Source organism: Schistocerca americana, chromosome 4 (genome assembly GCF_021461395.2).
Source record: "Schistocerca americana isolate TAMUIC-IGC-003095 chromosome 4, iqSchAmer2.1, whole genome shotgun sequence".
Taxonomy (NCBI): Eukaryota; Metazoa; Arthropoda; class Insecta; order Orthoptera; family Acrididae; genus Schistocerca; species Schistocerca americana.
In genome coordinates, this window is record NC_060122.1 from 657973217 (window position 1) to 658261574 (window position 288358).

A 288358-nucleotide genomic window follows, 5' to 3' on the forward strand; every position below is an offset into this window, starting at 1 on the left:
GACTCTCTTCCAGTCCTGCTCGAGCATACTACGTGACGTAAAAACAAAGTCTGTGAACGCGAGGCGTTTTGGGGCTGTGCGAGCGATGATTCGTAGGCATTAGGGACGAAGAGGATGCACTTGAAGGGGAAAGTGGGGCTTTCGCGGCGGGGCACTTCGGGGAGGCAGGTGCCGTGAGACTGTCTGCGGAGTAGCTCGATCACGTAGTTTTTGATTGTATTTGGATGAGAAGGCAGTATTTTCGTTCGAGGATCTCCCATTGGCTTCGGTTAGAGTGATTTTTTTAGTAGGTGTGTGTAGTGAACTCTGACGTCAAACAGGGATAGTGGTACCTGCCTGGAGCTAACAGACTTTTTTGAACTCATGTCAGTCGAATAGCAGGATCTAGTGAGTCGAACGTTTTTCCCCTAGCTTGTAGGTGTGTAGAGTTTGAGAGTTTGTGTAGCTGGTTTCGGGTGGTATAAATTTTTTTCCGAAACAGGATAACACGATTTGTCAGTTTTTTGTGTAGTATTGCGGTTCTTGTGCAGTGCTATGCATGTAGTTGTGTAATTAAAGCATGATAAGGTGAGTTGTATAGTTAGTTTTTGGGATTTTAAGCCGACCTTATGCAGCGCTATGCTTATAGTTGTGTAATTAGGACCGATCTTTGTGATTAATTATGTAATTAGGATGGATATTTGACTCAGTTTCCCGCATCTGGAGAGTTTCCATGTGTTAGGCTTTCCATCCAGTAGAATCTGGGTTCGAGTGACTGATAGGTTTTACTTGCACTGAGTGTTTGTGCAATGAATTATTTTCAGGTGTTTAAACGTTGAGTGTGTTTGCATGCATTATTTCAATGATGTGCTTGGTGTGTACTGGATTATTTCGGTTGGGTTGTCTGAGGGAGGAGACCGGACAGCGAGGTCATCGGTCTCATCGGATTGGGGAAGGACGGGGAAGGAATTCGTCCGTGTTCTTTCAAAGGAACCCTCCCGGCATTTGCCTAGAGCGATTTAGGGAAATCACGGAAAATCTAAATCAGGATGGGGGCCCAACGTGGGACTGAACCGTCGTCCTCGCAACTGCGAGTCTAGTGTGCTAGCCACTGTGCGATCTCGTAATGCCGGCCGAAGTGGCCGCGCGGTTCTGGCGCTGCAGTCTGGAACCGCGAGACCGCTACGGTCGCAGGTTCGAATCCTGCCTCGGGCATGGCTGTGTGTGATGTCCTTAGGTTACTTAGGTTTAACTAGTTCTAAGTTCTAGGGGGCCAATGACCTCAGCAGTTGAGTCCCATAGTGCTCAGAGCCATTTTAACCATTTTTGATCTCGTAATTTACGAGTTGTTTGTGTCTCTGCACATCGGCGTAATGCATTATTTAGGAGTACTTTCGAGATCTGTAAACTGTATATTGTGACTCTAAGCACATTAGCGTGAGTGTTTTGTATCAGCGTAATAAATAAATTAAGTGAAATCTGTAGCTAAATAAATTGTCCAAAAAATAAATAAAGTATACTCCTTCCTCTGTCCAGCAGCCCAGAACACACTGATTCGATTTTGACGCCTATTTTCCCTCCCTCCAGATCGCCGGCATGGTGAGTGTTTTGTATCAGCGTAATAAACTAGGTGACATACGTCCCTCGATGTATGTAGGAAATGTGGTTAGATGACCTTGAAAAGTAGTTGAAACTAGGTAGTTGAAAGCATAGCGAACCCCTTTTCTTATTTATGTAAAGCTTCGTGGGACTTCGGCCTCACGTATGGTTGGCCCAGGCGGACCTGAGTTTTCTTAGAGAAAGTGAAAATGTTTGTGCCCGGCAGACGTTGGCGGGTGTGAGAGTAGGCTAGTCGACTGTTCTTCGTATTATCAGCGCATGACAACGTGACATATCGCGAAGCGCAGCCTCTTGTGACAGTAACACGAAACTAATGATGTAGGAAATAAATTATATTCGAACTGAATGTAAGCTCTTAGAGCAAAAAATTCGAAATTCGAAGAGGATGGCGAACACACTGATAGCGGTACTGTTTGTAATTGTTTAAATAAAGACTTATGTCCAGTGCATTTAATACAGCTGTCGATATCTCACCCTCTTGTAGCGGTAATACAACACTAATGCTGTAGGTAGATACTAAATTTAAAGAAATTTAAACAAATTTATAGACGTTTAAGGAAATTTAAACAAATTTATAGAAATTATATTCGAATTAAGTGAGCAGCCACTAGTGGGGGCGATACCATACCAACTCTGCCCAACAAAATTTTTCAAGAGGTTTGCTAACAAAATTGAAGGTGGTACTGCTTGTAATTGTTTAAACAAAGACTTATGTCCAGTTCCTAGGAAGAGGTTACTGTAGGTAGCCCTTCCTTTCCCGCCATTTTCTTAGGGTAATATAGGTAGCTCAATTGACCTATCTTCCCACCAAAATTCAAACTTCTCACGAGTTCGTAGGACGGGGTGACTTAGGTTAGTATAGGTAGCCCAATTGACCTATCTTCCCGCCATTTTTGGATGGCGGGACTCGCATCATCAGCAGACGTCACATAGCGTCGCTTACTTGCGTCATGGCCGCCATATTGGATTTTGGGTGACATCGGCCTTGGGGTGACGCCGGCCCTTGGGGTGACCTACATGGAAAGACGCTGGCCTTGTCCCACTACTGAGGTGTCGCAGTGGTTAGCACACTGGACTTGCATTCGGGAGGGCGACTGTTCACACCCACGTCCGGCCATCCGAATTTAGGTATTCCATGATTTCCCTAAATCGCTTCAGGCGACTGCCAAGATGATCCCTTTGAATGGGCACTGCCGATTCCCTTCCCCATCCTTCCCTAATCTGATGGGACCGATGACCTCGCTGTTTGGTCCCCTATACCAAACCAAGCAAGTAAAAGTATTCATGATTAGGAAAATAGGAGTGCGGATAAGCTACTACAAACAGCACAGTGAACGCATTATTGTGGCAAAGATAGACACGAAGCCCACACCTACTACAATAGTAAAAGTTTATATGCCAATTAGCTCTGCCGATGATGAAGAAATTGCTGAAATGTATGATGAGATAAAAGAAATTGTTCAGGTAGTGAAGGGAGACGAAAATTTAATAGTCATGTGTGACTGTAAATCGAGAGTAGGAAAAGGGAGAGAACGAAACATAGTAGGTGAATATGGATTGGGGGAAAGAAATGAAAGACGAAGCCGTCTGGTAGAATTTTGCACAGATTATAGCTTAATCATACCTAACACTTGGCTCAAGAATCATAGAAGAAGGTTGTACACGTGGAAGAATCCTGGAAATACTAGAAGGTATCAGATAGATTATATAATGGTAAAACAGAGATTTAGGAACCACGTGTTAAATTGTAAGACATTTCCAGAGGCAGATGTAGACTCTGACCACAATCTAGTGGTTATGAGCTGTAGATTAAAACTGAAGAAACTGCAAAAAGGTGGGAATTTAAGGAGATGGGATATGGATAAACTGATTAAACCAGGGGTTGTACAGAGTTTCAGGGAGAGCATAAGGGAACAATTGTCACAAATGGGGGAAAGAAATACAGTAGAAGAAGAATGGGTAGCTCTGAGGGATGAAGTAGTGAAGGCAGCAGAGGATCAAGTAGGTAAAAAGACGAGGGCTAGTAGAAGTCCTTGGGTAACAGAAGAAATATTGAATTTAATTGATGAAAGAAGAAAATATAAAAGTGCAGTAAATGAAGCAGGCAAAAAGGAATACAAACGTCTCAAAAATGATATCGACAGGAAGTGCAAAATGGCTAAGCAGGGATGGCTAGGGGACAAATGTAAGGATGTAGAGGCTTATCTCACTAGGGGTAAGATAGATACTGCCTACAGGAAAATTAAAGAGACCTTTGGAGAAAAGAGAACCACTTGTATGAATATCAAGAGCTCAGATGGAAACCCAGTTCTAAGAAAAGAAGGGAAAGCAGAAAGGTGGAAGGAGTATATAGAGGGTCTATACAAGGGCGACGTATTTGAGGACAATATTCTGGAAATGGAAGAGAATGCAGATGAAGACGAAATGGGATATACAATACTGCGTGAAGAGTTTGACAGAGCACTGAAAGACCTGAGTCGAAACAAGGCCCCGGGAGTAGACAACATTCCATTAGATCTACTGACGGCCTTGGGAGAGTCGCCGGCCGCGGTGGTCTAGCGGTTCAGGCGCTCAGTCCGGAACCGCGCGACTACTACGGTCGCAGGTTCGAATCCTGCCTCGGGCGTGGATGTGTGTGATGTCCATAGGTTAGTTAGGTTTAAGTAGTTCTAAGTTCTAGGGGACTGATGACCTCAGAAGTTAAGTCCCACAGTGCTCGGAGCCATTTGAACCATTTTTGGGAGAGTCAGTTCTGACAAAACTCTACCATCTGGTGAGCAAGATGTATGAGACAGGCGAAATACCCTCAGACTTCAAGAAGAATATAATAATTCCAATCCCAAAGAAGGCAGGTGTTGACAGATGTGAAGATTACCGAACAATCAGTTTAATAAGCCACAGCTGCAAAATACTAACGCGAATTCTTTACAGACGAATGGAAAAACTAGTAGAAGCCAACCTTGGGGAAGATCAGTTTGGATTCAGTAGAAATATTGGATCACGTAAGGCAGTACTGACCTTACGACTTATCTTAGAAGAAAGATTAAGGAAAGGTAAACCTACGTTTCTAGCATTTGTAGACTTAGCGAAAGCTTTCGACAATGTTGACTGGAATACTCTCTTTCAAATTCTAAAGGTGACAGGGGTGAAATACATAGAGCGAAAGGCTATTTACAATTTGTACAGAAAGCAGATGGCAGTTATAAGAGTCGAGGGACATGAAAGGGAAGCAGCGGTTGGGAAGGGAGTGAGACAGGGTTGTAGCCTGTCCCCGATGTTATTCAATCTGTATACTGAGCAAGCAGTAAAGGAAACAAAAGAAAAATTCTGAGTAGGTATTAAAATTCATGGAGAAGAAATAAAAACTTTGAAGTTCGCCGATGACGTTGTAATTCTGTGAGAGACAGCAAAGGACTTGGAAGAGCAGTTGAATGGAATGGACAGTGTCTTGAAAGGAGGATATAAGATGAACATCAACAAAATCAAAACGAGGATAATGGAATGTAGTCGAATTAAGTCTGGTGATGCTGAGGGAATTAGATTAGGAAATGAGACATTTAAAGTAGTAAAGGAGTTTTGCTATTTGGGGAGCAAAATAACTGATGATGGTCGAAGTAGAGAGGATATAAAATGTAGACTGGCAATGGCAAGAAAAGCGTTTCTGAAGAAGAGAAATTTGTTAACATCGAGTATAGATTTAGGTGTCAGGAAGTCGTTTCTGAAAGTATTTGTATGGAGTGTAGCCATGTATGGAAGTGAAGAATGGACGATAAATAGTTTAGACAAGAAGACAATAGAAGCTTTCGAAATGTGGTGCTACAGAAGAATGCTGAAGATTAGATGGGTAGATCACACAACTAATGACGAGGTACTGAAAAGCATTGGGGAGAAGTGGAGTTTGTGGCACAATTTGACAAGAAGAAGGGACCAGTTGATGGGACATGTTCTGAGGCATCAAGGGATCACAGATTTAGCATTGGAGGGCAGTGTGGAGGATAAAAATCATAGAGGGAGACGAAGAGATGAATACACTAAGCAGATTCAAGATTCAGAAGGACGTAGGTTCTACATCTACATCTACATTTATACTCCGCAAGCCACCCATCGGTGTGTGGCGGAGGGCACTTTACGTGCCACTGTCATTATCTCCTTTTCCTGTTCCAGTCGCGTATGGTTCGCGGGAAGAACGACTGTCTGAAAGCCTCCGTGCGCGCTCTAATCTCTCTAATTTTACATTCGTGATCTCCTCGGGAGGTATAAGTAGGGGGAAGCAATATATTCGATACCTCATCCAGTAACGCACCCTCTCGAAACCTGGCGAGCAAGCTACACCGCGATTCAGAGCGCCTCTCTTGCAGAGTCTGCCACTTGAGTTTGTCAAACATCTCCGTAACGCTATCACGGTTACCAAATAACCCTGTGACGAAACGCGCCGCTCTTATTTGGCTCTTCTCTATCTCCTCCGTCAACCCGGTCTGGTACGGATCCCACACTGATGAGCAATACTCAAGTATAGGTCGAACGAGTGTTTTGTAAGTCACGTCCTTTGTTGATGGACTACATTTTCTAAGGACTCTCCCAATGAATCTCAACCTGGTACCAACCTTACCAACAATTAATTTTATATGATCATTCCACTTCAAATCGTTCCGCACGCATACTCTCAGATATTTTACAGAAGTAACTGCTACCAGTGTTTGTTCCGCTATCATATAATCATACAATAAAGGATCCTTCTTTCTATGTATTCGCAATACATTACATTTGTCTATGTTAAGGGTCAGTTGCCACTCCCTGCACCAAGTGCCTATCCGCTGCAGATCTTACTGCATTTCGCTACAATTTTCTAATGCTGCAACTTCTCTGTATACTACAGCACCATCCGCGAAAAGCCGCATTGAACTTCCAACACTATCTACTAGGTCATTTATATATATTGTGAAAAGCAATGGTCCCATAACACTCCCCTGTGGCACGCCAGAGGTTACTTTAACGTCTGTAGACGTCTCTCCATTGATAACAACATGCTGTGTTCTGTTTGCTAAAAACTCTTCAATCCAGCCACACAGCTGGTCTGATATTCCGTAGGCTCTTACTTTGTTTATCAGGCGCCAGTGCGGAACTGTATCGACCGCCTTCCGGAAGTCAAGAAATATAGCATCTATCTGGGAGCCTGTATCTAATATTTTCTGGGTGTCATGAACAAATAAAGCGAGTTGGGTCTCACACGATCGCTGTTTCCGGAATCTATGTTGATTCCTACATAGTAGATTCTGGGTTTCCAAAAACGACATGATACTCGAGCAAAAAACATGTTCTAAAATTCTACAACAGATCGACGTCAGAGATATAGGTCTATAGTTTTGCGCATCTGCTCGACGACCCTTCTTGCAGTAAGTACTGGGAGATGAAGAAGCTTACACAGGATAGAGTAGCATGGAGAGCTGCATCAAACCAGTCTCAGGACTGAAGACCACAACAACAACAACACAGTTTCATAAGTAAATTATGTGCCATAGAAAAGAGAATGAAGAGAGCTATATAATGAGCCCATGTGACACGCTATTAAAGAAATCAGGAATTTGTTATAAATAAAATACCATATTACTGTTAATGGATGTCAGTTACACTGAAAGGTTAGCCTCCAATGAACAATTCATTCTCTTTTACTTTGTTGTTTATGTACATGAATGAGAAAATTAGTAATTAATGCTGTAAGAGCACTAGTTGACTACAGTAGTACCGCGGGTTCATGCAGAAGAAAGTCGTGGATTTGGGTAGATTCACGTGGTTCCGACTTACGGGGTAAAATAGTTATCTAAATGTCGTAAGTGTAGCTATATATAAATTTAATCTGTACGTTAATGGAGCGTAAACGAATTATCAAATTGTATGTTGTATGTTTAATACGAAATATGGTCAAATATTGTAAATAATCACAGTGGTGGTACAGAAGGTAAGAGCTGAGGTGATTGCAGCACATGAAATGTATTCGCAACTGCAAATATGGACAACCATCAGCTGTACAAGGGAATGACCACAATGAAGAATTGTGTCCGACCGGGGCCCGAGCCCGAAGTTCCCACTTTCCGCGAGCGGTCACCTTAACCGCTTTGGCTATCCTTCCACGACTCACGACCAGACCCAAACTTCGATATGTCTTCGTTCCTGCGTCACAACCTACACTCGTACACACATTATGTAATTCCCGTACAAGTGACGACATTTTAGGTGAAAAAATTTCTGAAGTGCCCAACTCAACAGTACATAACCAGACTCCTATGTTAGCAGACGGGCCACTATGTTTGTTATACTGTCGTGTGCTTGCCACTGGTTGTTAGGTACCAGCAAATTAATTAATTACACTTCATTTTTTTCCTATGAACCAACTGGTACGTTGCAACTGGTCAGCTTTCATCAGAAGATAAAGCGCCGATTGTCCACGAGAAGTTTGCACTGAGTCCTCATGTGTTACCTGTAAAGCGGAAGTATCGCGGTGCCATTTTTATACAGGACAACGCTCGTCAACACACAACACGTCTCTCTATGAACTGTCTGCCTGATTTTGATGTCCTATTGCCAGCAATGTCTCCGATAGAACGTGTGTGGGGCAAGCACTGACATCAGCTCCATCCCAGTGCCCGTACCCAGGATATCAAGATGGTCCGTTCACATTTTAACGCTACTAACTCGGGAGACGATACAACAACTTTATGACACCCTTCCCGGCCTAATCAGCGTAGGCACTGAGGTCAGAAGGGGTGCAACGGCTTACTCTAAGTTCTTTGTAAATATGACTCGCTACTGTAATCACTTAAGTAACGCTACTTACCCTCCACACCCCCGAAGTTTCATTTTGTTCCTCCTCCCCTTCCGGGTGCATCGTGTTTTTTTACAGGTAGCGTACAACAATTTATAACACTTCTTTATTCTTGTACTGGCGACTCAGGATACGTATAGAAACCAAATTACCCTAATCGTAGGTTTATTCACTTAAGGGGACCACACCCTGCCTATCTAACCCATATTAATTTAGGCGAGTATTTGACCCATTGCTGAAAAAACTATTTGATGCAGGACATTAATATTTTTACTGTATATTACATGATGCTAGTAGAGTCAACTGTACTAAAATTTACTTTGTCCAATTTATAGTTTTTAATAAATACTTTTTAAAAATTTATTAAAAAATATTTTTTCTGCAGCAAATATTTTTTGTGAATTTCGTAATGGGGGAATATTAATAAATGTTGTACCAGAGGTGGCTTTTTATGTTATGCAGAGTCTCTGAAAATTTCATTCATTTATCTGTGATAGTTTCTAACATAATGGGGCATATGTACTGAAAATTTTATTTTGCGGGAAATTGACTTTAAAGAAAAAACTTTTGAAATTGGCACTTACAGTTAATTAAAACTGTCCTGCTGCATATGATGGCCCTTCTTTGACCTCTAGCAGATCTTCCAGCTTCTTTTTCAGCTTCCTGGATGTTTGTCTTGCTTTCTTGGCCATATTAGACGCCGACCTGTCTGCATCGGCTATCCTCATTTTATCGCAATGTTGCAGCCCAGTGATCATATTTTCACCAGGACTAATTCCCAGCTTTTTCAGTACCCAACACTTTCCAGTATTACCACGATTGAATGTAATAACAGCATCATGAACTCCTAGTGTCATTGTATGTATGTCTACAAATGCAGTTTTAGGAAGGCGGTTCCAAATTATGCTGTTGAAATATTCATTTGGGTTCTGTGTCTGCCCTTGCAGACATTTCCTTAGAACGTTAGAATGAGCCAAGTCTCTGAATATAGGTTTAACTGCTGTAATAACAGCAGCAGGAAGAGAATGCTGGTGATAATAAGATTCTCCAGTTGCCCAAGCCCTATTGTGTTTGGACCAAGAATTTTCTCCTGATGGACACAATTCATGACATGGCTTATCATCAGTAGAGGACTTATGAAAGAATATGACCCAAAAATCTCTCTTCATTGCCTCCAAATATTCTTTATTTCTCCTAATTGCCTACCCATAGTATACGTGCAAGTTTTCTATAACAACTACTCGCAATCACACTTGAACAAAACCAACAGCGCGTTTGAAAGTGTGTAGTTTACAAACAGCAGAAACAAAAGAATATCGACTTTTGCATTCCAAGGATAGCCAACACACTCAGGAGTTAAATAAATCCCTAACGTGCAACGTAGGGGATATAAAGATGTAAAATATATGCAGGAAAGTGGGTGACAGAAAAGTGGGCGTGGCACATAAACACCCGTGTTAGGAAAATGTTCTTTAAATGCTCGAAAACAATTTTTTCAGCAACATCCTTTTCAGAGTACCTACCGAAATATGATGAATTCCGAGAATCGATTTCTTTCGAATTGAACCACGGTGTGGTCCCCTTAACGACCGAGAGCAGCGGCGTTTGTGTAGAATTGCTAGTGGTAACAGACGAGCAACACAACGTGAAACGGCCGCAGAGATTAATGTGGGATGTACGACAGACGCATCCGTTTGGATAGTGCGGCAAAATTTGGTGTTAATGAGCTGTGGCAGCAGGTGATCGACGCGAAGCATGACATCGCCCGCAGTATCTCTCCTGAGCTCGTGTCCATATTGGTTGTATTCTATACGACAGGGAAACCGCGGTCTGGTCAGATGAGTCCCGACTTCAGTTGGTAAGAGCCGATGGTAGGGTTCGAATGTGACGCAGACCCTACGAAGCCATGAGCCCAAATTGTCAACAAGACACTGTACGAGCTGGTGGTGGCTCCATAATGGTGCGGACTCAGTTTATTTGGAATGGACTGAGTATTCTGATCCAAATGAATCGGTAATTGACTGGAAATGGTGATGTTCGGCTGCTTGGAGACCATTTGCAACCATTCATGGACTTCATGTTCCCAAACAACGACGGAATTTTTATGGATGACCATGTGCCACGTCACAGGCCATGATAGTTCGCGATTGGTTTGAAGAATATTAAGGACAATTTGAGCTGATGATTTGCCCACCCAGATCTTCCGACATGAATCTCATCGAACATTTGTGGCACATAACCGAGATATCAGTTTGTGCACAAAATCCTGGCACGACAACACTTCCGCAGTTGCGGACTGCTATAGAGGCATCATGGCTCTGTATTTCTGCGGCGGACTTCTATCGACTTGTCAGACCAAGCCACGTGTAGCTACTGCAATACGTCGGGCAAAAGGAGATCCGACACGATTTCGGAGGTATTCCATGACTTTCGTCACCTAATTGTAAAACTGTTAACACGAGCTGTAATAATCTGTATCATTCTGTTTTTTTCTGCCCATGCTGTCACATGAAATGTTATCAATCTGACTTACAGATCTTGTAGCATTTGCACGTAATGTGGTCTGTTTATGTTATAATGCTGGTACTATCTCAGCGTAATTCTTAGGTCCCTCACACAATAGCGATGGATCTCAGCAATCTGTCGGCAGGTCGCGAGTGTGTGGACAAATCGCAGATCTCGGTCGTCCATCGCTGATAGCTCGGAATTCTCTGACGAATCGCATTCGGCGTGTGACAGTATGGTTATCTGGCTGCGACTCGTTTGTCTGGGTGTTAAAGAGAGTTGTGTAGTTTTATTTCATTTCACTGTACCCATGCAGAGGCACGTTCAGGGAACACAGCCCATTCTGAAAAGTAAAGTTGAAAAAATAGCTCTGAGCACTATGGGACTTAACATCTGAGGTCATCAGTCCCCTAGAACTTAGAACTACTTAAACCTAACTAACCTAAGGACATCACACACATCGATGCCCGAGGCAGGATTCGAACCTGCGACCGTAGCAGTCGCGCGGTTCCGGACTGAAGCGCCTAGAACCGCTTGGCCACAGCGGCAGTATTGTTGAAGCCAGAACTTCCACTTATACTAAGATGTAATACAAATACAAAACTCCGATTACTGTAGAAGTATTTTCAAAATACAGGCAGTTAAAACTTAGGCTACACAACACACAATGAAGAAATAATGTATTGTGTAAAATGCAAAACATGTAATGTATTCACAAGAAAATTATTTCAAAACAAGTTTAATAAATTACAATATACTTTTTTTAATTTTTTTGTTGCAAGTGTAAGTGACAAATGGAGATAAAAAAAAAGGCTCAAATGGCTCTGAGCACTATGGGACTTAACATCTATGGTCATCAGTCCCCTAGAACTTAGAACCACTTAAACCTAACTAACCTAAGGACATCGCACACACCCAGACATCACGAGGCAGAGAAAATCCCTGACCCCGCCGGGAATCGAACCCGGGAACCCGGGCGCGGGAAGCGAGAACGCTACTGCACGACCACGAGCTGCGGACAAACGGAGATCATTTGCCAATGTTGATAAATATTGCAGTTTATTTCACATAGTAGACCTTCACGACAGCGGGGTTCGAAAAGCTGGTTGAAACTGTTTGGTTAACCGCTCGCGTATTTCGGGATCAAAGTAAGCGACCAGTTTGTAGCCGACATCGTCAGCGATCCGCCGCTCGTCTGTGGGACCCTTAAAAGTTGCAGAGTGTGGATTGTTTCTTATTGCCTTATTAAGCAAATGCTTTATTACTGCCAAGAATTAGTGCAGCAGTCACAGACTTCTTTTGGTATGTGGACGCATGTAAGTATACGCAGACTAAGCGATGTAGCGAATGCTGAGTTTTACCTGTTCGCTGTGCGTAGTCCGACGCGGATTTTCGAGCTTGAAATCTCAGGAAATTTTAACCGTGGATTTAAATCGTCTTCCCCTTTCCTTTTTCTCCTTTCCTCGTGGATCTCAGCACTAAACTATAGATGCTGGAGATTATTACAGTCGCTATTCAAAAAATGGTTCAAATGGCTCTGAGCACTATGCGACTTAAATTCTGAGGTCATCAGTCGCCTAGAACTTAGAACTAATTCAACCTAACTAACCTAAGGACATCACACACATCCATGCCCGAGGCAGGATTCGAACCTGCGACCTTAGTGGTCACGCGGTTCCAGACTGAAGCGCCTTTAACCGCACTGCCACACAGTCAGTACTATCGTTGTGGAGTAAGAGCGTTAATACCCTCAGCTCAGAACAACTTTATTCAGCCTACGATTCAGCAATAACAACAAAGAGTTTGCATGCATGTACCCTACCCTCTGACACTGCAAAACATTCTCTGTTTGCATGGTAAAGTACCGTGTAGGATGCATGGAGGTAAAAAAGACAAGGGAGATATCATTACGTCACAAACTTGAATCCTATGTCCGCCACCTTAACTAGCCCGAAACATTAGGTTCACCGCATTCGTACCTCCATAGTTCACCGCGGTAATACTTCCCAGTGACGTCACTCTAACGTGCCCATACCCACGTTCGACCGTGTTGGGTGCTCTGATTGTCTGGAGACGTAGTTGTTTCATCAAAAATTCCAGCTTTTGCGGGTGTAATAATCGATCCGATCGTAATCTAATGTTTAAAGGAATCACATTTCATTTGTTAGTGGAGCAACTCAAGAAATAGTTTCTTTTGTATACATGTATTATTGTTGCACTGTTTACTTCTTTTGTAATGGTTTTATTTCTGTCATTTGACTTTAGATTTGCCTTACTCTACTCAGTGTCCGTACTTTCTCTTCCTTCCTGTGTTTTTCATTGCGTTCCAACTCGCAAACGCTACGACATCCGAGCCGCACTGAATCAACTGTCTCGTCCCCGTACAACACACGGCTACCGCGCTGACTGTTGAGGGTCATGCCCTAAATTCCCCTCGCCGATAATTATTATTCATTGTTCACATTTCCATCACCGCTTTAAAAAGATTCTGGCTAGAACAGCCGGAGACAGCGATCATGTCTGTGCGATTGTATGAAAGTGTATGGGTGCTGCGCTTCCTTTCTGAAGCAGGCTTTGGCTGAACATTTTTGTGAACACTCTTTTCGTTGCGCCTGCCTTGTGCTCGGCGTGTGAGTAGCAATCCATCCGTTTCACAGTATAGTTATGAAGTTTGTTGTAAATAATGCACCGCACTTCAACAGGAACAATGATGTACACAATACCAGAAGAAAAAAAGGATATTCATTCCGCCACATTAAGGTTGTCTGTAGCACGAACAGGGGTTCACAATGATTCAAATAAACGTTTTGATCACTTATCCATCCATGTAAAATACACGACACAGCATAGTAAAATTTGAAACCAAACTGAAAACTTTTCTCTTTGATAACTACTCCTCTTCCGGGGAATATTATCTACTACTGTAACATGTAAAATGGTGATCGGTAGCAGTTACTGACTAACATCTGTCTCTCTTTGATTAAATACGTAAAAAATAATAACTGATCAGCATGCAAGCATATTTACAAAAAAATTATGTCATTATATAATGACTAGTTCCATATCAATAGGTTTAACTAAGTAACTAACTATTGGTACTTCACCAAGCGTGGTATAGACTTATATACTTTGCAAACCTCAAATGAAATTCAAAAGTAAAACGAAGCAGATGAGCAAAGTAGACGTAAATTCTAATTGTGCTGTCTTTGGTTATTCCCGAAAAACTGACAGTTACTGGCGAGAAATATTCCAGGAAAAGAATAAAATAGGCTACTGTTTGAGAGTTAGGCCTACATCTTACACGGGTTAGGCTATCATTACTAAAAGTTACCCACTTACATTTTAAAGCAATATAATCATTTAAGCGGTCTTAAGCGTTTCGGACCATTCCCTTAATCATGTTTATAGCATTCCACAATGGTGGAAAATGTTTAAAAAGTTATATTTACCCTGTAGGTTGCTATTATGGGCCACACACTAAATAACGCATCATAGTTAATGTGATTCTTCTTCATCATAGCTAAGATTTCAAAGTGACAAAATGGATAAACTGCATTGAGATAAATTCACTGACAAAGTAATAAAACAAAAACTCTGTTCTGAATGGAGGTATACCTCTATGCAATTCTGTTTCTTTGTCATTTCAATTATCATCCACTTCGTTGACAAGCACAAGATACGACAGCATGCCCTGCTTCTTTCCTTATTGCACACGTTTAAGGGCTGGCAAAGAACACGTAGGTAAGTTTTTTGCATTCTTGATCGCTAAAAATGTTGTGCTTACGAACTGAAACCTGAAAACGTACCGAACAAGAAGCAGTACCAATACCAGTAAGAAAACATGCATTGGTTTCGGAGATCCAGTTTTATTTGCTATCGATACAAATACAGTAAAAGTGGAATTAAATGGATTACGAAAGCATACTTTTCACAACACTTCCTTCTGTTTCTGGTTGTCCTAAATATAGCAGCAAAAAGCAAGTTACGTTAACGAGGCCAAATGTGTGATATTACTTGAGCAAAGGTGCACTCAAGAACAGCAGAACGTTAGAAATTGCCTTCCTTACATTATGTTGTTCACGTAAGTACTGTAATTTTAGTATTTAAAAGAGCTGTTGTGCGCACACGACGGAAATAATGAACAAGAAGCAATCGTAAACAGTAGTCTGCCAATGTTTTGGGCTACTTAAAATGACGGCAAGCCCCGCCCACTTTGGCTTCAAACCAACGTACAGCTTAAGTCTCTTCTGTAAACCTTTTAAGTCTTTTTTTATCTCCATGGTAGGGTACCAGTCATCTCACAAGACTCTCTGCAAACGTCGTGTTATTTTGAAGTCACACGCAATATCGACAATCGACGCTGCAGCCTCATGTTCATTTTGGCATATTTTGACGTTTTGTATTATAACTTCGCAGTACGTCTTTTCAAAGCAGTGACATTAGAAATTTATCATAACACGTCACCATTATCATTGAATGTCAGTTAATAATACATCAAAGATATAAGCCTTCAAAAGATACTATAATAACCAAGGCAGGAGAGTTAAATCTCATGACCAAGCGCTAGCATAATGGATAATGTCGTTGTTTAAAGAGTCGAAGGATCTACGTCCACACCTCCTACTTGTTAATATTTTTTTTTTTTCATCTTAGCTCTGTTCACACATTCTGGGACTTTCTTATAAATGTGACACAAGTAGGTTCTGCAGTGTCCGCTGTTATTTAATTCCCGACTATTTAAAGAAAGAAAGATGAAAAAAAACTGTCGATTTCTGAGTGTATGATTTGGCAGGAAACTAACAGCACAGCTTAAATTTCTTCGACTGCAACGAGAAGCAATAAAATTCATCTCTTCCTTCTCACAAATGTTTGGCTCTTTATTTCCGAATACGCGGCGATTTCTGACTGTGCGGTTAGGCAGAACATAAACACAGCTTAAATTTCTGCAATGAAACGAGGAGCAATGACGTTCATATTATTCCTTGCCGCAAAGTAGAAAGCAACTGCAGTTGTCGATATTGCGTTATCCTGCAAAAATCGACCAGCTAATCGTAGATGACGTTGAGTACTCTTTTACATTTTCCTCAAAAAGAAGCTTCCCAAAACAGCTAACTGTCAAATGTAGTCCGTAGAACGGTCACAGACACAGCCTCAAAAGAAATGTTCACGGATGCAGTTCTGAAGTCCTTTAAAGTCAATACAGAAGTAAGAAGATGATAGTTTATCTCCAGTCCTCTTTAACTGTGTGTTAGAAACAAATAGTCAGAATTTCGAATGAAAAATTAGGGTACCATGTATACCTATAAAACTGCGAAGAAAGAAACAGTCTACTGAGATAAAGCCTAGCACTGTATTATAAAGTGCACAAACTAGAATTGTTACAGTTAAGAATCGTCAAGAAAAATTTCTGTCCTTTAACAAGCTGTGATGAAATATACTAAAACCTTGAACAAATAACCGACGCAATGATGAATAGAAGACATATTTTATTGGACGTTTATACAGGATGAACAACAATGAACTGACAAAACCGATCTTCCAGAACCGCGGGTAACAGAAATTAACATCAAACTGGGTCAGAAAAGTTAAAGAAAATTACAAACACAAAACATTAAACCACAAGAAGCACCAGAACGATATATTTTTCAAAGAAAGTGATATGTTTACAAGAATTTCGAGGCAGAAGCAGCAAGAGAACGGATGTGAAGTGGTCTCAAGAAAGAAAAAAAAGACACATTGCAAAATACAAAAGAATATTGCAGGAAAAGGAAAGCAAATGAAAAGACAAAATCGTCTCGTGGTTGTAGACGAAGCAAAGTCGAATGGTTACACTTGCTGTAATCTCACGCCTTAAATAAGCATTATTTTCCTTTCTGACGCCATGCTTACACACAATTGCGAAATTCGTATTCACGCTACACTTTACTAAACGTTAAAACATAATAGCTTTGTGTTTTGTAATTTCTGTTCTACGGGCGTCTTTTAAAGAAAGGGTCACGCAAAAAACTACCGTCAGTCGGAGGAGAGAATTCAACCGGTGCAAGCACTATGTTATTCAATGCATTCAGTCTGTGGCCGGTGGTCTTACGCGTTAGAATATTTATTCAGCTAACTCACAAGTACACTCAGTTACGATGATTATTACAGTGAAAAATATGTTACCAAACACTTGTCTTGTTGTGAATGGTCACTTGTTAATTTTGCTAGGCTGCTTACTACTAGAGCGCATGTGTCTGCCGACCTGTTTGGTAGTGCCTAACTGAAATCTGATCATCCCGTGTTTAAAAACAATAAACGTGAATGAAGTGAAAAGTAAACTCAACTGTGTTGTGTTGAATCAGCGTTAACTGTTTAAAGCAACCAATAATTCTCTGAAGGAGATGAAATTCTACGAGACTTGTTGTTATCGTGGACTTCAGTCCGAATACTAGCTTCATGCAGCTCATCACGTTAGTCTATCATGTGCAAGCCTCTATATCACTGGATAACTACTACAAACTTTTTTTTTATCTTCAGTTTTCTGACTGGTTTGATGCGGTCAGCCGTGATTTCCTCTCCCATGCCAACCTTTTCGTCTTTGCAATCTAAGTCCTTCATTATTTGTTGGATGTATTTCATTCTCTGTCTTCCTCTACAGTTTTTACGCTCTACAACTCCCTCTAGTACCGTGGGAGTTATTCCGTGACATCTTAACAGATGTCCTACCATCCTGTTCCTTCTCCTTGTCCGTGTTTCCCATATATTCATTTCCTCACCGATTCTGCAGAGAACCTCGTCATTGCATACCTTATCAGTCCACCAAATTTTCAACATTCTTCTGTAGCACCATTTTTGTAATGCCACTACCACTCAATGCTGTGCTCAGACGTACATTGTTAGACATTTATTCCTCAAATTAATGCCTATGTTTGATATTAGTAGTCTTCTCCTGGCCGAAATGTCCTTTTTGCCAGTGCTAGTCTGCTTTTTATGTCCTCCTTTCTCCGTCCATCATGGGTTATTTTGCTGCCTAGCTAACAGAATTCTTTAACTTCATCTACTTCGTGATCACCAGTTCCTTTGTTAAGTTTCTCGCTGTTCTCATTTCTGCTACTTTGGATTATTTTCGTCTTTCTTCGGTTTAGTTAAGTTCATATTCTGTGCTCATTAGTCTATTCATCCCATTCGGCAGTACCGGTTTAAACTTGCTTACTGTGTTCATACCTTGGCAACACTTTAAAATTTTTGTCACCCCTCCTCTCACACACACATTTTGTCAGTATCAAACTGTCGATTCCTTCATGTATCACAATGGGTTCTATCAACTGACATCTTTTATATTTCAATCGTTCTGTAAACTTCATTTCTCCCCAGTTCGGTTCAGTTCCTCCTCCTTAGTTACGCTATCTACCCAGATAATCTTCACCATTCTTCTATGATACCACATTTCAGGAGCTTCTGTTCTCTTCCTGACTGAACCGCTTACTGCCCACGTTTCACTTCCGCATATGGGAACACTCCAGACAGATACCTTCAGAAAAGACTTCCTCAGATTTACATTTGTATTCAATGTCAACAAATTTCTCTTTTTCAGAAACGCCTTCCTTGCTATAGCCAGTCTGCATTTTATATCCTCTCTACTTTTGCTATCATCAGTTAATTTGCTGCTCAAATAGCAAAACTATCTACTACTCTCATTGTCTCGTTTCCTTTCGTTATTACCTCAGCATCGCCTGATTGTACTCAACTACATTCTACTACCCTCGTTTTACTTCCGCTTACTTACACATCTCATAACCTCTTTTCAAGGCACTATCCATTCCTTTCACCTGTTGTTCCAAGTTCTTTGCTGTCTCTGTCGGAATTGCATTGTCTTCTACAAACCTCAAAGTTTTATTGCTTCTTCATGTTCTTTAAATTTCTTCTACAAATTTTTCTTTAACTTCCTTTACTGCCTGCTCAACGTACAGCGTAGGCTACAAGCTTGTATCACTCTTCTCATGAGGCACAAAATAGAGCCGGTAGGCTTGCAGCCCCTAGTTAGCCGAAACGGAAGGAAAAAAGTCGACTGATGAGCGTGATTAATCATCTGCACTGATGTGCAGTCAGTACGCGAACGAAACCAATAAGACAGCAATTGTCCCTCGCTCGGCGCCTCGTTTGGCATCGGAGACTACTATTGTCCGCGCGGCGTCGCAGTTAAAAGAGGCCGATTTTGCGACCGGCGCGAGCTGCAACGCCCGCGAGTGGGAAGGAGTGACTCCCGGCTTCCGAACCGAAATCTTGATTACGGCTGACACCTGAATGGGAGGCCACGCGCGGCGCTGGTTTTGGGCCACTACTCCTCTCGGCGATAAGCTGACAACGGTCCCGTTGTTTCCTGGCGATTTATGAAGGCGAGACAACTCCCCGCACGCAGTCCCTGCACTGCACAATAAACTTACTTTCGAAGGAATTATTACCGCGATAGCAGAGAGGGAGGCCGCACTTTATGTGCGCCCGAATATTTCTCCCAACATGAAAAAGCTATGCTCGGTGGACTTGTTTTTGGCCACCAGACTGTACTGAACTCGGCTTCCTCCTCCCTCCCATCTCACGCCACGCACACGCACATACACACACACACGGGACAATTCTCTTCGGGAGAAATGATGAGGATCAAGATATGCTGTACAGCCGATCTGTATCGTGAATACCAAGCTTCAAACCTTGTCTGAATCCCTGACGGCCATTGGAGCTGTATGCGCGTTACAGGCGCACAAGAAACAGTCCCGTGCAGCTGCTCCATCATACCAATCGGACCTGTCCAGAACGGAATGCGTGGAATGACGTGGGCATCTTCCCGCATCGTAACCCCCAGAAACTTTCGCACACTACCGTAGCTCATATATAGATAGTGTGCACAAGAGCGATTACATACAGTTTCTGCCGACTATATAGGTTGTACAGTATGTCTCAGGGAGATTATACGACAGCTGAGAGAGAAAAAATATTTTTTCATCTTAGATTACATTAGATTAGTTCCATAGATCCGTGCTGAGGAAATCCTCGTGGATGTGGAACATGTCAATTTTTTTTTATGAAAAGCTGAAATAACAATACTAATAGTATGAATATATATACAACACATCTTTGTTTCTGTTAAAAAAATTCGTCAATGGAGTAGAATAGTATGAATATATATACAATACATCATTTGTTTCTATTAAAAAATTCGTCAATGGAGTAGAAGGAGTTGGCCACTAGTAAGTTTTTCAGGCTCCTTTTAAACTGATCTTTATTTGTAACTAAATCTTTTATGTTTGCTGGCAAATTATTGAAGATGAGTGTTCTCGAGTAGTGGACTCCTTTTTGAACTGAAGTAAGTGCTTTTAAGTCCTTGTGCAGATCATTTTTGTTCCTGGTAGTGTATGTATGAACTGAGCTGTTTGTTGGAAAAAGAGATACACTCCTGGAAATTGAAATAAGAACACCGTGAATTCATTGTCCCAGGAAGGGGAAACTTTATTGACACATTCCTGGGGTCAGATACATCACATGATCACACTGACAGAACCACAGGCACATAGACACAGGCAACAGAGCATGCACAATGTCGGCACTAGTACAGTGTATATCCACCTTTCGCAGCAATGCAGGCTGCTATTCTCCCATGGAGACGATCGTAGAGATGCTGGATGTAGTCCTGTGGAACGGCTTGCCATGCCATTTCCACCTGGCGCCTCAGTTGGACCAGCATTCGTGCTGGACGTGCAGACCGCGTGAGACGACGCTTCATCCAGTCCCAAACATGCTCAATGGGAGACAGATCCGGAGATCTTGCTGGGTAGGGTAGTTGACTTACACCTTCTAGAGCACGTTGGGTGGCACGGGATACATGCGGACGTGCATTGTCCTGTTAGAACAGCAAGTTCCCTTGCCGGTCTAGGAATGGTAGAACGATGGGTTCGATGACGGTTTGGATGTACCGTGCACTATTCAGTGTCCCCTCGACGATCACCAGTGGTGTACGGCCAGTGTAGGAGATCGCTCCCCACACCATGATGCCGGGTGTTGGCCCTGTGTGCCTCGGTCGTATGCAGTCCTGATTGTGGCGCTCACCTGCACGGCGCCAAACACGCATACGACCATCATTGGCACCAAGGCAGAAGCGACTCTCATCGCTGAAGGCGACACGTCTCCATTCGTCCCTCCATTCACGCCTGTCGCGACACCACTGGAGGAGGGCTGCACGATGTTGGGACGTGAGCGGAAGAAGGCCTAACGGTGTGCGGGACCGTAGCCCAGCTTCATGGAGACGGTTGCGAATGGTCCTCGCCGATACCCCAGGAGCAACAATGTCCCTAATTTGCTGGGAAGTGGCGGTGCGGTCCCCTACGGCACTGCGTAGGATCCTACGGTCTTGGCGTGCATCCGTGCGTCGCTGCGGTCCGGTCCCAGGTCGACGGGCACGTGCACCTTCCGCCGACCACTGGCGACAACATCGATGGACTGTGGAGACCTCACGCCCCACGTGTTGAGCAATTCGGCGGTACGTCCACCCGGCCTCCCGCATGCCCACTATACGCCCTCGCTCAAAGTCCGTCAACTGCACATACGGTTCACGTCCACGCTGTCGCGGCATGCTACCAGTGTTAAAGACTGCGATGGAGCTCCGTATGCCACGGCAAACTGGCTGACACTGACGGCGGCGGTGCACAAATGCTGCGCAGCTAGCGCCATTCGACGGCCAACACCGCGGTTCCTGGTGTGTCCGCTGTGCCGTGCGTGTGATCATTGCTTGTACAGCCCTCTCGCAGTGTCCGGAGCAAGTATGGTGGGTCTGACACACCGGTGTCAATGTGTTCTTTTTTCCATTTCCAGGAGTGTATATTGTTCAGGACAAATTTCATTAAGGAGTAAATGTATTGAAAGGCAGTAGTTAGTATACTCAGTTCTTTGAAGAGGTTTCTACAGGACGTCCGTGAATTTACTCCACAAATAATACGTATTACACGCTTTTGGACTCTGAAAACTTTTGTTTGACTTAAAGAGTTACCCCAAAATATTATACCATATGACATTATGGAATGAGAGTAGGCAAAGTATGCAAGCTTTTTCATTTTTATGTCGCCTATGTCTGCTAACACTCGAATTACAAATACAGATTTGTTAAGGCTTTTCTGCAGTTCTGTGGTGTGCTCCTCCCAACTGAATTTATTATCAAGTTGTAATCCCAGGAATTTAAGACTGTCAATCTCTTCTATCTGCTCTTCTTCATACTTTATGCATATGCTGGGTGGAAACCTCTTACAGGTTCTGAATTGCATATAGTGAGTCTTTTCGAAGTTTAATGTCAGTGAGTTGGCTTTAAACCATTTATTAATATCCATGAAAATATCATTAGCAGATCTTTCTAGAACTACACTCGACATACTATTTATTAGAAGACGTATGACAGAGACATGAACCTGAATTTCTATTCCTTATAGTCAGTTTTCTGACATTTCAACTACAGGGTGAATCGGGAGGAAAGGTACAGGCTTTGAAGGGTGACAGTATTTGTGATTCTGAACAAAACACTTCAATTCCGAATGGTTTCTGAGACAGAACACATTTAATATCACTTTTGTACGTTTTTCTTGAATAACTCGAAAACCGCACTCTCTAGCGAAAACCAGTCGCAGTACAAAATTTTACTACATTAAATTTACCACAAAAATGATCTGTTTATTTTTCCTCTAGGATTAATAGTTTACACGAAGAGCGTGCAAGATTGCTGAAAATTTCGCTCGACGATCATACTCTGAAGCGTAGGTAGTTTTTGTAGGCCAGTTTAAGGCATTTTTCCGTCTTGATAGACTACATGTGTCCTGCATCAAATTGTTCGTTTCAGCCTACTGTACATTATTGTGGTACGATGTAAACAATGACAATGTTTGAATAATGCCGAGAATAAATAACAATGCACATTAGATGTGTTTTACCTCAGAAACCATTCGGAACAGGACATATGTCCACATGACGTTTTTTTGTTCAGATCACTAATACTATCACCCCTCAAAGCATGTACCTCTCCTCCTCACTGACCCTGTACGTTTCCTTCTGACTCGCCTTGTATACTATCGGTCCTTACACAAAGTTTCGTTTCGGTATCAACAATTTCCTACATTCCAAGTCCGTTGTCTTGCCGCCCCTGCTAGACGGAAGGCATGTGACAGGCTATGGAAGGTACCTGTGTATATACCATACATATTTCGGAACGGATATCCATTTCCATATTTATTGTTGGAGCTGGTGGTCTAATAGCGCCGGAAAAAAACGGTAATTTTTTAAGTCTGCCTTTACGCTAGCCTTCACCTCTCATTGATGTGAAGACATGCCAGGAACGACAAGTTGGTCGGCATGCACGTTCAGCTGTAAGTCCTCTTTTTCCGGGTAGGATTATTTGGATAATTTAATGGCGCGCAAATCAGCGAAGTGGCGTCCAATTGAAAGAACTTACAAACGGGTTGCTCGACGTCCCTTTTTAGGGACAGTGATGCCATACAAATTTACCATTTTTACATCCATACTCCGCGAGTTGCCATACGGTGCCTGGTGGAGGGTACCTTGTACCACCGTTATTAATTCTCTTTCCTATTCCACTCGCAAGTGGAATGAGGAAGGAAACAAGTGTTTATATGATTCCATACGATCCTTGATTTCTGCTGTCTGCCCTGTCCTTACGAGATATTGTGTCAGTAGAATACAAGGAGCGTCTTGTCAAAAAAAATATTTTATTGAATTTTTCCAGCCTCACACAAATGGTGTCAGCAGTTTCCACTTCTCAGCAAGCCATCATCAGATGAGCTGCTTAAAAGCATAGTAAAAAACGAAAGTGAAATAATAGGAAAGCAAATTGAGTCACAACTTGAAAAATAGTGCCCCGTCTGACTTAAGACAAATAAAGAGGCTCTGTAAATTTGAGTAGAAAGTAAGCACAGAGATAATGAATATTATGTTCAATGGAACATAGTTTTGCAACAGGTGTCATACCAGACTAGGATAAAGCGAACATTAACCAGCATCTGGCCTTTGCACATAGACTATAGACTTAAATGTAATGTATTGCGAATACATAGAAAGAAGGATCCTTTATTGTATGATTATATGATAGCGGAACAAACACTGGTAGCAGTTACTTCTGTAAAATATCTGGGAGTATGCGTGCGGAACGATTTGAAGTGGAATGATCATATAAAATTAATTGTTGGTAAGGCGGGTACCAGGTTGGGATTCATTGGGAGAGTGCTTAGAAAGTGTAGTCCATCAACAAAGGAGGTGGCTTACAAAACACTCGTTCGACCTATACTTGAGTATTGCTCATCAGTGTGGGATCCGTACCAGATCGGTTTGACGGAGGAGATAGAGAAGATCCAAAGAAGAGCGGCGCGTTTCGTCACAGGGTTATTTGGTAACCGTGATAGCGTTACGGAGATGTTTAATAAACTCAAGTGGCAGACTCTGCAAGAGAGGCGCTCTGCATCGCGGTGTAGCTTGCTCGCCAGGTTTCGAGAGGGTGCGTTTCTGGATGAGGTATCGAATATATTGCTTCCCCCTACTTATACCTTCCGAGGAGATCACGAATGTAAAATTAGAGAGATTAGAGCGCGCACGGAGGCTTTCAGACAGTCGTTCTTCCCGCGAACCATACGCGACTGGAACAGGAAAGGGAGGTAATGACAGTGGCACGTAAAGTGCCCTCCGCCACACACCGTTGGGTGGCTTGCGGAGTATAAATGTAGATGTAGATGTAGATGTAGATGTAGACTACTAAGAAGAGAAGCTTTTGTATTACATTTTCAATGGTTCAAATGGCTCTGAGCTCTATGGGACTTAACATCTGTGGTCATCAGTCCCCTAGGACTTAGAACTACTTAAACCTAACTAACCTAAGGACAACACACACATCCATGCCCGAGGCAGGATTCGAACCTGCGACCGTAGCGGTCGCGCGGTTCCAGACTGAAGCGCCTAGAACCGCTCGGCCACCACGACCAGCTTACATTTTCAACTGAGCAACAAGCTTTCTATTAGTCACTTTCAGTTTGTATGCTAAGAAGAGAAGAAAAGTTACAAACTGACCTAATTGAAATGGTAGATAGCTCCGAATTTCTTGTTAAGTAATTTGAAAGTAAATGGCCCAGAATAATGAATACTAAATTTCCTCGCTATTGCTCTTAACTTGAAATACACGAAGTGATATTCCTGTTCGCCGGCCGTTGTGGTCGAGCGGTTCTAGGCGCTTTAGTCTGGAACCGCGCGACCGCTACGGTCGCAGGTTCGAATCCTGTCTTGGGCATGGATGTGTGTGATGTCCTTAGATTAGTTAGGTTTAAGTAGTTCTAAGTTCTAGGGGACTGATGACCTCAGATGTTAAGTACCATAGTGCTCAGAGCCATTTGAACCAATCCTGTTCGACTAACTGTGTACAACATGTTACCACCAAGCTATAGACTGAATAAGTTCCTTACCAACAAACTTATATCGGTTTATGCTTATGAAAAAAATGGTCTTGGTGTGAGTAATAGCCTCGATGGTACTTTAGCAGATATTTTTGTGAATGATTATTGACGTAATCCTGTGATTAAAGATAGAAATTGTGAAGTTCAGGGATCACTGTCCTTATTGGCGAATATGTTGCAGCACATAAAGTCCCCTTTTTTCTTTCTTTTGAAGGAAGTTTAGGGTTTAACGTCCTGTATACGACAAAATCATTAGGGACGGAGTACAAATTTGGACTGGGAAAGGATACGTTAGAAAATCGACCATATCCTTTTCAAAGGAAGTGGCCCGCCATTCGCCTTAACTGCATTCGGCAAATCATGGGAAATCTGAATCTGGATAAACCACCTTCTAGCCGAATACAAGTCCATGGTCTCGCCATTGCGCCGTCTCGCTTGTCTTTCGTTTTACCCATATCGTCTGATGAAGACTTTCCGAGATGCCGGAACAGATTATTATAACATGTGTGTGACGCGAGGCTGGAGAAATACGTTAAACCGTAGGACAGCTTCCTGTATGTATACAACAAGGGTTGGAATTAAGCCGACTTATTATGTATAGAGGTTCTTGTAACCCTACAATCGAGTGCCTCACATATTTTTTGTGTACTTGATTTCATTAGTTTAACAACCATTTTATGTAACTATATGTATTATGAGTTTTGTCGGTAATTAGTGTTCATGGAAATATAATGTATACTGAAAATAAGAAAGAAATACTTACGTCAAATGGATATAGTGAACACGCTGGCAAAGTCAGGGAATTTATATTACACGAAAAATAAAGAATATCCTTCATGTAACACTATCATCGTTGGCGCGAGGTCGCGCAGCGACAAAGGTGACGCCAGAGACGAGTTGCGAAGCGTCCGTGGTCTGGTACAGATAAGTGTATTGCAGCGCATATGCCAAATGGAGATTGTCCTGCAAATGATGTTATAATACGTGGCAAGGAAAAATATAAGAGAGCGAGCATGTGTATGGACACAGTACATGGCCACAAAAGGGTTTTTAAAACGATGACGAATATGCTGCTTGCTAATTAAGAAGAGCCTATTGAAAATATCATCGCTAGGTAAGATCCAGTTGGTATTTATGTAGTTGTGCAATAAGCGTTCCAGCGTAATAGTAACTATTTTGGAACATTAGAGTGCGATTAGTCAAAGCATGAACTTTACGAGTGAAAGTCCATTGAAACAAGTCGCTAACTATCAACAGGATCCTATCTTCCTCACTATAACTTCCGAGAAAATCGTGAAAGAAATAGTTAAACGAAAACAGATTCAGTTATATTTACAAATGATTTTCAGTCACGTAATTATTGTAATAAAAAAGCAGTAGTAACTATAGTTAGTCATGCGCTACTACTGCAGATAATCAATTCAGACTAAAAATGATTTTAATACAGTTCATATTTCCATGAGCTAAGTATGCTGGCTCTCTTGTAGTCAAAATAATTTTAGGGCTTTATGTTGTGTTCTGTAAATGATAATATGCGCATATGTCTACGAAACATTAGTATTAACAAATAGTTGTTCCATGAATGGAAGTTTTTACGACATCACTTCAAAATTAATTAGTAAAGAACATTAATTAAATTTGATCACGATTATGCAAAAATCCAAACAAGACTGTATTGCGGTGATTTACGTAATACTATATAGTTTCTTTGAAGTGTTGGCAGCCATTGTTACTGGTTGTCATAATTGTAATTAGCATCATTGCATTCCAAATTAACGTCCTTGGTGTACATGTTACACGCGCTTTTTGCATCTAAACTCGCGCGAGTGCATTTTGTTTAGTTGGCGCATCATCATTCTTGCCCAGTATGTGCATGATTTCAGAGTCATTACAGTCATTTGCCAAATTTAGCTTTTGCTCGTTTTGGAGCTGGCGGACGTTTTTATTCCGCAGTCTCAGTTCACTCAAACAACTTTCTACGAAATTACGACTAACTACAATGACTCTTCAACTTATTACCATCGGTTTTTTTTCGTTTCGATTGTTGTTGTACACAGTAAACAATCATGCGATCAGGTTTTAACTATCTATATTCTGCCGGCAAGCATTGATCTTCGGATTCGGTGCCTCTTTTCTGTTAATTACGGACCATTAAGTACACACGTTTCACAAAATCTTTTTATACACGTGCAGCATAGGTACGTTATATGCTGGCTAAGCAACTTTCAAATTCTAAAGGTGGCAGGGGTAAAATATAGGGAGCGAAAGGCTATTTACAATTTGTACAGAAAGCAGATGGCAGTTATAAGAGTCGAGGGGCATGAAAGGGAAGCAGTGGTTGGGAAGGGAGTGTGACAGGGTTGTAGCCTCTCCCCGATGTTATTCAATCTGTATATTGAGCAAGCAGTAAAGGAAACAAAAGAAAAATTTGGAGTCGGTATTAAAATCCAGGGAGAAGAAATAATAACTTTGAGGTTTGCCGATGACATTGTAATTCTGTCAGAGACAGCAAAGGACTTGGAAGAGCAGTTGAACGGAATGGACAGTGTCTTGAAAGGAGGATATAAGATGAACATCAACAAAAGGAAAACGAGGATAATGGAATGTAGTCGAATTAAGTCGGGTGATGCTGCGGGAATTAGATTAAGAAATGAGACACTTAAAGTAGTAAAGGAGTTTTGATATTTGGGGAGCAAAATAACTGATGATGGTCGAAGTAGAGACGATATAAAATGTAGACTGGCAATGGCAAGGAAAGCGTTTCTGAAGAAGAAAAATTTGTTAACATCGAGTACAGATTAAAATGTCAGGAAGTCGTTTCTGAAAGTATTTGTATGGAGTGTAACCATGTATGGAAGTGAAACTTGGACGATAAATAGTTTATACAAGAAGAGAACAGAAGCTTTCGAAATGTGGTGCTACTGAAGAATGCTGAAGATTAGATGGGTAGATCACATAACTAATGAGGCGGTATTGAATAGAATTGCGGAGAAGAGGAGCTTGTGGCACAACTTGACTAGAAGAAGGGATCGGTTGGTAGGACATGTTCTGAGACATCTAGGGATCACCAATTTAGGGGCAGGGTGGAGGGTAAAAATCGTAGAGGGAGACCCAAGAGATGAATACACTAAGCAGATTAAGAAGGATGTAGGCTGCAGTAGGTACTGGGAGATGAAGAAGCTTGCACAGGATAGAGTAGCATGGAGAGCTGCATCAAACCAGCCTCAGGACTGAAGACCACAACAACAACAACAACAACTACCTAGAGGGACCAGAAACAAATGTCACGTACGATCCTGACGCAGGCCACAGGGCGTAGATACACAGATACGCCAAAACGTTATGACCACTCCCCACCTCGGGATTGAATTCTCCCTGGCGGGGTCGAGGGCAAGTTAAGCTGTAAGCAAAAGCATGTTTGCTTATATTAGCGGAGGAGAGAATAATGGGGACTTATTCTAGCGACGATGCGGATGGTAAATGGGTAAATCCTCTTACATGAGCAACTTTGTCTGGCGCCTGGGAACGAGCATCTCGGAAACGGCGAAGCTGGTCAAGTAGTTGCTTGCTGCTACTATGAGCATCTACGGAAACCGGTTGAAGGACACTGAAACTGTTAAGTAGGTTGTTTAGGTTTTCATATTGGTAACGCCACGTAGCGCTCTGTATGAAAATCACTGGCTGTGCTGTGTGCAGTCTGTGGCTGGTTTGCATTGTTGTTCGCTATTGTAGTGTTGGGCAGTTGGCTGCTGAGCCGCCAGGAGTGGTGGATGTGGGGAGTTTTGAGAGCGGATGATAGGGACGTGTGTCCATCAGAGTCAGTAAATTTGTAAGACTGGATGTCATGAACTGATATACATATATATTATGATCTTTGAGCACTATTAAGGTAAATATATTGTTTGTTCCCTATCAAAATCTTTCATTTGCTAACTATGCCTATCAGTAGTTAGTGCCTTCAGTAGTTTGAATCTTTTATTTAGCTGTCAGTAGTGGCGCTCGCTGTATTGCAGTAGTTCGAGTAACGAAGATTTTTGTGAAGTAAGTGATTTGCGAAGGTGTAGGTTAATGTTAGTCAGGGCCATTCTTTTGTAGGGATTATTGAAAGTCAGATTGCGTTGAGCTAAAAATATTGTGTGTCAGTTTAGTGTTGATCAAAATAGGTAAAGAGCGAAATGTCTGAGTACGTTCAGTTCTGCTCAGCTGTTTGAAAATCAAATAATGTAAGAGGTTTATCAGCACAGTCAATCATTAATTTTTCTAAGGGGACGTTTCAAAACCACGAGCTGACGACAGGAGGCTTGTCATATCTGCAAAGTATGATAGTCAGCAATCTGTGGTACATTGGCGATAGAGTACAGACAGTCACTATGACATATGCGAACTACGCGAACATTATTACGGACCAATCCATCCCCTCCTGCCTGATGTCCTCCACGACGACAATGGCATCTTCCACTAGGATAAAAATCCGTGTCACAAGACCAAATTCGTGTTACAGTAGTGTGAGCAGATCATAGTAAAATCACGCTGATGTCTTGATCACCAAATTCGCCTGATATGAGCTCTGTGGAACACATCTGGGCCACTGCCGGGCGCCAGCTCTGCACTCACATACCAACACACTGTAATTTACAGGAATTGCGTGACCAGTTGTCAGGCTCCAAAATTACCGAGAGCAAATTTTACATTCGATTTTGTCGCCTCAACAGCATGGGCAGTTAGCTGTGTGTAAAGCAGAGCCCAACTTGTGCCTTATACGCAAATGTATTTAGGTGTAGGTGTGATGGATTTCATGAGCTAATCTGAAAACATCTCACAAAAATCTAAAGTGACTGATTTCTACTACAGAGTGCAACAGTTTCTTATAGTATCTTGTTGTGAGATAAAAAAGCGGTATGATTTCAACAATTCTGTTCTAAAAATGTTGAGCTGGTTAACACCAGAATTAGCATTGTCAAAAAGTGCTGCAAGGCCGTCAACGCCTGTTCCACTTATAAAGTCGGTTCAGAGGATTTCTCCAAAAGACAACAGGCTTATGGAAATGATTGATGATCAGTGGACAGCATTGCCACATGCAGAATTTCCCGAAAATCTACGGTCTAAAGAGGTGGACGAATTTTGGGTGTTCATAAAGAACGCTAGGGACCTTCAAGATAACCAAGAGTTCCTCCAAATAGGAATCTTTGTGCTATATATATATTAGTTTTTTCACATTCTAGTGCTGATTGTGAGCGGGTCTTTTCAAAAATGAATCTAGTGAAGACAACATTGAGAAATAAGTTACGTTTGGGTACAGTCAGCGCAGTAATGCTCACTTCCCAGCGTGTGAACAGTGTGTACAGTTCGAACCAACAGTGCAATGATTGCATCAATGAACACGTCGAACGTTTATACTAAGAAGAAGGAATCTCATCGGGAGAGTGACGCCGATTTCGCCGATGTGGAGTTCGACAACGATTCTTATTATGGTGAGTTTAATTATATTATTATTTTTAATAAATTACGTACACAGTGCTACTTTTCGATCGGGGTTAGCGAATTTCCCTTGCATAAAATATGTGATGCTTTGGACACTTCCGAGTTTATCTGGTTCTGAACGTATTTTTAGTACTTAGCATCGCAACTAGAGACGTTTTGGTTCGTAATTAGGAGGTTTTATGGATAAAAATTTTAAAAGATGAGAAGACTTTGCCATTCGCGATTGAAAATAAATACTGTGTACGTCATGTTATCAGCATTATTGTTTTTGTTTTTTTAAGATTATCAGTATACGATAATTTCAGATAAAAAACGATAATTTTAAATACAAAATGCCATAATCTTATCTTCTGGGGTTGGCAACGCTGCTGCACTGACTGTTGGGTGACATAACAAGTCACCAGCCAATACGAGATCACTAGCCAGAAATGTGCATTTCCTTGATTCTGATCGAGCATATGCTATGAAACTCAGTGTTTAAATTTAAAAGGTCGATGATCGATCTTGTTGCTGAATACAGTACTCCGGAAATACATGCAAAAAGATGAGACTGAATTATAAGTGGCACAAGAAATGGTGGCAGCATGCCCACTTCACATATTAGTTCAATCCAGAACAGTTTGTGTCGACTATCATGTTTTTCCATTACTGCCGCAGCCTAGCAGTAGTTGCATCGTAATTGCTCGGTGAAGCTAAATGTTGCAAGTTGTGTTGGCAGCGCCAATTGTAGATTACATCGGCATTTCCCATGGCATTTCCTCTCTCACATCTCCACTCTTTGCAACAGCCTAAATACTCCCTCAACTCTGCCAACACCTGTGGTGTGAACCGTCTGTCTTCTGTGACACCTATAACTCGTTCAGTCACATCAATGCCAATAGGAAGAGAATGAGATGAAGTCAAGCAAGATGTTGAGTAAGAACATAGAATCAAGATACACCTTACTAAGTACAAACGTAAACTCAGAGAATTTTTAGCAATGGTCTTATTGGTTTTTCATAGATGCTACGAATCTCAAAAATATGTAAAATCGGAATACACAAAATTGAAGTTCCACTGTCTATGTGCAGCTTTTTTTTAAAGACAGTACCTGATTATCAAGATGTATGAGACAGGCGAAATACCTTCAGACTTCAAGAAGAATATAATAATTCCAGTTCCAAAGAAACTAGGTGTTGACAGATGTGAAAATTACCGAACAATCAGTTTAATAAGCCACAGCTGCAAAATACTAACGCGAATTCTTTACAGACGAATGGAAAAACTGGTAGAAGCCGACCTTGGGGAAGATCAGTTTGGATTCCGCAGAAATGTTTGAACACGTGAGGCGATACTGACCCTACGACTTATCTTAGAAAATAGATTAAGGAAAGGCAAACCTACATTTCTAGCATTTGTAGACTTAGAGAAAGCTTTCGACAATGTTGATTGGAATACTCTCTTTCAAATTCTAAAGATGGCAGGGGTAAAATACGGAGAGTGAAAGGCTATTTACAATTTGTACAGAAACTAGATGGCAGTTATAAGAGTCGAGGAGCATGAAAGGAAAGCAGTGGTTGGGAAGCGAGTGAGGCGGGGTTGTAGCCTCTCCCCGATGTTATTCAATCTGTATATTGAGCAAGCAATAAAGGAAACAAAAGAAAAATTTGGAGTAGGTATTAAAATCCATGGAGAAGAAATAAAAACTTTGAGGTTCGCCGATGACATTGTAATTCTGTCAGAGACAGCAAAGGACTTGGAAGAGCAGTTGAACGGAATGGACAGTGTCTTGAAAGGAGGGTATAAGATGAACATCAACAAAAGCAAAACGAGGATAATGGAATGTAGTCGAATCAAATCGGGTGATGCTGCGGGAATTAGATTAGGAAATGAGACACTTAATGTGGTAAAGGAGTTTTGCTATTTGGGGAGCAAAATAACTGATGATGATCAAAGTAGAGAGGATATAAAATGCAGACTGGCAATGGCAAGGAAAGCGTTTCTGAAGAAGAGAAATTTGTTAACATCGAGTATAGATTTAAGTGTCAGGAAGTCGTTTCTGAAAGTATTTGTATGGAGTGTAGCCTTATATGGAAGTGAAACATGGACGATAAATAGTTTTGACAAGAAGAGAATAGAAGCTTTTGAAATGTGGTGCAACAGAAGAATGCTGAAGATTAGATGGGTAGATCACATAACTAATGAGGAGGTATTGAATAGAATTGGGGAGAAGAGGAGTTTGTGGCACAACTTGACAAGAAGAAGGGACCGGTTGGTAGGACATGTTCTGAGGCATCAAGGGATCACAAATTTAGCATTGGAGGGCAGTGTGGAGGGTAAAAATCGTAGAGGGAGACCAAGAGATGAATACACTAAGCAGATTCAGAAGGATGTAGGTTGCAGTAAGTACTGGGAGATGAAGAAGCTTGCACAGGATAGAGTAGCATGGAGAGCTGCATCAAACCAGTCTCAGCACTGAAGACAACAACAACAACCTGATTATATATATCTGCATCACCTATGAAAAGTCTGAAATCACTATTAATATTGTCTGCAAGGGTGTTATAGTATACAACATGAACAGCAAGGATCCCAATACACTTCTACATATAACAACTCTCTACCCAAGATAACACTGTGTATCCTGCCTACCAAGAAGGCCTCAATTCAGCCACAAAGTTTGCTTGATAAGCCCATGCAGTCATACTTTGGATATTAAGTGTAGGTTTAATACTGACTCAAATACTTTTCAAAGATTAACAAATACTGCATCTACCTGACTGCATTGATCAATGGCTTTTAAAGTGTCATGTGAAAAGGTATTTTTGTAAAGCTATAATGAAAAATTACATATTCACAAAAACTTTAATGTAACAGTAAGTTTTACAATAGTGAAGAAAATATTTTCCACTGTTTGTTTCATTATAGAATTTCTTTTTTTATGTGATATTTCATGAACTGCTGATTTTGAACATTTGTTTTTAAATATGCAAATTCTTGCAAAACTGCTTAATTGTTCCGATCTCTAACATTAAAATTTTTTTAATGCATCTGTTAAATTATTTTACACAGCCAGCTGCAGTTTAAACCATGTTAAACATTATTTAATAGTGAACTATTTTAAACTAGAAGAATTGGTCATGACGTTAGACAGGGTTTTGATTCAAAAATTTTGCTAATTCTGTAAAAAAACTGCATTGCATGAGTAAATTATTATATTCCTGGATTTGAAATTATTATGTTGACAGAATGAAGATGCATATACACGAAATGTCGAATTATTCAGTTTTGTAATCTTGCAAATGAAATATTACACCCAACTTTATTTTTCACAGGAGTTTCAGTTATTCCAAATAGTATTTAGATAAGGAATAATACATGTGAAAGGAATAAACAGAATTGTAAATATAATAAAAGCACAATGTAAGTGGCTGAGTTACACTGGACACTTACTTTAGTACCACTAACATAATTTACATAAGACTAAATCTTCTTTGGCTTTTGTGGAAGATCTGTTGATAATAATCTGCTGTGGTAGTTGTTGACAACTTCAGTTATTGCCCTCTTGACAGCCAAATGCAATTCATTCAGCATCTCCTATCTATAACCAAAAGCATTGTTTTGTACCTATTGTGCAAGTAGTCTCTGTTGCTTTAGAAGTTTCATTACATTGATTGTATATCATGGAGGGTCCTTCCCACCATGAACTATTCTACTAGATAAATGTCTGTCAAGCACATGGTGAACTGTTCTTTTCAGTCTGAGTCACAGTTTTTCTAGACGCTCCCCTCCAGAGTCAAATGTTTTGAGTTCGTTGTTGAGGTACAACAATACTGTTTCTTTAACTAGTTTCCTGCATGTATTAATTCCTTCTACTTGTTTCAGTTGCTCTTTGTCCTTTGGTAATTATTGTCACCAGTGTCCATACAGGTTATTGTGTTGGAGAAATCAAGTTATGTTTGGGTCACAATATGTTGTAGGATTCTACAACAATTGATTATCAATTAGTAGATGGGTCTGGTCTAGGTATTCACACAACCACAGGGCACAGGTTTTCGTTAAAGCAAACTACAATAAGTTGGGGTTAAGAGGTTGACTGCTTCGAGGCCACTGGCAGCCACAGCAGAGCTTCAGTCATGCCGGTCACGTGCCTGCCCACCTGACAGTGAAACATCCACCAGTATGTGTGCAGCAGTCAATGTTTCAAAACAGGAGCTAAGCGAGTTGCAAATTTTGTATGGAATCTGACAGGAAAACTGTCGAACCCTGCTGCCTCATTTAATTTTAGTAATTCTTGCTGCTTCTCAATGCCTCTCACATTAAAATCCATCTGTATCCCTCTGACAACAATCTATTGGTTATGAACTGTAGATTAAAACTGAAGAAACTGCAAAAAGGTGGAACTTTAAGGAGATGGGATCTGGATAAACTGAAAGAACCAGAGGTTGTACAGAGTTTCAGGGAGAGCACAAGGGAACAATTGACAGGAATGGGGGGAAGAAATACAGTAGAAGAAGAATGGGTAGCTTTGAGGAATGAAATAGTGAAGGCAGCAGAGGATCAAATACGTAAAAAGACGAGTGCTAGTAGAAATCCTTGGGTAACAGAAGAGATACGGAATTTAATTGATGAAAGGAGAAAATACAAAAATGCAGCAAGTGAAGCAGGCAAAAAGGAATGCAAACGTCTCAAAAATGAGATCGATAGGAAGTGGAAAATGGCTAAGCAGGGATGGCCAGAGGACAAATGTAAGGATGTAGAGGCTTATCTCACTAGGGGTAAGATAGATACTGCCTACAGGAAAATTAAAGAGACCTTTGGAGAAAAGAGAACCACTTGCATGAATATCAAGAGCTTTGATGGAAACCCAGTTCTAGGCAAAGAAGTGAAAGCAGAAAGGTGGAAGGAGTATATAGAAAGTCTCTACAGGGGCGATGTTCTTGAGGACAATATTATGGAAATGGAAGAGGATGTAGATGAAGATGGAATGGGAGATATGATACTGCGTGAAGAGTTTGACAGAGCACTGAAAGACCTAAGGCAAAACAAGGCCCCCGGAGTAGACAACATTCCATTAGAACTACTAACAGCCTTGGGAGAGCCAGTCCTGACAAAACTCTACCATCTGGTGAGCAAGATGTATGAGACTGGCGAAATACCCTCAGACTTCAAGAAGAATATAATAATTCCAATCCCAAGAAACCAGGTGTTGACAGATGTGAAAATTACGGAACTATCAGTTTAATAAGTCACAGCTGCAAAATACTAACGCGAATTCTTTACAGACGAATGGAAAAACTGGTAAAAGCCAACCTCGGGGGAAGATCAGTTTGGATTCCATAGAAATGTTAGAACACGTGAGGCAATACTGACCCTACGACTTATCTTAGAAGAAAGATTAAGGAAAGGCAAACCTACGTTTCTAGCATTTGTAGACTTAGAGAAAGCTTTCGACAATGTCGACTGGAATACTCTCTATCAAATTCTAAAGGTGGCAGGGGTAAAATACAGGGAGCGAAAAGCTATTCACAATTTGTACAGAAACCAGATGGCAGTTATGAGTCAAAGGGCATAAAAGGGAAGCAGTGGTTGGGAAGGGAGTGAGACAGGGTTGTAGCCTCTCCCCGATGTTATTCAATCTGTATATTGAGCAAGCAGTAAAGGAAACAAAAGAAAAATTTGGAGTAGGTATTAAAATCCAGGGAGAGGAAATAATAACTTTGAGGTTTGCCGATGACATTGTAACTCTGTCAGAGACAGCAAAGGACTTGGAAGAGCAGTTGAACGGAATGGACAGTGTGTTGAAAGGAGGATATAAGATGAACATCAACAAAAGCAAAACGAGGATAATGGAATGTAGTCTAATTAAGTCGGGTGATGCTGCGGGAATTAGATTAGGAAATGAGACACTTAAAGTAGTAAAGGAGTTTTGCTATTTGGGGAGCAAAATAACTGATGATGGTTGAAGTAGAGAGGATATAAAATCTAGACTGGCAATGGCAAGGAAAGCTTTTCTGAATAAGAGAAATTTGTTAACGTCAAGTATAGATATAAATGTCAGGAAGTCGTTTCTGAAAGTATTTGTATGGAGTGTAGCCATGTATGGAAATGAAACATGGACGATAAATAGTTTAGACAAGAAGAGAATAGAAGCTTTCGAAATGTGGTGCTACAGAAGAATGCTGAAGATTAGATGGGTAGATCACATAACTAATGAGGAGATACTGAATAGAATTGAAGAGAAGAGGAGTTTGTGTCACAACTTGACTAGAAGAAGGGATCGGTTGGTAGGACATGTTCTGAGGCATCAAGGGATCACCAATTTAGTACTGGAGGGCAGCGTGAAGGGTAAAAATCGTAGAGGGAGACCAAGAGATGAATACACTAAGCAGATTCAGAAGGATGTAGGCTGCAGTAGGTACTGGGAGATAAAGAAGCTTGCACAGGATAGAGTAGCATGGAGAGCTGCATCAAACCAGTCTCAGGACTGAAGACCACAACAACAACAACAACAACAACAACAACAATATGAACTATTGTGGTGCTTCACACTCCACTCTTTACATGTTTCATATTTAAGCATTAAACCTTCAAATATTATTTCCATAAAAAAAGGGCTCTGTAATATGCCTGTGATAAGTTGCGTTGTCACTTTAGTGTGTGATGTCATTTGAAGTGTAACTATATGTGCACATGCCTACAAATCATACAGTTTAATGAAAGCACATGTACTACTTTAAGTGTCTCATTTCCTAATCTAATTCCCTCAGCATCACCTGACTTAATTCGACTACATTCCATTATCCTCATTTTGCTTTTGTTGATGTTCATCTTATACCCTCCTTTCAAGACGCTGTCCATTCCGTTCAACTGCTCTTCCAAGTCCTTTGCTGTCTCTGACAGAATTACAATGTCATCGGCGAACCTCAAAGTTTTTATTTCTTCTCCATGGATTTTAATACCTACTCCGAACTTTTCTTTTGTTTCCATTATTGCTTGCTCAATATACAGATTAAATAACATTGGGGCTAGGCTACAACCCTGCCTCACTCCCTTCCCAACCACTGCTTCCCTTTCATACTCCTCGACTCTTATAACTGCCATCTGCTTTCTGTACAAATTGTAAATAGCCTGTCGCTCCCTGTATTTTACCCCTGTCACCTTCAGAATTTGAAAGAGAGTATTCCAATCAGCATTGTCAAAAGCTTTCCCTAAGTCTACAAATGCTAGAAATGTAGGTTTGCCTTTCCTTAATCTTTCTTCTAAGATAAGTTGTAAGGTCAGTACTGCCTCACGTGTTTCAACATTTCTGCGGAATCCAAACTGATCTTCCCCAAGGTCGGCTTCTATCAGTTTTTCCATTCATCTGTAAAGAATTCATGTTAGTAATTTGCAGCTGTGACTTATTAAACTGATAGTTCCATAATTTTCACATCTGTCAACACCTGGGTTCTTTGGGATTGGGATTATTATATTCTTCTTGAAGTCTGAGGGTATTTCGCCTGTCTCATACATCTTGCTCACCAGATGGTAGAGTTTTGTCAGGACTGGGTCTCCCAAGGCTGTCAGTAGTTCTAATGTAATGTTGTCTACTCTGGGGGCCTTGTTTCGACTTAGGTCATTCAGTGCTCTGTCAAACTCTTCACGCAGTATTGTATCTCTCATTTCATCTTCATCTACATCCTCTTCCATTTCCATAATATTGTCTCAAGTACATCGCCCTTGTATAGACCCTCTATATACTCCTTCCACCTTTCTGCTTTCCCTTCTTTGCTTAGAACTGGGTTTCCATCAAAGCTCTTGATATTCATGCAAGTGTTCTCCTTTCTCCAAAGGTCTCTCTAATTTTCCTGTAGGCAGTATTTATCTTACCCCTAGTGAGATAAGCCTCTACATCCTTACATTTGTCCTTTAGCCATCCATGCTTAGCCATTTTGCACTTCCTGTCGATATCATTTTTGAGACGTTTGTATTCCTTTTTGCCCGCTTCATTTACTGCATTTTTATATTTTCTCCTTTCATCAATTAAATTCAATATTTCTTCTGTTACCCAAGGGTTTCTACTAGCCCTCATCTCTTTACCTATTTGATCCTCTGCTGCCTCCACTACTTCATCCCTCAGAGCTACCCATTCTTCTTCTACTGTATTTCTTTCGCCCATTCCTGTCAATTGTTCCCTTACGCTCTCCCTGAAACTCTGTACAACCTCTGGTTCTTTCAGTTTATCCAGGTCCCATCTCCTTAAATTTCCACCTTTTTGCAGTTTCTTCAGTTTTAATCTACAGTTCATAACCAATAGATTGTGGTCAGAGTCCACATTTGCCCCTGGAAATGTCTTACAATTTACAACCTGGTTCCTAAATCTCTGTCTTACCATTATATAATCTATATGATACCTTTTAGTATCTCCAGGGTTCTTCCATGAATACAACCTTCTTTCATGATTCTTAAACCAAGTGTTAGCTATGATTAAGTTATGCTCTGCGCAAAATTCTACCAGGCAGTTTCCTCTGTCATTTCTTAGCCCCAATCCATATTCACCTACTATGTTTCCTTCTCTCCCTTTGCCTACTCTTGAATTCCAGTCACCTATGACTATTAAATTTTCGCCTCCCTTCACTACCTGAATAATTTCTTTTACCTCATCATACATTTCATCAATTTCTTCATCATCTGCAGAGCTAGTTGGCATATAAACTTGTACTACTGTAGTAGGCATGGGCTTCATGTCTATCTTTGCCACAATAATGCATTCACTATGCTGTTTGTAGTAGCTTACCCATACACCTATTTTTTTTATTCATTATTAAACCTACTCCTGCATTACCCCTATTTGATTTTGTATTTATAACCCTGTATTCACCTGACCAGAAGTGTTGTTCCTCCTGCCACCGAACTTCACTAATTCCCACTATATCTAACTTTAACCTATCCATTTCCCTTTGTAAATTTTCTAACCTACCTGCCCGATTAAGGGATCTGACATTCCACGCTCCGATCCATAGAACGCCAGTTTTCTTTCTCCTGATAACGACGTCCTCTTGAGTAGTCCCCGCCCGGAGATCTGAATGGGGGACTATTTTACCTCCGGAATATTTTGCCCAAGAGGACGCCATCATCACTTAATCATATAGTAAAGCTGCATGTTTCATACATTAAAAAATATCTTAGGTTATTTTTGTGTTGCAATTTCATTGAACGTAATACTGCTTTAGTGTCATGGGTTCATGTAGAGAAATATTATTGTGTGGCATATTTATCAATAATCATTTTGAAGTATGTTAATTTCTGTGAATTTATGCAGCTGAGATGAAAGATAGGTGTTATGTGGCATCTACAAGAATTTAATGAAAATTGCTATTAATCTTTGGAAATAAATTAATATGGCACTGAAGTGAAATAATAGAATTAAAATGCAAACTTTGTAAGTTATTTCCGCTGCTCTGTGCCATTTTGTATTCGCAGTATTCAAATAAGATGTTGAGGTTGTGCAAATGGCTGACAATAATCTGTCATAGGCTTGCGCTGTATTGCACGTTCTGATACTCTGAAGAAATAATTCATTAGTTTCTTAACGTGGAGGGATGCTAAAGGTACATAAATAAAGGTTTTAAGAGCAAATAAACACATAAATTTAACCAAAATGCCAGTAAGTAAAGTGACAATGTGTGTCGCATTTATCCTCATCCTAGGTCAAGACCAGAGTAGATAATTACATAAAATCATTTGACTATTCACAGTTATTAATATTTTTAACATAGAACAAAAAATAATATACATAATAAATCATTATTGTTTTTAAATACTATTACATTGAATGGTAAATTATTTTCAGTACATTTTTATGTATGTCTTTCAAGAATCATAAAACTCTTAATTCATTGTACTATTCATAAACCCATATCAATAAATGTTGTTCTCCCCAATGCAACCAGTGCAACAGCCTCCTGGGATTATTGTCCCACAAATGCACATTGTTTTTGTGGACAGTAATTCCAGTAGTACTGGTTCTGCACTGCCACAATTGATCACCTTGTTCACTCTTGTGAAAAAGACACTATACATTACTTTGAGTTCATTATTACAGTTTGTATCATCTCCTTTTCAGAACTCTTATGATTAGTTATAATGATTACATTAATCGAGTTTTAAAAAAGTTTTTAAATATCAGATGACATTGGATATTATTGGTTACGGTATTGTATTCTTGACTTTTGGCCCCTTTATACATTATCGAAAACTGTCTGGCAATTTTATATTCCCCCGGAAAGTTGCTGACTGATTCCGCCATTTGGGTTACAGGCAATGGGAAAAACTGTGTACTACTGAAAAACCTGTCCAGAGTCTTCAGACTGTGGATGACTGAACGTTACAGAATAATTACCAAATGCTTTACAGGTTACATTATTTCAATTCTTGTAGTTTTACACTTATTTGTACTGATTCAATCTGCAAAATAATGTCACATGCAGGGCAGCGCACTTCATGATGAGGAGGCTGGGTGCAAGTGCATCTCTAGCCAGATCTGGGAGGGGCTTGTCAACTACCAGTGAGCACCAACTCTCAGTACTCACATCAGTATGCATCTGCCGATGTTAGTAAACACGTCTCTCATTTAGTTCTCATAATTTATATTTTTTCTTGTTTTGTAATTAACTGTTTATATGTTTTCACAGTTTCACTTTAACTTGAAAACTATTACAGTTGTCATTATTCTGATTATAGAAACGGAAAGACAAGGAAAAATCCATCAAGAAAGTGGTTCTGTATCCATAATTATTGTAATATTTGATGGCACTGACAGTGTGAACTGATTTTTAGCACTGCAACAGTTTGCTATTTTTTAAATTTTAGGTGAACAATTTCACATAAATTTAAGTGTGAAGCATTGGTTTTTAGTGGAATTTTCACGTGCAGTTAGTGGCACTATCAGATTTTGTATATCAGTTATGTGTAAAAAGCTGTGTATTAGTCTGGTGAAACTACAAGATCATTAAGTGAGAGAGAAGCAGGCTTTTCTGTGGAATGGAGGTGCCAAGCCTTAAAAAGGGCAACGACCATCTTGCAGGTGTCACCGTTAGGTACTGTTTGGTTGAGGCAACACCTGTCCTATCCTGAGCGGGGACAGAGATTTTCTGCATTATCAGGCATGACACTTAGATTTATTCTGCACTATTCATGATTCAGATTTATTTCTGCCAGCAATTGAGCAGAAGTTTTATTTGGCATGTAAAGTGGTTTGGGACTATGAATATTTTTTGCTACTATTTGACACATGGATTATATCATTGTGTGTCAGACGGATCAGATTTGAGATAGTATGAGATTTAGCTTCATTTAATTTTTAGCTCTGAATACAGTGTTTACCAGCTCTTTTTAATTTCTTTATTTTCAAATAGTGAGTTCACAGAGCCACATTAAAATCACAGCCACATTGTCTCTTTCATCAGTCTCTGAAATTGATGTGTGATTTTATAAGGACAAAAAACTTCTATTATTTAAAATTTGAACATCGTAACTGCAGTTCATTGATTAATGGGAATTGCACTAATGTACTGCCTAGTAATCATTTATCTGTCTGATTAATTTCATTACAGGTGAATGTTTTTTATTTTGAAAAACACACAGTAAGGAGGTACAGATGAATTGTATCATCCCTGGGAGAGACAGCAAGAGTTGCTGGCATTTATTTTTAGCCCCCTCTGTCACAAACAGGATTGTTACACTGCACACTAACTTTGGTGCTATTAACAGTCTTTACATATGACCAGAATTTCTTTGGTTTTGTGGAGAATCTTTTGATAAGATTCTGCTATGGTACTCATTGAAGGTTTCACATTATTCTGCGTCCCTGCAGTGACTGTTTAACAAAGAGGGTCTCTCCTATCTTGAACTGTTCTACTACATACATTTTTATCTCGTGTATAGTCAAGTATTCTTTTAAGGTTTAAATACAGTTCTTGCACATGCCTCTGTTCAGAGATAAGACATGACTTTCTTGTTATCTAACTCATTGAACATGTAAATCTTACTATTTCTTTTAGCTGCTCTGCATTGGTCAGGTTAGCTTGTTACCTTTAGGTCTAATACACTTCCATCACAAATCGACACCCAAACTATCTTTTCTAGGTATATTTTAGGAAAGGAATTTTATAATATTTTGCAGGTTGTCTTGTCATGCACATCACATTCAACATTACAATTTCCCCAATTGTTTAATGCATGGCTAAAGTCTCCTCTGATGGTGGCAGTATTGTCAAGGAACAATCATATTGTGAACTGAGGTTTTTCCTTAAGTTCTCAGTTATATCTTGAGGATGTTTTTGGTGACTGATACAAAGGTCAAATCAAAAGTTTTATCCACCCTTGATACAGTGTCTTGTCCAACCTCTCATGCAGCTTCAATTTATATCTCAATGGATTTGTTACTTATCTGCTGTAACCAATAACTCCATTAGCATATCTTTTAATAAACTTAAATTTATTCCAAAAAATTTCATATCATCAGTTTCAAGTTTTAGCCAGATTTCTATACCTAGGTATTATATTAGCTCCACTGCTCTTTAGGACTGTTTCAAACTTTGGTACTTTGTTGTTAATGCTTTGGCAGGTATCACTACAATTTTATTCATTTCATTTGTGGGAGGCCACAGATCTTGTCCTAAACTTCGCTGTCTGCTATCATCATTTAGAATCAACAGAGGATTCTAAGTTTAAAGAAAGACCTTGTGTGCATTTCACACGCCATCAGCCATTTGGGTACCCACCTCTGTGTAATGCTCTCTTAACTCAGCCACTGGGGAAAAGTCCAGAAATTCTAGCCTAGTCTGTCACAGAAGCTTTCAAGTTTCTTGTTCAAATTTTCTACTCAACTCAGAATCAGATGATCCCAATCAGTTCTGAAGCCAGTGCTACAGATTACAAACTTTGTTGAATTTCTACGAGCAAGACTGATCTTCTCTGCCCCCCGTGTTATAGCAACTATTGTTTGTTGAGTGTCATCTGTTTTCTAGACTGGCTGCTTGAGAATGGAAGCAGAGGAGGCAGCGAACATGGATAGCTGCATGGCCTTTATCTGTTTGGTTTCACCGTACAGAATATGCTTTGTTGTTTTCATCTCCTGAATCCTCTGTTCTTCAAGGAAGACACTGCAGTCCCTATTCCAGTCAGGGTGATCCTTGACACTTTGGAGGAGAGGAACAACCAATGCCATTGGGGCAGCTTTACCACATTTGCCCCAAGTGGCTTCTATCTAACAACCAAGAGTAATGTGCCCAAAGTACTGGCATTTAAAACAGCGCATTTGGTTTGGAGAAAAAGGCTACATGCTGACGTGAAGGAAGCCATTCTTAATGTGCCTTGGAAGTTTTGTGCTGTTGAAAGTCAGTATAAATGAGTCTGATTTCACCAGATCGCTATCCACCCTTTTTATAATGTTTCGCACATTAACAATGCCTCTTCCAGACCACTCAGCTTTCAGTTCTTCTTGAGAAATGTTGACTAGATCCCAGCAAGTCACAGCTGCTTTGCTGTAGTCCAAGATCTTGTGCAGTTCACCTTCAGTTGCGTACTCCCCAAAGCACTGAGCTTTCTTGTGGTTCTTCACTTGTTGGTGACTTGATGTTTTGACCAACAGGGTCCCATTTCACAAGTGCTTGACAGATTTTAATGTTCAAGCAGAGCCCTCCAAACCTTTTCATATGTAAAATGGAGAAATTTTATCAAAACTGCCCTCTTTTCTTTTAACTATTATAAACACATTCTGAGAAACAGCATTGTTCTGTTACAGTTGACTAAGCCAGGAAGACTGGCTACATGAGACCTCTTGTTAGACTTGTTGTTTCCAATTGTCCACCCTGTCTACTGGTAGGAGGAAGGGAAAATTTCAAAGGAACCATACCGGGCTCACAAGCAGCTAGGAAAATAAAAGTCCACCTAGAGAGAGCCCCACTTGCCTATGTAAGCCTTATACAACTGAGATGGAGCAGGTTTCGCAGAGATTTCCTGCTAACGATTGTTCCACTTCAACAGTCGTGCATCTCATCAGCGTGCAGCACACCTTGAGATTGAGTGTTTTTTTATAGAGGTTTTTACTGTCTTCGTGATTCTTGATCCCTGTGACACACAATGTTCCAGCACCCAGGTCACTGAAGCGAGCCCAGTGTTTACAGTGACAGAAGACTGGTTGTGCTCACCAGTCCCCAGTTCAGGAACCCTTGGATCACCATCCTTGTACCCAGGAAATGAATGCTGAGCCCCTGAGGGAAATACAGACTTTTCCACATCTACATAGTACGTGGTATATTCCCAACATCGCAAGTGTGTCTCTTTTCTCCATTGCTGACCTGAGGCACTCTTTGATCTTTTTTGTTTATAAATAGCCTTTACACTGTAATTGCACAATATATCACCAATTCTGTCTATTACTCTGGGAATGTATGGCAGAAAGTCCTTACCCGACATTTCTTTTTCTGGTGTATCACATCCCCATGTGAATGATTCTATGACGCTCCTTATGTAAGTGATGAAGTACCCATTGCTCCTCAGAATGCTTTATAGTTGTTGCATCTTGCATCTGAGGTGTTGCAGCTCACATATTCATCTTGGTTGCATTATGAGCATATTAATCACACCTCTTTTCTGGCTCGAGTGTTGATTTAACAGTTTATGCAGGTCCATGTGTGTATTTTTGATACACAGCGTGTGCCAGGTTTTCACTATCCCTCCTGACCAGCACGTCTAGAAAGGGTAGCTGTTGGTACTATTTTACATCCCTGGTAAATTTTATGTTGGCATGGAGACTGTTCCGATGTCTTAGGAAGTCACTGAGATGTTCCTCACCATGGCTCCACAAAACATAGGTCTAGGCGATGTATCTATACCACACCTTAGGTTTACAATGTGCTAAGTCCAGTGCCTGTGCTTCAAAATGTTCCATGGAGTAGTTGGCCACCACTTGAGTAAATGGACTACCCATGGCAATGCCTTCCAGACGTCAGTACAAGTTGTCATTCCACATGACATAGCTCATGATGAGACATGCATGACATAGCTTTGTGATGTCTTATGGCAAAATGGAACCTATTATACTCCACAGAATCTCTCCGTGGACATTTTGTAAACATAGAAACAACATCATAGCTGATCAAAGTGTCGTCTGGTCCAAGTTTTAATGTTTTCACCATCTCAGTGAAATGTCTGGGGTCCTTGATGTATGTGTCAGTCTTTACCTCTTGCAGCTGGAGGAGAGAGGCCAAATGTTTCACCAATTTATACATTGCTGAGCCAAGAGCCCTAACAGTCAGTCTTAATAGACCACTGTTCTTACAGATCTTTGGTAATCCAGTCAGCTTAGGTGGTAGGGTTTCCGTGCTGTGCAGGTTCCTCTGTATGCCCACTGAGAGAGAAGACACCTTGATTAGCCGATTCATATTTCACGTGATCTGCTGTGTTGGATATTTGCTTGGTTTTCAGTATGTTATCAGATCTAGTAGGTCCCAGATCTTCTGCTCATAATATTTAGTCTTCATTATGATGGTCCCATTTCTCTTATCAGCAGGCAGTACCAATATACTCTTGTGGGCATCAAGACTCTTGATAGCTTTTAACTCTCCTTTGATTAGGTTGCAAGGTGGTGGTTTTACAAGGTGCAGTATCATGACATGACAATACCTTCAACAGGAGAGAAGAAAGCCGCAAGGTGAATGGGTCCTTGTTTCCAGGGCTGCAGTGAACAACCATTTCAAGTAACAAGGGGAGAACTGCAGCAGCAATCACCACAGGAAAGCCCTTGGATGTTGGTGCACCAGGTACATATAATCTGTGGCCACGAGCTCAACTCCAGTTCACTACCAGCAATGGAGGATGATGCTTTGACAGTGCCAGCTACTCATGCTGGCGAAACATCAAAAAAAATCATCAAACAAACATCGGCTGAAAAACCCCAGACAGAAGCCAACAGGCAGTTTGTCAACAAGCGGCAACAAAAGCCTTAACAATTTCATACTTACTGATATTGTTTTAATTTCAGGATCTGTTACACAACAAGTACTGCAAGTTCCTTTTAAGATCTGATGATACAACAACACAGAATGTGACTTGTATGTAAAGAGAAAGGAAAACCTGGGACAAAATTTACAAATTGCTTGAAGGTAACTTTAAACTTTTTTCGGAGTTATGCTCATTAAGAAACTTGTGTAAGAATGCCAAAAACAGTGTTAATGGATGAAAAATATCAACAATATTAATAACTGGTAAATGAGAAACCAAATGGAACACGATGCAACAGTACAACATGTGTAAAACAAAATATTACAACAAAGTGGTTGTTCTTATTGTAAAATTTCAGACAGAGACTTAGAAGAAACAGGTCAATGAGCAGAAAAAGTGCAAATATTGCAGTAATCACAAAAGTATCTGTACTGTAATAAGATGGAAATGATTTTCAAAGCGCACATTTTTTTGCCGAAGTTCACAGAAAAAACAACCATATCTCACAACTTACTAAAAAATATGTTAGGCACAACACCAGAATGTATTAAAAAATAATCCTTTTTCAGTGTTAATGGCCAATGAAACCAGGGATTTTTTTGTTTTGAAAGATGAGTACTGTTTCCAAAAGTACAAATTAGTTTATAATTCATGATATAACTAAGTGTGAATTTTACACAGCACTCACAGATGTTCCAAAATACACAATATACCATACCATGAGCGACACCAGCCTTGGCACAATCAATGAAAGATTATGCAAAAACTGCAAGAACAGTAAAATATTAGAATCTAGAATTTTGAATCGGACTTTATCTGGTATATTCAGTCTCAGGCAAAGGAATATCCAGAAATCAAATTATACAATGTGAGTCATGCAAGAAGTAATATCAGTTTTATTTCATAAACAGTTCCAGATATGGAAATGAGATTTTCAGCAAATGATAGTACATTAAGGGGCATGTACTTCGGTATGTGATAGTGTCTCAACTCCTGCATTGATTAAGATATTGAAGCAAGTATGGTTTTTTAAGTAGAATATTTTTCTTTTTTAACAGCATTTGAAAGTGCCTGGAAAGATGAGTACTGTGATATGATGCTTGTTTATGTTGAGGTTGAAATTCTTGTGTATACACCACCTAGCAAAGCTCTCATGCAAGGCTCCATTGTCATATGCAGCAAACAAGGTCTACACTACAGAGATAAAACCTTATTTTATACATGACATAACTGTGTCAGCTATGATTTTTGTACATGGAACTACAGCACATGCTTGCTTCTGGAACATAAAATGGGGCTTTGGGAAACTATTTGAAATGTATGAACTTTTCCAGGTTTTCATGTAAGCAACTACAATTTTCAGAATGAGATTTTCACTCTGCAGCGGAGTGTGCGCTGATATGAAACTTCCTGGCAGATTAAAACTGTGTGCCCGACCGAGACTCGAACTCGGGACCTTTGCCTTTCGCGGGCAAGTGCTCTACAGTTTTGTCATGCATTCTACCTTTTAACCCCCCCTCCCTGCCCTATTGTACTGACAACCCACCATTTTCTAGGGAAAAAGTAAACTTTCTTATGACTAATTTCCTTTTAATGAAATAAAAAACCTGACCTGTCTTTGCCTGGAGACACCTGAATGCTTCTTAAAGTAAATCACTCACTGTTGGACAAAGATCGGTACATACACTGCTCGGAATTGTAATTAGACAAAAATTAACTAAAAATGTTATTGAGAGTGACCCCATACCTGCCTCCATAGCTGTGGTTGCTAACTATGTCATTGTGATGACCTTGACCCAGAGGAAGTTGGCTCAACTGCCTGGTGGGTGAAATTTTAACTGCCAGTTGCCTGGCAGGCAAGGGGAGAAGAGGTGTTGGCATAAAGCTTCTGATCACCATTCTTTGCTCCAATGTCCTGGATTAAATTCACATGCTCTCTGCAGTGGCTCATGAAGTGAGGGCATGTTACACTGTTGATAGTGATTAATTGGTCAGATGGGGATTTTAAGATTGGCGACCCTCTTGGTGCTTTTTGAGAGAAGCAAGCTACGAGACAGTATCAGGTTCCACTCCCTCCCTTCTCTCATTATCTCCAACACAAACATGACACCACACTACAAATGCACACCATTCACTATCACTTACACATACCAGTTACACTTACTTAACAGCTCTCATACTTCACTAAGAAATAGAGCTTGGAGGTGCAAGGGATAGGAAAAAAACCTTCCTACTCAGACAGATGAACATCACTTTGGGGTTTCCCAGCCCTTTATGCCATACACATTTATTTTGCTTTGCTGTGCTTTGCTTTACTTTACTTACTGACGACATGTCATCCACAAAATAAATACTTCATTTAACGAAACTTAGTTTTACACTTTAACTTTACTTACATATGTGCTCAAATTATTTACCATCGAGTGCAATGCACATTTGCAATCACAGTTTGAGAGCTAGACAAACAGGTGAAAGTACATTAGATGATATGCTGTTCATTACATGCTGTGGTGATTCTACAATGCTTCATGAGAGACTGCATCTTTCAGTGCTCCCCCATACAAAGGAATCAAGAGGAGTCAAATCAAGAGACCTCACCAGCCACTGTACAGCAGCATTCTGTTTTATCCAGTGGTCGGGAAACTTTTCATTCAGTATTTGTGTCGCAACACAGGAAGAGTGAGCTGGGCAGCTGTCATGCTGGAATCACATACACTGTCGTTTATCCAGTGGTACCTCTTCTAGAGCAATAGATGGAATATTTGTATGAAAGTGTGGATACTTATTTCCAATTAGCATCCCTGGGATGAAATAAGGTCCCACAACAGATGCTTCACGGTCATTGTTGTTGTACCTGACAAAGCCAGCTTGGATTTTCAGCTGCACATTCACATTACCGTGGTTAGTGAATGTTGCTTTGTTGATCATGAGCACACACTAGAAAAATGCAGCACCATCTCCCAAGCAATGCAAAGCAAACCAATAAAATTCTATATGCCTTTTGAAATCACATTTTCCAAGTGCCTGATGTAGTAACAGATCATAAGGGTGGAATTTATGCTGATGCAAAATGTGAATGACAGTCCTCTGGCTGAGTCCACATTCTTTGGCATTATGTCTTGTGCCACCATTCGCCATATAAAATTAGTTTGTTTAACTTTTCTCCTCATCGGTGTACATCTCTGCATGCCAGTAGTGTTGAAGCAGAGATGACTTGTCAATAGACGGCACAGTTCCTGCCAGTCTTACTGTGCAGACAAGTAAACATTCAAAAAGCTCGATATAACAATGTAGCCAGGCATGAGAATATTTACAATGCACTAGCCGATTCAGACCGACTTGCGTTTCTATTTTAGAATATTTTTTGAATTTTTTTGCCAAGTGTCTCAATTTCAACATTAACAAGAGTCACTGTACTCATATTTTCAAGAGCTTTCAGATGCCATTAAAAATGCACCATTCTATTGCTTAAATATCTCAATTGATACAAGAGATATGGCTCTTTACCACATAACAAGTACATGCTCCTTAGGATACTATTTTCTGCGGAAAACCTTGTTTCAGCACGTGGAACGTCCATGAAATAAATTTGGTGTTACGTCTTACATGATTCACCCTGAATATGTAAATCAACATGTGAAATGAAAATGCTACACTTGCATACCAAAGTTGAATACTTTAGTTCCAGATTATCACAGACAAAATATCAATCATATGTTATCATAAATGGAGCAAGTCTTCCATTTGGGGCAGCTGACAATGCATTCTGCAGGTGAGAGACCTTTTGCTTCTTTGCTGCTGTTTCCATTTTGCACAATGCTGGCGAGTTATTTTGGTTTGCAGTTAAAACTGTGTACTTTTTCTGTTCCATTATGTAACTGAAATAGTCATCTGCGTACCATTTTGCTGCTTCTCTTGTAATGTCCAGACATCTTAACATACCAAATCACTGTTTGTCACCCTTAAACTTAGTAAATTAATAAATTTTAATTAAGATGTTGAATATAATTCTGAAACATGATTATTTCTTTACTTGCGTGAGATATGAGACTGTCAAGCATTTATCAATTAACTTTCTATAATTTCGAGAGAGAGAGAGAGAGAGAGAGAGAGAGAGAGAGAGAGTGTGTGCTGGGAACATTTTTCATGCAATATGTATAAACAGAATGATCGAGAGTAAAGAACAACAATTTCAAGGTAGAGGCTTGCTAAAGATCTCTGATGATAAAAATGAACTTTTGCAGCTAAATGATACTCTTCAGCAGCTACTACAACAACAACAACAACAACAAATGCTGATGAGCTGATAGCCAGCAACCATTAACCCATTAGTCACATAATAACCTTCATTTAAGTTTAAAATTGATATAGATTTTTTAAACATTTTTTCTACATATGCTGCAGCAAGTAGTGATGGCTCAAGAGTCAAATTCAGAATATATGTAACACTGATATTAGAAAACAGCACGGTTCAGATGTCATAAAACAAAGGATATTATACTGTTGCATAAAAATTAATCACACATGAAACAGAATGTGCATAACAATTTGTTTTATTAAAACTGCAAATACAGTATACAAAGGTAAACAACAAGTCAGTCTACAGCAGAGCTGATCAATACTGAATTGGGCACCAACAGCTGAATTATAGATACTATACAAACATCACTTCTGAGCAGAACTTCTCAATGAGGAATCCATATAACACAAAAAAAAATCTTACATGAACCAGCAAATTGCAATTTGGAGGGTAGGGGTATAATATTTTATACATGTTAACTATTACAGTTCTTCCGATATCTATATGCAAGGAAAGTAATGCCTCTGAATTTTTGTGAAAACTCAAAGCTTTTTAAATAAAATAAATGTTATTAACACACTAAATCTATTTTCCATGTCTACATATTTGCACCCCACTGCTGCAACAGGGCTTTGAATTGCAATGTGTAACTTAACTATGTAGGTGCATGAGAAACAGCATGCTGTAAAAAAAAGTAAGGAAGGAAGGAAGATTGAGTTTAATGTTCCATCAACACTGAGGTCATTAGAGAAGGAACACAAGCTTGGATTGTGTCAAGGATGGGGAGGGAAAAGGGCTGTGCCCTTTTGAAGGAACTATCCTGGCATTTGACTGGACTGATTTAAGGAAATCACTGAAAATTTAAATCTGGGGGCTTGACCCGGGTTTGAAATATGCTCCTCCTGAATCCGAGTTCAGTGTGCTAACCACTGTGCCACTTCACTTGATAGCATGCTGTAATCAGTTTTCGAATTTGAAGACTTTGTCCATACATGGAGTACCTCTGCTTCAGCATGACAATGCTAGATCTCACACAAGCACTGTGAAACCTGCAACAATCTGAAACTTGTGTTCACTTCCATTGATCATTCTCCATACAGTTCCACCTTTGCCCCATCTGATTTTCACATGTTTCCAGAACTTAAAAGAACACCTTCAAGGAGTTCACTTTGCTAGTAGAGAAGTGGTGCAAGCACAGGTGGAGTTACTGCTCTATCAACTGACATTCTACAATGATGCTATCAACAAACTGATCTCATGTCGGAAGAAGTGTTAATTGCTGAGATGAACATGTTGAGAAATAAATATGTAGACATGAAGAATAAAGATACAGCATGTTAACAAAATTTGTTTTATTTAAAAACCCGTAATTTTCACAGATGAAATTTTGAGGCATTACTTTTCAGCACGCCCTCTTAATTTTGTATTGTCTAATGAATGAGGAATTAATAGTCACTCATGGAGGTTATGTAAGTATCACAATTCATCTTCTAATGAAACACCACAACAACCCTCCTCCTCCTCCTCCTCCTCCTCCTCCTCCTTCTTCTTCTTCTTCTTCTTCTTGTTCTTTTTTTTACATACAGTAATAGGCTCATTAAACATTGGTTAAAAAATAACAATAACTTTTGACAATAATTCTTTGTTACTATTTCTAATGTTGCTACCATCTTTAAACTCACGCACACACACACACACACACACACACACACACACACACGCACACACACACACACACACACACACAAGAATTTATAGTTAAATAATGCTTTCAAAATTTGTATAATTCCAATATCTAATTTTGATGTATATAACTATGGCAAATAAATACTGAAAACAGTACTTACAACAGCAGTAACAACAGCACAATAAATAATAATAATAATAATAATAATAATATTGCAGTAAATACATTCACGATTATGGCATTTAAATTGATTGTTGGAACAGAATCTGATCATTGTACATGCAAGTTTATACTTTCTCATCTTTTTTGACTAAATAAGAACCAATGGAGGAAACGTTAAGTCAAACTTCAGTTAACTGGACACAACACACCACACAACACCCTGTAATTGTATACAAGATGGGGAACTTCAGAAGGCACTCTCGCAGGATAATACAACACTACAAAAGTTAATGTAGAAAATGTACGATACATGATTGGACAGTTTTGTAAAATATACTTCAAAGTAAACAAGATCCCATTGCATAAAAAAGGTACAAATTTTCAGTTGTCAGTCAGTCTACAGTACCCATACGAAGCTATGTGCAACCACTATCCTCACATACATACTATAAATGAAGTTAATAAATTAGAAGAAATGAAATGAACACACTTAACATGCGGACAAGAATAATGCCATGTAGAAAGAACATGGAGGATGGTGCATACAACTTTACTCAGTAAAGCCAAGTGGCAGAGCTAACAACAAAACCATTGTGAACAGACAAATTGAAAATAATAACTCCACAGAATAAATGACGTAGATGAAGGAAAACCAATAATCTATGGATAGAACAAAGTTACAACATACGAGGAGAAAAAACAGAAAAGGAAAAATTTTTAAAGACAGACGAAAATTATTTTTTGTAATACTGCTAACACATTATCTGCAAAGACATAATTTAGAACACCAATTATTATCTCTCCGTTTGGCCTCTACATAGATTCACAATGAGTGAAACAATACATAATAAACTAAATGAGATTTTCCTCAAAGAATACATCAGAGATAGGTGGTGACATGAATAAAATTATGAGTTGGTAAAATTTGTGCCCACTGTGAATTGTGAAACTTAATTTCACCAGCTTTAACTGGGTTGCCAATTCTTGTCCTGCTGCCACAATACTGTAGTAAACTTTCACTCATCTTTAATGTATTTGATACAATACTGGAAGTAGGCTCTTAAACAGAACACTGAAATTAGTATAATGCAATAATGTAATAAATTATAGTAGTATCAGATAACTTCCTAATTTTCTAGAAAGTAAGTTAATGAACACAAGAATGACCACATTAAGTTTTCTTACATAATGAAAACTGGGCCGTAGATTCACCACAGTGCAAGGAGAATGAAAACTACTGTAAGTATATTACACAAAATCCTTAATCTGAAATGCACTCCAGCTTTTTCTTGCCTATTAATTACTACACACTATTATTTGTGTGCACTACACTTAAAAAAAACCTTGTAAGCATACTAGGGTCTTCACAGCATTCAATAGGACATGCAGTTCTGTTCATTCGACTAGTATCCTGTAACAGTTAAGCAAGCATAATTAAAAATTACAGCAAAAATGTTTAATGTTGATACTTACATGGTATGATTTCAGTTCAAGAATCATTTTTTGTTGTACTCTGACCTCTTAGACATATCACTCAGCCAGTACAGAGCAGAACTCAAGAATGTAATGAACATTTTTACACAGCAGTAAATCTATGTTTGTTTTTTTCAGTGAAAGTTATAGCCATGGGCACAACATAAATGAAGTACCTCCAAATTAATTTTAGAACATCAGATAGGTTTTTTTTGGGGGGGTGGGGTGGAGAGGGGGGGCTGGTAGGGGTAGAATATGAGTATTTTCTTAGTATTAACCAAAAAAAGAATATTTTTACAGCACGATTATTATAACCAAGATGGTAGAATGCTTATAATTAATTACAAATCAAATTTAATGTCCTATAAGGCCCAGAAGATGGGAAGATGCCTTTTATAATATCCAGGAGGTTATCATAAATTGCAGGGTCTTCATTGTAATTACTGTCTTTGAATAAAAGTTCATTTTTGTTTGTTTCATTGTTTACTACATTCAATAATTTTTTGTACTACAATGGAGCAATTCTTTTGAGGTGTGGTCCAAATTTAACTGAGATATGTTACTTGACAGTGGCACATCATGCCGAAGTTGCTTTGCTCCTAACATTTTGCACAACAGTGTATTTTCCGTTGAATTCAGCACTGGGCAAATGGACTTTGCACTTCTTGGAAATGTAACTTAACCTGATTAGGGCTTTGACACAAAAGGATTACTGTAGGACATTTCAGAAGTGATGGTCAATATTTAGGTACATGCCAGGAATACCATTTGGAGCAAAACATTCAACGTGGGCTCTAAAATGCATACCTTATGAACTATGAGCGATTCTTGATCTTTGATTCTGTGAAAAAAATTTCTTCTACTGCAAGCTCTTTGCTTTCCATATTTTGGGAAGTGGAAGTATGGACCAAAACAAGCAAAAAATGTCCAGTAACCATGTGCTCTAAAATGTTTACTGGACTTCTTTTTTCTTGTTTTGGTCCCTCCTACCACTTCCCAAAATATAAAGCAAAGAGCTTGCAGTAGAAGAAATTTGTTTCACAGAAATGAGGATCAAGAATTGCTCTCTTAAGGTATGCACTTTTAGAGCCCATGTTTAAATGAATTTTTTGTTTTGAATAATCATTCCTGTCATATTCCTGAATATTGACCATCATTTTCGAAACACCCTGTATACATTATATATTTGCCATAGCTACTCTGGAACATTCTACTTCTCACCAAATGGTTGGATTTTTGTTTGGTTTCTTTTATATTTTCTCCAACGGGATTGTTTCAAGTCCTGCATCTATTTTAGTTCGATGAATACTTTATAATTGCCCTCCATGTTGTGGTATGTTCTTAGGCAGCAAATTAGGTACTGAGCCCATATCTCTTAGTCCTCCTGTTGTGCTTCTGTGATTCTCAGTTTTCCACTTATCTCCCACTTCACTGTCTGATGTACGAGTTATTCCCGGTTTAATTTCAGTTAGGAGGTGATATGACCCAATTGTGTCACATTGATCTGTCCATTGGGCTAAAGTGACAAATCCAGAGAGTATATGGTTAGGTATACCACTGTTTTTCTTCTATATTGGGTATATACTATAGTAGATAACAACATAAACAATCAATTGACACCTTTAAGCTCTCAGGTTTTCAAATCTAATCCGATGCAGTCCCCAACAATTAGTCTTTCCTTTTCATCCCGTACGGTAAGTCTCCCGTGATCCGCGGTTTTGGCTGACTTTCCCGAAATCTATCCCTTTTCCTAGGTCTCTCCAGTCCTTTTCCTTTACCCTTCTTCCTTCCCCTTCAGCATTTCTGCCTGAAGAATGAGCTCCAAAAGCTTGCCGATTACAATCGTCTATTATGTGTGTGTTCTGCCGCCGCTTGGTGAGTAGATTCTTTATCTATCCAATTAAATAATTTTAATATAATAGAGGGAAACATTCCACGTGGGAAAATTTATCAAAAAACAAAGATGATGTGACTTACCAAACGAAAGCGCTGGCAGGTCGACCTGCCAGCGCTTTCGTTTGGTAAGTCACATCATCTTTGTTTTTTGATCAATTAAATAATTTTGTCAATAATTGATTGTTTTCATTGTTACATTATAATAAACTGTATTCTAAAATTAATAAAATTGACTGTCTCAGTCATCATGTGGTGGTCTCTCATGGGAGAAGAAAACATTGGCAATGAGTAGGATTGTATCTTCATTTGATTTTTCATTGTGCAGTTGCTTTTAGCATTTTGCTTGGCATGGAGTCTCTCATTCAAATACTGGTGCAGCAACAGAAAGAAATCACAGTCATGCAATGAACTTTGCTGGCACTGCTCTCCAACAATTTATCTCCGGCTCCATTTCCTGCTCAAGTCCTGCTGTTCAAAAAGGCAGCAAAAGACCAGGAGGTGTACGAACACTGTCTGCAGCAGCATTTTCACATCTTCCACATTATAGATAAGAATGTATGTCATGCACTGTTTTTGTCATGGATTTCTGCTGCCTAGTATTAGGTGTTGTGACAATTGGCTCAATTACAAGGACCTTCCTCATTGTCATTTGACACCTTACGTTCATTGTCTTCCTATTTATTGCTGCTGCATGCAAGTTGTCCTATTGTGCTTGGGCTGCAACTGTCAACAGCCTTAGTCGCAAGTGCCATTTTGACATGGACAAGTCATAATAGTAACAGAGTCCCTCCATCGAAGAGGTTGTGTCAATTGCCCAGTCGTACAAGGTCTGACAAGCTGCTGGTCAGCAACTGGAAGCATGGTGCAATGGCGTAGCAGTGTAGGGTGGTCCAGCTGCATCCACTGCATCTGAAAAAGACCATGAAGGGGCAAGCCAGCTGATCCAGCGGCTCCTGCACAGGGCATATAAGGTATTTTGACCACCACTCCCTGTTGTCATGTGCACTGTATTATTCCAGGCATGACAAGAGTGTCCCCAGCATTGGGATGTCTGTCATATGTCAGAAAAAATGCCACACTATGGAGTCTGCCAGTGAACAGCACACAAGGCAGCATCTGAGACCATGGATATGGATATTTAGGTAGTGTCATTGTCAGGGCTGGTTCCCAGTGATGATTCCAACAATTTTTTTACCAAAGTTTTGGTGCTCCCGCAACAGCTGTACCTGCAGGTGGACACTAGCATGGCAGTTTCCTTGCTTAATGCCCAGTCATAGTCAGACCTCGGCCCTCCACAGCTGGCAACGAGTGAAAAATGTGTACTGGACTGGAATTTGAACCACTGCACCACCCAGACACAATGTTCACTGCAACTGCGTGAACTATCTCAGTAAGCCCCTCGGCCCACCAACATTCCCACCAAGTGCCACATATCCCCAGTCCCCATCCATCTCTTCTTTGCCCACTCTGATTCATGCAGGTCAGACAAACAGCAGACAGGGTTCAAATCTCAATCTATTTTCACTTCACTCATTTTCACTTATCACCACTGACTCTGCATGAAGTCCAGATGCAGATGACACCATGAATTCCTTCCTTGTCCCCTCCACCTTCAGTTTACATACTATGTATCACAGCTACGGCTTCTGCGTGGTATCTGTTCATTCAGACATGTCCAAAAGAAAGAAGAGCTACTGCCAAACTGTAGACCACCCATTGGCACAACATGCAGCTGAACAGAACATGCTTGATTTCAATGGCTGCTTCACACAACCCGGGCCATCTGTATCATCCACTCCACCACTAGCTTTCCTGAATAGCACAGATAGGAGTTATCCTTACAACATATTTTCTGTTCCCAAAATCATCCCAGCCTCAACCTATGGTAACCTACTGTCCCCACACTCTCCACTCAACAGCGTCCACCCTGTTTCAGCTGTCACCTCCTCCCTATTCCCTCACTCATTTTTTGCTGTCCTCTGACATCATACACATATATTTTAACATTCTCCCTTCCGTGATCTGATCCTCTCCTTTATAGCAACCTCCCCACGCTGCCCTACAGCCTACCAACACTGAGCCTGGTGGCAGTCTTGTCATGCCTCCATCCAGTCCTTGCACACTCTGCCAGGCAGCCCTCTCCTCTCCCCCACCCCTACCTTGCTATCCATTTCCCTTTCCTGCCCCTCCAGATTGCTGCTGTTGTTCAACATTACAGTTGCATTCCAATCCAAGTTGCCAGAGATGGCAGTTGTGCACGCACGTGTGCGCATGAGTAGGTTTCCTTTCTGAAAGATGCCTTGGCTGATATCTAAATGTGTAAAGTCTTCTTCATTGCCCCCATCTGCATTGTTAATATTCCAAAATGGTGTTTCCTTTGTTTAACTTCAATGATGATCATTTTAACACAAATTCATAAGAAGGTGGGAATATGACTAGCATCTTCTCATTCCTCAAGGTTTTAAACTTCATGGTCTTTTGCATGAGTTTTTTGTCTGGACTGTTTTACTAGATAGTTGTTCGAAGGAACTGGTGGTAAGATCTGTTCAGCTTTCAGGAAGAGTTCAGCAAATCAGCCACACCTTTCACATATTAAGATTTTATGGATCTTTTTAGGGTGCAAATGTAACACTTAAAATTAAATTAAAAAACACGTACAAAAATTTCTATCAAACTTTTGACTACAAATTTGTTAATGTTGTGTCAAAAAAACAAGGAAAAAGTAACAAAGACACATGTAATTAAAATGTAAATTAACTGTTTACAAAATGCATTTCTCTAACTTTTAAATTAGTAACTTACTGCTAGCTAATTTCTGCTTACATAACACTTTTAACCATATTTTACAGTAACAAATCATGTATTAAAATTCTCGGAGATTTGTAAATGTTCCAACTATACACTCGTCTAAAAAGGTGTTAAACTGTCTGCTGTTCAAAATGGCTCTAAGTACTATGGGACTTAACATCTGAGGTCATCGGTCCCCTAGACTTAGAACTACTTGAACCTAAGTAACCTAAGGACATCACACACATCCTTGCCCGAGGCAGGATTCGAAGCTGTGAATGTAGCAGCAGCACGGTTTCGGACTGAAGCACCTAGAACCTCTTGGCCACAGCTGTCTGTTGTTGAATGTCTGTTTATACCATGGTAGAAGTGCTTGCCAAGTTAGTCTGTACCTCATCTTTGCCGAGTTGAAGTCTGTGTTTGGCAGATTGTGCTAACATCAAAATTGTGTTAAACTGTGAACTTATTTGACTAGTGGAATTGGATACAATAACTGATGAGTAATATAAAACAGATGTACAGCTGTTAACACAATTTGCAAATATCCTGCAAATGACAATTTCTGTTCCTGCAGTTTAGCACACTTTTAAAACTCTTCCCAGTTGAGCATTTACCATTCGAATGTCTGATGTACATTTGCAATTGCTCCAAATTTTCTTTTCAAACTCTACTTACCAATATTTATTATATTTGTTATTTTGTGAATTTTTGAGTGGTAGGATAAAAATGATCCTGGGTTTAAAGGGATTAAACTACTGTGCTATCAGTCCCATGATTAACAGGAAAACAATGTAAAAGGACACAAAATGAGAAACGGTAAATGTTAGCACCAAGGACTGTGACCATGTCATCGTGGTTGAAAACTTATGCAACAGTGATTTTACATAGTTAAAAGTGAGATCAGACCCAGGCAGTTAAAGACTAGCTATGAAAGGTCATCACAGACCATGAAAGGCCATCACAGTCACAACTAACTGAGGCAAGAAACTAGAATGAATTGAGAAAATGCAGACTGTATGGACTAGAGAGCTAATTAACTTGTTCAGTTAGATAAATAAAATGTGGACATAAAGTTTCAAAATGTATTGGAGTACCCAGGGAGAAAGATACTTGAGGCCACTTGGGACACACACCGCAGTGAGAAGCACCCCCCACCACCACCACATCTGTGACACCGAACGTGGAAGTGGATTGAACTGTCATGAAATCTGCTTTCTGTTAGGACTCTTAACAGCTAACCCAACGTCCACACGTATCTGAGATAATGAGACAGACAGATTAATTGCCCATCCTAGATCAGCCAGAGTATGATGGCATTTTTCCGAGAGGCCAGGAGAGGTGTATGCCACACTTTGGTGCCAGTTCTCATGTTCAAGTTTGTCTCCTGTGGTCACTTTTGCAACGAGTTGAATTCCCAGAATAACCTCATGGCACAGTGTCCAGATGAATTTTATGAGCTGTGGAGTTCAACTAACAGGTCTTGGATTATAGTGAGCAACAGGTTTTTGGGGTACCACCAAGATATGTCTTGTAAGCAGCTCACCCAGTCTCTACAAACCAGGAAGTCCTTTGTGACAAGAAATTTTATGTTCTGCAGAGCCTGTGACATGGTAACAAACTCTGTAGTATTTATACTGCATGCACTTGGCAAAGAATACTTCTCATGGCCCTTGCATGTGCAAAAGCAAAACCTGTCACAGACTTATGATCCATTGTTGTTGGTGCACGTTGTACTTCAGCCGACATGGAGAACCAAACAGAACAGGCATCTGAAAATGGTGGGGTCAGCATATTTCTTAGGTCACAAAAGAGGTTCACCTGAATTGTAGGACTGGATACATACCACAAGAAGTGCCGAGAGGGAACTTTTGAAACTCAGATGAGAGCGAAGTTTGAGGTCCTTGCCTGGAACTTCCAATCATATCCCAGCTGGTCTACCCATTTTTGGATGATTCATTAACAGTCTGGTTGTGAAACAGAGTTGAGTACCACAGATGAGTAGGGACTAAATAGCTCATCGAGAGTTTCTAGTATCTGACCTTCAGTTGTGGGACACCAGCTTTGACCAGGAGGCTGTCTACAGGGCTTGTACAGAAGGCTCCAGCTGCACATCAGTTGGGGGGGGACTAGGTGTAACAAGTTCAGTACTGATGGTGCTGTTGACCTAAAGGCAACACATACATAGTCTGCTGGAATAAAATCAAAAGTTTCTAAAATCACAGAACTATGTGCTCTATGTGCCAGGAGGTGCTGCTGAGAAATCTGAAGGTATGAAGCTTCCTCACACAATTTGCCTTGAGCTGGCATACATGTTGTAGCTTACTCTCACAAAAGTTTCAAAGTTTCCGTGACTTCAAGAAATTGGTTATCGGGAAATTTCTGGGCCCGTATGTACAGTCCTGAGTTGACAAAAGTGTAAGATATGAGTTTTCGTGGGAGAAAATCGAAATCCAGGATTCACAACCCAATTATGTTCATTCTGTATGGCCCCCTGATGCTGGTACTTTGCAGTGCACAATGACAGAGCTGTAATGCAGGCAAAGGCAATCCACACACAGTCACAATATTTAATGACTGCAATGTCAAACAGGGTTATGTTCAGAGATGATCCCAGACAAATCCCAGTTTCCTGTATGTATTGGCTGCTGAGGGTCAAACCTATACAGACGTGATATTGGAGGGATACAAAATTCCGGATAAAAATAGGCAAGCAGCTCCAAAAGCCCCTCTCATGTAGTGTATGAATGATATGATGTGCTAAGCAGTATCATACACCTTCTACAGACCAAAAAACATGGCAATCAGTTGCTGGTGATTTGCGCAAGGATGTGTACTTCATATTCAAGATAATACAGTTGGTCTATGGTGAAGTGGAATGCCGAAAGCTACTCTGAATCTGCAATAATGTCCTATTGCTTCCAAGCTCCAAAACAGTTTAGTCTATTCATAAGAGAGACTAATCAATAATTAATCACAATTAACCATCTTCTCATAGTTTCAGGACAGGAGTGGTAATACCTTTCATCTAGTGGAACAGAAACTCCCCTTCCCACCAAATATGATAGCAAAAACCTGAGGATGTGCATTGTGCTGTTGCAGCATAAGCATTTGATTATAGATTTCAGGTCCAGGCACTGTCTTTTGACAAAATGCTGAAGTGCTGTGGAATTCTCGTTCACTAAATGGAACATTATACGATTCAAAACCTTGAGCATGGAAGGATAAGTAGTTTCGCTCCACTAGGCATTTCTGGATCAGGAAATTAGGATGGTAGTTAGTAGTTAGTGCATGTGGACACTTTGGTGAGGTGTGCTGCAAAGAATTTCAGCCATGACCACAGGATCAGTGCAGATGTTATGTTACCACCAAGGGAAATGCCATGAACTGCTGTGAACATTAGGTGGCCACAAGGGGGGGTGGGGGGTGGTGGTTTAGTCGATACTTGAGACGGTGGCAGTGTGGACTCCAACAGATGATAAACACTGGTCCAAACACTCCTACTTCGATCTTCTTTATTAAGAACAGTGCTTTCATTCGAAGTATCTTGAATGCTATTAAAGGTTCCGTGCATGGATGGTATTTGAGTCGCCGGGAGTGCCCTTCAATGCTATCCAATAGCTGCAGCTATTTCCTCAGACCATAAGGAACTGATGTCTATCTAGAAGAGCCCAAAAGATAAGGTATTGTTGCTCCCATAGCATGTATAATCCTGTCACCATCATCTTGTACTACTACAATATCCTTCTCTTGCCTGGTTTTAAACGTTGCTTTGGAAGTGAAAGATTGCCAATTTGTTTTCCTAAGTGACCAACATGGTGCATTTTCCAGTGGTCAATGGGTCAAGAAAGAGGTCACCATGGATGCCCCACTGACTTAAGGGTAGGATGCTCATGCTACAGACTGTAGTATCTATGGCACATACGTTCCACGAACCGTGCTGAAATGTGTTGCAGCTTCGCTCTTGAGATGGCCTACTTCCAGTTTCTGAAATTAGCGGCTCTATTACTTGGGCCCTGCTAGATTTGGTTTGGCTGCCCCACAGAAGATTGTGGGTATTGAAGTCCTGTAGTAGAATGAAGGGTGGAGGCAGCTGTTCACTAGCTCCACCAGCTCTGGGTGTGATATAGACCTGTCTGGAGGTAGATACATATTATATGCTGTTGACCGATAGCCATGTGCAGCCACGACATCTAATGAAGCTATTAGTGGCACCTGGTCACTGAAAGTATCAGATTGAATGAGTGTGCAAACTCCTCCAAATGCCAATGTTAATATGATTTGTACTGTAGGATTTTTAATTTTTAACAGTAGGGAGTTAGGTTTCTGAGCATGTGCCTGCTGAAATGCCACAACAACTGTAGAATAAGTAGCCATTAATTGACGGATTTTGGCGGATGGTGGTGGTAGCCATTTAATTTCCATTGAAGGAACATCAGATTGGGAACTGAAAAAGAAGCAAAGGAAAAACAAGAGCACAAATTATTTTACAAATTACTTTCCTGCTGAATCAACCTACGGTGTGGGGGGTTCGAGCAAAGCAGCAGAGTTCAATTTATCCTTAACATCTCTGAGATTTCAGTTTCTGGGAAGATTTTCTTGTCTTGACTTATGGGAAATATATGACCTGCATCCTGTGGCTCTGTTGGCTACTGGATAGTGGTAGACAGTTGGTCTGTCGTGCCCTGGGGGCCTTGGCATCTTGTCAAGTGCCCCACTCCCTGATTATGCCGGAGGACGAGGCATCTCCAAGGTGCCTGATGGAGTGGTTACCACTGGTGCTGTGGAGGAGGGCTGTTTGTTTTGTTTTAGGCCACAAAAACAACTAGGGTCATACACACCCATGTCAAAACTGCAAAAATATGAAGGCAAAGAGAGGAGTAAAAATGAATACACGTTAATTCTAATCAATGGATGACGAGACAGCTAAAAACAGTGATATGGTGAAAGGTCTGTAAAATATGCCATAGAGAAACAGAGATCCAGAAATGAACATAACACAGTCGGCAGCCTGTGTGTTGTTCACTAAAATGGCCTATAGCTCAGACAGCAAACACAAATGGGAACATAAGTGGATGAAAGAAGTGCATTTCTTCAGGAAATGGTGAACAGTTAAAAGTTGGACGGAATGTGCATAAAGAAACCGGGAAGCACCACTTAAATGGCGATGTCTAAAAAGGCAGTGGCCAATACGCAACCTAGCTAAAATGACCTCTTCGCGGTGAGCGGACCGAGAGGAGGTCGTCCAAGCTGCTAGGAGAGGCTTAATGACCCGGAGCTTGTTCCCATGAAGGACGAACCACTTGTGAAGCCAAAGTGACACAACCTGTGGACAGATGGCAACAGAGAGTTCATCGGAGGGAATGCAAGAACTAGAGCAGGCTGAGATACAAGGAATGTAGCCTTAGCGGCAGCATCAGCAGCCTTGTTTCCCGTCAGACCAACATGACCAGGAACCCACATAAACATCATAATGGTGTAACGACAACTATACATATAATAATTTTTTTTCTTTATGAATTTAGATAAATTAATATAAGCAATGTGTTGAATTTCTTTTTCGATTCTTTTCGTGTCATGTTAAAGAAACTGTGAGCAACTTTTGAAACGAATATTATTATTTATGTTAGATTTCAAATAATGTGGTAATCTAAGGAAAGTGTATTTAATGTTAAATACTATTGTAAGATGTGAAAATTGTAATTTATACACTTGGTCCATACGTAGGTAATGCATTAGGATATGTGTAGTAGAAAACCTGTGGTGAATACCCTACCTGTAGGGGAGCGGGAAAAGGTGGAGGCAGGCGAGGCGGGAAAAGGCACACTGGCGCGGTTCGGCACAACGGGCACAGTATTACAGTCGGAGGCGAGCAACATTCGGAAGTACACGTACTGTACCGAGGAGGCTACCCAGGAAAAGTGGATTCCATTGAGCCTCGGATGAACCGATTCCGACGACTACTTGGCATGGCTATATTCTGAGGCACAAAATTGGAAAAATTACGACGCTAAGAAGATGGAAAGTGCCGATGTTGTGTGAGCCTTAGCCGTGCTTGTATGTGTGCCGTGCTGCCCACTATCTCGCTGCCCGCCAACCGCCGCACCGACTTGCACAGGTCAAACATTTATTTCATCTTTAGAAGTGTATCTGTGTGGACCAGTGTTGAAACTGTTTCTAACTGTTCAATAATAACGTGACTGTTACCAGAATTGCCTTAGCCATTACTTATCCTGATCACTGACCTAGACAGGATCCTTACCTCGTATTGTGCAACCCGAGTATCCTAAACTGAAAGTTTAATGTTTGTGTTAATGAAAATTATCAGCAGATTAATCTATGCCTTAAAGGAATCTAAAGTTATGAGTGTTAATTGCAAATGTTGAGAAAGAACAAAAGTGTGACTAAATTGGAAGAGAGTTTTTGTTGGATTGAGTTAGCGATGTTATTTAATTAATCTGAGACAGAAATAATGACAGTTAAATAATTCAGAAGTGAGACAAAAGAGTATGATAATTTTGGGGGTTAATTTGCCTTCAGTACTTAATAGTTTCAGTATAACGACCATCAAAGTTTCAGGCCCCCCCCCCCCCTTCTCTTGTCCATTCTTTCAAACCTTGAAATGTGTTGGTCAGATTTGACCAGTAAAGCTAAATTATATATTAATCCTAAGTGTATTAGTGTTTTTCCATCCTTAATAGTGACATAGTGTGCGTACTTTCGAGATTGCTAATGCTAGGGCAATCTATGCCCGATTTCAGTCTGATCAATATACAAAATGTAGTTCGTAGTAATCATTGCTGTGTGGTGTTGTGTAAATGTAGTTCATCCAAATTAGTACAAAGGGAGAAAACTTTAGTTCAGTGGATTTTTCCGGTTTCAAACTTTGCCATATAACGCTTCATTACTACGAGTTACTATGCTTGTACATGCACCCACTTGTTCAAGGAAAAACTCACTCATTGCCTAAGTAGGCTGGCGACCGAATTATTAATTATAAGTGACATCTACTGTGTGTACTTCTTGTCCATGCGAAAGAGTAATTATACTTTACATTTGCTTGACTGCATCACTGTAGTTATTGACTGAGTATAAGTCCGATCTTGCTTCTATTAGGTACACGCGGTCAACTAATGTACTAAAATCCTTGTTTATAAGGTGAAGCCCGTGAACTTATTGCAGTACAGGCTTTATAGAGATAACGTACGTCCGAGTAGGGCGGTAGCGTTACAATGGCTCCATCAGGAGTGAGCAAGTGACAGGTTTCCTGGACCTGTTGCACTAAGGGATCGATGGTGTACAGCACACAGAGGCTCTGAAGTGCACTGAGACAGTCTGATCAGATGACATAACTGAAAAGCTAGTGTCACCGGATGTACTGCGTGGCCTGATACAGGGCAAAGAACTGCTAGTGTCACCGGATGTACTGCGTGGCCTGATACAGGGCAAAGAGCTCTGCTGTAAATATGGAGCAGTGTTTCAGAAGCCAATACCGAAAAACATTGGTGCCAATGATGAAGGGACACCCTACACCACAGTCAATCCAAGAGCCATCAGTGTATACAAAGGTACTATCGCGAAGTTCTATGCAAAGGTAATGAAACTGAAGGTGATAGAAGCTGGAGTAGTGTCCTTAGGAATGAAGGTCAAAGTGAACATGGGCTGCTGCACGAAGCCACGGCAATGAACGTTCACACCACCAGGAAAGTTGCAGGGAATGTGAAGTTAAGCTGCCACAACAGGAACTGGAAGTGAATTCCAGGAGGTAACAGAAGAGGGATACGCCCCATACTGGCAATCAAAGGAGTCATCGAAGAAAGCATAGGATGGTTGGGCATGCATGGCAGCCAAACGCCGTGCACATCTACTGAGGTGAAACTCACAGCGGTTTGTTTGTTTTGCTTTGCTTTAGGGTGCAAAAAACAACTGGGGTCATACGTACACAATTCAAAACTATAGAACACGAACATAGAGAGGAGTTAAACGACTATACGTCAGTCCCAATAGACAGAATAGGAGACATATAAAAACAGGCACATGGAAAAAGGGCTACAAAAAGATAATACAGCAAACAGAGGTCTAAAACTAAAAATTAAATTGGCCTTTGCCATTTGCTTCGGCGGATAAAAAGTAAAACACGGTCGACAGCCTGTGCATCATCCACTAAAACGGCTGATAAATCAGGTGGCAAACCTAAACTGGAACGTAAATGGTTAAAAAAAAGAGCATTCCGTCAGGAAGTGGCGGACAGTGAAAATTTGGGTGCAATGTGTAAAAAGTGGTGGGGTAGCACCACCTAGCAAATGACGATGGCTAAAAAGGCAGTGCCCAACAGGAAGCAGAGTTAAAATAATCTCCTCCCGGCACGAGGGCCGAGAGGAGGTCGTCCATGGCACTGGGAGAGGCTTTATAAGCAAGAGCTTATTCCCATGAAGGAAGGACTATTGGTGATGTCAAAGGGACACCACCTCCTGACAGATGGCAGCACAGAGATCATCAGAGGGAATATAGATACTTGCGGGCTGAGGTATGAGTACTGCAGCCTCGGCAGCAGTGTCAGCAGCATCATTTCCTGAGAGACCAACATGACCAGGATCCCGCACAAACATGACATTGGCTCCACCAAGAATGAGCGTCGGTTTTCCAGGACCCACTTCAATAAGGGATGGGCAGTGTACAGTGCACATAGACTTTGAAGGGTACTGACTGATTCTGAGCAGAGGACAGAATTGGGAATGGGCTGTGTCGCCGGATGTACTTCATGGCCTGATACAAGGCGAAGAGTAGCAAAGAGGACGATGCTCAGGATGGAACCCTGAAGCACACCATTTTTCTGGATAAAGGTGTCTGATGAGGCAGAACCCACATGCACCTTGAAAACTCAGTCTTGTAAAAATGTCCGAAGAAAACACGGCAGGCGCCCATGGAAGCCCCACGTGTAAAGAGTATGGAGGGTACCAGTTCTCCAGCAGGTGTCGTAGGCTTTCTCCAAATCGAAAAACACGGCCACAGTCTGGGATTTCCGCAGAAAACCATTCATGACATGGGTGGGCAAAGTAATGAGATAGTGAACTGCAGAACACTGTGCTCTAAATCCACACTGTGCATGAGCATTCATGAGTAAATGATGAGATTCGAGCCACCAAACCAGCAGGGCATGAACCATACGTTCCATCACCTTGCAAACTCAGCTGGTAAGAGAGATGGGGCGGTAGCTAGAAGGAAGGTTTTTGTCCTTAATGTGCTTAGGTATGGGCGTGATGGTGGCTTCACACCAGCATCCAGGAAATGTGGCCTCTGCCCAGATGCAGTTGTATGTCTTAAGCAGAATGTGCTTGCCCACAAGAGAAAGTTGCTGCAACATCTGAATGCGGATGGTGTCTCGTGCTGGGGCGGAGATCGGGATGAACTGAGAGCATGATCTAGCTCCCTCATGGTAAAGGCAACTGCATTGTAGCACCCACAATTCAAAGAAGAGAAAGATATAGCCCAAGCCTCCTCTGCTCGTTTCCAATGGAGGAAGGCAGATTGATAGTGGGTAGAGCTCCTGACTTGCACAAAATGGTGGTCCACATGTTGAAAATAGCAATAGTGTCACGATGACATCATCAGTGACTGTCAGGCCAGAAATTGGGGAATGGATCTTCGTTCCAGAGAGCCTTCGGAGGTTGGTCCACACAAAAGAGGAAGGTGTGGAACTGTTAAAAGAACTAGTGAATGAAATACAACTAGCTTTTTTGCTATCCTGAAGAAGATGAGGACACTTTGCACGCATCTGTTTATAATGAATGCAGTTTGCCAGTGTAAGGTGGCGGTTAAAAACGTGGAGAGCACGTCTCTGTGCACAAATTGTGTCGCGGCATTCCTCAGTCCACCAAGGGACTGGCACACAATGTGGTAGAGAGGAAGTGCAGGGTATGGAATGTTCTGTAGTAGTAATGATAACACTCGAGGTATGAATTAAAAAATGCCTTCAGTCACAATTTTTCGTGTTTTATTCAGTATACAATGCATATGTTAATGCACGGAATACACCTGCTTCCAAATTCTCCCAATTACTGGACAAAATTCTGGAACAGTACTGTACATTTGATAAATCATACTCAGTTAAGATCACAAAGAAATTAGCAACTAAAATTAAATACATAAATATTCCTGCAGGTGCCATGTTTGCCTCTTTTGATGTAACTAACCTATTTACATATGTACCAACTAAAGAAACAACAGACATAATTTTTGAAAACTTAATAAAACATAAAAAATTGTCAATTGCAGAAATATCAGAAGTCAAGGACATGTTGCAGCTAATATTGTCTCACAATTACTTCACATTCAATGGGAAAGTTTACCAATAGGATGAGGGTCTTGCCATGGGCAGTAGCATATCAAGTTTTCTGGCGGACATATTTCTCAATCATCTAGAAAGTCAGTTCTTTAAAGAAAACAATAAATTCAAAAGTAAAATAATGTATCACTGAAGACATGTTGATGATACCTTGCTTCTATTTGATGAAACAAAAGATGAGATCAAAGAACTACTAGCAGTATTCAATTCTTTCCACAACAACATAAAATTCACAATAGAACATGAGGACAACAAAAGCATAAATTTCCTGGATCTTAAAATCTCCAACCATCAACAGAAACATAAGTTCAGCATACAAAGAAAACACACATACACAGACATAACACTGGACAACTCATCATGCCATCCCACCACACAGAAACATGCTGCATTTAGGTTCATGCTACACAGAGTACACTCTCTTGATCTAGAGGGAAACACCCTCAAGAATGATATAGATACAATAAAGAGCATTGCCATAAGCAATGTCTACACAGCTAAAACAACTGACAATTTAGACAGACAAATACACAACAGCAAGATAAGCAAGACAACGAATGACAACACTATGAAAGAAACGAAGATATTCGCCAGTATCCCATACCTGGGCCCCATATCACAAAAAGTAACAGTTTCATTCTCAACTAATAATAAATTAGGAAACTTAATCATCCATAACATAAAATCAAATACACAAACATACAATAACAGTGGCATGTACAAAGTATCATGCCCCAGTTGTCCTGCCTACTATGTACAGAAAACATGCAGAAACTTCAAAACCCGCTTTCAGGAACAGGTAAAAGCTTTCAGGCTCAACCACTTTGAAAAATCAGTCATTGCACAACATATGTTGGAAATGAGATGTCATCAACAATCTAGAAAACAAGTTGGTAGTATTACATATGAAGCCAATGGTAAGACCTTAAATCTGTCAGAACAACTGGAGATATACCTCCACAAAATCAAACAACCAGAATCAATGTTAAATGAACAAACAGAATTCACAACCTAACATAAAACCTTTTCATGACAGGAATAGGCATTTCATCTCATTCAAGAGAACAAATAAAGCATGTATTAGGATGAATTACACCTGAAGATGGACCCACATGGTCTGAAATGCATCGTATACTGAATAAAACACGAAAAATTATGATTGAAGGAATTTTTAAATTCATACCTCGAGTGTATTGAGTACAGTCACGTTTGAAGCTGAAAAATATGGATAAAATTAAATTAAAAGTAATGACAATGTTTGTGAGATATTCTATCTGTTCATCACAACTAGGGAAATCTTGTTCTTTGAAGGTCGCCAGGGAGGAGTATAGCTCCCAGTTAGCCTTAGGAAGATGCCATTTAGGTGTGCACGCAGATGGGGCAGGAGTTAGCAAATGGATAGCACACGGGAAATGGTTGGTCAAGTAGGTGTCAGAAAGAATGGACCACTCAAGATGAGGGGCTAGCTGGGCAGTGCACAAGGTGAGGTCCAAATGGGAATAGGTGTGTGAGGAGTAGGAAAGGTAAGTGGGTGCTCCAGTGTTAAGGCAGAGGATGTTAAGTTGGTTAAGAAGGTCAGCCAAGAGGGCACCTCTCTGGCAGGTCCTGGGAGAACTCCAAAGGGTATGATGTGCATTAAAAGTCACCAAATAGCAAAAATGGGGGAGGTAGCTGTTCAATAAGTTGATGGTACAGACGGAAAAAATCAGGTGGGAAAGGGAAAGGCGAACTGCAACAGCTTGAAGATCGGTAGTCAGGGAGATGGGTTGACTATGAATGTCATCCCATATGAGCAGCATGACATTCCCATGAGAGGGAATGCCAACTTCAGGGGGAAGATTAAAACGAATTGGTAAGAAATGCGAAAGCTCAAAGCAGTCGTGAGGGCGCAATTTCATTTCCTGAAAGACAGAGTATAAGGGGACACTGCGATTCTAAAAGCAGCCGTACATCATCTTTGTGGGACCGAAGGCTGCAAATGTTCCTTTGGAGAACAGTCATGATGAGGAAGAGACATATGGGTGTCACCTCAGCAGCACAGGCAGGAGGATCCTGCTCCATGGGGTCCACAAAAGCATCAGCTTGCTTGTAAGGTCAGTATGTGAAGTTCAATGCTGAAAAATAGTAGTTGGTGTGCACAAGCAACACGGAGGCTGGCCGGACTAAAGTATCACATGGTGACACCTTCGAAGAGGATCTTAGAGGTGGTGAAGGAGAAGATCGTTTGCCTTTGGTGTACTTCTTCGAGCCTTCCTGGTTAGATGAAGTCTCGGATGTTGTTCTGCTGGAGGGACGGAGGAAGTCTCATGGGAGTACTCCTGTCCTTTCCAGCCTACCGGTTGTGTAGCTGGTCGCTTCACCCCTTGAGGTGAGAGTTTGACAGCTTGTTACATAGCTGGACGGGATATGGCAATGCTACTTGACACTGGGCGATTTCACAACCTCAGAGCTGAATCAGAGGTCACATGTCTACGTGGCCATGTCTTTTGTGGAGCGAGGAGTGAGAGGTAACAAGAACAGAACTATGGGTACCAGATGGGAGAACCCAGGGTTTGTGACTAGCCAGTAATTTGTGAGCGACTGGATAAGGCACCTTCACCTTTACCTGAATCTCTCGAACAGCCTGCTCATCAAGATACACTGGATAATCCTGAGAGGAGGCAGCATGGCCGCCATTGCAGTTGATAAATCACGGAGAAGGAGGTGGACAATTGCCCTCATGCGCATCCCTACCACAGGTGATACATTTGGCTGAGTGTCAAGATGTTCTAGTGTTGTTGAAATGATGACACTGGTAGCAGCACATCTGGTTCAGAATGTATAGCCAAAGTGTGGTAATTTCATAGCCTGCTTTGAGCTTGGACAGAAGTACCAAAGGTGAGAAAGAGAGTGCGGGTGGGCACTAAGGAGGAATCTACCTTTTTCATTACACGATGGACGGCAATGACACCCTGATCAGAGAGGTAAGATTGTATTTCAGGTTAAATCGTCAAGAAGCCTGGTGTAAATTACACCATGGGAAGAATTCAAAGTTCTATGGGCCTTAACACGAACAGGGTACACATGGAGAAGCGAGGCAGTAAGCACCAGTTGTGCTTGAGAATCAGAAGTGGTCTCCAACAGCAAAGTGCCATTCCGTAAATGAGAGCAGGATTTCACAGGGCCAGCAATTTCGTCTACACTTTTGTGAATAATAAATGGATTTACTGTGACAAAGGACTGACTGTCTTCAGCACGTGAGACCACGACAACTGTGGTGCAGTGGGAAGGGTCTTTGAATCATCAGCCTCATTGCGTTTTGTAGATGTTGAGTGGGAAGATGATTGACTCATCGTGAGGAAATCCCCCATGACTGCCAGCGTCTCCAATGGCATGCTCCTTCCAACTGGGGGCCGCCTCCACAAGGGGGAGCACCTGCCTTAGGTGATTGTTCACACCTCAGGTCATACCTCCTGAACACCTGACAGAGTGACCAATCGGCAATTTCAGAAGGTTACAGCACAGGCAATCATCCCTCCCTGGGCCTGGCCTGTACCAGGGGTTATGTGAACCCTACCTGTCGATCTGGGGCTGGGAATTACACGTAACCCTGTCACCTGTTACACATCAGACGCGTGGGCCAGCCGTAAGGAGTGCACACGGAGGAAGAAGAAGAAGAAGAAGAAGAAGAAGAAGAAGAAGAAGAAGAGGATCCCAAAATGATGAAGTGGAGGAGTGAGAGGAGAAGGGAAACAAAGAAAGGAAAAGGGAGCGAAAAACAAAGGTGAAACTGTTCCCTCATCAGTGGCAGAATGCAGCACATTCCCAATAATACCCAGACATGTTCCCCAAGGGAGGGTAAAAAGAACAACAAGAGGATAGACATGAACCACGAAAGGGAAAAAGTGGTGCCAAGGCTGGGCTCAGTGGTAGCCAAGTATGAACCTGCCAAAGAGTGGCAAGCCCCCTGGGGAGGTCACGGTGATAGGACAGAGGTCATTCGGCAGCTTCTGCATACAGACACTCAACCAGACTAGTGTAAAAGGTGCTAGTGGCAAAACAGATGCCACAATGGTGGATAGTATTGAGACAGCATAAGAGGGACAGATGTGCAGAGGCATAAATAAAATACCCATGGTCTACATTTGAATGGACAAGGTACCGGAGGGTGGTCTGATGGCACCCCAGGAAATACCATTGAGGACATGTAGAACACTGAGGGACTACATACAGCGGGTTGCCTGGTAAGGTATGTGGAAGGACCAAGAATGTTTCGTATCAATCATGAGCCCCAGGAATTTCGTAGTTTCAATGAATGGAAATGCGACAGGCCCAAGATGTAAGGACGATGGAAGAAATTAATTGCGCTGCCAGAAATTCATACAAATGGTTTTATCAATGGAAAAATGAAATCCATTGTCGATGCTCCATGAGTTAAGACTATCAAGAGGCCACTGAACGAGAAGTGCGTGGAGAACTGCAATAGATGGCAAAATAGTCAACAAAAAGTGAGATGGCAGGAGACAGGCAATTATAGGGTTAATGGCGATAGCAAAGAGGCCAACACTCAAGATGGGACCATGAGGCACACCGTTTCCTTGGATAAAGATGTTCAATGAGGCAGACCCATGCTCAACCTGAAAACTCGGTCTTTTAAAAATTCCTGAAGTAAATGGGGCAGGCAGCCACAGAAGCCCCACGTGTAGAGAGTACGGAGGATACCAACCCTCCAGCAGGCATTGCAGGCGTTCTCCAAATTGAAAAACATGGCCACAGTCTGGGATTTCTGTAGACAACCTTTCATGACATGGGTGGACAAAGTGATGAGATAGTCAACTGCAGAACAGCACGCTCATGATCCACACTGTGCAGCGGTTAGTAATTGGCGAGACTTGAGCCACCATACCAGCTGGGCATGAATCATACGTTCCATCACCTTGTAAACACAGCTGGTGAGAGAAATGGGATGGTAGCTAGAAGGAAGGTGTTTGTCCTTACTGGGCTTAGGTATGGGTATAGTGGCTTCATGCCAGTGTTTGGGATTTGTGGCCTCTGCCCAGATGCAGTTGTAAATATTAAGTAGAAAGTGCTCGCCTGCAAGAAAAAGGTGCTACAACATCGGAATGTGAATAGTGTCTGGCCCTGGGAAGGAGGAATGGGATGAAGTGAGAGCATGATCTAGTTCCCTCATGGTAAAGGCGGTATTGTAGCACTCATGATTCTGAGAAGAGAAGGGTATCACCTGAGACGACTCTACTTGCTTCCAATGCAAGAAGACAATATTATAGTGAGAGGAGCTCGAAATCTCCGTAAAATGGCGGCCCAAGGAGTTGGAGATAGCAACAGGCTCCACAATGATATCATCTGCTATTGTCAGGCCCGAAATTCGGGGATGGATCTTGGTCCCAGAGATCCGTTGCATATTGGCCCACATGATGGAAGAGAGAGTGGAACTGTTAAAAGAACTAGTAAATGAAATCCCACTAGCTCTTTTGCTATTCCGAAGAATGCGACAATACTGTGCACACATTTGCTTATAATGAATGCAGTTTGCCATCATAGGATGATGGTTGAAAATGCGGAGATTTTGTCACAACATGTGAACTGCATTGCTGCACACCTCAGTCTGCCGGGACTGGGACAAGACATGGTAAGGAGGAAGTATAAGGAATGGAACATTCTGCAGTGGTAAGGATAATGTTTGTAAGATATTCCACTGGTCATCACAACTGGGGAATCTTGTTCGTCAAAGGTCACCAGGGAGGAGTAAAGCCTCCCATAGACATTAATAAGCTGCCATTTGGGGGAGGGGGGGGGGGGGGGGTACCTAGGTGGGGTAGGAGTCAGCAAGTGGATAACACACAGGAAATGGTCACTCGAGTATGTGTCAGGGAGAATGGACCACTTGAAACAATGGGCAAGCTGGGCAGTGCAGAAGGCTAAGTCCAAATGTGAACAGGTTTGCAAGGAGTATGGAAGGAATGTGGGCGCTCGGAGTCTGGAAGGAATGTGGGCGCTCGGAGTCTGGAAGGAATGTGGGCGCTCGGAGTCTGGAAGGAATGTGGGCGCTCGGAGTCTGGAAGGAATGTGGGCGCTCGGAGTCTGGAAGGAATGTGGACGCTCGGAGTCTGGAAGGAATGTGGGCGCTCCTGAGTTAAGGTGGAAGAGGTTATTTGATTAAGAAGTCAGCCAAGAGGGCACCTCGCAGGCAGATTCTGGGAGAACCCCAAAGGGGATGGTGTGCACTGAAGTCACCAAGCACCAGAATGGGCTGAGGTAGCTGTCCAATAAGGTGGTGAGGTAGCTGCCCAATAAGCTGGAGGAAGTCTGCCCTCGTGACATCGAATGATGGAGGGATTTAAACGGTACAAAGGGAAAAGGTCAAGTATGGTAGAAAAAGGCAAACTGCAACAGCTAGGAGATGGGTAGTCAGGGAGATGTATTGACTATGAACGTCCTCCTGTATGAGCAGAATGATTCCCCCATGAATTGGAATGCCAACCGGGGGCGGGGGGGGGGGGGGGGGGGGGGTCAAAATGGACCGGGAGGGAATGTGAGAATGCGAAAGCTCAAAGAGGTTGTGAGGATGCATTTTTCTTCTATCTTGAAGTCATGGAATAAGTGGATGCTGTGATTTTGAAAGCAGCTGTAAATCCTCTTTGTTGGATCAAAGGTCATGAACGGAGAGCCATGATGAGGAAAAAATGAAGGGGTGTCACCTTGGCAGCTGCTGAGTGCCAGCTTGCAAAGACTCACGTCTACAGGGCACTGAGGCAGGAGCATCGTGCTCTATGAGGTACATAGAAGCATCGGCTTTCTTCTGCTGTCACCCTGTGGAGTTCAGCACAGAAAATTGTTGGTGGTGTGCAATGGCGACACAGAGGCCAGCCATATCACGTGGTGACACTGTCGAACAGGATTTTTGAGTCGGCAAAGGAGAAGGCTGTTTGCCTTTGTTTGACTTCCTCAGCCTTTGTGGTTAAAAGAGGAAGACTCAGTGTTGGTTGGCTGGAGAGATGCTGGAAGTCTCTACATGAGTATTCCTTCTGTCTTTTCCAGCCTGCCGGTTGTGTAGCTGGTGACTGCCCCATGAGGCGAGAGTTTGATGGCTTGTTACACACCTAGACGAGGAGATGGCAATGCTTTCATGCCACTGGGCAATTGCACAACCTTGGAGCTGAATTTGATGTCACTCATCTGCTTGGCCATGTCCATCATGGAGCAATATGTAGCAAGTACAGTACTGTGAGTGTCAGATGGTAGAATGCAGGGTTTGCAACTAGCCAATAAATAGTGAGCGACCGGGTAAGGTACTTTTCCCATTACCCGAACCTCCTGGCCAGCCCGCTCGTCAAGATAAGTGGGACAACCTCGAAGGAGGCAGCATGGTTGCCATTGCAGTTGATATAGTGAGGAGAAGGAGGCGGACAATTGCCCTCGTGTGCATATCTACCACAGGTTACACATTTGGCCAGGTGTTGACAAGACATTAGAGTGTGGTTGAAATGATGACACTGGTAGCAGTGCATCGTGTTCAGAATGTACGGTTGGACTATGATAACTTCATAGCCTGCTTTGATCTTGGACTGAGGCACCACTCTATCAAAGGTGAGAAAAAGAGCGCTTGTGGGCACTCAGGAGGCATCTACCTTTTTCACCACCTGATGGATGCCAATGACACACTGATCAGAGAGATACGTTTGGATTTAAGCCTTGGTCAGACCGTTGAGCAGCCTAGTCTACATAACATCATGGGAATAATGATTGGTTCATTGTGAGAAAATGCCCCATGATTGCCAGCATCACCAATGGTGCACTGCTTCCAACGGGGGCCCCCTTCACAAGAAGGCACACTCACCTTAGGTGATTGTCCACACCTCATGTCACACCTCTGAACACCTGACAGAGGGACCAATTTGGGAAGATTGCAGCTCAGGCAGTCATCACTCCTTGGGCCTGGCCTGTACCAGGGAGTACATGCCAACCCTACCTGTTGACCTGGGGCTGGGAATTATGCATTACCCAGACACCTGTTATGCATCAGATGCATGGTCCAGCCTTCAGGAGCACACAGAGAAAGAAGAAGAAAGAGGAGTCTCAAATGCCAAAGCAGAGGAAGGATAGGAGAAGGTGAATGAAGAAAGGAAAAAGGAATGAAAAACAGTGGTGAATCTGTTCTTTTGTCAGCTACGAACAATGCGGAATATTCCTATAAGCATCGCAGACATGTTCCCCAAGGGAAGAGAAAAAGAACAGCAAGAGGATAGACATGCACATATGGGAAATGCACAGAAGGGAAATATGCTGCAAAGGCTGTGGCCCTGTGGTAGCCAAGCAGGAACCTGCCAAAGATCGACGAGCCCCCTGGTGGAGAGAAGGCTGGACAGAGCTTGTGCATGTAAATGATGCTTACCTGATAACACCTATTTCTGACAGCTGGTGTTGTTAAAAGGGTACAGGCACAGCTGTGGACAACCCATCCCTGTGACTGTAGAGCTACAGTAACTTTAGGGTCATCTGATGGCTCAAACCCCAATAAAAGCCATAAATAATTTGAGAACACTAATGCTGTGCATCATGGAAAATTTTCTTAATATGTGGGATCAGCTTGCAGGAGTGTAGATTGAGAGTAAACCCTGTAATGAGGTGTACTAGCAGTGAGATTAGTGTTACACTTGACATCAAAGTTCGTATTATGTACTAGCTGAAATGAAAGAATATTTTTATCTTTGCAGTAAAGTAATGCATGGTGTATGAAGAAAGCATAACACAGAAAGCTAATGAGCACAGGCAAAGACAGTATTTCTTGCTAAAAGAAGTTAAGTTGGATGAAATGTAGGTCTTCATTTGATAAAGAAATTTCCAATATATTTTTGGAGCACTGCATTGTAGGGAACAAAAGAGAATCAGTGACTGGGGGCATATGGGAAAGAAAGGAATCTAAGCATTTGAGACATGGTGCTACATTCAAACATTGCAACTTTAATGGGCTGATAAAAAATTAAGAAGTGAGGAAGATAGGGTTAGAACTGGCGTTATGTGTCCTTGGGTCTTGCCACCCACCTGGGCTTAATTTATGTTAATTTCTTTGGTCTCAACATTTCTTTTCAGTAACTAGTCCTTTCTTCATTACTGTTCAGTTTTCTAAATCTTTTATTTTTAGAATTGGTCTATCCCCTTCCTCCTCCCCACCTCTACTACATATGATGCACTTAGCTTTATGCTCTTATTAACTTGTGCACAATGTTCTGTTAGTAATCTCTGTCTTGTGTATTATCCTATTTTCCACCTTCAAACTCTCAGGATTTTTAATCTTGTCCAGTGTGGTCCTGAACATTCAATTTTTTCTTCTCATCCCATCTGGAAAGTCTCCCCTGATCTAGGTGACATTTCCAAACTCTCCCCATTTCTCAAACCTTACCAGTCCTTTCCCTTCACCCTCTTTCTCCGCTTTCATCAGAGGAAGGAGCCCCTGGCTCCAAAAGCTTGCAAATTTGTGCTCCTGCCACTGCTTGGTGGGTAGTTTTTATTTATCCAGTTACATGATTTTGCTGGAGAGACACACAACATCACTGTACCAGTTCTACACTAATTAGTTTGTGCTTTTCAGGGGATTTCGGATAAGGGGGTAGCTAATATTTTGCATGGTAGGCTTAGTTATTACTGCAATCAATCATGCTAATAGGAAAAGAAACTGGAGTTAAGACGATGATGACTACAAGTAACCATCCAAGGTTTCCAGGTAACACACAATATTTAAAAAAAAACTACATTATTATGTCAAATGTTTAATACCTTCCTGAAGATGTGTGTCCATGATGTTGTAGAGGTAAAACTTCTGTTCAGGGATGGAGTTCACAACTAAGTATTGCTTGTCTTAAGTTTCAACCATGGCCACAACAACAAAGTTCCACCCATGATGTACGTGGGTGTTGAACCAATACTCCAATACCCTAAATCAGATAAAAATAAATAAAAACCACATTAATCTAATAGAAACTGTTTCTAAATTCAAGTAAATGTATGTTCGTGCACGAAAATACTTGTTAAATACAATTACTGCATCTTAATGCTGAACAGATGCTAGGGAAGACAACTCTCAAGGAAACTTTGTTCTTCATAAGAATACAAGCAACCTTTCCTTCAGGGCGAGTTGACCACGAATCTTTCAAACTGGAGGTATCTGCATAGTATATACTGTTTACTTCACTATCATTGTTCTTTTTGAGAGTGTTGTATTCCCTGTGCATTTGACATGTATGCTTCTACAGTACTGAAGTTAAATTGTTAACATTAACAGCATATATCTCTGGCTTTACATGCAAAATTTTCTAGCAGTAATACTTTACCTATTGATGCAATTATAGGTCCAACAGCTCTGGCTAACGCTCCTAATGATCTGAAGATGCCCATAACAGTTCCTTTCTGGTCATGAGACCCATATTTTGAGGCTAGTGTCATCATACAAGGGACAACCATTGCTGTGGCTGAAATTAATAGGAATGTGTAAACCAAACAGAAATGAAATGATTGATAGTTTAAAGTACTAGGTACATAAGAAAGACACCAAATGAAAGTAAAAATCGGCACGAGATACAAATGTACGGGGTATTAATGGTAATTGTTTACAACATACCACAGTGATTTACAGGAAGCAGATACTAACAATTTCACAGGGACACTTGTTATCCATGAAGTGGGGGAGACTACCACAAACTGGCCTACAAAACTCACTCAAGCAACAGCACATGTACAAGATTTTTAGTATTCTTGCTATCAACACAAAAATTGTTGGTCCAACAGAAAAAATGAAGAAGACTTTTTTCATAGGAATTTTAATGTAGTTTAATTTTGAACTGAATACATGAATTATTTCCCATGTTCAATTTTTACGTTTTTTTTTTTTTTTTTTTTTTTTCTGGGCTTTTATCATGTCAGACCCTAAGTCATGCACTTAAAATGCGTAAAACTGACATTTGTGTGAGTTTTAATAGAATAAAATGAACAATTAAATTATTCTGTATGTATGGTGCTCTTACTATGTAAGTACTGTGCTTGTAGAGGTTAAGCTGAGATCAAATTGTAAACATAATTAGTTTATGCAAACATGTTTAGAAAAGTCTTTTGTCTTTCAGTACCCTCATGGGAAAGCTTAAATTAATTATGTTAACAGAATAGCTAACTGATCTGAGGCAGTAGCAGCCCAGTCATAGGAGGGAGAGCCATGAACTACCTGACTACTGGGAGACGGGGGGTTCGAGTGTTGGGGTGAGGTTGCATCTGAAGGGGCCACTTCTCTATTCTTTTTCTTGAATAACTCAAACATAAAGCTACTTTAAAATTCCTAAAGAAAATGTCTTGTTCATTTTGTTCATCGGGGCCAATAGCTTGCATGCAGAGAGCAAGCGCCATATTTAACATGTTATAGCACGCAAACTAATTACCATAAGAGTGTCAAACTTGGTAGTATTAATGTCAAGGACATCGGAAAGAGAAATAATGCAGAATCAATTCAACGGAAACACTGTTAATGTGCTGCTACAGTACATCATACCATTACATAACAGTACCATTACTGCTACAAAAGGCACTCAATATGACACCCAACAGAGTCCACAAGAGTCTGAAAGCGCAGGATGATATTCTGCATAGCAGAACGAAGCATGTCCATAGGTATGCTGGCTACCTCTCTTCATATGCTGTGCTTCAGATCAGCAAATGTGTGAATGTTCCCCTAGTAAACCTTGTCATTCAGGTAGCTCCACAACCAGAAATCACAGGAAATGAGATCAGGTGATCTTGCCGGCCAAGCATTTGGAAATGGTCAGCTGATAACTTGATCGCTTCCAAATGTGTTTCAGAGAAGCAGGTGAACTTCAAGAGTTATAAGTGGTGGGGCCCTATCTTGCATGAAAATTGTTGAGTTAATGCATCTTTCTCCTGTAGGCTTGGGATGACATGCTGGAAAAGCATTTCACAGTAATGTTGGCCAGGCACACTGCACATATTTGGTCCTTGAGTGCCAGCCTGTTCAAAAAGACTTTGCCAGTGATGAACATAGCCGTGAAGCCGTATCATACCGTGATGTGTTCACCCTACAATCCACAACTCTGTTTATTGCACCCGCCAGAGAAAAATGAGCTTTGTCTGTCCACAGAATGGTCCAGAGCCAGCCGTAGTCAACTTCAGTTCTTGTGAGAAAGTGGAGAGCAAAGTCAACACGTCTTTGTCCATCCTGTGATGGAAGCTGCTGTACGATATGGATCTTGTAAGGATATCATTTGAGAATGGTTCGAAGCACCTTCCATACAATGGACCACACGATATTCAACTGTGATGACACAGCACGTGCACTGCCTGACAATTGGGAATTGCTTGCAGCCTTGCCTGCCATGGCAACTGCGATTTCATCAACCACCTGTGGTGCAAACAGTCGTCAGCCTCTTCCCGGAGTGCAGCCCAGTTCTCCAGTTGATTCAGATTTCTGCACCATGCGGTGCACAGCACATGGAGGTAGAGGATACTTCCGTAATCCTTTCAGCTGGTGATATTCTCGAAGTGCAGCTGCAGCATTACTGTTGTTTTGATAATAAAGCTTCACAAATAATGCCCTGCTTCTTTTGTCCAAGCTCATGTTGATATGTCAACAAGTGCACTACAACTTTCAGTTGTGTGAGACTGAGTCACAATGACTGATCATGGCATCTGGTGGCCATAGTTGGAACTGGGTGGTGGCACTGTGATGCATGGCAATCATGCACCCCATACTCTGGACATTAATGCTATCAAGTTTGGTAATTAGTTTCCACATTACAACATATTAAATAGGAAAGTTTAATTACAACCATTCGGTACTCTTACAAGGACCATCACTGGCTGAGGAAAGTGTTAATTTGTTGGAAAACAATGTGTTGCTGGTAACGGCTGATAGCATTCTTGGAAATTTTATCTGGTTGAGTTCAGTATACTTCATGGCTGCATGGTTGCTTTGTATTCCAGCTTCCCAAAGCCTGCACTAAACTGTCCTCTGACCCAGCAAACACAGTAGCATGTTTTAACTACACTGGGTGTAAACAGATTTTTTTTTTTCCATGATGTGTTAACCACATCACTATCCTGTTGTAATATTAACACCCATGAAGTCCAGTTCTCCCAGCTGCTATATTCTCCAGTTTTCTCATATTGTATTCACTACCACACTGTGCTCTTAGGAACGTTGTACTGTACCCAGCCTCTGACACTGACGAAGTCTCATCCTTCAGAAGAGTAATGATATGGTTACTAATAGTCTGTTGAAAGTGAGGCATCACTCATCAGGTAAGTTGCTCGACTCAAAGCAAAACAGTCCAGGAATTTCATTTTGCATCCTATACTGCCTTAGAATGAATGAGATGCTTATAGTTATGTGTAAATCACTGTGTCTGACTGTAACGCACATATGCTGGACACAACCTGACGGTCATATGGGGCACACTATTTTACAAAGAAAACACTGCACAATAGCTTTACACTTTGGAAGAGGTGTCCCTAATAATGAAGTTTAAACACTTTAATGGTTTTGATGCTTGTCCATATGGACCCCTTTTGGAACAACAAATTTCAGAAGCTGTATGGGAATACGAACTGCATTTTGTGTAGCTGAGTGAGTACTGTGCCACAACTTATGGGGTAATGAACTATTAATGTGTTGACTGGCATAACATCATCACAGAGGTAAGCTGTTACCAGCCTAAAGTCCAGGCACCATTACACAATAAGGCATATTCAGAGTCAAGAGCACTCTGAGGATGCTGACAAAGTGGAATACAACAGCCAGCACCACTGAAAGCCAGTTTGTGAAACCTTAACAGCCCTGGCAGGGCTCCAGCAGGAGCTAACTAAACAGGGCAAATGAAGTCATTAGCACCCAATAGCAATGCCCTGCTGCTCCAGCCTGCTGTGAGTTTCAGGAGGAAGGGAGTGCCACAATTTGAGAAATACTAACCAACCAGCTCACACAATTTTCTTAAATTGTCTACCTGTCCATAATGTAGGTTTTTTATGTCGATAAATCTCCTTCCTCCTTCCTTTCTGCTTAAAGTGAATCTTTCTGTTGCTGAATGTATGTGATGTATTCTATACTTGTGGCATTGTGATCGTGTAAGTGTATTGAGTGCTTCTAGGTCTGTGTTACTCCATTTCACTACTCCAAATGAGTAGGTCAATATTGGTATAGCATAAGTATTTATAGCTTTGGTCTTGTTTCTTGCTGTCAATTCTGTTTTCAGTATTTTTGTTAGTCTTTGCCTATACTTTTCTTTCAGTTCTTTAATATTTGTATTATCTATTCCTATTTTTTGTCTGTATCCTAGATATTTATAGGCATCTGTTTTTTCCGTCGCTTCTATGCAGTCGCTGTGGTTATCCAATATGTAATCTTCTTGTTTAGTGTGTTTTCCCTTGACTATGCTATTTTTCTTACATTTGTCTGTTCCAAAAGCCATATTTATATCATTGCTGAATACTTCTGTTATCTTTAGCAATTGGTTGAGTTGTTGATTTGTTGCTGCCGGTAGTTTTAGATCATCCATGTATAGCAAATGTGTGATTTTGTGTTGGTATGTTCCAGTAATATTGTATCCATAATTTGTATTATTTAGCATGTTGGATAGTGGGTTCAGAGCAAGGCAGAACCAGAAAAGGCTTCATGAGTCTCCTTGGTATATTCCACGCTTAATCTGTATTGGCTGTGATGTGATAGTATTTGAATTTGTTTGGATATTAAGTGTGGTTTTCCAATTTTTCATTACTATGTTTAGGAACTGTATCAATTTAGGATCTACTTTGTATGTTTCCAATATTTGTAGTAACCATTATTATTATTATTATTATTATTATTATTATTATTATTATTATTATTTCTTTACTTTCTCAGACGTTAAGTCTGGTTAAAAATGGGAAGTGACGCGGACCTTGATCAAGCGTCACTTCCTTTTAACTGTACGGTATATGTTATATTGCATTTAGGAACTTTCGGGTAATTGAACATGTATCAATAATTACGGATTTCTGTAATTGTATATATAAGTTTGGATGTAGCTGTATTGTATTGATGTACTGGTGGATATTGTGTGGTATGACTCCTGTAGTTGATAGTATAATTGGTATAATGTCAACTTTATCCTGATGCCACATGTCCTTGACTTCCTCAGTCAGTTGGATGTATTTTTCAATTTTTTCTCCTGTTTTCTTTTGTATATTTGTTGTATTGGGTATGGATATTTCGATTAGTTGTGTTAATTTCTTCTTTTTATTGGTGAGTATGATGTCAGGTTTGTTATGTGGTGTTGTTTTATCTGTTATAATGGTTCTGTCCCAGTATAATTTGTATTCATCATTCTCCAGTACATTTTGTGGTGCATACTTGTATGTGGGAACGTGTTGTTTTATAAGTTTATGTTGTAAGGCAAGCTGTTGATGTATTATTTTTGCTACATTGTCATGTCTTCTGGGGTATTCTGTATTTGCTAGTATTGTACATCCACTTGTGATGTGATCTACTGTTTCTATTTGTTGTTTGCGAAGTCTGCATTTATCTGTTGTGGTATTGGGATCTTTAATAATATGCTTGCTGTAATATCTGGTGTTTATTGTTTGATCCTGTATTGCAATCATGAATCCTTCTGTCTCACTGTATATATTGCCTTTTCTTAGCCATGTGTTGGATGCGTCTTGATCGATGTGTGGCTGTGTTAGATGATACGGGTGCTTGCCATGTAGTGTTTTCTTTTTCCAATTTACTTTCTTCGTATCTGTTGATGTTACGTGATCCAAAGGGTTGTAGAGGTGGTTATGAAATTGCAGTGGTGTAGCCGATGTATTTATATGAGTGATTGCTTTGTGTATTTTGCTAGTTTCTGCTCGTTCTAGAAAGAATTTTCTTAAATTGTCTACCTGTCCATAATGTAGGTTTTTTATGTCGATGAATCCCCTTCCTCCTTCCTTTCTGCTTAATGTGAATCTTTCTGTTGCTGAATGTATGTGATGTATTCTATATTTGTGGCATTGTGAACATGTAAGTGTATTGAGTGCTTCTAGGTCTGTGTTACTCCATTTCACTACTCCAAATGAGTAGGTCAATATTGGTATAGCATAAGTATTTATAGCTTTTGTCTTGTTTCTTGCTGTCAATTCTGTTTTCAGTATTTTTGTTAGCCTTTGTCTATATTTTTCTTTTAGTTCTTCTTTAATATTTGTATTATCTATTCCTATTTTTTGTCTGTATCCTAGATATTTATAGGCATCTGTTTTTTCCATCGCTTCTATGGAGTCACTGTGGTTATTCAATATGTAATCTTCTTGTTTAGTGTGTTTTCCCTTGACTATGCTATTTTTCTTACATTTGTCTGTTCCAAAAGCCATATTTATATCATTGCTGAATACTTCTGTTATCTTTAGTAATTGGTTGAGTTGTTGATTGGTTGCTGCCAGTAGTTTTAGATCATCCATGTATAGCAAATGTGTGATTTTGTGTGGGTATGTTCCAGTAATATTATATCCATAATTTGTATTATTTAGCATGTTGGATAGTGGGTTCAGAGCAAGACAGAACCAGAAAGGACTTAATGAGTCTCCTTGGTATATTCCACGCTTAATCTGTATTGGCTGTGATGTGATGTTATCTGAATTTGTTAGGATATTAAGTGTGGTTTTCCAGTTTTTCATTACTATGTTTAGAAACTGTATCAATTTAGGATCTACTTTGTATATTTCCAATATCTGTAGTAACCATGAGTGGGGTACACTATCAAAGGCTTTTTGGTAATCAATGTATGCGTAGTGTAGCGACCTTTGTTTAGTTTTAGCTTGATATGTCACCTCTGTATCTTTTATCAGTTGCTCTTTACATCCTCGTGCTCCTTTGCAGCAGCCTTTTTGTTCTTCATTTATAATTTTGTTCTGTGTTGTATGTGTCATTAATTTCTGTGTAATGACTGAAGTTAATATTTTGTAGATTGTTGGTAGGCATGTTATGGGGCAATATTTAGCTGGGTTTGCTGTGTCTGCTTGATCTTTAGGTTTCAGATAGGTTATTCCATGTGCAAGTGTATCAGGGAATGTGTATGGGTCTGCAATGTAACTGTTAAATAATTTAGTTAGATGTGAATGTGTTGAGGTGAACTTCTTTAGCCAGTAATTTGCTATTTTATCATTTCCAGGGGCTTTCCAATTGTGTGTAGAATTAATTGCTCGGGTGACTTCATGTTGCAAAATTATCACTTCAGGCATTTGTGGTATCATCTTGTATGTGTGTTTCTGCTTGTATCCACCGTGCATGCCTGTTATGTTGTACCGGGTTTGACCATATGTTGCTCCAGAAGTGTTCCATGTCTGTTATGTTTGGTGGATTGTCTATTTTAATGTGTGTGTTATCTATTGTTTAGTAAAATCTCTTTTGGTTTGTGTTGAATGTTTGGTTTTGTTTCCTTCTATTTTCACATTTTTTTGTATCTTCTAAGTCGTTTGGCCAATGCTTGTAATTTCTGCTTCTTTTCATCTAATTGCTCTATTGCTTCTTGTTGTGAGATTTTACCTAACCTTTATCGTTTTTTGTCTGATATTTCATTTCTTATAAATTGTGTTAGCTGTCCGATGTCTTTTCTCAGTTTTTCTATTCTTATCTGTTGCCTGTGTTGCCATGCTGGTTTTGTGGGTTTCTTCTGTGTGTTGGTTTGTTCTGATCTCTGCCTAGTGTGTATATTTACTGTAGTGAGTGCTCCTATATAAACCAGTAGTTGTAACTCTTCCATAGTTGTATTTTCGTTTATTTTGTTGTGTATGATTGTGTTGATAGTTTTTATTGTTGTTTCGACTTGTGGGTTATTTGGCGGTCTATGCAAGAATGGTCTGATGTCTGTATTTGTGTCTTTGTATTCTATATATGTCAGCTGAAATTTCTCTTCTATATCTAACACATGTGTCTCTTCGTGTTCTATTTGTGCTTGTTCTGGTGGCTGTCTTGAGATTTCGTTTTCCTCCGATTGTTTAATTGATGCGTGTTGGTCTTTGTTTGTTTGCTCTGGGATGTTTGAGTCCATTACTGTATTTTCTTCTTCTGATTGCACATTATTTTGTTCCAGTATTTGTTGTACTTGTTGTTTGATGTTTTCTAATTCTGACTGGGGTATCCTGTTATTTTTTATTATTACACGGATCTGATCAGCTAGTCGTTGTTCTGTTAAAAATTTTAATTCCGGGTATCTGGTAATAAATGTTGTGTATACTTGTGATCTGTATCCAATTGTGTTGGTTCCTATGTTTGTTGCTTGGTAATAACAGAACATGAGGTGTCGATTAACTTCATCTGACCATCTCATCCTCTGTCTTTGTTTTCCTTCTAGGGTGGTTGCAGGAAGCATATCCTGCAAAACACCTCTATTTGGATTTAAATCATTTTCCAGTTGGCTAGCAGTGTCGTTACCATTGTGGGTGGGCATAGGGTTCAAGCGTCGTCCCCGACCATGACGGCGCTTGTCCGAGGCTTCTTTAGTTCTGTCCTGAACCAAGTAATCACACTAAAATGGGGGTTAGCCCTATTAGTGGTTTGTTCTTTTCGTCGCCTTTTACGACTGGCAGAACATACCGGAGGCCTATTCTTTTCCCGGGCCTCCACGGGATTTTTTATTATTATTATTATTATTATTATTATTATTATTATTATTATGAGATGACCTTCACTGTATAATTGTACAGCTAATTTCAAGTGAACATTACAATAACAGTCCAATACCATATACTGTGTCTAGTGAAGTGGGTATCATATAGTTCTCTGTGTCCTGAAGTCTATATAAGGAAATGTGACATTCCAGATTTATCACAAAGTACAATCCTAATTCTTGACTGACTGACACCATTAATGAACCTGTGCCTATGCCAAATTAGTCATCATTTCATAAAATTATAGTGATCATTCTGTAACAGTAAGTAATTAGAGACTGAAGAAATGTTAGCATAAAAAACAATACTTCTAATTAACAAAATGCTAATTTTAAAATCTGATAACAGAAAACCTCATTACTTTTGTGAAACAGCTTAAAAGTTATTACCAAGTGATGTACTTTCATTTCTTATTTATTTCTATGTTGTCCTTTGTAATTAATATTCTTTTTATTAAAATATCTAATTAACTCTCCATTATTTACACCACCCAACTTTTCAATTTCTAGAATTTGAAGCTATACTTGGGAGTTTTACGTATGTAATCAGATAAAGCACGTGTTCTGTAATCTCAATAAATGTTAGTAACAAAATCCATATTGTAACTTACTACAAAACTAAAATAATATGAAAGACCTTATTGCAATTAAAGTTCAGATTGATTTTCATATTTAAAACCACAGGTAACACTATAAAAATTATGTCATTCAATTTTGTATTTCATACCATATTCGGCTGTATTATCATTTTCTTCCCTTGTGTAAATTTTAATTATAACATCAAAATTGTACCAAATTAATAATGGGTTATTTTGAAATTCATTGTTTGAATTCTACATAAACAAACACAGCAATGCTGTCTCAGTGTTTTGTTGTTATGTGCTTTGGACAGTCGGTCTTTTGGTAATGCTGTTTATATCATGTGGAAAACAAACAACGATAAAATTGAAAATGTACCTGAATCTTTTATTTACCTAGTTTCCACATGCAAATACAGATCCAGGCAAATTTCAAAAGAAGAATTCGACAAGGTAGAGGCAGTAACAAAAACAAGAGGTCATGTATAATTTTAGTGTAACTTGCACTCATCTTGATACTGCTCACAGAGTTAAAAACTGTGTTTATTACAATAGAAACAACACTTAGACCATATCAGTTTGACTTTTGGGTATTTATTATTAAAGAGAGGGTGGTAGGGTTACAACTGGTACATATATTTGTCTTCAAAACTTCGTCATTTGTACCAGATTGTAACAAAAAGCTACAGGTATTCTCCACTTTAAATCCTTCCATGGCATTTTTACCACTCAAAACATAGCACACACCAATTTCACAGTCGGACATGTCCATTTATACAAGCATCTGCATATTGTTGAGAACAAAATGTGATAAAGTATTTGTATAAAATGACATTTTAAATTATGGAATTCTTGTATGTCCTCTTTTTGAATGGTGAAAATAGAGAGGAAGGATTGAAAGAAAAGATTGAATTTATCCCAATAACTTTTTATTCATCACAATTCTGAGCAAAACCAAGAAATCTGAAGATGAATGTGAGACTGAGGAAACATGTAATCTGGATATATAAACATGACTGTGCCTGTAAATAAAAATTATTTCATCATGCTGAAAAATATTCATAAGAATATTTCTTCAAAGGAAAATACTGAAGTAGATTAGGAAAGGATCACTGATTTTTTTAAGCACTCTTAGTACAATGGAGACCAAGTTTTGAAAAAAATAGCATATATTACGAGGGTTATATGAAAAGTAATGCCTCCACCTTTGTTAATTGGGTTTGGATGTGAATATTTTAATAAATCAAATGCAGAAATAATCCTTAGAATGTGATCTTTAATCACCAATATTCACTCCACATTATCACCAGTCAATAGGATACATTTCTGCCAATGATGAACAAGTTTTCTGAAGCTGTCACAGAAGATGTCAACACGCTGTTTCGCAACCACCGTCTCACAGTTCTCTCAATGTCTTCATCAGGAGCATAATGATCCCCACAGATCGTCTTTCATCATCGGGAACAGATGGAAGTCAGATGGTCTGGACTGTGTGGAGGATGCTGTATGGCGGTGAGATTCAGCCTCTGAAGTTTCTGCTGTGGTGCCACATGAAGTGTGTGGTTTGGCATTGACATGCTGCAGGGAAACATTTCCATTTTCCTTTTGGACACTTTTTAGCTGTTGTCGTAGAGTTCGCAGTGCTGTGATTTAACACTCTGTATTTGTTGTTTTTCCATGATCAAGGAAATCAACATGGATAACACCACCTGCGTCCCAGAACAATGGCCATGATTTTCCTGCTGAGGGCTGCATCTTTAAGTTCTTTGTCTGGGGCAAGTCTTTGTGTCGACATTCCATAAACTGATGTTTCGTCTCCAGGTCGTAATGGTGTACCCACATTTTGTCTCCTTTCACAATTCAATGGAGAAAGCCATCATCTTCATTCTCATAATGAGACGAGTTCCTGGCAAATTTCAAGTCTGTGTGCTTTGATTTAAGGAGTCAGCATCCAGGGTACCCGTCATGCACAGATCTTCCGAAAGCCAAGCAAAGCTATAATGTGACCCACACATTCTTGAGAAATGCTGATTGTGCTCGCAGTTTCTCTCCGAGTGATACAATGATCATCCTGAAACAACTGACAACATTTTTCTAGTGAAACTGTGGTTGCTGTCACAGGACATCCAACTCTGTTTGTCACGCAGGTCAGATGTTCCCACCTCAACACCATTAAACTTAAGTCGCCCAACGACACACAGTACTCACATCAACACAATCACCATAAACTGCTTTCATTCTCCGATGAATCTCCTTCGGGGGTGACACGTTTTGCTGTCAAGAATTCAATGACTGCACGTTACTTAAATCACATTGACCGACCGTCTGCGGAGTTTCCATACTTCACACTGTAACAACACAACCGTTCAATGCTAAGGCTTCCCGCCACGTACACCTGTAGAGAAGAGGCTACGGAACAAGCCAGTACCTGCCGCATACCAATGTTGCCAACTGTTGAAGAATTACGAAGGTGGAGGCATTACTTTTCAGTCAACCCTCATACATCCATAACTTTTGAGGATGCTTTCAATAATGTGAAACTGAATGAAATATTTTCCGTCCATCAGGAATATAGCATTAGCTATGGGAGGGTAATCCCTTCTTTATGAGAAGCAAAAGGGAGTAATAAGCACTGACTGAATGGTACAAGAGATCAAGGTATAAGACATAGTTGCTTATTAGCACCATTAGTATTCAATTTGTCTATGGAGAGTTGTTTGTCAAAAACGAAAAATAAGCACAGTACGACTCACAGATGACACAGCAGTAGTCAACAAAGTTAACAGGAAGTGAGGCAGAACTTAATGAAATAGAGCATGTTTAATTTTTTTGGCTTACTAGTCATATGTATCAAATAGTGCAGTCAAGCCGTGTCAGGGTATACTTATTTAATGTGCAGTATTATGGGCAATGGATTACAACATGCTGAGACATGTGATATTATCTTATAGTGCAACAAGTTTTCTTGTCTCCAACTGACAGATTCAGTAACTTGAGGTTACAACACATCACCATATAAGGAAGATAAGCCCTTTACTTGCTTCTGATTCACTGTGGAAGAAAGAACAGTTCCCCTATTAAACAGACTGATCAAACAGAGCACATATCAAGTTTTGCAGATGTGCTGGGCATAGCTGTGCATCTCCAAACAGTGCAGGATAGTGCATGTAAGAGCATTCATATTTTGTGTAACAGTACTGTAATTTTCTGTGAGCTTGTCAATTACTGACACGAAGACAGTTATGGCAATTGTGAATAGTTTTTAAGCATTTCAGGCGTAAGGGTTGTTGTTGCACTCAATTCAAAATTGACATGACATCCTAAATGGTTAGTTAAGCATCTGTCACAGTGTTCTAAGCATCAAATTATACTTAAAGATCTTTGTCAGACACACACACACACACACACACACACACACACACACACACACACACACACACACACAGACAGAGAGAGAGAGAGAGAGAGAGAGAGAGAGAGAGAGAGAGAGAGAGAGAGAAGGAAGAAAATCAACAATCTGAGCCTCCATTTAATATGAGGTGGATGATGTATTGGATGAAATCTAAAATACGCAGGGTATGGATGTAATCAATGGCAGAGATGCATGCACATGCATGGTTTACAAATCATGCTCACTGTAGTCACTATTATTGTTACAGCCACTGTCAGTCAGCCAGCCAGTGTCTGTTCAGGCTCAGTGCAGTGTTTATTTGTTGTTGGTCATCTTTGTTCTGGGATTTTTCGCCAATATGAGGTGCCAGCAAAGTGTTAGTGATTGAACGACAGCATTAGAATTACCTCTGTGCTACATAGGGCAATAGAATGCTGCAACACGAGCTGACTTTTTGCTTTTACAAAGATTGCAGGACTCTGCTACTGTGAACAGATTTTCTTCACAAAAAAAACAACTACTGAAACTTTTTTTCTGAGGATAAAATATGTACAGTAGTAAAAGTTGTGCGGTAGTTTATGTAATATGTGTGTGTTTACAGTCAGTGTGAGTTTCTACTAGAATATGATTTCTAAAAACAAACTATGTAATCACTGACTCATTAAAGAACTTTCTTTACTGTAATAATACTGCCAACAGTAAGTTCTGAATCTATTTTTAAATAAAAGTTCTCTGAAACTGTCATTCTTCGTGTAACTCGAGTTTTCCCAAATTCAAGCTCTAGTCAGTCTCAATTTCCTTGTGTTACTGGGATTTTACTGTGTTACATGAAGATACTTATGTATCTTGGATCACTGTGCATTGTTCATTGGACTACCACTGACAGACAGGAACATTTCAGGTATGGAAGCCCCTATGAGAAGGAACTCTGGTAAAGAAAACTTGTTAATGTTTAATAATAAACTAGGGGAGAAAAAGTGGCCTTTATTATTGTATCTCGAGTAATAAAAGCTTCGAAAAATTCATAAATAGTTTTTTAGCTGAGACATTGCCACCTGGAAACTGGGGCAATAAGTAAAAAGTTTATTAGAATGGATCACCAAGGGCATAACTTCCAGTGTAAGGAAATCGCAACTGCACAGTGAACTAAAAATTCTGATTTCACTGAATATGTTAGAGTTTAAAAAATATATATTTCAAAAGAATTTTCAATGCAGCAAAACCACTGGGAAATAATAGGATAATTTTAATCCATAAAATAAGACAAATGCTGTGCAGTCTGTCATTAAATCTTAATGTTGAAGCATGTAACCAAAGAATTTTGAAAGATTAACCTTGAACTACTATAAATCCACCTCAAACACCAATTAATTCTCTACAAATGTAACTAAGTCTGACATCAAATGTAATAGATTATCAGAATGAAGTAAGACCCTTATGCCTTGATGAAAATTAAAAATAAATTAAAAGAATTTCTAGATGACAACTCCTCCTATTCACTGACTGAATTAGATATGAATTAAAACAAACTTAAACATTAGTGTCATGCAATATTTTGTGTAATGTAATATCTTTTACAGACATCTTTTATTAACTTGACATGTTCCACATCATTACGAAGTGTCGTATTCATGATCTATGGAACAAGTATTAATCTAATCTAATCTAATCAATAAACAACATAATTGCATACCAAATAGTTAAAACAGTTGATTAATGGTTTGAAGAGGGCTACTTCCCAGAGGTACTGAAATACGCTGAAGCTTAACCAAAAATGGGATCAAGGTAGGTCACAGGAAGTTGTCCTATCCCAGTTTCATTCTCCCAGTCATATCTAAAATGTCTGAAACAGCTGCTGTTACCCAAATCCACAACTTTGTTGAAAATATTCTATTACCCTAGGAAAAAGATTCAGTGAACAGTTTTGTTGAGAAAATAAGCACATCATATTAAACAAGAGCAAGAATGTGGCAGGGTTCTCAAGAGAGAGAGAGAGAGAGAGAGAGAGAGAGAGAGAGAGAGAGAGAGAGACTTGCTTATACATAAACTTGACTAGTATGGTGTTAGGGGCAGCGCCTTACAAAGGCTTAAAACCTACTTATGGAATCGAAGGCAAAAAGTTAGCATTACCTTAAATTTAGCTAGTTATTATTCTGACTGGAAAATAATAATTCAGAGTGTCTCACAATGCTTCACACCAGTCCCAGTCCTATTTCTGTTTTATGTGAATGATTCACCATTAAATGACAAGTCTGCCTGAACAGGCCATGAAGGCCCAATGGTACCAACTGGCCACCATGTCATCCTCAGCCAATAGACGTCACTGGATGTGGATATCGAGGGGCATGTGGTCAGCACACCAGTTTCCCAGCCACACATCAGCATACAAGACCTGAGCCACTACTTCTCAATCAAGTAGCTCTACAGTAGGCCTCACAAGGGCTGAGTGCGCCCCACTTGCTAACAGCGCAAGGCTGACCGGATGGTCACCCATCTAAGTCCTAGCCCAGCCCGACAGCACTTAAATTCGATGATCTAACGGGAACCGGTGATACAACTGCGGCACGGCTGTTGGCACACAAAATGACAGCTCCCCATTAATTCTGTTTGCAGACAACACTTTTCTGTTAGCTCAAAATCAGGATGCACAGAAAATTTCCTGAATTGCCAATCAATGTTCTCAGTACCTTAAAAAATTGGTTTCAGCTAAATGGGTTGAATCTAAATTTATCTCAGACTCACATGATATATGTTGTTGTGGCCTTCAGTCCAGAGACTGGTTTGATCCAGCTCTCCATGCTACTCTGCCCTGTGCAAGCTTCATCTCCCAGTACCTACTGCAACCTACATCATTCTGAATCTCTTTAGTGTATTCCTCTCTTGGTCTCCCTCTACAATTCTTACCCTGCACAGTGCCCTCCAATACTAAATTGGTGATCCCTTGGTGCCTCAGAATATGCCCTACCAACCGACCCTTTCTTCTAGTCAAGTTGTGCCACAAATTTCTCTTCTCTTCAATTCTATTCAATACCTCCTCTTTAGTTACGTGATCTACCCATCCAATCTTCAGCATTCTTCTGTAGCACCACATTTTGAAAGCTTCTATTCTCTTCTTGTCTAAACTATTTATCATCCACATTTCACTTCCATACATGGCTACACTCCATACAAATACTTTCAGAAACGACTTCCTGACACTTAAATCTATACTCTATGCTAACAAATTTCTCTTCTTCAGAAACGCTTTCCTTGCAATTGCCAGTCTACATTTTATATCCTCTCTACTTTGACCATCATTAGTTATTTTGCTCCCCAAATAGCAAAACTTCTTTACTACTTTAAGCATCTCATTTCCTAATCTAATTCCTGCAGCATCACCCGATTTAATTCGACTACATTCCATTATCCTCATTCTGTTTTTGTTGATGTCCATCTTATATTCACCTTTCAAGACACCGTCCATTCCGTTCAGCTGCTCATCCAGGTCCTTTGCTGTCTCAGAGAATTACAATGTCATTGGCAAACCTCAAAGTTTTTATTTCTTCTCCATGGATTTTAATTCCTACTCCGAATTTTTCTTTTGTTTCCTTTACTGCTTGCTCAATATAACATTGGGGATAGGCTACAACACTGTCTCACTCCCTTCCCAACCACTGCTTCCCTTTCATGTCCCTCGACTCTTATAACTGCCATCTGGTTTCTGTACAAATTGCAAATAACCTTTTGCTCCCTGTAATTTACCCCTGCCACCTTCAGAATTTGAAAGAGAATAGTCTGTCAACATTGTCAAAAGCTTTTACTATTACTACACATGCTAGAAACATAGGTTTGCCTTTCCTGGGAATCCAAACTGATCTTCCCTGAGGTTGGCTTCTACCAGTTTTTCCATTCGTCTGTAATTAATTCGTGTTATATTTTGCAGCCGTGGCTTATTTAATTGATAGTTCGGTAATTTTCACATCTGTCAACACCTGGTTTCTTTGGGACTGGAATTATTATATTCTTCTTGAAGTCTGAGGATATTTCACCTGTCTAATACATCTTGCTCACCAGATGGTATAGTTTTGTTGGCTTGGCTCTCCTAAGGCTGTCAGTAGTTCTAATGGAATGTTGTCTACTCCTGGGGACTTGTTTCGACTTAGGTCTTTCAGTGCTCTGTCAAACTCTTCACGCAGTATCGTATCTCCCATTTCATCTTCATCTACATCCTCTTCCATTTCCATAATATTGTCCTCAAATACATCGCCCTTGTATAGACCCTCTATATACTCCTTCCACCTTTCTGCTTTCCCTTCTTTTCTTAGAACTGGGTTTCCATCTGAGCTCTTGATATTCATACAAGTGGTTCTCTTTTCTCCAAAGGTCTCTTTAATTTTCCTGTAGGCAGTATCCATCTTACCCTTAGTGATATAAGCCTCTAAATCCTTACATTTGTCCTCTATCCATCCCTGCTTAGCCATTTTGCATGTCCTGTCGATCTCATTTTTGACATGTTTGTATTCCTTTTTTGCCTGCTTCATTTATGGCATTTTTGTATTTTCTCCTTTCATAAATTAAATTCAGTATCTCTTCTGTTACCCAAGGATTTCTATTAGCACTCATCTTTTTACCTACTTGATCCTCTGCTGCCTTCACTATTTCATCTCTCAAATCTACCTGTTGTTCTACTGTATTTCTTTCCTCTGTCCTTGTCAATCATTCTGTAATGCTCTCTCTGAAACTGTCTACAACCTCTGGTTCTTTCAGTTTATCCAGGTCACATCTCCTTAGATTTCCACCTTTTTGCAGTTTCTTCAGTTTTAATCTACAGTTCATAACCGTTAGATTGTGGTCAGAGTCCACATCTGCCCCTGGAAATGTCTTACAATTTTAAACCTGGTTCCTAAATCTCTGTCTTACCATTATATAATCTATCTGAAACCTTCCAGTATCTCCAGGCATCTTCCATGTATAAAACCTTCTTTCATGATTCTTGAACGAAGTCTTAGCTATCCATATTCACCTACTACGTTTCCTTCTTTTCCTTTTCCTATTATCAAGTTCCAATCACTCATGACAAATTTTTGTCTCCTTTCACTATCTGAATAATTTCTTTTATCTCATCATACATTTCATCAATATCTTCATCATCCGCAGAGCTATTTGGCATATACACTTGTACTACTATGGTGGGCATTGGCTTTGTATCTATCTTGGCCACAATAATGCGGCCACTATGCTGTTTTTAATAGCTTACCCGCATTCCTATTTTTTTATTCATTATTAAAACTACTCCTGCATTACCCCTATTTGATTTTGTATTTATAACCCTGTATTCACCTGACCAGAAGTCTTGTTCCTCCTGCCACCGAACTCCACTAATTCCCACTGTATCTAACTTTAACATATCCATTTCCCTTTTTATATTTTCTAACCTACCTGCCCGATTAAGGGATCTGACATTCCGCACTCTGATCCACAGAATGCCAGTTTTCGTTCTCCTGATAATGTCCTCCTGAGTAGTCCCCACCCGGAGATCCGAATGGGGGACTATTTTACCTCCAGAATATTTCCCCAAGAGGACACCATCATCATGTAACCATACAGTAAAGCTGCATGCCCTCAGGAAAAATTATGGCTGTAGTTTCCCCTTGCTTTCAGCTGTTCACAGTACCAGCATAGCAAGACTGTTTTGGTTAGTGTTACAATCAGTCAATCATCCAGACCGTTGCCCCTGCAACTACTGAAAAGGCTGCTGCCCCTCTTCAGGAACCACACGTTTGTCTGGCCTCTCAACAGATACCCCTCCGTTGTGGTTGCACCTACGGTACAGCTATCTGTATCACTGAGGCACGGAAGCCTCCCCACCAACGCAAGGTCCATGGTTTATGGGGGAGGCGCATGATATAATTCAAAAACAAATTCAAAACTGAATAGTCAAAATGTGAGCAGATTACGATTATTCACAACAACCAAGAGCAGAAGGAATCAATTGCCAAACTTGTACAATTAAATCTGGATAGAATCTGAGCTGGCAGGAACACACTGAGTACCTAGCAAACTAAGTGAGCAGCTTACATTTAGAATACAAATACAGGGCATTTCAAAATGAAGATACTGGTTTTAAGGTGTTGTAGCATTTATTAAGTTCAACTTACAATTGTAAATAATACACCAAATGAAAGAGCAACTCAAACAGTTTTGTTTGTATACCTGTGGGCAATGGGAAGAGTATGGAATGACAGAGTGACTGAAAAATGCGTTGAACGAGTTTTTCACGCTTAGCTCTAAGAAATATCCCCATGGAAAGTTTATGGGCCTTTCCTTTTTGGTGAATCAACTGTAACTGATGTTTCTTATCTTTATGTGGTACAGCTACGCCTGTGCCTCAATGGGTAGAAGATGAACAACCCATCTTTATTTGGGAGCAAGATGGTGCGCTGCTTCACTGGCATAACTGAGCAAGCAACTGGTTAAACAGTGGATTGGGTGCAAGGGGCCAGTTGATACAGTATATTATGCATGACCTACACATTCACACACGATCGGACGTGATCATGTGTATGTACCTCTGATACCAGGTGATCTATCCGACTTTAGAAACAGTGTTACCGCAACAGTTATGCCTGACACACTGATAAAGGTTTTGGAACAGCTCACCTATTGACTATGTGTGATCGGTGTTCACACTGAATAACTGTAAGAAAAATTGTTTGTGTTTCTCTTTCATTTGGTGTATTATTTATAATCGTAAGGTGAATGTAATATGTTCAACAAAGCCTTAAAATCTATATATTCATTCTGAAACAACCTGTATTAGTGAAACGTGTTTCTGGGCTAACTTGGCTAACATATTGGAGATACTAGAGATATGAAAAAAAAAATAGTTTGGAATATATGCACTGTATCTCATGAACAACCCCATCACCAATTATTTAGAAAACTTCAATTAAAAACTCTGTCTATATATTTAGGAGTTTATTATCTTTTTGCACATCGAACATAAATTATTTGATGGAAACCATTTTGTTCACACACAATACATGAAATAAGAAAACTTTACGCTTCCCACACACCCAATCGAACTGTATGCCCATGCATCTCTTTAAATGGAAATGAAAATCTATAATAAACTGAATGAGAGCACATCAACACAGATTTTTAGTTAAAAAAATAAATAAATAAATAAAAAATAGAAGAAGAGGAAGAAGAAGACGACGACGACACTATACGAGGCACTGATTCTGAAATTCTTGTACTCATATGATTAATTCATGCAGGATGACCTGTTAATTAGACCTATAAATGACTTCTTGTGTATTGGTTGGTTGGTTGGTTTGGGATATAAAGGGACCAAACTACAGGGTCATCAGTCCTTTTTTCCTGATGCAAGCAAGGCTAAAGGTACAAAAACACCCAACACCACACCTAAAGAAAAAATGGGGAAAACATACACCACACGGAAAAGTAGAAGCAGGTATTAAAACCAGAGAGCAGATAGTCTGGACAGGCAGATCACAATAATAAAAGAGGATGAGCCAGCCACTCTGCAACACATTAAAATTTCCACCCCAAAAAGACAAGGTGAGATGAATACATATAGGGAAAAGATGACCACCAAGATGAACAAATGCAATCAAAGTGCAACAGAGTTAAAATAGAGAGAGGGTGGTGACCTCAGAGAGAAGGTTAAATGCCCACCCTTAGATGGTATGATAAAAAACCCCTCATGAATAAAACGTAAAACTAAATCTGCTGTTGAGGCACTATCGCCCAACACTGAAGGTAGGGTGCTGGGAAGGTTAAAAGTCCACTGCAGAGTGGTTAAAAGTGGGCAGTCCAGCAAGATGTGGACGACAGTCATATGTGAGCCCCAGTGACACCGAGGTGGGTCCTCGCGTCGGAGGAGGTAGCCATGTGTTAGCCACATATGGTCAATGGGGAGCCGGCACAGAACCACAGAGTCCCTGTGAGAGGCCCGCATGGAGGTCTTCCACACATCTATAGTCGCCTTAAGGGCATGCAGTTTGTTTCACATAATGAGATTATGCCATTCTCTCCCAAAGCTGAAAAACCTTGCGCCGTAACAATGACTGCAGGTCAGTTACAGGGATGCCAATCTCCAGAAGCATTTTCTGTGTAGCATGCCTGTCGGCAAGTTCCTTTCCTGGGATTCCGACATGGCCTGCGGTCCACACAAACACCACGTAATGACTGGACCATTCCAAGGCACAGATGGACCCCTGGATGGTCGTTAGCAAAGGATGGCGTGGGGGTAGCACTGGTCAATAGCTTGTAGGCTGCTCAAGGAGTCAGTACAGAGAAGAAATGACTCGCCAGGTTATGAGCGGATGCGCTCAAGAGCACAAGAAATGGCCACCAGCTCTGCAGTGGAAACACTGCAGCCATCTGGCATGGAGTGCTGTTCAATATGTCCTCCATGAACGTAAATGAAGCCAATGTAACCATCAGCCATCGAGCCGTCAGTGTAAACCACTTCATGGTCCCGGTACACATCAAGAATCGAGAGGAAGTGACAGTAGAGAGCTGCGGTGTTAACTGAGTCCTTAGGACCGTGTCAAAGGTCCAGGCAAAACTTCGGCCTAGGTGCACACCATGGAGATGGAGATGTACATGAATGGACCTCAAGTATAGGTGGTAAAGACAAGGACTCCACTTCAGACAGAAGAGATCGGATGCAAACTGCAGTAATAAGCCCTGACCTGGGCCTCCAGTGCGGGAGATGAACCACCGTGGACGAGAAAAGGAGACGGTAATTTGGATGTTCAAGAGAACTATGAATGTGTCCAACATAACTTGTGAGTAGTTGAGCACACCTAACCTTCAATGGAGTGACTCCGGTCTCCACAAGGACACTGGTCACCAGACTCATCCTAAAAGTTCCTGTTGCCAGTCGAATGCCACAGTGGTGGACTGGTTCAAGTGAACGCAATGCTGAGGGAGCTGCCAAACCATAAATCAAACTCCCATAGAGAAGGCGGAATTGAACAAGGGCTCTGTACAGCTGCAGCAGTGTAGAGCAATCTGCAACCCAGTTGGTGTTGCTCAGGCAGCGGAGGGCATTGAGTGCTGCCAGCACTTTCGCTTAAGCTGACGAAAATGAGGAGTATACGGATGCATTAGCTCCATACTTAACAATCGTATACAACCGTTTGCTCAAAAAAAAGATCCATAACCAAAGACTGGAAGGTTGCACAGGTCACACTAACATTCAAGAAAGGTACTAGGAGTAATCCACTAAATTACAGGCCCATATCGTTAACGTTGATATGCAGCATGATTTTAGAACATATATTGTGTTCGAACATTATGAATTACCTCGAAGGAAACGGTCTATTGACACACAGTCAACATGGGTTTAGAAAATATCATTCCTGTGAAACACAACTAGCTCTTTACTCACATGAAGTGCTAAGTGCTACTGACAATGGATTTCAGATCGATTCCATATTCCTGGATTTCCAGAAGGCTTAACACTGTACCACACAAACAGCTTGTAGTAAAATTGCGTGCTTATGGAATATCGTCTCAGTTATGTGAGTGGATTTGCGATTTCCTGTCAGAGAGGTCACAGTTCGTAGTAATTGACAGAAAGTCATCGAGTAAAACGGAAGTGATTTCAGGTGTTCCCCAAGGTAATGTTATAGGCCCTTTGCTGTTCCTTATCTATATAAACGATTTGGGACACAATCTGAGCAGCCGTCTTCGGTTGTTTGCAGATGACGCTGTCATTTAATGACTAATAAAGTCACCAAATGATCAAAACAAACTGCAAAATGATTTAGAAAAAATATCTGAATAGTGTGAAAAGTGACAGTTGACCCTAAATAACAAAAAGTGTGAGGTCATCCACACGAGTACTAAAGGAACTTGTTAAACTTCGGTTACACGATAAATCAGTCTAATCTGTTGTTGTTGTGGTCTTCAGTCCTGAGACAGTCTAATCTAAAAGCCGTAAATTCAACTAAATACCTACGTATTACAATTACGAACAACTTAAATTGGAAGGAACACATAGAAAATGTTGTGGGGAAGGCTAACCAAAGGCTGCGTTTTATTGGCAGGACACTTAGGAAATGTAACAGACCTATTAACCCTACGCCTGTCCGTCCTCTTTTAGAATACTGCTGCGCGGTGTGGGATCCTTACCAGGTAGGACTGACTGAGTACATCGAAGTAGTTCAAAGAAAGGCAGCATGTTTTGTATTATCGCAAAATATGGGAGAGAGTGTCACAGAAATGATACAGGATTTGGGCTGGAAATCAATAAAAGAAAGGCGTTTTTCGTTGCGATGGAATCTTCTCACGAAATTCCAATCACCAACTTTCTCCTCCAAATGTGAAAATATTTTGCTAACACTGACCTACACAGGGCGGAACGATCACCACGATAAAATAAAGGAAATCAGGGCTCTTATGGAAAGATATAGGTGTTCATTCTTTCTGCGCACTATACGAGATTGGAATAATAGAGAATTGTGAAGGTGGTTTGATGAACCCTCTGCCAGGCACTTAAATGTGATTTGCAGAGTATCCATGTAGATGTAGATGTAGTGGAAGCCATGCCAATCGGGCATCGAAAATCAGTCCTAAGAATCGATATGTCTCCACTACAGTGAGTGGATTGTCATTAAGATAAAGTTCTGGTTCTGGATGAATGGTACAATGCCAACAGAAGTGCATGACACATGACTTCAAGGCTGAAAACTGGAAGCCGTGGGCTAGAGCCCATGACCGCGCCTTGTGGATGGATCCCTGTAGGCGCTGCTCAGCAACACCAGTACTGGAGGAGCAGTACGAAATGCGGAAGTCATTTGCATACAGAGAAGGTGAGACCGAAGGCCCGAAAACTGCTCCTAGACCATTAATGGCCACACTCAATACATAGCCTTGCAGGACCCCATTCTCCTGGATATGGGAGGAACTATGGGAGACACCAACTTGAACACAGAATGTATGGAGCAACTGGAAATTTTGGATAAAAATTGGGAGCAGGCCCTGGAGACCCTACTCATATAATATGGCAAGGATATGATGTCGCCAGGTTGTCTCTTAAGCTTTTCGAAAATCAAAAAAGACGGCAACCAGGTGTTGGTGGCTGGAAAAGGCTGTTCAGATGGCAGACTCGAGGGAAACTAGATTATCAATGGTAGAGTGACCCTGGCGGAAACCACCCCGACATGGAGCCAGAAGGCCGTGTGACTCCAGGACCCAACACAACCGCCTACTTACCATACTTTCTGACAGCTTACAAAGAATGCTGGTGAGGCTGATTGGCCAATAGCAATCCACATCAAGCAGGTTTTCACTGGGTTTGAGCACTGGAATGATGGTGTTCTCCTGCCATTGTGATGGAAAGACACCATCGCATCAGATCCAGTTGAAGATGGTGAATAAATGTTGCTTGTAGTTGGATGGGAGATGTTTGATCATCTGACTGTGGATCCAATCTGGCCCTGCAGCTGTGTTGGGGCAATGTGCAAGGACACTGAGGAGCTCCCACTCTGTAAATGGAGCATTATAGGGTTCACTGTGATGTTCAGTGAACGAGAGGGCTTTCCTTTCCATCTGCTGTTTGAGTGTGCGAAATGCTGGGGAATAATTCTCTGACGCTGAGGCTTGAGCACAGTGCTCAGCAAAGTGCTCGGCATTTGTGTTTGCATCTGTAGATAACACGCCATTGATGTTAATGCCAGTAACATCTGTCGGGGTCTGGTATCCACAAACCATCTGATCTTTGTCCAGACTTGGGAAGGTGACATACGGTGGCCAATGGTCAAGATGTACCACTCCCAACACTCCTGTTTCCATCTTTTTAGAAGCCAGCAAACGTGGTCACAGAGCCGTGTAAAAGCTATTAGGTGCTCTAGGGGAGGGTGCCACTTACGTCGCTGCAGAGTTCGCCGACGCTCTTTAATGGCCTTATTGATTTCCAGCGACCACGAAGGTACTGACTTTCGCTGGGTGCACGCTAAAGAGCAAGGGATCATGTTTTCTGCCACAGAAACCATCATTCTACATGGTCACTACCACACAAGTCATTGTGGGCTCTCCAGTGGACAGAGGCTGCAGAGGGATAAATCAATGGCCAAGTAAATGCCATGAGCTACACTGAAATGTGTGGGGCCCCAGTATTTAAGAGGCAGAGGTCAAGCTGAGACAATAAATTTTCGACATCTCTACCGTGATCAGTAAGCACAGTGCCACCCCACAAGGGGTTATGGGTGTTAAAATCTCCCAAAAGTAGGAAGGGTTTAGGGAGTTGATGAATCAGTGCAGCCAATGCGTTCAAAGGTACTGCACCATGTAGTGGAAGATATACGTTGCAGACATTTATTTTCTGTGTCGTCCTTATCCTGATAGCCACAGCTTGAAGACTGGTTTGAAGGGGTACAGGTTCATTGCATACTGAGTTCAGGACAGACACAAACTTCACCTGACACTTATTATAGTCGCTGTGTTTCTTGTAATATCCCCTATAGCCACGAAGGGCAGGGGTCCGCATTGCTGGGAATCAGGTTTCCTGGAGGACAATGCAGAAAGCAGGTGTAAGGCTTAACAGTTGCTGTAGCTCAGCCAGGTGGTGGAGAAAACTGCAGCAATTCGACTGGAGGATGACATTATTGTGAGGCTGGGAGGGCATGAAGCATGCAAGGCAGCAGGTTGAGGCATAGCGCCATATAACGATCCTGCCTTGGAGGCGGTTAAGTGGGAAATGTATCTCAGAGCTGGAGAGTGACAAATGGTGACCCGAGGCTGGATGCGCACATAGTTTATGTATCAGCCAATAGAGGACAATATTGAATAGGGGGACTGTGATTTTAGTTTCAATTGTGCCCACTAGAGTGCACTAAAGTAATAGAATGTTTTTCATTAACTGTTCTAGTATTTCCATAAAGTGTTATTATGTCTTTTTGTGTATGTAAAATGTTATAAATGTCTTTTAGCAGTATGAATGATGCGCGAGTGTGATTTAAGGTTAATATGACGATAATTGTTTGAGTTATGTAGTAGAATTTAGTGTGGGAACATTTCAAAGAAGTATGGATATGGACAAAGGGGATTTTTGTAGAATAGTTTTGTAAAGTAAGTTTATGGTAAAGGGAAAAATTAATTCAGGTATAAATAACAATAGTAAATAACTTTATGCATAAACAAAACTTCAGCATATTAGATAATTACGTCGGTAAAAAGTGCAGTCGTGAGGTTTACTATTTTGCGATTGGTTATGGATGAAAAGCGCGGACTGACACGGGAGAATGTTGTTTTGCTATTGGCTGTTAAGTAATCTGACCAATGGTAAAGTAATATTCTTCGCATGCCTTTATCTGCTGGTAGAGGTGTGTAGTAATAGTTGTTCCGATGGAAACGATAAGTTGCCGGATCTAGCAGTGTTTCATACATCAAAAGTGTGGTAAAGTGATGGCATAATTATTCCGATGGGAGAGTAGAAATTTCGGAAATTTTAAGTGAATTTTGTGAGGAGAAAAGACATATGTTCCACATGGCATATTGAGCAGGTTGGTGACTAAAAACTGTGACTGCATTTGGTACCGACAGACTTAATATTTGCCGAGCATTATCAATCAAAAACAATCAGTATTCTTGTAGCTATTACGTTTTTGGGAAATGCAACACCATAAACTTGCTAACGTGAGAGAAAGGGATTATTAGTGACTGTGTTAAGACTAGCACGGGCTTGGCAGTGATACTTGTTCACCTAAGTTTCAGAATAAATTAAGGACAAAATTTCCAACCTTTCATATCATGTGAAAACTTTCTCCCGAAATTTAGATTAAGTGACTTCAATTGCAGCCTGGTTCACGTTGAAGTACAGTAGGTTTCACTCGGCTTTCCTACTGATGATCTGCTGAGACAATGTTCACAGGTAGGTGCAGGTTCCTCATAAAGGGACGGAAAGAACCGCGCCACCGCAAGGTTGTGCGATTGAGTATTTGTATCCATTCCTATTGTGGATGAGGCATCAGTGAGATCCAGGTCCTCAGGGGACACCGAGATCTCTACCTCATCTGCAGGTGAACTGATAGGGAATGGTGGTGCTGGGGTCACTGAAGGACCCTTCTCCTTAGCAGACTTCTTTGATTGATTGCCCTCTCGCTTCTCTTTCGGGGCTTGCTGGGAGGACTTCTCAGAAGTAGCTTCATGCACGGAGGAAGACTGTGAAGCTCTTCCTCCAGCACCTTTTGGTTTCTTTAGCCACTGGTGAGTGTCCACTGTGGCATTAGTGGAGACCTTGGGACAGAGGGTCCCAAGGGACCTCTTCCGCATGAGAGGAGCCAGAGGAGGCTGTTGCTTCTCTGGCTGGGGGGGAGGGGACCAATGACCCCTGCATTTGGGAGCAGTGGAAGGAGATTTCCCCCCTACCACCAAGGGGGTGGATGTATTCTGGAGGCCCGGAGGGCCCACTGTTCATGGCATAGAGTGTGGTATGACTGGTACTTGTGATGGTGATGGTAAAGGAGCTGCAGCGTATGTGAACGTCAACCGAATGGGGTGTAATTGTTCAAATTTACATTTAGCCTCTTGGTAAGTCAACCAGTCCAGGGTCTTGTAATCCACGATTTTCCACTCCTTTTGGAGTACTGTGCAATCTGGTGAGCAAGGGGAGTGGTGCTCTCCGCAGTTGATACAAGTGGGAGGAGGTGCACAGGGAGTATCTGGTTGCAGTGGGTGTCCGCAGTCTCGACATATGGCGTTGGAAGTGCAGCGGGAAGACATGTGCCCAAATTTCCAGCACTTAAAGCACGCGCCAAATGAAATGAACACCCCACCATTCTAGACTGGTGTGGAGCTCGTCGTCAGACTGCAAGAGGAGGTCACATTGGAAAATAATCCCGTGGACCATGTTGAGGCTTTTATGGGGAGTGGTGGAAACAGGAATATCACCCAGCCTGTCACAAGCACCCGAGATTGGGTTGGGGATGCTGTCTGAATCAAGACTGCATTGCTTCTCATCTTGGACAGTGCTGTCACGTCCCCAAACTTATCCTCAAGATGTTCAACAAAAATTTGGGCTTCATAGGTACAAAAGAGTCCCCATTCATTCTGCTACAGACTAAATACTGAGGCGAATATGGCTCTCTTCTTTCTGTAGCCTCCTCCCATGGTGTAGCAAGGGAGGGAAACTATTTGGGGTCATATCGGTCAGCATTGTACTCAATCTTGCCCTTCTTAGAGATGGCTGGCACCATATGGTAAACAGCAAGAGACGACTTAGTCCGCTTCATTGCGGGTCATTCACCCTGATGCCACCCACTCTGATCAGGGGCTCTCCCCAAATGGGAACTGAACTTATAGGGCCAAAAAGTGAGAGACTCCTTTTAGTCGCCTCTTTCAACAGGCAGGGATACCTCAGGCCTATTCTAATCCCTGGACCAGCAGGGGTGATTCTTGTGTATCCATCTATGTATATATAGCTGTTTGTCAAAACATCATTTTATTGTTATGGATTGCAAATGTACATTTTAAGGTGAATAAACAGTTCACAAAGAGGACTACAATATGCACAAACTAAGGTAATGAGCTTGGCACAAGCACATCAGCTAAACGTAAAACTTGGAAAAGTGACTCAGAGCTGGACAAATTTTGCTACCTTTGGAGAAGAGCAGAGACAGGAGAAACGTTCACAAAGACACAGTAGCAAGCAATTCACCAAGTAGAAGAACTTTCTATAAAAATAGACACCTAACATTTGAAAATATAAATCATTGAAAGTTATGTTTGACTGCAAAATGTCAACAGTGCAGAAGGGAGAAATTAAACAATTTAGATATTTCTGAAAAGTAATCTTACAAGAGACTAAGATGAAACGGATGGACAGAGTAAGGAATCAAGATGTCCTGAAATCAGTCAAACACAAAATATTCTTAATGAAGAACAAAATGAATCAAAGAGAAGGACCTAGATGTGAGCATACAATATTTATCTTCTGATGTAGCAGTTACGCTGAAATCAAGTGGGATGGCCAGCAAGTGATAATATTAAAGAACCTTTGTGTCAATGAGAAAAATGCTATATTTTCCAGAACTATGAAGCACAGTCCTGTCATTCATTGCTAGTCACTTAGCGGTAGAAGATGTTGTCATTAAGTTTCTAGATTGCCAACAGTTTTATCATCCTCGCCTCAGAAAGTGGCCCCCTCCAGCACACAATCTCATCTATATTCATTATCAAACAAACTGGCTGATGTATAGTCATTGCCATGACTAATTAGACCCACTCACCAACTCAACAACAGTTACTGCGATTATGAAGATCAGCAAGCTGCACCATTTCCCAACACCGTAGGCAGCCATATGTAATCTCTGGTATTCCCACAGTGAGCTGCTGTAGCAGCTTATCCATCCTCCTTTGTATGGATATGATAAGCAAGTTTGAATGCAATCATTAAATCATCCCCATTGCAGAGAGATCTTTTCACATAGTTACAATATCAGCTTTCTCCTCCGAATAAGAAAATATATTGCTGACACACACCTTCTTAGGGGAAAAAAGACTGTCATAATAAATTACAAGCTTGTACTTAGGTGTTCATTTTTCCCCACATGCTTTTCAAGTGTAGAACAGTAGAGAAATAGTCTGAAAGTGATTCTATGACCCTTCTAAGAAACACTCGAGTGCAAATTGCAGAGTAAACATGTACAGATAGATGTAGTGTAATATTAAATGCACTATGTGAGTGTCTGAAACTACTCATCTAATATTTTCAGTCTGCATTTCATTTGTTTGCTGGAAGTATAACTCAAACTAAACACAGTCATAATTTATTTCTCTTTCTGGCACAGCTGTTACACTGGTTCCATCTAACAGTTACATTTGCTGGTTATTCACCTCTAAATACATTGTGCTCCACAACATCCATCAACAAGGGTGTTCTCTTCTGATCATAACTACTGTCTCTGATACACAGTGGCTGCTTCTGATTCTCTCTCTGGTAAGTATAAAATGCTTTGTGGCTGTACAATTTTCCTTGGAAAATGTCTACTACAAATAGATTGAGTGTTATGCAAAGCACATTTGATGCAAACAAGGAACCATCATTCGCTTAGAAGTATGAATGGATAAACAAATAACTTCAGCTGGTAAAGTGAGTATTAATGTATAATTAACCCAGAACTGCCTATTTTGGAAACAACCTAGTGTATGGTGATGCGAAAATCTGAAGGCTGCTAATGCCAAATGAGATATGATGGGAGAAGTTTTGGAGCATTCAATCAGACATCATGACTAGTGTTTACTTTAAAATCCTTATGAATCACACATTCATCATTAGCTAATATTGGAAGTAGCTGAAAAAACATGTCACAAAATAGTATGGTGACGTGCATATTTGACCGGAGAACAGACTGTGAAAGTGCAGTTTTGCCTCATACATAAAGAGGAATTCAGAATAACTACAAAAACACAATCATGCTGACAAGAGGAAGCATACAAAGACACACAAGTAATTTTCTGATGGCACGTAGTAAATAACCAAAGTATTAACTTATAAAAAGAACTGAAAATTTTACTAGCTGATATGCATTAATTTTGAATTGATTTACTGCAGGGAAATGACATGAATTAGACTGTCCACTGCATTTGTAATTTTTCTTCTGTAACTGACATACAAATGTAAAATTCCTATCACTGTCTGCACATTAAAGTCTTTTCATGTACTACTACTTACTGAAGTGTCTTTGTGTTACTAAAGCAGATACCTATGACCATTCCTGCAAGGTAGTGAGCCAAGTTTGACAGAAGGCTTATGGACTGTATTGTAAATAAAATGTCACAAGAGGAAATTACTCGGTATATCCTTTAGCTGTTTTACTGATTACTTAAACTAGCAACATGAAGCTAATAAGAGTTATTTATTCAAACTGTAACAGTGAAGGGTGTTGTACTTGTCAGAATTCAGTTATAACAATTCAGCAACATTTGGTACAACCAATGACACAGTTAACATTCACAGCATAAACTCAGCCACAGTTGACACACTACTTGAGGTAACAGTCTTCCCTCAAAATAAAGGCAAACTTGTTCTCACCTTAAAGGTTGGTTGGAAAATCTCATCCTATTAGACACCATGTGTCCTTTCCTTCCCCAACATTACAAACTGACAGACCTAGTCACTTATAGCGGCGTTTCTGCTGTTTAACATGGATGTCATACCACAGTGTGACACAGATTCACAATGTGACACAGATTTTTCACATTAACAGTCCAATTCAAAATGTGAAAGTTGTAAATGACAGGAAAAAAATCATAGGACATACTGGCAACTGAATTCCACACAGTTGAAGTTTCAGTCCTGACAATTACCCTATCAGTTATCAAAGTGCAAGCTCTAACAATTAAACTCTGATAATACTATATGAATAAATTGGCAGAAGAAAACGCGTTCATGCGAAACTATCAGTAGTTGAGTTAGGAACAAACTGCACTAACTGCTGCGAGGTACTGCATGGAAACCACACGCATAGCTCAACTTAGTAAACTATTTTTTTTATTTTTTTTTACAGCATACATTTCCATCACTGTGGCTAAGCATTATTCCAAACTGGAAAAGGCAAATTACTGCTGTGAATGATTTGCACAACATGGCAAAATGTTCAGAATTACATGTTTCCAATCACTTTATACTGGTGGAAAAAAAGAAACAAACTGAGACTTTTGTACTGTCATGACAGCAAGATCAAATGAAAGAACATGTAACCAAAAACACTTTGCAACGAGCTCAGTAATTCCACAGACAGCAACTAACTTGACAGTTCATTGGAAGTGAAACTGTGTCAGCAGTTTCAAATGTACTCCTGGTCCATGACAATAGACTCTCATTCAAGTAATGTATATCAGCAGTCATTCTAAGGGAAAGAGATTCACTACGTAACAGAGCAAGTTGGAACCATCCACTTGTTCTCACGTCATTACTAACAGTGATTTTATTTTTTTTATTATCTGATCTCATTTTTTTGAATGACAGATGACTTTTCCACAAATTAGCTTCTTTATTATGCAACAAGTCCACAGCTTGTCATCTCGCAGTAGCTTTCTTGCTTCCCGAGCACAGGGTCACGGGTTAGATTCCCGGCGGGGTCAGAGATTTTCACTTGCCTCAAGATGACTGGGTGTTATGTCATCATCTTCATCCATCCATCCATCCATCCCACTACAGTCGGAGGATGGCAACGGCACACCACCTCCACTAGGACCTTGCCTAGTACGCCGTTGTGGGTCTCCCGCATCATTCCCCTATGCTCTGTGAAGAAGCATGGGACTTCATTTCTATTCCCATTATGCAGTCAGAGACACTCAAAATCTTATATTTCAGTGTAATTTCCGGGTTACTAATACTTATAGCATAACTGGTTTGTACAGAAAACATTTTTATTAACAAATATTCACAATTTAAGACTCAGAGGTAACATGTGGAAACAAAATTTGAAGTGACCAGAAACATCCTATTTAAAAAATTATTTGTTATCAAAATTCGCATCTTTCAAAATGTTTCACTTGTAATTATTTTCAACATTTCATACTATAGTTTTGTAGGCCTGATTTTTCAAATTTCAAAAATATCCACTTGCACTAGGAAAACAAGTTAGTTCACTAATTATTCAATCTATAAATTCCTCAATTTAGCCAGTTCTGGCAGGAATTGTGAATCCCCATGGGAGGATGCATAGTATTCACAATATAGTCCACGTAACATTGTTAATTTTTCAGTTTTCCAACCCATGGTTAAACCACATTACTCCATGACTTAATTCCATTTCAGAGTTATTCTGCTAGTTTTGCTGTTATAAATACAACATGCTCTCACATTTCAGTTATTAATCATACATGTTTATATAGATGTGCATAATAAAAATGCTTTTGTCAGTCCTTTGTGGGTTCCAAACAGGGGGCCATTTGTGTGTCAATGTTTTTGTGGAACTTCTTCATGTTGATCACGGCTAAGTAACGAACCACCACCTTATGATCACTCCAAAATTCTAGTGTATCATCAGTCAGCCATACAATTCCAGTCAAATGTGCTATTAAGATGAGACTCACTTTATTATAAATATCAATGTGCAAGTATCATGAATTGTTCATGTGTGAACATTCAGTAAGTGCAGTCACTATGTGACCAGGTTTAATGGTGAAATTGGATCACATTTTGCCACTGTTAATGTGTGTGAATTGTAGGTGCCTGTGAAATACAAATTACGTAAGCTATTAGTGAGAGCTGCTCATCATGATGTGCCAACCATCAATAAAGTGAAAAAACTTCCAGGTAATCTTCACAGTGTTTTTACTATTTAACAATCAAATTACTAAACCAATTAATTTCAGAAAGAGCAGCTACCAAGGTCAAATATATATATATATAGGTCAGTATGCTTACAACTATTATACCAATTTGGTACCCAATTATTATTTTATTCAGTTACAGCATTTTAGGATCAATTTGTACGTCCCCTTCTAATCTTAGCCTCTTTAATCACTGGAAAGAGGATTAATTTGGAAAATTATCTATCCTCAGGCCTGATTTCCAGACATAATAAGCTAACTATTTAAACCTCTTGCAAATTTCTTTCTGCTGTTGCCCTGCCATGACTTGTCATTTCTAATGATTACAATCATCTTTATTTCCAAATAAAACATTGTACCAGGACATAAATAACCTCCACTTTGCAGAGTTATTATATTACCTCATTGGTTATGGCAGCTAATGTACATTGGCTTTAGTATTATGAACAAATTTTATTTGCTACTCATAAGCTATTAATAGTACACAATTTATCGAATAAAAAACTGGCTATAATCAAGGCCTGAGATAATGTGTGTATTTATTACAATTTTACTTTGCATTTCCTTGTTTTGATTATGCCACAGGAGTCATGTATTATCAGCTGTGTTGTATTCTATCAACAAAATGGCTAAATTTGACAGTCTGCTTTCACCCATTCTCTTATCGCAAGTATTTTTGCATTTAAAAGATGCCACTGGCAGCAGCAATGTCTTAATTATCATCAAAGCTGTTTAAATGAATATCTGTTAAATTACATTTTGAAAAAAAAAAAAATCCAAATGGATAGCTGTGCCAATGCTGTTAATCAGCTCATTCATCTGAAACTTTGACACAGTTATTTGCAACCTATATGAATGGTACTAAAACTACCTCAACACTTCTCAAGATAGAGTGCCAACCTTTCATTTAAGACGTTCCTTGACAGAAAATTACTGTAAGGTGAAATAGTGTGCTTAAGACACCAAATACTTGAGTAATGCAGCCAATGAACAGTAGGAGCATATGTTTGTTTACACAAGTGTCCAACTTGAGATGAACACATTACAGCGGTGAATAGGCACAATGACTAACTGCTTCCTTAGTAATATTAATCACCCACAGAAGCAAGTTTTGGAGGTGACAGCTGTGTGGACCTATTGTAATGTTACCAAATCAGCTTTGTTAGATATGTCTGTTCAGAAGTAGCTCTCTCTTTATAATAATACTGGGACAACATGACACTATAGATATAAAGCTGACAATGTGTTGTTACAGGTACGGGGAAAGGCTTCTTCTTATATGAAGAAGAAATGAACACAAGAGCTAGGACAACTCAAGTACTTCACTGACTTAATTCTTAAACTGACTGACTTACTTTCTCTCTCTCTCTCTCTCTCTCTCTCTCTCTCTCTCTCTCTGTGTGTGTGTGTGTTTTTGCACCCCCTGTATGCCCATATTTTTGCCAGGTGCCTATCTCACCTCCATATAACACAATACCTCTAGGAAGTTTGATGCATTTACTTACAGACAGCAAACAGCAGGAGCCCAATGTACAAGCCTATGACAGATGTAGCTAATCCTGTGACGATGAATGCTGGTACAATTAGTAATAGGCCCTGTAAAGGAAACAAGTTACTATACTTCATTACACATCTGTTGAGTTTTACAATAAAATCACTACAAATGCAAAGAAATTAATTTATATGTACCACATGAAGTCAATTTCTTGCTGATGTAAATATTTTTAAATACAAGTTTCATTTATCCCAAAGCCCTTAGGGTGCTTTCATAGCTCACTAGTACTACAGTTTGGGAAGCTCTGTGACATACTACTCCCAAGTTGATTATGAAACCCTTGTCAGATTACAGAAGTTCTTTAGGAAGACATTACACACATAGGCCACAACTATGTTTTCTTTCTTCTTACTTTCCACAGTGTTTTCCATCCACATGCATTTCCTCCCATTCTGTGCTAACATTCACTGCTTATTCAAACATCTCTCTACCCCTCCAATGCCCACACTTGCATCCTTTTTGTTGTTTTATTCCTTACATCTCTCAGTCCTAGAACTTACATACATTTTCATATCTTACTTATATCATTGCCCACAAGCATTGTGGGCATAAATTTTGCAATAATTTTAACTGTAGTACCTTCTTTCACCCCAAACTAAACATTTTCACACTTCTTTACTCAGATAAAACAATGCCATTAAATGCACCCATTCTTTCTACTAATGATAATTTTTACAATAACAATGATTGCAAGTGCGTATCTATGTTGCATGCAGAACTGGTATTCTTGAGACGTTCACTATGCTCTTTTGTCTTTCACCACTTGCACTGACTATCATGTCATGTTCCTCACAGACCTCACAGATGGCACAAATTTTTATTTACCTCTTTTACAAGTGACTCTTGTCACATTTCACTTTAGGTAAAAATATCTATTTCACTTTTTCCAAAATGAAAGGATCAAAGTTATAAATACACTAACAGTACAAAATTACAACACCACGAAGGAGTTGTGTGTTTCTAAATCTGAAAGATGATGCCCATTCAAATTGCGTGCCAGTCACGTAGGAGTGACACCAATAGCAAAACTATGAGGATAGAAATCAGGTTTGTTTTACATAAACACTGTAAAGGTCATGAGCATTAAATACCTCTGGGATTGGATGTGGCGAGTTGATGATAGTCAAGAATGTTTTAAGGTGGCAGATATCATTATCAATGAGTTTGAACGAGGTCATGTAACTGGGCTACAAGAGGCTGGATGTTCCTTCTGCAATATTGCAGAAAGATTTGATAGAACTGTTGCCAATGTACATGACTGCTGGCAGCAGTCATCACAAAAATATAGTCACAAGAATACCATGCTCCGGATGATCACATGGCACTATTGAAAGGGAAGATCAACATGCGGTTCCGGTGCACAGTACTGCATCTGCAACAGCAATCTGAGCAGCAGTTGGCACCAATTACACAACAAACTGCTACAAATTGGTTACTTCAAGGACAGATCTGAGCCGGTTGCTCTCTTAGTGTGCAGTCCACTGACACCAAACCACTGCCATGTGCGACTTCTGTGGTGTCAAACGAGGGCTCACTGGAGGGGAGGGTGGAGGTCTGCATGAGTTTTCTGATGAAATCTGGTTCTGCCTCAGTGCCAATGAAGGCTGTTTGGTTACAAAGAGGCTGGCTGAGGGCCTGTCACCAACGTGTCTGCATGCTAGACATGCTGAATCTATACCTCGAGTTAGTGTATGGGGTGGTATTTTGTGTGATGGCAGGAGCACTCTCATGGTTATCCCATGCACCCTGGTTGCAAATCTGTACATCAATCTGGTGATTTGATCTGTTGTGCTGCCATTTATGAACAACATTTCAGGGGGTGTTTTCCAACATGATAACACTCGCACACATACCGCTGTAATAACCCAACATGCTCTGCAGTGTGTCGACATGTTGCCTTCGCCTGCTTGATAACCAGATATGCCTCCAGTCATGCATATTTGAGACAACATCAGACGACAACACCAGCATTAACTACAAACATTAACCATCCCTGGATTGACTGACCAAGTACAACAGACATCAAGTTCCACACTACGAACTGACATCTGACACCTGTACAATACAATGCATGCACATACGCATACTCGCATTCAACATCTGGCACTTACACTGGTTATTTATGTACCAGCATCTCACATTGGGAACAGCTTATCTCACACTTACTTTAGCGTATCTCGCACTTACTTTAATCTGTGATCTAGCAATGTTAATCACTTGTTACCTAGACAAATTTATTCCCTAAATTTCAGTACACTAAATTAATTATTTTTTGGTGTTGTGAATTTTTCTCCATCAGTGTACATAAAGTTCAATATTCTTAACATACTTAAAGTATTCCAAATCTCAATCGATAAAAGCTGAACCTTTACAGGATCCGTCCGTCTGTCTGTCTGTCTGTCAGTCAGTCAGTCAGTCAAGACCCCTTTACTCAGAAACAGGTATCAAGCTGAAATTTATGTCAGGTACTAGGGCTATGGTTCCTCGGTAGTGTAAAAAATATCGGCTTGTAAATCAATGCAGCCAAAAGATGTGGCCATTTATGCCAAATTTTGATACTCACCAACACACCCATCAAACCCTGTAATGAACTATCTATAGGATGAGGCATTTAAAACTGTTTGTCAGAATATTTGGTGAAATACACATCAGATTAAAAAAAGTGGTAATAAACATTGTTCACCTCCAGTAACATAAAGCTCGATCCCCCTGCACAACCCCCTGGGGGTGGGAGGTGCCTTTGAAATCTCAAGTAGGTACCCCTATTTTTTATTGCAGATTTGGATGCTCTATGAAAAAATATGCAACTTTTATATGAAACATTTCTTTTGTTTCATGATAGATGGCACTGTACTCAGCAAACTTGTAAATGAGGTGACAGTGTCCTAAAACAGTACTACCTGAAACAAATACACATCCGATTAAGACAATCTGAGTACTTTTTTGATATTTTTGATAATTCTATCATGTGACACCTCCCACAAACACTGACTGTGATCATGCGCTCAGTCCACAGTCAGACTGAGCATCTGCCTTCAATGATTCGGACTGCGCACATCTCATCGCAATTCTTCCACTATGCTAACGATTGCAGAGACAGCCGATATCATTGCCGCATACTTTGAGGCTCATAAAAACGTTGACAAAGCTCATCAAAGGTATGCTACTCTGTTCTCAAATAGGAATAGTCGTCTGCAATGGCATTTCACAGCGTTGTCTAGCTGTTTGCTGAAATGGGAAGCATTAAACCTAGAGAAAAAGTCCAACCGTGGCCTGTGGCAAACGAAAATAACACTGGTAATGTTTTAGCTGTGGTAGCTGCAAATTCTCACATTAGTTCTCTGCAAATTGTGCAAGGTTCAAGAATTTCACAAAGAAGTGTTCTATGCATACTGCATGCATACAAATGGCATCTATTTCATTTATCGCTGCAAAAAGAACTGCAAGGTGATGATTTACACAATCACCTTCATTTCTGCAACTGGATACAGGAACAACTGGCAGTCAATGATAATTACACTGCACAGATATTATTCTCAATGAATCACATTTTACGAATTGTGGGCATGTGAATCGATATAATATGCATTATTGGTCAATGGAGAATCCCCACTGAGTAAAGCAAGTTTAACATCAATGCCCATGGAGTGTCAACATTTGGTGTGGCATTTTAGGTTCGCATGTAACTGGCCCATACTTCATAGAAGGTAATCTGACTGCTCAAATTTACAGCGACATTGTGGATAATGTTTTACCCATACTAATGGACGAAGTTCCACTTCGAACAAGACTGGATATGTGGTTTTAACATGATGGAGCCCAGTGCATTATTCATGGCTAGCTCAAGAAGTTTTGAATCTAAGCTATCCAGATTGATGGATTGGATGAGGTGGTCCTCAAATGTGGCCCACTTGTTCATCTTATTTGACTTCTGCTGATTTTTTCCAGAGACGATGGCTAAAAGAGAGCATTTACATGGATGTACCAAAAACCCCCGAAGATATGTGGCTGCAAATTCGCAATGAATGTGCAAACATTAGCGCAGACACACTAATACGTGTCGGATAGTCATTCAGATACAGAGTTGCAATGTGCGTTAGAAACAATGGACAACATTTCAAACATTTGCTACCTTGAAACACTTGAGAGGCAAGGGGACTCTCAGTAATCGAGCACCCCAAGATAATGAGAGGCAAGGGGGCTCAGCAAAATCAAGCACCCAGAAGGGAACACACAACTACTATGTCCATGTGGTCATTCCTGGGTAATGCTAAATCTAGTCTAAGAATACATCGTGGGAGGGTAGACTGTGTCACATGATATCATTATACTGACCGCTTTGCAACAATTGTCACCCCATATTCATGTGTGTCGATTTCAGCACCATTTATCATGGAACAAAGGAAATGTTTCATACAAATGTTACATATTTTTTCATGGAGAATCCAAAATAATAAATAAATAAAAAAATAGGGGTTCCTATTTAAGATTTCAAAGTCGCCACTCCTGCCACCGGGTGTGGTGCAGAGGAGTTGAGTGTTAAAATGGATGTCCCGCTTTGAGGTGAACAACATTCATTACCACTTTTTTAAATCTAATGTGTATTTTGCCACATGTTTTTAGCCTGGTGGTTTTGTGGTTAAAAGCGTGCCTGGAAACCGAGAGATCATGGTGTCATCTCTTTCGGACAACAGATTTTCCAATCTTCATTTTGATCTGTCAACCACACCAAGAGTTGCCAGAAACAACACACGGTTCAGATTATATGTTAAACTATAGGTCCCCTTTTGCCAGTTGGATAACTGGCACAAGAGACATGCGAGTCACCAATGTGGCATCCAACTGAAACAATTGCACCAGGCCACTGAACCACACAAAAATGTCAGCGTTATCAAAAAACATGATTAAGCTTTTATGGAACCCTCAGAGCTCAAATCCTACTTGTACTTGTCTGGTTTTTCTTCTTGACCTCACAACAGTCCTGCTATACAAAAATGACTGAAAAATACAACTGGTCAAGTACCTGAGCACTTACTTTGAGGAGGAGGTGCAGGAAGAATTTAACACATGCAAATTCATACTTTTGTCCTATTTTAAAACAGCCTGTGCACTTCCTCCTGTCTTCTCATCATCAACAATGGGAAGAGTAAACACGGTCATGTTTAGACTGTAACCAGTAAACTAATGTGTTCATTTGATCATCGGGTTTTGGTAAATGACTTTTTTTTCCTTTTTTAAATAAACTCATTCAACCTAAAACTAGAGACACAATGTACACTCACAGTTGTTATATTAATAACAACTTACCAGCACTGCTGTTGGCTTGATTTTATGTTCAGGTAATTTGCGAACGTAGCTTCCTTGCATGACGGCCATTGTCAAACCAATGACAAAAAACATCCAACCTTGTTGCATGGAAGTATAGTTGAACTTATGATGGGTCAAAAATGTCAGAGTAAACTCCAAACCAGAATACAAAAACAGATATACGAAGTAAATAAGACCCAAGGTTTGTAGCTTTCTTAAATCTGAAATGAAAATTAAACTATCACATACTTCAAAACTGAAGGATTATTTTAACAGGGCATATTAACTAACAAAATAAATTTCAATATTATTTGTAATTAGACCTAATGGTATCTCCAAACACATAATAAAGCCAACTGTAAGCGATAACCTTTAAGGCCATCAGTGAGTATGAAATCCTGATTGACTCAATTTTCATTACTCCCTTCCTGCATGTGTGCTGTCCTCATCACCAGGAGAAATTTTAGTGTTTTAACACATTTATGATTTAAAAAGTTTTTTCAAATTATGGTTCTAGTGCATGCAGTTATCAAGGACATTCGTGGCTAGGTGCAACCACAGAAGGAAGTAACATATGGAGTTATCTTCCTCTATCCATAAGGAGCTACGGACACTTTCCTCAGTTTTGCTGATGTGTGAGCGAAACACACAGACAAATGAAACAACTAATGTTAGCAGTTATGGTTTAAAAACACATGTAATAGATACCAGTATTTATAGTGAAAAATCTACTTTTTATTCTTCCAGAATGCTCTATGTGCAAGAATGATTACTCTGTATGAAAAACATGAAGAATCTATTAGTTGTGAAATGTCAACTTTCTCGGCCAGAAATGTCACAATAAAATTTTCTGGGCTATTATGCTCTGACTGAATGGATTTCACACATAAACTCAATGTTTTGTCCCCATTTGTGGAAGACATTTCCGAGGGGGATTGTAGCTTCTTCGAGTGCCCGATTCACACCCTGGGTTGCTACCGAGTCGGGTGTGAATCGGACACTCAAAGAAGCTACAGTCCCCTTTGAAAATGTCTTTCACATATGGGGTAAAAATATTGGGTTAAAATGTGAAATCCATTCAACATTGGCATAACAGCCCAGAACATTTTAATAATTGTGAGTCAATCAATTTTGGCAAAAATAGGCACTGGGCTTCCCAGTGTATAACATACTGGCATCAGACAAAACGTTTATTTCCTTTCAAGAAATCCTCTGGAAGACCACCCTTGTATATACCACAGTATTTGACAAATTTCAACTTGATACCTCTACCAGTTCCTGAGAGAAAGGGGGCCTGCCGCCGTTGGATAAGCAGCTGAGCAGCGAGTCGTATACTCCTAGCTCACTCATTTGTTACATAGTTTAATTCTTAATTTCTTTGCGTGTTTTTGGTACTTGCATTGTTTAATTCATAAATTTCGGGTGTATTATAGTATTTGAGAGTGTAGCATCGCGTTTTAGTACCTGAAGAGTGTAATTTCGCTTAGTCTCCTTCCGCCGTCGAGCAGTGTCAGCAGTGCGCAAGTAGCAGCATTACTGCATTTACGAGGCAATCTTGTATTTTAATAACCATTTAAATTTTGTCGATTTGTTTGCGCTCTCTGTAGATTAGTTCAGACGTTCTTTGCAAAAAAGTTTTTAGCATGGATAGGGACTGCAACTGCTGTGTTCGGATGCAGGCTGAGTTGGCATCCCTTCGCTCCCAGCTTCAGGCAGTGTTGGCTTCGGTCACACAGCTTGAGGCTGTTGCCAATGGGCATCACTGTGGGGGTCCGGATGGGGGTTTGTCGGGGACGGCCAGCTCGTCCCACGCATCCCCTGATCGGACTACGGCTGTGGTTGCCCGGGATACTGCCCGCATTGAGGCTGATCCCTCACCTGTGGTGGAGTGGGAGGTCGTTTCAAGGTGTGGCAGGGGGTGAAAGACATTCCGGAGGGCTGAACGGAAAGCCTCTGCAGTTTGTCTGACGAACCGGTTTCAGGCTCTGTCTCAGGCTGATACTGATCTTCGGCCTGACACGGCTGCTTGTCCTGTTCCAGAGGTTGCCCCTCAGTCTGCAAGATCCGGGCAGTTGCAGAGGGTGGGCTTACTGGTAGTTGGGAGCTCCAACGTCAGGCACGTAATGGGGCCCCTTAGGGAAATGGCAGCAAGAGAGGGGAAGAAAACCAATGTGCACTCCGTGTGCATACCGGGGGGAGTCATTCCAGATGTGGAAAGGGTCCTTCCGGATGCCATGAAGGGTACAGGGTGCACCCATCTGCAGGTGGTCGCTCATGTCGGCACCAATGATGTGTGTCGCTATGGATCGGAGGAAATCCTCTCTGGCTTCCGGCGGCTATCTGATTTGGTGAAGACTGCCAGTCTCGCTAGCGGGATGAAAGCAGAGCTCACCATCTGCAGCATCGTCGACAGGACTGACTGCGGACATTTGGCACAGAGCCGAGTTGAGGGTCTGAATCAGAGGCTGAGACGGTTCTGCGACCGTGCGGGCTGCAGATTCCTCGACTTGCGCCATAGGGTGGTGGGGTTTCGGGTTCCGCTGGATAGATCAGGAGTCCACTACACGCAACAAGTGGCTACACGGGTAGCAGGGGTTGTGTGGCGTGGGCTGGGCGGTTTTTTAGGTTAGATGGCCTTGGGCAAGTACAGAAAGGGCAACAGCCTCAACAGGTGCGGGGCAAAGTCAGGACATGCGGGGACCAAGCAGCAATCGGTATTGTAATTGTCAACTGTCGAAGCTGCGTTGGTAAAGTACCGGAACTTCAAGCACTGATAGAAAGCACCGAAGCTGAAATCGTTATAGGTACAGAAAGCTGGCTTAAGCCAGAGATAAATTCTGCCGAAATTTTTACAAAGGTACAGACGGTGTTTAGAAAGGATAGATTGCATGCAACCGGTGGTGGAGTGTTCGTCGCTGTTAGTAGTAGTTTATCCTGTAGTGAAGTAGAAGTGGATAGTTCCTGTGAATTATTATGGGTGGAGGTTACACTAAACAACCGAACTAGGTTAATAATTGGCTCCTTTTACCGACCTCCCGACTCAGCAGCATTAGTGGCAGAACAACTGAGAGAAAATTTGGAATACATTTCACATAAATTTTCTCAGCATGTTATAGTCTTAGGTGGAGATTTCAATTTACCAGATATAGACTGGGACACTCAGATGTTTAGGACGGGTGGTAGGGACAGAGCATCGAGTGACATTATACTGAGTGCACTATCCGAAAATTACCTCAAACAATTAAACAGAGAACCGACTCGTGGAGATAACATCTTGGACCTACTGATGACAAACAGACCCGAACTTTTCGACTCTGTATGTACAGAACAGGGAATCAGTGATCATAAGGCCGTTGCAGCATCCCTGAATATGGAAGTTAATAGGAATATAAAAAAAGGGAGGAAGGTTTATCTGTTTAGCAAGAGTAATAGAAGGCAGATTTCAGACTACCTAACAGATCAAAATGAAAATTTCTGTTCCGCCACTGACAATGTTGAGTGTTTATGGAAAAAGTTCAAGGCAATCGTAAAATGCGTTTTAGACAGGTACGTGCCGAGTAAAACTGTGAGGGATGGGAAAAACCCACCGTGGTACAACAACAAAGTTAGGAAACTACTGCGAAAGCAAAGAGAGCTCCACTCCAAGTTTAAACGCAGCCAAAACCTCTCAGACAAACAGAAGCTAAACGATGTCAAAGTTAGCGTAAGGAGGGCTATGCGTGAAGCGTTCATTGAATTCGAAAGTAAAATTCTATGTACCGACTTGACAGAAAATCCTAGGAAGTTCTGGTCTTACGTTAAATCAGTAAGTGGCTCGAAACAGCACATCCAGACACTACGGGATGATGATGGCATTGAAACAGAGGATGACACGTGTAAAGCTGAAATACTAAACACCTTTTTCCAAAGCTGTTTCACAGAGGAAGACCGCACTGCAGTTCCTTCTCTAAATCCTCGCACAAATGAAAAAATGGCTGAAATCGAAATAAGTGTCCAAGGACTAGAAAAGCAACTGGAATCTCTCAATAGAGGAAAGTCCACTGGACCTGACGGGATACCAATTCGATTCTACACAGAGTACGCGAAAGAACTTGCCCCCCTTCTAACAGCCGTGTACCGCAAGTCTCTAGAGGAACGGAGGGTTCCAAATGATTGGAAAAGAGCACAGATAGTCCCAGTCTTCAAGAAGGGTCGTCGAGCAGATGCGCAAAACTATAGACCTATATCTCTGACGTCGATCTGTTGTAGAATTTTAGAACATGTTTTTTGCTCGCGTATCATGTCATTTCTGGAAACCCAGAATCTACTATGTAGGAATCAACATGGATTCCGGAAACAGCGATCGTGTGAGACCCAACTCGCTTTATTTGTTCATGAGACCCAGAAAATATTAGATACAGGCTCCCAGGTAGATGCTTTTTTCTTAACTTCCGGAAGGCGTTCGATACAGTTCCGCACTGTCGCCTGATAAACAAAGTAAGAGCCTACGGAATATCAGACCAGCTGTGTGGCTGGATTGAAGAGTTTTTAGCAAACAGAACACAGCATGTTGTTATCAATGGAGAGACGTCTACAGACGTTAAAGTAACCTCTGGCGTGCCACAGGGGAGTGTTATGGGACCATTGCTTTTCACAATATATATAAATGACTTAGTAGATAGTGTCGGAAGTTCCATGCGGCTTTTCGCGGATGATGCTGTAGTATACAGAGAAGTTGCAGCATTAGAAAATTGTAGCGAAATGCAGGAAGATCTGCAGCGGATAGGCACTTGGTGCAGGGAGTGGCAACTGACCCTTAACATAGACAAATTAATGTATTGCGAATACATAGAAAGAAGGATGCTTTATTGTATGATTATATGATAGCGGAACAAACACTGGTAGCAGTTACTTCTGTAAAATATCTGGGAGTATGCGTGCGGAACGATTTGAAGTGGAATGATCATATAAAATTAATTGTTGGTAAGGCGGGTACCAGGTTGAGATTCATTGGGAGAGTGCTTAGAAAATGTAGTCCATCAACAAAGGAGGTGGCTTACAAAACACTCGTTCGACCTATACTTGAGTATTGCTCATCAGTGTGGGATCCGTACCAGATCGGGTTGACGGAGGAGATAGAAAAGACCCAAAGAAGAGCAGCGCGTTTCGTCACAGGGTTATTTGGTAACCGTGATAGCGTTACGGAGATGTTTAACAAACTCAAGTGGCAGACTCTGCAAGAGAGGCGCTCTGCATCGCGGTGTAGCTTGCTCGCCAGGTTTCGAGAGGGTGCGTTTCTGGATGAGGTATCTAATATCTTGCTTCCCCCTACTTATACCTCCCGAGGAGATCACGGATGTAAAATTAGAGAGATTAGAGCGCGCACGGAGGCTTTCAGACAGTCGTTCTTCCCGTGAACCATACGCGACTGGAACAGGAAAGGGAGGTAATGACAGTGGCACGTAAAGTGCCCTCCGCCACACACCGTTGGGTGGCTTGCGGAGTATCAATGTAGATGTAGATGTAGATGTAGATGGAAGCCAAGTTATCATGTAAGGGTTTCGCTTTTACTGAAACTCATGGAAGCCTAGACAAAGAGAACACAGTTCAGACAAACAAATACCTTGTAGAGTGAAGAATCCATAGCAGGAAAATTTCAATTGACAGAAACAATTGCTCATCATATCAGGTCATTTGTTATCATTCTTCCTGAAGTTTTTTCGTAACATCTTAACATCTTGTTACGATACTTCACAGAACAACACACAAATAACATTATCCGATTTCAGGAGATCTGTCAAGCGACAAATAAACCTGTTGTCAGAAATGAAGATAGAGACTTTTTCCATCAGTATCCACATGATGTTCAGTATTAATCCCAGCCACTCTTGCCATATTCCTCAAAACTGGAACTGATCTCTAAGAGAGGTACCTACAGTAGTGCAAGTCTTATTGCATGCTGGTAGTGTCAAGTGTGACGTCATTATGATGTGTACATGCTGTATCGAAGACGACAGAGACCATATATTGACTTCCGTGGTCATGTGAGGTGCTAAACTGCAGTAGCCATTTTTGCAGACAAATTAAAGGAGCAGCTGATTATATCATCAATTGGTATATTCACTGCAATTTTGGAAGCTATTTATGTCTTTATTTTCATTGAAAAGGTGAACCTGCAAACTTTTGGGAAAAAATGAGTTTAATATGCTCTGTAATTAGTAAATTTGATAGTCCATGTATCAGCATCTCAGTGGCCAGTCTGTCAAGTGAAGTTATTTGGTGAAAGAAGTCCCATGTTTGGAACTACTGAGGTTTTTTTTGTTTGTTTTTAATGCAAAAAATTGCTGCCAAGTAGCACTGTGGAATGGAGTCTACATTAAACTCAACACAAGTAGGGAACTGCCTTTAGAAATGAATCAGTTGTTAGAATTAAATACAAATGTTTAACACCAAGCTATATATTCTCTCAAATGTTAACCAGTTACACACATCACGTGCGTAAATACAAAGTTTTGTTAACATTACTTATCACACTCCTAAAAGCTTGAGCATGACTAATGACAATGTGTTTGAGAAAAGTAGTCTGCCCCGACACATGAAACATGGATGCAGACGGGCACAACATGCCACAGATTATTTTTCCAGTTAATTTAATATCTTCACCCAATTTTCCTCAGAAACAGCATAGTTCAATCCAGTACTCATCATCATTTGGCAACTGCAATTAAAGTACTCTTGCAAGTTTTAAAATGTGTTGAATGTTAAATGAGTAATCTTAACAAAACTTTGCATTTTACTGATATAAGAACCATTTGCAAATATTGTCAGCTCAGTGATCACTTCAAGCTGGTATTTGAGAAAAAATACTTCTGTCACCTATTTTCTGCAAAAATGCTACACCTATCATGTACATAGGAACTAAATGAGATGTTACATTTAGCATTAGATGAGACTAATGACTTCTCTGATGTCTCACAGCAAGTAAATCGGACTAGCACCAGTCTCTCTCCACAATGAGACTGGAAATCTCAAGTGTGAAGTATGTTTGGAGATCAGATTCAATACCTCTTACTAATAAACTAACAGTACTGGGACAACTTCTGACACTGATGCAGCTCTTCAATGATATTTGTACTTGGTTGACAATATGTAGGATATACTTTGGTGTTAGACATTTCAATCTTTAATTTTGACAACTGAATCTTTTCTAAAAGTAATTCCCTACTTGTGATGAGGTAAGAAAAAACATGGTTTCCATTCCATGCTGCACACTGCTACTTGGAGACAAGTTTCACCTTTAAACAAATTTGACACTCAGTAGCTTTGAACTATCATTGCAAAACTCTGTTCAATTGACGAGGAACTGTGAAGCTGATTGAACTAGCTCTCAAATTTACAATTTACAAAGTGTATTGTGAGCTCTTTTTTCCAAAATTTGGCAGGTTTGTATTCTCAAAAGGAAATAAAGACGTCAATAGCTTCCAAAATTGCAGTGAATATACCAACTGAGGATATAATCAGTTGCTCCTTTAATTTGTCTGCAAAAATGGCTGCCGCAGTTTAGCATCTCCAACAATCATGAAAGTCGATACATGGTCTCTGTCGTTCTCGATACAGCGTGTACACATAATAATGACATCACGGCATGGCTCTGCCAATGTGCAATAAGATTCACCTACCAGAAGTATCACAAAAATTTAAAAAAATGGACTCGGGTAGAGGTAGTAAGTGCTGACTGTCTTACTTGCTAGGTTGTCACCAAGGCTGTAAACTATCTTGTGGAAGGCATAATTCACGTAAAGCAACGAATATAATTATTTCTATTGAAACTTCAAATCAGGACTATTGTTAGGGATAGAATAATGCTACATTTCCCACTTTCCAAGATCTTGGCAATAGAAGTACATGGATAAGATGACCCGGGCCGCTTCGAGCCAGGAGCCTCCAACATCCTCTGCGAAGAAGATGCATAGGCACAATATCCATGACTGAGGAGAGGTGCCTTAAAAATTACACAGAACTCTGCCAGTTCACCAAGTCATCATTGCACAGTATTGCTTAAAAACTGACCATATTGTGGACTATGAAAAGCCAAAGGTACTTTAACAATCCTCTTTCTGAGACTCTTCTTCTTCTTCGGTTATCAACCCACAGGTTGGTTGGCAGCAGCACGCCATTCCGTTCTTTTGTCAACTTTCTTCTTCATATCTGCATAGGTCTGGCACCCGATGTCATTTATTACTTGTTGAATGTAGCTTAATCTAGGTCGTCCTCGGCGAGTTCTTCCTTCAATGATTCCTTCTAATATTCTCTTAATGAAGTTGTTATGCCGTAAAATGTGACCTATGAAGGTTATTCTTCTTTTCTGTATATTTCGCCAAAGAGATCTGTTTTCTTTCACTCTTCTGAGGACATCTTCGTTTGTAGCCTGAGACTGTGTGTGCCTAAAGAAGCGAAAGAAATTAATCTTGAGCAGTATCAGATAAAGACAGTCTTCACAGGACATGATATTCTATGCTTGAGGGCACAATGTGAAGTGGTATGAGAGAGCTCGGCGCCATTATCCCCAGTGCAGCTCATGCCACCTGCTGATATGCACCTTATCTCCACATTTGCTGATGAAAGAGCATAAGAAATATTTCCCAACACATACCCCTCATGAGCAAAATATTTTGCTCAGCAGTAAACATTTGAGGATGTACAATACATATGTGGTACTTGTAGCATTTAGTGGCCAGGGTCAACTGTCGAAATACAATGTGTATGAGGAAGAAAACATTGTGCAAACTGTGGTGAAGAATAGCAAAGTGAGCACCAGGTTTCTGGGTGCTGAATTAGGAATGCCCCAAAGCTCGATAGTACAAATACTGCACAGACTACCAGCAGAGCTTTTACTTCTGCAGCTACACTGTATGTCATGAGAAGCAAGGCCCATCATTTTTCAAGTACAAGAACTAATGGAGTTTCTTCAGCAGGGGGATGCAGAACATTCTCACAATACACACATGTGGGCAGAAGAAAACTCTCACAACACAAAAGTACAGAAGCACAAACAGAAGTATGGTGTCAGCATCATCGTTCAATTGGGCCACATGTGCAACCACCAAGTTTGGCCTAATTTGTGTAGTTTATGCACAAGAAAGCTTCTGCCCCTTCTATGGGTCAAGACAGTGCCAACTGAACAAGTCCTTTCCTTTTAAGTGGATCTGTAGTGAGGGCCTTATGGCAAGCCAAAGTACCTGAATTCATTTATTTTCTGTAGGGCTACTTGAAAGCCTAATTTATGAACATTTCTGACATTGTCAGTGTGGGAGTGGATGGGAGGGGCTGAGGGAACGAAGGGATGCGAGCAGCTGAGGGAGGGGAGGGGGGTGAGGGAGGGGATGGGGGTGAGGGAGGGGAGATAGGAGGGGGAGGGGAGGGGGGTGAAGGAGGGGAGGGGGAAGGAGGGGGAGGGGAGGGGGGTAGGAGGGGAGGGGAGTGTAGGAGGGGATGTGGGGGTGTAGGAGGGGATGGGGGGGTGTAGGAGGGGAGGGGGGGTGTAGGAGGGGAGGGGAGGGGGGTGTAGGAGGGGAGGGGAGGGGGTGTAGGAGGGGAGGGGAGGGGGGTGTAGGAGGGGAGGGGGGTGTAGGAGGGGAGGGGGGGGGGAAGGAGGGGAGGGGGGGAAGGAGGGGAGGGGGAAGGAGGGGAGGGGGGGAGGGGGAAGGAGGGGAGGGGGAAGGAGGGGAGGGGGAAGGAGGAGAGGGGGAGGGGGAAGGAGGAGAGGGGGAGGGGGAAGGAGGAGAGGGGGAGGGGGAAGGAGGAGAGGGGGAGGGGGAAGGAGGGGAGGGGGAGGGGGAAGGAGGGGAGGGGGGAGGGGGCAGGAGGGGGCAGGAGGGGAGGAGGGAGGGGGAAGGGGGGGAGGGGGAAGGAGTGGAGGGGAAGGGGGAAGGAGGGGAGGGGGAGGGGGAAGGAGGGGAGGGGGAAGGAGGGGAGGGGGGAGGGGGAAGGAGGGGAGGGGGAAGGAGGGGAGGGGGGAGGGGGAAGGAGGGGAGGGGGGAGGGGGGAGGGGGAAGGGGGGAGGGGGAAGGGGGGGAAGGGGGAGGGGGAAGGGGGAAGGGGGGAGGGGGAAGGGGGGAGGGGGGAGGGGGAAGGGGGAAGGGGGAGGGGGGAGGGAGGTGGAGAATGAGGAGAGAGGAATGAGGATGGGGTTTGGCATTATCTCTTGATGATCATAACATGAAAAAAAGCTATTTTATGAGTTGTGCTTGTAACTGCATGTATAACACTAGGCATTAAACATTTCTCCTTAGAACAAGAATCACTCCAAGCATCCAGTGGAGAGTGACCTTAGGGATGTAAAAAGATGTCAGACATATATTATATTTAATTATCTGTTGTAAACTACATTTAATTTAAGTGTAGTACAATTAAATTAACACAATCATAAAGCCATTTAATACAGTTTAAAACTTCAATAAATTTCTTACATGACATTTTATATGCTCTGGCAAGTTGTTAGTATTTAATTCACCATATCATCTTTCTTCATACACAGCTCTTGTCTACTATCTAGAATATTACCATACAGAATTTCATTCTGAATTTATTGAGTTCTTTACCTTCTTTTGAGATGTTTTTAACAGCTCTGAAGAGAAATAAATCCGGAATGCTGATGTATGCAGCTGCTTGGCCTAAGCTTCCAGCCACAGAACTTGCCCTTTTGTTCTGATGAAAAAATAAAAAACACACAATCCTAATACATTCTCATATAAGAAAGTAAAATATCTGCAATGCCCTATTTTTTGAAATGAAGACTGATCATTAGTTACCTCATCACTGTTATCAGTAGCAGCAGCTGATCAAGTAGCATAATCCATATGTATTATAAAAATATACATATACTATGTGATCAAAAGAATCCAACATTTGGCTGAAAAGGACTTACAATTTAGTGGCACCCTCCATCAGTAATGCTGGAATTCGATATGGTGTTGGCCCACCCTTAGCCTTGATGGCAGCTTTCACTCTCACAGGCATGCACTCAATCAGGTGCTGTAAGGTTTCTTGGGGAATGGCAACCCATTCTTCACAGAGTGCAGTGCTGCACTGAGGAGAGGTACCGATGTCTGTCGGTGAGGCCTGATACGAAGTCAGCATTCCGAAACATCCCCAAAGTGTTCTATAGGATTTGTGTCAGGACTTTGTGCAGGCCAGTCCATTACAGGGATGTTCTGTTGTGTAACCACTCCGCCACAGGCCGTGCGTTATGAACAGCTGTTCGATCGTGTTGAAAGACACAATCGCCATCCCCAAATTGCTCTTCAACAGTGGGAAGCAAGAAGGTGCTTAAAGCATCAATGTAGGCCTGTGCTGTGGTAGTGTCACACAAAACAACAAGGGGCTCAAGCCCCCTCCATGAAAAACATGACCACACCATAACACCACCACCTCCGAATTCTACTGTTGGCACTAAACAAGCTGGTAGATGATGATCACTGGGCATTCACCATACCTACAACCTGCCATCGGATCGCCACATTGTGTACCGTGATTCGTCACTCCACACAACGTTTTCCCACTGTCCAATCATCCAATGTTTATGCTCCTTACACCAAGCGAGGCATCGTTTGGCATTTACCGGCGTGATTTGTGGCTTATTAGCAGCCGCTCAACCACAAAACGCAAGTTTTCTCAACTCCCGCCTAACTATCATAGTACTTGCAGTGGATTCTGATGCAGTTTGGAATTTATGTGTGACAATCTGGATAGGTGTCTGCCTATTACACATTACGACCCTCTTCAACTATCCGCAGTCTCTCTCAGTCAACAGATGATGTCGGCCTGTCCGCTTTTGTGCTGTATGTGTCCCTTCACGTTTCCACTTCACTATCACATCGGAAATAGTGGACTTAGGGATGTTTAGGAGTGTGGAAAACTCGTGTACAGACATATGATGCAAGTGATACCAAATCACCTGACCATGTTCAAAGTCCGGGAGTTCTGCACAGTGCCCCAATCTGCTCTCTCACGATGTCTAATGAGTACTGAGGTTGCTAATATGGAGTACCTGGCAGCACAATGCACCTAATATGAAAAAACATGTTTTTGGGGGTGTCTAGATAATTTTTATCACATAGTGTATGTATGTATGTATGTATGTATGTACGTTCGTACTCCTAAACCACTGGATCGATTTGAACCAGACTTTGTACATGTATCACTTACTGTCTGGAAAGAAATGCTGTGGGGGAAGAACCACCTACTTATCAAAGGGATGTGTGTGGAAAAGATTCTCGCTGTTGCCCCCTCCCCCACAGCGAAAGGAAAAAGGTTAATGGCTTACTACATTATCACCACAATGCAGTAAAACTGCCACATCAGGCATAATATTTTAATTTATTGCTTCTTTACTACTAACTGTTCATGACACCTTTTGCAGACAGTATTCACATATACCATTGAATGTACATGCAGAATCATAGGATTGAAGACACACAGCTCAGGAGATAAGATATCAAACATTGAGCTATGTGAAAAAACTGCACAGCAAAATTTGCTAGTGATAGCTGAAATATACATACCCAACAGCTGGAACCCCCTCATCTTTACCCCCTTCCCAATCCACACATTCTTGTAAAGAAAAACTGACAGCTCCAAATTAATTTAATTTTTGTGAGTAACACTATCTTATTCAAACTTAGCCTAAAACTTGGGATAAGCTACAAATCAGTCTCAGCACAACCAAGTTTTTTCAGCTTTCACATTAATTGGCTTCACCAACACACCAATCCTTTTTTCATTCCATATTATGGTGCAGACATTGATTATTTTTGTTCATAAACAAAATAAATATTTTTTCCACAAGACAATTTTATGTTCAGTCACAATGAAAAACAACTTTTACTGATATTGCTGACTGCAATATATATACTGCCACTCTTTAACAATTTGGGGTGTCTCCTTTAGTAATGTTCTGAAACCACTGGTCACCTTCTGACCAGCGACTGAAATTTAACTGCAGCAGGCTACCAAAGTAAACATCCCCAAATACATCAAGAGCCACAATAGGGCTGATTATCTAATCATGACACAAACTTTCAAACCAGTTAACAGTTGAACAAGTTTCTAGTGATTGTGACTCGATATTAAATAATCTTGTAAAATACTGACAAAAATTGACCCCACAGTCATTTGGCTAACTTACAAAAATTGTTTTTCTTTTCTAGGACATAAGTGCCTTACCATTTATTCGTATTCAGAGTCACACCACTACTATATTTGCTGAGAAAAATGAACCCAAGAACCAAAACTCCAATACTCAGCAATTTTACACATAGTTGACTACAATTTTTTGGTGTACACTGCCAAAGTACATTTATTTTGTAGTTTCAACTTTTTCACGAAGTGTTTATCATGCAGTATCTCTGTAATCATAACTGCTCTTTTAAAAAGTATTTAATATCTTTAACTAATAAGAGTCGCTAAACCTGAAATGGGAACAGAACATGGAAGTACCATTCTCTTTCTATAACCACATTGATTTCTGGGGACACACTTCAACAGCTTAGTTGCAACATCCAAGCCCCAAAAGTAACAATTCTCACTCTGCACTGGAATCAATGAGCTCCAATTTGAAGAATTCACTGTACTGCATTGCAGGTTCCTACCTCCCATCGAAAAACCAATACAAAAAGTACGCTGCTTCACAACTTCTAAGGGACAGAAATGTTGTTCGACGGAATAATCACAGGTAATGATGGCTGACATGAAACATAGTAGATATGTAACAGAGATGCGGTGGTATATTTATAACAAAAAAATGGTACAGTTTCACTACGAGGGCAAGCAGGATAACAGGCGTAAATAACCTTGATATTCGTCACAGGAAAACCCGTAATGTTAATGTCATTTTCAGACTGTCTGTGAGGAATGTGTGCTCCCTAGACACTAATGCACATTTTGTACCTGTTTTTGATACTGGCCACCAAACCATTAACTGGAGGATATTGCCCCAATCTTCAGTTTTCAGTTCTTGCATGGTTCAGGGAGTGGGTGTTCATTGAGAACCACATCTACCAAGAGCACTCTAGGTATGCTTTATAGGGCTTAGCTCCGGGCAGTATACAGGCCATGCCACACTTTCAACATCTGCATTTTCCTCTGCAACCAACATCAGTGGTCCTGTTGTGACAAAGCAAGCTGGGATAATTTTACTTCCTCCCTTGTTTTGCCATTGCCTCCTTAAACTCGTTTTTTCACTTTTAACTAATTAGCATTAACATATGTGAGAATAATCTGCATTTTCATAAAAGAGAAAGGTTGGTCCTCAGTTTTATAGAATATAACACCAGATCTAATTTTGTGCTTAGTTTTCTGTATATAATTGATTTTCTAATTTATTTTGGTTATGCCTAGCTAATACTTCTGTTACAGAGTGAAATTAGTAATTGTTTCATACCTTAAATTCTATTTTGGGTTATAAAAAATATAAATTACATACTGATTATAAACATTTGGAGGAACAACTAATTGTATTCTTAAAGGATCTTTTTGGCTCTATTCGAAAACATGTTAGCAAAGCCAGCCCTTGATTAATTCGAAAGTAATTAACAGTTTTGTCAAACGTATTGTTTGCGTAATGATATTTGTTAATTTCATGATTTAAACAAATAATTTGGCCTAACACTTGTAGTAGAACAAACTGTTAAAAAGAACCAATTTTTTGATGTGTTCAGTTAATTTAATGAGTTAAGTTTTAATTGTAATTTCGGTTAACTTCAAACATTGTGTAGTTTCAGTACCTATGATTGTGAGGATATATAAGGGCCCGATTTTTAGTTGTGAGACAGTCAGTCCACGGCCGAGTTTCTGATGAAAAAACTGTTTTCGTTATAACAACAATCCATAAACTTAGCTGCGAAAAAAGTTTAATACAATTAGTCCGTGTGTTAAAACAATAACAGTGTCTGTTCCATACATACCCAATTATTCCGAAAGAAGTGCGAATTATGTGGTTATGTTTTTTACTTTTCACAGATATTCAACAGTAAACTATTGTATCAGTATGTGGATGTTTGCCTACAACCTATTAATCAGGTTTATTGAAAGTTAAACAACAGTGCACTGGCCATATAACTGTGTATTATTGGAGGGTTGTGAACTGCGAAAGTGAAAAGTGAAGAACTGCGAAATTGAAGAAATGCGAAACGCTACTGTGCATCTGTCAGCTACATTATTTACGGCAGTCAGTGTCAAAATTACAAACCCCATTTATCAGTCAGTGTAGCATTGCAGTATGTTGACACTGAGGACAATCAACGAAGAAATAAATAAGGCAAACGCCACACTGTGTGGTAGGACACTGTCGCCTAACAACAAAAGGTCAGGTCCTATCGTACATACAGACAGACAGATATGATCCAGAATAATTTCCCAGCATTACCGCAATGCTGTAATGATACCTTGCTCGAAGATATGCGATGGTGTTTGCCCATTGTACATAATGCCTGCCCACATCATAACACCTAGGCCATACCAACAACATTCATGAACATTCTATGGTATGGTATGGTATGTTGTTGTTGTTGTTGTTGTTGTTGTTGTCTTCAGTCCTGTGACTGGTTTGATGCAGCTCTCCATGCTACTCTATCCTGTGCAAGCTTCTTCATCTCCCAGTACTTACTGCAACCTACGTCCTTCTGAATCTGCTTAGTGTATTCATCTCTTGGTCTCCCTCTATGATTTTTATCCTCCACACTGCCCTCCAATACTAAATTTGAGATCCCTTGATGCCTCAGAACATGTCCTACCAACTGGTCCCTTCTTCTTGTCAAGTTGTGCCACAAACTCCTCTTCTCCCCAATTCTATTCAATACCTCCTCATTAGTTATGTGATCTACCCATCTAATCTTCAGCATTCTTCTGTAGCACCACATTTCGAAAGCTTCTATTCTCTTCTTGTCTAAAGTATTTATCGTTCATGTTTCACTTCCATACATGGCTACACTCCATACAAATACTTTCAGAAACGACTTCCTGACACTTAAATCTATACTCAATGTTAACAAATTTCTCTTCTTCAGAAACGCTTTTCTTGCCATTGCCAGTCTACATTTTAGATCCTCTCTACTTCGACAATCATCAGTTATTTTGCTCCCCAAATAGCAAAACTCCTTTACTACTTTAAGTGTCTCATTTCCTAATCTAATTCCCTCAGCATCACCAGACTTAATTTGACTACATTCCATTATCCTCGTTATGCTTTTGTTGACGCCCATCTTATATCCTTTCAAGACACTGTCCATTCCATTCAACTGCTCTTCCAAGTCCTTTGCTGTCTCTCACAGAATTACAATATCATTGGCGAACCTCAGTTTTTATTTCTCCTCCATGGATTTTAATACCTACTCCAAATTTTTCTTTTGTTTCCTTTACTGCTTGCTCAATATACAGATTGAATAACATAGGGGAGAGGCTACAACCCTGTCTCACTCCCTTCCCAACCACTGCTTCCCTTTCATGCCCCTCGACTCTTATAACTGCCATCTGCTTTCTGTACAAATTGCAAATAGCCTGTCGCTCCCTGTGTTTTACCCCTGCTGCCTTTAGAATTTGAAACAGAGTATTCCAGTCAATATTGTCAAAAGCTATCTCAAAGTCTACAAATGCTAGAAATGTAGGTTTGCCTTTCCTTACTCTTTCTTCTAAGATAAGTCATAGGGTCAGTATTGCCTTACGTGATCCAATATTTCTACTGAATCCAAACTAATCTTGCCCAAGGTTGGCTTCTACTAGTTTTTCCATTCGTCTGTAAAGAATTCGCGTTAGTATTTTGCAGCTGTGGCTTATTAAACTGATTGTTCGGTAATTTTCACATCTGTCAACACCTGCTTTCTTTGGGATTGCATTTATCATATTCTTCTTGAAGTCTGAGGGTATTTCGCCTGTCTCATACATCTTGCTCACCAGATGGTAGAGTTTTGTCAGGACTGGCTCTCCCAATGCCATCAGTAGTTCTAATGGAATGTTGTCTACTCCCGGGGACTTGTTTCGACTCAGGTCTTTCAGTGCTCTGTCAAACTCTTCACACAGTATTTCGTCTCCCATTTCATCTTCATCTACATCCTCTTCTATTTCCAGAACATTGTCCTCAAGTACATCGCCCTTGTATAGACGCTCTATATACTCCTTCCACCTTTCTGCTTTCCCTTCTTTTCTTAGAACTGGGTTTCCATTTGAGCTCTTGATATTCATACAAGTGATTCTCTTTTCTCCAAAGGTATCTTTAATTTTCCTTTAGGCAGTATCTATCTTACCCCTAGTGAGATAAGCCTCTACATCCTTACATTTGTCCTCTAGCCATCCCTGCCTAGCCATTTTGCACTTCCTCCTCATATCATTTTTGAGATGTTTCTATTCCTTTTTGCCTGGTTCATTTACTGCATTTTTATATTTTTTCCTTTCATCAATTAAATTCAATATTTCTTCTGTTACCCAAGGATTTCTACTAGCACTCGTCTTTTTACCTACTTGATCCTTTGCTACCTCCACTACTTCATCCCTCAGAGCTACCCCTTCTTCTGCTACTGTATTTCTTTCCCCCACTTGTGACAATTGTTCCCTTATGCTCTCCCTGAAACTTTGTACAACCTCTGGTTTAATCAGTTTGTCCAGATCCCATCTCCTTAAATTCCCACCTTTTTGCAGTGTCTTCAGTTTTAATCTACAGCTCATAACCAATAGATTGTGGTCAGAGTCCACATCTGCCCCTGGAAATGTCTTATAATTTAATACCTGGTTCCTAAATCTCTGTCTTACCATTATATAATCTATCTGATACCTTCTAGTATTTCCAGGATTCTTCCACGTGTACAACCTTCTTTTATGATTCTTGAATCAAGTGTTAGCTATGATTAAGTTATGCTCTGTGCAAAATTCTACCAGACGGCTTCCTCTTTCATTTCTTTCCCCCAATCCATATTCACCTACTATGTTTCCTTCTCTCCCTTTTCCTACTCTCGAATTCCAGTCACCCATGACTATTAAATTTTAGTCTCCCTTCACTACCTGAATAATTTCTTTTATCTCATCATACATTTCATCAATTTCTTCATCATCTGCAGAGCTAGTTGGCATATAAACTTTTACTATTGTAGTAGGTGTGGGCTTCGTGTCTATCTTGGCCACAATAATGTGTTCACTGTGCTGTTTGTAGTAGCTTATCCGCACTCCTGTATTCCTATTCATTATTAAAGCTACTCCTGCATTACCCCTATTTGATTTTGTATTTATAACCCTGTATTCACCTGACCAAAATTCTTGTTCCTCCTGCCACCGAACTTCACTAATTCCCACTTTATGTAACTTCAACCTATCCATTTCCCTTTTTAAGTTTTCTAACCTACCTGCCTGATTAAGGGATCCGACATTCCACGCTCCGATCCGCAGAATGCCAGTTTTCTTTCTCCTGATAATGGCGTCCTCTTGAGTAGTCCCCACCTGGAGATCCGAATGGGGGACTATTTTACTTCCGGAATATTTTACCCAAGAGGACACCATCATTTAACAATACAGTAAAGCTGAGTGTCCTAGGGAAAAATTACTGCTGTAGTTTCCCCTTGCTTTCAGCCGTTCGTAGTACCAGCACATTTTCTTTTACTATCACTGGCCAGGTGGTCTGTAGCAATTATAGGTTGTTCCGTAGCAATTTAGAGTCATTCCTTAGCAACTGCCATGCAGCGTAATAATGCGTGACAAAAAGTCTGCTATATTACTGCTACCAACTACTACCTTTCCTCTCACCAAACTATTAAGGAATCATATATCCCAACAACCATTATGCACTCGCATAGCATTCAGTATATAAATTTTATAAGGGCACGAGAGACAAAAGTTAAATATCTCTCTCTCTCTCTCTCTCTCTCTCTCTCTCTCTCTCTCTCTGCAATGGTGTGTCTTCATTTCAGGAATGGATCACTAGCAGGAAGAAATATTACACATTTTGAAAGCTATATTGCAACAAGGAGTTACAAGAAAAATTCAAGATGTGTACCTTTGGCAGAGTCTCCTTAAAAAACAGCGTAACAAATAACACATCAAGCAGCGATAATCCAAAAGCAAACAGTGCCGGAGTGACAAACCAGTCACCAGACTGGCCTTGTGCCCACCTTGCAAACATGGCTCCAATCACAGGACCAACTATGAAGCCAACAGAAAAGGCAATACCAACAAGGGCCTTGAACAGGAAAAATAAGAAAAAAAAAATCACATATAGATGTCATGAAACATTCTACAACTAAGACAAAGCAATAAAAATTCAATTACCATCCCGCGTCCTCTAGTAGCAGATGATGATACGTCAGTAATGATTGCCATAGACAGACTAACATTTCCCTTGCTTATTCCTCCGATAATTCTTGCAAAAACAAAAAGCAAAAATGAGCTCGACAAGGCCCACAGCACGTAAGAAAATGAAATTCCAATCTAAAACAAAAATTACAGAAGTTGAAAAAGAACACTTGCAGTACCTGAACATTAAGCATTTAAATTTCTTTCTACATCTAATTAAGCAGTATTATAATTATTTCCTGCTCTTAATAATACTTACAATGTCTTGATCACTCTAAATAACCGTGTGTACAGATGCAAATTACAAAATGTTTCCAGCAAATGTTATTTAGCCGTCAGGGGGACATCAATCGCCTTCATTGTAACATTGATTTTTACAAAGGTATGAACAGCGGTATGACTTTTTTAAATGGCACCCTATATTTTTTATTTGGTAATTCATTTCCTCTCCTAAATACCTATTCAAAAATTTATCACAGTGTACCATTTACTGAAACACAACATTATTAATTAAATAACACAACAATGACGTTCCCAGCATTTAGAGCAGGTACTTGGGCTAATGGAACACATCCACCTGCTGACGATGACAGAGGACAAATATAAACACAAGTCGAATGCACACCCATCATTCCATCAACCATCATCAGCTCAAGAGTTGTGCGAGTAGAATGTACACCAATGAAGAGAAGACTCATCTATGGGGAATGTAAGTTGGCAGACCAATAATTGCAATACTGTTTTCTTATGTACAGGTACATTTAGTACAGTAGTTAGTCCTTTTAAATACTGTTGTGTTGAGTAGGCATACAGTCAAGGCTGTCCTCCTTACAAACTGCATCAACATGTTGTTGAAGGTAGGCAAGATGCTACACAGGAAGTGGGACTGTACAGAGAGTGATATCTTCACAAGAACCCACCTTCCTGATGGATGTTTTCTCGTCTTGTTGCGATGCTTCAGGAAATGGGAAGTTTCAATCCACAACAATGCAATCGTCGTAGTACTCACACAGACGAAGCTGCCGAAGTTACTGTTCTCGCTTCCGTTGCTATGAATCCACATGTGAACACATGACAGCTTGAACACGAGATTGCCATTCCTAAAACCAGTGTACATCGTATTCTTACACGCCACCAGTTCCATCCTTGCCATGTACACCTACATCAAGAGTTGCATGGGAACGGTTTCCAGAATCGTGTAGTTCTGTCAGTGGGCACAGCAGCTAATACTTGCCAACCCAAGCTTCTTCTCCAATGTTTTATTTACCGATGAATGTTCCTTCTCAAACAAAGGACAGGTAAATAGAAGGAACGTGTATTAATGGTCCAGTGACAACCCACAATGGCTTAGACAGGTGGAACATCAGTGTCGATGGAGAGAGAACATCTGGTGTGGGTTGCTTGGTTCTACAATTATTTCATCAATGGTAGTCTAAATGGCACAGTGTATGCCAACTTCCTCAGATGAATTCTTCTGCTTCTGGATGAAGTGCCGCTAAGAACCAGAATGCTTATGTGGTATCAACACGATGGATGTCCAGAACATAATGCCTCACGTGCGTGTCGTGTTCTGAACCGATGGTATCGTGCCAGATGGATTGGTCTAGGAGGAACAGTTACTTTGCCTGCCAGGTCTCCCGATTTAAATCTTCTGCAATTTTTTTCTTTGGGGATGCATTAAAGATGTTGTCTACTGCCATATTCCAACAACTCCAGAGGACATGCTGGAATGTATCGTGCCTGCTTGTAATTCTCTTTAGCAGGTAACACTGGAAAAAGTAAATAATTCTTTCCGTCAACAAGTACACCAGGGTTACCACTCCTTCAGAGTGGTACAGGAGAGTCAAAGTCAATTTTGTGTTATGTTTTTACTTGATTTTCATTTGTTTTCTGGCAACTCCAGCAAATGGACGTTTGTGATCCCGGGCTCAAAGTCAGTGCTGTGTTATGTAATTAATAATGTTGTATTTCAGTGAATGATACCTGTGTTACATTTTTGAATAGGCCTTTAGGAGAGGAAATAAATTACCTAATAAAAAATACAGGGTGCCATTTAAAAAAGTCATACCGCTGTTCATGTCTTTGTAAAACACAAAGCTACAATGAAGGCAATCCTGCTGAATAAAGTCCCCAACGACTAAAGAACATTTGCTTGAAAACTTCTGTAATTTGCATCTGGACAAACAGTTATTTAGGGTGGTCAAGATAAATGGAACACCCTCTATAGCCAAGACGATGAGTTGCAGATAGGCACAACAAAAAGACTGTCACAAATTAGCTTTCAGCCAGTAAGGCGTTCAAAAAAACCACCACACACACACACACACACACACACACTCACACACTCACACACTCACACACTCACACACTCACACACTCACACACTCACACACACAAAACTGCTGTCTCTCGCAACTGAAGCCACACTGTGGCCAGTAGCACAAGTGCACGATGAGAGAGGCAACTGGGTGGGGTGGGGGGTATTAGTAGGAGGCTGGGGCAGGGAGAGGGAGGTGGGCTGGAGGTGGGGGGGGGGGGGGGGGGGGGGAGGGGGGGAAGGAGAGAAAAAAAACAGCTGGGTGCAATAGCGGAATGCGGTCGTGTAGTGCTACAATGGGAACAGAGAAGGGGCTGGATGGGTGATTACCATGATTAACAAAGGTTGAGGCCAGAAGGCTTACAGGAACATAGGATATATTGCAGGCAAAGTTCCCACATGTGCAATTCAGTTCCCGTAACCCTCCTGGCCTCAATCTTCAGTAGTCATTGTCCTCACCCATCCAGCCCCTGCCCTATTCTCATTCCAGCGCTACACGGCCCTCATTCCACAGTCACACCCAGTCTTTTTACTTCTCTTCTTTGCTGTTCCTCCTCCCCCCACCTCTCCCCTGCCCACCGTCTAACCTCCCGACTGCACACCCCCATCCCTGGGCACTCCCCAGCAGCACTTCACTATCTCCCACCCCTACCCTACTATTCCCCCTCTCCCTCCCCCAGCATCCACCTTACCGCCACCCAGTCACCACTCCCATCACATAGTGGTGCTGCTACTCGCAGTGTGACTTCAATTTCCAGAGACTGCAGTCGTGTGTGTGTGTGTGTGTGTGTGTGTGTGTGTGTGTGTGTGTGTGTGTGTGTGTTATGAAGGCCTTACTGGCCCAAGTTAATTTGTGACAGTCGTTGTGCCTATCTGCAACTCAGCATCTCCACTATATGGTGAGTGGCAACTTTCCTCTTCATAATATTGTTACATTTGATCCTGGATTTTCCATTGTTTGACAATAACACTTTCTACTGTTTAATAAAACAAATTATGATTAATGTATTTACAGTGATTATTATTAAAGAAATCTATTAGCTTTAATGGTAAAAAAATACATTTTCAGTTTTTAAGCCTCTAAAATAATTTGCCAATTTCTGTTTCAACTGGTAGAAAAGTTTTTCAGCAATTCTAACACGAAATATTTTTATTCTGCTTTTCAAAATTGTATGTTCAGTCAGGAAAGATACACAACTTCTGATGTGGTTTTTATTTTGTATTTCCCAAAACTTCAGACAATGAAGGGTGTGTTGTGGATTTCACTCTTCTGTTGCAGAAACTTTGGTCATTTGGTTGGGACCTTTATCGCAGCTACTAGCTGTGTTTTTGATCTGTGAGTTAGTGGTTTGAGTCATGAGTGCTGTTTGTGCCAGATTCGGGATTCAGTGTCATCTTCAAACATATCAATCTTTACAAAGTTAAAAGATTAAGCAAATAATGTATATAGCTGTAAGTGGCATAATCACAGAGTAAAATCATGATAAAATGTGACACTCAAAAACCATAACGTCAGGTCATTACCAGCATAGTATCAGCGTACAGTATGCCAGCGATGATCGGACACTATGGTTCATGAGTATTTCCCATTTTATCACAGTTTTATTCTATATGATGATGCCATTTATGGCTATATATTTTATTTGCTTACTCTGTTTAATTTACAGAGGCAGATCAATCTGAAAATGGTAACTGAATGAACAAATATCTGTGATTAGAGACTGTTGTGGTATTTACAAAATTTCTTAACACTGGATTGCTTTCACCTTCACCTTCAAAGCGAGTATTTCAAACCTCAAGTTTTCATGGTTATACCCAGATTCAACAAAACGGGTCATTCAACACCCTCGTATGGACTTTTGTGTGTAAGAATGTCTTTGATGGGATAAAAGATTTGAAATGGGGAGTCAACGATGCTGTTATTTCATTCAGTGTTAGTCATCTGGATAGATTAAAGGTCATTGTTAGGCTTAGCATAGTTCCTGATGTTATCATCAAACGTCTTCAGCTTCTGGATAAACTGAGTCAACATGTCTCAGTATGCAGTTGAAACTAATACAAAGAAAGCAAGAGCAGCAAGACGGAGAAAGAGTCTAGATGAATAACAAGAATCAGAAGAGGAGTCCCCAGATTACTCTGCTGAACTTTGATAAAAACATGAGGTAACCATAAATTTTTAATAATAGATTAGTTTAATCATATTTTCTATGATTTGACATTCAGTAGCCTACTACACTAGACACTCGGTAATCCGGCCCTCAGTAGGATGGCCTCTCAGTAATTCGGCGCACATATAAAATGTACTGTATTTGAAATTTTAGCTTTTTTTACAGTTTGGAATCATGTCTTCTAAAAGGAAACATGTTACGCTAGACCTCAAGCAGAAACTAGAAATTTTAGGTAAGTTAAATCAAGGTTCTTCGCAGAAAGCCATTGCTGCCGAGATCAGTGTTGGACAAGCAACTATTTATAACATCAAAAAGAAAGAAGATGTTATTCGACAGTACTCAACACAAATGGATAGCAAGTTGCAAAACTGGAAGTTTATGCGAAAGAGTGAGAATGAAGAACTGGACGTAGCTGTTTACAGATCGTTCATACAACAACGCAGTGAAGGAATTCCAGTCAGTGGCCCAATTATAAAGAAAAAAGCAGTTGCATTTAACGAACAACTTGGTGGTAGTAACTTGTTTGCAGCGAGCGAAGGTTGGCTATCAAACTGGAAAAAAACAAAATGGCATTCGGCAGCTGACAGTCACCGGGGAAAGTCGCTCAGCTAATAACAAGGATGCTGATGAGTTTGTAAGCAAGATATGGAAGATAATAGAGGAAGAAGATTTAACTGCTGATGTCTTGTATAATGCTGATGAAACAGGGATCTTTTACAAGATGCTTCCTTCAAAAACATTAGCTGCCTAGAACAAGAAGGAAGCTTGTGGTTACGAACAACAGAAACAGTGGGTAACAATGGCATGTTGTAATCCAAATGGAAGTCATAAACTACCACTTATGGTGATTGGAAAAACCCAACATCCATGTTGTTTTCAACACACTGACATAAATACTCTACCAATTCAGTATTGCACACAGAAGGAAGTGTGGATGGACAGACAAATATTCTCTCGGTGGCTCCATGAAATGTTTGTACCAGCAGTGAGGAAAGAGCTATAGAAGAAAAAGCTTCCACTGAAAGCTATCCTTATATCTGACAAAGCTCCCAGTCATCCTTCAGATGTTTCTCTAAAGTCAGATGATATACATGGACCAGGGAAGTTTGGAATCAATCAACCATCATTATCGACAGTCACTTCTCATCTCATTGCTGAATGAAAGTGAAAATGACTATTGAGACTACGCTGAAGGCGTGGAAAGCAATTAACATATGTGATGTCATTTTCCAAGCACCCGAAGCATGGGATAAAGTAGAGATTGCTAACATAATGAAGAGCTGGAGAAAATTGTGGCCATCCATTGATGTCGAGTTGGATCCAGTAGTGAGTGACAGCGATGAGCCAGTCAATTCAGAATTATCAGTTACTTTGTACACTGCCATGTTCCACAACCTTCCAGGAGCAGAAGAAATTGATGATGATGCTACTAAGTGGCTGAATGAGGAAACCTGTGATATGGACCAAACTTTAACACATGAAGAAATAATCAAAAGTGTACAAAAAGTAGTGATGAAGGAGAGAGCATGAAGATTTCTCACATGGCTGGTACTGAAGTGGCCGAGGTCTTCCTGGAGTACATTATGGAACAATTAGATACATGCAGTACCGATGTAATACTTGTAAAGCGGTTGTGTGATAAAGCAGGCCAACATCGTGTACCATGATTGCGACAGTTAAAAATTAGGGACATGTTTCATAGTGAGTGATACAACTGTTCAATTGTGTACAGTATACACTCAAGGACTAAGTTTTCTTTGAAAATTAATGTATTTTTGGATTTAATAAAGTATATCCCCTATGTTTTAAAATTGAATCCTTCGGTTTAATAAAGTCCAATACACTATATACACTATGTTTTCAAAATAAGTAAAAAACGAAATAAATGAATAAAATAAATTTCAGGCACTCAATAATCTGGCACCCATATGTACCAGGAATGGCCACCTTAGCGCGAGTCTAGTGTAAATGCAACCTCTATCTCACCAATCACTACACATGACATTCAAATTTTCAGAAATGCTAAAAAACCGAAGGCACCACTGAACTACAGCAACGGCAAAAATCAGGGAGATTTATATGAAATTTTCTCCTAGTAAAAATTGCTTAGCGGTAAAAAAATTAATAAATATTATACCAAGAAGAAAGAAACATTGATTCTGCTTCATAAAGCTAACAATACATGCTGAAAGCAGCTGCCAAAATTTCAAAGTTCTAGGTGTATCAGTTCCCGAGAAGACAATACACAAAGTTTGCAAATTTAACATTGGCAAGATGGGCAGTCTCACTCCCCTTAATAGCCTAAACAGCAGTGTCAACATTGACCCTGCACACTAATTTGATGTTTATTTCTAGCTTTTTCCCCCTGTGTGGCCTGCAGTCAATATTAATACTGACATCAAAGTGCACACTGAAATGTAGTTGGTATTAACTTCTTCACCAACTGTAAACTAAACGACTATATGTCAGTCCCAATTGACAAAGAGAAGATAGCTAAAAACAGGCACGTGGAAAAAGGGCTAAAAATGACACGATACAGAAATGGATATACAAAACTAAAAATTAAATGGCCTTCACCATATTTCTTCGGCAGATAAAAAGTAAAATGCGGTTGACAGCCCGTGCATCATTCGCTAAACCAGCTGATAAATCAAACGGCAAACCCAAGCTGGAATGCAAATGGTTAAAAAAAAGGGCAGTCCACCAGGAAGTGGCAGACAGTCAAAATTTGGGTGCAATATGTACAAAGTGGTGGGGTAGTGCCACTTAGCCAACGACAATGGCTAAGAAGGCAGTGCCCAATATGCTCTAAATCGCTCTGAGCACTATGGGACTTAACATCTGCCCAATATGCAGCCTAGTTAAAACAATCTCCTCCCACCGACAGACAGCAATGCAGAGATCATTGGAGGGAATATAGGTACTCGTGGGCTGAAGTACGAGGACTGCTGCAGCATCAGTAGCCTCGTTTCCTGGCAGCCCAACAGGAACCCACAGAAACACGACACTGGCTCCACCAAGAGTGAACAAGTGACACTTTTCCTGGACCCGCTGCACTAAGGGATTGGCAGTGAATAGCACACAGTCTTTGAAGGGAACTGAGTGAGTCTGAGCAGAGGACACAATTGAAAAGCCTGTGCCGCCGGATGTACTCTATGGCCTGAAGCATGGTGAAGAGCTCGGTTGTAAATACTGAGGAATGTGCGGGAAGCCAGTATCTAAAGACATGGGTTCCAATGAGTAATGCACACCCGACCCCACAGTCAGTCCGAGAGCTATCAGTGTATACAAAGGCAGTATTGCAAAGTTCCATGTGAAGGTAGTGAAACTGAAGGCAATAGACCGAGGCTGGAGTAGTGTCCTTAGGAAGCGAATGAAGGCATAGGTTAACATGGGCCGCTTCACAAAGACAAGGTGGTGAAGGGTTCACATCCACCGGAAGTCACAGGTAATGTGAAGTTAAGCTGCCATAAGAAGTGCTGAAAGCGAACTCCAGAGGTAATAGAGAAGAGGGACGAGCCCCATAGTCACGATCAAAGGAATCATCAAAGGAGGAGGCATAGGATGGGTGGTCATGTATGGCAGACAAACGGCATGCATACCTTCTGAAGAGAAAGTCGCGGTGGTAGGGCAGTTGTAGTTCAGCAGCTTCGGGATACATACTCAACCAGGCTAGCGTAAAAGGCACCCATGGCCAAACAGATGCCACGATGGTGGATAGTGTTGAGACGGCATAAGAGGGACGGGTGTGCAGATGCATAAACAAAGCCCCCATGATCGAGTTTCGAATGGACAAGGGACCAGTACAAACGGAGGAAGGTGGTTCGATCGGCACCCCAGGAAGTACCATTGAGGACACGTAGGACATTGAGGGAGCGCATACAGCAGACTGTCAGGTAAGATACATGGGAGGACCAAGAGAGTTTCCTCTCGAGCACGAGCCCCAGGAATTTCATAGTTTCAACGAATGGAAGGGGAACAAGCCTAAAATGGAGAAATGGTGGGAGAAACCATTTGCAGCGCCAGAAATTCATACACACGGTTTTGTCAGTGGAAAAGCGAAAGCCATTGTCGATGCTCCAGGAGTAAAGACAATCAAGACAGCACTGAAGACGCCACTCAATGAGACATGTCTGCGAAGAACTGCAATAGATGGGAAAATCATCAACAAAAAGGGAGCCGGAGATGCCTGGCGCGAGACAGACCATTATAGGGTTAATGGCAATAGCAAAGAGGATGACACTCAAGACGGAACCCTGAAGCACACCATTTTCCTTGATAAAGATGTCTGACAAGGCAGAACCCACACACACCTTGAAAACTTGGGCTTGTAAAAATGCCCAAAGAAAACAGGGCAGGTGCCCACGGAAGCCCCACGTATAAAGAGTATGAGGATACCAGTTCTCCAGCAGGCGTCTTAGGCCTTCTCCAAATAAAAAAACATGGCCACAGTCTGGGATTTCCACAGAAAACCATTCACGACATGGGTGGACAAAGTAACGAGATGGTCAACTGCAGAACGCCACGCTTGAAATCCACACAGTGCATTCACTAGTACATGGTGAGACTCTAGCCACCACACCAGCTGGGCATGAATCATACATTCCATCACCTTGCAGACACAGCTGGTAAGAGAGATGAGGCGGTAGCTAGAAGGAAGGTTTTCGTCTTTACCGGGATTAGGTATGGGTATGACTGTGGATCCACGCCAGCGTCCAGGAAATGTGCCCTCTGCTCAGATGTGGTTGTACCTGTTAAGCAGAAAGTGTGCTTGCCCGCAAGAGAAAGGTGCTGCAACACCTGAATGTGGATGGCATCTGGGCCTGGGGCAGAGGATCGGGATGAACTGAGAGCACACACGATTCGGAGAAGAGAAGGGGTTGCCTGAGCCTCCTCCACTTGTTTCCGATGGAGGAAGGCAGGGTGACAGTGGAAGAGCTCAAAACTTCCACAAAATGGCAGCCCAATGTGTTGGAGATAGCAATAGGGTCCACGATGGTATCATCAGGTACTGTCAAGCCGGAAATTTGGGAATGGATCTTTGTTTCAGAGAGCCATCGGAAGTTGGCCCACATGACCGAGGAAGTTGTGGAACTGTTAAAAGAACTAGTGAATGAAACCTGGCTAGCTCTTTTGCTATCCTGAAGAGTGCAACAACACTTTGCAAGCATCTGTTTATAATGAATGCAGTTTGCCTGCATAAGGTGGCAGTTAAAAACGCGGAGAGCACATCTCTGTGCGCAAACTGCGCCGTGGCATGCCTCAGTCCACCAATGAACTCTGACACAACGTGGTGAAGAGGAAGTGCGGGGGATGGAACGTTCTTCAGCAGTAAGGATAATGTTTTTGAGATATTCTACCTGGTCATCACAACTGGGGAAATCTTGTTCTTCAAAGGTAGCCAGGGAGAAGTGAAGCTACCAGCCAGCCTTCAGAAGCTGTCACTTAGGTGTTCATGAGGATGGGGTAGGAGTCAGCAAACTGATAGCACACGGGAAATGGTCGCTGGAGGAGGTGTCAGGAAGAATGGACCACTCAAGATGAGGGGCAAACTGGGCAGTGCACAAGGAGAGGTCCAAACGGGAATAGGTGTGCGAGGAGTCGGAAAGGAAAGTGGGTGCTCCAGTGTTAAGGCAGAAGAGGTTAAGTTGGTTAAGAAGGTCAGCCAACAGTGCACCTCTCTGGCAGGTCCTGAGAGAATTCCAAAGGGGATGATGTGCATTAAAGTCACCGAGTAGCAAAAAGGTTGGAGGTAACTGTCCAATAAGTTGAAGGAAGTCTGCCCTGGTGACAGCAAATGATGGAGGGACGTTTATGGTAGAGGGGGAAAAAAGTCAGGTGGGGAAGCAAAAGGCGAACTACAACAGCCTGAAGATTGGTAGTCATCCCATATGAGCACCATGACACTCCCACGAGATGGAATCCCGACCTCAGGGGGAAGATCAAAATGAATCAGTAAGTAATTTGAAAGCTCGAAGCAGTCGTAAGGGTTTTTTTTCATTTCCTGAAGGCAGAGTACAAGGAGACACTGCGACACTAAAAGCAACAGTAAATCCTCTTTGTGGGACTGAAGGCCGTGAACGTTCCATTGGAATGATGATGAAGAGATGTAGGAGTGTCACCTCGGCTGCTGCCAAGTGACAGATGGGGAAGAGGCACTGCTACAGGACACGGAAGCAGGAGGATCCTGCTCCATGGGGTCTGTAGAAGCATCAGCTTGCTTGTGCAGACGGTCTGTGGAGTCCAACACTGAAAAACGGTTGTTGGTGCGCTCCAGTGACATGAAGTCTGGCCAGGCTAAGGTATCACATAGCAACATCATAGAAGAGGATCTTCGAGGTGGCAAAGGAGAAGACCATTTGCCTTTGGTGGAATTCTTCGAGCCTTTCCGGTTGGATGGAGACTGGGGTGTTATTTGCCTGGAGGGACAGAGGAAATCTTCACAGAAGTACTCTTTTGTTCTTTCCGGCCTACAGGTTGTGCAGCTGGTGGCTTCGTCCCTTGAGGCGAGTGTTTGACGGCTTGTCGCACAGCTGGACGGGGGGGTATGGTGATGCTACCTTGACACTAGGAGATTTCACAACCTCAGAGCTGAATTTGAGGTCTCATGTCTGCGTGGCCGTGTCCTTCATGGAGCGAGGGGTAACAAGAACCGAACTATAGGTACCAGACGGGAGAACCCAGGGTTTGCAACTAGCCAGTAACTTGTGAGCGACTGGACAAGGCACCTTTTCCTTTACCCTAACCTTTCGAACAGCTCGCTGATCAAGATATACTGGACAATTCCAAGAGGCGATGGCATGGCCGCTATTGCAGTTGATACGGTGGGGAAAAGGAGGTGGACAATCACCCTCATGCATATCCCTACCACAGAGAGACATGTGGCTGGGTGTTGACAAGACATTCTAGTGTGATTGAAATTATGACACTGGTAGCAGCGCATCGGGTTCGGAATGTACAGCTGAACAGTGATAATTTCATAGCCTAATCTGAGCTTTGACGGGAACACCACTCTATCAAAAGTGAGAAAGAGCGTAAATTACACCACAGGAAGAATTCAAGGTTCTATGGGCCTCAACATGACCAGGGTAACTGCGGAGAAGCGAGGCAGCAAGCAGCAGCTGTGCTTGAGAATCAGAAGTGGTCTCCAACAGAAAAGTGCCAATCCATAAACGAGGGCTGGATTTCACAGGGTCAGCAATTGTATCTACACCTTCGTGAATAATAAATGGATTCACCAAGGCAAAGGACTGACCATCTTCAGTAAACGAGACCATGAGGAACTGTGATGCAGCGGGAAGGGTCTCTGAATCGTTAGCCTCATTATGTTTGCGTTTTATAGATGTTGAGTGGGAGGATGATTGACTCATTGTGAGGAAATCCCTATATGATTGCCAGCGTCTCCGATGGCACACTCCTTCCAACTGGGGGCTCCCTTCACAAGGGACACACCCACCTTAAGTGATTGTTCACACCTCAGGTCACACCTCCCAAACACCTGACAGGGGGACCAATTGGCAATTTGGGAAGGTTACAGCTCAGGCAATCACCCCTCCCTGGGCCTGACCTGTATCAGGGGGCATGTGCGAACCCTATCTCTCGACTGGGGCTGGGAATAACGTGTTACCCTGTCACCTGTTACACATCAGACATGTGGGCCGGCCTTCAGGAGTGCACAGGGAGGACGGAGGAAAAAAAGGGGATCCTCAAATGCCGAAATGGAGGAAGGAGAGGAGAGGAGAAGAGAAAAAAGAATGGAAAAGGGAGCGAAAAACAAAGGTGAGACTGTTCGCTCGTCAGCGTCAGAATGCAGAACATTCCCAATAATAAACCAGACATGTTCCCAAAGGGAAGGGAAAAAGAATAACAAGAGTATAGACATGCAGCACAGAAAGGAAAAAATGCTGCAAAGTCTGGGGCCCCATGGTAGCCAAGCACAAACCTACCAGTGGTGAGCCCCCAGGGGGATGTGTGCCTTTGTTAAATGTTTTTGTATAGCCATTTTAGGATGAGGATAAGATTTGTGCCTCAAAACAATGTTGGTTCAGTCAATATACATGCCATTTTCATATTTTTTGAAATAGGCATGGTCAATAAACAGCCAATATCGCTTTAAATTGAGTATGAAGCAATTCCGAAGAATGTGTGTGTGATTATACAACTAACTTAGGATATTCAACATACCATTACAATTAAGTGAAAAGTAGTTATGAGTGCTTTATAATACAAACATTTCATATTTGATAGCATGCCCAAAAATAATAAAAGGGAACTAATAGTGCAATTTTTTCCAGTTTCTTAAAGAATTTAAGTTTTAATGAAATTGTGATTACTTACAAGGCAGACAAGCATTACTGGCTTACGGCCATAAACATCAGATACTCCACCAACAAGTGGAGATGCTAGGAACTGGAGGAATGAGTACATTGAACCTAAAAATCCTGGAACACATATAAAATAAAATATTGTAGATAATATTTGTTTGCAGCATTAACATATTTACAACACTCAATAAATCTTTTCTTTTTAAGCGTTCAGCTAACTCTGCTGAAGAAATTATTTTCTGTGGGCTAATTTGAATGTGAAAGCAAAGCTTAGGGGCTATCACAGCAATATGTTAGCAACCAGTCTCAGTGTTTTACTGATGGAGAAGAGGTAGCCTCCCTGAATGAGTCTCAGGCCAGCCAAATGTGCAATTACTTCATGGTGGTATGGTGTCTTTGTCATGTCATGTTTGTAGACAATGTGACTCATTACCTGGTGGCACTCTTATGTTGGATATTTATCTTTCAACACTATTTTTTGCTCTGTTAGTGAGTCATCTGATGTTGTTTTGGAGTTTTTCTTGTTAGTGTTTGGTAATTGTGTTTGACTGTGGCTGGCAGGTATTGGTGATATTGGTTTTCTTTTGCCAGTTGGATTACACTTTTGACATTAGTTATGCAACTGAATTTTGGTTTGTTGTACTGTGGACTGTTTTAAACTGATACAGTAAGTAAAGGTTTGGATAATGAAAAGCAAAGTTGCTACTCATCATATAGAGTGGAGATGCTGAGTTGCAGATAGGCACAACAAGAAGACTGTCACAAACTAAGCTTTCAGCCAATAAGACCATCAAAAATTGAGAGAGAGAGAGAGAGAGAGAGAGAGAGAGAGAGAGAGAGAGAGAGAGAGAGAGAGAGAGAGAGGGGGGGGGGGGGGGGGTCTCGGTATTGTGGTCTTCATTTGAGCTATGTAAGTTGAGCAAAATTTACAATACCAATATAGATGAATAACTAACTTGAATGTCAAAGAGGAAACTTGACAGCATAACATTAAAAATGAATGAAGTCTTCCTAGCTTAAAAGACTAGCCTTAAGCTGTTTCAGCCCTCCACATAAGCACTGTAACAAAACAACCAAGCAACTGTAGCAACCCATAGCTATGTGCCTGGGTAATACACATTCACATGCCAATCATATCATCTCATGGTGGAGGGAAGATGGTAGACCAGCAAGAAGAACCATTCAATACTGACAGTTACTTGTGATCAGTAAATGATTCTTGTTAATAAAGCTAGATCAGAGGTACTCTTTATAACAGTTGCCTCCCTCTGTTATTCTCTTCTTCATTTTGCCCACAACCCTCAAAGAGTTTCCTTTATTGTGAGAACTACAGAACTGAATACCAGCTAGAGTTGCTCACAGTTCTATGAATAACACTAATCTGAGTCGGATAGGAAGAGAAAAATGCTTCTACTTCTATTAAATAACCTTGTGATTGCTATTTGAATGAGTCAAGTGACAGTTGTCACCCCATATTAGATTTTTCTTCAGTGCCACATGCTTTCTATGTTGCTTTTTTTCTAAGTTACTGTACATGCAAAACTCTGTTAAGGGTGTTCAGCTGCATGCCAGCAACAATGCTCCCACCTACTGCAGCTTGTCAGTGACAGTATTCTTTTATTTGAGCTATAATACAAAAAATAATTCCACATCATGAGATCCAATGTGTATATATAACTTCTGTTAGTGATACAAATGCCATAAAATGTGTGGGGTATAATGTGCTGCCATTAGTAAGCATATTTGCTTTGCACTCACTGTCTTGCAACATTCGAGTTTAATATTCAATTCTACAGACGCACTAATGGCTCTGTTCTGTCCACAGTATCCACAATTCAAAATTCCTTAAACGTAGCAAGTGCTTTCCTCATACCATTGCTGACATAGCATTTCATTTCATAGGCCAGTATTTTTTAATTTATTTTCAGTCAATGAAGTATGGTAATACTTTAAATACAATCTAAAATCTGCATATCTTTACTTTCCTCTAACAAAACTTACAGTACAGAAATTCTATTCTGGGTAAAATAATCCAAGTTAACTGCAACAGTGTTTGTGTACATGCAAAATTATTGACTTTCTTCGAGGCTGTGTGCTTCAAAACTTTCAAATATAGCCTATTAGACTGATGATTCTAATCTCTGCCGTGTAAGGTGGCAAGTACATTGAGCTTAATTCGAAGAACAAAGTTGACAAGAACAGATAGCTGACACACAAGGCTTTTGTGCAACACAGTGAGCATATTTTAATGACCAAAACGTGTCCACACACATTAGAATAATATGGTATGTTACAGGTACTATTATTGTAAAACAAGAAAGGGTACAGTACTTACCGCCAAATAAGACAGAGTTAAATCTGTCCGGAGCACCCACAATCTGTTGAAAATAACGTATTTTACTGAGTAGCCAAGGATACAACCCATCAGGCTTGTCATTTTGTCGATAATGATCAAGTAGTGATGGTAACAGTGGGAGTATCATTGTAAAAGCTAATAAATCAAGAAGCAGAGACACAAAAATAATGTAAACGGATGGGTGGGATTTTAAACTGGTGGCAGCCAATGAAGTACTTTTAACTTCTTCAGAATTTACAGATTTTTCATGTTTTGTCCTTTCCCTTATCTCCATCGTGAGGCAGGTGTGAAAGCAGTTTTCTGCGCCTCTTTAACGAAACCTGGAACAATTTCAATGTTGATTAGCCCTGTTTTGTGATTAACTATGTTGAACTATAGTTAGTTATGCCTATCTCCTTGTTACGTGCACCATATTTGTGAGAGTAGGCTCTACATTTGCAGTAATTTATAACTGACTAATGAAATTAAACTATACTAATACATGACTGCACTAACAGTAGACTTACAGGCCTCCACTCTAATAACAAAAGTGTATCTAATAGCATACTAGTACAACGCTTACAGAATTTGAACATGAACAGATACGTGAAAGTATTCACCATATACTGAAGCATTTTAAGGTCCACTGAAATACACTGGCTTTCTGGGGTCGTTAGGTAATTTTTCCGAGGAGTGTAAGACGCAAACAAAAAAATATATAAATTTATATATTCGAACGGTCACCACCGTCTTTACATGAATAAAACAACAACTGTAATAATGCTGGATCTGTCTGAATGTTCAAGTCAGGTGGAATACGAAACTTAACACGTCTATGTGTGTGGATAGCTGCAATAGCAATAAATCACTCCAGTGCAATACTTACAAACGTGAATGTTTAAGAGGAAGCGCTGTGGGTTCCACAAACCTACTGCCAAAAATTAAAACCGGTTTCTGCACCTATGACTCACTAAAACATGATTTCTCCGGATTCACTACTTGGTGAAAAAGATATCTATAACGCCGATGGTGCACGAATACACTTCAGGCACTTCGCTCACTGTCACGTTAAAACATTTTGAACTACTACACAAACCATCACCAAACTGTCTTGACACGATGAGACACGTACTGAGCACGAATATAGGACACCCCCCCTCTCCATCTCACAATCATTTTCTCCGCTATCACCTGCATTCACTTTTCCACTTTCTACACCACGCCCACCACCTACCTTTCCCCTGCACTTTCTTAAAATGCCGCTAACCATAGATATACATACTCTATACCTGTATCCACAGATCACATTAATTCCAGAGATGTAACAATCCAGAAAACAAATCATGCTCCGCAGACCATACTCGGCACCAATGATCTCAATTCTTGGTACTCAGCTACATATCCGTAAAAGGAAAGGCCGGAAGCGTATACAACATGCACCCGGTGGCTTTGGGAAAAACTGTTTTTCAAGCAAAACCAGGTTACCGTAATAACATAACAAACATCAGTTCCCTAGGGAGAAACATAATTAGAATGGACCTATATTCCGTACAAGCTGCAAACGGTTTAATAGAATCGTCGCTGTTTCGTAGTAAACAGGTACTAGTGTACATTACAGATCACAGGTTACACCAGCGCAGTGTAATCCTTAATATCGATCTGAATATTACGGACGAAGAACTATTTCAAACCATAGAATCACAAACAAAAGTTCTCAGCATCAGAAGGATGACTAACCGTGTTTTAAACGGGTATTCTTTGTCATCTTTCTCGTACAAAACGTGTTTTGAGTGTTTGGTATCGAATTCACTGCACGGCTCCTATCTAACGCATCCGGATAAATGTTCAATAAGAGTCGTAATCTATGAATTTGTTTCATCATCCACTCTAATGCATCTGTCACTGAGTGTGGATCTACTCATAGGAAAGCCCATTTACAGCATTCCTATTACTGTCAGTTCCAAACAGAGTGGTGGCTAATAGTCATTATTTTTCCGCTAGTATTACGTTTACCACCTTCACTTTCTTGTGACAATAGGTATTAGTGACAGTCACTAGTGTGCTCCACCTTCGTTGTCCTGATAACATAGTTTTCCTCTAGTGCACATAAATTTAAGCAACCAAAGAGATGTTCAGATATAGTAAGTTTGAAGGGAGTCTTGAAAAATATACAATAAGTTAAAACCAATCTAAAAACGGATGACATCAGAATTGATCAGTTGAAATAATTTTATTATGTCAGAAGTATAATCACAGCTGATACTAAATGCTTAGTGGAAGTGAAGAGAAGGACTGCTTGGCAAAACAGACATTTACAACTGAGAAAAGCCTTTTAAACAGCAAATATATGAAGACAGATGCCAACAAATCCCTTGTAAAATCTTCTGTGGGAAGTACACTGTTCTATCAAAGTGGAAGATAGACTCTGGGTAAACTGAAAAGGAATCTACTTGAAGTTGCTGAAATGTGGATATGACAGAAAATGAGAAGAACAAGCTGGAAAGACAGAAAAACAAACGTGGTAGACAGTGAAGAGAGAACATTAATAAAAGGACTTGAAATGGAAGAAAACACAATACGGTACTTGTACTTTCATCATTAAAATTCAAGAAGGAAAGTGTTGAGAAAGGAAGGAAGAGGACAGCCTAGGAGGCAGTAAATGGAACACATTCTGAAGAGCATAGACTGAGACACTGAGTTGACTCTTGAGATAAACAGGCAATGACAGAAGAGAGTGCTTGCATCAACAAAGAAATCGGTAAAGGCATGCGTATTCAAATACAGAGAGATGTAAACAGGTAGAATATGGCGCTGCATTTGGCAACACTTATACAAGATAAGTATCTGGCACAATTATTAGATCAGTTACTGCTGCTACAATGACAGGTTATCAAGATTTAAGTGAGTTTGAACGTGACGTTATATTTGGCACACGAGTGATGGGACACAATATCTCCAAGGTAGTGGTGAAGTGAGGATTTTCCCATATGCCCACTTCACGAGTGTACTGTGAATATCAGGAATCCAGTAAAACATCAAATCTCCAACATTGCTGCGACCAGAAAAAGATCCTGCAAGAATGGGACCAACGACAACTGAAGAGAATTGTTCATCATGACAGATGTGCAACCCTTCTGCAAATTGCTGCATATTTCAATGATGGGCCATCAAGTGTCAGTGTGTGAAACATTCAACGAAACATCATCAATGTGGACTTTTGGAGCCAAAGGCCCACTTGTGTAGCCTTGATGACTGCATGATACAAAGCTTTACACGCTGCCTGGGCCCGTCAACATCAACATTGGCCTATTGATGACTGGAAACATGTTACCTGATCAGACGAATCTCGTTTTAAATTGTATCGAGCAGATGGGTGTGTAAGTGTATGGAGACAACCCCATGAATCCATGGACCCTGCGTGTCAAGAGGGGACTGTTCAAGCTGGTGGAGGCTCTAAAATGGTGCAGGGCATGTGCAGTTGGAGTGATATGGGAACCCTGATACATCTAGACACGATCTGACAGGTAAATAAGCATCCTGTCTGTTCACCTGCATCCATTCATTGCATTGTGCATTCCAGGGCACTTGGGCAATTCCAACAGGACAATGCGAGACCCCACACATGCAGAACTGCTGCAGAGTGGCTCCATGAACACTCTTCTGAGTTTAAACACTTCCGCTGGCCACCAAACTCACCAGACATGAACATTATTGGGCATACCTGGGATGCATTGCAATGTGCTGCTCAGAAGAGATCTCCAGCTTCTCGTACTCTCACTGATTTATGGACGGCCCTGCAGAATTCATGGTGTCTGTTCTCTCCAGCACTACTTCAGACATTAGTTGAGTAAATGCCACGTCATGCTATGGCACTTCTGCGTGCTTGCGGGGACCCTACATGACAGTAGGCAGGTGGGAAATACGGAAGCGTCCGATCCCGCCCTTCTGCTTTGACCCATGATGTCACAAATATGGCGGAAACGACCATAAACCACGATTCCAATATGGCACATATAAAGTCGGCACGTACACATTATGAGGACGAAAATACATCGAAAAACAAACACACTCACTTTCCACAAAAAGCCTAATGACACTACCAGGACAAGCGCGGGAAATGGGGTGTTTTTGGGTGGGGGCAATCTAAATATAAACAAATTTAGACACCCACCCCCATACAAAACCACACAAAACTACGAAAAAAACCGACATCACAAAACTTCCCAAATACCACTAAACACAATATCATCTGGAATCGGACACTTCCCTTGACCTATATAGCTCAACAGCAGCTCCCGATCCCATAAATTAGGATCAAACACTTCCCTTGGCCTATATAGCTCAAAAACATCTCCCAATACCAATATCAACATACACAGCCACACATTGGTATCGAACACTTCCCTTGACCTGTGCACTGTTAATTTTATCCGTCATATCCATTCCTGAACAAAAACAACAATCGATTAATTTTACTAAAATTACCACACAATGTACAGTGAACAACACTAAATTAACTTTCACACAAAATCGTTAACTCACTGAAATGATTTCTACTACAAACACAGCCGACACTCAAACAATTCTGGATAATGAGCAAGAGCAAACTGAGCCCATTACACCACACAAACGAAAACCCTGAAAATACCACCAGAGAGCACAACAAACCACAACATGACGACATCTACAAACACGCCACACTCACAAACCAAACTCCGCACCGTCATGACGTCACACACAACAACACCTTTACGTCATAGGTCAAGGCCGACGCGTGGCGTCGGACACTTCTGTCGACCCGGCAGGTGTACCAGTTTCTTTGCTGCTTCACTGTATATGTGGTCACACTAGGCAAAAGTCAACGCAATGCCAGTTTGCTTAGTGAAGTAAGGTTATAAAATACCATCCATGACAAAAAGTCAGAATATAGTGTCAGAAGTAAGGAACCCACAATGATAAAATTTGTTAAAGGCTAAATAAAATGTGTAACACATATCCTTGTTGAAGATTGTGTTGTAAATTTTTCATAATGCTGAGAATAGAAACAAAAAAAAAAAAAATAAAATAAAATAAAGAGAGAGGGAAAGAAAGTGTCATACAAACGTTTCAGATCACCAGCATTCTTTTTCTTGAGAAAATATATACATTCGAAGACATCGAACAATATTTAAGAGCAACAGAAAGATCCTTTTTATCTGATCCATTGTGTTTCGTTTTCTTTCTAAATACCAAATAACGTTAAAACTGATTGTATTTTTCTACTTCCCCACTTCTAAAAAGAGGAAAGTTAATGAAAATTATCTCATCTATCTAAGATCCTACTTGTGCACAGGTAGTCTTTTCATTGTCTGGGTATAGTAAAAGCTAAATACTAATTTTCTTTCAGATATTTGGTCTAATCTGAGGATGAACACTTATTATAAGATCATCAAAGTCATCCTGAAGCAATTGCAATGTACTCGTATCAGCAAAACATGCAAACAATAAAGTAAAGGCTGAGAAGATATACAACAACCTACTTCAGTTACATGAGTGTACATCATGAGAGTTGTTTGATTTTTGATGTCAATAGATAACACCGTTGCAGTGGCAAGTGATTGATAAATAACAAGTGACTGCGACAGTGAAGTGTGATGTATCTTTTATACAATTTCTTTTTATTGTTTTTTAGAGTATTTTGCACTATGTAGTGATATTGTATTGTATGCAAAGTCTCCTGCCAAGCTGGGCAACAAAGGAGGGGGCCACACTAGAAGCCAGTCATGAAGGCAGGAACCTGCAAAGTGCTATAAGGGCCCACCAAGCCCCGAACCCAGGAGGGGAGGATTTTGGTGATATCACATTGTACATGATTGTGATTATTAAATGAGTGGGTATTATAATTGCTTGTGCCTCCCTATTGAATCTACTTCTCCAAGGAGCAATCCTACAATGGTGATGTAGCTTTGAACAGAAAAAGATGATTCCACACAGCAACAGTGAGGTAAAACAGGAGAAAAATGGCAACACTCAGCTGTCACCCCAAATTACCAGATCAGGTACTTCCTATGCCCTACAACCACAACTGCAACAATCTACAGCACACCAAACTGCCAGCATACTAGGCATCCAGTCGAAATTTTGGTTGCTGCTTGCAGAGAGCATTTTTTGCCAGCACAACATTCTAATAACACAATACAGTTCCATTGCATCATAGCACACTTCACTTCAGTGAATCACAAACAATTTTATCACAGGAAGTTTTACATTCTTGCAGTTATGTAGCACTTAAGAGCTGCTTAATTAAATATTTCACCTCAACACCATAAAACAAGATGAAGAGGTTAAAGGCTGATGAAGACCCTTCCCCCCCCCCCCCCCTCCCCGCCCCCCTCCCAATCAAGTGCAGCCAGAAAAGGCTAAGGCTATGGTAACATGCTTAGAATTGAAAGTTGGCTGCACTTGTGACGAAGAAAGCCGGGTGATTTCAATTCCTCTCTTGTTTTGCCATCTGCCTCCTTAAAATTAATTTTTTCAATATTAACTAATTACTATTAACATATGTGAATATAATCTGGATTTTCATAAAAGAGAAAGATTGGCCCTTGGTTTTAAAGAATATAGCACCAGATCTAATTTTGTGCTTAGTTTTATGTGTGTAATTGATTTTCTAATTTATTTTGACTATTACTAGTTAGTGTCTTTTGTTATAGGGTGAAATCAGTAATTTTTCATAACTTAAATCCTACAGTTGACATATAAACAACGTCTGGAAGACGAAATACTAGTAATCATAAAGTATCTATTTGGCTCTATTCGAAAACATGTTAGCAAAACCAGCCCTGAATTAATTCCAAAGTAATTAACAGTTTTGTCAGAAGTATTGTTTGCATAATGATATTTGTTAATTTCATGATTTAAACAAATAATTTGGTCTAACTCTTGCAGTAGAAGAAACTGTTAAAAAGAACTAATTTATAGATGTATTCCATTAATCGTATGAAGTAAGTTTTAATTGTAATTTCTGTAAATTTAACTTCAAACAATGTGTAGTTCCAACACATGTTATTGTGATGATATATAAGGGCCCAATTTTTGGTCATGAGACAGTCAGTCCATGGTGAGTTTCAGATGAGGAAGCTGTGTTGGTTAGAACAACAGCAATGCTTCAAATTGACTGTGGAATAAGTGTTAAACAAATAGGTCGTGTGTAAAAGCAATGACAGTGTCTGCTCCTTAGTACCTGTTTATTTTTCAAGAACTGTGAATTGTTTTTACTGTTCATAGATGTCCAACAGCAGACTATTGTAGCAGTATGTGGAGGTTCTCCTCCAAACTATTAATGAGGCTTATGGAAACTTTAAACAATAGTGTACTGGCCATACATATATCACTATGTATTATTGAAGGATTGTGAACAGTGAAAGTAAAAGTCAGTGAAATGTAACTGTTTATCTGTCAGCTACATTATTTGCCATAGTCTGCATCCAAATTACAATCCTCATTTTTCAGCTAGTGTAGCAGTGCAGTACATCGACAACAAGAGCAACAAACAAAGAAATAAAATGCAGGTGGAACTGCTACACACTGTTAACTGTATTACTTAGCTGAGTGGTCAGCGTGACGGACTGTCAATCCTAAGGGCCCGGGTTCGATTCCCGGCTGGGTCGGAGATTTTCTCCGCTCAGGGACTGGGTGTTGTGCTGTCCTAATCATCATCATTTCATCCCCATCGACGCGCAGGTCGCTGAAGTGGCGTCAAATCGAAAGACCTGCACCAGGCGAACGGTCTACCCGACGGGAGGCCCTAGCCACACGACATTTCCATTTACCTGAAAGCTCCGAGCCAAGTATTATGGAGACAGGCAAGCACAATGGTCACAAAGCAAGCATCAACTGGGAAGCAGCGGTTTCCACCACCAAACTGCTAGCAGAAAGCGTTCAGGTTCTGGCCTAGCAAGTGGCAACCCTGCAAATCAAGCAGAATGTGTGAGATAGAAAATCCAGTGGTCAACAACTGGAACACAACAGGTAGTACAACAGACTACAAAAGGATAAGGATCACTGGTGCTGGTTACATTTGAGATTCTTAGAGATAAGGCTCACGACTGCACAGCTGTACGTTGGTACCCAAACTCTTTTAACGACCTGTAAAGGTCACAGAAGTCATCACACAAGATTTCTCAGTCTCCCTCTCCTATCCCCTATGCTGTGGCTACCAAGCCATGTTCACAGGGATCATTTGCAAATGATATTTTCTGTGGTGTGCATCTGGACATGTAATACAAGTAGCTGCCTGTGCAGGAGATGTCAAATTGTCACTCTTCATTCACATAAAACTGTTATAATGCCTATAAGTCCCTAAAGTCAGACAGTGAATATCATGATCATGATACAAGAAGTAAAAATTATCTTCACAAAGATATAAAAGAGTTCAGCATGGTGCATTATTCAAGCATAAAAGTATACAATAAACCTCCATTTCATGGTAAATCAGTCCTTGGGGGTACGACTAAATTCAAAAAACAGCTGACATTTTATCTTTTGAATAGTTGTTTCTGTTCTTTACAGGAAGTTTTTGACAGTGTGTAACAGTTAGTACAATGTGTTTAATTTTAATAATTCCCTTAAGAGCTATGTAGCACTGGCAATGTAAGACATAATTTGTTTGTGTAATCATTACTAAAACTATAACCTGTGTTGTTATTTAAACACTTAAATCTATGCATCTGTCTGTATAGGATGTAATTTCTAAGCCTCATGACCATTTAGATATGGTTATTACTGTTATAATCTGACATGTTCTACATCCTAGCGATACACTCACATCAAGGATCTATGGAACACGAAAATAAATAAATAAAAATAAATAAACAGCAGGGGCAGAGGACAATACCTGACACAGAAATATTTTAAAATGCAGGAAACAACACACGGGCAGCACCATAAGTTCAAGCCTATCCTGGGCTGGGAGTTAATGTATACAAGGTGATGTTATATTAAAGCCACACCCAGATATGAGAAATTTAAATTCGAAGAGCTTCAATTCTATGGTCACAACCCAAAAATGAGTAACTTTAAGCAAGAGGAGCAACATCTGAGGGTCAGATTTACAAACATTACAGACCCTTCCAAATGACTGTTCAAGATGAATAGACAGCCATGGAAGGACTTTTTGTTGATGCAGGGTGTGTGATTAATGTGTTACTGATAGACTTGTTTCATCCAGACAGCACATTACTACCTCTACTTTTAATCAACATGAATAATACAACAATAGAAGTGTGTGGCAAAAAGAAAATGGTGTTATATTGAACTATTTCAACCTCATCATGGACACCAGGAAAGGACTACTACAAAAAGCAATGGTAACAATGACTAGCCATGATGAAGAATGGCACCACACTCTCAACAAATTCCCAGATATTGCTTCTATGGTAGAGACTAAAGCAAAGGTTTGGCGTAACACACAATATTTCATACGCACCACACCAGAAAAACTTAACTGCTGCAAAAAAAAAAAAAAAAAAAAAAAAAAAAAAAAAAAAAAAAAAAACCACATAGTTATAGACAGACAGGGAGTGATGGAGTGACTAGGCTTTCAGAAAATCTGTGGGCTTAATCATTGCACATGGTACAGAAGCACTCGGAGGCTGTGTGGCAATTACCTGGTATTAAATTCAAAGATGATTCAAGACTAGTACCACATGTTATGGATGCAAACAATTCAATGGCAGGTGCTACATTCTTCTTTGTTTTTTATTGCATACACACATGCTCTCAAATTTTGGTGGCACCATGCTATGTAGATAAGATGGAAATTCATTGATAATGCCTGGCAACCTTTGGCCTACTTCTCCCACCTACTCACAGACGCACAGAGGACTTGGGGTGCTATTGACAGGAAGCTGTACACAGTATTCTGTCACTTCAGCGATTCGCTCAAAGGAAGAGTCTCTGTGATTTTTGTGGGCCACATGCTGATCATGACTATTCAAGAAAGGATCACCTAATGACTTAACCCAGCTTGATTAGACATGTGAATTTATATGTCAGTTCACAATTGACATACACCAGTTAAGTGATGTCTGTCAAGATGTTTTGCAAGTGAGAAGACTGTACAATGGGACAACACTGCACACGAACAAGCACTCAACCCAGAGATACGAGCCCTGCAGGAGTGGGGTCAATCAGGTTTTAACCTGAAGCAAGTGAAGACACCATCAGGTAATTCAACCTTGTGGTGTGATGGCACACTTAACATGACACTAGTTTTCATACACTGGCTTCTGAGTGCAACGTTTTTGAAGCCTTCTATGGCCTGGTGCACCCAGCAGTATGGGATACTGTAAAGCTGCTGACTAAAAATATGGTGTGGCCTGGAATCAATAAAGACTGCTGTAAGTGGGTGGGCACAGCAGTGCAATGACTGCCAGAGTGTCTGGACTGACAGGATCCATTGTAACGCCTACAGCTTGGTTTGGAGACATCCATGTGGATCTGGTAAGCCGATATTTTACACCAATAGCTGCTGTCTTGTAGTTACCATTGCAGATTGTTTCATGAGATGGTCCAAGGCTTCCCCATTCACAGACATCACCAAAGAAACTGTGTTGTGAACATTACTCATTGGCTAGACAGCAAGATTCAGCATGCTTAAATGATGACTACTGACAGAGGCCAACAATTTGATGCTACATTATTCCAAGAGTTGCTTTGCCTGTGTAGCTGCAACCACAATCAGACAATGAGTTACTACCTGCCCAGCAGTGGGATGATGGAAAGATTCCCTCACACCCTGAAGGTAGTGCTGATATGTAACGAAGTTACATGGACATGGTTTTGTCAGCTTTCAAGGAAGATGTGGCAAATACTCCAGCACAATTGGTTTGTGGTGAAGCATTACAGAGTTATGCAGATAGCCTCATGAAACTATGGGCCTCCTTCAACCAAATGCTACCAAGCCCCATGGAGACAAACCTATTCATCCACAGGGATCTAGTCAGCTCATCACATATGTGGCTTTGGCATGACTTTGTTTGCTTCCCACCTTCCCACCACTATTGCTTTCCTACACAGCACAATTTGAAGTGGTGCAATGGGGGCCACAAACATTTAAGATTCACTGGAATGGATTGAGAGGAGATGATGTCTATCAAATAACTTAAACCAGCTCATCTGGACATTGAGAGAGAGGACACAGCAGCTACCACCACCACACTTCAGACATGAGTTGTTCTGGCAATCTGCACACTGCCAAAAGTTGACACAACTATCTGTAGCTGAAACGAACATGAAGCTCCACTGACAAAGATGTGAACTAAATGCATGATCAGACACCTGTATCCAGACATTCCTGTAGCTTCAGGTTTTCTTGTTCTTCAAAAATAGAAGGTGTCTGGTGTAGCAGCTAGTGATCAGCAACTAACAAGTGACTGAAAAGTGAAATTTGGTACACCTTTTATATATTTACCTTGTATTATTTTTAAGGTGTTTTTCATACTTAGTGGTAAAATCGTATTGTACATGTTCTTGATTATTAAAGGAGTGTACTTTATAATTGGTAATGTCCACCTACTGCAGCTACTTTCCCAAGGAGCATTCCTACAGCATTCCTCCCTTATAATGTCAACATCAAAACTTATTTCCTGAGAATGTTTGATACTGGCATCCCATTCATAGCTGTACCATTCTGTTCTGTTGATGGCTTGCATGACTGCCACCATTTCAATTACATTGTGGAATGTTTTATCATTGCGTTTGGATTTCATGACATCTAGAGTGAATCATCCATTAGAGTTATTTAACACCATCAGTGATACATAAAGTTGTTGTTGTTGTTGTTGTGGTCTTCAGTTCTGAGACTGGTTTGATGCAGCTCAATCTGACCAAAAGTCTTGTTCCTCCTGCCACCGAACTTCACTAATTCCCACTATATCTATCTTTAACCTATCTATTTCCCTTTTTAAATTTTCTAACCTACCTGCCCGATTAAGGGACCTGACATTCCACCCTCTGCTCTGTAGAACGCCAGTTTTCTTTCTCCTGATAACGAAGTCCTCTTGAGTATTCCCCGCCCAGAGATCCGAATGGGGGACTATTTTACCTCCGGAATATTTTACCCAAGAGGATGCCATCATCATTTAACCCTACAGTAAAGCTGCATGCCCTCAGGAAAAATTACGGCTGTAGTTTACCCTTGCTTTCAGCTGTTCATAGTACCAGCACAGCAAGGCCGTTTCGGTTAGTGTTACAAGCCAGATCAGTCAATCATCCAGACTGTTGCCCCTGCAACTACTGAAAAGGCTGCTGCCCCTCTTCAGGAACCACATGTTTGTCTGGCCTCTCAACAGATACTCCTTCGTTGTGGTTGCACCAATGGTACGGCCATCTGTATCGCTGAGGCACGCAAGCCTCCCCACCAACGGCAAGGTCCATGGTTCATGGGGGGGATATAAAGTTAGAAAATCAGAATTAAGGAACTAGGAATGATAAAGTTTGTTAATGGGCAAAGAACACTTTGTAATGGATATTCTTGATAAGGTTTGCTTGGTAAACTGCTGAGGATAAAAAAATATGTTGTCCACACATTTCAAAATACAACATTTATTTAATAGTGGAAATACAGATCTACAAAATGTTTCAATTAGTATCAGAATTAAGGAACTAGAAGACAACAGTTAGGGCCTTTCTGTTGTATCCACTGTGTTTTTCCCTTACGGAGTGCCAAATAACAGAGGGAAACATTCCACGTGGGAAAAATATATTTAGGAATCCTCAGAACCTTAGGCCCCCTACAAAACCTTTCACCTGACTCCATCAACCTCCTGACCCCACCGACACCCCGCACCCCTACCTTCTACCTTCTTCCTAAAATTCACAAACCCAATCATCCCGGCCGCCCCATTGTAGCTGGTTACCAAGCCCCCACAGAACGTATCTCTGCCTACGTAGATCAACACCTTCAACCCATTACATGCAGTCTCCCATCCTTCATCAAAGACACCAACCACTTTCTTGAACGCCTGGAATCCTTACCCAATCTGTTACACCTGGAAACCATCCTTGTAACCATTGATGCCACTTCCTTATACACAAATATTCCGCACGTCCAGGGCCTCGCTGCGATGGAGCACTTCCTTTCACGCCGATCACCTGTCACCCTACCTAAAACCTCTTTCCTCATTACCTTAACAAGCTTCATCCTGACCCACAACTTCTTCACTTTTGAAGGCCAGACATATCAACAATTAAAGGGAACAGCCATGGGTACCAGGATGGCCCTCTCGTACGCCAACCTATTCATGGGTCGCTTAGAGGAAGCCTTCTTGGTTACCCAGGCCTGCCAACCCAAAGTTTGGTACAGATTTATTGATGACATCTTCATGATCTGGACTCACAGTAAAGAAGAACCCCAGAATTTCCTCTCCAACCTCAACTCCTTTGGTTCCATCAGATTCACCTGGTCCTACTCCAAATCCCATGCCACTTTCCTTGACGCTGACCTCCATCTGTCCAATGGCCAGCTTCACACGTCTGTCCACATCAAACCCACCAACAAGCAACAGTACCTCCATTATGACAGCTGCCACCCGTTCCACATCAAATGGTCCCTTCCCTACAGCCTAGGTCTTTGTGGCAAACGAATCTGCTCCAGTCCGGAATCCCTGAACCATTACACCAACAATCTGAAAACAGCTTTCGCATCCCGCAACTACCATCCCGACCTGGTACAGAAGCAAATAACCAGAGCCACTTCCTCAACCCCTCAAACCCAGAACCTCCCACAGAAGAACCACAAAAGTGCCCCAGTAGTGACAGGATACTTTCCGGGACTGGATCAGACTCTGAATGTGGCTCTCCAGCAGGGATATGACTTCCTCAAATCCTGCCCTGAAATGAGATCCATCCTTCATGAAATCCTCCCCACTCCACCAAGAGTGTCTTTCCGCCGTCCACCGAACCTTCGTAACCTCTTAGTTCATCCCTATGAAATCCCCAAACCACCTTCCCTACCCTCTGGCTCCCGCCCTTGTAACCGCCCCCGGTGTAAAACCTGTCCCATGCACCCTCCCACCACCACCTACTCCAGTCCTGTAACCTGGAAGGTGTACATGATCAAAGGCAGAGCAACGTGTGAAAGCACCCACGTGATTTACCAACTGACCTGCCTACACTGTGAAGCTTTCTATGTGGGAATGACCAGCAACAAACTGTCCATTCACGTGAATGGACACAGGCAGACAGTGTTTGTTGGTAATGAGGATCACCCTGTGGCTAAACATGCCTTGGTGCACAGCCAGCACATCTTGTCACAGTGTTACACCATCTGAGCTATCTGGATACTTCCCACTAACACCAACCTGTCAGAACTCCGAAGATGGGAACTTGCCCTTCAGTATATCCTCTCTTCTCGTTATCCGCCAGGCCTCAACCTCCGCTAATTTCAAGTTGCCGCCGCTCATACCTCACCTGTCTTTCAACAACATCTTTGCCTCTGTACTTCCACCTCGACTGACATCTCTGCCGAAACTCTTTGCCTTTACAAATGTCTACTTGTGTCTGTGTATGTGCGGTTGGATATGGTTGTGTGTGCGAGTGTATACCTGTCCTTTTTTCAGCCTAAGGTAAGTCTTTCCGCTCCCGGGATTGGAACGACTCCTTACCCTCTCCCTTAAAACCCACATCCTTTCGTCTTTCCCTCTCCTTCCCTCTTTCCTGATGAAGCAACCGTTGGTTGCGAAAGCTTGAATTTTGTGTGTATGTTTGTGTTTGTTTGTGTGTCTGTCGATCTGCCAGCGCTTTCGTTTGGTAAGTCACATCATCTTTGTTTTTTTATATATATATGTATGTTTATAATAGAGAGAAACATTCCACGTAGGAAAAATATATCTAAAAACAAAGATGATGTGACTTACCAAATGAAAGTGCTGGCAGGTCGACAGACACACAAACAAACACAAACACACACACAAAATTCAAGCTTTCGCAACAAACTGTTGCCTCATCAGAAAAGAGGGAAGGAGAGGGAAAGACGAAAGGATGTGGGTTTTAAGGGAGAGGGTAAGGAGTCATTCCAATCCCGGGAGCGGAAAGACTTACCTTAGGGGGAAAAAATGACGGGTATACACTCGCACACACACACACACACACACACACACACACACACACACACACACACACACACACACATATATATCCATCCACACATATACAGACACACGCACACATATATATATATTCTTGGAATTTCTTCCTCTGACAAAGCCAACTTTTCACCGTTAAAAAAAGATTATCAAGAAGTGACTCATCAAGTCAAATTCTAGACAAGAGACAGGTACTCTGAAACGTCAATTGTTTGTATGATGTCATATAAATGGGCCATTCTTGGGGGAACACTTATGGCAAAAGTATCCAAGTTGTTATGGAAACAAAGCAAACAAATAAAGACTAGGAAGAAGATATAAAAAGCACTACTATATCATAACTAATTGCAGGGGGAATAGGCTAATTTTGATGTTAGTAAACGACACCACCATAATCTCAGTAATGTCAACATCAAAATATTCTTTCCAAGAAATCTCTACACTGAAATTTCATTCTGCCCCAAATCTTTCTGTTCCACTGACAGCCTGTGTGAATGCTGTGATTATTAAATGCCCTGTGAAATGTTTTGACATTCTGTTCAACCCCATTTGCTTCTGTAAAGTGTGAATCAATCCTTAAAATTGCTTAGAGTGATTTTGGTGAAGGATTATTTCACAGTAAGTGCTCAAAAATGTCACTGTCCACTGTGATACACTTATTTATCCCCACTTGGAATGAGGTGACACTGCTGAGAGCTGTTTCCAATGTAATCCATTGACATGCATTGGTAATTTGATGAATTAAGTTATTGTGTGTTATTGACATTTCATTATAAACTTCATTCCTCAACTCAAATAAAGCCAGGCAAAGTAAGATCTGGCAAACTTTCAGCTAAGATACTGGACTGCCTCTTCTGATCAATCAACAACTGTAGATATGATCTAATATTTCCCACGCAGCTACAGAATAATGTGCTGGACAACTGTCATGTTGAAACCACATTGTTTCTCACAAGTCTATGGGAAGGTTTGCAAGCAGTACTGGAATACTGTTGTCTAAGAATGCTTGATATTTAACACAATTTCAAATGCCATCAAATACCAAAGAGTTAGTCACCAAGTGTTCCCCACCAATCATTCACATTCCAAAGGCACCGATGTTCAGCTTGATGTAACTGGTGTTTATTTTCCACATTCCAATAATGCCTGTTGTGTTGATTAATACTACCATGGTTTGTGAAGATCACACATCACAGTACAATACTCAAGCAAAGAAACTGGGGTCTCTCTGTATTTGCTGTAGTGACCACTGGCAAAATATTACTTGGTTCCAGAAATCATTGCCAAGAAGTTTTCATCGGAAGAAATATGAAACATATGACATTTTCTATGTTTCAAAATTTGGCAAAGTAAGCTGCCTAATTTCCGACTCATGACTTAATTGCTGAGTGCTAATGTGGGCATTATGATTCACTACAGGTAATATCTCAGTTTCATTATTATCTCCAGCAACTGTTATTTGGCTATTCCTTCTTCATGGCTGTACAGTTCTTTTGGTGGAGAATTGTTGAATAACCTGACAAAATGTAGCACGCGATTACATTACCTTACATTACATCAATACTTGTTCCACAGATCATGAATACAACTGCTGAGAGTAGCAGCTGAGTTCATCTGTGACTCTAGTGTGTTGTGTCATGTATTCTTGTATGTATCGAGTTTCTATGAAATAAAGTGTGTTGTGTACTCCGTTCCACTGTCATCCATCATTCACTATCATTACATACCAGAGTTCCAAATTGGTATCCCCAAATTTCAGGTGAACACTAACACAGTGCAAATTTGTGTCATGACAATGTGGGCATTACAGCCCCATTGTGTTATCATGAATGTGACTTTCATTGACCTCTTGCATCCTTCCCTATCAATGGATATGAATAGTGCTCTATATAGTGCCCAAGTGATTAAAAGTGACTGTGACACTTCTCAAACTGCAGCCTCACTGCAAATCGCAGGGGTGCAACAATACAACGCAAATGACAACCTGGTTATTGATTTTCTTATATGTCTAGCCCTGAATTCTGTCAACATTTTGATGACCTGGACTATCAATCTGTACTGACTGTTTGATTGCCATTATCGTACACACTGGAAACTTGTCTGCCTGACAGACATGCTGTCTTGTCTGCGTAGTGCGACGGGCCATCCATCCTCCAGTCTGTGCAGCCGCCTGTATTATCAGCCACCACCCACCTGCAGTTCTACCTATGCTGTGTGGCCATATTCCAGCCACATTACCCAATCTAACAGTTGACTGCTTCATGGCTCGCACTACTGCCATTCCATACAGACAGCCCGTGCCTGTGGTTTGCAATTGTGGAAAGCATGTTTGCCTCCAATGCCATAATAATGGATGACATGAGCTATATCATTCTACTCAACCACCATGGCACCCACACTGACAGTATCTACAGTGTCATCCTGCCACTGCCATCTATGAAAAAATATGGGAGCACCAAATCAATGCTCTTATGATACCTCTACTGCAAACATTTGTAGGACGGGATCCCCTCTGAACTGTGGTGCATCTTCACAGCAAAATAGATGTGTGCGTCATGCCTGACGAAGTGCTGTGGACAATTTCGGTCATCAAGCTCCCATCCCAGATGCAGATGACTTTACTTGTCACTAATAACCAGTCCCTCATTGCCCTGTGCCCATGGCCAACCACATTTTCGCTGATTCTCAACACAGGCACAGCAAAAACAATGGTATGGATAAGCATGCTGCCCTGCCAAACATGCAACTTGCTGCAGCCAGTGATAGTCAGTAGTCTGTAAGTCTTCGACCCAATCAGCAGACTACATTTCCTGGTCGGCACAGCATGGCACCTCACATAACTGCCTTGCCTGCATCTGAAGACTCGCACCTTCACTTTCCAGCTGCTAATGGCTCTTCTATCACCATTAGCAGTATCTAGGAGTAACCAGACAGGAACTCTAGACCTCAGCTTCACTACACCTTTCACATGGTCATTCATCATTGCTGATGTTTTACAGCTACTCCTGGGTACTGATTTCTATTGGGCCTTTTACCTTGTGCCCTTACTCATGCAAAAGAACTCACCCACATGCCTCCTGACCACAATGACGACAGTACACGTGTCCTGACCACCTCACCAGCCCAATGCAATAATACTAACGCTCTTTTGCCCTCCGGCACACACATGCAGTGTTACATAAAACAGTGTGTGGATTGTGCTGACCACTTACTACATGTCAGTCAACACTGTATGGACACATAACAGACTTTACTAGCCTCTTACAGGACAATGTGTCCTTATGCAGCCACATCCAAAGAGCACAGGCATACCTCACAGAGGCCTGCTCCACCCTCACACACCTCCATTCCTAATTTAACACATATGCTTATAGACCTGCACCTGTCACCTGGCATCTCAAGGTGTTTGATGCAGCCGCTCCCATCTCAGTACACTGTCTGCAAATTATTCCACACCCACTCCTTCACTACCTGATGTCATTCAGGCTTTCGCTACCACCACTCACATCCTCCACCTCCACACATGTGTCATAAATGCCTGCCGCACTGCATCTGGGTCTGCACAGTATGCCGCCTCCCGCTCTACACCCACACCTGCGCAGAGCAGCCTACCCCAGTACTAAGCGATCACCTGCATGGTATGCTGCTGGCCATGCCGAAGCAGTGCCTACACCCAGTGCTGCCTGTCGCACTATGGCCAAACCTCCGCAGCTTGCTGACTGTGCCACGTATACGCATGCATTGGCCATGTCTGTGCAGCCCAGCTCCAGCCTGCAGCTGTGATCATATGCCACTGTCTCCCAGGCCAAGCCAGTGCCTGCATCAGTGCTGCCTGCCACACCACATCTGAAGTTCACAGCTCATTAACCATGCCACACATGTGCAGACTACCACCTAGCTTGCGCAACCCACACTGAAAAACTCTCAACCAATGGCTCCATTCTGTGTGATCTTTTTATCTTGTCAGCCATCAACAATGTCACAGTGCACTGCATTGATGCTATACCCGCCTGCCAGTTAGTCAGCACCCCAGACATCTAACGTCTGACCACCTCCACACAGTGTCAAGTCAGCGTAGTTCACTCATTAGATAGTGCTGGACGTCACCCATCTGCCTTGTCCCTAAGAAGAATGGCTTGGCCAGATTTTGTGGGGACTATAATGCCTCGAATGCTCGCACAATCATGGACAATTATCTGGTCCATAAAATCCAAGACTTCACACACTATCTCGCAAGTGCTAAGGTGTTCAGTGTAATTAATTGTAGGAAGGCATACCTGCAAGTACCAATGTACAAAGACGACATTCACAAGACTGCCATAACCACACCTTTTGGATAGTTTGAGTTCCTTTCTATGCCTTATGGACTGAAAAGCACTGTACAAACCTTGCAATGCTTTATAGACAGCCTGTTTTTTAAAGTTTCTTTTTGTTATGTGTATCTGGACATTTTTTTTGCCAGACATGGTCTCTCACTCTGCCCATCTCAAGCAAGTTCTTGGTGCTCTCAAAGCCAATGGTGCACTGATCAACACTGACAAATGTCAACTCTGTCAGGTTCAAGTCACCTTCTTAGGCCACATAATTAATGCTTCCGGCATCCACCCAACTCTAGAGGGCAATGGGCTGATTCGTAACCTACCACAACCATCTGACTACCATGAACTCCACTTTTGCTGAGGAGGGTCAATTTCCATCACCATCACTTGCCCCATCACCCTTAGCACAAGCCCTCCAAGGCAAAAATACAGCTGGTCACAGGAAGCTCACATGGACCATGGACATGCAGCATGCCTTCTAAGGAATCAAGGATAATATGGTTCAGGCAGCCACCTTAGCTCACCCAATTCCAGAAGCTCCCCTGTCCATCACTGCTGACACTAGCAATCTAGTGAAAGGAACTAGTCTTCAACAAGAGCTCAATTACTCCAGTCAACCCTTATGCTTCTTCTCCCACAAGCCAACTGAAGCACAGTACATGTGATTGGCTTACAACTAGGAGCTACTGGCTGTTTACAGGGCCATGAGTTATTTCAGAGATGATGATGATGATGATGATGATGATGATGATGATGATGGATGCCATCCTGTCATTTGCAAGAGCCACTGGCTCCTAGCTGACTCCATCCGTAACCCACCCGAGGATGAGTACCTCTGCCATTACTATCACCTCAAATGCATCAAACAATTCACTGTGGATGTCTGTCATCTGAAAGGCACAGACAACATAGTCACTGACTATTTGTCATACATCAGCACCATCTTGGTCATGATTGACTTTGACAAGCTTGTGCAGGCACAGCAGGGCAACCCTTAGCTACAGACCCACTTAAATGATGCCTCCTCCATCTTCATCATTGAGGCAAAGTTCATTCCCATTTCAACCTGTCCTGGCCTCAGAAACACATCCCATAGAGGCACATACCTCCTCGTTTGACAACAATGCTGCAGAATTATTTTTGACCTTTCCACAACCTCGTCCACCCCAGTATCAAACCTACAACTCGCCTTAAGACTGAGTGATACATTTGGCCCCATGTTAAATGACTCCGTAAGTTGTAGACAAGAGCCTGTGTACAATGCCAGAGGTTTAAAACCACCTGTCAGCCTCCACTAGGCACATTCCATATTCATGTGGATTTGGTCAGCCCGTTCCATCATCCAACAACTACAGCTTTCTCTCCATTGTTGATCAGATAACAGGCTCGGTAGAAGCTGTCTCCATTGTCTCCATACATGATATAGCTGCAGAGTTAGTTGCCAGAGCTCTTGTATCTACCTGGGTTGCTCATCTGGCTGCCCTGCCTCCATGACCACAGACCAAGGTAGGCAATTCTAGCCCTCACTGTTTGCTGAACTCTATAAAATATGCAGCTTTACCTGTTACAGAACCACCACCTGCCACTCTCAAGCTAATGGCCTTGCAGAGAGATGGCATTGCACCCTAAAGGCTGCCCTTTGTGCCACAGGGTGACTGGTCCAACACATTCCTGTGGGTGCTGCTGTGTATCCGCACAGTGCATAAACAGAACCTCAGTGCCTCACTAGCCAAGATTTTATATGGCTAGACACTATCCCTCCTTGGACCTTGGAAATTTTTTCTCTTCCAGCTACCCTCCTAAGCCAACCATGCCCACCATGGTTGACAGGATCCAGCATCACATTTCCAACCTTCATGTCACCCCCTCCCTCCCCCCATACCCCACCTAAAATTTTTGTCTGTGTGACGACACTATCTGTGCCACACTCCAGCCCCCATTTTCAGGCCCACCTTGTGTTCTCCGACATGGCCCCAACACCCTATGACATTTTGCACGACGGTAGGCCATAACCTGCCTGGTGTGTCATCAACAAGAACCCTAATATGGATTCTAAGCTCATGGTGGGCACTACTCCCGACTCCCCTCCCCCTGAAACTTTATCCATTCCTTTCCAGTTGCCATTCAATGTATGATGTTGCTGCCTGGAGGACCTTAGCCTCACAGTTATGAACAAGGAGCTGGTAGTCACAGGGGCTCATGATGACTGCACAGTCTCACCTGAGTTCCCAGTACACTTTTTCTGGGAAGTTCTTGCCTCACCTGGTAATGTCAACCCGACAACTCTGCTTGCGCATTTCACTGATGATGGCTGTCTGGTCATCTCTGTTATCACCCGCCCCCTCTTGACAGCTAGTTCCTCACAAACCAACCAGTAGTACACGTACTGGGGGATACATCTTTCCCACCTATCCCTCCCATGCTCATCCATGCAGGTCGCACTATCCATGCACTCACCATTTCCATGACTATCCGTCTTTACACTCTGTACTAGACCGCCCTCACCGTAGTTTCTGTCCCCTCATTATCCCCTCCACATTGTGCTCCACACTGTTGGAGGAGGGGGGGGGGGGTGGTTCTGTGGGACCATTAGCATTGCTGGCCAGAGGAAAGACTTGCAGTCTTATCTCTGACAGTTGACAATGGCAGCTGAATTTACTCTGTGAGTCAAGTGTGTTAAGTCATGTTTTCTTGTACATATTGAGTTTTTATAAAATAGAGTGTGTTGTATACCACTGTGTCATCTGTCATTCACTATCTCTACATACTGGAGATCCACAAATCTTTCACTTTAGGTAATAATAGATATGCCCCTAATCAAGAAATATAATATAGAAGATAGTGAAAATAACTGGCCTGTCTCTCTGGAGTCATCATATACAAAAGTTATAGAATTAACTGTGAAACACAGTCTAATGAGTTCGCAAAATAAATATGGCCTACTCAGAGAAGTACAGTTTGGCTTTGGTTTCTGAATTATAAGGAAAAAAAAGGACCACACATACTGGAATTTATAAAAATAATACTTCATGCATTAGGCAATGACAATGTATCACGCATGTAATTTATACATGTGTATAGAAAGATTAGAAATGAGAATAACAGTCAATAACTGGTTCTGATTATACTTTTAGAACAGATTACAGAGAGTAGAGAGAGCACAGGTCTCAAACAAAGGGAGCTTTTCTGTGAAATATTTATCAGATCCCAATTACATTGAAACAGGAGTTCCTTAGAGTAATATTTTAGGAATTTTATTATTTGAGTATACTCACACATCTGTGATTTTGTAGACAATAATTTGTGAGGCAAAATTGTTAACCAGTACTTATATTCAGGTGGAAAAATGTGTAGAACTGGCAGTAGACACATATAAAAGTAAAAGTGACACACTACTCAGCATGTGGAACAAACAGTTCCTTCCTCAGGGAGGAAGAGGGACATACTGAGGAAAGTAAAAAAGAAAAGGCTTGATGCTCAGACACAAGTATAGAGAAAATGAAGAAGAGGTGGCAGAGTGGGTAGATCAAGGATGCTACAATGGTAAACATTGTTCAGCAATGATAATGACTGAGTGAGATGTAAAGACAGATTAGGAGGAAGAGAAATGAACAATGAAATCAAGAATAAGAGCATAAAAAGTATAGCAAAAAAGAAAGCAGGGGGATGTTAATGGAGCTTAGATCCAGATGAGTGTTAGAGTGCAAGGATCACTTTGTGGAAGGGAAGGGGAGGGGAGTATTCCAGTGTCCAGATACCAGAGAAACTAGTACTGAGTGGGAGGATTAAAATAGGCTACATGATTTAACAAGCAGTCAGGTCTCTTGAGTCATGCTGCAGAGCACGTGCAATTAGTTAGCTGGTGTTTGTAAGATGGACAATTTTTCTATACCCATTCACCTATAGACAACAGTATGCAGTGGAGGCTAGTTAGTTGAGGAAAAACATGCATAGTTTTGTAAGTTACTCCCTCTTTGATGCTGTAATATTTACCAGTGCTGAAGCACCACATAGTGGTGGTGGATGGGTGCAGGGGTGAGGTTTTACAGTGCAGACAAATGTGTGGTTCGAAAATTTTAGCTAGGGATAACAGTCTGGGTTGTCATGAAGTTTAACTAGGCTGTTATGGAGGTTAGGAGGGCAATGGAAGGTGACAGTGGGTTGTGTGGTGGGATATCAAGGAGAGAGGACCTCTTTTCAGGCCGTTACTTAAAAAGTCATAGCCTTGGTGGATGGTACTGGGTAACAAGGAGGGTCGTGCTGTAATATTTGGTAAAGATTTCAACTTATCAACTATAGACTGTGAAACTCAAGCAATTAGTGTGGCTAGTAGGGATAGGGATTTCGTGGAATTGTTTTAAATGCCTTATCCAAAACTTACCTTGAGCTTTTCATCAAAGAACTGATTCATGGAGAATACATCTTAGATCTGGTGGTGAAAGATTGGCACATCCATTTCAGCACATTTAGCATAGAACAGGGAATGAGTAACCATAACACAGTTACAGCATCACTGAAAGTGGCATGAAATAGGAATACAAGGAAACAGATTTCAGATTATCTGAGCAGTCAGAACAAAAATTTCATCTCTGGCACTAACAAAACTGAATATCAACAGCCGAGGTTCAAGAGCACTGTGCAATACCCTTTAGACAGGAAATTGCTGAGCAAAGGTTAAAGGGATAGAAAAGACCTGCTGTGGTTGACAACCATGCCAGAGAGCTGGTATGAAAACAGAGAGACCCTCACTGCAGATTTAAACATAGCCAAAGCCTCACACACTAACAAATACTAAATGAAGCCAAAATTAGTGCCGGACACTGGCCGAGCGATTCTAGGCGCTTCAGTCCGGAACCGCGCTGCTGCTACGGTCGCAGGTTTGAATCCTGCCTTGGGCATGGATGTGTGTGATATCCTTAGGTTAGTTAGATTTAAGTAGTTCTAAGTCTAGGGGACTGATGACCTCAGATGTTAACTCCCATAGTGCTTAGAGCCATTTGCATTTGTACCAAAATTAGTATAAGGCGAGCCATACTGAAGCATTCAACAAATTCAAAAGTAAAATTTTGTCTACCAACTGGCAGAAAACCCTAAGCAGTTTTGGTCTTGTGGTAAATCAGGAGAAGAATAGAAGCCAGACCATAATGGCACTGAAATACTAAACACAGAAAAAGCTGAAATACTAAACTTCTTTTTCTGAACTGTTTCCCAGAGGAATACCACATTTTAGTGCCTCCTTTAAATTGTCACATGAATGACAAAATGGGTGATATCAAAATAAGTGACCATGGGATGGAAAATCAACAGAAAACACTCAACAGAGCGAAGGGGACTGGATATGATTATTCTTGTAGTATGCAAAGTACTTGTCCATCTTCTAGCGGCAGTGCACTGTACGTCTTTAAAGTAGAGAAGTGTTCCTGATAATTGCAAAAAGCACAGATGATCCCTATTTTCAAGAAGCCTTGAAGAACAGGAGCACAAAATTATAGACCTATATCTCTGATACTCAGAAGCAGAATTTTGGAACTTGTTTATGACATTTCTGGAGACCAAAGATCTGGTCTGTAAGAATCAACAGAGGTTCTGAAAACAGTGATTGTGTGGAACACAGCTCGTTCTGTTCATCTATGAGACCCAGAAAGTGGTAGATACCAGTGCCCAGATAGATGCTGTGTTTCTTGACTTCTAGAAGACATTCTATGGAGTTCCACGCTGTTGCCCAATGAACAAAATATGAGGGTACAAAATATGAGACCAACTGTGTTAGTGGACTGATGAGTTGCTAGAAAAAAAAAATAGCATTAGCATGTCATTCTCAATGGAAAGAAGTATTCACACAAAAGTTCTGTAAGGCTCTTAGCAGATGATGCTGTTGTAAACAGGGAAGTCTTAACGCTAGAAAATTGTAGCGAAAATTGCTTCCAAACAGGAGATGGAGTGTGTGTATACAACCTGCACAAATGGGGTAAGCAGCCCACCTCAAGCTGTGACTGTGGAGCAGCGAACCAGACCATCCAGCACACTGAGAAGTGTAAACTGAGAGCTTACCTGGGTGACCCAAACGGCATCAAGACCTGACTGGATAAGGAGACTGGACGTTAGAATATAACACCAGTATTTAAGTGGTTTTATGTGTTTTTTGTGTATTATTGACTATATTTTATGTATAATACTACATGCTAAATAAATAAAATATGGAGTAAAGAAAGATTATGCAGTGGATTTCTCGTTCAGAAATCTCATTGGAATAATGGTCTGTTATGAGAAAATCATGTGTGTTGTGTATGAAGGAGAAACCTCTACCAGAGTATGTTGGAGATCCATAGTGGCAGGATCGTGGCCTATAGAGACTGTTGTTTATCACTCCATGATAGTGCTGCTCGTGTTTGTCAGGATGCCACGACAGTCGCGAGTATATGGAATCTAAGGTTTCTGGATGGTCAGAAAAGGCCTTGAAGGAACTCAATGGCCGAATGCATATAACATCGAGAGAAAAGACATTGTTTGCTCTGCCGTGTAAGATATCACATACATTGAGTCAGGATTAGGGCAGCACGGATAATGTGACAGGACTGTCAGCACGGCGATCATTGTTATGGTACCCTGTGACGTGGCAGCTGAGAGTTGCTTGTCTGAAATGGTGTGCCCAGTGGCAATGCTGGACACAGGAATGCCACTACATCCTTTCTGATGAGTTTCAGTCCTGTGCGCAGCATAATGGTGGACGTAACCATAGAGGGAGACTTCGCGGAGAACGAAAATTGTCAGACAGCATTAGTAAGCGATGTCAAAGGGGACACAAAAACTGTCATCCCTGGTTAGCAGCTGTTACGTTACCGTCTTTTAAGGGTATAATTCGAGGTGTACGTGTCGTTATTTTTCAAGAAGATAACACAAGACCGCGTGTTTCCCATACTGTTCTGATCTACCTCAATACAGAAGGTGTTCGATTGTTGTAAGTTGCTCAGACGTCTTAACCGCTAAAAAAAGAACATTCGTCCCAGGAATTCCAAGACTTTCGATAATGTTTTAATTTCAAGTGTGAAGTCACAAGGCAAAGACCTTAGTAAGTGACATAAATTTAACGAAATATGTCTACCCTTTCTTGACAAAAAGGCATCTTAACAGACGGACTGACGGACAGAAAGACAGTCGGAGAACAAATGAAAGAAAAAAACATTTTTCGCCTGATGTAATTACAAATTAACAATTTTCGGATTTTCTCCTTTGGTTGTACTGTGAAACTTTGCTTCTTGTCAAATTTCATGATAGCAGGTCAATGGGAAGTAGCCTACAGGTTTTGATGAGTAAGATTGCGAGTAATAAAATATGTGACATAAATGGCCACCTCTTTTGATTGTGTTGACATAGAATCTTCAACTTTTTACACCGCCAAGGGACCGCAGATCTTAGTATGTGACACAAATTTCAGCTTGATAGCTCTATTCGTTGTTGAGAGAAAGGGTTTTTAACAGTCGAACTGTCAGACAGACAGACCGACGTACAATAAAGTGATCGTATAAGAGATCCGGTTTTAACCTGAAAACATCTCGTCAGTCACCAGTGTTAATAAAGTCTGGGATAGAGTTAGGGCTGTGTAGAATAATGTACCTTTGTCATTCAATCTGAGTTCCTGAGTTCGACTCTATGCACATTCAATGTAGACCCCACTGTTGTTGGTCGAAGTAGCACCTCCTGTCCACTAAATTTCGCACCCCAAATCACCAACATATTTGATCACGGTTTATTGAGATTATGTTGTGTACATACAAAATTTAAAATATCGTTATTGCCAATACACCCTGATGTTGCAGTTTTAATGGTTACGAGCGCGCATCGAGGTAGAAGCCAGAGTTACCAGGAATGCTGTGGATGGCACTTTCATTTCAAAATGAAGCTGAGAAAAGCCCACTGGGTAACATTTTGTGAATTTGTCAATGCATTTCTCTTACACATAGGGCACAGAGTATAACTTGCAATTTTTCAAAGGCATTTGGAGATGCGATGCAGTGGCTACTACACTTAATTTCTGTTCGATAAGAGTAATATTCTTATATTCACCCTGCCTTTCCGATTTGGGTCTTTAAGAAAGACCTCTGTTCAGTCCGTCTTCACACTGTTTGTTCGTTCCCAGTATTTCTCAGCTGAACTCCAGAGGGGCAAACTGTAGACGGAAATAATTCAGCCAAACCTGCGTTCCTTCTTCGTTCAAAGAAGAAACCACGAAGCAGGTCCCTGCAGTTGTGCTGTCACTGCAGTATTCGACGTGTTCCCTGGTGGGTTTACGTTTCAGAGCTCAGGTACTCTAATTAGAAAGGAAATTTTTTCCGTAGTAAGGGGCTAAGAGAGTAAGTAAAGTATACAGTAGTGAACAACACAAAGAATTAGGTAATGAATGAGGTACAACGTCACCAAGAGTATTCGGACAATATTTGCTGTTTCTTCGGAGTCAGACAAGTTACTAATATAGTCTAGAACCTCTATACTCTATTACTTCAGCGTTCATTACCACGAATTAAAAAAAATGACTTGGCGGAATAGCTGTAAGTTATTTCATTAAAACTAGCAATGTAGATAGAACAAGAAACCATTGTCAGGCATAAAAAACGATATTGATTACAGGACATGCTTCCGATTATGTTCATTTGTCTCTAGATCAACATTATTAATTAACTGCATCAAAATTATAGAATGCAGGAAAGTTAAGATGTAAACTCCGTCGTTCTGGCTCTGACTGGCCAGTTGGGACCGAGTGATCCCCGTTGTCATCCTCAATGAATGATGTCATGGAGGGACTTGGGGTCAGCAAACCGCTCTCCCGGCCGTTGTCGGTGTTGAAGACCTTGGAGCCGCTACTTCTCATTCAAGTAACTCTTCAACTGACTTCAAGAGACTGAGTAGACCTAATTCCAGTCTTCCCAACTACGAAAAATCCCTGACAGTACCGGGAATTGAACCGCGACTTTCCACGTGAAAGTTACGGAAGCGGGCGAAAGTGAACGTCATGCCTAGCTAATAAACTGTGTATTATCCGGTTTTCTATGATTTTAATGTAGTTAATATATCTAGATGCCAACGACCTCGGCGCGGTTGAGGGGTGACCGTCTGGTCTGCCGAGCGCTGTTGGCAAGCGGGGTGCACTCAGCCCTTGTGACTGAGGAGCTACTTGATTGAGAAGTAGTGGCTCCGGTCTCGTGAACTGACATACGGTCGGGAGAGCGGTTTGCCGACGACATGCCCCTCCGTATCCGCATCCTGTGACGCCTGTGGGCTGAGGATGACACGGCGGCCAGGTACTACCTTTGGTCAAATATTCAAATGTGTGTGAAATCTTATGGGACTTAACTGTTAAGGTCATCAGTCCCTAAGCTTACACACTACTCAACCTAAATTATCTTAAGGACAAACACACACACCCATGCCCGAGGGAGGACTCGAACCTCCGCTGGGACCAGCCGCACAGTCCATGACTGCAGCGCCTTACACCGCTCGGCTAATCCCGCGCGGCTACCTTTGGTCCTTCAAGGCCTGTTCGAACGGAGTTTAGTTGTAATATATCTAGATGACAATGATTATTAGTGCACATATGTCCTGTTATTTGGCCGAAACTGGTAGTTTTAACAAATTGACATACCATTACAGCTATTGTGCTAAATCATGATTTTACAAAAACATTTAAAGACTGTAAATCACCACCTCCTTAATACAATATCAAAGATCGACAGCACCATTTTCGAGAAAAAGTGTCACTTCGGTAGGTCTGAAGTACGTTGAAAGGCAGATGAAATGTATGAATGGTCTATGACCCTACCTCAATTTTGTTTTTCACAAAATAGGTTTAACAGCTATGATGGCAAAATATGTATCGAAAAGAAACACTTTCAGCAACTGTGTGAATTTAGTTTCCTCTATAAAGTGTTCTGTAACCAAAGAAACTGTTATATGAAACAGTGAACTAATGCAATGGAACACTAAGGACTCAAATACTGCCAGTGGCTGCCACGTGACCGTTTCCGCTGCGCCGTTCAATCGCCTACGTGCTCTGATAGTGAGTCGTTCATAGCGTCACACAGAAGCTCACATGTCTCCTTATGCAAATGGAAGTATGTTGATACGGCACGTACCTCGCGTCAGCCGGAGAAAGTAGTGGTGCTTGCACGACCGTCGCAAAAACACTGTCGTTGGTCGCAGCGGCTGCCCAGGTGTGTGGTCACGTAACATCGGCTCCTGTCACGTACAGACACCGCTCTCCGTACAGCGGCGCCGCCAACGGTCACCTCCAGCAGTCCGTGTCCTTCCCACTTGAACCTGGCCGTTACAAACGACCGCGTATAATTTTTTTATCAGTCCGACTCCGAGGTAGGAAAAGTAACTAATAAGGGTACCAAAAGCGTACACTTTATTACAGCAACTGTTGTTTGTCGTTTTCGCTAGGTTTGCTGATCAACGAGATCAAAAATTTAGTTGAGGAGAGCATACCACGGAAGTGCTGCTACGCCTACACAAATCTCTGCTTGCAATGTGTAATTTGTCACATGTATGTTGTTGGTTCAAATGGCTCTAAGCACTATGGGACTTAACATCTGAGGTCATCAGTCCCCTAGACTTAGAACTACTTAAACCTAACTAACCTAAGGACATCACACACATCCATGCCCGTGGCAGAATTCGAACCTGCGACCGCAGCAGCAGCGCGGTTGTGGAGTGAAGTTCCTAGAAGCGCTCGGCCACAGCCGTCGGCCGTATGTTGTTGCTGTAGTTATTGTTGTGGTCTTCAGTCTAAAGACTGGTTTGATACAACTCTCAAAGCCAGTCTATCCTGTGGGAGCTTCTTCATCTCCGAATAAATACGGCAACCTACGTCAGTTTGAATCTGCTCCCTGTATTCGTGTTTTTCTCTCCCTCTTCAGTTTTTACCCACGACAAGCCCCTTCATTACCAAACTGACGATTCCTTGGTGCCTCAGGAAGTGCCCTATCAGCCGATTCCTTCTTTTAGTCAAATCGTGTTATAAATTTCTCTTTTTTCCGCTGTTAAACACAAAGAATGTAAAAATAAAACAAAGCTGGCATACTTGGATTCTTTAGAATTTTTTGTGGTGCGAATTTAAGAGCATGTTACAGATGTATTTTGAAAAACAGGTTAACTACTACTTTCAGAATATTTATTGATTAGTGAAATTTGTCATAAGTAATATAAATCTCTTTCAAACCAACATCACCAGGAACAAGAACAATCTTGAAGACTTAAAGTCACTCACTTTGTATAACTGCGTAGGCTTCCGCTGCCAGAGGCAGTTGCCCGAAACGTTGGTTTCTCCCAGTACAGAATTTTTACAATATGACGCGGTGCGATATTCAGAATACTATTATTTCGACTTACTTATTATATTCATAAACATATCTGTCATTCAGGAACACACTTTTTATTAGCTTGCCAGCAACCATAAAAGTTTAACTATTTGTAAAGTACATTTCCAAAGATGTGCAGAAGATTACTTGGCGATCATGTTCTTCTACCATATACAGTATCAATCCCAACCCCACAGACAAAATTTCTGACGTTGTTCGGGGATATTTTCTGAGTATCTGGTACAAGGGAAGGATATGTGTTCTCTGGTGGCTCGTTTCAGATTAACAATATCATTGTGATTTATGCTCTAATGGCACAAATGTCATTAGTCGCTTGTAACACATTCTCATCCAGACAAGGAACTCTGGCATACTTTGCACGGTCAGTATCTTCCATTCTAACACGAAAAGATCCGATTCATCATAGGCTATTGCCTACGGATGGAGATGCGCTATAACGTGGCTGCCGTCTCTGTGCTGCTCTTCCATTGCGTTCGGTGAACCTATACACGAGGTGGACATCGGCCGACTATACTTCAGTAAACCTACTCATACTGCTATGTATCACAGAACTAACCAGAGACATAATCGAGAAGTACAAATGCAAGCACGAGGAGAAACAGTAAAGTGGGCAATACTTTCGTCGATAGCAAGCACCGTGAGTGGAATAGCAAGACAAAAAGCGCATACCGTCGACATCTGCACTGTTGTACAAATATTTCAGGGCAGATACAAAGATAAATGGGGGTAAGAAATCAAACCAGGTGTAATGAGTACTATGTAATAGCTTCATTGCAGTAATGCCGCTTATGTAAATCAAACATTGTAAATTGTTTTGTTTTGACAGTACTTTCCTGAAATAGTCTAGAAACTATACAGCGCATGGGATTATACAATTTAAATGTATGTGGTAAGCTTTTTAACTAACGTCTAATCTAAAAAAAATGCAGAAATTATTAAAATTTTTCGTGTCTTCAGTATATCAGTCCTTTTATAAGAATGTATCATGTATTTATGATGTTCTGCCATGTTCCACATCCTCAAGTATCTTCTCACCATGGGTATATGGGACGAACATTATATCTACACGGACGTAATCTCTCAGCACTCGGCGGCGTGGCCATTGGCGCTCAATAGCAAAAGAAATTAAAGCGTAAGTATTAAACAATTAAATTTCTTAAAATGATGTAACGAACATAAAAGAGTTACAACATAGTTAAAGCACAATCAGACAATAACGCATAAAATATTCTTCTTTCAGTGTTCGTAAATGATTATTTGAGATCGTATTTTCTGTGGTGTCAGTGATGGAACGTCATATAGTCTCACCAATTAGGAGTCCGCAACTGGTAGCTGAGTGGTCAGCGCGACGGAATGTCATACCTAACGGCCCGTTGTCCATATCATCATCATTTCATTCGCATCGACACGAAAGTCTCCGAAGTTGCGTCAACTCGCAAGACTTCCACAAGGCGAACGGTCTACCCGACGGGAGGCCCTAGCCACACGGCATTTCCATTACCAATTAGCAATGTTTCGGAGCAAAGACTCCTTCTTTTGAGGCGTTTTCTCCTCTCCCTTTAATTTTGTTTCCAATTATCAGTTCCATGAAATGGTACCTCTCGTTTGCATATGTCCTTTAGTAAAGCGTCTTTTTGTTCATAACTGTACTGAACAGTTCCTGCTATCTGCTAATACGCTAGAGGGCATATTTATTCCTGGCGTCTACAGTGCTCTGTGGTATATCCATACCCCGACAGCTTCTATTTACTTGATGGTGTTTACCTTTGACGTCCAAGAAACCTCAATTTTAAGAACAAGTCAATATTCGAACATGATCAAAAATAGATGAATAGTCAAATTGCTGAATACCAAAATAAATGAACAATTCGATGTAAGCACTTCTTTAAATCCTACGAACATCTATTGTGATAAGTACTATGGGACCAAACTGCTGAGATCATCGGTCACTAAACTTACATACTACTTAGCGTAACATAAACTAACTTACGCTAAGGACAACACACACACCCAACACACACCCATGCCCGAGAGAAGACTCGAACCTCCGACGGGGGAAGCCGCGCGAACCGTTCAAGGTCCCCAAGACCACGCGGCTACCACGCGCGGCTAAGAGCACCTATCTTGTTTTTTCAATATGACATTTCAAGTCTTTTTCAAATGTCCATAATACAGAAAGCCATGTGGACTCTGCTTTAAACGTTATGTTAGACTTTTGAAACTTCAATTTGCTTGAGATAATAATAAATTTTGTCTTTTTGGTGTTGATGTTTAGGTTCAGTCATCTTATGTGTTATGCTGCTACGCTGGCTACTTTCTTTTTAAATCGTAGGTCATCTATATCATCAGCGACTAGGACCACAGACAGAGTATTGTCAGTAACACAGGAGAACCAAAACCAAAATAATATATATACTTACCTAAAAGACAAAAAGCTTGTTTAAGTACCTATCTAAAACAGCATAAAAAGGCATGACATCTCCTTTCTAAAATTTTTAGGAACAAGATCCAGGGTCTGATAGGAGCTTAAAATACGAGTACGTTTACGGTCAAGACAGTTAGTTCAAAATGGCTCTGAGGACTATGGAACTTAACTTCTGAGGTCACCAGTCCCCTAGAACTTAGAACTACTGAAACCTAACTAACGACACATCCATGCCCGAGGCAGGATTCGAACCTGCGACCGTAGCGGTCGTGCGGTTCCATACAGTAGTGCCTAGAACCGCTCGGCCACTCCGGCCGGCCAAGACAGTTGGTATCCACTTGTCAGTATACAGGAGACATACAGTTTAAGTACTGCACACTGCTGCTGTAATGACACGTACGCTGGCGGAAAAATTGCAGCAGCAAGAAGAAGTTGTACGATATAAACGAAAGCTGGTAGGAGTGTTTCTACATCTGAAAGATGACAATTCAAATTTCGCACCTGCTGCGTAAGAGGGGCGTTACTTTGCTTTAAACACACTGTAAGTAGGCTGTTTATGTTTTCTTATTGGCAACGTTACGTAGCGCTCTGTATGAAAATCACTGGCTGTGCTGTGTGCAGTCTGTGGCTAGTTTGCATTGTTGTCTGCCATCGTAGTGTGGGGCAGCGGCAGCTGGATGTTAACAGCGCGTAGCGTTGCGCAGTTGGAGGTGAGCCGCCAGCAGTAGTGGATGTGGGGAGAGAGATGGCGGAGTTTTGAAATTTGTAAGAATGGATGTCATGAACTGCTATATATATTATGACTATTAAGGTAAATACATTGTTTGTTCTCTATTAAAATCTTTCATTTGCTAACTATGCCTATCAGTTGTTAGTCCCTTCCGTAGTTTGAATCTTTTATTTAGCTGGCAGTAGTGGCGCTCGCTGTATTGCAGTAGTTCGAGTAACGAAGATTTTTGTGAGGTAAATGATTTGTGAAAGGTATGGGTTAATGTTAGTCAGGGCCATTCTTTTGTAGGGATTTTTGAAAGTCAGATTGCGTTGCGCTAAAAAATATTGTGTGTCAGTTTAAGCACAGTCATGTATAATTGTTCTAAGGGGACGTTTCAACACACTGTAACAGTCGTGAGTAGAGATGGGTCGAACTCGTTCATTCCCGTGAACTACTTCATTCATTTCACTCTTTGCCGTGAAGCGTTCAAATGAAGTAGTTCATTCATGAAGTACGGAAGCCTGGCGAAGTTGCCCAGTTCGCCGCTCAGCCGCGGCTACGCTGGCATCGCCTCGCTCGTACAATAAAGCTTCGTAATACTTCATAAGTTTACCAACAGATGGCCGAACTATGCAGTAACGTGCACGCAACGTTTTACACATTTACAGCGTAGAGTTAACTTGAACAGAGCATGGTCGAAGGGGACAAAGGAAAGATAAACAGAGAAGCCTGTCACATATAAAGAAGGTATTACGTTTAATGAAGCTCGACATTTTCTCACGAAGCGCCCAAAAACGTCTTTATCTGCCAAGTGAAACCTTATTTGTTGTATTCATGGACTGAAAACTACAAAATAGAATGAGTATGTTTACCACTGTCACAGAGTCTATATACCTACGTTAAGTAATTATTCAGAAGTTTTCTTGTAGATTTTATTTTTGTTGAGAGTAATAACCCTCAAAATTCAAAACGTAAACTGTCACCTGTAGTCATTGGTACCATTTCAGGTAAACTCCCTCTTTATTTTATTCGGAAAGCAGTTTTTGTGTTTATTCACGCTTATACAATGGCTAGCAACTCGCGATCGCGTAAAAGTAGTGAAATTTGGGATTTCTTCGCCGATTTAGGTGATGGGAAAGCAAAGTGCAACTGTTGTTCTAAGAGTATTTCGCCGCGCGATTCGTCGACAGGCAGTAGAGGGAGGACTGAAGTGAAGGGAGAATGAGTGACGTAGCGCCGATGTAGTGGGAGAGGGAGAGGGGAAGAGAGTGAGTGAACTAGAAAAAAGTGTGGAGTGTGCTATCTGTGAAGAGTTTGAAGTACCAGTTCATTGAAATTGAGTGGTTAGTTCACACTTCACTGGAGTGAAGCGTTCATTTGAACGACTCATTCACGAGCTCCCCATCACTAGTCGTGAGCGGTTAGTTACCTTTGAGACTCGACGTGGTGAACTGATGTTAGTCAAGAATGCCTTTAAGACGACAAAGACTCCATCATCAACTCATCACTGAGTTTGAACGAGGTTGTGTAACTAGGTTACTAGAGGTTGGACGTTCCTTCTGAAATACTGCAGAATACTTGGCAGGCAGCGTGTGGCACTGGCGCATCGTACTGCGTCTGCACCAGCAATGAGCAGCAGTTAGCACCACAGTGACACACTGAACTGTAGCAAATTGGTTACTTCAAGGATATCTGTGAGCCAGACGCCCCGTAGCGTGCATTCCACTGACCACAACCACCGCCATTTGCAACATAAGTGGTGTCAAACTTGAGTTCATTAGAGGGCAGGGTGGAGGTTTGTTGTGTTTTCTGATGAAATTTGGTTCTGCCTTGTTACATGTGATGGCCGTGTGTTGGTTAGAAGGAGGCTGGCTGAGAGCCTGCAACCAACCTGTCTGCGTGCTAGAGTACTGGACCTGCATCAGGAGATATGGTGTGGGGTGCGATTTCGTATAACAGCAGGGGCGACCCATGGTTACCCCATGCACCATGGCTACGAATCTGTACGTCAATCTGCTGATTCGACCTATTGTGCTGTCATTCATGAACAGCATTCCAGGGGTGTTTTCCAACACGATAATTCTCGTCCACATACTTCTTTTGTAACCCAACATGATCTACAGAGTGTCGACATGTTGCCTTGACCTGCTCGATCACCAGATAATTCTCTATCCAAGCACATACGGGATACGGGACGTCAACGGACGACAACTCCAGCGTCGTCTTCAAACAGCATTAACCATCCGTGTACTGACGACCAAGTGCAAGAGGCATCAAACGCCACACTACAAACTGACACCCGGCACCTGTACAATACAATGGATACACGTTTGCAATCAACATAATAGCAGTTACGCCAGTTATTAATGTACCAGCATCTCACATCTGCAATGGTTTACCTCGCACTGACGGAGTCTGTGCTCTTGCAATGTTAATCAGTTAAATATGTTACCTAGACAAAAGTAATCTCAAAATTTCAATATTCTAAATTAATTATTTTCTTGATGTTGCGGTTTTTTCCCTCAGTGTATATTTCAAAGAAAATAGTGATGTACGACGTCAAAGAGACATGTTTAAGAGACACTACCACTTGTCGTGCAGCTTTAAAGCAAACACTGTTGCTTCGCAAGTAGTTGACAGGAATTTCCAATCATTAAATCTGCCTAATTAGATAATTATTCGAAGGAATGGCTAAAGATATGTGAAGTTACGCCTATTTTGCTTAGTGGTTTCTTTATATGTTTGTATGAGAGTACAAAGTCAACTCTCAGTCTTAGAAAAGGAGGTGAAAACTACATGAAAATGATTTTTTTTGTGACTGTGTATAACACAATTCGGTTGCACCGATTTTATCATTAGCAATAAAAACATGTAGTAGTAAATGTACTGGAGAGTGAGTGCAGTAGTTTCCAGCATCCGTGAAAGGGCCTCTGCGTGATGTATTATTATGCTCCTTTACACAATATCCCTAATGTGCTCTTCTGTTGAATAAAGACTTTATTTACTATAGGTAGACTTTGGCTGTGGTGGTACAGTGGATCCAGCACTAGAGACCGGCCCTGGAGCTCCTGGGTTCTATCCTGGAGATGAGTGGAAATTTTTACTTGTTCCAGTCACTCCAGGGTGTCACCAGGTCCATTCATGGCGTTAACAGATGAGAATTGGCGATGTTTCCGGGGCAAAAGGCCCAAGGTGACTGGTCTGCCGCACTTCCCCGCTTAGTGCCGTGGAAAAGGAAGGCTGCACTCTACCTGCGCTCAGGGCAACAGCCTGGTGTTGGCCATTCAGCACATACTTTACCTTTTACATTGCCCAATAAGATACTTCCATAAAACAATACGAACAGAAAATGTGGGAGATAATCTAGCACTTCTGTCTTTAGGTCAACTCAGTGAGGGATATTTCTGACTACTGAGAACTGAACTTGATGACATAAATGACTGACAATTCATACAGTACAGCAGGTGCTCCCTTTAATTTACAAACCAGGAGAGTTAAACTTATTAAAATACAAATCTGAATGAAAAGTCCAATAATCCGCTGTAGTTGCATGTTCTGGTGTATATCTGAAAATTTTATAAATTAACGCTTTGATAATGGGGACATGAAGTTGTCTAAAATATCTTAAGGTACTGAGTGATCAGACTTAAACACCGAAGAAAATATTACGCATCTAGTTAGGAAACTAAGTAAGTAAGGCCTATACATATTTAATAAATAAAATTTGTAATTTCATACCAAGAGAAGGTTACTTAAGAATGCTATGTCATATGGTATAGAGAGTTACAGAATGCCTCAGAGTAATCGTTGCCGTGGTTAGGCAAAGTTCTCAGTCCTCCTCAGTTGATAGAAACCATAATTAATTATGAAATCCAGCAAAATATGAAGGAAATTAACTGGGAATCAGAAACTGATCCTTGATTAAAAAAGCAGTGAAGCAGTAACTAAAATGAAGAGGACAGTTCACATGTAACTTGGAACAACTGCACAAAACGGGACTAACCTGTGTTAAAATCACGAATTTTCATAACTTTGATTGCCGGCCGCTGTGGCCGAGCGGTTCTAGGGGATTCATTCTGGAACCGCGCGATCGCTACTGTCGTAGGTTCGAATCCTGCCTCGGGCATGGATGTGTGTGATGTGCTTAGATTAGTTAGGTTTAAGTAGTTCTAGGGGACTGATGACCTTAGATGTTAAGTCCCATAGTGCTCAGAGCCATTTGAACCATTTTTTTATTAAAATGTGTTCCTGTCGGTCTACGTCAAACAACAGAAAATGACACTCGTAAACATCATCCAGGAAAATATTAGGACCTGGAGTTCGTTGATTGGTTGGTTTGCGGGAAGGGATCAAACAGCGAGGTCATCGAAATAGGGAAGGATGGGGAAGGAAGTCGGCCGTGCTCTTTCAAAGGAACCATCCCGGAATTCGCCTCAAGGAAAATCACCTGAAGTGGCTGGAGAATTAAATAAAAGTGATGAAAACTAATAAAATTTATATTTTGAAATACACCGAAAAATTATTTTTAACACATTTTGGGAGGCACCAGTGATCGAAAGGAAGAAGTTTATGCTGAGGTCAGATTTACCGAAAGCTAACACGCTTATGTGTGTTTGTTACAAACATCTTAATAATCGTAGCAACTGGCAACACAAGTTACGAGGCGTCATGTGTGTTGTCGGAGCGTGTGCGCTGGCTGCCGTCCAGGTACTGAGGTGGTTAAGGAAAGCAGCTGACACCGGCAGCACGGTAGATACGAGAAGCGTGCTGCTAGTGCTCTGCTCAGGAACTGCGGTCGCCAAGCCTACTGTTAGGCTCGGCTCTCTGTATTATATACAAATTAAACCTAGGTGATACTAATGTAATAATGTTTTTTGACAAGAACCCCAGAACCCAAATTACCTGGTTCAAAGAAGTCAAAGCAGACTTAGAGGAGATGGGTATAGGAGAAGATGATATAAACAACAGAGACTTAATGAGAGACAAAATTCAACATTTTGAAGGATTTGAAGTGAAGAAGAGAAGAACTGGAGGAACTGTGTGGACAGAAGACCGAAGGGAGCAGCACAGAGAGAGGATGAAGACATATTGGCAGAAGAGAAAAGAGGAGGAGCGCAATAGGAGAAATGTACATTGAAAAATAGTTGTTTAACGCGGTCCCTAGACGGCCAAAATCGGAATAAAAGAAAATGTTGCTGAGATGAACATTTACAAATTGCTACTTATTTCTCATTTCTAAGCAACCTTCTTTTGGTATGGAATTACTGGTGGTGGTGGTAAGTTCCTATGGGACCAAACTACCGAGGTCATCGTTCCCTAGGCTTACGCACTATATAATCTAATTTAAGCTAACTTACTATACGGACAACACACACACCCATGCTCGAGGGAGGACTCGAACCTCCGACGGGGGGAGCCACGCGAACCGTGTCAAGGCGCCTCTGACCACGCGGGTACCCTGCTCTCCATGAACTACAAATCTTATTTATTAAATACGTATGGGCCTGTTCTTTGGGGGGGCGTAAGTGATCCACACCCAGTTTCCTACCTAGATGCATAATATTTTCTTCCTCGTTTAAGCCTATTCACTCAATACTTTAAGATATTTCAGATGACGTCATTTCCCCATTATCTGCACACATATACACCACAAGATGCAACTCAAGAGTTGCAAAGACGATTGTGTGGGTCTCTAACCGACTTAAACAGATACAGCTACGGCGGACTGTCGGACTTTTCGTTCAGTTTTGCATTTTAATGGTTTAAATACCTTTAGTTAAACACCAATATTTAAATACCTGTTGTACTGTATGAATTTTCAATCAATTATGTATAGCTATTTTCGTTTCTGTTGCCCCTGTTTTGAATTCTGTGCAAATTTGATGAACAGAGCTTGTTCGTTAATTTATCTATGTGTTGATGTCGTTTTAATTTGTTGCCAAGTTGGTCTCCTCGAAATTTTACACACAGAATTTCGTTTAGTGTATAACCATTAATGTCTACTTCTGCTGCTATTAAGACACTTATGCTTATTTTAAATTGAAGAAGTTAAGTCTTTGTGAGATTAAGACTTAACTTGTTTCCTGGGAATCAGCTATAGGCATGTCGAGCTATCATCTGGGTGGTGTCTGGTAAAACTGAGTTTGGCTGTTTTATTAAGTTTCTGAAATGTTATTTATGACGATTACGAAGAAGAGTGTATCCAGTATCGATCCTTGTGGAACCACACATGTATTCCTCGTCCTGAAGTCAATTTCATGTCTGTGAGACCGAGCGAGGCGACGCTGTGGTTAGGACACCGAACTCGCATTCAGGAAGACGACAATTCAAACCCGCTTTCGGCCACCCTGATGTAACTTTTCGGTTATTTTCCTAAATCGATTTGTGCAAATGCCGGGATGGTTCCTTTGAAAGGGCACGGCCGACTTCCTCTCCTATCCTTTCCTCATCCGATGGGAACGATGGCTTCATTGTTTGGCCCCCTTCCCTCCAAATCAGCCAACCAACCAACCTGTCACGGTCTTCCCACGTGGGTTTCTGCTCTCTGTTGTCATGGTAACCCTCAAGTCGTACAAGAGGTATGTCATTAACATGTAACATTTTAGTTTGCCTAGTAGAATTTTGTGTGCCTCACTTAAAAGCCTTTGGAAGGGTCATGGAATATACTTCGCTGCATAATTTTTTTATTTTTATCTCTGCTAGGACATCATTTGTAAGGCCTCGTATGGATTTCTTTGTCGAGAATCTCTTATGAAATCCATACAGAGAGGCAGATAAGTTCTGCACAGAAAAACGATCCACTTCCTTAATGGTGTGCCTTAGGGCGAAGAGTCGAGTCGTTCATTTCATTTTGTATTGTGCATAAAATAGAATCGACAACTTGGTTGTACACCGGAAAACACGCCATTAATAATTCGCGTCGAGAAAACTTGAGAGATCACTCCAAAATCTTTTGAAAAGTCTTCATTTTAATTGCTGTTTCTATGCCACGTGTGCAATGTGACGACATCTTAAGTACTGAGACAGGATCTACTGATCAGTACGTGTCTCGTAACGACAACAAGGAGGCTAGCCTTGGGTGACAGCCAGACAGCACGCAAACAGTGACGGAACTACTGTAACGTAATGGGGAAAAGACACACGCAGCGTCCGTAAGCAAACAACTGTCAAGTCGAAGGTGTCCTGCGCTGCTCGCGTTATCTCCGCCTTGTGTCCTTCGTTAGCACCAACGCGAAATATTTTTCCCTGCAAAAATGTTTCAGTTGTTTCGACAGTACAACAATCGTTCAAAATCAGAGACGCAGAGGCAAAGACGGCATTCAGTGAAAGCCGGTAACGCTGTTACAACATCGTAGGTTTATTAGGAGAAGGTGAACATTTCTCGGCTTGGTACACCGATGATGTAGACATAGATCAAGTTTTTCTTTTACTGTATGTTTAGGAATAACATAAGTCAAGAGTCAGTTTGATCTACAGAACTGCTTTGTCGAACTGTGTGCGTACTATTTGTGTTTAATACCACAGATTAGAAATATCTCTGGAGTGAGCATTGCGTCCTGCGCATGTTGTCAACATTAAACTGGAATTGTCACGTGATCTAGGGACGACGTCGATTGTTTAGCGCCAATTCGCGTCCGCCATCAGATAACGTCACGTCTCGTCACATAACACCAAAACATTCTACAATAACTTTCGAATGGAAGTATTCGCACAGGTCGTCAACGGAACGTCACGTCATTTCACGGTACGTCAAGGCTTCTCGGGAAGAAAATTTTAACCGTACCAGTCTGTTAACATCTTAAGTTAACCTATTTTCGTCGCGCTCATTCTCCTTATAATAGTGGATTTTGTACTGCTGCACCTTTGTAATCTTTATTTTATAATAGCGATTTGTTTTAGTGACCGATTGGAGATGTTCCATGACGACTGGGATATTTTATCCATTTTCTTACACAACCGAGATCGTATATCTGAAGGCGAAAAGTTATTTAGGTTTTACAATAATACAACGGCGCTGACGCCCACAATGTATATGTATAAGAACATAAGTAGACGAAGCAAACCCCACCACATGACATTTTAAGCAAGAAAGTCAGCTTTAATGAAGGAGTAAAAACAGTTGTTTATGACGTTATCAATTACGTAAGAAAAAACGTAATGGATAAGTTTAACAGGCTTCATTAATTCGTTTGAAGCTTTCTTTGATGTGTAAGAATGTACATATTTTCCCTAGTAAATAACTGTCGATGTTTTGAAACGTTGTCTCACTTCTCAGTAATTTACCAAACATAATTGATCAAGAACATAGGTTATAAAGTTTGCTTCGGCCATTGACAAATTTTGTCGTTGTTAGCTCCTCAGTTCTGATACTATAACATTTTATGCATATTAGGGATGGTCACTCAAAACCCCAATTTCGCCGTTCAGTACTGTGTTAAGCGACTTGACGAGATGTGACATGAAAGACCAATGAGTTAAAATTTCATAGAGTGGCTAATGGCTATAGGTCCGCCATGTTTGAAGCCAATTGAAATTCTGTCCACCATGTTTTCTTTAGTCAAGGCATTCGTCTGCTGTGTCCCGCCCCCTTGTAACTGCGTTTGACTTACTTGAAATAGCCCATACTAGCTTTATTTTTTCTAAAACAAGCAATAGACAGCAGTGATTTCAGTGTACACTGACAGCAAAAAGGGATGTTTTTGTCGAAATATGGCTAAACTTTTCGATGCAGATAACACTACAAGACAACTCAAATAAGTCTGTCCATCCACTATAACGTTACTTGTTGCCCATAAATTAATGCAATTAACGCAGGTACCACCAGAATATTACGGTGAAACTTCTAAACATGCTGTGGTTAACTATTAGAAACAGTAACGGGAGCAGAAATGCGATATTTTTGTCGCTATTTCAAAGTAAACAGTCAAAGCCTCAAAAACCAGTACACTGTGAACGAGAATATTATTTGAAATTTGTGTTACAAGTAGTTAACACAAGTATAGTAATTCAATAATAATAATAATCTACAAGAAAGGTAAAATAATTTATTTACATTTAATTTTTACAATGTTTTAACTGATATTCGTATTTTTCAGTCTTTTCACTGACCTTTAAATAAAATAAGCTTCGTGTATAGTTGTCTCACAACTTTACCTCTCTGCTCAGATGATTTTGATTTGCATAAGTGATTTATTCGACATACAAAATAATGTTTGAGCAGCAGTTTTATCAGTTTAACATAATGGGTTTCTTCATCAAATTCAGTTTCTGTAAAAAGATGTTCATTGTTTATAAATAAGGAGCCTCTCACCAATTGCAACACTTCTGTCTGGAATCTCAACAAAACGTTTTTCTGACATTTCAGGATTATGTCCTCATTATTTGTGAAAACCTTCTCAGCAACATTACAAAGTTTAACATCATCATTAGCTGGAGTGATTAAACTGGTTTTCACATCTTTCACTGCAATCAATCCAGTTCTTTTAGCCTCAATACAAGCAAAAATAACTTCTAAGCAGTCAGTACAGTTAATTTTGTTTGTCACCTGTCTCACTATACTTCCAGCTATGTACTCAATGACATATTCTGAGTACATACTCAGTGAGGCATAATCTGGCACATAATCATGGTCTACAGCTGCAGGGCTTACCTTAGCAAAAGGAAGTGATGGAACGGTAGCAGGAGGTAGCATACTAGTATTTGATTCTTGGCAATTGCCATTTTCAGAACCTTCTATCTGTGCAATTAAGCATTTCCTGTATGCTGATCTAAACTGCACAGCATTTGGGTTATTTCTGTTTCCTCCTCTACTACGAATGCTGGAGAAAAATAATTCCAAGTTATCTTGACTTGTTCTACGGGTCAAAATGTAATTGAGCTCTGCATTTTCTTTCCAAACATACAATTCTGCAATTTGCCTTATGCTCATTAAATTCAGCATAAGTCCATACAACGGCATTTTTCTGTTAGACAGAATAACAGGACTTCCATCAGAAAGCTTTAAAGACTTGAAATACTTAATGTATTCATTGATCCTTTTACAGACTGTGTCTCTGTTCCCTCTGAAAATCGGTGCCTTAGTGCCCTTGCCCATTGTGTGACAAGAATTTAATAAATCAAAGGCACTGTCTAACATTTTGATATATTTATCTGTTGCCTCACACCCATAAAATTCTTTAATGACTAAATCTTTGCAGAACAACATGGCATTTGCAACAGAATTGCCAAGGGTCTGTGCTGTCAAAGCCACTTTCATTTTTTGAGTATGGTACAGAATGTGCTGCCTCCTAAGTTTATTTGCAGCATGCAAACCTTCCCTTTCATGCAAGTCCACAAACTTTTTGAAATATTCCCATTTAATTATGTTATCACTGCCTGAAATGGTACCATCTAACAAAAAATTCTTTTCTGCAAGTAAATTACGTGCCAGCTTTAGCATGTGAGCTGTGTCAAACATGCAAAATACCCTCATATCATTATTTGAAGGGTGGGGAAACCAACACTGTGCTCCCTGTTCATCACATCTGATCCCTAAATTTGCCATTAAAGATCTATTTGTGGCAGTACCATCGCAAACCACAGCTACTATAGTAACACCAGTGTCTTCAAGTTTTCGGAGATACTGTTGTACCAAATTTAGCTTTACAGTAGAAGACAGGGAGTGAACTAAACAATAACCCACAGGAATTTTCCAATTTCTGTTTAGTGCTGTGACCATGAACACAAGAGCCTCTATTGCTTCCTCGCTATCATCACTTTCTATGCCACCCTCCCCAAAATCAACATAGCCTCTTAGTTTTTCCCCATCCCAAACAAGGTCCTTCTTAATAGCCATCTCATCAAACATCAATGTTGCAAAAATTTGGGTTGTGCTATTCTCAACTTCAGAGGCAATTTTAGTGAAACCCTCCTCAGTAAAACCTGGATGGCCACCCACTGACATTGCCCAAAGGCGAAGCGTTCTTGGGTGGGGTAATTTGACAATTTTTCGTAAGTAGGTGTATGCCTTGGCAGAATAAAAGTGCAGGGTCAGGGCAAATTTCCTTATTTGCTGAGAATAATGGCATACTTTAGCACTGCACTGAAGTTCCAATAGCTCCTTCAACAAACCAACTACATGTTCACTGTTTAACGCATCAGAAACTGAACTACATAGCCTTCTTCTCAAACCAGCAACTAAAGTATGTAACTGCACTATTCTTCTTTTGTGTCGTACACTAAGTTGCTTCATTTGCTTTATCCGCTTCTTTAGTCGCACATTCTCAGCTTGTACTCTGTTATATTGTGTTTTCAACTTCTTAGGGCTTGGTAGACAGTAATTGTGGTCAGCAGAAACAGATGTGGGTCCGACAGGCACTGAAAGAATGCAGTTACATCATAAGTTTATAACAGAGTTACACCATAAGATTATAATAGAAAGTATGTAATTCAAAGTAATAAGAACACCGAGTAAAATTAAATTATTGACTTACTTTGTGCTAATGATGTAACTGTAACAGCACTATCTTGCAAATTGTCGAAAGTTCGCTTTCTGGGTTGTGGTCGTAATACTTTATCTTGCTTTTGTAAATGTGGTGGAAAGTTAAAGATAGTAGGTACTGCTTTTGACAAAAGGCGCCTCTGGACATTTGTGTGGTACATATATTTCTCTTCAAAATGAGCTGAACAGAGCTAACTGGCTGTAGTAGGAAACCAGTTTTCTCGCTTCATATTTATAACCCATCTTTTTGTAATTTCCTTATCTTTTAAAGGAAATCTGTAATCAATGATAAATAAATTACTTTCCTGCATTTGTCTTAAGCATAATTACAGTTCCAATGCAAATGACTCTTTAATAAACATTAAAAAACGTGTGTCGTATTTCGGTACTAATATACTTACTTATAATATGAAATATTTGTTGTTTTATCGCTGCGATTTGTGCAGTTGAACGCTGAACACACTGCAGGCATGTTGACTTTATATTTTGTAACAAAAAAGTCAACTAGAAAAGTTAAATATTGCAGTAATATCACAACAGCTGACACACTTCCAACACAAGCAACAGTAACGCTTTCCTAATGTTTTGACTAAGGAGAACATGGCGGCCGAGTTAGCGTTGGTTGCCGCTAGGAGCGCTGTAACTAGTATCTCAGCCACTCTATGAAATTTTAACTCGTTGTGAAAGACATTGTAAATACATGCTGACGTGAAGCTTCTGTGACGTCATGCTCGTTCATTTTGCTCTTCAAAGCTAAGAGCCCAAATTATTTCAAATATCAGACGTAAACTGCTATGGTGCCTGCAACACGTCTATGCTAAGTCCACAGCACTTACGAATGGAATCTGTCTTTACTAGCGATATGACAACATTCAAAATTTATAGGACAAATGTCGGACAAATCTACGGCGTCCCGAGATCACGTGACCATTGTGGCAACGTATGTCGACAACAGAAAATCAATTCTGCGCTTCTGAATGCTCACTCCAGAGATATTTATACTCTATGTTTAACACAAGTAGGTGAGCTCTAATCTCTGATCGTTGTAAAATTCTTTGCAATTAGCTCTCAATCGTCAATGGACATTTAGTCAAGTTGCTGAATGTTATTAAGTGTGTTCGTTTATTTTTAGTAGCTAAGACAAGGGAGACTGAATTTCAGAGGCTGCCCACGCGAAGGCAACCCCAGACTACTGCTGAAATGGAAGACATGGAGGAAGTGTACATGATGGAATTGAACTATCGACAACTGAAAGTGTATGGAATATAGTTTATAAAAGTGCACAATACAGTATGTATGAAGAATTAATCAGAAAGAACTGTTCCGCTAATCAAAAGGAAATATGACAGTCAAGTCTACAATAACGTTCGAAGTGTTCTAAAAAGTACCAAGGTGATTTTATGCACCATTTTATTTCTGTAAACGAGTCATGAGAAACAAACAGAAATGAAAGAAGTTGGTGGCTGCTATTGCTCATGAACCAGAATAAAGTCAGCTTTGTATTTTTCAAAGCTTATGCCTAGATAAATAAGTAGATTAAGATCTAACGTTCAGTCTCAGAAGAGGTCATCAGAGACGGAGCACAAGGTCGGGTAGGGCGAGGACACAGAAAGATATCGTTCATGAGCTCTCCAAGGGAAACATTCCGGTATTCGTTTCAATCAATTTGGATCAGAGCGGGTTTAATTTAGAAATTGCCTCCGGTCGATATCTGGCCTAGAAAGGGACGAAAGACGTCTACAGTAACACGACGCTCGGCTAAACAATAAGGCCAATGGTGTCAGGAGATGGACACTTGCTGTCACCTCTGTCTGTGCTTTTAAAAGAGCCGAACTCAAGCAAAGTTTGCTTCGTGCGGACAACATTTTCGCAGTCGCCACATCTTCTAGAGATGTCAGCAAGGAACATTTACAGATGTACAGACAGAAATTCGCGCCTGCGCTTTAGTAGGCTGCAGTGGGGTGGAGCGAGTGACGCAGAACCTGTGCTGTTGCATATTTAAAAGTTGTACGCACGGCGTCATAACTGCGTACTATCAAAATTAAGGGCCAAATTTTCATGTGTGATCTATTGTTGGGACAGGTATGTTGCAAATGTGGTTTTCCTTCTTAAAATATGAGGTCAAGTTGGTGATGTTCACTCGTAAGAGAGACTAGGGCACGTACAGAGATACCTATCATTTCCTCTCGTTCATAAATGGAATAGAACAGAAAATCTCTTGTTTTTGTGCGAATTAACCTCCGCCATGCATTGCACAGTGGTTTACGAAGTATTTATGTAGATGGATGTGTTTTGGAGGTTAAATTGTTGTGAAATTCACCCAGTTCAACAGACTCTGACTGGGAGACAAAAAAAAAAGGAAAAAAAAATCGTTTTATTGACTTTCCAAGGTGAGTGTAACGGATAGAATTTTCTCATTCCAAAGAGTTTGGTCAAAATCCATCGACGTAAAACGGGACTATTACTGGATATGCCATCTAAGTATGTCTCACTCGTCCAAGCAACACTGGTTGGTTGCAGGGTTGCAGTGCGAGTGGACGGAAAAGTGTTTGGTTCACCATAATTAAGGAATTAAGGCAAGACGACGCCGTTTGTATAATTACATTCAATCTGACCTTCGAAGCAGCTCTTCCGAAGCTCCAAAGATCTGGTTACATACGCATAAAGCTTTCTCAGGTATGTGCGTAAGCCGATGATGTAGTAATTATTAGCCGAGAGGAGCATCATTACATGAAACAGTGAAGGAGCTGAAGGAAGCCAATGAAATGGAGAGCAAGAACATGTTGCTCACTCAGTAAAAAATCTGGACAGATTATTAGTAGCAAATTTCAATTTCTGAACCCATGCAGAATTTGAATAAATGAGATCTAACACTAATAGCACAAATTCCATGCCAGCTGAAATGAAATCACGCATCTAAAGCGGATGTTGCCACACGTTTAAGAAGTTACAGGCCTCGTAAATATTATACAGGTTAAACTTTTAAACTGTAAAAATACAAGACCACTATCAGTGCAGCTGTAACCTATGGATATGAAACCTGGACGTTAACGACTACTGATGAGCAGAAGCAAATAATATTTGAACGCAAAGTTCCTTGCATAATAATATGGGGGAGTTCAGGATAGTAATGGCACTTGGAGATCTAGAACACATGCTGAGTTGGCCAATCTTGTACAAGGTGCTATATTTTAACATCCATATAAAGTAAGAGAATTTCCTGGCTTGAACTCGTTCTTAGGATCGACGCTGGAAGACAAAAAAGTTTATGAATGTAGGACAAATTGAACAAGACAGTTAAGAATACCAATAAAGCAGTGAATATACTATGTTGAAGCGAATATGAAGAAGCGGAGAAGGAAAAAAAATTGGGAGACTTGTAGAAGAGGACAATACACACAGCGAGAACAACTGGTCTACATTAGATTCTTTCTTTAGAGATCTGTTCAGATTCACTACGAAATGTTTTACGTAATGTTAACTCTATTTTTTTCGCAGTGCGTGCTGAGAAATGCACTTACCACTGGCCTTGTGGATATCCAGCGCCTCAATGAAGGAGTCTGCGAATTGCACTGTCAGTCGTAGCTGGCAACGCAGCCACAGTCCTAAACAACCTGGTTATTCAAGCACTCACTCTCGTCTGACCGATGATAAGCATTGTCGACCTCGATTCTTATGCAGGAAAACATTGTGCTTTCACAGGAACTTGTTCTACAGCCTAGTGACCGCTCAAGGACGTACACTCACGTCAGTCGTGGTTTCCCTGTGGCTGGATTGCTTCCAATCTCTCAGTATCTCTTTGCTGTAATTTACGAAACAACTAATTGGCAGCTAATTGTTTTCAGTTGCTGTTGTCGTTCACACAGGGCACAACCGTCAAAATACTGACTGCCACACAGGCACAGACGTGGCAACTGCTTTACAACACTCGGAATACAACCGTGATTTCACAGTTTAATGGACTGGTCTATATTACGTTCTTTCTTTACAGAACTGTTCAGATTCACTACGAAATGTTTTATTTAGGTCACGTACTTACAAACACATAGCATTTGATGGTTTGGAAAAAAAAAAAACTTTAAGAGTAATACAGTCTTTAAGATTTGGAAGGTATTAGGAGGTAATATTCATGGAGCAAAAAGTTAGCTATAGCTTGTACTAAAACGAGCTGCAGTTGCAATAGACAAATGACATGAAAGGGAGCATTAGTTGAGAAGAGAGTGACATAGGTTTGTAGCTTATCCCCACTTTTATTCATTCTTTACATTGGGAAAGCAGAAAAGGGAATAATTGGCCATGTGCGAGTCCTACTGAGGGTGCCGTACAAACTTAATGTGGGTATACCAACAGTTTATCCATTCCGAGAATGGAGGGTATTGACTATTTTTGCCTGTTATCGACATCGGTACTGTCAAGATATCGGTCCCATCGATAGCAAGACTTTCGAGAAACTTTTAATTTCAAGTTTGAAGTGGTATAACAAATGAAAAAAGAAATATTTTTTGTGTGATAAAATTACAAATTAACAATATCGGATTTTTCCCTTTGTTTGCTCTGTGAAACCTTGTTGCTTCTCACTTCATGATTCTAGGTCACCGAGGAGTCTCCCAAGGGTTTTGATGAGTGAGTTTGCGAGTATCAAAGTATGTGACATAAATGGTCCTATCTCTGGACCGTATTGACGTATAAGCTTAAGATTTTTTATACTACCAAGGGACCATAGACTGCAGTATATGAGATGGATTTCAATTTGATATTTCTATCAATTTCGGAGAAAAAAGGATCTTAACAGACGGACGGACGGACAGACAGTTGGATACAAATGACAAAAATACTTTTTTGTGTAATATAATTAGAAATTAATTTAGTTTTTTTTGCTTTTGAGTGTACTGCGCAAATGGGCTTCTTGTCAAATCTCATGGCTCTGGCCCAACGGGAAGTACTCCATAGACTTTGATGAATGAGTTTCCGAGTATCAAAATATGTGACATAAATAGCCGTATCTTCTGACTGCATTGACTTAGAAGCTTTAATTTTTTTACACCTCAAAGGGATCGTAGATCTTAGTATGTGACATAAACTTTAACATGATATGTCTACTCGTTCTAGAGAAAAAGGATTTTTAATAGTCGGACAGACGGACAGACTAACAGACGAATAACAGCGTGACTCTATAAGCGTTCCGTTTTTAGCAATTGAAATACAGAACCCAAGAAAGGAGAATTCTGGAAAGGGAATGAAAGTTTAGGAACGAACCTGAAAGATCAATTGAACGGTGTGGATAGTGTCTTGAAAAGAAATTATAAAATCAATATCGCTGAAAACAAAACAAGGATAACGGAGTGCAGTCAAAGAAAATCGTGTTATACTGAGGAACTTAGACTAAGAAACAAGCCACTAAAGGCAGGGGACTGATTTTGCTATTTGGAAAGCAAAATAACTAACTTCAGCAGAATTAAAGGGGATACAAAAGGCAGAGCTGTAAATAGCTTTTCTACGACACAATTGTAATGGTATGGTAATGTAACGACAGAGATATCGATGCTAGTGTCACTTCTAACGAAAGACCTAACTGCTTTGAGGTTTGATCCTTTACATAATTTTATATATATATATATATATATATATATAATAAATGACAATTTAGTGTGTATGAAAATTTTGCAATTTTTGCAATATATGATGTTTAAAAATAAGTTGTACATTCACATATCTGCTTAAATTAATTAGTTATTTACTTGTTCCATAGATCATATTTCCGATAAGCGTCATGAGTAAAAATTACCAGGTATTTATATTCAATAATGCCTGGTTTGTGTAGAAGGAGTTATCAAAGAGAAACTTCTTTACTCTACGTTTAGAAACATTTCTGTTGCCTATCAGTAACCTTTTCCTGTGAATAAATTGTCAAAGAGATTTATCGCTGCATGTTTCACCTCTTTCTGTGTCAAAGCTATATTTATTAAACGGTAATGCAAATCGCTGTTTCCTTCTAATGTTGTTCTTGTGAATATATCTGTTACTCTCAAACTCATATCGACTGTTGATAACATATTTCACAGGTGAATAAATGTAATGTGAGAGTGTGGTTGATATTCACATCTGCATAACAGAAGACTGGAACATGATGTGTATGAATCCCACACACAAATGTAATTGCTTTCTTTTGTGGAATTGATACTTTGGTTTAAGTGAGGAGTTAACCCAGAATATTATACCATAAGACATCAATGAATGAAAATATATAACATATGTTAACTTACTGACTTCTGTATCCCCTAAGTTGGCAATACCAAGATCATCTGATGCTTGACGCTTCAGCAGGTTTCCTATGTAGTTTTCCACTTTACGTTTTCATTAATATGCACAGCTAACAAGGTAGAACTTTTTAACCTGTTTAATATTTCTTGTTGGTATACTAGGTTAATAGCTGGTGGGATATTTCTGATAGTATAAAATTAGACAAGCTGCAACTTTTCAATGTTTAACAATAGCTGATGTGTGCAAAACCAGCCAGTAATTTTCAGAAAAATATCATTTACTATTTTCTGTGTTTATGTTTCTTTGTTCGTCCTGACAACAAAACTTGTGTCATGTGCAAATAGAACTAATTCTGCCTTCTGATTAGATAAACTTGTTATAATAACATAAAGCAAGTGTAGTGGGCCAATGATCGAGCACTGTGGGACTCCGATTGTAATTTCTCCTTATGCGGATGATGTGGGGTCTCTCTTTGTATTACTCAAACTGTCTAGGGTAATTTCCTGCATTCTATTTCTTAAATATTTAAACTGTTCGTTTGCTGAACTGTGTATTCCACGAAAACTTTATATCTCTAATAGAATATTGTGACTGAGACAGTAAAATGCCTTCGATAAGTCACAGAAGAGCTCAACTGGTGACATTTCATCATTTAGCGATTTGTGAAACTTGAATTTCCGCTGGCATTTAAAACTGCAAACAGCTTAAGGAATGACGTTGACTGACGTCTTTCACTACCGCCGATATGTCAAGTGCACGGCCTCTCATTTCCAAGGCACAAATGAAAGAGAGAGCGCTGTGCAAGTAAATTTAACATCTAGATTTGCGGGGCTACGCTGACGAAGAACAATAATACGTCATATGTAGAAAGACCACCGTAAACAATCAGAGCCACCAAACAACCAAAGATAACCAACGTCACATGTTATTAATAGTGAAAATTAATTACCAACGGGTGAACAGTTGGCATTAATTCTGTCCCTCTGTTATTGACCGGGGAGAGCGCAGGATTCCACGTATAATTTAAGCAAAAACCTCTGTCTCTGTTAATAAGTTAATTTGCTAATTTAATCTCAGCTGCTTCCCTGACACTGCCTTGTCACAGGTCATTCAAATGGTTCAAATGGCTCTAAGCACTATACGACTTAACTTCTGAGGTCATCAGTCGCCTATAACTTAGAACTAATTAAACCTAACTAACCTAAGGACATCACACACATCCATACCCGAGGCAGGATTCGAACCTGCGACCGTAGCGGTCGCTCGGCTCCAGACTGCAGCGCCTAGAACCGCACGGCCACACCGGCCGGCACCGGTCATTCCATGGAATACAACACAGAGGTTATGTCGTATACTTCTGACTGTTAGGATAGCCACGGCCGACTTCTTTCCCCCTACTTGTCCTGTCCGAACTTGTTCTCCATAACTAACGATCTCGTGGTCTGCAGGTCGTCAATCCACAGCCTTCGTCCCTTCTTTTCCAAATGCGTACCCATTCACACTGGAATAGGTATCACCTGGGCCACATTTCAAAGAGTTCCGGAACTGTTCCTTCTTCAACATCATATTTTTGGATCTCTTTTGGGATGACACTCTTCTTCTTGTTATCTAGGGTAGGGTGTTCAAAGAGTTCAGTCGCCACCACAAACTGATTTATAGGGTCTGTATTGTAGTACGCGGCACCCCTTTACAAGTTCGCGGATGATATACGTCTCTAACTGTGTGTTTACGTCCTATAATACACACCTGTGGGTCTGGAAACATGTCATAGTGTTGCTCTTACTGTCCCGTACCTATTTCATCCTACCGTTCATCAACACTTATAATTGCCTGCATAACAAAAAGGGAGGTTTATAGACGCGTGTCTGATTGATTCTGCACGCTTTCTTATATGAATGATGCTATGCACATTGTAAGTTCCACATTTTTTTATATGATGCATTTAGTCTACTCACACTGTAGCCAGAACCGACAGGTCTACACATTCAAAGTCTCTAAACGTTATCGTAACAGCTACGCAACGACTACAAATGTAAATTAATTTCTTTTCTTGTTAATCATGTAATTGCCGTACTGTACCACACTTCTCGCACTTCCTGATTTTTTTAATAAGAACTTGTAATTAAATAGACATTTGTGGAAGGTAAACCGGTTCTTTTGCTCTTATTAACATTAACAATGTGAACTATAATCAGATTGAAAAAATTCTGCGTGACAGTATAATATCTGTAAAAAGCGGTAAAGAACTGTCGTTGCGAAAAGTCAGTGTTAACTCGCGGCGCTCGTGGCCAAAAAGGCTTCGTGACTGCGCTCGTCTTTAGCCGTCCTCTAACTTGACGTAGACCGAATTCTGCTTTGGGAACATCAAACTGGCTATTGGTCTTAAAAAGGAATCTGTATGTATATAGACATCCTCGGAATAGTGAAGCGTTTAAAGCACTTAATAAAAGCAAGACCTCCGATCCAGATTGATTACCATTTAGGTTCCTTTCAGAGCATGCTGATGCAATAGCATGCAACAATCATATAAAACCGCTCGCTCCACGAAAGATGCGTACCCAAAGTCAGGAAAGTTGCACACGCTACTCCTATGTTCAAGAAAGGCAATAGGAGTAATCCACTAAATTACAGGTCTCATATTATTAACGTCGATATGCACCGGGATTTTGGAACATATATTGTGTTCGAACATTATGAATTACCTCGATGACAACGGTCTGTTGACACACTGTCAACACGGATTTAGAAAAACAGCTAGCTGTTTTATCACACCGAGTGTTGAGAGCTATCGGCATGGAATTTCAAATCGATACCGTATTTCTAGATTTCCAGAAGGTTTTTGACACCATACCTCACAAGCGGCTTGTACTGAAACTCCGTGCTTATGGAATATCGTTATGCGACTGGATTCGTGATTTCCTGTCAGAGAGATCACAGTTCGTGGTAAACGACGGAAAGTCATTGAGTAAAACAGAAGCGATTTCTGTGTTTCTCGTGGTAGTGTTATGAGCCGTCTGCTATTTCTCATTTTTATAGACGACTTAGGAGACAATCTGAACAGCCGTTTTAGGCTACATGCAGATGATGCTTTCGCTTATCGTCTAGTAAAGTCATCAAAAGATCAAAACCAATAGCAAAACGATTTAGATAAGATATCTGTGTGGTGCGAAAATTAGCAGTTGACCCTCAATGATGAAAAGTGTGAGGTCATCCACATGAGTACTAAAAGGAACTTTGGTTACACGATAAATCAACCAAATCTGGAGTCGGTAAGTTCAAGTAAATACATAGTAATTACAATCACGAACAACTTAAATTGGAAAGAGCATACAGAAAATATTGTGGGGATGGCGAACCAAAGACTATGTTTTATTGGCAGAACACTTAAAAGATGCAACAGGTGTACTAAAGAGACTGCCTGTACTACTTTTGAAGTATTGCTGCGCGGTATGGGCTCATTACCATAGAGGCTTAACAGATTAGATCGAGGAAGTTCAAAGAAGAGCAGACGTTTCGTATTATCGAGAAATAGGGAGAGAGTGTAACGGACATGATACAGGATTTGGGGTGGAAATCATAAAAACAAAGTTTTATTTTATTTTATTTTTTATTACGGACGGATCTTTTCACGAAATTTCAATCACAAACTTTCCCCTCCGAATACGAAAACATTTTGTTGACCTCCTACTTAAGGAGAAACGATCAACACTGTAAAATAAAGGAAATAAGAGCTTGCACAGAAAGATATAGATGTTCTTTTTTTCCACATGCTATTTGAGAGTGGAATAATAAGGAGTTAGAGTGAAGGTGGTTCGATGAAACCACAGTCAGGCAGGTAAGTGTGATTTGCAGAGTAGCCATATAGATGTACATTTTACATTCAAATTACAGTTTCGTATCTAAATATGACTAAACATTCATCATATAAATTTTTTAAAGTATTGTTGTGATTTAATAATTCCTACCCATCATATTTTATACGTTACAAAATTAGAAATTCGTCTATGGGATAGAAGGAGTTGTCAAGTAGAAGTTTTTTCATTTTTTATTGAAATTAAACAGTCTGTCAGACATTTTATATCACTGGATAATTGATCAAAAATTTTGGTCACAGCACTGTGCACCCCGTCTTGCGCTAAACACAACCTTAATGTGGAGTAATGAACGTCATTTTTTCTTCTTCTGGTATTGTAATAATGTACATCGTTGTTCCTCTAGAAATACAGGGGATAATTTACAACAAACTTTATGAGGGAATAAAGATATTTTAAAGCAGTATGAGATCGCCTAACTCCTTAAACAGATGTCTCCAAGATGATAGTGGGTGAGCATCACATACTATTCTTACAGCACGTTTTTGAGCAATGAACACTTTCTTTCTTAAATTATTCCATATAGCATTCTTGAACGAAAATACGCTAAATATGTAAAATTAATGAGCTGTTTCTGCTTAAGATTTTCGATGATTGTAACTGCAAATGTGACTGAATTAAGCTAGTTTAGGAATTCCAAAATGTGTTTTCAGTTTAAATTATCGGCAATATGGACATTCAAAATTTTTGATCTTTCCTCCCTAGTTATTATTTCCTCAACATATGTTGCACTTAATACTGATGTAAAATCTCCAGATATGTGGAACTGAATATGTTGTCTCTTTTTAAAACTGAAAGTGAGACCATTCGCAGAAAACCACAGAATAATTCTTTTAAGAACATTATTTATAATTTCCTCATTTGCTGTAAATGTGTTTAGACTGATTACAGTGCTAGCGTTAAACACAAAAAGAACGAATTCTGCTTCTTGTTGTTAGACGTGGTTTTCTACACCATCAGTTCTATTAACCCTAAGGTTATCCAAGAGCATTTGTAATTCACTCACTGAAATACCTTAGACAGGTCGCAGACAATGGCAACCAATGCTTTTTGTTATTTAGTGCTTGTAAAATTTCGTGAACGAATATGTAAATGGCACTCTTAGTTACACAACTCTTCTGAAATACTAACTGGTTTACTGAGCATTTTATTGTTGCTCCGGGGGTATACTATTCTAGAATACATGACCTTCTCGAAAATTTTGGAAGATGATGTTAGTAGTGAAACGGATCAGTAGGTATTGACATCTCTCCTATCAACTTTTTAGATAGAAGGGTTTAACAATGGCATACTTAAAACCCATGGGATAAATGCCCTGAGTTACTGATGCGTTACACTTTCCAGAAAATACAGTGCCTATTATAATGGAGCAAGCCTTTAGTACTCTTTTGGAAACCACATCAAACAGATGAACTTTCTTTTGTGAGAGAATATATAATTATCTTAATTTCAGAAGGAGAAGAGACGAGATATCCATATGGCTGAATTTTATGTAAGCTGCTTGTTCAGCATGTTTTATTTTTCTCTTGAACGTGTTTTATTTTCTTATTTATTTATTATTATTTATTCTTATTCTTATTTATTTATTTTCTTGAACATGTTTTATTTTTCTCTTGAATTTTGACTCCCCCCCCACGAACCATGGATCATGCCGTTGGTGGGGAGGCTTGCGTGCCTCAGCGATACAGATAGCCGTACCGTAGGTGCAACCACAACGGAGTGGTATCTGTTGAGAGGCCAGACAAACGTGTGGTTCCTGAAGAGGGTCAGCAGCCTTTTCAGTAGTTGCAGGGGCAACAGTCTGGATGATTGACTGATCTGGCCTTGTAACACTAACCAAAACGACCTTGCTGTGCTGGTACTGCGAACGGCTAAAAGCAAGGGGAAACTACAGACGTAATTTTTCCCGAGGGCATACAGCTTTACTGTATGGTTGAATGATGATGGCGTTCTTTTGGATATAATATTCCGGAGGTAAAATAGTCCCCCACTCGGATCTCCGGGCGGGGACTACTCAAGAGGACGTCGTTATCAGGAGAAAGAAAATGGCGTTCTACGGATCGGAGCGCGGAATGTCAGATCCCTTAATCGGGCAGGTAGGTTAGAAAATATAAAAGGGGAAATGGATAGGTTAAAGTTAGATATAGTGGGAATTAGTGAAGTTCGGTGGCAGGACGAACAAGACTTTTGGTCAGGTGAATACAGGGTTATAAATGCAAAATCAAATAGGGGTAATGGACGAGTAAGTTTAATAATAAATTTAAAAAAAAATAGGAGTGCGGGTAAGCTACTACAAACAGCATAGTGAACGCATTATTGTGGCCAAGATAGGCACAAAGCCCATGCCTACTACAGTAGTACAAGTTTATATGCCAACTAGCTCTGAAGATGATGAAGAAATTGATGAAATGTATGATGACACAAAAGAAATTATTCAGGTAGTGAAGGGAGACGAAAATTTAATAGTCATGGGTGACTGGAATTCGAGAGTAGGAAAAGAGAGAGAAGGAAACATAGTAGGTGAATATGGATTGGGGGTAAAAAATGAAAGAGGAAGCCGCCTGGTGGAATTTTGCACAGAGCACAACTTAATCGAAGCTAACACTTGGTTCAAGAATCGTAAAAGAAGGTTGTATACATGGAAGAACCCTGGAGATACTAAAAGGCATCAGATAGATTATATAATGGTAAGACAGAGATTTAGGAATCAGGTTTTAAATTGTAAGACATTTCCAGGGGCAGAGTTGGACTCTGACCACAATCTATTGGCTATGAACTGTAGATTAAAACTGAAGAAACTGCAAAAAGGTAGGAATTTAAGGAGATGGGACCTGGATAAACTGAAAGAACCAGAGGTTGTACAGAGTTTCAGGGAGACCATAACGGAAAAATTGACAGGAATGTGGGAGAGAAATACAGTAGGAGAAGAATGGGTAGCTTTGAGGAATGAAATAGTGAAGGCAGCAGAGGATCAAGTAGGTAAAAAGACGAGGGCTAGTAGAAATCCTTGGGTAACAGAAGAAATATTGAATTTAATTGATGAAAGGAGAAAATATAAAAATGCAGTAAATGAAGCAGGCAAAAAGGAATACAAACGTCTCAAAAATGAGATCGACAGGAAGTGACAAATGGCTAAGCAGGCATGGCTAGAGGACAAATGTAAGGATGTAGAGGATTATCTCACGAGGGTTAAGATAGATACTACCTACAGGAAAATTAAAGAGACCTTTGGAGAAAAGAGAACGACTTATATGAATATCAAGAGCTCAGATGGAGACCCACTTCTAAGCAAAGAAGGGAAAGCAGAAAGGTGGAAGGAGTATAAAGAGGGTCTATACAAGGGCTATGTACTTGAGGACAATATTATGGAAATGGAAGAGGATGCAGATAAAGATGAAATGGGAGATACGATACTGCGTGAAGAGTTTGACAGAGCATTGAAAGACCTGAGTCGAAACGAGGGCCCCGGAGTAGACAACATTCCATTGGAACTACTGACGGCCTTGGGAGAGCCAGTCCTGACAAAACTCTACCATCTGGTGAGCAAGATGTATGAAACAGGCCAAATACCATCAGACTTTAAGAAGAATATAATAATTCCAATCCAAAAGAAAGCAGCTGTTGACAGATGTGAAAATTACCGAACTATCAGTTTAATAAGTCACAGCTGCAAAATACTAACGCGAATTCTTTACAGACGAATGGAAAAACTGGTAGAAGCCGACCTCGGGGAAGATCAGTTTGGATTCCGTAGAAATGTTGGAACACGTGAGGCAATACTGACCCTACGACTTATCTTAGAAGCTAAATTAAGGAAGGGCAAACCTACGTTTCTAGCATTTGTAGACTTAGAGAAAGCTTTTGACAATGTTGACTGGAATATTCTCTTTCAAATTCTAAAGGTGGCAGGGGTAAAATACAGGGAGAGAAAGGCTATTTACAGTTTGTACAGAAACCAGATGGCAGTTATAAGAGTCGAGGGACATGAAAGGGAAGCAGTGCTTGGGAAGGGAGTGAGACAGGGTTGTAGTCTCTCCCCGATGTTATTCAATCTGTATATTGAGCAAGCAGTGAAGGAAACAAAAGAAAAATTCGGAGTAGGTATTAAAATCCATGGAGAAGAAATAAAAACTATGAGGTTCGCCAATGACATCGTAATTCTGTGAGAGACAGCAAAGGACTTGGAAGAGCAGTTGAACGGAATGGATAGTGTCTTGAAAGGAGGATATAAGATGAACATCAACAAAAGCAAAACGAGGATACTGGAATGTAGTCGAATTAAGTGTGGGGATGCTGAGGGAATTAGATTAGGAAATGAGACACTTAAAGAAGTAAAGGAGTTTTGCTATTTGGGGAGCAAAATAACTGATGATTGTCGAAGTAGAGAGGATATAAAATGTAGACTCCAATGGCAAGGAAAGCGTTTCTGAAGAAGAGAAATTTGTTAACATCGAGTATAGATTTAAGTGTGAGGAAGTCGTTTCTGAAAGTATTTGTGTGGAGTGTAGCCATGTATAGAAGTGAAACTTGGACGATAAATAGTTTAGACAAGAAGAGAATAGAAGCTTTGGAAACATGGTTCTACAGAAGAATGCTGAAGATTAGATGGGTAGATCACATAACTAATGAAGAGGTATTGAATAGAATTGGGGAGAAGGGGAGTTTGTGGCACAACTCGACAAGAAGAAGGGAATGGTTGGTAGGACATGTTCTGAGGCATCAGGGGATCACAAATTTAGCATTGGAGGGCAGTGCGGAGGGTAAAAATCGTAGAGGGAGACCAAGAGATGAATACACTAAGCAGATTCGGAAGGATGTATGTTGCAATAAGTACTGCGAGATGAAGAAGCTTGCACAGGGTGGAGTAGCATGGAGAGCTGCATCATACCAGTCTCAGGACTGAAGACCACAACAACAACAACATTTTTTACTACATTAAAGAAATTCGTATTAAACGTGTCTGCTACCTATGATTGATCGTTTATAGCACTTCCATTTAAATTAATAGGAATGTTACCCTTTTCTGTAGCTTGTCCTCTCTCTCTCTCCTTGTATTATTTTCCGTACAGCCTTAAATCTTTCGTTGAAATGATTGACTGCTGACGTATTGGGAATGTTCCTTGATTTTTTTAATAACTTTTCTTAGTAATTTTGAATAGTTTTTTAAGAGTTCAACTACTGCAAGATCTTTACTTGTTCTTGCCAACAGATTCAATTCCCTTTTCCTTCCGAAAGTTACTTTAATCCTTCCAGTGATCCATTGTTTTTACACGATTGTTTAACGTCTTTCCTGATTAGCTTATGCGGGAAGCTATTTTAATGTAATTATATGATTTTATCGTGGAATAGGTTAAATTTTATGTCAGAATTTGATTAATTATAAATTTCATCCCATGTCACCTTTTGTAAACAGTATTTGCCCTGGAATCATGAAGTATTCTAACGGATTTCCACTGGGGAGTATCTGCATTGTAAAGCACTATCTTGTTTATCCTATCTCATTTATCACTCTTAGAGGGAGCATTTGTTATTGGGTGTACCGTGATTTTCTTGTTTTGAGCTTCATCAAAAGAAACGTTTCCAATTAGGTCATGCCAGCTTTATCCAACTGTGCTGAAAAGTTTACTATAGAGACAAAATTGTAGGATCTAAATAAGATTTACTGTCAGAATCCTTTAGAAAACCTACACTGAAATCACCACAGGCTATTGACTGGGTACTGCAGTCTGACATATAGCAAAGTGGGGAATCCTTATTCCTCACAAACAGTTCAAATTTTGCCAGTGGGATTTATAACAGTTAAAATTGCAAGTGAACTAATTTTTAAGCTATTAAGTCACAAGCGCACGCTATGTATGGATCACTAAAAATCAATTTTTTTCATTGTTTTGGATTTTTGTTCTGTCTTAATGTCTGTCACAACCCCTGCTTTATTCATTCTAGTTCTACGTGAGTGGAATGCTAGAGCGTGACCTTTTATATATAACTGCTGTAGCACTATGGTTATGTGGTGCTCAGAAAGGTACAGGATGTCTATCTCTTCTGAGTTGTTTCATTTTTTCAAACAGACAAAAATTATTAAATTTTCAAGCAAAAATTTAAACGTACTTAAGAGACAGACTTTGTGCGGCATTGCATTGTTTTTCAAACAGACAAAAATTATTAAATTTTGAAGCAAAAATTTAAAAGTACTTAAGAGACAGACTTTGTGCGGCATTGCAGTAAGCAGTTATTTAAATAGAAAAAGCAACTGCAGCATTGAACTGTCGCTGGTAATCATTATTGTCGAAGTAGCACTAGACGTACTAAGGTATTATATTTAATAGTATTTGTAGTATAGGATTTGCTGACACAAATGCATGACTGGATGAAGCCAGTTTCATATCGATATCAGTTCTATTTTATGGAAATGGTTCTCAGATCGAAGTGATATGAACAGCTTGCTTCGATGTACCGTGTTGTAACGGGCGTTGACATATAAATTTAGTGTGTTTTGGATTAATGCCAATGAATGTTCTGGTTAAGCTAGTCTTGGTGTTTTGATATTAATTTTTTAGAATGTCTAAATTAACGTACATGTTGATTTGCGAACCGTGGATGAAGGGTTTCAAATGGATGCCATATTCCTTAACTTCCGGAAAGCGTTTGACTCGGTGCCCCACTGCAGACTCCTAACTAAGGTACGAGCATATGGGATTAGTTCCCAAATGTGTGAGTGGCTCGAAGACTTCTTAAGTAATAGAACCCAGTACGTTGTCCTCGATGGTGAGTGTTCATCGGAGGTGAGGGTATCATCTGGAGTGCCCCAGGGAAGTGTGGTATGTCCGCTGTTGTTTTCTATCTACATAAATGATCTTTTGAATAGGGTGGATAGCAATGTGTGGCTGTTTGGTGATGATGCTGTGGTGTACGGGAAGGTGTCGTCGTTGAGTGACTGTAGGAGGATACAGGATGACTTGGACAGGATTTGTGATTGGTGTAAAGAATGGCAGCTAACTCTAAATATAGATAAATGTAAATTAATGCAGATGAATAGGAAAAAGAATCCTGTAATGTTTGAATACTCCATTAGTAGTGTAGCGCTTGACACAGTCACGTCGATTAAATATTTGGGCGTAACGATGCAGAGCGATATGAAGTGGGACAAGCATGTAATGACAATTATGTGGAAGGCGGATAGTCGTCTTCGGTTCATTTGTAGTATTTTGGGAAGATGTGGTTCATCTGTAAAGGAAACCGCTTATAAAACACTAATACGACCTATTCTTGAGTACTGCTCGAGCGTTTGGGATCCCTATCAGGTCGGATTGAGGGAGGACATAGAAGCAATTCAGAGGCGGGCTGTGATTTGTTACTGGTAGGTTTGATCATCACGCGAGTGTTACGGAAATGCTTCAGGAACTCGGGTGGGCGTCTCTGGAGGAAAGGAGGCGTTCTTTTCGTGAATAGCTACTGAGGAAATTTAGAGAACCAGCATTTGAGGCAGACTGCAGTACAATTTTACTGCCGCCAACTTATATTTCGCAGACAGACCACACAGATAAGATAAGAGAGATTAGGGCTCGTACAGAGACATATAGGCAGTAATTTTTCCCTCGTTGTGTTTGGGAGCGGAACAGGGAGAGAAGATGCTAGTTGTGGTACGAGGTACCCTCCGCCACGCACCGTGTGGTGGATTGCGGAGTAGGTAAGTAGATGTAGATTTCTTTACATAACGCCTGTAACTTATTTGGACACTCCTACCTGCGAGCTGCCCGGTAGTCAGTCTATTAGGATTTCAGACCTTCTGAAAGCCAGAATAGACATAAAATGTATTATTTTGACACGTAACTTGTGAGGACGGCTTCCATATCCTTATTCTAGTGCTATTTAATCCGAAAGAGCAGTTCCGTTACGTAGTTTTTACGTTTAATTAGAAGCCTCACTGATTGGAGTGCTTTACCACTTTTAACAGTTACATAAAATGTAATAATTAGCCAACCGGTTGCACACAATTTTTAAAAAAACAAATTAACCAGTTTTCGATAATTCTTAAACTATCTTCCTCAAAATGGTAAAAGTTACCCACAAAATATAGACGATATAGATAATGTACATAAAATAGAGAGACATGTGAAAATTCTCAACCAAAACCAGAAAACTGTACTTACACGAAACCACATAAAAACTTTAAAATTTCAGTAACAGTACTCTCGTCAAAATGACATGCTTGTGTTCCGTGAGTCAAGACTACAAATCATAAAAAAAGACAGTTATCACAGAATGATAAAACCGTGGCTGCAAGTGGCGGCACAAGTTAACGGCTGTAGCCGGCTCAGACAGGCACATACACAGCGCGAGAGGCATCAGACTGGACGGCATGAAAGCCGACACTGCCATGACATGGACGCGAGGATTAGTAGTACCATCACGTAACAACACGGCAAACTTATAAACATTTGTGTTAAGAGCAAAATTACACTCCTATAGGTATACACTAGTAACATATAGTGCCCAGATAATAGCCATATTAAAGTTTGGAAAATAGCAAATAAGCCTTATTACAGGTAGTTTTAAATAGGCAGTTCGATAAGGGAAACCGACATTCCCGATGCTACTGTGGGCAAAAATTCTAAAATCAGGCAAGTCTAAGTAACGGCTCTAAACCTTGAAAGAAGTTTTTATTACGCAGCTGTAATTGTTAGTGAAGAATAAAACCGTCTTTAAGCGAGGAGTGTTTCAAAATTTCCAGTTCTTCAAGGATATCGAGTCTAGGATACTGACATCATGCACTTCTTTGGTTTTATGCCCAAAACCAGTGGTCGGTACAGGATGAATTGTTAATATTAGTACCTTTTTTCCCTAGAAGACGTTCTCTAAATCTTACAGATATAGCTCGCCCTGTTTGTCCCATGTAATAGGCCGCACAAGAGTCACAGACGAATTCATGAACTCCTGACTTTTGCGAATGAGACTATGTTGAATTCAGTTTGTGAATAAGATCATTTTTTACAGTGTTGTTGGTGGAAAAAGCTACTTTGCAATCATATCTGTTTTGCAGAAGACGCTGTATTCTGTAAGACATGTCCAAGAAATGCTATAGAAATTATATATGTATATAAACGAGATTCAGAATTTTCAATGAACTTCAAGAAAAAATTACTTTCACCTACGAGCTTGAAATCGAATTCCGGCAATTACACCACTTAGCCCTTACTCTGACAAGAGTAGATGACAAAATTTCTTTTAATATCTTCCGTAAAGAAACTTGCACGGATCAAATGGTATCTTTTACTTCAACACAACCACAGTCTCATAAAAAGCCTTCTTTCATTTAGCTGCATATAGACCTATTTCTATTCCTTTATACAAGAAAATCTTGAAGCAGAAATAAATTTAATCAAAACTATTGCAGTAAATAATGGCTACGAACCCAACATGGTAAGTAACATTTTCAATAATAAAACGAAGAAGTGTATCACCGCTGTGGGCGTTTCCATTAATGGCGGAATTGATAATTGCATACACGGTTGCTGAGCTCACAGCCACAAAATATTTAAAATATCTTTTAACAATATTAAATCTGTTTGCAGCTGGAGTATCAGTTCCTAGGTGAGCAGTCTCAGCCTATGATACATTTGTTTTAGATCAAATGAATGCTGCATTGATGGACGGCCCCGTACGGACTAAAACGTAAATATTTGCTTGATAACTCTGTTCTTAACTGTTTTACTATAAACTTTAAACTATAAGGTGAATGACTGTTCTTACACTCACAACCATTTCATCCGAATATACTGATGAGAGAAAAATTATGACGACCCGATTAATAACTTCTTTGTCCGTCTTTGAAACGAAAGTACATCACTGTTTCTGCGTATCAGGAATCCGACAGTTTGTTGGTATATTTGTGGAGGTATGTGGCGTTAGATGTCTAAGCACAGGTCGTGAAATTCGCGTAAATAACGGCTTCGATTTGCTTACACGGCGGTGGCGCCCGTTAGCGACCCAGATGCGTTTCATAGCACTTACGTCAGACGAATTTGGTCGACGATACATCAACAAGAGATCACTACAATGCTCTTCAAACCACTGTAGCACGGTTCTGGCTCCGATACGCGGACAATTATATTTCTGAAAGATGACATCGTCGTCGCGAAAGATATCAAGAATGAAGGGATGCAGTTGGTTCGTAGCTGTCAGCGTGTCTTCGATTACAATCACAGGTCGCATGTAATCGCAGGAGAATGTCTCCCATAGCATAATACTGCTCCCACCAGCCTGCTTCCGTAGGGTGCTGCACGTTTCGAGCCGCCGTTCACGTCTATGACCGCTTTTGTGGAGACGACAATCGACCTAGTGCAGCAAAAATGTGATTCGCACGAAGAGTCGACACGTTTGTACTGGTCGACTTTCGAATACCAATGGTCCCGCGCCCACTGCGGTAGTAACTGACGTCAACATGTGAACACGTTGGAGTGGTCTGCTACGGAGCTCGATGGTGAACAATGTACGATAACAGACGGTGAACTCCGAAAACTTGTCCATGCACCATCATTGTGCTCTTTCGGCAGGAATGTCGCAGATCACCATCTATCCTACTTTGCAGAGGAGACAAGCCTCTGAACCCCATGTTCTGTGAAGAGTCGTTGACGTCCAACCATTTAGTACCTAGTGGTAGTTTCACTATACCCATATTTCTTTTCATAGATGCTCACGACAGTAGTACGTAACATTAGACCAGCTTCGTCGATTTAGAGGCAGTCGTTCACAGGCTCTGCGTAATAATAATCTGCCCTTTGTCAGAGTCGCTTATCTCAACGGGTTTCCCCATTTGTATCCCATATCTTCGCTGCGGTGATCCCGTCCGTATCGCCGGCCGAAGTGGCCAGGCGGTTCTAGGCGCTGCAGTCTGGAACCGCGTGACCGCTACGTCGCGGGTTCGAATCCTACCTCGGGCATGGATGTGTGTGATGTCCTTAGGTTAGTTAGGTTTAACTAGTTCTAAGTTCTAGGGGACTAATGTCCTCAGAAGTTGAGTCTCATAGTGCTCAGAGCCATTTGAACCGTCCGTATCTGCTCCGCTTGCATACTTTTGTATTCTCTACTGAATCGTTGCAGTGTCTCACTAATTCGAAGACAGATGATCCCTACCACGGATCTAACATGTCAACTGTCAGTTTGTTTCGATTAAAACCAATGGTATTTCGTACCTTCCGCTGACGTCGCTCAGCTGTCTTCTGTCGCAGTGAAGAAGGTCTCTCGCTACCAGGTCTGTCGACGATTAGCACTGACTGTAAATATTCCGTGGTATCGCCTCGTAAATTAAATAAATTGTCTGAAATTTTGGTTGAACCAGGGCATACGACATTACCCGTCAGCTTAGACCGATAACGTCATGTCACGTAGCAAGGTATAGCACACACAAGATCTGACGGTGGAGACCAGTACTCGTAACCGTTTCTAATGGTAACCAAATATGATAACGGACTACAAAATAGCGAAAATACTTATTTCTAATTTTAGAAACTGGGGTCAACCACGGGAAAATAGGGGATTTGGACGGGAAGAAACTATCTTCTAACATAACAACCGGAAAACCACATGAACAGGAAAATATACAAAAAGCAAAAAAAAAAAAAAAAAAAAAAAAAAATAAAAAAAATAAAAAAAATAAAAAATAAAAAAAAAAAATAAATATATAAAGCGAAAAGCACGAAAACTGACAACACGTAGGTCGACAACTTGAGTTGAGCTATATAACTCACCTTGAAACATCCTCTTAGAAAAGTTAATGAATTACTGTGTTGATAAACCTCTTACGTTATTTGATTTTCAAACAGCTGAGCAGAACTGAACGTCCCCAGACATTTCTCTCTTTACTTATTCTGATCAACACTAAACTGACACACAGTATATTTAGTGCAACGCAGTCTGACTTTCAACAATCCCTACAAAAGAATGGCCCTGACTGACAATAACTTATACCTTTCATGAATCGCTTACCTCACAAAAATTTTCGTTACTCGAACTACTGCAATACAGCGAGCGCCAATACTGTCAGCTAAATAAAAGATTCTAACTACTGAAGGCACTAACTGCTGATAGGCATAGTTAGCAAATGAAAGATTTTGATAGAGAACAAACAATGTATTTACCTTAATAATATTCAAAAATGATGTACAGTATTACAAATTTACTCTTTCTGATGGACACACGTCCAGATCGTCCGCTCTCAAAATTCTGCCATCTCTCTCCCCACATCCACCGCTGCTGGCGGCACACCTCCAACTGCGCAACGCTACGTGCTGTTCACATCCAATTGCCCAACACTAGAATAGCAAAAATTCCAACAATGCAGACCAGTCACAGACTGCACACAGCGCAGTCAGTGATTTTCATACAGAGTGCTACGTGGCGTTACCAACATCAAAAACCTAAACAGCCTACTTACATCCTTGAAAGACTAACACTGGTACAGAAATCCTAAAGAAGAGAACCACCGGAAGCGAAAAATCACCAAAAGTACCGAAAAATGGTGTTGACAACCTAAGTTGATCTCTGTAGCTGAAGATGACAGATCGACGCCAAAATAAAAATTATGAAAAAAATCACACTACACACCTAACACAACTTCACGAAAACTAACGAAACGCGGTATCGATATCCAGAGGTGACCCACATAGCACATCTTGACATTCTTGTACCAAAAGATATATCCTAAAAGAAATCCTACAACACACCTAAGAAAATCACGAAAACTAACAAATGCAGTATTGACAAAATGAGTTCAGCTAAATAACATAAAACACCGACACTGAAAATGAAAAATGACTAATACGTAAAAAATTATATTCACTCAAAAAATGAAATTCACCTGACACGAAATTCCAAATCAGTGAGAGATCGAGACTCATACACATTAGCAGACGAAAAACAAAAAAAAAAAAAAGAATAAACAATACCAAAATTATACATTTTATGAACCACTTTACAAACACCCAAACAATAGCAACACGCCAAAATTAATAGAACACTGTACCATACATAGAACACCCCAATACCAACCCCAGTTCCCCCTCCCAACGCAACAAGAACAGAAACATCTCACTCTACCAACCCAATCAAATCCCCTCCCCCGTCAAAATCCAAATCAACTCAAAGCTTCTCTTCCCCCTACACAACCCAAACAAAATCTCCTGCCCAACCAACCCAATCTAACCAGAACCACGCCCCCCACCAATCAAACAAATAAAAAAAAAAAAAAATGGGCAACTTACTTTAAGTTAACTAACAGACTGAGCGGCGCGTACTTTTCCACAACTAACTTCATGAAAACCTGAAACACATAAAGTCCTTGCGGAATACAGTTTTCATCACTGAGTGAGACTGCAGAATGGTGCACCGCTTTTTAATCCTCCCAACAACAGATTCTACAGCCCCCTATACCTCTCAATAGCATCAGTGATTTTCCCAGTCTCTTAACTCTTAAGTAATTCAACATTATGATTAACAAGCAACTAATTATGCCTCCTTCCACCCAACCCCTAATAAGAGGCAAACCTGTTAGATGTAATGGTACATCCCTCTACTACACACTCCTCCATTAAAGACGTGAAAACCCACATGGTACGATTCTCTACCACCCGGAAAACTATATCTGAACCCCCCCCCCCCCCACCCCTCCAAGAAACAACTACCCCAAAAATACAAAGACCCACTACATCATGCCCCCTACCACTCTTCAGCTTCCCGAAACATGTCTAGTTACACTATGACCCCCGCCCGCCAAATGACAATATAAACTTAATGAATTCCATCACACACCTAGCCGCAAAACGAAAACCAGTTATTGACAGTAGTTTAAAAAAAAAACACGTTTGATACATGGCTTTCTTCAGAGACGAATGATAAAAAAGTAACACGTCAACATAACAATCACATCCAGATCGTGTCTCAATCTCTCAAACCACGATCCTTTCGGCATCGCCTCATATAGACGTCAGAAGATAGTAAAAAGGACACTTTCGTCAATTTCATGTTACGTAGCAGTTACAATATTCCGCAAGAACATCCAAATTTTGTAAAGCTTTACGGTAGACTCCAAATCCCACATCCAGTTCCACAAAATACGACCGTTCAGAACAACTGTCAGATCCATTATATACGCAAACACAAAGCTCAATCAAAACCACAACAACCTGCTGATAAAACACCACTTATACCAAAAATGGTATACAATAAAAAATGAACGATTGTACCACAGAAATGAAAGATATAAAGTGACGTAAACTGGAATCATAGCCTATGCCATTTTGTAAGACAACCACAGATAACATTTAATAACCGGCCGCTTACATCCTTCACACTGTAAACTCGTGGTGTCACACATGACATCATTACTCAAAGCTGAGAATTGGAAGCACACATTAGAATTGATCCGAAATTTTGTATGACAGGAATACTGCTTCATAACACTGTCTGGCAACAAGAACTGTTCTACACAATTTCTGTAGGACATATGGATGGGATCCAGTGAGTAATATAGTAAAAACACACAGTTATTATTTGTAGCAATGGATACTCACACAGTTATTTATTTTAGTTGACGGGAAGTCAATTTATTCAAAACTTCCGCTTGCAAAATAACGTTCGCTATGCCCTTACGAAACTAATTCTGATTTAATTGCCCAGTTTCTATTTCCTTCTTATGATACTAAACTTCACATAAGAGTCACTTTTCTATAACCAGGTTCACTTGTGTGCGGCAGCCCACCTATGCTTCTGCTCGCTCTGTCGATAAACAACTAATAACTTCTTCACTCATCGTTGGTTCAAATGGTTCAAATGGCTCTGAGCACTATGGGACTTAACATCTGTGGTCATCAGTCTCCTAAAACTTAGAACTACTTAAACCTAACTAACCTAAGGACATCACACACATCCATGCCCGAGGCAGGATTCGAACCTGCGACCGTAGCAGTCGCGCGGTTCCGGACTGAGCGCCTAGAGCCGTCACTCATCGTTGTCTCTCCGATTATAGTGTCCAACCAAACTTCTTAAATGTGCAGGCAGGATTTCCCCATTACGTCCAACGCTGTGGTGCTATTCCAGTATCAGAGACCCTCAGCAATAGTGACGCTGTAAGAAGGGGAAAATGAGCTGAAAATGTGAACCGATGTGTTGGAGAGGGCGTTGGACTAGGGTGGTCTGTGCAGGTGTTTTAGCTGTACTGCTATGGTGGTGTAATGGCTACCACGTCTGTATAACAGGCAAAGAAATCTAGGTTCAAGTCCCGGCAGAGGCATAAATTTTAATTCATTTCTTCACCTTCTATCGCTATCGTAGGTGAAGTTGAGACTCAAATAACTCAAGGAAAATTTAATTATATCAGAAAATCTAAACGATTCTTTTTCCTGCGATGTCTTCATGCCTTACTGGGAGGTGATTTTCTGCATCAGTTTTAGCTCTTTTTTCTTTCTTCCGTTCTTGTTCTCCTCATCAGGCCCTCTTCAGAGTTTAAAACCTCAGTGTTTCATCGTGAAATTTCAACGAATCGTTACAATAACCACGCCTTCACCTATATATGACAACGTCTTGGTTCTGCTCGCTGCTAGTCTTCAAGGAGCTGCTTCATTTTAACTATTCCTCGTGACAATATTCCTGCAGCACTCTTCTCGGCACTTTACCATCCATTTACTGTTGCAAAATACATCTTCCCTACCACAAAGTACAGCTTGATTTGTCACCAACAAACTTCCATGCTCTGTTCACTTACGATTGTCTCCGTTCTCGACGCTAATTACAGAAATGATTTTTACTCTACTGGGTCGCAGAACTTAGTTCTGTATCAATGTTACTTACAGTTAAGGCTTTACATGAAACACAACAAGATGTACGTTTATATATAAGATTACATTCCTTAAATTATAGACTTTACCTTAGGATTTGTAGAAAAATGTTAATAAAACATGTATTTCATTAAATCAGCAGTAAAATCACGAAGCGTAGATGAAACAATGTACTCCAAATCTGCGTCTAAACTCTGAAAACCACTGTGAAGCGCATGGTACAGTTTACGTCTGGTAGTACTAATTATTATCGTTTTCTCCCATTCCATTCACATATTGCTCGTGTTGAAGAATGATTGGTTCAAATGGCTCTGAGCACTATGGGACTTAACATCCGAGGTCAGCAGTTCCCTAGAACTTAGAACTACTTAAACCTAACTAACCTAAGGACATCACACACATCCATGCCCGAGGCAGGATTCGTACCTGCGACAGTAGCAGTCGCGTGGTTCCGGACTGAAGCGCCTAGAACCTCTCGGCCACCGTGGCCGGCGAAGAATGATTATTGTAGTTAGCATAATCTTGTCTTTACGATTACTATGGGAGAAATACGTAGGAGGTTGTATTATATTCCCAGATTCAACACTCGAAGTTGCAAAGTTGGTTCTAGAAACCAACGAGACTCTTTGTGTCTATCTCCAAGCGTCTGCAAGTTCAGTTATTTCAGTGTCTCCACGACACTACCTCGTTGGTAAAAAAAAAAAAAAAAAAAAAAAAAAAAAAAAAAAAAAAAAACTGTGACCGTTAGTACTGCCTTTCTTTGAATCCGTTCAATATCCCCTGTTAGTGCCATCTAAATTTGAATAATATTCAAGGATAGGTCGAACGAGTGTTTTGTATTCGGTGTCTTTTGTTGAATGTGTGTATTTCCCTAGCATTCTACAATTGAACCGCAGTCTGCTACCTGCTTTACCTAGATCTCAGATTATATGATCGTTCTATTTGATAACACCACAAACTATCATTCGAACATACAATGAAGAAAACTCTCCGTCAGAAAATCTGACGTTCATGGAATACGATCTCAATTCCATTAATTTTGGTGTGCGGAGGGTTCTGTCATAACACAATCCATGTATATTGAACGGCGTAAGATCTATAGACGCCAATGAAGCACTGAAGTATCTTCTACCCTCATTGGTTTCCTTAGAAACTTTTGGGGAAGCGCCTCCCCAAACTGCTTCTATTGGTCTTCATCCCGTGATAACAATGCCTGTGACGATCCTCCCCATACATTCTCAGTTTATTTTGCTATGTCCTTTGATGCCTCGTCCTCTTGCGTTTCTGGTGTGTGGCGGAGGGTACTTTTTTATCATAGTCACAGATCCCCTTTCGTGTTTCAGTCACTAATGTTTCGAGGAAAGAATGATTGATGGTAAGCCTCCTTGTGAGTTCCAGTCTTTCTAATTTTATCTTCAAGGTCATTGCGAGAGATATAGGCGGGAGGAAACAATATATTGGTTGACTGTTCTAGGAAGGTACGCTCTTGGAATTTTACCGGTAAATTCACACCGTGATACACAACGTCCATCGTGTAGCGTCTGCCGTTGGAGTTGGAGGAGCATCTCGGTGACGCTTTCAAGCTTACAAAAAAAATCTGTGACGAAACGCGCGATCTTCTACGGATCTTCTCCATTTTCTCTATCAGTCCTACCTGGTACGAATCCCGGGCTGACAAGCTGTGTTCGACGAGGGTTTTGCAAGCTAGTTCCTTTGTGAATCGACTACACTTCCTGAAGATATGCGTTTTTCCCTCGCTCATTAGCTAGCATTGGAAAAAAATAGATGTTATTGATAGGACTATTGATTGGACTAGGCACTGTACAGTGGTTTGCAGAGTGTATATGGAGATGTAAGTACGCGATGGAAAGTATATGTCTGATCTCAAATTGATATTGACTAGGTAGTACCTACATTGGTACATCGTTCCGCGAGGTACTTCATTAACCAGCAGCGTTCGCACAGTTTCATCGAATGATACACAGCTTATATGTCTCTGCACTGCCATATATGTTGTAAGCTCTTGATCGCTACGTGAGATTTGGTGTGGAGCCATCATAAAGGTCGCAAAGTTTTCTTCGAATAGTGGTTTTATAAGTTTACTCGTATTAGACAGGCGAAATACTCTCAGACCTCAAGACGAATATAATAATTCCAATCCCGAAGAAAGCAGGTGTTGACAGGTGTGAAAATTACCGAACTATCAGTTTAATAAGTCACGGCTGCAAAATACTTACTCGAATTCTTTACAGACGATTTGAAAAACTGGTAAAAGCCGACCTCGGGGAAGATCAGTTTGGATTCCTTAGAAATATTGGAACACGTGAGGCAATACTGACCCTATGACTTATCTTACAAGATATATTAAGGAAAGCCAAACCTACGTTTCTAGCATTTGTAGACTTAGAGAAGGCTTTTGACAATGTTGACTGGAATACTCTCTTTAAAATTCTGAAGGTGGCAAAGGTCAAATACAGGGAGCGAAAGGCTATTTACAATTCGTACAGAAACCAAATGGCAGTTATAAGAGTCGAAGGGCATGAATGGGAAGCAGTGGTTGGGAAGAGAGTGAGACAGGGTTGTTAGCCTATCCTAGATATTATTCTATCTGTAAGTTGAGCAAGCAGTAAAGGAAACGAAAGAAAAATTCAGAGTAGGAACTAAAATTCATGGAGAAGAAACAAAAACGTTGAGATTTGCCGATGACATTGTAATTCTGTCAGAGACAGCAAAGGACCTTGAAGAGCAGTTGAACGGAATGGACAGTGTCTTGAAAGGAGGATATAAGATGAACATCAACAAAATCAAAACGAGGATAATGGAATGCAGCCGAATTAAATCGGGTAATTCTGAGTGAATTAGATTAGGAAATGAGACACTTAAAATAGTAGATGAGTTTTGCTATTTGGAGAGCTAAATAACTGATGTTGGTCGATGTAGGGAGGATATAAAATGTAGACAGACAATGGAAAGAAAAGTGTTCCTGAAGAAAAGAAGCTTGTTAAATCGAGTGTAGATTTATGTGTGAGGAAGTCGTTTCTGAAAGTATTTGTATGGACTGTAGCCATGTATGGAGGTGAAACATGGACGATAAATAGATTAGATAAGAAGAGCATAGAAGCTTTCGAAATGTGGTGCTACAGAAGAATTCTGAAGATTAGATGGGTAGATCACATAACTAATGAGGAGGTATTGAATAGAATAGGGGAGTAGAGAAATTTGTGACACAACTTGACTAGAAGAAGGAATCGCTTGGTAGGACATGTTCTAAGGCATCAAGGAATCACCAGTTTAATATTGGAGTGCACCATCGAGGTTAAAAATCGTAGAGGGAGAACAAGAGATGAATACACTAAGCAGATTCAGAAGGATGTAGGTTGCAGTAGGTACTGGGAGATGAAGAAGCTCGCACGGGATAGAGTAGCATGGAGAGCTGCATCAAACCAGTCTTTGGACTGAAGACCTCAACAACAAGTTTACTCGACAGGGTTTTGTGAGAACATGTCGTTTGTCTTCGAAAGACTCACATTTAAGTTCTTCAGTCTTTTCTGTCACTCTTTACACTGTGGAGCTGGTGGTTACTGTTCTTCTTTTCGTTGACTATGTAGAGAGGATTTTATTTTGTATCCCGAGGACAGATGCAATCTAGCAGTTTGTTTTGACGAGACGAAGAAGTTGTATAAACAGGTGGCAGCCAACGAAGGCGAGACTTTCAGTCTATTAACAGTTTTATGAACAGAGTTGCCTCACAGTTTATGCGAAAGCAATGCGACAAGGCGTACCACCTAGCCTGTTGCGTAGATAAGTAACTGCGATAGAGCGGTATCTCTGCATTCTTCATGTAGCTGTAAGTGTATATCTCGTGGTTCTCACATATTCCAACACCATATGTAGTCTACAGAGAGATACACATGTGACAAGAGTTTTTCTTGTTGCAGAATCGTATTCAAAATGTTTTGACGGAATTATAACGACAAAGGTCGTAGAATGTTGCTGATATTACATTCTCCCGCCTTCTCTAACTCGCCGTTGAGGAAAAGACGGATCATAACATAGGACTGGCTAGTCGTTCGACATAATACCGCGACGTAAAGCTGTGGCTGCTCACAGTATAGAATGAGAAATGGGGTCTACGCACTGCTTACCCTCCAGTGTATGCTTCACGCGGAACTGCTGCGCACAGTCAGAAGCAAACGATAAAGGGGACGCCCGTAACCCATTAACATGTGACGGAAACCTGATACAATTAGTTCACGGAAGGCCCCACACGAAACAGGATCTCTCTTCTCGGCTAACGAAAGCTTGTCCGCGCTGGCCGGTGTAGCTCCTATCCCTGTCCATAGTGTCTTCGGTTCGATGCGCTCCTGGTACGGAAATAACTATCCCATACGGACATTTACAATTACGCAAGTTCCCATACTACCAAACGATTGTTAAGCACTCACATGCTTACTGTACACACCACACTAGTTGCAATCAAAATACGATAACAGATGTCAGCGTAAAACGGTAATTCACAACTTATCCGTGTCTACATGCCCAATAAAGACAGCAGTAACCTGAAGATTTAAATATGTGAGATGTTGTTCATCTCATTTTGTCCATTAAGAATAGTTTTGTGAAAACCTGCTATTGTGAAAACAATTATATTATTATAAATTATATTATTATATTATAAATAACTTTTATGCTACTAGTCAAGATTTGCTTTTGCTCATATGTTTACACGACACGTCTCGGGAAATGAATCCCATCTGCAACTGCGTTTTCTCTGTACTCTGTGCCATTTTTACATAATGTTTTTGCTTTATTTTGTTGACTATAGTGGAGTACATAAAAACGCCCAACTTTAAGTTAGTTATCGATTTTTATACGTAGTTAGGGACGGAATTTGGAAGGATTTGTACTTACAGTTTTATAATGGTCCATTTGTGCAGAGTCTCACACATGTTAAACATCACACACAGTTTTCTATGGACAGTAATAGTTGCAAAGATGTTTTTAGATGTAATCGACAGAGGTAATGTAACAGGTCTATGCTTTAGGACAATCTGAATCATAATTTGCTTATGTCTCAAATATACCCATACAAGAAGCTATAACAGTAATTCAAAAGAACCTTACGAGACACATTAAACTTGCACACACAGAAATTAGCTAGTCCTAAGTTACAATTACTTTACCTTTAATGGCAACATTTATAATCAACCAGATGGTCTAGCTATGGGATCTTGTGTATCAGGTACAACGGCTGACATGTACTTAAATCACTCGGAATAAAAGTTATTTGGCAACCAAGAACACTGCCTGAAGAAAATTGAATTTTATTGGAGATATGTAGATGACACACTAATGTTAGTGACTGGGGATACCAAAGACATAACAGACATACTAAACTGCTTCAGTAATCTACATGATAAAAACTGCATTTACAGTGGAACAAGAACAAGACAAAAGCATTAATTACCTAGACCTAAATATTACAAGACACAACAACGTATGCAAATTAAAAAATTTATAGGAAAAGTGCAGTGACTGATGCCACAATCCCTGCAACCTCATGTGACCCAAACATTCGTAAACGGGCAGCATACAGGCCAGTGCTAGAAACGGTGACTAAAATACCTTTGAACCAAGAAAACATGTAACAAGAAATAAACATATTGAAACACATTGCAGTTGCCAATTATTATACTGCTTTCATCGTTAACACAGTCCTAGACAATCCGAAGAAAGACTGAAACACAGAGTGCACCACAGAAGAAAAAGACAAAACAAATGGATACCTAGCATCCCATACATTGGCAATGTATTGCAGAAGTTTGTAAATATTTTCAAAAACCTCAAAGTAGAAGTTGTATTCTCTACATCTAATAAGCTACAACAAAAACTAATACACAATCTAAAGTGTAATCCTGACTCTGGAACTCTGGAATATACAAAGTAACATGCCAGGAGTGTTACATGTCCGAGCTAGGACAAACAGCCCGAAATTTCAACGCCAGGTACACAGAGCACATTAAAGCCTAAACTCACAAAAGACACACAACATCAGCAATAGTTATACACATACATAACACAGGACAACCATTGGAAAAATAGAGCAAAATGTCGAAGTAATCCATCGACTAAATAAGGGGCTAAACTGGATCTGTTAGAAGAAAAAAATATGTGTGGTAAATCTTATGGGACTTAACTGCTAAGGTCATCAGTTCCTAAGCTTACACACTACTTAACCTAAATTATCCTGAGGACAAACACACACACCCATGCCCAAGGGAGGACTCGAACCTCTACCAGGACCAGCCGCACAGTCCATGACTGCAGCGCCTGAGACCGCTCGGCTAATCCTGCGCAGCTCTGTTAGAAGAACCGGATAGAAAATACGAAGATAAAATGTTAAACGAAAAACATGAAAGTGAATCAGTGAGTTTCTTCAGATGCTTTGACAGTATACTTAAATGAAAGTAGTAAAACACAGAAATAAGCACCATTGTAAAATAGGTATAGCAAATCATGATCCTAATTGTTCAGATAAAAGCCGTCTGTACAAAAGCATATCATACTCTGTGGAACATTTGTAGCATTATCTCTGTTGACTTCATCTAAAACACCGTTGTAACTCTTTGTTGTTGTGTAAGTTATTCTCGATGTATACTGTACACAGAAAATTGAGTGTGACGTTTAACATGCATGAGTATTTGGACAAAGGGACCATAAGAAAACAGTAATTACAAGTTCTTCCAAATTTCTCCACTAAATATGTGTACGAATCGATAACTAACTATAATTTAGGCCTTTTTTATATATTACAGTAAAATCAACAAACCGAAGGAGGACCTCACACATCAAAGACATTACGAAAAAATGGCATAGTACACAGAGAAAACGCACTTGCAAGTGGGAACCTTTTTCGGAACGCGTCATGCAAAATATGAATAAAATAAAATCATGACTGGCACCGGAAAAGTTACTTGTAAACATCCCCATATGTCACTGAACACAAATATCTAGACTTCTACGAAGTTTGTACTAACGGACCTGAGCTCTTACAGAAATTAGGGTGCACCATTTTCTATCGAAATACTGGGAACCTTTTACAACCTCACTTCCCTAAAGAAAACTTCATACTCTAAGCGGAAGCATGTGCCATTCGAGAAGCAGGTTTGTACGATTTAATAATCGTATGTAAGGAACTTGTCGCAGTAGGTACTGGGAGATGAAGAAGCTCGCACAGGATAGAGTAGCATGGAGATCTGCATCAAACCAGTCTCTAGACTGAAGACCACAACAACAACGAACTTGTAATTACATAATATAGTATGAATCATGAACCTTGCCGTCGGTGGGGAGGCTTGCGTGCCTCAGCGATACAGATGGCCGTACCGTTGGTGCAACCACAGCGAAGGGGTATCCGTTGAGAGGCCAGACAAACGTGTGGTTCCTGAAGAGGGGCAGCAGCCTTTTCAGTAGTTGCGGGCGCAACAGTCTCGATGATTAACTGATCTGGCCTTGTAACACTAACCAAAATGGCCTTGCTGTGCTGGTACTGCGAACGGCTGAAAGCAAGGGGAAACTACAGCCGTAATTTTTCCCGAGGGCATGCAGCTTTACTGTATGGTTAAATGATGATGGCGTCCTCTTGGGTAAAATATTCCGCAGGTAAAATAGTCCCCCATTCGGGTCTCCGGGCGGGGACTATTCAAGAGGACGTCGTTATCAGGAGAAAGAAAACTGGCGTTCTACGGATCGGAGCGTGGAATGTCAGATCCCTTAATCGGGCAGGTAGGTTAGAAAATTTAAAAAGGGAAATGGATAGGTTAAAGTTAGATATAGTGGGAATTAGTGAAGTTCGGTGGCAGGACGAACAAGACTTTTTGGTCAGGTGAATACAGGGTTATAAATACAAAATCAAATAGGGGTAATGCAGGAGTAGGTTTAATAATGAATAAAAAAAATAGGAGTGCAGGTAAGCTACTACAAACAGCATAGTGGAAGCATTATTGTGGCCAAGATAGACACGAAGCCCATCCCTACTACAGTAGTACAAGTTTATATGCCAACTAGCTCCGCATATGATGAAGAAATTGATGAAATGTATGATGAGATAAAAGAAATTATTCAGATAGTGAAGGGAGACGAAAATTTAATAGTCATGGGTGACTGGAATTCGGTAGTAGGAAAATGAAGAGAACGAACTGTAGTAGGCGAATATGGAATTGGAAGTGCAAAATGGCTAAGCAGGGATGACTAGAAAACAAATGTAAGGATGTAGAGGCTTATCTCACGAGGGGTAAGATAGATACTGCCTACAGGAAAATTAAAGAGACCTTTGGAGAAAAGAGAACCACTTGAATGTATATCAAGAGCTCAGATGGAAACCAAGTTCTAAGCAAAGAAGGGAAGGCAGAAAGGTGGAAGGAGTGTATAGAGACTCTATACAGGGGCGATGTTCTTGAGGACAATATTATGGAAATGGAAGAGAAGGTAGATGAAGATGAAATGAGAGATACGATGGGAGGTACGATACTGAGTGAAGAGTTTGACAGAGCACTGGAAGCCCTGAGTCGAAACAAGGCCCTGGGAGTAGGCAACACTCCATTAGAACTACTGACGGCCTTGGGAGAGCCAGTTCTGACAAAACTCTACCATCTGGTGAGCAAGATGTATGGGACAGGTGAAATGCTCTCAGACTTCAAGAAGAATATTATAATACCAATCCCAAAGAAAGCAGGTGTTGACAGACGTGAAAATTACCGAACTATCAGTTTAATAAGTCACAGCTGCAAAATACTAACGCGAATTATTTACAGACGAATGGAAAAACTGGTAGGAGCCGACCTCGAGGAAGAGCAGTTTGGATTCCGTAGAAGTGTTGAAACACGTGAGGCAATACTGACTTTACGATTTATCTTAGAAGAAAGATTAAGGAAAGGCAAACCTACGTTTCTAGCATTTGTAGACTTAGAGAAAGCTTTTGACAATGTTGAGTGGAATACTCTCTTTCAAATTCTGAAGGTGGCAGGGTAAAATGCAGAGAGAGAAAGGCTATTTACAATTTGTACAGAAACCAGATGGCAGTTATAAGAGTCGAGGGGCATGAAAGGAAAGCAGTGGTTGGGAAGGGAGTGAGGAAGGGTTGTAGCCTCTCCCCGATGTTATTCAATCTGTATATTGAGCAAGCAGTAAAGGAAACAAAAGAAAATTCGGAGTAGTTATTAAAATCCATGGAGAAGAAATAAAAACTTTGAGGTTCGCCGATGACATTGTAACTCTGTTAGAGACAGCAAAGGACTTGGAAGAGCTGTTGAACGGAATGGACAGAGTCTTGAAAGGAGGATATAAGATGAACATCAACAAAAGCAACACGAGGATAATGGAATGTAGTCGAATTAAGACGGGTGATGCTGAGGGAATTAGATTAAGAAATGAGACACTTAAAGTAGTAAAGGAGTTTTGTTATTAGCGGAGCAAAATAACTGATGATGGTCGAAGTAGAGAGGATATAAAATGTAGACTGGCAATGGCAAGGAAAGCGTTTCTGAAGAAGAGAAATTTATTAACATCGAGTATAGATTAAAGTATCAGGAAGTCGTTTCTGAAAGTATTTGTATGGAGTGTAGCCATGTATGGAAGTGAAACATTGACGATAAATAGTTTGGACAAGAAGAGAATATGTAAGACGTGTATATTTCTATTGTCTATTGTCAAATAACCATTTATGAAATATGTTTATATTTTATTAATAGCATTAAGTAGGAATAATTAATATTTGTCATGTTGGAAATAATTGTGATAGCAGGGAATGTCTGCACGAAAGTATCGTTCGTAGGAAGTCAGTAGTAAGCGAGTCGGTAGCAGGTCTGAAGCGAGAGGTTGAGAGGAGCGGTGTGCCTGCCAGCCACTAGCTATGATTTACAAGAGATTATAAACGGATGTACGGAGACGTCAGATAACTATTATAATAAGAGGAACTAATGTTACTGAATTAATTTTTTGAGAAACTCAAGACTACTGAAGGTATGTTTGCGCATTGCTAGTTGTAAGATTATTGTAAAAAGTAAGTCCCATTTGAACGTTTGTAAAATCATTTCATTCAGAATGTAATTAACTTTTGCCAGCAATATTGCATTTCTAATTATAATCCATCCCAAAAACCATCAACGTAAAACTTTGCAAAATTTTATTGTTGTCAAGAAAAAGTGTAACTATGAATTACGTAACTTCAGTCAAATTAATTAAAGAATAACGTCAGCTTTGCTATTAAAGAATAACGTCAGCTTTGGTAATAAATACAGCCACTTATTATGGCAGCCCACCAGCAGTTAATAGAGTATAGTAAACCAGAATAAGTATACTCATGTCGCAGTTCGATGTAGCAGTCAGATGGCGGTCCAGTAACAGTAAAAAAGGTAGGGAACAGTTTTGGGTTATTGCAGATAACGACTGAGAGCCACGACGACGACACATTCTATGTTTCGTCGAAATAATCAGAAAATCACTTTTAATAAGCAGCAATTAAATTTGTATGCGAAGATTGGGAAAGAGAATTAATTTCAAAGGGAAGATTTCATTTGTTATTATTAAGCAAGAGATAGAAATCCTAAGGGAAGGTTTTATAGTTTATTGCAAAAGGGAAGGTTATCATTAACAAAAGAGGTATAGAGGAGACGGAAAGGTTTCAAATAGAAGCTTTCGAAATGTGGTGCTACAGAAGAATGCTGAAGATTAGATGGGTAGATCACATAACTGATGAGGAAGTATTGAATAGAATCGGGGAAAAGAGGAGTTTGTGGCACAACTTGACAAGAAGAAGGGACCGGTTTGTAGGACATGTTCTGAGGCATCAGGCGATCACAAATTTAGCATTGCAGGGCAGCGTGGAGGGTAAAAATCGTAGAGGGAGACCAAGAGATGAATACACTAAGCAGATTCAGAAGGATGTAGGTTGCAGTAAGTACTGGGAGACGAAGAAGCTTGCCGAGGAGAGAGTAGCATGGAGAGCTGCATCGAACCAGTCTCAGGACTGAAGACAACAACAACAACAGCAACAGTAAGCTTATCCTTCAAGTTTTGCTGTCACCCAATATGACATAGAAACGAAGTTAACATTTTCTAGAAGTTATATAAGAAGTGGAAACAAACATACACCTGGTCAACAGGTTCAGTTCGCACTGGTGAACCAAAACACTACCTTGGTTAACAGCGTTTGCTTCACTTTTGGATAGCAACACAGTTGCGAGTCTCAGTGCGTGGATTCCACACGTTTGTCGTAGGATTTTGGAGGTATGACCTACCCATAGGTTACGAAATTCCCATAAAATACGAGCAATAGATTTGTGGGACCGGAGAAGGTGCCCGATGGTGTCCCAGATGTAAATGAATGCACGTATGACGTTTTTGGCCGCGAGTCCCCTACACGGGATTTCGACCGCCCAGTGCAAATCTTTTTATTTCACGCCACTGCTTTGACATGCGCCATGGTATGGACAATACGTACACCCAGTCCCGAGCGGAGAAAATCACCGATCCGGCTGAGAATCGTACCCAGGAGCCCCGTGATCCCAGGAGCCCCGTGATTGAGAGTCAGGAACTCTAACATTAGGATCACGACCTGCTGAGATCACAGATGCATTTCAGATCAGGCGACTTTGGTGGCCAAGCCATGAACTTGAGTTCACTTCATCTACATCTACATCTACATCTACATTGATACTCCGCAAGCCACCCAACGGTGTGTGGCGGAGGGCACTTTACGTGCCACTGACATTACCTCCCTTTCCTGTTCCAGTCGCGTATGGTTCGCGGGAAGAACGACTGTCTGAAAGCCTCCGTGCGCGCTCTAATCTCTCTAATTTTACATTCGTGATCTCCTCGGGAAGTATAAGTAGGGGGAAGCAATATATTCGATACCTCATCCAGAAACGCACCCTCTCGAAACCTGGCGAGCAAGCTACACCGCGATGCAGAGCGCCTCTCTTGCAGAGTCTGCCACTTGAGTTTATTAAACATCTCCGTAACGCTATCACGGTTACCAAATAACCCAGTGACGAAACGCGCCGCTCTTCTTTGGATCTTCTCTATCTCCTCCGTCAACCCGACCTGGTACGGATCCCACACTGATGAGCAATACTCAAGTATAGGTCGAACGAGTGTTTTGTAAGCCACCTCCTTTGTTGATGGACTACATTTTCTAAGCACTCTCCCAATGAATCTCAACCTGGTACCCGCCTTACCAACAATTAGTTTTATATGATCATTCCACTTCAAATCGTTCCGTACGCATACTCCCAGATATTTTACAGAAGTAACTGCTACCAGTGTTTGTTCCGCTATCATATAATCATACAATAAAGGATCCTTCTTTCTATGTATTCGCAATACATTACATTTGTCTATGTTAAGGGTCAGTTGCCACTCCCTGCACCAAGTGCCTATCCGCTGCAGATCTTCCTGTATTTCGCTACAATTTTCTAATGCAGCAACTTCTCTGTATACTACAGCATCATCCGCGAAAAGCCGCATGGAACTTCCGACACTATCTACTAAGTCATTTATATATATTGTGAAAAGCAATGGTCCCATAACACTCCCCTGTGGGACGCCAGAAGTTACTTTAACGTCTGTAGACGTCTCTCCATTGATAACAACATGCTGTGTTCTGTTTGCTAAAAACTCTTCAATCCAGCCACACAGCTGGTCTGATATTCCGTAGGCTCTTACTTTGTTTATCAGGCGACAGTGCGGAACTGTGTCGAACGCCTTCCGGAAGTCAAGAAAAATAGCATCTACCTGGGAGCCTATATCTAATATTTTCTGGGTCTCATGAACAAATAAGGCGAGTTGGGTCTCACACGATCGCTGTTTCCGGAATCCATGTTGATTCCTACATAGTAGATTCTGGGTTTCCAGAAATGACATGATACGCGAGCAAAAAACATGTTCTAAAATTCTACAAGAGATCGACGTAAGAGATATAGGTCTATAGTTTTGCGCATCTGCTCGACGACCCTTCTTGAAGACTGGGACTATCTGTGCTCTTTTCCAATCATTTGGAACCCTCCGTTCCTCTAGAGACTTGCGGTACACGGCTGTTAGAAGGGGGGCAAGTTCTTTCGCGTACTCTGTGTAGAATCGAATTGGTATCCCGTCAGGTCCAGTGGACTTTCCTCTATTGAGTGATTCCAGTTGCTTTTCTATTCCTCGGACACTTATTTCGATGTCAGCCATTTTTTCGTTTGTGCGAGGATTTAGAGAAGGAACTGCAGTGCGGTCTTCCTCTGTGAAACAGCTTTGGAAAAAGGTGTTTAGTATTTCAGCTTTACGCGTGTCATCCTCTGTTTCAATGCCATCATCATCCCGAAGTGTCTGGATATGCTGTTTCGAGCCACTTTCTGATTTAACGTAAGACCAGAACTTCCTAGGATTTTCTGTCAAGTCGGTACATAGAATTTTACTTTCGAATTCAATGAACGCTTCACGCATAGCCCTCCTTACGCTAACTTTGACATCGTTTAGCTTCAGTTTGTCTGAGAGGTTTTGGCTGCGTTTAAACTTGGAGTGGAGCTCTCTTTGCTTTCGCAGTAGTTTCCTAACTTTGTTGTTGTACCACGGTGGGTTTTTCCCGTCCCTCACAGTTTTACTCGGCACGTACCTGTCTAAAACGCATTTTACGATTGCCTTGAACTTTTTCCATAAACACTCAACATTGTCAGTGTCGGAACAGAAATTTTCGTTTTGATCTGTTAGGTAGTCTGAAATCTGCCTTCTATTACTCTTGCTAACCAGATAAACCTTCCTCCCTTTTTTTATATTCCTATTAACTTCCATATTCAGGGATGCTGCAACGGCCTTATGATCACTGATTCCCTGTTCTGTACATACAGATTCGAAAAGTTCGGGTCTGTTTGTTATCAGTAGGTCCAAGATGTTATCTCCACGAGTCGGTTCTCTGTTTAATTGCTCGAGGTAATTTTCGGATAGTGCACTCAGTATAATGTCACTCGATGCTCTGTCCCTACCACCCGTCCTAAACATCTGAGTGTCCCAGTCTATATCTGGTAAATTGAAATCTCCACCTAAGACTATAACATGCTGAGAAAATTTATGTGAAATGTATTCCAAATTTTCTCTCAGTTGTTCTGCCACTAATGCTGCTGAGTCGGGAGGTCGGTAAAAGGAGCCAATTATTAACCTAGTTCGGTTGTTTAGTGTAACCTCCACCCATAATAATTCACAGGAACTATCCACTTCTACTTCACTACAGGATAAACTACTACTAACAGCGATGAACACTCCACCACCGGTTGCATGCAATCTATCCTTTCTAAACACCGTGTGTACCTTTGTAAAAATTTCGGCAGAATTTATCTCTGGCTTAAGCCAGCTTTCTGTACCTATAACGATTTCAGCTCCGGTGCTTTCTATCAGCGCTTGAAGTTCCGGTACTTTACCAACGCAGCTTCGACAGTTGACAATTACAATACCGATTGCTGCTTGGTCCCCGCATGTCCTGACTTTGCCCCGCACCCGTTGAGGCTGTTGCCCTTTCTGTACTTGCCCAAGGCCATCTAACCTAAAAAACCGCCCAGCCCACGCCACACAACCCCTGCTACCCGTGTAGCCGCTTGTTGAGTGTAGTGGACTCCTGACCTATCCAGCGGAACCCGAAACCCCACCACCCTATGGCGCAAGTCAAGGAATCTGCAGCCCACACGGTCGCAGAACCGTCTCAGCCTCTGATTCAGACCCTCCACTCGGCTCTGTACCAAAGGTCCGCAGTCAGTCCTGTCGACGATGCTGCAGATGGTGAGCTCTGCTTTCATCCCGCTAGCGAGACTGGCAGTCTTCACCAAATCAGATAGCCGCCGGAAGCCAGAGAGGATTTCCTCCGATCCATAGCGACACACATCATTGGTGCCGACATGAGCGACCACCTGCAGATGGGTGCACCCTGTACCCTTCATGGCATCCGGAAGGACCCTTTCCACATCTGGAATGACTCCCCCCGGTATGCACACGGAGTGCACATTGGTTTTCTTCCCCTCTCTTGCTGCCATTTCCCTAAGGGGCCCCATTACGCGCCTGACGTTGGAGCTCCCAACTACCAGTAAGCCCACCCTCTGCGACTGCCCGGATCTTGCAGACTGAGGGGCAACCTCTGGAACAGGACAAGCAGCCATGTCAGGCCGAAGATCAGTATCAGCCTGAGACAGAGCCTGAAACCGGTTCGTCAGACAAACTGGAGAGGCTTTCCGTTCAGCCCTCCGGAATGTCTTTCGCCCCCTGCCACACCTTGAAACGACCTCCCACTCTACCACAGGTGAGGGATCAGCCTCAATGCGGGCAGTATCCCGGGCAACCACAGTCGTAGTCCGATCAGGGGATGCGTGGGACGAGCTGGCCGTCCCCGACAAACCCCCATCCCGACCCCCACAGTGATGCCCATTGGCAACAGCCTCAAGCTGTGTGACCGAAGCCAACACTGCCTGAAGCTGGGAGCGAAGGGATGCCAACTCAGCCTGCATCCGAACACAGCAGTTGCAGTCCCTATCCATGCTAAAAACTGTTTTGCTAAGAACGTCTGAACCAATCTACAGAGAGCGCAAACAAATCGACAAAATTTAAACGGTTATGCTCCTCAAAACAATGCAGCGCGATTCTGGCCTTGAGAAAGGGACTGTTTTCCAGTTGGACGATTCCATAGCCGATGGGAAGATATCAAACATGAAAGTCCGAAATAATGTGCACGTGGTCCACAGCTATCAGGATGGATTTTGCAGGGTTACTTCTAAAGGTTCATGTCGATAACGGCCGATGACCTAAGCAGTTTGGTCCCTTAGGAATTCACACGCATTTGAATGTCGAAAACAGTGAAAGTGTGACCCTACCAGCCTGTGTTCATGTTTCGAAAAGCCGTTCGCCTAGATGACTGAGTATACGGACACGACCATTGACCTGGTGTAACAAGAAACGTGATTCATGCCACCACGTTACATGTTTCTAATAATCTATGGTACAATGTCAATGATCCCGTGCCCACTGCAATTTAAATTGTCTGTGTCAATCGGCAGATAGGCCGTCTGCGGTTGACAGTGGACCCAAGACCGAAGAAAAATCAAAACAAGTTCATAGGATTTGTCGACCGGGAAAAGGCGTTCGACGGCGAAAAGTTGTGCAAGAATTTTGAAATTCTGCGAAAAATAGGAGTAGCTACAAGGAAAGACGGAGGTATACAACGTATACAAGAATCAAGAGAGAACAATAGGATTGGAAGGCCAGGAACTAAGTGCTCAGATCAACAAGGGTGTAAGACAGGGATGTAGTCTCTCTTCTCTACTGTTCTATCTGTACATCAATGAAGTAATGACGGAAACAAAGAATCAAGTGCGGGATTAAAATTATGGGTATGCAAATGAGCGTTTGGCGTCATTGGCCGGGAGGTCCTTTACGGGGCAGGTCCGGCCGCCTTGGTGCAGGTCTTATTACATTCGACGCCACATTAGGCGACCAGCGCGCCGGATGGTGATGAAATGATGATGAAGACAACACAACACCCAGTCCCTGAGCGGAGAAAATCCCCGACCCAGCCGGGAATCGAACCCGGGCCCGTAGGACGTCAATCCGTCACGCTGCCAATTTTTTTTTTTTTTGTGTAATCTCATTTTGTTCGTTTTCGTTCGTTGCATCTGTTCGGGGTAGATGTCACAAGACATCCGTTTCAGTTCGTCGTTGATCCATTAACTCAGTTTTTTTTATTATAGAGGGCAGCTAACCTTCTGACCGAACACGCTGAGTTCCCGTGCCGGCTACCACTCAGCTATCGGGACGGACAACTATAAGGGTGAAAGGAGATCAGTGATAAGATTCGCTGATGACATCACTATCCTCAGTGAAAGTGAGAAAGAATTACAGAATCTGTAATTCCGCTGAATGGAATGAACAGTCTGATGGGTACAGAATATGGACTGAGAGTAAATCGAAGGAAGACGAATGTAATGATCAGTTGCAGAAATGAGAACGGCGAGAAACTTAACGTCAGATTGGGGATCGCAAAGCAGACGATGTCAAGGAATTCTGCTATCTAGGCACCAAAATAACCCATGACGGATGGAGCAAGGAAGACGTAAAAAGCAGACTAACAATTGCAAAAAGGGCATTCCTGGCGAAGATAAGTCTGCTAGTATCAGATACACACCTTAATTTCAGGCAAAATGTCTGAGAATGTACGTCTGATGCACAGCATTGTATGCTAGAGAAACATGGATTATGGGAAGACCATACCGGAAGAGAATGGAAGAATTTAAGATGTGGTGCTTCAGAAGAATGTTGAAAATTAGGTGGATTCATACGGTAAGGAATGAAGAGGTTCTCTGTAGAATCGGTGAGGGAAAGAATACATGGAAAACATGACAAGAAGATGGGACGGGAGGATAGGACATCTATTAAGATATCAGGGGATAACTTCGATGTTACTAGGGGGAGCTGTAGAGGGTAAAAACTGTAGGGAAGACAGAGATTCGAATACATCCAGCAAATATTATGTTAGGAAGAACTCCACTTACAGTTGGTGAAACTGTTGATTATTAAAACACGACCGGTTTCGCGGCTTCAAGCCGCATCATCAGGTGAACCTCTACGGTAAAAAGCAAAGTACAGCTCCACCACATGATGTGGATATTAAAATTATTGAAGGAAAGTCTAAAATATACTCACAAGGTTAAAAGAACATAGGTATACCCATCGCTCCTACTAAAAATTTACTATTCAGAGAATATTGTCAATACTACGATGAACGAAATGTTGAGAAAACGTGCTCCCCTCTTTAAAATTTGTTTGCATCTAAAAAGAAAAAAAAAATTATAATGAGTGGAAGCTAAAAATTTAAAAAAAAATGGGACGGATTGTCGGTAAAAAGGTGTAACTCCTAACATGATTAGTTGCGGCACATGCAAATTTCTGTGTGGAAAGGATCAGGTGGCAGTGTCTTAACAGTGTGACAACAGGACAGCTCAGTGCAAGGCAAGATAAGAGCGGCCCGCACGAGCGACAAAGAGAGACTAGATGGCTGGCGGAACGGAAGCTATCCATGTGCCATGTGGACAATGTGGCGTCTAACCCAACCTAACCTAACCTAAATATACTCATGACTAGGAGCGCTGGGTAGCTACCTTTACAAGGGAACAATACAGAATTTTATTACATATGAACACATAATCATACAAACAAAATTAGCCAGAATGCTATGGTGATTTAATTCCAGTTGGTTACTCAACGTGAACTGTGCGTTCCCTTTTTTATGTCTAAAAATTTCCACTTCCTCTAATATATTCAGAATATAGCTTTATTTTTTCGTGAAGTGTTTTTAAATTTGCTGAAGGGTTTGTGATGCTGTCATCGCGAAAGTGCGCTCTTAATGTAGATCGCGGATTATTTAATTTAAGGTGTTCCTGAAATGTTATTCGAAATGACCTACCGGTTTGTCCCATGTATTTCTTTGTTAGAACAATCATTGCATGTAATGCATTATATACTGGCTTCATTACATTTATTTACCACAGCTTTCTCCTTGTGCCTGAGTCCTCTGCCTAGATCTGAAAATGTTAAATAGGCTGGGATAATGTTTTAGGATCTCACACGTCTGCCAATTTTTTCGGATATTAGACCCAGATTTTGGTATTCTACAAAAAAATAGGGCGTTCCTTTGTCTGCTCGGCAGGTCTAAGCGTTATAAAATCTGCCTCTAATCAGCTATGGGAAGGAAGATTTTTCTTTTTCAGTATACTTCTGTTCACTGCGTTAGCAAATTCTGGATCGTAATCGTTTTGATACGCTATAACCTCATATTCTGCCACTTGGGATTCTCTGATAAGGGACACTTCATACATACGATTTAACATGGGTCGGAATGCTGTGGATTTATATTTCAGTGGGTGCATGACTGGCTGTGTACTCGTATAACAAGATCTGTCGTGGTTGGCTTTCGATAAATATCGAAGCCTACGTTTCCATTTTTTACGGTCACTTGGAGGCCCAAAAACGGTAGTTTATAGCTTCCTTCCCAGTGAACTATATCTTTTGGTTCAAACTATTTAGACCCCGAAGAAACTCGTCACATTCAACATTATTATCATCATATAACATTAAAACATCGCCAAAATATCTGTTCCATGAAATTACTCTTCTAGTACGTTGAGGGGACTTTGTCATCAATTCTTGCTCAGAGTTGGTGATAAAAATGTTTGTTATGGAACAGACAAATGGAGAGGCAATGACTAAGCCTTCTTGTTGTGAATAAAAATTATTCTCGAATTTAAAATTTGGGCACGATGCGTTTCAGTAACTGCGGTTGCCCGGATTATAAAACAGTTTGTGGTCCAGCAAATAATTGAAGACGTAGGTTGCAAGTGCTGTTCTGAGATGAAAAAAGTTGGCATGGGAGAGGAATTGGTGGTGGGCTGCGTCAAACCAGTCAAAAGACTGATGAATAAAAAAAAAAGGTCTTTGGGCAAAAGTGGAAACACATAGGAGGCCCGTCTTCAACAATGTGCACTGAACAGTGTGCTGCGAAACACTTGTGCCCGCACCGACGTTGTACTCTTCGGCAGATCCGCCACATATCGCCGCCTGTCCTGCTTTACAGGGTGGGCAGGTCTCCGACTCCCAGGATCTGTGATCAGACGTGGGCGTCCAACACCTTGTCGCCTACTCGCGGTTTTACCACTTTCCACAGATACTCACGACAGCAGCTCGCGAACAGTCTGCCAGTTTCGCCGTAAGCGAGATGCTCGTTTTCAGGCACCGTAATGTCATAAGGATCTGCAGTGTTCAAAAATGGTTCAAATGGCTCTGAGCACTATGGGACTCAACTGCTGAGGTCATAAGTCCCCTAGAACTTAGAACTACTTAAACCTAACTAACCTAAGGACATCACACACATCCATGCCCGAGGCAGGATTCGAACCTGCGACCATAGCGGTCGCGCACTTCCAGACTGTAGCGCCTAGAACCGCTCGGCCACTCCGGCCGGCGATCTGCAGTGTGTCAAAGTCGTTTGTGTCAATGGATTTCCCTATTTAAGGCCCGTATCGTCGCTGTAATGATTCCCCATTCGTTTCTGCTTATTTCCATTACCGCATAATGTGCACTTTACGCCAGCAGGCGGCATTCAATCTCTCGGTGTGCAGTGATCATCCACAGAATCACGCAGTGAGACAATCACCACAAGAATTTACATTCCTTCTTATGGTGTTGGCATAGAGACACTAGCGGCAATGGCAAGCATTATACCAGTATGCAGAAGCCTGATATTTAGCAAACAATGTGAAAATGATCGTAATGTAACGGGTATTAAATGATTCATCATTCATTCCGACCACCACCGACATCACTATGATCTGTTGCACCCCCCATAGGCTCGAAAACATTTTTTTGTTTAGTTGTGGCATGTAAGCCAACAGCTTCTGATTGTCATCTTAAGGAATTTATTGTCATGCCTGAGACGCAACCCGTACAGTTCATCAAGACTGCAAACTGAAGGCTGGTTTGAAGACATACATCGTCCCATCGCATTCCAGAAATTCTATATTATTCATGGATCCGTACATTCTTCTATAGTTGTGAAAATTTATGAAAAGTTCTTCCATCGATTCTAATTCTCGTTATTTCCACTATTAGCCGATGTAGCCTATTGTTCTACTTTCAGATGATACTGTAATTGCTGAAATTTTAGACATTTTGTGCGACTGCCGAAGAAACATTCCTCAATCGTTTCCGGTGTGAGTTGTAGCTTAGGATTTAAGTGGAATGGAGTTTGGACTTGGGGTTTGTGCACACGTGGGCGCTCAATTGACCTATTGTTTTATTTAATATCAACGAAGTTCAGGTACACCTTCAATAAAACAAAATATACTATAGCTCGAAAAGATCCCCAAACAGGGCTCACACAAACAATACAACAAAATGTCTTCCATAAATCGAAGAATTAAAATCAAACCTTTCCCGTAACATACGCAACCGGGCAACAATATTAACAGTTTACAGTAATAATATTTAAGATAACTTCAACAGTAGAACATGAGATGGAAAAACAGCTCTTAGACTTAACTAGGATCATAACACACAACTATGCATAATGAAGTGATTACAAACATTTTGATCTTTTAAATAATTTTAGTCTCACCATTATAAATGCTCAAGCCACCGCCCTGCCATCCCCCAAAGTCCTTCGATCTGACACATAATCTTGTCGGGTTTGAATTTGCAAGTCGTTACGTCTTATCGCTCAAAATGGCACATGGTTCAATTATGTCCAATCTGGAGACAACACTACGTGTTCTCACATTTCTGCAATGGATTGTACAGGATATCTAATGGAAAGAAAATCAAGCAATATGATGTATTATCCAGAGAATGAGGTCCCATGTGAAAGCTTACACCTCACAGTGGAACCACAGGTAAGGACAGTTGCTCTCTGACGTAGCAACGAATGACACACTTTGGTGTATACACGTACTCAAGAGATCGCATGCGCCACCGCGGTAAGATTTCTAACACCATAAAGCGGTGGCACTCAGCCCACTCTCTAATCATCGCCTTGGACGTCATCATCATCATCTTAGTCACATCCAGCAGGGTGAGTCACATCAAAGCGTACAAAATCACATTTGTTGCCGAAGAGGTGGCCTAACAACAGGCGCCGGTACCTATAATTTCGACGCTATTTAGCGTCGTTGGATGACGCTCTTTTGCCTTGGTGGATGACGGTTTTGGACACGGGTTTTCACCCACAATTTATTTTTGTTCTTTATAACGAAAAAGATTGGAGATTTTAGACGGTTCCAAAGGTGCAGGATCACCGTTGTACAGCTCTGCCTGTAATGACCTCGTTGTCAAAGAAACGCTACATGCAAATTTTCATTCCTCCAGTTTCTAGAGAAAAATTTTGACAGAATGAGCTAAAACGACAGAAATGGGAAGTATTTCGCCACGGACACGTAGCCCGAACGTTGGAAAACTGATACTCCAGTATTTCCATACCTGCGGGAGATGTTTTGATTTCATCCTTATGCGAGCTTATTTTCAGCAACAGAAGAAAAATGGAAAGGAGCATATGGCATTGTTGGCCGGGAGGCCCCACCCGGTGAAGTTCTGCCGCCAAGTGCAAATTTTATTTCAGTCGCCGCCACATTGGGCGGCTTGCGCGCCGGTGATGAGGATGAAATGGTGATGAGGACAACACAAAATCCAGTCCCCGAGTGGAGAAAATCTCCAAGTCGGCCGCTAATCGAACCCGGGCCCGCTTATATGGTGGGCGAACACGTTACCACCCAGCTATGCAGGCGGACAGCAATAGAAAAAATCCAGTCCTATAGATGAAAATGGTATGACCTCATAATGGGTGTAGATTGAGTCTAATACTACTGAAAAAAAATCATACAGATACCACAACATTGCAGATCGACGTCACTTGCACATGCCGCTTATCGCATCCTTTCGGAGTTTGTGAAAGGCTGTGAGGTCATATGTTGTTGTTGTTGTAGTCTTCATTCCGAAGACTGGTTCGACGCAGCTCTCCACGCTACTCTATTTTCCGTGCAAGCCTCTTCATCTCTGAGTATCTACTGCAACCTACATACTTCTGAATCTGTTTACTGTATTCATCTCTTGGTCTCCCTCTACAATGCTCCCTCCACCCCCCCCCCCCAACCATCCGTCCCCACGCTTCCCTTCAGTACTAAACTGGTGATCCCTTGATGTCTCAGAATGAGGTCTACCAACCGATCCTCTCTCCTAGTCAGGTTGTGTCACAAATTTCTTTCTCCCAGTTCTGTTCAGTACCTCCTGATTAGTTACGTGATCTACTCATCTGATCTACAACATTCTTCTGTAGCACCATATTTCAAAAGCTTCCATTCTCTTCTTGTGTAAAATGTATACCGTCCGTGTTTCACTTCCATATAAGTTTTGACTCCATACAAATACTTTCAAAAAAGACTTCCTGACAATTAAAGCTATAATCGATGATAACAAATTTCTCTTCTTGCTTTTGCCGTTTAAATTTTGTAGCTATATTTGTATTTTATATCCTCTCTCCTTCGACCATCATCAGTTATTCTGCTGCCCGAATAGCAAAACTCATGTACTACTTTAAGTGTCTCATTTTCTAATCTAATTGAAATAAGAACACCGTGAATTCACTGTCCCAGGAAGGGGAAACTTTATTGACACATTCCTGGGGTCAGATACATCACATGATCACACTGACAGAACCACAGGCACATAGACACAGGCAACAGAGCATGCACAATGTCGGCACTAGTACAGTGTATATCCACCTTTCGTAGCAATGCAGGCTGCTATTCTCCCATGGAGACGATCGTAGAGATGCTGGATGTAGTCCTGTGGAACGGCTTGCCATGCCATTTCCACCTGGCGCCTCAGTTGGACCAGCGTTCGTGCTGGACGTGCAGACCGCGTGAGACGACGCTTCATCCAGTCCCAAACATGCTCAATGGGGGACAGATCCGGAGATCTTGCTGGCCAGGGTAGTTGACTTACACCTTCTAGAGCACGTTGGGTGGCACGGGATACATGCGGACGTGCATTGTCTTGTTGGAACAGCAAGTTCCCTTGCCGGTCTAGGAATGGTAGAATGATGGGTTCGATGACGGTTTGGATGTACCGTGCACTATTCAGTGTCCCCTCGACGATCACCTGTGGTGTACGGCCAGTGTAGGAGATCGCTCCCCACACCATGATGCCGGGTGTTGGCCCTGTGTGCCTCGGTCGTATGCAGTCCTGATTGTGGCGCTCACCTGCACGGCGCCAAACATGCATACGACCATCATTGGCACCAAGGCAGAAGCGACTCTCATCGCTGAAGACGACACGTCTCCATTCGTCCCTCCATTCACGCCTGTCGCGACACCACTGGAGGCGGGCTGCACGATGTTGGGGCGTGAGCGGAAGACGGCCTAACGGTGTGCGGGACCGTAGCCCAGCTTCATGGAGACGGTTGCGAATGGTCCTCGCCGATACCCCAGGAGCAACAGTGTCCCTAATTTGCTGGGAAGTGGCGGTGCGGTCCCCTACGGCACTGCGTAGGATCCTACGGTCTTGGCGTGCATCCGTGCGTCGCTGCGGTCCGGTCCCAGGTCGACGGGCACGTGCACCTTCCGCCGACCACTGGCGACAACATCGATGTACTGTGGAGACCTCACGCCCCACGTGTTGAGCAGTTCGGCGGTACGTCCACCCGGCCTCCCGCATGCCCACTATACGCCCTCGCTCAAAGTCCGTCAACTGCACATACGGTTCACGTCCACGCTGTCGCGGCATGCTACCAGTGTTAAAGACTGCGATGGAGCTCCGTATGCCACGGCAAACTGGCTGACACTGACGGCGGCGGTGCACAAATGCTGCGCAGCTAGCGCCATTCGATGGCCAACACCGCGGTTCCTGGTGTGTCCGCTGTGCCGTGCGTGTGATCATTGCTTGTACAGCCCTCTCGCAGTGTCCGGAGCAAGTATGGTGGGTCTGACACACCGGTGTCAATGTGTTCTTTTTTTCATTTCCAGGAGTGTATGTTCAAATGTGTGTGTAATCTTGTGGGACTTAACTGCTAAGGTCATCAGTCCCTAAGCTATCACACTACGTAACCTAAATTATCCTAAGGACAAACACACACACCCATGCCCGAGGGAGGACTCGAACCTCCGCCAGGATCAGCCACACAGTCCAAGACTGCAGCACCTAGACCGCTCGGCTGATCCAGCGCGGCATAGGTCATAGAAACATCATATTCAGATACCGCACAAACAGCTGCAATGCAGTGACTGCAGAACGAGTAACGACGAGTTGGACTCAGGGCAACGGCGAGGCAAGAAAAGTGCTTCCAGAAGGACTGCATCGCTACGGGGTCGTAGAATTGATCATCTGGCTCTGACGGACAGACGGCTGAAAACAACTAAGCCATGTCTCCGCAATATCCTTTCTTTCAGGAGTGCTAGTTCTGCAAGTTTCGCAGGAGAGCTTCTGTAAAGTTTGGAAGGTAGGAGACGAGATACTGGGAGAAGTAAAGCTGTGAGTACTGGGCGTGAGTCGTGCTTCGGTAGCTCAGATGGTAGAGCACTTGCCCGCGAAAGGCAGAGGTCCCGAGTTCGAGTCTCGGTCGGGCACACAGTTTTAATCTGCCAGGAAGTTTCATAACAACTAATATTTGGACGGAGGTTACAGGCAGAGGGGCATCGCCAACTATCGGGGAACAAATTTGCCTACTGAGAGCTGCGATAAGATCTCAAACGGTCATGTGTCGTTTACCACAGACAAGAGAGACTTGCATAGTGTAGAGCAAGAGTGAACTTGGACAATGAGTGGCGTTCTGTGGTGTTCAACGAAGAGTCTTGCTTCTGTTTTTCACGGTCAGATCGGCGCCAACATGTCCGTAGAATGTTAGAAAGCAATGATTTTCGAGACTTTCCACTCATTACCTCATGATTTTTTTATATCTGCTGGATATGACAACAGAACTGGCTTGGTTATTGTTGAAGGGAGGCTGAATACTCGTCAGTATGTGGCAAAAATGGTACCCATGTGGGCATAAGTTTTGTTATCAGAGTAAAAAATGAAATATTTTACTGTCATTATGCAAGCCCTATAGTGCAGATCACATCACAAACGCCCTGAAGACTGTGCCGATCGTTGAGTGGCCTACCCATTCCCATTATGCGCCACCGATAGAGCGTGTCCTTTATACGTTGGGGTAAAGTGTACACTATCTGATCAAAAGTAGTGAACATCTATGTGTAGTGTGTCCATCCTTCACCTTTGTGACGGCTTTATCGGAATGTCTGTGGAGGAATGGCAGTCCTTGATGTTCGACTCTGGGGTCTGAGCCGAAATCGAGGCTCTGTTTCATTGCAAAGATGTTCCATTGAGTTCAGGTCGGAGCGCTGGGAGGCTAGTCTATTTAAAGAATGTTATTGCCTGCCTCGCTGATGCTGCTTTACGACAGGGTGAATAGCCATGCTGATACAATCATCTTCTCCGAACTGTTGCTCTACTGTTCGCAGAACATAATGCAAATGCAAATGTGTCCACGTCCTTCCGCAGTTTGCCTTTCCTTAAACGAAATAAGTGGACCACATCCCAATACCCCCTCCAACGTACTTCACTACTGGCATCACACACGATGGCAGGAAACTTTCTGCAGATACCCGCCAAACCCAACCCCATCCAAGGGACTGCCATAGGGTATAGCGTGATTCATCGCTTCAAATAACTCGTCTCCAGTCTTTCACTGTCCAGGGCGTCGCTTTCTGAACCACCACAATCGTCTCTTTTGCATTAATTACATAAAACAGTGGCTTATGAGGAGCTGCTTGACCATTGTAACCCATTGCTTTTGGCTTCCTACGCACGGTCATTGTGCTTGTTGGATTGCTTGTAGCACTTTAAAACTCACGAGTGATTTCTTTCCCTGGTTTCGTGCGATTTTTTAAAACCACCATTAGCAATGCACGACTATTCCTATCCGTCAGTACATCAGGCCTGCCTGGTCTTGGTTTATCTGTGGTTCTTCATTCGAGTTTTCACTTCACAATCGCATTACCAAATCGTCTTAGTCTGCTCTGGAAGTGTTGGCAAGTCCCTGATGCATTTGTTACTCAGGTGTCGTCCAATGACCAGTCCACGTCCGAAGTCACTGAGCTCTTCTGACTGAACCATTCTGCTGTTATTGCTTCTCTGCTGATAACACAATGCTCCCTACCTCCTCTTTAACTGGCGGGTCTATTTCTCGTCACATCTAGTGGACAGTTCCACATTACATATTACTGTCCGGTTGCTTTTGATTAGATACTGTATACAGGGTAATCCATTGATAATGACCGGACCAAATATCTCACGAAATAAGCATCAAACGAAAAAACTACAAAGAACGAAACTCGTCTAGCTTGAAGAGGGAAACCAGATGGCGCTATGGTTGGCCCGCTAGATGGCGCTGTCATAGGTCAAACGGATATCAACTACGTTTTTTAGAATAGGAACCCCCATTTTTTATTACATATTCGTGTAGTACGTAAAGAAATATGAATGTTTTATTTGGACCACATGTGAAACGGCAACCACGACCTGCAACAAATGATGATGCCCAAGTAGGTGTTTTAACTGCTGTCGCGGCAAACCCGCGCATCACTAGCAGACAAATTGCTCAAGAATCGGGAATCTCAAAAACGTCTGTGTTGAGAATGTTACATCAACATCGATTGCACCCGTACCATATTTCTGTGCACCAGGAATTGCATGGCGACGACTTTGAACGTCGTGTACAGTTCTGCCACTGGGCACAAGAGAAATTACGGGACGATTACAGATTTTTTGCACGTGTTCTATTTACAGACGAAGCGTCGTTCACCAATAGCGGTAACGTAAACCGGCATAATAAGCACTATTGGGCAACGGAAAATCCACGATGGCTGCACAAGTGGAACATCAGTGACCTTGTCGGGTTAATGCATGGTGCGGCATTATGGGAGGAAGAATAATTGGCCCCCATTTTATCGATGGCGGTCTAAGTGGTGCAGTGTATGCTGATTTCCTACGTAATGTTCTACCGATGTTACTACAAGATGTTTCACTTCGGGACAGAATGGCCATGTACTTCCAACATGATGTATGTCCGGCACATAGCTCGCGTGCGGTTGAAGCAGTATTGAATAGCATATTTCATGACAGCTGGATTGGTCGTCGAAGCACCATACTACGGCCCGCACGTTCACCAGATCTGACGTCCCCGGATTTCTTTCTGTGGGGAAAGTTGAAGGATATTTGCCATCGTGATCCACCGACAACGCCTGACAACGTGCGTCAGCGCATTGTCAATGCATGTGCTAACATTACGGAAGGCGAACTACTCGCTGTTGAGAGGAATGTCGTTACACGTATTGCCAAATGCAATGAGGTCGACGGACATCATTTTGAGCATTTATTGCATTAATGTTGTATTTACAGGTAATCACGCTGTAACAGCATGCTTTCTCATAAATGATAAGTTCACAAAGGTACGTGTATCACATTGGAACAACCGAAATAAAATGTTTAAACGTACCTACTTTCTATATTTTAATTTAAAAAAACCTACCTGTTACGAACTGTTCGTCTAAAATTGTGAACCATATGTTTGTAACTATTACAGCGCCATCTATTAAAAAGCGAAAAAAGTGGTCCAACTAAAACATTCAAACAGTTGGATTGGTCGTCAAAGCACCATACCATGGCCGAATATGTAATAAAGAGGAGGGTTCCTATTTAAAGAAACGCAGTTGATATCCGTTTAACCTAAGGCAGCGCCATCTAGCGGGCCAACCATAGCGCCATCTGGTTTCCCCCTTCAACCTAGACAAGTTTTGTTCTTTGTAGTTTTTTCGTTTGACGCTTATTTCGTGAGATATTTGGCCCGGTCACGATCAATGGACCACCCTGTATATATACCAAACTCCAGCTAGCAATCTTCACGAACTGACACAGCAAGTGTTTTAAACAAGGCAATATATTCGTCAAGAAGATATTCTGAGGCTATTTGCCTGGATGCCACAACGGATACAATAGTGTATTCATGCTTTTTTGTGTCGCACCTCATGCTGAAGTTTATGACTGAAGTCAGTTAGAAATGCAATATATGTTTATTCATTTAATACTCGTCATGTGATGAATATATCCAGGAAATTTGACAGATACCGGTTTGATGCTTCGTGGTGCAATATTTATCATTTCCGTCAGTGTAGTTAAACAACTGTTGCATAAAGAAGCTTTCATCTAGAGAAACAAAACACAAAGCTAGACTATGTGGACGCAAGTTATTGTTAATATGGTGCTGGAGGCACAGGAAAGTGATCAGAAAGAACTTCCAAATACTTTCAAGCGTAGCTGTCAAGAACATATATTGCATTCTGATGAGATAACTTGACTGACGTTGCAAGTGACACGTAGATACTTATTAGTTCTGACGTTATGCTCGATTAGCACTACGTTTTACTTCGAATGAGTAATTAATCGTCTCGATAAGAAGTATCAGGTGACCTACCCAGTTATCAGAAAGCTTATTGCATTTCAGCGATCGTCAGCTTCTTGACAGTCGACGTCACAACGTGCGCTTTAATGGCTGATTACAGTCGTGTCGTACGCAACTAGTATCGATTCTGTGTTTGACAAGCTGTTCCGCCCAGATTGCATAATAACTCATAAGCCTCTTCATAGTGCTACAATTTCCATTTCAGTCAGTTTATTCAAGCTATTGGTGCATAAGAAAGTATTTCCTCTAAACAAACAAAACACAAAGTCAGGCTATGTGCACGCCTATTATTGTGAATGCAGTGTTGGAAAAAGGTCGAAATAAACAGGGTAGTGAAAATCAGAAAGAAATATCACATATTTTCAAGAGTAATTTGCAAAACTACATTATATTTCTGAACAATGTATGTTGATCAGTTAACTTTACTGACGTTGTTTAGTGTGTGCTGCATGGTCAACACGTTAGACTTCCGTTGTTTTTCAGATCGGGTACAATTGTTTGTAACAATCTTCTCAATATATTTCGGTGGTAGTTCAGTACACCACACTAATTGTAGCATTCTCTAATGCATACAGGTCAGTGGATCATTTCCGAAAATATGCGAGGATGTTTTGGAATAGATGTTAAAACTGTTGAAAATCTCTAAGCCATAATAAAACATTTTGACGATTGAGAAGGAATCGTGATTAAGATATCGTCTTGCCATTGACTTAAAAAACCACCACTGTAGAACAGCTTGTAAAACCTCTCTCCTTTTAGCGTCTCATGGTCAGCGAGTTGTAACGCCTGGATAAAATCCAATGAGCGATCCTACATACGAATAAAGTTTGTAGATGACTGCTAAGATTGTTATTGGGCTGATTTATGTTCTACTATCAATATGCTTCTCCACGGCAATTACTGGTCCTCAAACTCGACACTGTAGCAATCTCTTCATTAATAACGCACGCCTACCCGCGAAATAACTGAATTACTAAAATACTTTCTTCCACCTATTAATTACAGTTACTACCAAATTTTTCCTACAACTTATCCTTGATGCAGCTGCGCTTGATAGCTCCATGCGGGTGCGGCTAGTCGGCGCGTGACCGCTAAGGCACTGTTCTTATTTATCGACACATTGTGTACTTGAAAGTCGTCCCAAATATATTTTAAAGTTAGAGTGACTTGTTTACCCGTAAATAATTAACTCTTAAAATACTGTTTTTGCACTTAATGGTGAAATGGCCAGGCAAATACAAGAAGAGGTACATATTCGGCATGGTATGGTTTTTGAGTTTCGCAAAGGAAGTAACGCAACAGTTGTTATCAAAAACATTTGCAACATTTATCCAAGTGAATTAGACGTTAATAATCTCCAGACGTGGTTTTCTAAGTTCAAATCGGGTAGTTTTGACATTTACGACTGGCATCGATCAGAAAGGCCAAGAACTTTAGCAATTTCAATTTTAGGGTGGAAGTGGAAGGAGATCCACGTCACATTATCGAGGTACTGTGAAACATTTGCAGCGGACTGGTAAAGACAAACAAAGCTAACCGATCCACCAAATGCAGCTTATTGCTTCAACTGTACAATACAGAAGCGGTTTTTTGATCGCTTGATCACTGGAGATGAGACGTGGTTCATCTACAATAATTCAAAACACAAAAGACTGAGGCACATTCCGAATGAATCGCCACGAAGTACAGCTAAAAAGGCACTTTTGTCTGTTTCGTGGAGTGTTCGAAGGGTCCTTCGTTCTGATGTACTGAAACCAGGACAAACTGTGAATGCAGACCTTTACTGTGAACAGGTGGTTCGAGTAAATTAATGTTTAATTGAAAAGTACCTAGTGATTGTCAGCAGAAAAGGCGTTATTCTGCAACACAGTAATGGAAGACCGCACTCCGCAAGACGAACTCTGGGAAGAATTAATGAATTGAGATGGGAGCTGTTGCCTCACCCACCATACTTGTCCATTATTGCACCATCGGATTTCCATGTATTCCGATCACTACAACATTTCCAAAGTGACAAAAATGTGAAAATATCTATGGTGAACAAAATGCCATCTCCAGATATTTTTCTCAAAAACCAATTGATTTTTGTTGATTGAGCATTCATAATTTGAACACTAAATGAAAAGAGGTTATTGAAAACGATGGTGACTAAATCATTGATTCAAAATAAAAATCTGTTTTAAGTGACATTACTTTCCAGCCCCCCCCCCCCCCCCACATGTATGTAAAAGGTATACCCTTTTAAAGTCAGAGAGTTCTTTTGAAAATAATAAATTTCTTTTAATATGGGTAAATTAAAAATTTACTTGAAATTTCTATCTTTATTTATGTAGAAGATATAGTCCTGTGAGATCGGTTGAATATTTTTCAGACATGGCAACGATCCTTCCTTTTAGCAGAACAATAGGTTAAGTACGTCTCAATCGAAGGAGAACAATAGGTCAAGTACCTGTCAATCAAAGGAGAACAATAGGTTTGCCCCTGAGTGCATACCTGCCACTGATGTAGGCAACGCACACTAACAAATAGCACTGAAACGCAGTTAGCTATACTACTACAGGTAACGTCCCTAGTTCTGAGAGAGGGTTAGCAGACGGTACAGTATGCTAATGCGTTTTGACATCGTTAGCAACTTTCTGCGAAATGTAGATATATTTGCAAATAGAGCTCGTGCAAAATAACATGGGACCTGTGCCGAAACGCTTTCTCATTGTGAGCCCCAAGCGATTCCCTCCTGCCATTCTGAAGAAGCAGCCACCTCAGTTAGCTGTCGTCCGCCAACCTGCGTACTTCATGAGTTCTCGTTGCCATCTGCCGTATTTGCTACGTAGCATGACACAGCAGTTTTCACACAAGTACAGAGAAAGTTCTTCATAATAAGGTACATGTGATTGCGAACAATGCCATTAAATTTTTGTCGTAAGTGGCAAACGAGGAAGCAACAATTTCATTAAATCTGTGTCTCAGAGAGTTGCACAAACCACTAGCTATTCCAGTTGCTTAATACAAAGAACGAAAAACGAGGGGAATTTTAGGTAGAAGTACTTCCCAAGGCTTTATTACTTAGGAAAGATATGGCACAAGGAGACGAAAATTTTATTTTTGTAAGGGGTGAGATAAAAGTTTCTGTTCAAAGGCTGTGCAGTCCAGAATCGGTACGGCAATCAGGCAAGATCGCAGTGAGCACTGAGTCAACCATCCCACGTGACACCTGGTTGAAGATACCCGTTTGGTAAAACCGTTTCCTGCTGCATGCGGAAGTACGTAACTGCGTGGTGCACAACCTCGTCCGACAGGTGATAATCACGCGGAGAGAGAGGTCAGGACTTTAGGGTGGGTGCTCGAGTGACTGCCAGTTGAGGTGGAGTAACTTTTGCGTTACAACATTTGCGATATGGGGACATATGTCATCATGACGCCCCCTTTTGCAACAGTGGCTTCCGACAGACATGCTGCTCCATATACATTCTTCATCCTCCGAAGACCCGTTAGTCTTGTTTGGATGCATTTGGTAGTAACGTCGCTATCGTTCACGTTGCTGCGTTTACCACATACACCTCAGAAAGACACGAATGCCACACCAATCCCTTGTCTATAAGCAGTGCTTACATACCCGCAACAGAATCGCGCTACGTAGCATATACGCATCAGAAACGCCCTTAAAACGGAAACTTTGTTCGCCCATTTTAAATGGTACTGACGAACAGATTGTCAGCGGATTGACGAATAATATTCACGTGACCATGTTCTTGTTTTAAATTGACAGTATCGTAATAAGAGAGCACATTTTTACATTTACCTTTACATTTACATCTTAATTCCTGTTTTTATTTTATGCCGTTTTGCTCCGGTAGTGCTCGATCGATGTTATTTTGTTTATGTGACTTCCTATTCCGACATATCTGTGAGGAGCTATCGATTTTGAACTTCTGTACTTACAAAGTATTGGTCGTACTACAGAATATTTTAATACGGTTGTTTGCAACCTGACGAGCAGTAGCTTACAAGTTACGTGAGAAATACGTTTGTGCATATGCTTCAGCTGTCGGACTCCCCTACCGCACTGTGGCCGTTCATAATGGAGCCTCCAGCACCACCATTATTACCTCCCCTGCCATGCTGTCCGTACAGGTACGTGCCTTCGTGCCTGGTGCCAGCTGTCTTTAAACATGTTCTTGTAGCGATGTTCAGTCTCAAGACTGGTTTGATGCAGCTCTCCACGCTAATCTATCCTGAGCAGGTATTTTCATCTTTGCACAGCTACTACAAACTGTACCCACTTGAACCTGCTTATTGTAGCCAAAGCTTGGTCTCCTAAAATAACTTTTAGCCTTCACACTTCCCTCGACTGACTGAATAATTTTTTGACTAATTTGAATACGTCCTATCATCCTGTAACTATTTTTAGTCAAGTTGTGTTACATATTTCTTTTATACTAACATAATTCAGTTTCTCTTGCATTATCCAATCTACCCTTCTAATCTTAAGCATTCCTCTACACCACCATATATCAGAAACCTCTGTTCTCTTCTCCACTTGCCGGTATTGGTTACAGTCATTCTTTCATTTCCATATACACTGAGGAGACAGAGCTCATGGGATAGCGATCTGCACATATGCAGATGGCGGTAATATCGCATACACAAGGTATAATGGGCTGTGCATTGGTCCCCCTGTTAGGAAATTGTTGGCGAATTCAACATTCCGAGATCCACAGTGTTAAGAGGGTGCCGAGAATACGAAACTTCAGGCATTACCTCTCACCACGGACAACGCAGTGGCCGACGGCCTTCACTTAACGACCGAGAGCAGTGGCGTTTGCATAGAGTTGTCGGTGCTAGCAGACAAAAAATTTTCAAATGTGTGTGGATTCATTCCTAAGGGACCAAATTACTATGGTCATCTGTCCCTAAACGTACACACTACTTCAACTAACTCAACTAACTTCTGCTAAGGAACAACACACACACCTATGCCCGAGGGAGGACTCGAACCTCCGGCGGGAGGGGCCGCGCAATTCGTGACATGGATCCTCAGACCGCGCGGGCAATCCACGCGGTCTAGCAGACAAACAACAATGCGTGAAATAGCTGCAGAAATCAATGTGGGAAGTACGAAGAACGCATCCTAACGGATGTGCGGCGAAGTATGGCTTTAATGGGCTATGGCAGCAGACGACCGAGCGAGTGCTTTTGCTAACAATACGACACCGCTTGCAGCGCCTCTCCTCGGCTAGTGACCATATTGGTTGGACCCTAGTCGAACTGGTAAACTGTGCCAAGGTCAGATGAGTCCGGATTTCAGTTGGTAAGAGCTGTTGGTAGGGTTCGGTGTGGCGCACACCCCACGAAGCCGTGGACCCAAGTTGTCAACAAGGCACTATGCAAGCTGGTGGTAGCTCCGTAACGGCGTGGGCTTTATTTACATGGAACTGAACCGATCTTTAACTGGAAATGGTTATGTTCGGGTGTGGAAACCCTTTGCAGCCATTCATGAACTTATGTTTCCAAACAATGATAGAAGTTTTATGGATGATAATACGCCATGTCACTGGGTCACAGTTGTTCGCTATTGGTTTGAAGTACATTCTGGAGAGATGGAGTGAATTATTTGGCCATCCAGGTCACCCGACATGAATCCTATCAAGGATTTATGGGGCATAATCGATAGGGCAATTCACGCACAAATTCCTGTATTGGCAATGAATATTTCTGCAGGGGACTTCCAACGACTTACTGAGTCTGTGCCAAGTGGAGCTGCACTACTGCGGGCAAAAGGAGGTCTGACGCGACACTGGGAGGCATCCAGTGACTTTTGTTACTTCAGTGTAAGGCTGTACTGCTGGTATACAGCGTGAACCAGAACTCCACAGAGAAACTTAAAGAGATGGTCGACATAAAAGTTTTCTGGGTATGGTACCGCGCCATAATGTATAAAACTACTGCTGCTAGAACGCACCATTAGACCCAGAAGAAGGCCGTTGCAACCGTGGCCGAAACGTTGGTTTTTTTCCAGCAGCAGTAGTTTTATACATTATGGCGTGGTACCATACCCAGAAAACTTTTATGTCGACTGACTCTGGCCGCGGAAGCCTACGCAATTATATTAAAGACATACACTCCTGGAAATTGAAATAAGAACACCGTGAATTCATTGTCCCAGGAAGGGGAAACTTTATTGACACATTCCTGGGGTCAGATACATCACATGATCACACTGACAGAACCACAGGCACATAGACACAGGCAACAGAGCATGCACAATGTCGGCACTAGTACAGTGTATACCCACCTTTCGCAGCAATGCAGGCTGCTATTCTCCCATGGTGACGATCGTAGAGATGCTGGATGTAGTCCTGTGGAACGGCTTGCCATGCCATTTCCACCTGGCGCCTCAGTTGGGCCAGCGTTCGTGCTGGACGTGCAGACCGCGTGAGACGACGCTTCATCCAATCCCAAACATGCTCAATGGGGGACAGATCCGGAGATCTTGCTGGCCAGGGTAGTTGACTTACACCTTCTAGAGCACGTTGGGTGGCACGGGATACATGCGGACGTGCATTGTCCTGTTGGAACAGCAAGTTCCCTTGCCGGTCTAGGAATGGTAGAACGATGGGTTCGATGACGGTTTGGATGTACCGTGCACTATTCAGTGTCCCCTCGACGATCACCAGTGGTGTACGGCCAGTGTAGAGGATCGCTCCCCACACCATGATGCCGGGTGTTGGCCCTGTGTGCCTCGGTCGTATGCAGTCCTGATTGTGGCGCTCACCTGCACGGCGCCAAACACGCATACGACCATCATTGGCACCAAGGCAGAAGCGACTCTCATCGCTGAAGACGACACGTCTCCATTCGTCCCTCCATTCACGCCTGTCGCGACACCACTGGAGGCGGGCTGCACGATGTTGGGGCGTGAGCGGAAGACGGCCTAACGGTGTGCGGGACCGTAGCCCAGCTTCATGGAGACGGTTGCGAATGGTCCTCGCCGATACCCCAGGAGCAACAGTGTCCCTAATTTGCTGGGAAGTGGCGGTGCGGTCCCCTACGGCACTGCGTAGGATCCTACGGTCTTGGCGTGCATCCGTGCGTCGCTGCGGTCCGGTCCCAGGTCGACGGGCACGTGCACCTTCCGCCGACCACTGGCGACAACATCGATGTACTGTGGAGACCTCACGCCCCACGTGTTGAGCAATTCGGCGGTACGTCCACCCGGCCTCCCGCATGCCCACTATACGCCCTCGCTCAAAGTCCGTCAACTGCACATACGGTTCACGTCCACGCTGTCGCGGCATGCTACCAGTGTTAAAGACTGCGATGGAGCTCCGTATGCCACGGCAAACTGGCTGACACTGATGGCGGCGGTGCACAAATGCTGCGCAGCTAGCGCCATTCGACGGCCAACACCGCGGTTCCTGGTGTGTCCGCTGTGCCGTGCGTGTGATCATTGCTGACACACCGGTGTCAATTTGTTCTTTTTTCCATTTCCAGGAGTGTAGTATTATGGCTCAAGACATGGACTCTAAAATGCATACTTAAAGAGCTATGAACACTTGTTCGGTAGAAGAGACGCGTTTCAGAATAGTGAAGATGAAAAAGTACTCCCAGTTTTTAAGGTAAGCGTTTTACAGCCCATGTCAACTAGACTTTTTTTCTTGTTTTGATCCTTAGTAACACCTTTGAAAGCTTGACGATGGAGGTCTGTTTCGCCGGGAAGAAAAACTCTAAATTATATAACTGTAATGTAATGCTCTCAAGCAGACTAAAAGATCCAATGTCGGTTCGAATTATGGTTGTGCAATAAATTTTCTTGACCAGTATTTGGTCGATGAGGGTCAGAGAAATGGTGGTGCACATTTCCTAATCACTAAATTGTCCGGCAATGTCACAGACTAAATACTGAAGTGCAGAACGTTTGAGAAACTCACAGATTTTGCTACATCTTTTGCATGAGTGAAGATCGGAATTTGGCGCGAATTGTAATTTAGACACCTAAGTATACTTTTTTTTTTAATTTTGAAAAGACTAATCCGATTCAAGAAATATCTTTTACCTGCATATTTTAGTTTACTTTTCACAAACATTCAATGCGTCCTGCACCAGTCGCGTCACAGAAATACAAACTCTGACCACACTTTTGCGATCATTCACTATATCACTACGTTCACTGGCGGTCCCAGGCGGCAATGTAGGTCACCGAAAAGTTTTGAAAGGGACGCCACATGGAATCCTTCACCAAAAAAAAAAGAAAAAAAACTACGCCGAGGTCGGGTGACCCCGTTGGCCAGTGGTGGAGTGGTGCAGTGTGAGACCCGTACGACTCTCTCCTACATCCCTTTGTAGGAAGGAGGTGCCGGGCTGTGCTCTCGTGGAAAATCACGCTGTGTAGTTGCAAGGGAATTGCATCTCTTGAAACGGCGATCGCAAAACGCCATTTGTTCCTCTGCTATCTCCATCCAGAAACAACGCAACGGGAATCTCTACTGTCAATGAAAGCAGGCAAATCTAATCTGCCAGGAAGTTTCAAATCTAAACCAGTTTCCGAGAGGACATTGTGCAGAGAAATGATTGCAACGGAGATGTGCGGCACACATAGCTGTTTATCTTTAGTAAGCCAAACAACGTAGAAACTATACTAACTGACTGGAGGCATGTAAAGTGACCACAAGAGCCAAAATTTTGCCTCTTTTCTAAAGATGGAAGGCGTCGAATATACCGATGTCCCAGTGAGATGTTTGATCTGCAGTGCGTAGAGGGCGCAGTTCAGACCGGAGGTTCTGTGTTGTTTTCGCGGTGCGTTTCACACCATGGCATGGGGCCACTTTAGCTCACGTGAAAATGAACCAGATTTTTTTTTTTTGACATTTTCGATGACCGCCGGCCGCGGTGGCCGTGCGGTTCTAGGCGCTCCAGTGCGGAGCCGCGCTGCTGCTACGGTCGCAGGTTCAAATCCTGCCTCGGACATAGGTGTGTGTGATGTCCTTAGGTTAGTTAGGTTTAAGTAGTTCTAAGTTCTAGGGGACTGATGACCACAGCAGTCAAGTCCCACAGTGCTCAGAACCATTTGAACCATTTTTTTCTCGATGACTCTTCCTTGTGTTCTGTCAGGACTACAGACACGTTCGTCGTTTGACAAACACTCATGCACCCAATAGCATCTCGGCTAGCCCGCTAAACATCCGATCTTAATTCACTGCAAATGATATGTTCGAAAACAGCATCGGGATTCTCAGACTACCGTGAATAAAATAATATCTACTGAAATCGTCTGAGAGTACTGTAGAGAGAGTGAAAGATAACAATCAACACCGTCGCAGTTTGGGATCTAATCTATACTAATAATAAATCTGTAAAACTGTTGTCTCTGTCTGTTTGAACATGCTAATCTCCAAAGCCACTAGACGAATTTTCATGGGGTTTTCGCAGGCAGCCTAAGCATAGCTTTGGGCACCGTGTTAGCTTCATTTAGTCAAAATCGGGTCACGGTAAAAAAGACATCGTGATTTGAAGTTTTATCTAAATCCGCCGTATCTGTATATTTCTCTGGACGAATTTTCATGGGAGTTTTCTCAGGTAACTGGAGCATAGCTTGGGCCAAGGTATAGGCTTCATTTCATCAAAATCGGATCACCTAAAAAAAAACCTTGATATAAAGTTTTGCCTAAAACCGTCGTATCTGTCTGCTGAACCACGCTAATTTCTCTCAAGCATTTTTCACAGGTGACTTGGACGTAGCTTGGAACATCGTATAGGCTCTATTTCATCAACATCTGATCAGGGAAAGAAAATTTATCGCAGTATGCTAATACTATAAATGCCAAAGTAACTCTGTCGTCACGACTAATCCTCAGAATCGATTTCGAAGAAATTTGGTGTGGAGATAGTGTGAACCCTGAGGAAAAACATAGGCTACTTTAGAAAATGTGATGTACAAGATACTCATAGGTTTAAAGAATAGTACGTGGATTAGGGAAAAATATTTACTCACAGAAAAAGCTATTTATTCTATACTTTTGATCTTTATTATATTTGTTAAAATGCTTTTGTTGATTGATATGTGCTACGGATACTATTCAAAGTCACGAATACAACGCTTATACAATCTTTATCGTGTTTAAACCCTACTTCCACACTATTTGTTGCATAATGTACACTTTGTATAAGGTATAGCACGTTTAAATGAAGGCTTATCAAAACCATAGGTGCTTAACACAGTATTAGCGTGATGTCTCCTAGGAATGAATAATCTTTTGTCCCATGTACCTATGTGTGATGTGTACTCTTCACTGGATATGTTAGCTATCAAAAAATAACAGAAATAAGTTCATTTTCTTTGAACTACCATCTGTACACATACTATGTAGCCTGAAGTAACTGCGTTGAATTCGCTAATTACTCACAGAAAATCAAAATTCTGACAACGAATATATTCCATTACAATTGTAAGTAGCCTGTTTATGTGTTTGTATGTTGGCAGCGCGATAGACTGCATTAATAACACTGACAGCGATGTGCGCGCTCTGTAAGAGATTCTGTGGCTGGTCGGACTCGCAGTTAGAAGTGAAAAGCCAGCAGTGCTGGGGGTTAGATGTTAATAGTTAGCACTGATGGAGGTTTGAGGTCTGAAGTATTATCGCGAGCGGACGATCTGGACGTGTCCGCCGTAGAGATTTAATTTTGTTGAGCATTATATAATTTTTGGAACTGGATATCACGGACGATTATGTAATTTTTGAACTTGTTATCACATGATTAAGGTAAAATCTGCTAAATACATTATTTGCTCTGTAACAAAATCTTTCCTTTGCTATCACATGCCTATTAGTAGCTAGAGCCTACAGCAGTTAGATTCTTTTTATTTAGCTGGCTGTATTGGTGCTTGCTGCATTGCTGTAGTTCGTGTAATGAAGGTTTTCTGTGAGGTACATGACTTATGAAACGTATGGGTTATTGTTAGGATTTCTTCTAATTCAGGGCCATTCTTTTGAGTTAATTTTAAAGCAGTCAGCTAGCGTTATCCTTGAATATTGTGGGTAATTAATGAATAGGAGACTATTGAGTTGTATTTGTCAGGGAAAATTCTGTAGGTCAGTGACAGTTTGTTCAGATTCACTCAGCAGTTTAAGAAGGCTCAGTTGCATTAAGGAATTCAAGTAAAAACGTAGAAGTTTCACCGTCTCAGTTATTGCAATTTAAGTACAAAAATTATTCAACAAAGAAGTTTCACAGTCTTTTCCATTCGTCATAAAAGACCAGGTATCCGAAAAGAAAGTTACTGGACCAATCTGGGCAACACTATGATTCTAAATTGTGTGGATGTACAGGGAAATGTTTGTAGTTTTGTCTACGAACACATTCACTTGTATTTATTATATATGGATAAACAATAACAGAGATTAGCTGATTCGATTTTGCCACTACTTACGAGATCCATCAATTAAGCATTTCTGGAATCAGTGAAAGGTCAGGGCAGACGTTCTTGTAATTATCAATAAGCAATATGTTTGTTCCCGCCAAGAAATTTCTCCTGTATCGATCACGAATGCTGGGTGTTATCAACATAAGCCGGCTTTCGGTATTTTCTTGATGTACTAGTAAAAGTGTGCAAATCAGTAAACTCCCTTTGAAAATCTCCATCCTGACAATGTACGTAAAATTTAAACGTGATTTCAAGATGGCTCTATTAAAATTAGTGTATGTAGCGTTAAATATTTAGCATTTTTTGACGATGAGTGTCACGAAAAACGTATTTTGTACTAAGGGGTAAGATGTTAATTATGTTTGTGCTTAATACAATTTTTGCAGTAGTTTCCTCATCTGGATCATCGTTCTCCATAATTTCAATGTATATTTCCGTGAGTCATGGTATATTTTTGAGGAATTTGGGAAGTATTTCGCAGTTTATCGACGTTTGCGAGTTACAACTGCGAATTCTACAAATATCAGCATCAACACCATGCTATAAAAAATCTTTTTCACTTAATTATAGTGTAGGTATTTATTTAATTATTGCAATAGTTACACTTTCTCCGCTTGTTGAGCAGTTTTTCCTAAGGAAATGTTTGAAAATTTACAATTGCGACATATATAACTCATACGATGCCAACTGATGTGGCGGAATGGTGAGTTGTACACATATAATAGCCGTCATCGTCTTTCGCGTAGTTGCCCCTTTCAGAAGAGTGTATTTTGGCTGCATTTGTCCCAAATTTCTACTGTTTTCGAGTTTGTTGCTGAACATAACCTCGACATAATCAGAAGAGACTCAAAGTTCCAAAACTTCAGGAAATTAATACTTTTTATACTGCAGTTACGCACATTGCAGTAGTACACTAATCAAATACAACCCAAATTTTTGTGCAAACACTTCTACTTCTTTTTTCATGTTTGACTAATAAATTATTTTTCTGCTTGTGGACAGCAACCAATTGTTCAGTTGTATTGACTATGACCTACAGTTTACGCAACACAATCATGGATATCAGGGCTGGATCACTGGCTGAGATTAGTAGCACATTATGGACGAAACAATATTATCAAAATCTCGGATTAAATTGACAATACGAAAAGAATTAAAGGTGAAGCTTATAAAATATACTGTTGTCAATAGGACGCAAAAAGCACGTCTAAGAGACGGATTAGAGCAGAATTTCCTGCGTGTCTATGCGAAGGTAATGTAGATAAGCAACTGGAGACAGAATTCAAGTGACACACGACAGTTGATTAGATACGGGGAAAAATGAAGACATTTAATACGGTACTTAACTGTAAAGAATGACACGCAATGTACAAGACGTTTCAAACATAAGGACGTCAACAGGGAACCTTACAGCTGCTCAAGGCAGATCTGAAATCACTGTTTTTTATTTTTATTTTTATTTTATTTATTTTGAGTCGTCAGTCTACTGACTGGTTTGATGCGGGCCGCTAAGAATTCCCGTCCTGTGTCAACCTCTTCACCTTAGAACGGCCCTTGCAGCCTACGTCCTCAATTATTTTCTGGATGTATTCCAGGCTCTGTCTTCCTCTACAGATTTTACCCTCTGCAGCTTCCTCTAGTATCATAGAAGTTATTTCGAGATCTCTTAACAGATGTCCTATCATCCTATCCCTTCTTTTTGTCAGTGTTTTCCATGGGAATATCTTAATTCTTTCTCTTATCAGTCCACCTAATTTCCAACATTCTTCTGTAGCACCATATCTCAAATGTTTCGATTATGTTCTTTTTCGGTTTTTCCCACAAGCCATGTCTCACTATCATACAAAGCTGTGCTCCAAACGTACATTATCAGAAACTTCTTCCTCAAATTAAGGACTATGTTTGATACTTGTAGACGTCTGTTGGCTAGGAATCCCCTTTTTAACAGTGCAAGTCTGCTTTTTGTGTCCTTCTTGCTCCGTTCGCCGTGTGTTATGCTTGGGTAGCAGAATTCCTTCATCTAAAATGCAGTCCTAGTCTACTTCTTATGTTCTCTTTGCTCCTCCCGTCATGGGTTATTTTTCTGTGTAGGTAACAGAATTCCTTAACTTAATCTACTTCGTGATCACCAAGTCTGATGTTAAGTTTCTCGCTGTTCTCATTTCTGCTATTTCTCATTACTTTCGTCTTTCTTCGATTTACTCATATTCTGTACTCACGAGACTGTTCATTCCATTCAACACATCTTGTGATTCTTCTTCACTTTCACTGAGGATAGTAATGTCATCAGTGAATCTCACAAGACTTGAATTATGATTCCACTCTTGAACCTTTCTTTTATTTCCATCATTGCTTCTACGATTTATAGAGTGAACAATAGTGGCGAAAGACTACACCCCTGTCTTACACCCTTTTTAATCTGGGCACTTCGGTCTTGGTCTTCCACTCTTATTATTCCCTCTTGGTTCTTGTACATACCGTATATTACCCGTTTTTCCCAACAGCTCACCCCTATTTTTCTCAGAATTTCGATCATCTTGCGCCATTTGACATTGTCGAACGGTTTTCCCGTGTCGACAAATCTTATGGCAGTGTCTTGATTTTTCTTCAGTCTTGCTTACCTAATAAACCTGACGCGTCTTCTCACGAAAGATTACTAAAATTAATGATAGTCTGACTGTAAATAGAAATTAAAATCAATCACTGGAAAGAACACTATTAAAATTAACTGGAGGAGACGGCCATTTTTGGGGGTGGGCGCAATTTTGTTAGTCGCCAAACTGACTTCAGGAAAAACGCTATAAAATTTAGAAAAGATTACATATCTTAATACCACTATCAGCTTTGCGGGACCGGTATCTGTTATTTACGAGCGAAACGGAATCACAACTTGTAGATCATTTAAAGTTCCGCGCTTGCATTCAAGTTTGCAGAACGCTTCGTGATGATCGGCAGTTACTCTCAGGGACGATGAAGCAAGATGCAAATGAATAAATGGCAGAATACTGATTGTTTCGGCCATTGCGTCTCCACGCCACGACCCGTTAAGATCGTATTGGTCGTTGGGTGTAACAAGAAAGCATTAAAACATTTCATGTATCATATATATATTAAGAGAATTGTTAAAACGAGAACTCATAAGACTTAACCGATTTACATTAATTTAATTGCAAATGGCTCTAAAGCTAATACATGACTCTTACCTTCATCTAAACAAAAGAAAGATTAATTAATGATAGGTAAGGAACGCAGCTATAGTGCGTCCTACCAGTATAAAAGCTAACAGAGAAGAGAGAGACCTCCAACGAAAAAAAAAAAAAAAAAAAAAAAAAAAAAAAAAAAACAATTACAATCGATCACAGTCAGCGACAAGCTAACTGCCGCAAATCTTTGAAATATTATTTATGAAAACATTTCACAAAATAAATTTACATACGTTAGGAACCACGCGACTGCTACGGTCGCAGGTTCGAATCCTGCCTCGGGTATGGATGTGTGTGATGTCCTTAGGTTACTTAGGTTTAAGTAGGTCTAAGTTCTAGGGGACTGATGACCTTCAGATGTTAAGTTCCATAGTGCTCAGAGCCATTTGGACAATTTTTTTGTGCTTTCCGTCGTTTCTGCGACGTTAAATTTACATGAAATTGCGTGGTTCTGTCCATGTAATGCTTCACAACGTCAGAATTGCCTCTCTAGTGCCTTTTCCTTTCCTATAGGCAAACTGATGTCACCTAACACATCCTGAATTATCTTTTCCCTTCTTCTGTATATTATTCATGTCAGCAGCTTGTATGCATGAGCTGTTAAGCTGATTGTGCGATAATTATCACACATGTCGGCTGTTGCAATCTTGGGAATTGTGCGGATAATATTTTCCCAGAAGTCTGATGGTAAATCGCCAGTCTCATAGATTCTACACACCAACATGAATAGTCGTTTTGTTACCACTTCCCCGAGTTATTTTAGAGAGTCTGGTGGAACGTATTTATCCCTTCTGCATTATTCGGTCACAAGCCTTCCAAAGCTCTTTTGAATTCTGTTTCTAGTTCTGGATCCCCTATATCTTCCCTGTCGACTCCTGTTTCTTCTTCCATCACGTCATCAGACAAGTCTTCCCTGTCGTGGAGGTCTTCAATGTGCCTTTCCTGCCTATCCGCTCTCTGCTCTGCATTTAACAGTGGAATTCCCATTTTACTTTTAATGTTACCGTCCTTGCTTTTAATTTTACCGACGGTTGGTTCAAAATGGCTCTGAGCACTATGGGACTTAACTGCTAAGGTCATCAGTCCCCTAGAACTTAGAACTACTTAAACCTAACTAACCTAAGGACATCACACACATCCATGCCCGAGGCAGGATTCGAACCTGCGACCGTAGCGGTCGCGGGGTTCCAGACTGTAGCGCCTAGAACCGCTCGGCCACCCTGGCCGGCTAACGACGGTTGTTTCGACTTTTCTGTATTCTGAGTCATTCCTTCTGACAATCATTTCCTTCTCGGTTTCTTCACATTTTTCATGCAGCCATTTCGCCTTAGCTTCCCTGCGCTTTCTGTTTATTTAATTCCTATGTCACTTGTATTTTTGTAAAGCTGAATTTCGCTGATCGTTTTTGTACCCCCTTCTTTCATCATTCAACTGAAGTATTTTTCTGCTAGCCATAGTTTCTACGCAGTTACCTTCTTTATTTTTGAAATCGTTGTACACGAGGTTGGATAGGGCAAGGAAAGCGTAGAAGGGCGAACCCAGAATAGCAGCATCGCTTGTCGATCGAATGGTTACATTTATTTAACCACCAAATAATAGTATCGATAATATGTACAATAATCACAAATAATTATGAGCGACAGGTTAAGCCTAATTATTTCTTATAGTAATAATCGACTTTAACAAATGATTTTATCTCAACAAGCAACAAAATTCAGTGCCACAATAAATACAAAACAGTATTTTTTTAAAAAAACAAATTCTTTTTTTATACAACAGAAGCTGCTCATAGGGCAACAGCAAAGGTACCTTTAAGACAATTTAAGAAAAGGTCACTCAAGGCCTCCAAAGGATTTTCAGAAAGCTAATTAAATTTTTTAAAAATTAAACAGCCCCTAAACACACAAGAGGAAAAACACTCCGCTAAAATCAATATCAAATCTACTGAAAATTTTATCAAATGCCAGAGCAGTAAAATAGATTAAGGTTGTCCAGACATGAGGCAGGTACAATACCAATTTAGGGTCGGAACAGGAATTATGGCTAAATGATACGAAAATATATGCGTAAGATACTAATCGAGACAGTACCTCGTGCTTAAACAAGTATGAAAAAACGTCTTGGTTACCCGAAATTCATAACATGGACGATACAAGCATATTCCAAAGGAGATGGACAACGTTAAGTAAAAATTTAAATAAGATTCCATAGCTCAGAACATTAAGTAATACAGCCACTACTTACAACAGCAACAAGGCTCCCGCCGCCGCCAGCCTCTGTCAAACCGGCCGTGATGCTCAGGAGACAGAGTAGGGTTCTTAACAAACACCACTTGGATGAAACATAGGCCAAACATACAAGTTAATCAAATATTAAGGTTCACATTCTCAAGAAATGGTCAGCAAAAGACCTCTTTATATGTCATCAAATTTCAAAAATTTCTCTTTAACCAAATTTACAAAATATCCAGAATGCATAATAGCGGCGAAGGTAATGTCCCTTAAACCATTTAGCTGAATAGAATTTGATACAGAAAAACTTAATAACTGCCAGGAGAATACGATCTGACAGTAATTTATCCGAAGCACACACCAAGGAACTTTGCGTGAACGAAATACTTACGTAAGGAATATGACAAGTTACCTTTACGAGACAGTGCTTAATAATTATATCTTACAGGCAATGCTTTCTTCCATGGTACTTAGACATGAAATACTACAACACAATCTTACAGGCAATGCTTTCTTCCATGGTACTTAGACATGAAATACTACAACACAGTTTTAACACATATATTAAATATAGGAAATCGTTGTTAAAACAAATAAAATATAAAATAAAAGATTAAATGCAAAATACATAAAAACACTTAAGATCGCAATTTAACCTTCAAAATTTTGACCACGGCTTATTGCCGAAACACTTTCCCAGAATACAACGGCGCAAGAAAGCCAAAGGCCATATCAGTGGGAAAATCTAAACCTAAGGTTAACCTCTGAATTTAGTCTTTCACGCTGCGTATAGCCAACACAAATAAACTACAATGAAGCTATCAGTGGTACACAGAAATCCCCAATACAACCACAAATACATGTACAGCCAAATAAGCGACTGATGAGAAATATAAATAGTAAACAACAGAGCCTTGGCACAGATAATTACACTCACACAATTATTTCAGTAGGCCTCCAAGCGTAGGCAATAGAGGTGGGCGTATCATGAGGAATACTGACGATAAACGCATGATGTGGCAGATATTTGACAATCCAGGAAAAATCCAGTGCGACTCCCAGCAGCCAGTCCCGCACAGCATGGAATATCAGTGCTGAACAAATCAACGGGCGCAAACAGGACCTCGCTGTCTGGTCTCCTCCCCCTAAAAACAACCAATAACCAGATATTGGCATTGCGAAACTTAAAATGTTAGTACTACAGTACATAGTCATAAGGGTGCGTCACTTCTACTAATGTTTTGCCGATAGGTCACACTAACGGGCCAGACAGGTGGGCCGCTGCCGCTGAGTCGTAACTGGGCTGGTGGTCGCGCATGCGCGTGCGGAGTAATACAGACTTCAAACCAGTAAATGTTAACTGAGATTATTATGGACAATAGTTTATTACAATAGTTCGGACTATTAATGGCATTAAAACCTTAAGTTACTGAAGTTACCGTTCCATAAATGGCAACAGACAAATAATAAGTGTACTGTACATAAGCATGAATAAACATTAATTGATAATATTATTTGCTACAACAGCTAAAAATGTTATTGGCAAATAAACCATAATAACTGAAGTTACAGTCCAGTTCAGTGTCGTAACTCCAACTTCACTGGTTACAACCAGACTTGACATAAACAGAACTCACGGCCGCCTGACCCACTACGTCCGGAACTCAGCCTGTGATGCCCTCTAGTCCACAGTCAATGGCTGCCTGACTCTTATTACCCCCTTCCCCCCAGTGCCCCCTTCTAGCCACCACCCAACGCTGCTCAAGGCCTACTTTAGGACTCGCTTTGCCACAGATAATCAGAGACAAGCTACAATTGATTTGCGCTGCCAGTAGTAGCGCCAGTGAATAACGCCCAAAATCAAGGCGAGCAAAATGAATTGCGAATTCAATCGAATTGCGAATTGCGAGATTCAGCACAGTACCTACATTTTCTTTCCAGGTTCTGTGATTGCCGTTGTTGGAGATATCCATTCCTCTTCCACTAAACTGCCTATTGACCCTTACCATATCGCTGATTTATAGCCTCAGACAACTTCAAGCATATCTCTTCATTATTTAATACAGCTGCATCCCATTTCTATGCGCATGTAATCAAACTGAAATCTTCACGGATCTCCAGGCCTTTTCCAAGTATGTTTCCTCCTCTTGTGATTCTTGAAGAGAATATTCGCTATTACTAGCCGAAATTTATTGCAGGAATCAGTAAGACTTTCTCCTCTCCCATTCCTAGCACCAAGTCCATATTGTCCCACAACCCTTCCTTCTGCTCCTTCGCCTACAATGGCATTCCAATCCCCCGTGACTATTAAATTTTCGTCTCTCGTTACGTACTGAACTGCCCATTCAACATCTTCATATACTTTCTCCATTCTCCATATTTGTTTTTCGACGTCCATATGTATACCTGAACTGTCGTTGAAGGTGTTGGTTTACTATCCATTCTGATGAGAACAACTCTATCATTTAAGTGTTCACAGTAGCTCACTCTCTGCCCTACTTTTTATTCATGACGAATTCTATTCCAGTTATACCATTTTCTGCTGCTGTTCATATCACCCTATATTCATACGACCAGAAATCCTTGTATTCTTTCTTTTCACTTCACTGATTCCCATTATACCTAGATTGAGACTTAGCGTTTCCCTGTTCAAATTTTTTAGCTTCCCTACCACGTTCAAATTTCTGACATTCCACACTTTTGTTCATTACTAAATATTTTTCTCATGGTCACCTCCCCTTCGGCAGTCCCCTCCGGGAGATCCGAATGGGAGACTAGTCTGGAATATTTGTTTTCCAATGGGGAGATCATCATGACAGTTTTTCAAATACAGGACACATGCCCTTTGAATACACATTATGTATCTCTAATGAAGGGATTTCCATTATCTTCATTTCTGGTTCTTCAGCCTTTAGCGGCAGTATTTCACTCCAAGCGCAAGAGAGTGCCTAAACCTCTGTCCGCTCCTCCGCTCTCTTTCACAAAACCATTGGTAGACCGAGGGTGATTCTTTATGACATAGGTCTTCGGACACCAATGCTGAGGATTTTTATTCAAAATTTAAGCGGTGGCGTGGTTTCAACCCAGGACCGGGGACGTTTTGATTACTAATCAAAGACACTACCTCCTTTTTTCTTCATTTTTTTGAAATGGGTCTTGGACCTATTTTCTTATCGAATTAACTTTAATCTCCAAAAATAAGAGAAACCAAAATCAAATACTCCCCTACTTGGTTCCGCCACTTTGACATAAAGCCGCACGCAGTAGCAGCGTGGACACATGCGACTTGCCACGGCTCTCGCAGCTCCCCCCAACTGAGGTTCGAGTCCTCTCTCGGGCATGGGTGTTTGAGAGTTGTCCTTAGCTTAAGTTAGTTTAAGTCAGATTAAGTAGTGTTAAGTCTAGGGACAGATGACCTCTGCAGTTTAGTCACATAGAACCTTACCACAAATTTCCAAATTCCCTACCATCAAAGAAGAACTGTCCCTCTTCAGGCGTTGCCCGTAACTATTCCCAAAAATTCTTGCAAGGTCATGGGCTCCACGGGTCTATAACTTGTTTCTTTATTTCTTTATTTTTTAATTACATGATTATAATTAGAAAGTGTGCACAAATGAAAATACTATAAAAACAGAATGGTAAAATAAAAATCTCAAAGCATAAACTAAAATAGCTGTCTTATTGCTTGCGCTACTTCAGATAAAAGAAATGTGCAACTGGAGTTTTCTATTTCCAAAAATACCGTCTAAAATATCTACAATAGACTCATGTTACATTGATAATGCCGCCTCTAGACCACTGTTAGGAGATGGAAATATAAGTGAAATTTCACAGGTTGTATGACGCACTGGCAGTGAACGAACTCAAAACAATGATGTGGACAGCGAATGAAACACTTACGGAAGCGCATTTCAGTGCGGAGACGGTCTTAATTTAGCTTTCAAAGACATCACTATGTCAGTTTAGTAGCGGTGTTCTTAGGTATTAGCATTTTTAAGGAGTACAACAGTAGAGTATAGTTACTTCGGTTAGTCAGGATAGGTGTTCCGGTATACTGAACTTAACTTCTTTCTGCGCGAGTTGTGTAGTGTGGAGTAGTGAACATCTATCTTTCTCTCAAAGTGTCAGATGGAACTCCCACCTATCAAAACAAAACTAATATTTTTCGCTGGTCTGTCGCTACTCCTCTTTATGCTAGCGGTTCCCTTCAGTTGTCCGCAGCTCGTGGTCTTGCGGTAGCGTTCCCGCTCCTCGCGTACAGTGTCAGCGATTTTCTCTGCCTCGAGATGACTGGCTGTTGTGTGTCCTTCATCATCATTACATCATCATTGACTCGCAATTCGCCGAAGTGGCGTCAACTAAAGAGGACTTGCAATACGGCGGCCGAACTCCCTCGCATGGGGCCTTCCGGCCAACAATGCCATACGATCATATCACTTTTTCCCTTCAGTTGTCTAGCGCCGCTTGTAGCGCCAGGCGATTGCTGAATATACTCCTTCAAAATATTCATTCACTATAAACAATACACAGAATTCAACAAATTTCGCTTTCAGCCCTTTCAAAACGTCTACTCCAACAACCAAGATTATTCCAAGTGTCTCTTCTAAGAGTCGTCAGGTGCATTTTCTCTGGTGTTCCGGCAGATATTTGCAAATTCGTTTTTGGAACGTTTAACTGGTTTCAGCCCAAACAAACACTACACATCATATGTTTCATGAGACGTCAAGCGTTGGCGGAATGCGTCGGTTTGTTTCCAGTTTCAAACAAAATGATTTTTAAATCGGAAATTTTCCTGCCCATTCGACCGAGTGCTACCAGATTAGTAAACTGCGTTGTTCGTTTTACCCATATGTATTAACAGCAGAAATAAAATACGAAGACTAACCGGTACTCCAGCACCGATTAACAGGGGAAACTCCTCATCGCAGTCCCCTCAGATTTAGTGGTAAGAGGGCCCAGTAAAGCAGCCCTACAAAAACTGAACACAGATCTAGCATGAAAAGAAGAAGATGAGAGAAAAAAAAAGCAAAACAGAAACTGAACGGTCAAAGGACAAGACGTGCGACATAGTGCAACGTGAAAGACCAACGGCGTCGGGGTTAATAGTCGGCCTTTGGCTGTGGTGAGGGGCGCACGCCTTGTTTGTATCTCGCCTATTGTGCTGCTTGTGAACAAGTGCGCGTTTGTTTACTTCCGCGAAGCGGCTTGTCCCAGAGTCCGACTTCATTGACCATCATGGCGTTTTCTTACCGCCATGCCACAATTAAATTAACTTTTCCATTAGAACACGAACGACCCAAGACGTATGAAGTTGAACGTTTTATACGGAATGAAATACGTCTCCCGCCACAAGACGTTCTCGGAATAAATTTTTCGATCTTCAGTACTACTGTGCACATAAAGCTGGCGAATGACGAGCTGTGCGCCGATGTTGTGCGGTGCCACGCTAAGGATCTCAAGTTTCGATCCTCTGACGGACATATAGGGACAATAGTAACTGATCACTCTGGTTTTGGCCTCCGAAAGTTGCTGGTTTTTTAACTCCCATTTGAAATACCCTCAGATGCTGTGGTGGCCGCTTTTAAGCCTTATGGAAACGTCGTCAGACACTTGACTGAAACGTGGAAGACGTTCGAATCGTACCCAGTCCTCAATAGTGTCTATCAGATAAAAACTGAACAACGGAAACACGTTCCTTCCTACTTAGTTATAGCCGGCTGCAGGGCTGCCGTCATGTACGATGGCCAGCCGCTCAAATGGTTCAAACGGCTCTGAGCACTATGGGACTTAACGTCTATGGTCATCAGTCCCCTAGAACTTAGAACTACTTAAATCTAACTAACCTAAGGACGGCACACAACACTCAATCATCACGAGGCAGAGAAAATCCCTGGCCCCGCCGGGAATCGAACCCGGGAGTGGGAAGCGAGAACGCTACCGCACGACCACGAGCTGCGGACCCAGCCGCTCACCTATTCAGATTGTGGCCAGGAAGGCCATGTCCATTCTGAATGTCTCCGACGTAGAGAGGCTCAGACGCCGATCGGAGACGTCGCTCCTCCTGTGGCACCCACTGTGTTACCTTTGTCCTACGCGTCTGCGGCGGTGGTGCCTGTTACGCCCCCTCAGAATCAGTCGGTACCGGTGTCGGCTCCTGTCGACGACCCGATGGACGTTTCACCAGTCTCTCCTACACCCCTGCCGCCGGCAATACAAATGAACGGCGACCGTCAGCAGGCAAAAGCTGTCTGTCCGGAACCCATGGTTGCTGATCATGGAGCTGCACCTACCTCCGCCTTTCTGCTATCCGACACGGAACAGTAAGTTAGGAAGCAACGATAGCGGAGGAAACGGAAGGGACAACGCCGCACCCCTTCCGTAGACTGAGTCCATCGGAAGTCTGCACAGGATAACGTCCCTGCTACTGATGGTGCGTTGTCCTCTGACGCCCTGATACTTGACGATGCTACATCATTGCCTGCCTCCATCTCCAGACAGCGTCCACCTCCGGACACCGACCTCCCCCCGCCTGCGTCTGATGCGGTTGCCTCCCTTCATGTGTCTGACGCTACTTGTGGGAGCAACTTTGATAATGTTCCACTGAACCGGCCCTGTGACATGTCTGTCTCCTGGGCGGACGACGGCGATGGTGAGGTTGGACATTCTGGAGGTGTAAAGAACGATGTAACCCCCTTGGTGGGGTCGGCTCCCTCCCCGTCACAGTGATGTGCCCTTCCGTGGGCGCCTAACAGGGAGTTCCCTGTGGTTCCCCCGTGTTTGAATCGCCTGTCCTCCTGGTGATGGCAGCTTTCCAGACTGATCGCATAGGTACGTACAATGTCAACACTATTCACGTAAGTCACAAACTAGCTTTACTCCATGACTTGCTGTATGATGCGGACGTTGACGTAGCTCTCCTTCAGGAGGTGCATGTTGCAACTTTCTGTGCTCCCCATGGTTTTACAGCAGTAGTGGGGTGGCGATTCCCTTAAGTGACGGTATCCTCGCTGATGGAGTTGCCTATCTCCCTAATTCTCCGTGCCCGGCGCTAGCGACAATTCTGCAGCACCTACCTCTGCCTAGTGGATTCTTGGGAGCATGTTCATGGCGATCGTCCGGGCTTTACGTATTTCACTAGCCATTTATTCCAGCCGAATCGAGCGTGTTTACATCTCCCACAATATTATCTGTGGGGTGCAGGCTGCTGAAGTCAGGCCCACTGTGTTCTCTGCCCATGACGTATGCATCTGTTCCATCAATCTCTGCTGCCAAAGAGTGTGGCGCGGCCGTGGAGCATGGAAACTGAACACGATCCACTTTACTTCGCCCTGACTGCCGGCAGTTCATAGAGATCACGTGGGCAGTTTGTCGTCGATTCAATGATGCCTGTCAGTCTGCTCTGTTTTGATGGGCACCCTGTGCAAAGCCTGCTCTCCTCAAGGCCTTGACTGGTTACGGAAGGGAGGTTGCGGCGCGGCGGCGACGGACTCGGGAATTCTATTTCACCATTCTCCGGGAATGTACTATGATACAGTATTCTCCAGAGCGCCAGACGATGGCGAACCGTGCCAAGGCACAGCTCACGTCCCTCTCTCGCCACCACCTTCAACGAGCTACGGTCAGGGCGCGCACACACGATGGGGTAGTGCAAGAGTGTCCATCTATGTATCATTTCATAGCGGAACGACGCCACCGTCGGAGGAATTTGATTAATGTTCTTACAACTGGTGATGGTCAGCGTTTTGATTACCAATGGGATATAGGGTCTGCCCTCCATGCACATTATGTTACGTTATACTCTGAACAACGTCACAGCCCTGTCAACATTACGGTGGTCTCCAGACTCTCCTTTGGGTCGGTTCACGTGGATGCGACGATGGATCTAATTGCTAACGTCACGGAGGACGAAGTCCATGATGCTATCCAGGCAGGTTCTACGAGCAGGTGTCCTGGCCCTGATGGCCTCCCACTGGAGTGTTATCGGACATTTCGTCCCCTCCTGGCGTCAGTGTGGACAGAAATTTGTCAGGACCTTATGTCACCTTTCGAGGCGGTTCCAGACGGTTTCCTCGTTGGTTTCCTCATTCCAATCCACAAGCCTCATGGTACCTCAGGGACCGCCCCTTGACCTTACTCAACAGTGATATAAAGATCTTTACCCGTCTGTTGGCTGTGCGTTTTAAACGACAGTTCGGTACGTAGTTTCCCCCGATCAAACTTCTTTGGGATGTACGAATAACATCCGTGCTGTCCTCTGTCACTATCGGGACATAATGACTCTTGCTCACGCTCGTTGTACACCTGGACTTTTGGCGGCTCTTGACTTCAGCCAGGCGTTCGATCGAGTCGATCATGACTCCCTCGAAGGGGTCCTCCGCAATATGAGCTACCCTGATACTATCGTAAACGTCGTAATGCGTCTCCTTCATGGAGCTGTGTCTCATGTACTCTACAGTGGCCGTCTTACTCTTCCCATCTCGGTCTGTCAATCAGTGCATTAACACTGCGCGCTCTCTGGTACGTTGTACGCATTCGTCATGGAACCTTTGCTATGCGGCCCCCGTCAATGCATCTCTGGGATGTCTCTCTGTGACCATGTTTTCAGCTGCAATACATATACTGACGATCTCGTCATAGTTCTTCGTAGCAGTGCTGAGGTCAGGGAGTCACTAGCATAGGTTACCACCTACAGTGAAGCTTCTGGTAACTACATTAACGTCCGCAAATCGAACGCCACGGCTATAGGTACGTGGCTTCTTGTGGACGGTCTTGCTTCTTCGCATGTAGCTGATACTTTCTGATGCTTAGGACTTGATTTCTCAAGTGATCTGCGGCGGACAACTGCCCTCAACTGCCGACGTCTGCTTTCACAAGTACGAGCTGGGCTCTTAGATCACTGTTTACTAGCACTGGATCTTCTGCAACGCACACCATACGTAAATGTTGCGGGGAGCCGGGGCTAGGAGTGTATTTAACACTAAATTCTTCTAGAATCTTCATATGGAAATGATGCTCTAAGCCCCCCCCCCCTTTTCTAACTCCGACTTTTGCTGTTGCACATGGATTAAGAAGAAACGCGTACTGACTGTAATTGACCCTGCAAGTGGAGTAGAAAAAAGTTTGGCACCTGCAATAATTTAATTTGTTAGAAATGAATTAGATAAAGGAAAGTTTCATGAACATAGTGAGAAATGAAAGGGTTGGTCTACCGATTAACAGAATGAAAGTTCTGTCCAAATTAACAATTTGATTTATTATGACTAAACTCAAAATAGTAAACAAAACACATGAAACATTTACAATACATCAAATTGGATACTCAAATAAATGCTGTGAAGGTGAGGTTGTCCATAAACTAGATTGTGACATTTATGACCAAGTGGTATGTGGAGCCAACTCCTTGCAACTCAAATCTTAAGAGAAACACCCAGCCAACCCAACATTAATTGCTGCTACAGTAGTGAGAACTCAGACAATGATCACCCAAGATAGAACCACGTAAAAAAAGACGGGAACAGGCGCGCTCTACTGAGCTCTGATTATCACAGAGCAAATTCCCTATTCCGCCGCTGCTGCGGACATACATTACCAAGCTGCCTTCTTAACTGCAAGGACACGATCTGTCGTACCAGAAGCGATGGCTGGTTGCTTTGACGTCCCGTCATGGTGATGATCATGTCGCGAATATAGCCCGAAACAAATTATCCTGGTCTGGTTGTTCCAGACTAAAGACTTCCTATCAATACAAATGCGCCTCTGACGGTGACGAAGAAGGCTCGCCACACAATCACTGACTATACAGTGACTGATTTTAACAAGCGAAGTCACACAGTAACTCCAATACAGTCAACTTTAGCCAAAACTGCTCAAGACGGACAACATAGGCTGCTTGTACGCAGAACGCTCAATTGCCAACTGTACTCGGAAAACCGAGCGAGGTGGCGCAGTGGTTAGACACTGGACTCGCATTCGGGAGGACGACGGTTCAATCCCGCGTCCGGCCATCCTGATTTAGGTTTTCCGTGATTTCCCTAAATCGCTCCAGGCAAATGCCGGGATGGTTCCTTTCAAAGGGCACGGCCGACTTCCTTCCCCGTCCTTCCTTAATCCGATGAGACCGATGACCTCGCTGTCTGGTCTCCTTCCCCAAACCAACCAACCAACCAACCTGTACTCGGAAAGTTACGTTGAAAACGAAACTTCAGCAACTTCGTCAAACAGTTACAATTAAATGAAAGTTATTAGACAGCCAACGGAAGGCAGGCTGTCCAGAGTAGCGAGAGCTCAGTCTTGTAACCTACCCCGACCGAAAGGCGAGAGCTGACTCCCTCAAGAGCACCTGTACAATCCGAACACAGAACATTCCCGCCCCCACGACAGTGTCCGTGGTTAAGCGTTCCAATCAGCAGCTCGAAAACTGGCGGAAAATTCCACTCCATTGCTGAAGCAATACCATTCTACTAATGGAGATTCTTGGCGAGAATTTCTGCGCCGATTTTGCTACGTCACCGAGCAATGCCCTGAGCAAGCCAATCACAGTTAACGATTTGCAGAAAACGCGGGAATTTGCCCGCCAAGACTGCCCGGCAACACAAGTCATTCCCACACCTCACTGGTAGCCCGCCAGAAAGTGTTTTCACTAACTTTCTGCGAAGTAATGGAATCTCTAGCCCAGCCGCTTCTTCAGGCCCCTGTGGGCGTGTCGCCCCCACTCTTATGACAATGTCAGCGTCTGGAAAGCATACACTCTACTCCCTCACACTCATCGGCTTAACCTTATCAAGATCAGCAGTACCCGCCTGTCAGCGGACCACCCAGGTGGCGAGAGACGCTGCTTGGGAAGTCCGTGTGTGAAGGAATAGCAACTTTTCACCGCATGCAATTAGAGAGGAAAATGGAATTACTCAGAGTAAGATAGAAATATGAGAGGGGGCTCATGCCACCTCTCAATGTATATTTGGCGTCATGTATCCCCCACGAGGCACAGACACTTCCTATTCCGCCATCCATGGCCTGCCACATGCTAACGGCATTGGTTTCGTTTGTTTGCCATGATTGCTTTTCAAGATAAGGTACGAAATCCTCACCCTCCCGTGGTGCATGGGTGGTTTAGGTCCGTATCTTGTGCCTGACAGAGCCGGCTGCGGTGGCCGAGCGGTTCTAGGCGCTTCAGTCCGGAACCGCGCGACTGCTACGGCGGCAGGTCCGAATCCTGCCTCGGCATGGATATGTGTGATGTCCTTAGGTTAGTTAGGTTTAAGTAGTTCTAACTTCTAGGGGACTGATGACCTCAGATGTTAAAAAAGTCCCATAGTGCTCAGAGCCATTTGAACCATTTTTGTGCCTGACAGAGCAGTAGCTCTTTTCATTGGCTCTCACATGACGTTGTGGCGCCGTAGTCCTAAGTGCCTTACCAGCCTATTGCTGGAGGCTCCTCCACCACACTCTCTCAGCACCTATCCAACTTTCGGATACTCCGCCGCCCTTCTTTTACTTCCACCATTTTTTCCTTGAACTGAGCTACGACCATACTGTGATACTGTCGGCGCAATTGACATCCACGAAAGCGATCTATGGTTTCCTTCAGCAGTACAGGTCACCGAATGTTGTTCAGGTGAAGCTTCCCCACGTCGACTAGTGTGCCGTTTGGCGATCGGTGTGCGGTCCTTATCTTGAAACTGTCGTCCTGTCTGCAAATGGCTCCGAGCACTATGGGACTTAACATCTGAGGTCATCAGTCCCCTAGAACTTAGAACTACTTAAACATAACTAACCTAAGGACATCACACACATCCATACCCGAGGCAGGATTCGAACCTGCAACCGTAGCGGTCGCGCGGTTCCAGACTGAAGCGCCTAGAACGGCTCGGCCACTCCGACCCTTCCAGTCTGCATGATACCTTACTGTCAACGAGAAGCAAGTATGCCGGTTACGCCTTCACAGAATTCACCTCGCAGACACCCCGTTGTGTGTCGACTGTGATGTTATGGACACAGACGAGCACCGCCTGGTGTGCAGATCGGCGAGATGTGTATGGGTCTTGGTGCGACAAATGGTGTTTCTAATTACCCGAACGACTCCTCATTAGATACCTACTCTTCCGCAAGGAAAGACGAACTCTGTGAGATTAATTTGTGGATATGCAGTACACTACTTGTTTGTTGATGGCGAGAAAAGTATCCTTGACTTTTGGCAGCTCCTCAATGATCGCCATTGTGTAGTTGTCCGCAATCCAACATACAGGCAATTTTTCTTCAATTTCCTCTGCAATGTCTTCCTTAATCCACCCCAGAGGTGGGGTGTTCCTGTCGTGAACAGGGCCCCGCCTCTTTCACACTTAGAACGGATATATTCATTGGTTTTCGGAGTGTTCTTTCGAAAAAAAAAGAAATATATTGATAGTCTCAATTAGTCTGACGACTTGCTGCGCCCACCTTCTCGCATGACGCCGGTTGCTTGATATTCTTGGTGATACTAATGACAAAAATAAGTAAATAAATAATTAAAATAAAAAAGAACAACAAGAAAATAAATAGATAAACGATGTTCATTGTACCCTACTCCACGTTCCTTACGCTTGCCTTGGTTCCTGGACGGTGGGAACGGGACGTAGTGGCCAGGCCTCGGGATGCGACCCCTGGCCACTTTGCCCTCCCCCCCCCCCCCCCTCCATCTGTCTCTTAGACACCGGGAATGTTCCTTTCCTCATATAAAAGAAAATAAAAAAAAGAAGTGGTGACGGTGTTGGACTGCTAAGCGGGCGAGTTGTGTTCAAACCTCCCTTGTGCCAACTTTTTTTTTTACTGTTCACTGTATTCCAATTTGTGTCTGTGTCGTGATGTAACACCCGTTTGCAACAGGGAGGTGAAGCAAGGGACCTATAATGACAGTTGATTCTCCACAACTACTCTATTAGCGGCAGAAAGGGGAAGTGGCTTTCGAATAGGAACCTCAAACGTTTGATGACAAGACGACAAGTCAACCGGATGCTCCACCGAAAAACAAGTCTGGTGTGTAAACCACAGCATTAGTGACAGTACGTGTGCCATATGATAGGAATCTCTTACCGACGCATCTATTTTGTATGCCTGGTAAAGAGAGTGAGATGTACTCCCTTGCCCGATTTAGGTGTTCGTATGAACGTGAAAGTGATCACTCCGAAGGAAATGATGAAAACATAATAGTTTGTGACATAAGCTGCAACGAATGAACGTAACAGTCTCACAGTTACATAGTTTCTCTGTGCTCTGTCAAAACATTAGTTTTTAACGTTTTTGAAATTGCTTTACGTTTTGGAAATTTTGACTCTCGAATTCCTTTGTTGTAACATAGTCACACCCGTTTTTTTGTTGTTTTCATTTCTGTGAGACGTCTATGTGATATCTCACCTGCTCTCATCGATCATCACGTTTACTTGCGACGGTAACGTATTCTTACCACATGACTCATATTCTATAACCAATGTATAGTATGACAACCACCAAGAATACAGGAAGAGAACAAACTGTGCCTTGTGCCCGCGTTTGATTTTGCGTAATTCCCGCGGATTTGGAATCCCTCTGGCCGCAAGAGCGCATGGAATGTTAGTGTCGCCTGTAGAGGGCAGGTCAGACGAGAAGGCAGTTAAGGGCTGCTGCGACCTGGAGAAAAGGAGAGTGTGACACGGGCGGCGAGGAGCGCTAGTGGGGCGGCGTGTTATTGTGGCCAAGCGTCTGGCGTGGCCCGTTGGCAAGAGTGGTGCCTTTGCCCACTGCGGGTTTGGCGGGGCCGAGTGTTGGTCGCAGACGTGAACATTGCTCGTTAAAAGATACTTCGGCAGGACGCTCAGTATTCGGCGTGTTCTCTGTTATTGAAATTGCAAGCAGTTTGTGTCCATTGTGGTCTCGGGTTAGAGTCCGGTCTGACCTTAGCAAGTATTGGTCGAGGTGGCGTCTGCTGAATGATGCCCGTGTTTCCGACTACGAGTAATCTTCGTTACATCCTTCTCTCGGCACTCTCTAAGCAAGCGTTTGTCAATGAGCGCTGGATTTTATCAGAAATCACGGTGAGCATCCAATTAGTGTACACGTCGCTTGGTGTCGCGTGGTGGCTATTTTGACTACGTATCTTGGTTGCCTGTTGTTATATATATAAATATGTTATTTATGGAGGTTTTGACTGGTGCCGGACGGAGTGGCCGAGCGGTTCTAGGCTCTACAGTCTGGAACCGCGCGACCGCTGCGGTCGCAGGCTCGAATCGTGCTTCGCGCATGGATGTGTCTGATGTCCTTACGTTAGTTAGGTTTAAGTAGTTCGAAGTTCTAGGGGACTGATGACCTCAGAAGTTAAGTCCCATAGTGCTCAGAGCTATTTGAACCATTTTTGACTGGTACCACTTGAGTTCAGTTATGTCAGTGTGCGTGGGCTTGTGGCTATCGCTATTCGAAACTGATTTTAGAATCTAAGGTTATAGAATGCAGACGTAATTCTTCTGATTTACGTATTGTACTTTATAGTCAGTGATTTGTTAATCTAGCTACCTTATTTCCGAGGCATTTCTATAGTTACCTGTTGTCTAGTTCACGAGCTCGAGCTGTTTACTAAATTGTTTGCATCTACACAAAAAAAACTAAAGAAAAATTTAAATTTTATGCTTCAGTAGCCAAGTCAAAGTTTCCTGCATAACGTTCGTACTTTTCTACATTTGCAGTGTGTTTCATTGATACTAAGTAATTAATGAGTTGTCTCTGTGTTACAGGATAGGTGATTGTATCTCCTTGTGAACTGTGGTCTAGTTAAAGATACCTGTGTACCATGACTTGAATTTTTAATGAAGGTTTCTAGTACTGTGGTAGCGGCAACCACCGTCCTATGTTAGTAGAAAAGGAGGAATCATTGCTACTGGCGTTGCCTCTGCCACCGCCTCTATCATCATAATTTTGAACCACATTTGTCAGTCATTTTGGCTATTTCGAAGGCAATAGCGTTTTGATAATTACTGGCAATAGCCGATGGTTGATGTTTGTGACATATTCATTTGACCACATGTTTTGCTTTTTGTAATGTAAATGTATTTTTAGTCGATTTAATATTCTTCACTAAAAGGAAGTGATTTTGTACTGTGGCCGATTTGAGGTGTTTGCTATTAGTTGTTACTGAAATTTTGTCTTTTCAGTTTGGAGGCAATTCGTTAATGTTATTCTAGGATTTTTACTTTTTAAAAATAAATTCATTAGTTTTTTTTAGAAACGTTAGTAAATTCATTGTGGATCAATTCCTTTCCACTCAACGCCAGCTCCATACTGCATTTCACAAACATGTCAATGACTGAACGGACAGATCATAATGCTGCGAAAAAATAAATTGCACGAGGAAGTTTTGAACACGGCTCGTCCGCTCTACATTCCAACACTGTGACCACTTAGCCATGACAATCAGCATTGCACGTGTTAAACTTGGACAGTTCACTGCTTCGATTTTGTTTCTTTTCTACAGTTTAGTACACCTTCTTCCTGCCTTCATGCCTGATGTGTGTTCAGTTTTTGACGGGCTATCCACTGGGCCATCTGAGGGGGCCGCGATGGGGAGGTTCCCTTGTGAGCACCGTGCTTCTGAATGGCGGCAGTCAGAGCAGGACAGGACGGTGCTGACGCTGCTGGAGTACTCGTTATTATTGTCCCTGTTAATACATATCGGAAAATCGAATATTGCACTAAACTCATTTGGGACGTAAAATTCCACTTCCATAATAATTTTGTTTGGAACAGGAAACAAACAGACGCTTCCACAGGCGCATGATGAGCAGTGTTTATTTGGCTGTCTCCAGTTACAAGTTGCAGAAACAAAGTTGCAAATATCTGCTGAAACAGCTGTATGTATGTTTGTATGTATGTGTGTGTGTGTGTGTGTGTATGAACTATGAGCACTTGTTCATCTTCGTTACTGTGGAAAGCATCTCATCTATTGAACAAGTGTTCATATCTCTTAAGGTATGCATTTTAGAGCCCACGTTTATTGACATTTTTTGGTCCATATTACCAACTCCGAAAGTTTCCTACCTGGCAATCTTAGCAACAACATTACCGGTATATATGAGCGGTCTTCGCTTATAACAACTTTCGATTCGAATATTTTTAGCACGGTGCAGCAGAGTCAGCAACTGTGACATGTAATTATATTAAATTTCAGCCTCCAGCTGTTTCAGCTATAATAATGTAGCCTTCTTCAGAAATGTCACAATATAAAATTAAATTAAAACATGCTAGTTATTGACCTTGTCAACCTCAAAAAGTTAGTAATACAGTATATATTCATAAGACTGCATCACTTCTGCTAATGTTTCGCCACTAGGTCATACCAATGGTCCAGACAGGTGGGCCGCGGGCAGCGACGCAGCGAGCACAGCTGGTGGTCGCGCATGCGCGTGCGGAGTAACACAGACTTAAAACCTATAAATCTTAACTGAGATTATTATGGATAATAGTTTATTACAATACTTCCGACTATTAATAGGATTAAAACCTTAAGTTACTGAAGTTACCGTTCCATAAAAGGTGAAACGTCCCCTTTGGAAAAATTTATGAATGACTGTGCTGATAAACCTCTTACATTATTTGATTTTCAAACAGCAGAGCAGAATTGAACATACTCAGACATTTCGCTCTTTACCTATTCTGATCAGCACTAAACTGACACACAATATTTTTAGCGCAACGCAATCTGACTTTCAATAACCCCTGACTAACGATAACCTATACCTTTCACAAAGATTTTGATAGAGAACAAACAATGTATGTACCTTAATAATTTAAAAAAATGATATACAGTATTACAGTATATAGCAGTTCATGATATCGAATATTACAAGTTTACTCTTTCTGATGGACACACGTCCAGATCGTCCACTCTCAAAAATCTGCCATTTCTCTTCCGACATCCATCACTGCTGGCGGCTCGCCTCCAACATGCTGTTCACATCCAACCGCACAACACTACAATGGCGAATATTCCAACAATTCCAACCAGCCACAGACTGCACACAGCACAGCCAGTGATTTTCATACAGAGCACTGCGTGACGTTACCAACATAAAAACCTAAACAGCCTCCTTACAAAGGCATCAGACATATAAAAAGTGTACTGTACGTAAGTATGAATAAACAATAATTCATAACATTATTTGTTACAACAGCTAGAAATGTTACTGGAAAATAAACCACAATAACTCAATTACAGTTCTATGAGAGGCAAACGACATTATATAGCGTAAAGGAACCGTTTAATAAGAAAAGGCCATAAGTTAAGGTTAACAGTGC

General features: G+C 41.3%; 1 protein-coding gene across 3 annotated transcripts; it reads right to left on the reverse strand.

Moving 5' to 3' along the window:
- Positions 1 to 52677: 52677 nt before the first annotated feature.
- On the reverse strand, positions 52678 to 202791 carry LOC124612981 (major facilitator superfamily domain-containing protein 10). Of its 3 annotated transcripts, none has more exons than XM_047141518.1 (12): positions 202698 to 202791; positions 183313 to 183496; positions 153742 to 154082; positions 151420 to 151523; positions 138574 to 138732; positions 138302 to 138484; positions 129870 to 129975; positions 119290 to 119510; positions 113933 to 114023; positions 79815 to 79952; positions 79261 to 79418; positions 52678 to 54399 (listed from the first exon to the last, which is right to left on the reverse strand). In XM_047141518.1, exons 3-11 carry the CDS (start codon positions 154034 to 154036, stop codon positions 79327 to 79329), a joined length of 1389 nt encoding a protein of 462 aa, XP_046997474.1. In that variant the 5' UTR covers positions 154037 to 154082; positions 183313 to 183496; positions 202698 to 202791; the 3' UTR covers positions 52678 to 54399; positions 79261 to 79326. The 3 variants fall into 3 exon arrangements, with proteins under 3 accessions (XP_046997474.1, XP_046997473.1, XP_046997472.1); XM_047141517.1 differs by lacking the exon at positions 183313 to 183496 and adding an exon at positions 161553 to 161689 and having other exon boundaries at positions 202698 to 202784; XM_047141516.1 differs by lacking the exons at positions 183313 to 183496; positions 202698 to 202791 and adding an exon at positions 154628 to 154982.
- Between the last annotated feature and the right edge of the window lie 85567 nt (positions 202792 to 288358).

What these genes read in the sequence shown, in the direction of transcription:
- LOC124612981 (XM_047141518.1), bottom strand. Translation starts at nt 154,036, where the DNA reads ATGGAGATAAGGGAAAGGACAAAACATGAAAAATCTGTAAATTCTGAA. An exon ending in TAACTCTGTCTTATTTGGCG is followed by an intron (nt 151,524 to 153,741) that starts GTAAGTACTGTA and finishes TATGTGTTCCAG; the next exon opens with GATTTTTAGGTTCAATGTAC. An exon ending in TAAAAACATCTCAAAAGAAG is followed by an intron (nt 119,511 to 129,869) that starts GTAAAGAACTCA and finishes TTTTCATTTCAG; the next exon opens with ATTTAAGAAAGCTACAAACC.